Source organism: Trichosurus vulpecula, chromosome 8 (genome assembly GCF_011100635.1).
Source record: "Trichosurus vulpecula isolate mTriVul1 chromosome 8, mTriVul1.pri, whole genome shotgun sequence".
NCBI lineage: Eukaryota > Metazoa > Chordata > Mammalia > Diprotodontia > Phalangeridae > Trichosurus > Trichosurus vulpecula.
In genome coordinates this window covers 156,877,867-157,166,224 of record NC_050580.1, presented here as the reverse complement: position 1 = coordinate 157,166,224, position 288,358 = coordinate 156,877,867, and the positions used below count along the sequence as shown (strand labels likewise).

Sequence of the window (288,358 nt, the reverse complement as noted above, 5' to 3'; positions counted from 1 at the left end):
CCTCCTTATCTTCTCTCCTTACCCTCCTATTCCTTATTCTACCCACTCCTTGAAGACACCCTCCTTTAACCTTTCCCCCAACCCTTCTAAATCTTAATCTGTATACCCTTCTAAAACTCTCTCCCCTGCCCACCATCCTCTTAATTCTTTTATACCCTTTTAGATGTATATGTTGTTCCCTCTTTTACCCAGATCAATGAGAGTCCAGCACTACCAGCCCTCCACTTCTACTTGCTTCCTCTGTATCAGTTCTACCTTTTGTATATCATTTGTATGAGATTATTGCTCCTTTTACCTTTTCCTACCCAGTTTTGTTTCTTACAATCACCCTATCATACTCAGCCCAGCCCCAACCTTTCTTTCAAACTTCCCAAGTAATGATGACAGTCTCGAGAATAATGTAATGTCTTGATATCTTAACATAATACTTTCACATAGAAGAACTAAACAGTTTGACCTTAATGAGTCCCTTATAACTGGTCTTTAATGTTTTCCTTATGTTTCTTCTTGATCTTATATATCATATTTTCCATTGAGTTCTTATCTTTTTGTCAAAAATGCCTGAAAGTCTTTCAGTTTGTTATATGTCCATTTTTTTCATTCAAGATTATACTCAACATTGCTGGGCAAGTTATTTCTGGTTGCAACCCCAGCTCTTTTGCAATTTGAAATATAATGTTCTAAGATGTACGGTCTTTTAGTGTAAAGGATGCTAAGTCTTATGAAATCCTGATGGTGGCTTTGCATTATTTAATTTTTTTCTTGTTGCTTGTAATATTTTCTCCTTAATTTGGAAGCTTTGAAATTTGATTATGATATTCCTGCAAGTTTTCCTCCTGGTATCCCTTTCAGTGGTGATGGTGGATTTTTTTTTTCTATTTCTATTTACCTTCTTTGTAATTTTTTTAATTTTAAACTTAAATACAAAACTAGAAAAAAAAAAGAAACAAACTTAAATACTAAAACTAAAATAATACAAAATAAGAAAAGAAAAAGAAAAGCATTACCATATGCACAGCAGAACATGAGAGAGGATTCAAACTATACAACAACAAATTACCATTTCAAGAAAGCCTATATGATAAATACTACATGTTGTGTTGAAAGCTGCGCATCTTTGTTTCCTTGTAAGTTTTCTTTTGTTCTCTTCTGTGCGCTTTTTTGCTTTATTCTTTCCCCCCTCTCTTCTTCCCCTCCCCAGAAGGCTACAGTTAAGTGTGAATTCATATATATGTATATATATGCATACATATACATATACATACATATACATGTATATGTGCATATATACATATGTGTATATATACACACATATGTACAGCACATATACATATATACATACACATAGACATACATACACATATAGACAGGTACACACAAAGATATACATACATATACCCGTACATACATACACTTACCTACACATACATATACGTAGATATCTATAATCATACTCATATATAGACATATATGTTCATATGTATCTATGCAAGACCATACGATATTATTTGTCCTCTGTTTCTCTGAGGGTGGATAACCTCTTCCTTCATAAGTTCAAGTCTTTCCATATTTTTCCAAGTCCGCCAACTCTTCATTTCCTGCACCACAGCACTATTCCAACTTTATACTGTCTAGCTGTTTTAAATAGTCCAAAACAATGTTGACGAATGTGGCTGACACACAGTGTACTTTACCTTCTTGTTCTAGAACTTCAGAGCAATTTTCTTTAACAATTTCTTGTAATATTGTATCAAGATTCTTTTTTTATTGTATAAATGCCTAAATTAACTACAAAGGACCTATGAATGAAGAAGCTACCTGCATCCAGAGAAAGATCTGAAAAACAGAAGTATGTAGAGAATGATTTTACATATATACATATCTGTATCTAACAGTAGTCATCTCTGGGGGGAGGGGAGAGAAAAAAGGGGGAAATAAAGTTACATGATAACTTTAATATAAATTTAAGAGGAATAACAAGTTGTACATAATAGATTTGCAGTTTCGTGTGCAATCATCTCTTTTCTATTCTGCTATGTTATGGAAATGCTTATTTTATTTCTTAACTTCAGAATAAAATAAATTTAAAAAAAAAAGGAAGACTTATCTTCCTGACTCTGGGCCCAGCACTCTATCCACTGTGTCTATTGCACTGGTATTATAGCCATCTTTTGCTTCCCTGCTCCAGTTTTTAGGTTAAACCACTTGAAAAACTTTGTCTTCCTTTTGGGTAATACCATCTTTCATGTTGGTAGCATGTTGTTACTAGGTCATTCTTTAATCTGTTCTGCCAAACTTCACTATTTTATGATGAGTTTCTCTCCTTTGTATCTCCTGGGGCATTCTCCAGGTAGGCCCCTTAGCCACATGACTGTGGGCAAGGAAGACGAACACTCTAATCATGCACCAGAAAATTCTTCCTGAGTTTCAAAGGAAGCATTTAGGTCATAATTTGATAATGGGTAGTTGCAAAGAGGGTAGGTCCAGAGATGCAATGTCCAAGCATGCCGGAAATAATAAATATCACCACGTGTGAATGACATAGAGCACATTCCAAGAGTGGCTTGGTCAGCTTGACTTCTCAGAGAATGAATGACTCCCAGTGGGTGTGCTGTTGACTTGTAATTAGTAAAGATGATTTGTTTTTATAAATGGCAACATAACCATAGCCTCTCTTCTTAACACCTGGTGACCTAAATTTTCAGATGAAGATGACTAAGGCCTGCTATGATGCGGAAGGTACTTTCTAGTATAAAGGGTGCTAAACTGAGATTAAGGAGATCAGGGTTCTAGTACTGACTCCACTAATATTTGAAAATGTAACTGTGGGCACATCACTTGGACTCTTTGGTCCTTAAATCCCTTATTTGAAAAATGAAGAGGATCGGATCACATGATATCGAGATGACAGAATCGATTAAGATGTTGGACCTGGATTCAGAAAGATCTGAGTGCTACTTTCATCCTTATTAGCTGTGTGACTCTGGGCAAGGGACCTACACTCGCTGGGGCTCTTTTTCCTCATCTTTAAAATGAGGAGGTTGGACTCAATGACCTCTCTGGCCCCTTTTACCCCTAAATCTATGATTCTATGATTTCTAAAATCTCCTCTAGATCTGGAAGCAGAATGATAATATGGGAAAGAAATGTCTTTCTCCTTTAACTCTATACTTTGTATAAATTCCATTATCCCACTGAGTTCTGGCCTGTGTTTATTCCTCCCTTACATTTTTCTTTCCTTTTTTTTTTTACTTGCCCTTCAGACATCTTTCCATCATGTAAAAAGAATGTCTGACTAACCACAAGGCAGAGGTGAAGAATCTGCTTCAGACTTCATGTTCACAAAGATCCAGCAGGCAGAGAACTGTAGTTAGAATTCTGAGGCTCAAAGATATTCCATTCTGTCCCTGGAGACTTTCAACCATTAAGTCTGACATTTTTGTTCACTGTGGGCCTAACCAGATGCTAGTAGACAATTTGGAAGGTTTCCCTGGGATCACCTGTAACTGGTGGTTATACCTTTGCCATCCCTCTGCCACCCTAATTTGATTAGGTGATTGGTCCCTGAAAATGGGTAGGTGGGTTTAGCCACTAAGTTTAAGGTAAGATTCTGAGATGATCCTGACACTTTCTTTTTCATTTTTTAATATTCATTCATTCATTTATCTATTTACTTATTCCCCTCTCTCTCTCTCTCTCTCTCTCTCTCTCTCTCTCTCTCTCTCTCTCTCAGTTTATTTTGTTATTTTCAACATTTAACCCTAATGCTGATTATAGGATCTTCTAGGAATTTATCATAACCTATTTAACAATACAATTTATTTTCCCAGTTAGTATATTTTGGGTTTGTGGGAATATTCTTCTGCCCCTGAGAATTTCAAAAGAAGAAATGCAAACTATCAACAGTTCTATTAACCAATGCCCCAATCATTAACAATAAGTGAAATGCAAATGAAAATAACCCTATGGTTTTGCCTGATATTCAGCAAAGTGTCAGAGATGACAAGTTAGTCATTATTGGAAAGACTGCAGAGTGATAGGCACACTAATACCCTGTTGGTGAAGTTACAAATTGGCTTCACTCTTCTGGAAAACAATTTGAAATTGTACAAAAAAAATTATTAAATTGTTTATCTCCTTTGATCCAGAGATCCCACAATCAGAAGGTCAAAGATAGAAAGGGCCCACATGGATGAATGTTCTATATGTACAAATGCCCCAAGGAATATGCCACCTTTTTCTGTTTTCAGACACAGGGGTCTGACTGGCAAAGTGCTAAAATTAATGAGCCCATTGCTTCTTTAGGCCTGCAATCACTGAAGGCAGCAAAAAAACCAGCAGCAACAACAAACCAAAAAAAAAACCCAAACCAAAACAATCATTCCTCTTTCAGCAGCAATGAACTCAAAACAAAATCAAACAAACAAGCAAACAAAAGTGCAAGAGAGAAGCAGTGTGCTACAGTGGATAGAGAAACAGTCACAAAGTCAGGAAAAGCTGGATTCAGGTCCTGCCTGTCCCAGACACTGACTGGGCAAGTCACTCAACCTCTCAATGCCCTTATAGGCACTCAACCTCTCAGTGTCCTTATAGGCACTTAACCTCTCTAAGACTGAAGCAGCAGAGCAGCTGCCAGTCTGCCCTGATAGAAGGAGTTCCGTACTCTAAGGAAAACAGGTTTGGATCCAAAACAAAACAAACCACAAAGCACACCCTTCATGACTCCTGGCCAATGCATTCAATTGTAATGATCTCTTTCCTAAGGTGAAATATGTGTTCGGGCTTAGGTCTCCATGGCAGAGAGTGAAGAAGAGAGATGAGCAACTGAATTGTGAGCTTGGCTCCGGTTACCTAATACCTAATTTGTCTGTCAACAATGAGGCAAGGAATTAATCAATCCAGTTTTTTGAACACTGAGACTTTGAGTTCAACTCTATGCTAGGCATGGTGTGGGAAACAAGAAAATGAGACAATGTGATCCCTGCCCTCAGGTATTTCCAGTCTAGTTGGCAAGGAGGGTAAAATGCATGAAAGAGATGATAGTTAAAAATATATGTTACTTGCTGGAAAAACCGGGAGGAGGAGGTTGGGAGAGGGTGGGGGAGGGGGAGGGAGGGATAGGGATAGGGAAAGGGAGAGAGAGGGGGGGAGTGGGTGGGGGGGGGGGGGGGAGAGAGAGATGAATGAGCATTTATTAAGGGATTACTAAAACAATCCCTGCACCAAGGAGAGATAAAGGAAGGCTTCGTGGAGATGCCCGCACACAAGTTGGACTGGGAAGGTTAGGAAGACTTTGTATAGAATTTGTATAGGTGAGGAAGCATTATAGTCAGAGGTAAAGAATATGAGACACAGAGGTAAGAATGTCTTGGGGACAATGAAGAGCTGGGCCTGACAGGAGCAGAGAAAATGTACTTATGGGGAGCAGTAGGAAATAAACTTGTCTAGGCTGGGGGCAGGATGGAGATTTCTGAACCAAATAAGTTAACCTCTAAAGTAATTCTATACAGGAAAGATAGAGGCCAAATGTTTTATTTTCTAGTGGCTTCAGTTCTCCTTCTGCACCTATGAGACAGGCAGAAACATGTTTGCATAAGCAGTGGGGAACTTTCCCTTGCTGGAGTTAACCTGGGGTCCACAGACCCCAAAGGGATATGTGGATAGATTTCAGAGAGTCCATGAACTTAAGGGAAAAAAATTACATCTTTATATTCACTAACCTCTAACTGAAATTTAGCATTTCTTTCAGTTATTTAAAAATCATTATTCTGAGAAGGAGCCCACACGCTTTCACCAGGGGTGAGGAGCCTGCGGCCTCGAGGCTGCAGGTTCCCCACCCCTGCTGCTTCACCACTACTGGCAAAGGGTTAAGAATCCCAGTCTTAAAAACAATGGAGCTCTTCTAGTTGGGAGGGAGAAACAGTGGCTTAGATCCTTTTGTATGCTTGCCTGATAGCCTTGCCTTCTGGGGATGGGCCAGTCATCCCATTCTGCTATTTCATTATGGGGAGGAGGTTAAATTATCTAGGGAAAATAGTTGAGAACAGCCTGACTCCTGGAAGCATCTGAGATATGTCTGCCTTATCTCTAAAACAGGGAACTTTGTGTGGTGACTTCAATTAGAGGTGAGCACAGGAGTCTGACAGAGCGCACCTGTGCAGTCCACAACTTTGCTAGGTCCTTTTCCTACCTGTCTCTTCTTGCTGCTTGGTTGGGCACCAATTCTAGGAAATTAAAGAACACACATGATTATTCCTCTGGTCCCTTTGAGCACAACTAAATTAGCACCCACCAGCAGAGTTGTCTGGAGATGAAATTAGCCCCTGACATCACAACCCAGGTTTAGGTTGTTCTGACTTTCAGAACTTTGTCCATCTCAGTTTCTAATCCTTCTATCTAATCCAGTTTCTTGTGCCCTTCCTGCCATCTGCATTCTAATTTGAGTGACAGGACAAACTGAAAGTCCTTCCGCCTGACCCACATGGGCCAGGGGGCAGGAGAAACATGTCAGTTGCACTTTTAGTCAGCAGTCAGCATCAGAGCTGATCCAAGGGGGTGGCAGGACATGAGAGCCCTGGGCAACTCATACTGTGCAGGCTGCCCTTCCACCCTCACTGTAACATTTTTCTGGGGATGAAATCGGGTTAAAATGAGCAGCTAGAGTAGAAAAAAGAAGGGGGAAGAGAGAAGGGAAAAAAAAGTATGACAAAGCTTGGGGCCTGGGAAAAGAAACAGAGAGAGCAAAGCCCAGAACTTTGAATTGATGACAATGGGGGATTTCTGGATCGTTTGGTGGGGCTCTGAGCCTCAGGTTTGAGCAATAGCTGGCAGACCCATCTTTACCTGGTGCCCTCATCAGGATGGGGTATTGTTGGTCCCAGTACCATCATCAGCATCATCAAAAAGGAAGCAGAAATGGCCCTATTTACTTACACCAAAATGATAGAATCTGGCCTGATTTCAATGCATACCACAATGGCATGGATCCCATTACCATAGTAGCAATTTCCATCTTTGGCATTTAACCTTTTTAAGCACTAAGTTGTCTTGAAAAAAAAAGTGAGCTACTAACTGGGTAACACTTTTCCCCTTTATTTTTTTTTCTATATTTCTGCTGCATGGTTGACTTTAATATCTGGACATTATTTTATTTTTAATCTTATATAGTTATCACAGATAAGATGATAATGCATGTAAAGTGCTTTATAAGGGCAGCTAGGTGGCAGAGTGGATAGAGTGGTAGGCCTGAAGTCAGGAATTCATCTTGATGAATTCAAATCTAGCCTCAGACACTTACAAGCTGTGTGACCCTGAGCAAGTCACCTAACCCTGTTTGCCTCAGTCTCCTTATCTGTAAAATGAGCTGAAGAAGGAAATGGCAAACCACTCCAGTATCTTTGCCAAGAAAACCCCAAATAGGGTCATAAAGGTTTGGGAATGACTGAAAGGAATGAACAACAAAGTGCTTTATAAAAGCAAGCTTTATAAAAGTTAAGGAGCTTTGTAAATACGTATTATTGTTGTTATTGTATTCCTGTCCTATGAAGGAGGATTTTTGCATCTGGGTAATTGGCTTGCATTTCAAGACTTAAGTAACATCTTATCATCAATATTGAGGCAAATTAGGTATCCTTTACTCTCTCAGTTTATCTAGTTGCCAAATAAATGATCAATATATTGTCTCACCATTAAGATAGTATATAATCCTCTTAAGAAACATTGTATAGAATCATAGATTCTTAGGTCTAGAAAGGATTTTAGAGATCATCTGGTCCATTTTCATATCGATGAGTCTTCTGGCCCACAGTGAATTCCCTAGACTATAATTAGATTATTCTTCCTGAACTGGGCCTCTGAGATAACTGTGCTTTTGAATGTAAAGTCCAGGTGCCCCTTTAAAAAAAAAAATCTTATCTGTTGAAACCTTGAAAGATATCTGGGGGAGTCTGGGGCTAGATTTCTTTTTTAAGGACCATGCCTAAAACCCCAATCACTCTGGCTCTCATTGATTGGCCAATAGTAGGCCCCTGGCCAAGCCTCATTTGGTCTTCCTCTGACCCTGATTGGCTCAGAATGAATGTAAATAGCAATTGTTTCTGTTTTGGCCAGAAATTCTGAGGATCTTTCCCTCCCAGACTGACTTTTTTTTTAGCTAGGTAAAAGAGACCATTCCCTGCCTCATTTCTTATCTAGCCTTTATCACTGAATGGGTGTCGCCTCAGACAAATTGAGACCTGTTAAAGACTTCAGTTTAAAAAGGCCAAGGTCTCCTGATGCATCCAGGGCCATCTCCAGTCATCCTGATCTATATCTGGCCGATGGACCCAGATGGCTCCCAGAGAAGAAAGTGAGGCTGATGACTTTACACAGCCCTGCCTCACTTAAATCCAATTCATTTGCATATCATGGAATCACCTCCCTGTACCCCTCTTTGAGAACAAAGGACAAACAACAACAATACCTATTACTCAAGACACAACTCAAATTCCATCTCTTCCATGGAATCTTTCCTCATTACTCAAACTCACATCTGTTGGATTTATAGAACACCTTCTTGACTGTACCAACCACTTGGTAATTAATCATGTTTTCTTTTTGTCACTTCTTATGTTGTTGCTTTATACTACTATTTGGTTCTTCATGTGTGTTTGTCATATCGCCCCAGCTAAAGTCTAAGGTCCTTAGGGCTCAGATAATATTCAGTACTTCACTATATTATCCGCAGCGTCTAGGTATCCTTCAATAAATCAATATTATTGGGTACTTATCAGGTAGAAGGTGATGTACTGGGTGTCAGTGGGAGATGAACAGTACAAGCAAACTTCAAGGAGCTTAGCTGAAGAGACATCTCAAACCCATGAAAAATTTAATAATAATAATAGTGATACAAATAATGTATACAAACTCCAAAGGTGAATGGTAGAAAAGATGTCATAGAAAGGTTGGAGTGATCACCGTGGACTGGAATGCTACCCCAGCAGAGCCCGGAAGGATAGGCTTTTACAACTTCTTCTATCCCCAGGACCAAATGGGTGCTCAAAAAAATAGGTGCTGATTGAATTACTAAATTGTATAAAACCCCAGAATTTGTAGTCACTTGCCTTCAGAGAGGCAGAAAGTTAATCCCCATATCTTTGTAAAGTGGAGTTTGGTTTGAAATACTTACATAATGCTTTGATGAATGAAAGGAAGGAGGAGGGGAGCTTTTATCTAACTTCCTTCCAGGAAGGTCTGAAATCACCTCATTACTTTTTTATCAAACTTATGTACAAAGACTCTGCTTAAGAATAAACTATATTCCCTTGCCTTATTTCTCAGACTGAAATTATTTATTGACTTTTCTCTTTCCTTCCTTCCTCTGTGAGCTTGCCCTAATGAGAAAGAAATCAGAAGGAGCTCCTGGACGATGGCCAACATGTGAAGGAGGCTATTGTTCTGTTGGCACTGAGTATGCCTAAACCCTCCTTAGAGATAAACTATCATTATGACAAAAGCCAAACCATCACACAGTGGAATGCTGGATCCCAAGACTGATGAGAAGCCATGAATTTGGGAAGCTCCTCCCTGTTGCCATTAGCTCATAATCATAACAAAGAACTATAAACCAGTTAAGATAGCATCAGAGATTTGGAACTGGAAAAGATCTTTGAGCCTAGTTTATCTGCCTCATTTTACAGTTGAGGAAACTGAGACCTAGAGTGGTTAAATGACTTTTCCATGGTCAAACAGGTAGCAAATGGCAAAACCAGGATTTGAACTCTAGTCTTCCGACTCCAGCAGTGTATAGAGTGCCAGGCTTGGAGTTAGGGAGACTCGTCTTCCTGAGTTCAAATCTGGTTTCAGATACTTACTAGCTGTGTGACCCTGGGTGAGTCATTCAACTCAGTTTGCCTCAATTTCCCCATCTGTAAAATGGATGAAGGAAATAGCAAATAACTCCAGTATCTTTGCCAAGAAAATCCCAGATGGGGTCACGAACAGTCAGATACACCTGAAAAGACTGAACAACAACCTTGTCTCTCCAAACAAAGCACTACTTCTATTACATCATGCTGCTTTTCAATTCTACTAAGGTGGCTAATGATATTAACTGCGCATTTGGATAAGGTAGGTATCCTGGAACCTAAATAGTTGAAGGCATTGGAAATGTAGAGATTGTTTTTGCCTGAGCAGCCTCTATTAGGTTCAGTGTTTTGAGACTGAAGGGTTTAAAGTCTCTCTATCCTTCAGATTTTCTTCTTGGAACATGCTCTATATCCTTCACTCCCTACCTCCCCACCCACCCAAATACTCTTTCTCTGTTTCCCCTAATGAGCATATTCTCTTAGAGGTTTCATTCACAACTGTGGTATGAATGAGTGTATAACAGCTAAAATTATTGCCCATCTCGAGATTTCTGTCTTCAGAGAGACCAAAGCCTTAACTTAAAAGGATGAAGTTCTAAAAATGGAATTCTAGGCCCCAGCCTAGATGTGGAACATCTAGGCCTTCTGGGCTCTCTGAAATCACACCTCATAAACCACTGTCTATTCTAGGTAATGCAGTACAGCAGAAAAAGCTCTGGGTGGGGAATCAGGGGACCAGGGTTCTATCAAGAGCTCTACCACTTTTGTGACCTTTTATGTGTTATCATCCCTCATTAGAATGTAAGTTCCTCGAGGGTAATAACTCTCTTTTCTGTTGTATTTGTATTCCCATCACTTGGTACAGTGCCAGACACATATAGTAAGTGCTTTCTCCTGACTGACCTTAGGCTGGCTGTTTCCCACCTGGTGCAATCCAATAAATACTTATTAAGCACCTGTAATCTCTTTGGGCCTCAGTTTCCTTATGCATAAAATCAGAAGATTGGATTATGGTACATTATAGCTTGAGCTTTTCATGAATTTATGATATTTTCACAGGATTATTAGAATTTTCTACTGGTGCTACTACATATATTCAAAATCCACATTTCAACTAAACCCTTTAAACCTGCATAAGGATGGCCAAACATTAAAGTAGTTAAGTGGTTTCCCCATATAAAACAGGTAGCAAATAGCAAAGCCAGGATTTGATCCCAGGTCTTCTGGCTCTAAATGCAGCACTTTTCCCCCATTATATCATACTCAAACTCAAATTGTTGAGAAGCAATTACTTTCTTTCACGTCTGAAATAGGAAAGGGTAAGAAGAAATGGAATGTAAATTAGATCCAGAGCCAGGGATACTGTTCTGGCCAACTGCTTCCTTTTTTTCTCTCTACTAACTTAGATTCAGGGGCAGCTAGGTGGCACAGTGAATAGATCACTGACCCTAGAGTCAGGAGGACCTGAGTTCAAATTCGGCTTCAGACATTTGACGCACTTACTAGCTGTGTGACCTTGGGCAAGTCACTTAACCCCACTTGTCCTGACTTCCCCCCTCCAAAAAACAAAAATAAAATCCTTGATCTACTAACTTAGATTCTGCCCGAGTAGCTCCTCTTATATCTGGATATGTCCAGGCCTTTAGAGTAATGGAGATAGTCTCAGAATAATGACAATATTACAAATGAAGCATGGATTGTACTTTCCTAGAAAACTGATTATTCTACCACCAGGGAATCAAGCACTGATATAGCACACAAAGAGCTGGGGAATGAAACCGTGGGCACATCACACTCAACAAGCAAGTATTATGTGCCTACAATGTGCAAGGCACTGTGCTTGACCTTGGGGATACAGAGACAAAAAAAAAATGAAACCTTCAAGGGAGTTTGCATTCTGTTGGAAGAAAACAACATGTAGATTAAACGAAAAGTAATTTTGGTGGGGAAAATACTAACAACTGGAGGGATTGGGAAAGGATGTGGCACTTGCACTGAGTCTTGAAAAGAGTTAGGAATAACAAGAGGCAGCTGTGAGAAGAGAGAGCATTTCAGGGATGGGGGACACAGCTTGAGCAAAGGCGCAGAGGTGGCGATGGAATGCAGGCATAGTGAAAAGTGAGAAAGCTAAGTGTGATTGAAATGGGAAGGGAGAAATAAGAAATCAATCTGAGAACATAGGCTTGAATGTGAAGGACTTTAAATGACAAACACAGGAGTTGTTTTTGGTTTTGTTTTATCTTAGAGGCACTAGGGAGCCACTGAAGACACCTCCTAAGCAGGTGAGTGACAGTAATCTGAGCTTTAGGAATCCCTGCAACTGTATGGAATATGGATTAGAAAGGGAGAGACTGGATGTAGAGAGAACAATTAGGAGGCATGAGGTGATGATAGCCTGAACAAAGGTGGTAGCTATGTGAATGCAGAGAAGGGGGATAAATTCAAGAGACTTCTGTGAAAATATGAATAATGGTTCTAATCATCACTTACTGAAACCTTTAGGCTGCCTTAGTATGATGTGATTAATCAATCCATGGTCCAACTGGTTTGACTTCACAACCGTTAATGACAGTGCTGTCTTTTGAAAAGAAAATGATTCAGTCATTGAAATGGCCACGATTTCAATGGAGTCAAGTGTCCTTCAGTTTGACCATTAGAGATTTCCTTCATTTATTCAATCTTCATCTCCACCCCTCAAAGAGAAAAAGCGGTGTTTCAAAGATTAAACTTTTTATGACTAGACTGTTGTCCTATATAAAAAGCTGAAATATAACTGTGGGCTAAGAGACTTTATGAATTGACAAATCAATCAACAAATACTTATTGAGTGCCCACTATGTGCTAGTCATTGGGCTAGGTACTGATCATATAAGTACAAAGAATTAAAATAATCCTTCCTTGCAAGAAACTTACATTCAAATGTGGGCCTGGGGGGTGGGGAACAACCAGGAGAAAGAGAGAGAGAGAAAGAGAGAGAGAAAGAGAGAGAGAGAGAGAGAGTGAGAGAGTGAGAGAGAGAGAGAGAGAGAGAGAGAGAAATATGCAGCATATTATATAAACTGAATAAATACAAATACATACAAAATTGTTAAGTACAAGATAGTCTGGGAGGGAGAGCACTAGGACCTATGGGACAGGGAAAGGCCTCAGGGAGAAGATATTGCTTGAACTCTATTTCAAAGGAAGAGAGGGACTCTATGAAGTAGAAGTAAGGAGGGAATGTCACCCTCTGGTTGTGTGTGTGTGTGTGCGCGCCCACTCACCTGCTCAACTGCACTAGTGATGCACAGAAGCTTTGACTTTCTCCATTTTTGATCTGGGAGGATCCAGCCCCCCCTTTATGCAGCCTGGTAGTCCCTTCCTCCTGAGGAGTCACCATAACGTACCATATTTAATGTAGACACCCAATTAGCTTTAGCCTTATCACAGCTCAGAACTCCAGAGTTCAAGGGATCCCCCAGCCTCAACCTCCCCAGTAGCAGGGATTACAGGAGTATACCATGTATTCAGAATGATTTAAGGCGTGCTTAAAAGGTCTCACGTCCTAAAGTTATCACTACTCCTGACCCCAAATCTGGCCTGTCTGGTCTATCTCAATTTTAGTAATGCCTAATATTCCACCATCATAGATCCACTTTTTTCTTTTAAAAACATGTGTTATCTTTTACATGGTTTTTATCGATATCATTATTTTTATATAGCATATTAATTTCTAAATATAGCCCTTCTCCTCTCCTACCCAATAATTGTAACCCAATCTTGTAACAAAGATTTCAAAAGAAAGGATAACTACATTTTCAACTACTGTTTGCAAGAGCCCCCTAAAATGATACAAATACCCCTGGAAAGGATGATACTTTAAATCAGTTAGAGATAGACAAACTTAGCAGAGATGCACTGACAGCCATTTCAGAGCAATGAGGAATGGTCATGGATGAGGTTTATGGGATAGAAGGGGGAAAAGGGAAAGTGGAAGCCCTGAATGGCAGGTTCTAATACTTCAGAAAAAATATGAAAAAAAATCATAAAAGCTTATGCTAGAGAAAATGGCTTCATTTTTTAAAATGTAAAGACAGGAACTAAAACGCTGCCTTTTTCCTTTTGTGGAGAAATTTGAATGTGTCAAAGAAATATGAAAGTCAGGAATTAAAAACCAGAGCAGCTGGTTTTTACTTAACCTGAACAAACTGTACTGTTTTCTCTTCAGTGAGTGGCTTATACTCATGTTAGCATACATTCTTAATGCAGAATTCAATCCAGCCCAACCTGAATTCAATTCATTTGATTCAACAAGTTTTCAGTGGGCAGTCACTATGTGCCCAGCCCTGTCTATATGCTGTGGGAAATATGAGAAGTATAAAGACATGAGTCCTGTCCTTCAACAAGGTTTGCATTATACACTAATTATGGAAAGCTACTGGGCACACAAAAATGCTGGAGTACAACTGTGCTCACTCCCTCTTCTAAAGAAAGTCGATAAACATTTACTAAACACCTAGTACATGCCAGGCACTATGCTCAATGTTAGGGATGCAAAGAAATGGAAAAACAGGTTTTGCCCTGAAGGATTTAAGCTCATGCTTTAATGGGAGAGACAACATGAAAACAAATAGAAACAAACAAACAAATATATATATATATATATATATATATATATATATATATATATATATATATATATATATATATATATATAAATAGATCAGAGATAAACAACAGAGGGAAGACAGGGGAACCAAGAAAAGCTTCTTGCATAACATAAGATTTTAGCTGGGTTGTCAAGGAGGCTAGGAAACTAAGACTGGGGGTGGGGGAGGTGGAAGGGAGGGAGGGGAGGGAGGAAGGGAGGGAGGAAGGGAGGGTGGGAGAGAGAGAGAGTGAGAGAGAGAGAGAGAGAGAGAGAGAGAGAGAGAGAGAGAGAGCAATCCAGGCATAGGGGATAGCCAGTGAAAAGTCATGGAGTCAGTAGATGCCATGTTGTACTCAAGGACAAGCAGGGAAGCCAATGGGGTTGGACTGTAGAATGCGTGGAGGAAGTAAAGTATAAGAAGACTGGAAAAACAAAAAGAGATCAAATTGTGAAGGGCTTTAAAAGTCAAAAAGAGGATTTTTATATTTGATCCTGAAGGTAATAAGGAGTTTATTGAGTGGGGGAAGGGAATGACATGGTCAGACCTGCTCTTTAGGAAAATCACTTCAGCAGCTATGAAGGATAGACTGGAGTGAGGAGAGTTAAGACAGGAAGACCAATCTGAAAGCTATTACAATAGTCTAGTTGAGGGATGATGAGGTGCTGAATTGGTGATGGCAGTATCAAAGCAGAGAAGGAAACTTAGAAGAGAGATATTGTAAGGAACTCCTAGTTCCCTTCCAGTTCTGATCTGTGATCCTATCTATGACCCAATTAATAAAATTCTGCCAACTATCTATGTATGCTATGCAAGGGCCAGTCTAAGTACAGAAAGGCAGGGGGCAGCTAGGCAGTGGATAGAGCACCAGCCCTGGAGTCAGGAGGACTTGAGTTCAAATCCAACCTCAGACACTTGTCACTTACTAGCTGTGTGACCCTGGGCAAGTTACTTAGCCCCTACTGCTTTGCAAAAGAAAAAAAAAAAGAAAAAAGAAGTACAGAAGGGCTAATCATCAGTAGATTGGCCTGCAGGTGATTGGCCAGGGAAAACAGAAAAAAATACAAAATGAGTCTCAGTCCAGGATAACTCTTCTCTACATTCGTGGTAGTAGAATGAGTGAAAAGGGGGAAAGTTCTCAGGTTTGTTTGTTTTTGTTCAGAGTTAACTAACACCTTGTCCAAGTATTCTGGTAGTTATAGTTGTGGAAACTGAACATCTTTATCCTTTCTTTGGTATAGCTGCTTGACATTAGGAAGACTCATCTTCATGAGTCTAAATCCAGCTTCAGACACAAGTTGTGTGACCCTGGACAAGTCACTGTTTGCCTCAGTTTCTTCATCTGTAAAATGAATTGGAGAAGGAAATAACAAACCACTCCAGTATCTTTGCCAAGAAAACCCCAAATGGAGTCACTAAGAATTGGACGTGACTGAAATGACTGAACAACAAAAAAATCCTTTCTTTGGATTTGGTGCTGATTTTTTTTAATGTACAGAAGATAATAGGAGAAAGAAGGTCAGAAAGAATCACAGACAAGCAGGACAGTTTAAAAAGTTATGTTGAATTTATCATATTCTTTAAAAGACAAGCAAACTGTTCATAAAGAAAATCGCAGCTTCAAATGAGTGTAATCTTTTCCCATTCTATTATACATTCAGAAGTGTTCATTTTAGTTAGTATTGTTAATATCACCAGCATCATCATCACCTGGTGCTAGTTTTGACTTTTGCCCTAACTTGCCTATGATCTGGCTGCACAGATATAGTTGATGCTAGAATGACTCCCAAGTTGGTAACAAGTCATTTCCTATTTTTAAGTATTAGCAATTTTCATATTTTGTGGTTGTTTTTAGAATCTTCCAAATTGAAGAAAATATGCAAGATATACATATATATATATATATATATATATATACACATACACACACACACACACACACACACACACACACACACACATATATATATATATATATACATATGTAAAACTTCTGGACAATCTTCAATAAAAATAGAGATTCCATTTAAAACAACTACAGATGTATAAAACACTTGGGAGTCTACGAAGATACAACCAATTTAGATTTAGATTTTTGTCTATACAAATAAAATTACAAAAATCCTTTGACTGACTCAATTTCTTAATCTCAGTTTATATTTTTTTTCTTTGCTTTTCTTTTTTGTTCCTACCTCCACACTGAATTCACCAATAATATCAATTAGGCTTCATTATTGGCAACAGTGGCACTACCACATTTGGACTCTAATCCCTCAGTACTCAATATCCTTTCTATATGGAAGAAAGTGAAAAGTCAATTTGGTCTGGGAAATAGTGTCAAACTCTTCAGAGGATTTATCCACTTATTCATCCTCTGCAGCATATATTGTAACATTCACTGCAATTTTATCTTCATGATAAACTGTTTACTTAATATACCCATTATGAGCCTCCTAAATATGAGGCTAATTGACTAAAAGCCCCATAAAATAATGTCTCTTATTGCCCTCAGGTGCAAAATGAAATCAACTCCATCAACTAATTTATGTGTCTTTGATGAGAATGGGTGAGCAATTCTTTCAGGTAATACACATATAATATTTTGATATGAAACACACATGTATGTATATATACGCAAAGCATATATAATATGTATAGATATAGACATAGATCTCCAGCCATTCTTTCCTATGTTATAATGTTGCTACTGCCTGCTTGACATTTTTCAACCAGATGTGCTAGCACCTCAAATTCAACATGTCCAAAACAGAATTCCTCATCTTAGTTCCCTTAGCCATTCCAGTCTCCAAATTTCCCTATTTCTACTGAGGGTACCATAATCCTTCCAGTCACCCTGGTTCATAGCCTGAGTTATTTTTGGCTCTTCTCACTTATCACCCATATTTAATTAGTTGTGAAGACTTGTCAGTTCTACCTTCCTTCTCCAATCTGTCCTCCACACAGGTGTGGTGATAATCTCCCAAGATGCAGGTCTGACCAGGGGTATTGTGAGACTCCAATAAGATAACAGATGTAAAGCACTTTGCAAACCTTAAGTTCTGTATGAATGTCAGTTAAAACCCCTAGTTTAGACAGTCCTTAAGCCAGATGTCCCTATAATCCAATCTCTAAAGAATAAACCAAGCAGGAAATGAACTTCCAAGGGATAAAAACCCAGAACCAGATAGATTTAAAAGTGAATTCTATCAAACATTTAAAGAAAAATTAATTTCATTATTACATACACTTTGTAAAAATAGAAAGGAAAGTATACTGTCAAATTCCTCCTGTGATACAAATATGGTCTTGAAAAATAAACCCAAGAGAGACAAAAAATAAAAATAAAACCACAGACCAAATCCCTAATAATTATCTATGCAAGATTGTTAAATAAAACATTAGCAAAGAGGCTAGCATTATATATGTTAAAAAGTATAAATTATAACTAGATTGATTTTATGCCATGAATGAAGGATAGGTTCCATATTAGGAAACCAATAAGTATAATTTATTAGCATATTAATAACAATAACAACCAAAATCTCATTATTATATCAGTCAATACCAAAAAAGCTTTTGACAAAGTACAACACCCATTTCTAAAAAAAAAAAAAAAAACCACAACACTAAAAGCATTGCATTAAATGGACCTTTCCTTAATATGATAAGTATCTATTTTAAGCCAAAAGGCCTTTCCAATAAGATCAGGGATAAAACAACGTTGCCCATTATTACCACTATTATTTGACATAGTACTAAAAATTCTAGCTATAGTAATAAGACAAAAAAATTTACAAGAATAAACATGGGCAAAGAAGACACAAAATTCTTGCTTTTGCTGATGATATAATACTGTACATAACCTAGAAAGTTAGCTAAAATTAGTTGAAAGAATTAATAACTTCTACAAAATAGTAGGTTAGGGCTAATAGGACAGAAAAGGTAAATGACAAAAGTTGGAAGAGATGGGAGAAAAATGAAACATTAATGTACTGTTGGTGGAGTTGTGAACTGATTCAACCATTCTGTAGAGCAATTTGGAACTATGCCCAAAGGGCTATAAAACCATGCACATACTCTTCGATGTAGCAATACCACTACTAGGTCTCTATCCTAGTATCCCAAAAGAGATAAAAAACAAAAAGGAAAAGGACCTATATATACAAAATATTTATAGCAGCTCTTTTCTGGGGCAGAGTTGGAAATTGAGGGGATGCCCATCTATTGGGGAATGGCTGGATAAGTTGTGATATGTGATTATGATGGAATACTATTGTACTATAAGAAATGATGAACAGGATGCTCTCAGAAAAACCTGGAAAGACTTGCATGGGCTGATGCAAAGTGAAATGTACTGTGTACAAAGTAACAGCAATATTGTGAGATGATCAACTGTGAGTGACTTAGCTATTCTCAGCAATACAATGATTCAAGACAACTCTGAAGGACTTATGAGAAAGAACTGATGGTGTCTGAATACAGATTGAAGTATATTTTTTTAAATTTATTTTTCTTGAAGTTTTTTTGTCTATATTTTCTTTCACAACAGAACTAATATGGATATGTTTTGCATAAGTACACATGTATAACCTATATTGAATTGCTTGCCTTCTCAATGGGCAGGGGTGGGAGTTGAGGGAGGAAGAAAGAGAATTTAGAACTCAAAGTTTTAAAAATGAATGTTAAAAATTGTTTTACATTTAACTGAGGAAAAATAAAATAAAATACTAATAAAATAGTAGGATATAGGATAAACCTGCACAAGTCTTTAGCCTTTCTATATATTACCTACAAAACCTGGCAGGAAGAGATAGAAAGAGAAATTCCAGTCAAAATAACTACAATCTGTATAAAATATTTAGGATCCATTTACCAAAGTACATATAAGGAATTATATGAAAACAATCAAAAAACACTCCAAACAGAAACAGACCTAAATAAATGGAGAAATATAAATTGTTCATGATTGGGCATAATAAAAATGACAATATTACTGAAGTTAATTTACTTATTCAATGCCATATTACTTAATCTGCCAAAGGATTTCTTTTTTTTAACCTTTTTTTTTGCAGGGGGGAAAGCAGGGCAATTGGGGTTAAGTGACTTGCCCAGGGTCACACAGCCAGTGTGTCAAGTGTCTGAGGCTGGATTTGAACTCAGGTCTTCCTGACTCCAGGGCCGGTACTCTACTCACTGTGCCACCTAGCTGCCCCTTACCAAAGGATTTCTTTATAGGAACAGAACAAATAATAACAAATTCATCTGGAAGGACAAAAGGTCAGGAAATTCAAGGGAGATACTTTAAAAGAATGGAAATGAGGGAGACCTAGCAATACTAGGTTTAATTTAAGTTGATCAATGAAATAAATTTAGTATACACAACATACAAATCACATTGTTTCAAATACAATGAAATCCAGTACTGATTACATACTTAGGATATGGTGTAAAATCCCATGCTTAATATTAGTCATCTCCTCAACTAGATTATTTAATTCCCTCCCCTCCTTGTTGTTGTTGTTCAGTCATGTCTGACTCTTTGTGACCCCATTTGGGGTTTTCTTGGCAAAGATGCTGGAGTGGTTTGCCATTTCCTTCCCTGGCTCGTTTCACAGATGAGGAAACTGAGGCAAATGGAATTAAGTGACTTTCACAGGGTCACAACACTAGCAAGTATCTGAGGCCAGATTTGAACTCATGAAGAGGAGTCTTCCTGACTCCAGGTCTGGCACTCTATCCACTGTGCCACCTACCTGCCCTTTCCTGCCCCTAGGCAACCTTCTATTTTTATAGCATAATGTAAAATTCCTAAGGAACTTTATATCATAAGTATAATATATGATATACATATATAATATATCTATATCACATGCATCATAAATATATAATTATGTCATAATATAATTATAGTATAAATGTATAATATTAGTAGCTTATGTTATAGAATAATAAGGTAGTATACATCATCGCATAATGTAAAATTCTTGAAGAAAAATCTCAGCTTTTGTCTTTGTTCCCATAGAACCTACCTCTTTGACTTGGGCACATGTTAAGCACTTTTGTATGTTAATACTTTTGTATGTTAATTTCCTCTGTCAAGGCAGATTGAAGCAAACTGCCTAAACTTGATATCTTAGAGGGTTGCTTAAGGCTCAGAGAGGTTAACTAACTTTCTCAAACTTACACAATCCTTAGATGTTAGAAGATGGATCAGAACCCAGGTTTTCCTGATTCTAAGCTCGATTCTAAGCATCGATTTATCCACTACCCCATGCTGCCTTTCACTTATTAGGTACTTTATGCATGTTTGTTGAAATGAATGAAATAAAATCTTTCAATAACCCCCACAGCAAGTAGCACTCAGTAGAAAGCACTCAATAAGTGTTTGTTGATTAGTGGCTTAATTAGTTGCTATGTCTAAGAGGAAGTCTTCTGTATAGTCTATACTATGTGGGAAACTGGCTTATCACCTTAATTATGGGATGTCTACAGTGAAGGGGAAAAAAAGCAAGAAGCTATTCAGGGATAGGTAGGTTCATTGTAAGGCTCCTTCAAAGTCTAGGGCTTACTCTGTATTATTGAAGTCCTTTTTAGAGTTAAAAATATAAATGGACTGTTACTGGGAGGATTCTGTATATCATTGTTAAAATATTGGTTCAGAATTTAAATCTTGCTATAGCTATCACAGGTAAAGTTTATCGCTGTTGTCATACTTATCTAACCATTCTGAGTAAGCATTAACTTCACTTCTATACTTCATTCTCAGGACATAGTATGGCTGAACCCTTCCTTCAGAGCCAATCTTCTTCATGATGCTTCATTTCCGCCTTTATTCACAGTATGTCAAGTGTCAAAGATTGTAGCAAACTCCCAGGAATCACCTGAGGCACCTCGCTTAGCAGAGGTGTTTGTTCCCTTGATCATAATTATTTATACAATCCATTTAAGCTTCTTGCTGCATTCTTCACGGATTTTGATTAAACAATTTGTAGAACAAAAGTTGAAATGTCATAGCCCTATCTTACAGCAGTTAAGCCTCTTACCACCGATGTTACTACTGAACACTTCCTTGAAGTAAGAAAGTTAAATGGTGGAAAGGAGGGCTGGTTAAAAAAAAAAAAAAAGGTCCCAATAAATAGATCACTTTTAGTTTTGGAGCAGTGTAGTAACAATCAAAATGGCTATTCAAAGGCTTCATTATGAACAAACTCACCTCCCTTTCCCACCTATGTTATATTTATTCTGTACTCCTGAGAAAAGTATTTTCTCCCACCCCTCATTAGATTGTAAACTTCTCAAGGGCTGGGACTCTCTTTTGCCTTTCTTCATAATCTCAGTGCTTAGCACAGTACCTGACACATAGTAGATGCTTGATAATGTTTATTGACTGACTGACAACCCCAAAGTTACTAAACCATGAATACCTTTGACTTAACAATACTATTACCAAGAAGTCAAAAAAAAAAAAAGAGGAAAATCATCCCATGTATACAAAAGTAATCATAGCATCTTTTTTTTGTAGTGCCAAAAAACCCAGAGAAATGGGAAAATGGCTGAAAAAAATTAAAGTATATGATTATAATTGAATGCTGTTTGTTTTTCAGCCTTCCTTTTTGAAGAGGACCATGACATCATGTGGTGATATCTTGACTTGTGAATGAATTGGTTTTAAGGGGGACAGAGTTGCACAAAGTTGTTAGACTCACTCTCTCTTCCAGAGTCATTGAAGTCCAGTGGCAAGACAAAAGTCAAGACAACCAGGATGCAGTGGATGACCTTGGTGTCTTCAATGTCTGAGCAAGCTCTAAGTGCTCTACGATGCCTCCTTCAGTTAGCTTCATGGCCAATGGGATGAATTGTTCTCATCTGCCCACTCCACCAGGGGAAGTCTTCACATGCTTGGGGTGAACATCCCCTAACTCATGGATTGGCTTGAAGCCTGTAGGTTAGCCTGGTTTAACTCATCTGCCAAGAAAGTTTTATCAGGGTGTGGCCACTGAGCATGCTATAGCTTCTTGGAGCCACAAATGAGAGTTAGATGGAGGTGGACACTAAAGATGGATGAACAGCCCTGAAAAGACTCAAACCCTCACACCAGAGGTGCTAATCCTCCCTGAACATCCCATAGACCTCTTATAGTATTTTTTCTTTAAATTAATTTATTTAATTTTAATTTTCACTTCCATAAGCTTTTGAGTTTTAAATTTTCTCTGCCTTCCTTCCCTTTCCCCTCCCCAAGATGGCATGCAATCTGATAAAGGCTCTACAAATATATTCCTATTAAACATATTTTCATATTAGTCATGTTGTAAAGAAGAATTATAATGAATAGGAGAAACCACGAGAAAGAAAAGACAAAACAAAACAAAAAGAGAGAGCAAATAGTATGCTTCGATCTGCATTCAGACTCCATACTTCTTTCTCTGGATGTAGATAGCATTTTCCATCATGAGTCTTTTGGAGTTGTCATAGATCCTTGCAAATCTATCAAAGGTACAATGTGGCTATTACTGTGTATAGTGTTCTCTTGTTTCTGCTCATTTCACTCAGCATCAGTTCATATAAGTCTTTCCAGATTTTTCTGAAGTCCACCTGCTCATCATTTCTTACAGCACAATAGTATTCTATTATATTCATATACCACAACTTGTTCACCCATTCCCCAATTGATTGGCATCCCCTAAATTTATAATTCTTGGCCACCACAAAAAGATCTGCTATAAATATTTTTGTACATGTAGGTCCTTTTCCTATTTGTATAAACTCTTTGGGATGTAGCCCTAGAACTGGTATTGATAGATCAAAGGGTATGCACATTTTTATAGCCCTGTGGGCATAGTTCCGAATTGCTCTCCAGAATGGTTGGGTCAGTTCACAACTCTACCAACAATGCATTAGTGTTCCAATTTTCCCACATCTCCAGAATTTATAATTTTCCTGTTTTGTCATGTTAGCCAATCTGATGGGTGTGATGTAGTACCTCACAGTTGTTTTGATTTGCATTTCTCTAATCAATAGAGATTTAGAGCATTTTTCATATAATTATAGAAAGCTTTAATTTCTTCCTCTGAAAACTACCTGTTCATATCCTTTGACCATTTATCAATTTGGGAATTGACTTGTATTCTTACAAATTTGACTCAGTTCTTTACATATTTTAGAAATGAGGCCTTTATCAGGGACACTGGTTGTAAAAACTCTTATAGTATTTTAACTGAATACTATTATGCTGTAAGAAATTATAAATAAGATAGTTTTAGAAGGAAAGACTTGTATGATGCAGAGTGAAATGAGTAGAACCAGGAGTACAATTTATACAGTTTGTTCTGCTATGACCTGATGTACTTGTTCCCCAAAAGCACTGAGTTACACAAAATCATTCAATTGAAAACCATGGGCCTTATGGGGAAATGGGGTACAATGCTCAAAATATCTTCGGTGACACATAAAAAGATAGATGCCTAATAAAAAATGCTAGCACAGTAGTATACGTGTTAAATGGTTAATAAATATTGTAATAAATAGTGGCTGCTTCTACAATCTCAGGCTGTCTGAAACCACAGGTTTCTCTTTCCACCCCTGGAAAACAGAGAGAAGTTTCCTAGTTCCCACATATCTACTCCAGCAAAAACTTGAAGTTGAGTTATTTAAACATGTGGTTTCTTGGGTAGTTTGTATTTTTGTAATTTTGACTCTCTTTCATTTAAGTTGTCAGGGTTTTTGCATATAATTGGGCAAACATTTCTAATAATTTCCTTTATTCTTAATTTGTTGTTATTTCTCCTTTTTTCCATTTTTTGATATTGGCAATTTGGTTTTCCTCTATATTTTTCCTAATCTGACTAGCTATGGGTTTATCTATTTCACTGGTTTTTTTTTTTTCTTCAATCAGCTAATAGACTTACTTACTGATTCGCTGTGCCTTTTTTCTTCCAATTTTGTCAATCTCTGTCTTTCAGAATTTCTGTTTTGGTGTTTGGCTTTTTAAAAATATGTTGGTTTTCTACTTTTCTTTTTAGTTGCATGCCTAATTCATCAATCTACTCTTTCTCTCTTTTGTCAATGAAAATGTTTAGAGATTCAAATTTTCCTCTAAGGATGAGGATTTTACTTTAGAGCAGAGGGTTCTTAACTTTTAAATATTTTGGACTCCTTTGGCAGTTTGTGAAATAAATTTACGTACCTCTTTTCAGAATATGTTTTTAAGAACATAAGATAAAATACGAACAACAGTAAAGGAAATCAGTTATATTGAAATACGGTTATCAAAATATTAACAAAGCAAGTTCGCAGACCTCAGGTTAAGAACCTCTTATTTAGAGAAAAGTGGATGTCACTGGAATTTCTTGAAGGGATAACATGGCAATATATGTCTTTTAGGAAGCTGATTTGCTCAACTGTGTGGAAGATGGACTGGAGAGGAGAGAAAATGAAGTTAGAGAAAACATTTAGGAGACTATTGCAGTCTCCCAGGGCATGTCAGGTGAGAGAAGATTTGAACTGGGGTGGTGATTAAGTGAGTGGATAAAAAGGGGAAGATTGCAGGGCTGTTGCAGAGGTAGAAAAATCAAGACTTGGCAAATGATTAGATATAGGGACTAAGGAAGAGTCAACAGTAAAGAATGTCTTGAAAGATGCTTATTTATTATTTTACTGGCTAGTTACCTTTAATTTCCCCATCCTCCCCCTGCCCCCCAAAAAAGAGTTAAGGATGATGATTTGTTGGTTGCCAACCTGGCTGACTTGAAGGACGGTAGTGCCTTCAACAGGAATAGGGAAGTTAGGAAAACAGATAGATTTTAGGAAAAGATAAATAATTCTATTTGGGACATATTGCATTTGTCATATTTGAGAGTCATCAGTAGTTTCTTACCTCTGCTATATTTCGATGGCTACTGCCCATTCCCACAAGCAGTACATCAAAGTGAGACAGGGGTGGAGTAAGCACACACAATGATGATTAAAAAAAGGGAAAAAAACACCAGAAGGAAGATTGATTCATAATCATTTCACCAATACTCCCGATACCATACCTCCTAATTTCCTTGTATGTCTCAACTGCAACTCCCAGTTTCCCATTCCGACTTCATCCCTTAGACTTTTCTTATCAAACTCATATTCCTCACTTTTGCTTAGATCCGAATTTGAAGATATGAATTTCTCCCCAGATGCAGGATTTTGTCCCCCTCACACCTGTTGATTGTCTCAATTTCCCAGTACATCAAGGGCCAGTGCAGGGAATCTGACAATTTGTCTCTTATGTCCGCAGCTAGGAAATCTTGTCCTCAATGTGGTATGATGCATGCAGGTATATTGTCTTTGCACCTCTCGGTGTCCTCCCTCGCAAATGCAGTCAGCCTTAAATGTAGGCAGAATGTATGTAATATGTTTTGCAGAAGGGCACTAACAAAGCCCTCCTCCTAAAATATTCTCTTCACAAATATCTGCAATGCTATCATTAATTAGTAACTTATTTGGATTAAGCGTTGCATTCAATTCAACACCTACTTATTAAACAGCTACTATATATAAGGCACTGGAAATGCAAAAACAAGAATGAACTTTCCCTGTTCTCAGATATTCTCTTGGGAGAATATAGCATGTATACTAATAAATAAATTCAAGAAAATTTCAAGGAGATCACACTAACTGGAGAGAAAGGGGAGAATCATGAAAGGTCTTGTGTAGGAAGTGGCATCTGAGTTGTGCTTTGAAGGAGCCTCCTAAGAGATGGAAGTAAGGAGACTGCTTTCTAGCCTTGGAAGACCTGAGCACAGATATGGAGTAAGGTGATGGAATATTGTGTACAATGAACAGTTTAATTGGAAAAAAGAGAACATAAAGGGAAGTAATAGGATAAAAGACTAGAAAAATATTTTTGGAAGTTTTAGGAATTATGCTAAAGATTTTGCTTTTTATCCTAAAGACGAGTGGGAGCCACTGAAGATTTTGAATAAAGAGGAGTGGCAGGGTAAAATCTGTGATAGGGCAATATCAATTTCACAGCCATGAGGGGAAGGATTAGAGAAGGGAGAGAATAGAAGGAGGGAGACCAATTCAATTCCCTTGAGGAAGGGTATACATTAAGTCACTACCTTTGTCATTCACACTATTATTTTTCTCCCTGGTGGGAGGTCCTGGGTTGGATAAAAGAAAGAGGATGCTGAAAAAGGGAGAAAGAGGGAGAGAGAGGGGTACAGTGGAAAGAACGTTGGATTTGGGGTCAGAAGACCTGACTTTGATTATAAACTTTGCCATTCATTGCCTGAGTGACACGGACAAGGTATTTAACCTTTCTAGGACTCAGTTTCCTCAGCTGTCAAATAAGGAGATTGGATTAGATAGCCTCTGAAATCCCTTCTAGCTCAAAAATCTGTGATTCAGTAAAGGAGTTGGACTAGACAAATACTGAGGTTCCTTCCAACTCCAAATCGTATATTTTTTTGGTTAAGAAAAGGGAGGTATGGGCCTGAGTGCTAGCACAGAGCAGTGGCTATTCAGGTGGGCAAATATGACTTGGGTGTCAAGTCCCAGAGATGAATCCTGATGGATTCCACTTGAACCTAGAGGAAAATAACCAGATAAAGGTCATGTTGAAGATCAGTGCTGGTGTTTCTTTCATATGGCTGAAAATGGCACATAGAGCATCACGAGTGGGAGTGTTTGGAAGCAAAGGCCAGATAAAGTTTGCAGGAGTGGAACAATAGTGTAATCTTTGAGGTTTGGGACACCTAGGTTCTGCTTTGTGCCTTCCTTATGTGCGTGTATACCTGGCCACCTACACTCTCAAACAGATGACTAAGGAGACATCATGGAATAAGGGAAAGAGGGTTGTCTTTGAAGTCAGAAGTTCTGGGTTTGAATCCTGCCTCTGGTATTTACTACTTGTGACTTTGAGAAAATCACTTAATCTTTCTAGGCCTCTTTTTCCATATTTGTAAGATAAGAGGCTTGGACTAGATGGCCTCTAAAACCCCTCCCAGCTCTAAATTTATGATTTATGACCCCCACCATCCTATGGGGGAGGTGAGTACTAGTTTCCAAGATATCTCTGTGGTTCCTTGGTCAGGGGATTGTTCTGTTCCAGTGTTTGGAACGTGATGCATATCAGAGAAGGGGATTGAGAGAGGATGAACTCTGTCACAGAGTCAGCCTACGATTGGTGTCTCAAATTCCACCACCCCAAACTCATTCCCTTGGCAGTGCTGCAGACTACAGGATGTAACACTGAAGCCAAACAAAATCTTAATTTTGTTGCCAATTCTGCTCACACAAAATAAAATACCTTTCCTGCTTCATTTGCCTTAAAGATGTCAGATATCATTAGACGGGAGGGGACGTTATCAGACTGAAGAGAAACCTGGTAGAAACACCCTGCTCTTTATGGAGCAATTCACTGAAATAGACAAGGTACGGATATTTAATTTCTTTGGAAACAGGATTTCCTCTGATTCGGTTTTCTTGTGTTGTTTTATTTTCACTGCTTAAAACTGCTCCATGCTGTCCCAGTTTGGGCTTGTTTTTCAAGGGATTTCTCTGGTATTTCGATTTTGGTCAGGAGTTGGCCAGGTTTCTGTTTAAAGTTCCCAGAATCAGCAGGAAGAATTCAAGAGATAGCTTGATTCCTGCCAACTCTTGGGAAGTTGACACCCAAAATATCTTTGTAAGGGACAAAACTGGCAGCAATCCTGGCTCTGGAACCCTGCTAATAAACTGATTTCACCCCCAGGCTCTAATTTGTACTGCCCTGACACGAATCAGACACAACCTGAAAATATATATGGATGAAAGTTGACATAACAGTCAGCCATTAATTTTTTTCCCCAATGAACATTTATTTTCTTTCCTTCCTTTCTCCTCCTTCTATCGATTAAAACATACCCACACACCACCACCACCACCAACAACAACAAAACTCAACAACCTTGTAACAAATATTCATAGTCAAGAAATGCAAAACATATTCCCACACTGACCATGTCCAAAAAAAACGCATCTCAGTCTGCATCTTTAGTCCAGTACTTCTCTATCGGGAAATGGGCAACATTCTTCATCATCAGTCCTCTGGAATCATGGATAGCCATTGCATTGATCAGAGTACTTAAGTTTTTCCAAGTTGTTTTTCTTCACAACTCAACTATGACATTTTAAATGTACTACATTATGTGAATAATTCCATTATTAGACTCCAACACTGGAAGTTCAATGTATTTTTTGCCTGAGGTGGTGCTGGGATGAATCTTAGGGCATTGTTTTGAAACAGAAAACTTTAGGCACTTACCTTTAATGAATCAACCTAAATACTTAGCCCTTACTCTGCAAAAGGCACTGTGCCAAGCACCTAGGAGGATTCAAAGTAGTTTAACACACAGTTTTTGTTCTTGATGGACCACCCACACACTGTGGCCACTGCCTGGAGTAGTAGTTAGATTTACAGAGATTGCATGCATGCGGTTTGGCTGGGGAGTGACTGGGGACTCAGGGACACAAGCTTAACGAGGCAGGTAGCAGGAATGACTCAGGAGGCAGGACTCTAGATCAAAGCAACCATTTTCCTTGTAGACAGGAAGCAAGAGATCTTGTTCATAACTTCATTCTGAACTATGTTTTTCTTTGGCTAGGCACAGATCAAGTATATCTACCTTTCTAAGATGATATTTTGATTGTGGAAAATGTGAAGACATTTTAGGCCTCCTTCCATGAAATCCTTCCATGAGCTATAGAAACATAATGCATAAGGAGCATTGTTGTGACCTTATTTATTCTCCTTCTAAGAGCTCTGAAGTAATTCTTAATTGGCTATGCCTTGCTATATCCCTGAGGTTATCTGTAATTAGGGTTAGAACTACTTGCCTTCTAATTTAATGATATCTCAGTCCTCTAGTATCATAGTTTTCAGGATTATTTGCATATGTTTTACAAAAACCCTCCTGTAAGGCCTTATCGTTGGGTGGTTTCCAAAGCTATGCCTGTAGAGCACAAACTTTGGAAGGTCTAATCATGTGGAAAGTATGGACTGGGCAATGAACTGTATGCCTATTGTCCAAACACTGATCTCACTAAGTTCAGAGATGAAACTTGACCAGAGAATGTTGATTTCCTTCCTTCCTTTATTCCTTCTTTCCTCCTTCCCTCCTTCCTTCTTTCTTTCTTTTCCTCCCTCCCTTCCTTCCTTCATTCCTTCCTTCTTTCCTTCCTTCCATAGACACTCGTTAAACTGTGATGACATGGGAGAAGATTCTGGGAAGATGGTGGAGTAGGTCAGAAAATTCCAAGCACTCAAGATTTTCCCCCACAAAAGAGATAAAATAGCGCCTCAAGGCAAACACAGAGTGGAAAAAATAAATAAGAGTAGGGGCAGAACAGTGGTCCTCCTGGACAGTGAGAGAAAATCTGAAAAAAAAAATCCCAGGAGGAGATTTGGCCCCAGCCACAGGAACTTTTACACCTGGGACAGTGAGGGGAACTGGGCATCTGAGCTGGGGAAGATTGAAGGAACTTCTGCTGATAAGGAGTGCCAGACCCAGCTGTGCTGCAGAAACCTTCAGAGATGAGAAGGAACCAGCACACATCCAGTGAATGCAGAAGCACTGGGGCAGGGATGCCACTGGCTGTGGGTACTTAGAGGAGTTTGGAGCTCTTAATGTCAGTTCCAGGCCAGAGGGGAGAACTGAAGGAGGATCTGAGGCCAGAGGCACTATCCCCCATACACCAGGACTAGAAGTGATTACAAAAACTAAACTACTACCAAAAAAAATTTCCAGGCAAAGGAGAAAGAATCCAACCATAGATAGTTACTATGGGAATAGAGAAGACCAGGGTTCATCTTCAGAGGAGGATACTGAAGCAAAAAAACCCTCTTTTATCTCAAAGAATAACGTCACATGATTGCCTGCCCAAAAAGAATTCATAGAAGAACTTAAGAAAAAATTTTAAAAATTAAATGAGAGAGATTGAGGAAAAAATACAAAAAAAAATAAGGACAATCCAAGAAAAAAATTATGAAAAGAAAGTCAACCAATTAGAAAAGGAGACCCAGAATCTTAAGGAAGAAAATGTCTCCTTGAAAATCAGAATTGGGCAAGGGGAAGGCAGAGATCAAGAAATAATAAAACAAAATATAAAAATGAAAAAAAAATAGAAAAGAATGTGAAACATCTCATAAAAAAAAACAACTGATCTAGAGAACAGATCAAGAAGAGAAAGCAAGAATAATTGGACTACCTGAAAGCTATGATCAAAAAAAGAATCTTGATACAATAATACAAGAAATAATTAAAGAAAATTGTCCTGAAACATTAGAACAAAAGGGGAAAGTAGAAATTGGAAAAATCCACTAATCACCACCTGAAAGAGATCCTACGAGGAAATCCCAGATGAATATTATAGTCAAATTCCAAGGATAAAATATTATGAGCAACAAGGAAAAAAATTAAATATGGCAGTGCCACAATTAGAATCACACAAGACCTAGCAGTGGCAACACTAAAAGATCACAGATCTTGGAACACTATATGTAGAAGAGCAAAAGAACAGGGCTTCCAGCCAAAAATATCATACCCAGCAAAGTTAAGCATAATCCTCAATTTAAAAAATGGATATTTAATGAATTGTCTGACTTTTAGGACTTTGTTAAAAAAAATCTGAACTTAGAAGATTTGACATACAAGAGCCAAGAGAAATATAAAGTACATACCAAAGACTAATTACAAGGGACTCAATAAGGACAGACTGTTAATCATTTATGTGTGTTAAATGTAAAACATCTGAGATTGTTGTTAGTAATTGGGTAGTTCATAGGAAAGATTGGGGTAGACCTGAATATGATAAGACTTTAAAAAGTAAAACTGTTCAGGAACAGATAAAAAGAGTAATTATCTTATACAAATGAGGTACAAGAGGAAGAACTGATATAGAGGAAATAGATGGGGGAAGAGGGCTGGTAGTTCTGGAAACCTACTTTCATTGGGAATGGGATCAAGAGGGAACAATACATATACATCTAGAAGAGTATAAAAGTCTTCTAAATTTGGAAAGAAATAAAATGCTAAGGGGATAGGGAGGGGGGAAAGGGTAAGGGAGGGATCTTTAGAGGGGAGGGTGAGGGAATAGGTGAAAGAGGGGTATAGAGGGGCCTTTAGATTAATGGGAATGGGAAGTTAAGGGAGAGATCCTAGGTGAGGGGGAAGTAGGTTAAGTAATAGAAGGGCAAGGTGGCAGGAAGAAGTAAAATGGAGGAGTCAGCAGGGATAGGAAATAAGTGAAACACACAAACATAAAAACAGAGATCAGGAATAGAATCTCTTAGGGAAAGTATATGTTAATATATGTATGTCTGTGTATATGTATGTATGTGTATATATGTATATGCATGTGTATATATCTATATATAAATATATCCATGCCAAATTGTAGCATTCTGGGGAGAGGTGGGGGTGTGTGTGTGAATAAAGTAAAAAGTGCACAGCAGAGAACAAAAGAAAACTTAAAAGGAAGCAAAGAAAAGATGGACAACTCTCAATATAATGCATAATATTTATTATATAGACTTTCTTGAAATGGAAATTTATTGCTATGTATTTTGAATCCTCTCACATTTTGATATTTTTTTTCTTTTCTTATTTTGTTAGGTTTGAATATTTAAGTTTATAATTTTTTTTTCCTTTTCTTATTATGTATTTAAGTTTTAGTATTTAAGTTTAAAAAAAAAAGTGTGGTTACATGGAGAGGTTTTGGTCTGCATTTGTAGAAAACAGGATTAACCAGAAAGAAATTACAGATCCTTGAAGTATTTCCTGTGTTTAGCCTCACTTCTCTCTGGATTTGACTGACAGGATGCTGTTCACCAGATTCCTTCTAATTCACGCTGCTTACTACTTTATTTACTAATGCTGAGAAACACACCTAACACAGTCTTAGGATTTCATTCCTTGACGCTAAGCTAATTCATAGGCTATTCCATGGCTAGGTTCAAAGGAACAACCTTTAATTGTTGTTTTGCATCTGAGGATAGTTTTGAAGTTTATGAGGAAATAATGTCTCCACCTCTCATCTGGAAAGGATAGATTTTAAATGAATGTTGTTTGAAGTCTTGTATGTAATCATATGTATAAAAACTTGTTGATAATTAACTTTACAGATTTTGCTTGTGGTGACAAGAATTCTTAAAACAGCAGTGGGAACATAGCAATATTGAGCTGGTTACTTTTTTTTTTCTACAGAAAACCCAGTAATCCTGTAAGATTAGTATTAAATAAATGTATTCATGAAGAATGCAGAGAATGGTTGAATAATCCTTTAAATATGACATACAAGTGTGCCAGCTTCTTCAGGCATTTAAAAGCTTCTTTGAAAGTAGCTCTGATGGTTCTCTACAATATAGGATAACAATCTACAGAACTGTCATCCTAAATAGGCATCTTAATTCTGTTTTTGTTCCTCTCTTAAATGTGTTCTCTAGCAATTAGCCACAAGATTGTATTGTTAATATCACTGATAACTTCATCATGGGTGTGACTATTTTGCAGGAAGTCATATGCAAGGAACATTCTCCAATAAATAGTTCTTTTCCAGGAAATCAAAGTTAGAACATTTTTTTTGGACCAAATTTAACAAAAAAAAAATAAAATCTGACACTTATTTTATTGTTCCCTGTGAATAGTTTGCTTTTAATAGTGTTTTATACTTCTACTTCAATTTAAGTAAATCTTTCATAGGAAAATCAGAATTTATATACCAGATAAATGAGATGGTCAATGTTTGCTTTACAAAAGAATTCTTCACTCCACCAAGAATTGGCAATACAACCAACTCGCTTTGTACCTAAAGTATCATTTGATTTAATTTAGTCTCTAGGAAACTATAAGGAATACCAGGATTACTGACGTACTGCTCCTATCCTATGTCATAACCAAATTATTTCTATTCTAATTTAATGATTGAAATCTAAGTGACTTTAAGCATGAAAGGTAGGATGGTGGACTGGAAAGCATGTTGGATGCGGAGTCTAGAATCTAGTTTGTAGTCCTCACTCTCCCACTTTCTTCCTCAGTGACTTTGGATCAGGGACTTAATCTCTGTGGGCCTCAGGTTTCTCATGTGGAAAATGTTGTGGGACTAGATGGTCTCTGAAGTCTCTTCCGTCTCTAAATCTATCATTCTATGATTCTATATTGCCAAATATACACAACATACCTCAAGTTAATTTCCAATTATAAGACAGAAAATATTTCTTCTGTGTTTTTCAGAGGCAGTTTAATAGACAGAGAGCCTGCCCATGTAGGCCTCTGAATCAGGAAATATTAGGTTTAAATCTTCAAGGCCTTCTGTCTGACACAGGCTAGGTGTGCATCACTAGGCAAATCACTTAATCTCTCAGTTTTGGGCAATTCTATAAAATTATGTGTGGCATAAGATAAGTTGCTGGTAGAGAGAATTTCCTTACTGGGAGTTCCCTACACCGATGAAATCATAGGTCTTCTGTCCTTAGCCTTTTTACTTCTTCCTTATACTCTTCTTCTTTGATTATCATGCAGTGGAGATGGCTGTTAAATTTCCATCTCCTTTCACCCAAGCTCCAGTCCCATATTTCCAATGCATTCTAGATCTAAGTGTCTTGAAACATCTGAAAACCCTTTCCTCTCTCTCAGTTCTCAAGTTTAATCAGTTGTCAAGTCTCGTCAATTTTACCTTACAAAAAACCAAACAAACAATAAAACCAATTTTACCTTACAATATCTGTGACATCTGTCTCTTCTTCTTCACTTATATTGCCAATATTCTCATTCGGGTCTTCATTAGCTCTCAGCAGGATTGCTGCCAAAGCCACCTAACTTGATCTCCATGTTCCTATATTTTCTTTCCAACCTATCTTTCACCCTACTGTCAAATAGTTTTTCTAATGTACAAATCTTACCAATTATTTCTCTACTCCAAAGCTGTCAGTGATACTCCACTGCTTACCAGATAAAATATGAACTCTTTAAGCCTGCCATTCTAGGATCTCCACAATCTGGTTCCAGACTCTAAGCTCACTGTGTTTTCTTCTTCATCTACTACATGTTATTACCAAACTACAGCTGTTCTCCTGTCTCCATGCCCTTGAGTGCACCATCTCTATAAGTGGAATGGACTCCCTGGTGTCTAATGGCCCGTGTTGAAACTTTTCCCTTTCTTCAAAGTCCAGCTCTTTCAGGAGATCTGATTTCCCCAGCTATGTATTCTCTTCTTCCTCAAATTTCCCATGCCTCTCTGACCTCACTTATGTATACATAATATTTTAACTTGGACTATTGTTATTTGTACACTTGTCTTGTCCCCTTTGTTATGCCCTTTGAGCTCAGGAACTGTCTTACGTCATCCTTGGATGTCCAGAACTTAACACGGTGCTCATAAACAGTAAGTGCTTAAGATCTGTTTGCTGAATTAAACCGAATTGAGCGGCAGGCACTCAAGAAATGTGAATTAACTTTTTAACAAAAACCCTTTACTTGACAACATCTAGACTAAAAAATAAGACACTTCCATATTCAATTTCAGGGCCCAAGTTTTGCTTTGGGGAACGCTTCAGGTATTTACATTCTTTGTCTATATCTTGAGAAAAAAGTCAAGATAAAAAGACTCTAAAGGTCCTGTAACAGTAAGGTCGAAGTCAAACAGCTACTCCTCCATGAAAGAGACCTGTGGAATTTATGTAGGCACCAGGCTAAGTAGCCCTTTTTAAAGGAGGCAATTAAGATTTCCAGCCTTTGAACTATGTGCATTCAGTGACATTTATCACCATATAGTTTAGTCATAAAAGATAAGTCAAAACGTTTCTGGTGATTGTAGAAATAGTCATGTATCTAAAGCTTAGTAACAAAGGTTACTTTTCACAAACAAAAACAAGGGACCTACTCTTGGCTTTCTGCCTAAACTCAAAGGAGGAATACTGATATGTGTGTGCGTAGACCAGGGGTGGGGAACCTGCACATTTAGATTCAAGCAATGGGCCGCACTTGAAGACCACGTGTGGCCTTGAGGCTGCAGGTTCCCCACCCCCGGTCTAGACTGTTACTAGCCTTAAGCTAATCAACTCATTTAATTGAGTCAGTGAAATCGATTTAGATCTTACTTCAGTCCTTTCCCCCATCCCTAACCCCACTATACACACCACAAACAATCCTTTCGGTTTTATAAAGCTAATGGCAAACTTGGGGCATCATTAGTGACTGATGCTTTAAATATTAACATCAATGGAAAAAACAGGTTAGAACCCTCAAGGGATTTGCAGACAAATAGATAACTGCTATTTCATAGTTGTCAAATAATCCTCAAGGTAGAAGAATCTGCTAATTACTATAAATATCATAAAGTAAAGAAAAGTACTTCTTTAAGGGGGGAATTATCACCCATCCAACACGATTTTTTGTTTCATTTTTACAAAACAAACAAAACCAAACTTGTCTGGTTATGTAAATGAAGAGATGGTCAATAGAAAGATCTTTAGTTTTCCAACATGGAGTCATTTCATAATAATATAGAATCATAGAATGTCAAGGACAGAAAGGACCCCAGAGATCATTTGGTCTAACCCCCTCATTTTGCCAAATCGATTCAATTCAATTCGATTCAACAAATAATTCAAAAACTCCTACTATAAATAAGTCATTGAATACCAAGACAAAATTGAAATAAACCCTTCAATCCAGAAGCTAGTCAATTGGGGGTAGTGGTGGTGGTGAGAGGTATAATAATATAAACAAGAAAGTAAAAACTAAGGGATTTCAAGGAAAGAACTAGGGACTTAGAGAGCTCAGGAAAGGCTGCATGTGGAAGGGGCGGCATCTGAACTGCACTTTGAAGAGAGAAGTGTGAACTAGACGTGGAGGACCATTTGTGCAAAGACATGGTGGTGGGAGATGGAATTTTACCTATTCAGGAACAGTTATTCAGCCAGTTAAATTTTTTTTTTTTAAATCTAACACATGCACGAAACCCCAAACACCAGAACACAAAAGAGGATTGTATATGAAACCATGAATCTCCATTTCAGGCTGCTCGTTTTTGTTTTTTTTTAAAGAAGCACTAATAAACCTTACCCATTACTTTCAAAACCATCCTGCTTCTCTGTGATTTCTTCTGAATTTCCTTTTGTTCTCTTCTATATATTTAAACTAAATGTTTAAATGGCCCCTTTTTTATACCATTATGGCTAATCCTGCCCCCACCCTTACCCCCACTACCATTCCCAGTTAAAAACTAGGAGGAAGAAAGTAAAACCCTCCCAGCAAATAAGTATAGTCACACGCAAGATGAATCCACACAGAGGTCATATCCAAAAATGTATGTTTCTTTCTATACCTTAAGTGTCTTGATCTGTCTGCCAGGAGTGTGTGTCACATTTCATCACAGGTCTCCTGGTGATATGGTTGCTCATTGCATAGATCACAGTTCTTGACCCTTTCAGAGTTCTTTACACTGCTGTTATCTTTGTATAAATTGTTCTGCTTCTTCTATTCACTTCACTCTGTACCAGTGAAGAGGGCTACTACCCAATATTCTCTAAAACTCTGTCTTGTATTATTTCTTGTGGAGCGGTAATATTCCATTACATTCATATGCCACAATTTGTTTAGTTTTTCCTCGATTGATGGGCAACCTTCTCAGATTCCTCCTCTCTCCCCCGCTCCCATCCTCCTCCTTCTCCTTCTTTTCCTTTCCTTTCCTTTCCTTCCTTTCCTTTCCTTTCCTTTCCTTTCCTTTCCTTTCCTTTCCTTTCCTTTCCTTTCCTTTCCTTTCCTTTCCTTTCCTTTCCTTTCCTTTCCTTTCCTTTCCTTTCCTTTCCTTTCCTTTCCTTTCCTTTCCTTTCCTTTCCTTTCCTTTCCTTTCCTTTCCTTTCCTTTCCTTTCCTTCCCTTCCCTTCCCTTCCCTTCCCTTCCCTTCCCTTCCCTTCCCTTCCCTTCCCTTCCCTTCCCTTCCCTTCCCTTCCCTTCCCTTCCCTTCCCTTCCTTTCCTTTCCTGCCCTTTCCTGCCCTTTCCTGCCCTTTCCTGCCCTGCCTTGCCCTTCCTTTCCCTTCTTTCCCTTCCTTTCAAGGTTCCGAAGAGACACATAGCTCTTTCTCCTCTATTAGAACGTTAGCATTGCCATATAATACAGCTCTTTCCAATTGCTCAAATATAATAACTTTTCTACATTTCTCTTGATTCTTGTGTTTGCATTTCAAAGTTCCTACACAATTCTGAACTTTTCATGTGAGATGCTTGAAAGTCATCTATCCCCCAAAAGATCCGTTTTTCCCTTATACTCAACTTTGTGCAGTTAAGCTATCTTGGTCATCAGCCTATATCTTTTGCCTTTTGGAATATTGTATACCAAGATCTTCTTTCATTTATAGTAGAAGTTTCTAGGTCTTATGGAATCCTGACTGTGGCTCCTAGGGACCTGAACTCTTATCTGGATCTTGCAGTAGTTTTCTTTGACATGGGAGCTCACAATTTTAGTTATGACATTCCTGAGAATTTTCCTTTTTGGCTTCCTTTCATGAAATGATTGGTCGATCTTTCTACCCCCTCCCCCCACCCTTTGCTTTGCCCTTTGGTTATAATAGATCTGAGCAGTTTTCATTTATTCTTTCTTGAAATAAGGTATCAGAAGCATTTAAAAATAATGGTTTTTTAAAAAAAATAAATAAAAATAAAAATAATGGTTTTTGGGAACTCAAATGATTCTCAAATTTTCTCTCCTTAACCTATTTCTGAGGTCATTTGTTCAAAGTCACATAGGGGTTAGCGGTGGACTTTCTTGATTTCTTGCCTGGTACTTTCTCTGATGTACTAAACACATGCCTATGGTACTCTACAGAAAGAAGGAGGAAGAGGAGGATGACTTCATGGAGTAAGTGCTAGATTTGGAGTCAGAAGGCCAGAGTTCAAATCCCAGTTCGTCTCTTTATTGCCATTGTGATCCTGGGCAGACCACTTAACCTCTCTGGGCCTCAATTTCCTTATTGGTCAAAGGAGGGTACTTGATCTCTAAATTTCCTTTCAGCCTATGCCTATGAGTCTATGATAGCCTAAATAGGAAGACTGGGAAAGGTTTCATGGAAAAGATGGTACTGAACCTAGATCTTGAAAAAAATGAAGATGGTTTGAAAGTCAAAGCAAGCCTGGAGACAGAAAGAATTTATTTCTAAAAATATATATATTAGCCAACCTGTTTCAGTCTTGCATTTGACAATAGGGGAGGGTGTGAGTATTACCTCTAGTCTCTCCTACTTGGGGTTAAAGTTTCAGTCCTGGGTAGGGTGCTCATCCAGATGAACCTTTGTTGCATAAGTAGCTTTGGCCAGCTAACTGCATTGGCATCTACTTTGCGAGGGAGTGGTTGATTGCTCCTGTCACTCGTGTATAATGGGGCGCTACTGCTGGCTCACTTAATTGGACTATTAAGAGTAGGTGGGAATGCCAGACTCCTATAATCACTTCTGTTCAGTTCACTTCCATTGACAGGAGAGGGGAAAAGACTCTGGAATGGGAATCTATGATTTAACTTGAAGTTCTTCCACTCTTGAAGGCAATCATTTTACTCATGCAATTTTATATTTACACATATCTTTGTTTATCTCTTTCATGCTCATCATTATCATAAATTTTAGACATGGAAAGTCCTCTTAAAGGCCAGTTAGTCCAAACACCTGATTTATGGATGAGGAAATAAGGTACAAAGATGGGAAATGGTTTGTCCAAGTGGTTTTTCTTTGTAGGGCATGAGTGAAGGCACAGACAAGAGTAAGATAGTGTGTGGGAAGAACAGAAAGTAGCAGAATCAGGATTGGAACCTAGACCCAGTGATCTTTCTATTATTCCTAATTGTCTTTTATGGAGTTTGTTGTTCCTGGTCAGTTGTTTTTCAGTCATGTCCAACTCTTTGTGGCCCCATTTGGGGTTTTCTTGGCAGAGATACTGGAGTGCTTTGCCATTTCCTTCTCCAGCTCATTTTACAGATGAGGAAACTGAGGCAAACAAGGTTAAGTGAGTTGCCCAGGGTCACACAGCTAGTAAGTGTCTAAGGTTGGATTTGAACTCAGGAAGATGAGTCTTTCTGACTCCAGGCCTGGCGATCTATATACTGTGCCATCTAGCTGCCCATGGAGTTTCTACTGTGTTCATGTCACTCTATTAAGATCTAATTAAATTGACTTTATGGAGAGATAATTTATTAAGTGCTCACTATGTGCCAGACACCATACTAAGGACTGGAGATATAATACAAGCAAGCAAGATAGTCCCTGCCCTCAAGGAACTTACATTCTAATAGGTGAAGACAACAGTACTAATAGTGATAGCTAATAATTATATAGTGCTTCCTATGTGCCAGGCACTGTGCTAAGTCTTTTACAGTTATCATCTCATTTCATCCTCACATCAACCCTGGGAGGTAAAATCCCCATTTTATAGATGAGAAACCCAAAGCAAACAGAGATTAAGTGACTTACCCAAGGTCATACAGCTAGTGTCTGTGGGTTAGATTTGAACTCAGGTCTTTATGATTCCAGGCCCAACTCTCTAATCACTACACCATCTAGCTGTCTCTATTATTTATATATATATATGTATATATATATATATATATATATATATACATATATATATGTATATATGTATATAAAAGCATCTAGGAAGGATCTGGTGCTCATGCTGTGGCATGCTACCTAGCAGACTGGAAAGTGGGGGGAGGTCTGGGCCCTGGAATAAAGGTAAAATTCACCCCCTCCAGAGTCAAAGGACTACATGCATATTATTTAAATAAATCTCAAAATATCTAGCCTTCTTTGCAGTCCAACTTAATTTTCCACTCTTCTCAACATAGACCCTTTAATCTCATTAAACAGGCCGTTTTCTGTCCCCTCCACTCACTACTCTTACTCTTTCTCGTCTCTGAGCCTTTGCTCATGCCCTGCAAAGAATTTCCTTCCTCCTCACTTCACTTGACCAAATTCTACCTATTCTTTACAATCTACCTCAAGCCCCATCTCCTCTGTGAAGCCCTACCTGACTTATTCTATCCACCCCAATTTTTTTCTTATCTAAACAATTATATCTGTGATAAGGACCATATAGTATGTTACTATGTTGGTCTCTAATTGTTTCATGCATGTTAGAGTTGTTTCCTGTTAATCTTTTCAAGGGAAGGTACTATGTCTTATATTTCCCATGTGGTGCTTAGCCCTTTGCTGGTACTCAATAAATATTGGTTAATGATAGGTTCAAAGACAGAATCAGAATGTGCCTTGTTGTTCAGTCATTCAGTCGTGTTTGACTCTTTATGACCCCCTATAGGGTTTTCTTAGTAAAGATTGTAGAGTGGTTTGTCATTTCCTTCTCCAGTGGATTAGGCAAATGGAAGTGAAGTGACTTGTCCAGGATCACATAGCTATTAAGTGTCAGAGCTGATTTGAACTCAAGTCTTCCTGACTCCAGGCCCATTGCTCTAGAAACTCCATAATTGTAGGTTCATAAAATTATAGATTGAGAGCTGAAAGGAACCTTAGAAGACATCTAGTCATCTAGTCCAATTCTCTTATTTTGAAGATGAGGAAAAGAGATTAAGTAACTTGCTCAAAGTCAATATAGATAGTAACCCATCAAGCTGAGATTTGAAGCCAGGGCCTCTGACTCAGATCCTCACCCTGCTTCTAAGGTTTCCTTCAAAAGATTTGTGATTTCATTAGTGTAGAGAGGCAGCACGGAATAGTTGGAAACATAGCTGGCTGAAGAGTTCATAACTCCCAACATCATGCAAAGTCTGAATCTGGCCTTTGATACATACTATCTGTGTAACTGTGGGCAAAGCATTTAATCTCTTCAGTGACCCAGGAAGCTCTCCAAAATAATAAACTGCTAAGCGAGTGTAGCTCTGCCTTCACAGATGGAATTTCCTCACTGGAAGTCCCTTCTAACAATGAAATCACAGATCTGATCCTGCTTCCCCTTTTGCTAAGACAAATAACAACCCTTCACTAATATAGATCACAGCCCTCTAAATCCCAGCGGACAGTCTTCATGAGTTTCTGTGTCGAAAATAAACAAATAAATAAATAATCATTCCTGGTGGCCAACCTTCAAGTGAAGGGCCATTCAGAATTTAAGTAGTCTGGTCCTAGGCTTGACAGTCTGTGGCCACATACATACTTGGAAACTTTCACCTAGATTTTGTAGTTTTGTAGCTTCTGAAAACCTAGGGCTATCTATTATTGGAATAGAGTTTTAGTGGAGTTTAGTGGAGTGTTATAAAACTGAAAATAAAGGAAATGGAAGAAAGGAACAGGAAGAGAAGAGGAAACTCTTTCTTCTCTGAGGAAAGGGAGCAGGGAAGTCCCGGGAAATGTTTAACAATCAGCTCTGAAAAAAATGCAGCAGGATAAATTTTTTTTTTTTTTTTTTGCTTTTTGGTAGGGCAATTGGGGTTAAGTGACTTGCCCAAGGTCACACAGCTGGTATATGTGTCAAGTGTCTGAGGCTGGATTTGAACTCAGGTCCTCCTGACTCCAGGGCCAGTTCTCTACTCACTGCGCCACCTAGCTTCCCCCAGGATAAATTTTTAAGCTTAATCAGTAGGATTAACATTTTCTCCATTACTTTTTAAAGTATAGACAATAAGCAAAACAAATCAAGCCCTGATTTGGAACATCTGCCATTTCCCAAGGTATAAAATGTCCTCTTTGAAAATTTAACTATCATTGGTTCTCAACAGCAAAAGCTGACCCCAGCAAATCACTGAAAAAAAGAAGTATGACAAGAAAATGGACTTCTGAACAAGGTGGTAAAATGGATTTTTAAGAACAATCATAAAAGGGCTTATTAAATCTCTTGGATTCCCTCAAGGAAAAGATGATGCAAATAGTTGTGATAATAGTAAAAATAGCTTAAGGGCTAGTAATGATAGCAACTGAAAACATCTTCACTCAGGGGCTTCAAAACCAGTATAAAAACATATCATTGTTTATTTAAGCTAGTGTTATTTACTTAGCTGCTCTCAAGCAAGGATAAGCAGACACTGGCTATTGAGTGTCTCGTCTGGGAAATCCATAAATGCTCCTGGACATAGACTTCATGGGGATTTTCTGCATTTGTCTCACAAAAATAACTTGCCTAACATTTCTGGAGACTGATACAAGCTCTACTTGCAACTCTATCTGGTTCCTTGGCTTTATCAAGTTTAACAGCAAAAACGAAGAAACTAGCCCTCGAGTCCATAATAACTCTTGCAGTTCCAAGGACACAAGAAAGTGCAACTTAAAGCAGAGTTAAAAACAGAATTGCTAATTACATCCAAGAGAGAGTGCTACTATGAGCCAATCAGGGTGAGCTTATTTGGAGCCTGAAACATTGTGCTGTCCCTGAGACAACTGGGTTGAACTAGAGGAACAGAAAGACTGCTCCAATAACACCAAAGTGCCATATTTGGTGGGCAAAAGGGAGTTATTGGAGATTTTTGAGCAAGAAAATGACATGATCCTTGTACTACTTTAGGAAAATTAAGCTGGCAATAGTTGACGGGTTAGATTAGAAGGTTGAGCCATTTAGAAGTCTTTTAATAGTCCAAGAGTAGTAACCTGAATTAGGGGGAGGCAAGTTAGACAGTCATGGCGGTGGGAGGTGGGTGGGAAGACCCCACCCCCCACTATTCTCACAATTTTGTTTTCCCTGGACACTAACACACACAAAGAGAAATAGCAGGACACAATAATAACAAAATAGAAAAATGTATTCACTCATTCATTCAATATATATTTGTTGAGTGCATACTAAGTACCTATTCATGTACGAGGTACATACATAGGGAATAGGACAAAGCACATGATATACAACCCTTGGCCTCAAAGAGTTTACGATTAAGTAGGGAAGATGATATGTACACAAATAACTATACAGTACAGATCTGATACACATATATGCCATAAAAATAGTACAGTGGAATTCAGAAGAGCAGGAGATCATTTCAGGCTGGGTGATCAGAGAAAGCTTTATGAAAACAGGTGATATTTGAGGAGGTCTTTGAAAGATGGGTAGGATCTCAATAGGTGAAGATTGGCAGGGACAGAGATAGGCATTCCAGGAGGAGAGAACAGCATGAGAAAAGGCCTGGAGGCAGAAGAGTATGTGGTGCGTTTGGGGAATGTTGAGACCAGTTTAGCTGACACTGTGGGGTTCAAATAGGAGAATAGGCAGCAAAAAGGCTGGAAAGATGAACTGAGACCCAGTTATGGGGACTTTAACCCCAGGCTAAAAAGCCATTGGAGATTTTTGAGCAAGGGAATGATGTGATCCTTGTATTACTTTAGGAAAATTAAACTGTGGACAGTGGGCAGTTTAGATTAGGTGAGCCACTCTTGATAGGGAAAACCGTTTAGGAATTTATTTCAACAGTCCAAGTATAATAACCTAAATTAAGGAGGTGGTAAATGGCATGGGAAAGGAAGTGACTAATGCAAGAGAGACCAATTCAATTAAATTCAATCCAACAAGCATTTATTAAGCATCTATTATGTGCTAAGCACTATACTAGGCACTGGGGATACATAGACTTAAATAAACAGCTTCTGACTCCAAGGAATAACTCTCCTTCCCACCTACCCCCCATCATGACCATTGAAGAGAAAAGGGACTGTTTTTAAGCTTTCCTGGCCAGGACAGCCAGGAAGAATGTCATCACCAGAGTGATCTATCCCGTTTTGTTCCCCCTTTCTTGGGTTGTTTACAGAATTTGAATGAGTTGAAAGCCAATAACCCGATTATTTCTGATGCCATGGAGGACCACCAAGCCTTATCATCTGACTTGCCTCTATACATTGCTGTCCCCCAGAGCTGTCTTGTTAACCATTTTAATAACCTAAGCACCTCTGAGCCTCGCCATCGGTCCTTAGCTCTTTTATTTGTTGGCTCTTCTCATTAGAGCGTGAGCTCCTTGAGAGCAAGGACTTGACTGGTTTTTTCTATTTGTATCTCAGCTCTTAGCAGTGGTGCTTGGCACAAAGTACATGCCTTTTTATTCATGCATGTATTTGATTTCTTTTTGAGCCATACTATTTGTTTTCGCATGGTATGAATCAGAGCCTTTGGTTGGACTACCCTGCGTATTGCAGGGACCCATTGGAAGAATTTTTACCCAGAATAGTTTCACTTTTTACCTGCCAGTCAACTTGTAGTCCTTCCCCTTAATGCAAAAGGAAACACAAAGTAGGAAAATCAGCCTAGCGTAGTGGAGAGAGCTGGCTTCTACCTCGGGAGTTAGTAAGACCTCTGAGATATCGTGCAAATATTATTTGTGTGAACCTTCCTAGGTAATTTAACCTCTGTGTCCTAGGCAATTCTCTAAGTGTCTCCAAAGTAGACACTATAAGTTGCAGGATGGGTGAGCCACATTGATAAGGGCAGTTTCCTCACTGAGAGTTCCCTATACCAATGAAGAAATCAGACATGGACAGCCTCATTTCCTCCTCTTTCCACCCCATTCAACAAATTCCCTAATTCCAGGCTTTCTAATCCAATTGTTAGTAGTTGGTGGCTTTGGGTGTGTGTGTGTGTGTGTGTGTGTGTGTGTGTGTGTGCGTAAGAGCAGACATTACAGTCAGTTTTGCTGTAATGCTTGTTTTGAAATCACGAATTTGTTTCAACTCTATTGCTATATTAGGCAACAATTTGAGATAACACTAATTTCAAAAATTTTATATTTGTTTAATACATTATTTCATCCTCAAGGGAGAACATAGAAAACTACCCTACCTGACAGTAAGTCACAAGCTATAACCCTTCTGATGTCCACTTCCACAAGTTAACTTGAGGTCTTTTATTGTATATCTTCTGGTATAGTAGGAGCTGTAGGCAGAGGACAACTAATCCTTACTCATACATTCCCCTGTGGCAGCAGCTGCTGGTCCCTGTGCCTGGGAGTTGTGGCCTACTGAGGCCATCCTCTTGCCTGTAACCATGTGCTTTACCAGCCTGGACTCATGGGAACAAGATGCAGGCCAAACAGCAGCCTAAGACCAGGAGGCTGACACCATTTGTTGTAGAATTCATGTATTTCTTAACCATTTAACATGTAAAACCATGCTACTGTTTTAATTACATTACTATTTTTTTATGTCACTGACAAAGTTTTTGAGTGTTTTGCCTCTAACTCCATTTCTCCTCTCCCCTTCCTTTTTTAAACTTCCCAATAAGTTTTATCCCACAAGGTTTTTATTACTTGATTTTTCATAGCTTAATGATTTTTAGTAACTCATTTTCATATTATAGGAGAACTGATTGAAATACTCATCACCTTCCTCTTCCCTCAGAGCCATCAAGTGCTAACAAGTGGATTAAGAAGACTGCAATGAGTTACTCTAAGAGATGAGGCAAGGAAAGAGAGCATTCCAGGCATAGGGAGATAGCAGTAGGAGAGACATTGGGATGTAATGGAGCAAATACACGCTTTTGATTGGAAAGTAGAAAGTGTAAGAGCAAGGAATGAGAAATAAGTCTGGAAAGGAGATGAACAAAGAATTAAGAAAACTGGATATTTGATTGGATACAAGGTTTGAAAGAGACAAGTAACCAAAGGCAACTCATTTGACAAAATGTTGAGCCCTGAAACATTAAATAGGATCAATGAAGAGAAAATCCAGCATCTTCTCTAAACAACTGGGAAAACTTTAGTTTTCTGGTTCAATGTTGTTTTGTTAATGCAGTTTAATAGGTTGTTTCTTCACTGACATTTGCCCAAAAAACTTTTGAAGACTTTCTTATAGCATAAAAAAAAGTTGGGTAGCTCTAAGCTGTTTCTAAAGAAAGCAACTGACCTTTCATATAAAAAGGGGCTTTTGTATGTTAGAAACATGGATTGTTTCTATTTGGAAATGGGTGCATGGCTGAATAAATATCTTACTGGGATGAACTACTTTATGTAGATATCCCATTTATAGCAAAATATTGGGCATGATTCAGCTGCCTGTTAAGTTTATTTCTCCTTAAATAACTGAAAAAAAAATAGCAATATATTGTCCTTGAAATACAAGATGGCAAACATTTAACAAGGGTTCTACTTACATTTGTTAAACTCCTTTCTCCATCTCACTGAAGACTTTTAGCTCAAATAATTTATATAAGACAAAAAGCAATTCTCGAAGAAAATAGGGACCGTTTGGGGCTTACTGACAAGCTGTATTTCTTCTTCTTTTTTAGGGGCCGGATTTCCACCTCTTTCCTGGGTTGAAAATGGAATAGCCACTCATGGCCTGATTCCATTGCTGATGTGCATAGGAAACTTTGGCCTGCTCTGTTCTTGGCACAGGCTGGTTTGCCCCTCTTTAGGTAGTCTGTTGACTCATTCCTCTTAGGGGTTCACCATATTGGTGCTTTAGTGCAGACATAGAATTAGCTTTTAGTCATTCTGCAGCTCAGAACTCCAGAGTTCAAAGGGTCAACTAGCCCTAGCCTTCCTAGTAGTATGGATTACAGGAGTGGTCCATTATCCTTGGCTTTCCTTTTTGAAAACAAAATTGTTATACTGGACTTTTTGGAAAATTAGTAAGCTGGATTTAAAAAAAAATTATTTTATACTGGCTAGAGTTTAGACCATTTTTATATTGCTGCCATCAACCATCATTTTCCCCTTGTCTCCTGTTCCCTCTTTCCTTGGAAAAAAAAAAGGGAAATATTTGACCAACTTTCTTTTTGGTTAGAAAGAGAAAAAGGGTTCCAGCCCTGTTTTTCCAAGGATATAAAGTCCAGGCGTAAACTGCTATAAAATTTGGAGTCAAATTCTACACCAGGCGGCTGGAAAGCAGGAACTAGCGTGAACTCCCTGCCAAGTCCCTCCAAAAACCTATAAAAAATGGCTCTGAACCAATTCTAGAACTGCAGAACACACAAAACAGCAGAGGGAAGCAGGGCTCCAGCCCAGGACAGCCTGGATGGTCTCTGGGTGAGGTCTATCCCACATGGAGCCGGGAGCTGGGAGCTGGGAGCAGAGCAGAGCCCAGCTTGAGCGGCTTGGACCAACCAGACCAGGAGCCAGGCGGAGCATGCCCTAGTGCCCTGAATCAGTGAGCTGTGGCAATTACCAGACTTCTCAACCCACAAACACCAAAGACAGCAGAGAAGGTTAGTGGGAAAAGCTGCGGGAGTGGAAGGAGTTTGAGGTTCAGCCACCACCCCCGGGGCAGCGGAGGTGGGGCAGCTACAGCTGCTGTTGCTTCCGGCCCCAGGCCCATCTGGTGGGAGGAATTAAGTAGATCAGAGCAGGAGTGCACAGCCTGCTGAAGATCTAAGCCCAGTCCGGGTTGGGGGTTCTTGGGGAAGGAGGAGTGCTGGTGAGGCAGAGCTGGTGCATCCCCCCCAAACGTGGAACATAGAACTCGTTAGTCTACAAGCAGTCATACCCCACTGAAAAACTCAAGGGTCAAGTTAGTTGGTTGGGAATATGGCCAGGCAGCGAAAACACACCCAGATTCAGTCTCAGACTTTGGATTCTTTCTTTGGCGACAAAGAAGACCAAAACATACAGCCTAAAGAAGTCAACAAAGTGCAAGAGCCTACACCAAAAGCCTCCAAGAAAAACATGAACTGGTCCCAGGCCATGGAAGAGCTCAAAAAGGATTTGGAAAAGCAAGTTAGAGAAGTAGAGGAAAAATTGGAAAGAGAAATGAGAAGGATGCGAGAAAACCATGAAAAACAAGTCAATGACTTGCTAAAGGAGACCCAAAAAAATACTGAAAAATACACTGAAGAAAACAACACCTTAAAAAACAGACTAACTCAAATGGCAAAAGAGCTCCAAAAAGCCAATGAGGAGAAGAATGCCTTGAAAGGCAGAATTAGCCAAATGGAAAAGGAGGTCCAACGGACCACTGAAGAAAATACTACCTTACAAATTAGATTAGAGCAAGTGGAAGCTAGTGACTTGATGAGAAATCAAGATATTATAAAACAGAACCAAAGGAATGAAAAAATGGAAGACAATATGAAATATCTCATTGGAAAAACCACTGACCTAGAAAATAGATCTAGGAGAGATAATTTAAAAGTTATTGGACTACCTGAAAGCCATGATCAAAAAAAAGAGCCTAGATATCATCCTTCAAGAAATTATCAAGGAGAACTGCCCTGATATTCTAGAGCCACAGGGCAAAATAGAAATTGAAAGAATCCACCGATCACCTCCTCAAATAGATCCCAAAAAGAAATCTCCTAGGAATATTGTTGCCAAATTCCAGAGCTCCCAGATCAAGGAGAAAATATTGCAAGCAGCCAGAAAGAAACAATTTGAGTATTGTGGAAACATAATCAGAATAATCCAAGATCTGGCAGCTTCCACATTAAGAGATCGAAGGGCTTGGAATATGATATTCCAGAGGTCAAAGGAGCTAGGATTAAAACCTAGAATCACCTACCCACCAAAACTGAGTATCATGCTCCAAGGCAAAATATGGGCTTTCAATAAAATAGAAGACTTTCAAACTTTCTCAGTGAAAAGACCAGAGCTGAATAGAAAATTTGACTTTCAAACACAAGAATCAAGAGAAGCATGAAAAGGTAAACAAGAAAGAGAAATCATAAGGGACTTACTAAAGTTGAACTGTTTTGTTTACATTCCTACATAGAAAGATGATGTGTATGATTCATGAGACCTCAATATCATAGTAGCTGAAAGGAATATGCATATGTATATACATATACATATATATATGTTTATGTATATATATATACATAAGTGAATGTGCATGTATGTATGTATATATATGTGTGTGTGAATGTGTGTGTGTATATATATATATATATATATATATATATATGTAGAGAGAGAGAGAGAGAGTGGACACAGGGTGAGTTGAAGATGAAGGGAAGATATCTAAAAGAAATAAAATCAAATTAAGGGATGAGAGAGGAACATATTGAGAGAGGGAGATAGGGAGAGATAGAATGGGGTGGATTATCTCCCATAAAGGTGGCAAGAGGAAGCAGTTCTGTGGGAGGAGGGGAGAGGGCAGGTGAGGGGGGAATGAATGAATCTTGCTCTCATCAAATTTGGCCTGAGGAGGGAATACCATACATACTCAATTGGGTATCTTACCCCACAGGAAGGAAGAGGGAAGAAGATAAAAAAAAGGGGGGGATGATGGAGGGGAGGGCAGATGGGGGTGGAGGTAATTAAAAACAAACCCTTTGGAAAGGGGACAGGGTCAAGGGAGAAAATTCAATAAAGGGGGATGGGTTGGGAAGGAGTAAAATATAGTTAGTCTTTCACAACATGAGTATTGTGGAAGGGTTATACATAATGATACACATGTGGCCTATGTTGAATTGCTTGACTTCTTAGGGAGGGTGGGTGGGAAGGGAAGAGGGGAGAGAATTTGGAACTCAAAGTTTTAAAAAAAGATGTTCAAAAACAAAACAAAAAAGTTTTTGCATGCAACTAGAAAATAAGATACACAGGCAATGGGGCGTAGAAATTTATCTTGCCCTACAAGAAAGGAAGGGAAAAGGGGATGGGAGGGGAGAGGGGTGACAGAAGGGAAGGCTGAATGGGGAACAGGGCGACCAGAATATATGTCATCTTGGAGTGCGGGGGAGGGTAGAAATGGGGAGAAAATTTGTAATTCAAACTCTGGTGAAAATCAATGCTGAAAAGTAAATATGTTAAATAAATAAATGTAAAAATAAAAAAATAATAAAGGAAAAAAAAAACAAATTCTACACCAGACTGAAAAGATCAGTCTTAGCCACCAAAATGTCTGCTGGCAAAAGGTAGAGAGAATTGAAGCCATCCATTATCCAGGAGCTTCCTAGCTCAGAGTTTGATATATCTCCTGGAGGAGAGGCAATGAATGGGGAGTATGAAAGCAGGGCAGTCAGGAAAGACAAAAAGAATTGCCTTGGGGAATAGAGGGTCCAGCTGATATTAGAGAACACTTATTTACAGTGTACAATTGGTGGGCACTCTTATGAAGCTTTCAGCTGCACACAAGTAGAAGTAAAGTGGACAGCTGGAGTAACCCTGGGCTGGGTTTCAGGGAAGTCTGGGGAGCTGTAAGACAAAAAGGCAATAGTTTGATTCTAGAGTAAAGGGTAGTGTAGAGCTGAACCGGTGAGGGAGGCAGGCTGCTGTAGTGGAATGAATGGTGGAATTAGAGTCCGAAGATATGGGTTCAACTCTTGAGGGACAATTACTAGCTAGTGAGCTTGATTGTCACTTTCCTCAGCTGTTCTTGCAGCTGGGATGCTGTGTTAGATAACTGTCAAATGTATGATCCTATGAATTATATGGATAACTGCCTCAAACCTTCAGTTTAGTAGAGTTAAATTTGTTTAATCTGTGTTTGGTATAAGTTTGCATGTGTGTGACCTCCCCTAACTGTGCATTTCATACTTGATTCATAAATATTTTTTCTCAAAGCCTATTTTATTCTTCAACCTATCAGCAATATTTGTCCCTTTCTACACCGCTCTACGTAGTTCGACTTCCCTACCCGCCTCCCCACCTCTCCATTTCTTTGCAACTGGTTCCATTTCTAGTCTCTAGGTTACTTGTCAATATTTAATATTTGCACGATTGTAGATATTATGCAGTAAAGCATGGAGGGGATGAATGGACAATGAAATAAGAAACCTGTGGAAGAAAAGTCTTGTGGGTGTCTTAAGATTTAAGGTTACTTCTTCACTGACTGTCTTCTATTTTTATCTGTCAAAAAACCTTTAATAAGTCTGAAAAAATTCCACCTTCTACAGGAAGCCTTTCCTAACCGCGTTTAATTCTAGTGCTTTCCCTCTTTTAATTACTATTTATCCTATATATAGCTTGCTTTGCACACGTTTTGCACGTTGCCTCCCCCGTTAGATTATAAGCTCCTCGGAGGCAGAGACTGTCTTTTGCCTCTTTTTTGTATCCCCAGAACTTCGCGCAGCGCGTGGCGCATAGTAGGCTCTTAATAAGTGGTTACTGAATTGAACTGAACCTAACCCAGCTTTATAAGGAAGAGCTCACGTGGGTGGTCATAGCCCCAGTAGGAAGCCTCGAGTGGCCAGAGGATTGGGGAATCTGGCCTAGCCCGGAGGCCTCGCTCTTGGGGTCCCAACGCCACCTCCAAGGCACTCACTTCTCATCCCTCCAACCTCTTTCCTGGAAATCTCGGCAGGTTAGTAACTCAACAAACTTTTTTCGGGAAAGAAGGGGATGGGGGCGGAGAAGAAATTTAAAGGGGAAGTCCCACCCCTTTCATGAATCCCTATTGGTCCAGGCCGGGTCCCCTCCCTCTTCAGGAACGCGGCAGGATTGGCTGGGAGGTGGGGCGGGAGGCCCCGAGGCGGGTCCCCCCGGTGGGGTCCTCCCCGCCCGCCCCTCCCCCTCCCCAGGTGGCAGGTGGGGCGGGGAAGGAGCGTCTCGCGCGCCCTGCAGCCCGGGAGCCTCTGCGTCCTCGCGCCAGCCGCGGCCGAGCGCCGGGGACCATGAAGAGCCTCAAGTCTCGCCTGAAGAGGCAGGAGGGGCCCGCCCCGGCCCCTGCCAGCGGGGCAGCCTGCCCGGTAAGTGCCGCCCGCGTCCCGGCCTCGGGGTCCCCCGCTTTCCCCCTGCTCTCCCTTCCCTCCCACCCGCCGGGGCCAGTCTGCCTCTGAATCCTCCGATCCCCCCTTCCCCAAACCCCTCCGGCCGCCCCCAGCCTCCTTCGGGGACCCTCCAGGAGCGAGAGTCCGTCCCCCGGGACTGACTGGGCGAAAGCCCGGAGCCAGACTGGGCGAGCGAGACTCCGACCCTGGGGCACTGACGGGACGAGCGAGACCCTGGCCCCGGGGGACGGACAAGACGAAGGCCCGGGGCCAGACGGGGTGAGCGAGACTTTTGGGAGAGATGTCGCTCTCGGGCTAGGCGAGGAAGGGCCGCCCACCCCCGGCCCTCGCCCGGCTCCCACTTTTATTGAAGCTGCTCGAGGGTCTGGGACCGGTGCAGAGAGGAGGGGGCAGCCGGGCCTGGGGGCACGACGTTGCGCTCATTCCGCGGGAGACTCGCAAAGTCGGAGTTTGGTTTTCTAGCCAGTGGCGTGCGGAGGATGGAAACGGAAGCTGGAATGGTGTTGGGAGGTTTGGGGAGAAACCGTGGGCTTATGCAGACTCCTAGAAAGTTTATGCGATGGTGAAATCCGAGGTGCTTCACTGTAGTGTGTAGACAGTGCATAGCTCTAACGTAGAGGCTCAAAGGGAACTGCTGGGTATCTTTGGGGAACTTCCTGCGAGTTGATGACTTTGACAATTTGAGGTAATGGAAATGTGATCTAAACCCCAGGATGCAAAAAAGAAAAAAAAAGAAAAAGGTCTTGGTCAACCAGAAACCTGTAGAAGATATAATCTCTAAAATAGTCTCATTTATTATTTTCCTAGAATGCTCAAAACAGGATCTTCCTCATCATCTTGAAAAATCAGTCACCTCCCAAGACTTCTAGGAATTATTCAAGTTACTATGTAATTCTTCACATGGTGCATAGAGTGCTGGACTTGAAGTTAGGAACATCTGGCCTCAAAATCCTGCCTTAGATACTTACTGACCCACTTAGTTTCATCTTCTGTAAAATGAGGGTAAGCGTAGCACCCGATTTTCGGATTGTGGAAAAGACCAAATGAGAAATTTTATGTAAAAATGATTTATAAACCTTAAAGCACTATTTCCTCTTCTTTTTATATTTCTATCTGGCTTAATAAAATTTCTCTAGGATTAGCTTATAAATGAAAATAAGTTGTGTAAGGACCAGGGTCTGTACCCCAGATTTGTAAAAAGATATGCTGATTATGAATAGTATGAACATTTGGGGAGGAGTGCCCCTTATGGCCTTGTTCTTAAGAACTGGGAAAATGTTACTAGTATCAGAGAAAGTCACAATGTTACTCTTCTATAAACATCTTACTTCACTGGATTCTAGGTTACTTAGACCAGAGACAGTTCATCACAAGAAGTTTACACACCATGATAAAACACTGCATAACTTCATACTAATTCCTCCAAAAGCCCACAAGATGTTTGGGATGTCAAAAAATTATCAGTGTGCAGTTTTGCATTTTACAAACTTGCAAGCTCAGGGACAACTTTCTGAACTTTTAAACCTTCCAACTTATTGTACTTTTAAATCTCTCAAAATGAAGGAATTCAAAAAAAATTATGAACTTGACAAATCAGCTAATCAGTTAATAAGCATTTTTAGTTAAGCACCTGCACCAGACACTATACTAAAGAAAGAGGATACAAAGACAAAAGAAAAGTCCCTACTCTCAAGGAACTTACTTTAAAATTAAAAAAAAAAAAGTTCTGCATTTAACAAGCATTTCAAAGTGTGTAGGTAGATTGCTTTTTGAAGGGCTTTTTAATGGAGCTACTTATGATTGCTCCTTATGTAACTGTAAATTCCTTTGAAAAATGAAATTATTTAAAACTTAATGTTTAGCACGAATAAAACTAATTAGACTGACTTAATAATTTATTTTTATATTGATTCTTGTGCATAAAATATAACCAATCACTCCTTCTAAGGGGTCAACATAATTCATTGCCATTTGTCATTCACATTCTTATGTGGTCATAGTTAATGTATACCCCTTTTGGTTTTGGTTTTTCTTTGTATTATTTCATATATATCTTTCCAGATTTCTTTGTTTTCCTCATATTTGAACATAATTATATTACATTGTAATGTAATCCCATTACATTAATATGCCAAAATTTATTTGACCATTCTTTTATTGCTGGACATTTAGGTATCTTCAGATTTTTAAAATTACATGTAATGCTTTTAAGAAAATCTTTGAACAGACAGATTTATTTATTGCAAGGTGCTTTGCAAATCTTAAAACACTATATTAATGCTAGCCATTTCTCTCACAGGACATATTCTCAACAAAGGAGCTATTGGTTCAAAGGGTGTGCTTATTTTTGTAGCTTTTATTATCTACTGCTAAATTGTCCCCAAAAAGATTCTACTGGTTTGCAATTCTACCAGTAGGGTTTTTCCACAACAATAGGATACTGAATTTTGTTGCTTTTAATGATTTTTGATAGTTTGCAGGGTGTGAGGCACCAGTATTTTTAAGTGATTTCCTGTTTTCTTTATGTGTTCATCTCTTCTTTGATCATTGATCCATTATGGAAGTTGCATTTTTGAATTATTACTAGCTCCTTGGATAGTTTAGGTGTCACTTTTTTCTGTCATATTTGTGGTAAATATTTTTCTAATCTTATTTTTCTTTAAGTCCTATTTTTAACATACAGTCATAACATTAACATACATTTATGTTGTCCCTAGTATTTCCTTGTATTTGTTAAAAAAGAAAAGGTCTTCAACAACGAGCATTTATTAAGTGCTTAATACTGTGCTAAAGCACTAGGGATACTAATACAAGCAGAAAGAAAGACAGTCCCTGCCCTAAAGAGGTTACATTCCTATGGGTGTGGGTGGGTGGAACAACACATTAAAAGGAAGTTGAAAAGGTAGAGGAAGGAGGATGTTGTAGAGGGTGTCTGGAGAGTCATGAATGGAGCTTGGAGAGCAATGAAGATATGGCTGGCTTGGGCATTTTTCCTTGAAATTTGGGTTTTGGGAGGACTCAGCCAGTCAGAAGAAGGGGCTGTGGGCCTGGAGAGTAGTTCTGGTATGAGAGATCTGGGGGTAGAGTGAACTTGCAGGTTGAGGAGGCTCCTTTGGCATGGTGGGGCAAGTCCAGAGAGTTAGGAGTAGAGCTTGGAAAGGAATGAAGGATTAAAGAATTGTCTTCCATAATTGAGATATACATTCTTTTATATTTATTCCATCTGTCTTACAGTTATTTGTAAGTTGTTCTGTCATCAATTTGGAATTCAAAGAGGATATTAGGTACCGTCAATCAATTAAATAGTAAACATTTATTAAATTCCTGCTTTGTGACAGGTACTGTCCTAGGTTCTAGGAATAAAAGGACAAAAATGAGACAAGCCCTTCAGTCTTATATTCTATGAGGGGAGACAACATATACATATGTTAGTGTGTGTTTAAACACACATTTTTATTGTTCAGCCTTTTTCAGTTATGTCCAAATTTTTGTGATCCCGTTTGGGGTTTTCTTGGCAAAGATACTGAAGTGGTTTGTTATTTCCTTCCCCAGCTCATTTTATAGATGAGGAAACTGAGGCAAATAGGGTTAAGTGACTTGCCCAGGGTCACACAACTAATAAATGTCTGAGGCCTGATTTGCACTTATGAAGAAGAGTCTTCCTGACTTCAGGCCTGGCACTCTATCCATTGTGCCAGCTAGCTGCATATTTATTTAATATATATTTTTACATACACAGTAAATAATATAATTTTTAGGTACAAGGCACTAGTAGCTTGGAGGAATTGGGAAAAGCATCATGAAGATATATGAGCTGAGTGAAACTGGAGGTTCTTAGATTTGTTTAAATATTTCCCATCAAGCTGTAAAATTCTTCATGATAAAGTATTTCAAGCTTAGCTCAGTTTTGGAAAGCTTATCATCAGATGGGCTGCAAGCAGATGAATATTTTGACCATAGCATCTCTTGAAAAGTTGTTGAGAGGTTGTGATCTATGTTTGTGTGGAAAATCTGATACCACCAAAATCTCAGATTATTAAAGGTTTGAATTAGATATAGCAGTAATCCAGCCTCTTGCTTTATGTGGTCTTGCTTCAGGTATTTCCTTTTCCTTTCTTTCTGAAAGCCAATATTGCATAGCTAAGTAAATGATATGTTAAATTGTACCCCAGTTTCTTTTGGAGGTCAAACACTGTGCTTCATGAACCAGTTATTAATGTATCATGCAAAATCTTGCTAATGTTTTGGTGCCCTGAAAAATTGCCAGGATGTGGCATTCTTAGTTACCTAGGGGAAAAATAGTTTTAGCATTTAGTGGAGATTTAAATCATTTAGAACGCAAGGCAATATGTATGATAGATATGTCTATTATGTGTATATGTAACACACACACATAGACACACCCAAACACAAATATTTTGTTTTGTTTAAGTTTTGAAAAGTGGATTGTGTGCCTTCTACAGAGAGGTAATTTGTATACACTTGAAAAGTTGATTCTGTAATAACTATGACTTTTATGTAATGTCTTAAATAATTTAAGCCACAAATTGTTATGGTTAGTTTCAACTTTTGAAATTTAGTGAAGTACTTTTTACTTGCATTAATTAAAAGATGTAAACTTTAAATCAAAACTGCATGTTAAAGCTTTAGTCTGCAATATTTCCCTAGGATCCTCTTTTCATTGTAGATCCTGTGTTCCTTAACAAAAGTACAAAGAGTAGGAGCTCTCTTTTTTTATTCTCAGAACTTTAACTGCTGCATTGCTATGGACCAGCATGTTTTGAATTAGAGTATTTTACTGTGAATTTCTTTGGCAGTTGTGTTCTGAAGGTGAAACTAAGTAATGAGCACAGATCTCAGTTACTTCTTTTAATAGGAGTGGAATAATTGAGGTTTGTATATCTTCAATATCATATATTGGAAAGACTATTTAAAAAATTTTTTTTTAAATTCAGAATTTTGTGTTTTAGGTGTTCTTCAGTGTTTGCCCCTCTGATTAAGAAAGAAACTATAGACAAACTTTGTGGTGTTTAAAAGTTACAGTATTTGAACTCACAAAGATTGCCTGTGAAGTTTGAGTTGAACAGTTTTCTTCAATTTGTTTATTGATTCCTGTCAAAGATTTAGTCTAAAGTTAATGAAGGGAGAATAGCTTCTATAGGAGGCAAAGTTTTCTTCTTGATTGGCTGGCAAGGTTTTTTGTGATTTAAGTTGCCAGCATGATTGTATTTTATTCATTTTTATTGACTCAGTTTATAATTTTGTCAGGTTATGTCTAAAATATAGAGGCAATCCGCCTGAGCAGATAGAAGAGGCAGGAAGATTTACATTCAAGACTCATCCTTAATATAGCCTTAACAAAAGAACTTCTCTGTGCCCCAGCAACTGTCTATAAGTTACTGAACAAGCATATATTAAGTGACTTCTTTGTGCCATACACTGTACTAGGTGCAAGAGAGACAAAAAAAAAAAGTGAGGCAGTTTCTTTAAGCCCTGTAAAGCTTAAAGAGCTTTCTTTCAACTGCAGGAATACAGCTTATTCCTAGATAAATAAAGGCTAAAGGCAGAATATATATAAAATAAATAGTAAAACGTTATTGGGAAGGACTCTAGTACCTAGGGGAAACAGGAAAGGCCTCTTAAAGGAGGTTGCATTTGAATTGAGTCTTGAAGGGAACTGGGGGAATATGGAAAAATGAGGAAGAGAAACTCAGGTTTCAGAACAGTTGGAAGGAGTTTTCCTCACCAGGAGTGAAGTTCTTTAAGTGAATGCTGTCATAAGTCTGGACCCCTTGTCCTTTTCCCTACCAATTCTAATATTGGGTTTCTGGTGGGGCAGGGAGTTAGGCTCAAGTAATATTACTTAAGCACCATAACCTTTGGGCTTTGCATCTGTTTCATATATCCTTTATGTAAACTTTTACTGCTTTGCTGTGGGTTATGCAAGATGTAAACCTTTGAATTTCACAGCACTGAGATCAGTAATCTTTATTGTTATATTTTGCAACTACCATCTGTATTAACTTGGCCTGGGTGAAAGGTTAAATTGACTTTTGTAGTATGTGAATCTGTATATAAAATGAAAAGCAAAGCAGGAACATGCTCTCTACTTATAATGCACAATTAGATAACACATTTGGGGATCATAAAGCATTTACAGCTCTTTTATATGGGTTATGAATAGTTTTCATACCATTTTCAGGCTTAAGTATAGGGACATAGTGACATTGAGACTGAATTGGTTTAAATAGGTAAGGCAGGTTGATTATCCCATTCTGGGAATAGACCTGACCCCTCCCTCCCTTCCTGAATATTTTAAAATTTGAATAATCTTAGTTTCAATTGGCATAAACTCAAATGATGCAGAGTTGAGGAATAGAAATGTGGTTATATTAGTCAAGCAAGCATCATGGTGAAGAATGGATTAGGTTTTGTTATTATTTTATAGATTCATGGATCTTAAATGAAAAAATAACTGACCATTCCCTTTCCTTTAGGCAGGTACATATCAAAAGACATTTTCTTCTAAAAGAAGAGAGAGAAAACCTTTTTTGGTTACTTATTCCTGATGGTCAAAAAGTTACTCCTTAGGTCCATGAGAATGGATTTGTCCTGAGTGAAAGATGGATGACATTTTAATAATAAATAAATCACATTCTAGTGTTGTAGTATAATTAAATTTAAACAGCAGACTAATTGGAAGTAGTTTGATAAGTAGTAAATGTGTCGTTAGTATTCAGTACTGGGAAAAATATGAATCACTAGAAAAGATTTTGTTAAATTTGACTCAAAGAACTATTGAGTTACTCTGTGTGTGTGTGTGTGTGTGTGTGTGTTTTAATGAGTAAATGCCAGCCACATGAAGCTATAGTAGCATTTTAAATCCTCAAGTACCATATTTTTTTTTTTTTTGATGTGGAAAGAGAATAGGCAGAAGGAAAAAAAAAAGATGGCAATGGCTGAGCCAATATCTGTATGTTTTAATTAGAAATTTTTAATTATAAATTTAGATTTTCTGTTCAGTCCTTATATTAGTTTGTTGTGTCTTCTGTGAATCATCCAAGGAAGATGGCATTGGTTTGATGTGAGAGGAACTTGGTAGATGATATGATTAAAAAAAAGTAAGAAAATTCTTTAAAAAACTATTTTCTTTTCTCCAATAACCTCTAAAGACAAATTTTAACCTTCATTTAAAAAAATGTGAATTTCAATTTTTTGCTTTCTCTTACCTCCTTCCCTGAGGTGGTAAGCAATTTGATATAGGTTATATCTGTGCAATCATGTAAGACCTATTTCCATATTTAGTCATGTTGTGAAAGAACAAACAGACCAAAAGAAAAAAATATGAAAAAATAAAGTGAAAATAGTATGCTTTGATCTGCATTCAGAGTCCGTCTATTCTTTCTCTGGAGGTGGAGAGCGTTTTTTTTTTATCGTGAGTCTTTTGGAATTGGCTTAGGTCACCGTATTGCTGAAAATAGCTAAGTCATTCATAATCGATCATCCCACAAGTTTGCAGTTCTGTTGTGCCATGTTCTGGTTCTTCTCACTTCAGTTTGCCCCAGTTCATATAAGTCTTAATAGGTTTTTCTGAAAGCATCCTTCTTTTCGTTTCTTATAGCACAAATAGTATTTGATTACATTCATTTACAACAGCTTGTTCAGCCATTCCCCAGTTGATGGGCATCCTCTCCATTTCCTGTTCTTTGCCACCACAAAAAGCTGCTATAAATATTTTTGTGTATGTGGGTCCTTTTCCCTTTTTTATGATCTCTTTGGGATACAGACCTACTTGATTGCTGGATCAAAGTATGCATAGTTTGATTGCCCTTTGGACATAATTTCAAATTGGTCTCCAGAATGGTTGGACCAGCTCACAGCTCCACCAATAACACATCAGTGTCTCAATTTTCCCATACTCTCTCCAACGTTTATCATTTCCCTTTTCTGTCATATGACCAATTTGATAGGTGTGAGGTGGTACTTTGGAATTGCTTTAATTTGCATTTCTCTAATCAATAGTGATTTAGAGCATTTTTTCATATGACTGTAGATAGCTTTCATTTCTTTACCTGAAAACCGCCTGTGCATATCCTTTCATCATTTATCAATTGGTGAATGACTTATGTTATAAATTTGACTCAGTTCTCTCTATATTTGAGAAATGAGACCTTTGTCAGAGACACTGGCTATAAAATTGTTTCCCAGCTTTCTGCTTTCCTTCTAATCTTGGTTGCATTGGTTTTGTTTGCGCAAAAGCTTTCTAATTTTATATAATCAAAATTATCCATTTTATATTTCACAGTGTTCTTTATCTCTTGTTTGAGCATAAATTCTTCCCTCCTCCATAGATCTGACAGGTAAATTATTACATACTTTCCTAATTTGATTATAGTATCACACTTTATGTCTAAATCGTGTACCCATTTTGACCTCATCTTGGTATACGGTGTAAGATGTTGGTCTATACCTAGTTTCTGCCATACGGTTTTCCAGTTTTCCTGGCAGTTTTTGTTAAATATGAGTTTTTGTCCCAGAAGCTGGGGTCTTTGGGTTTATCAGGCAGTACTAGATTACTATGTTCCTTTATTACTGTATCTTGTGTACTAAATCTGTTCTACTGACCTACCACTCTATTTCTTAGTCAGTACCAGGAATTTTTGATGATTACTGCTTTGTAACAAAATTTGAGATCTGATAGGGCTAGTTCACCTTCCTTCACATCTTTTTTTCATTAATTCCCTTAATATTCTTGATTTTTTTTGTCCTTCCATATGAAATTTTGTTATTTTTTCTGGCTCTATAAAATATTTTTTGGTAGTTTGATTGGCATGGCATTCAATAAGTAAATCAATTTAGGTAGAACTGTCATTTTTATTATGTTGGCTTGGCCTATACATGAGCAATTCATATTTTTCTAGTTGTTTAGATCTGACTTTATTTGTGTGAAAAATATTTTGTAATTGTATTACTATTATTCTTGGGTTTGTTTTGGCAGATAGACTCCAAAGTATTTACAGCTATTTTAAATGGAATTTCTCTTTCTCTCTTGCTGCTGGAATTTGTTGGATATACATAGAAATACTGATGATTTATGTGGGTTTATTTTATATCTTGCGACTGTGCTAAAGTTGTTAATTATTTCAAGTAGTTTTTTAGTTGATTCTCCAGGATTCTCTAAGCATCCTATCTCTAACCATCCTATCATCTGCAAAGTGACAGCTTTATTCCTCATTGCCTACCCTTTCAATTTCTTTTTCTCATCTTGCTATAGCTAATATTTGTAGTACAGTATTGAATAGTAGTGATGATAATGGGCATCCTCGCTTCACCATTGATCTTTTTTGGGCAGGCTTCTAGCTTATCCCCATTACAGATAATGCTTACTGATGGTTTTAGATGGAAACTTTCCTTTTAAGGAAAGGTCCCTTTATCCTATGCTTTCTAGTGTTTTTAACAGGAATGGGTGCTATATTTTGTCAAAAGCTTTTTCTGCATCTATTGATAGTCACATGATTTCTCAGTATTGTTATTGATATGGTTATTGATATATCAGTTATGTTGATAGTTTCCTAATATTGAAACAGCCCTGCCTTCCTGGGATAAATTTATCTTGATCATAGTGTATTATCCTGGTGATAAATTGCTGTCATCTTCTTGCTAGTATTTTATTTAATTTTTTTTGCATCAGTATTCATTAGGAAATTGGTTTGTAGTTTTCTCTCTTTGTTTGCATTCTTCCTGGTTTAGTATCAGCACCATATTTGTGTCATAAAAGAAATTTAGTAGCACCCCTTCACCTATTTTTCCAAACAGTTTATATAGTATTGGAATTAATTGTTCTTTAAATGTTTGATAGATTCACTTGTGAATCCATCTGGTCCTGGAGATTTTTTCTTAGGGAGTTCATTGATGGCTTGTTCAATTTTTTTTTCTAAGATGGGGTTATTTAAGCATTCTGTTTTCTGTTAATCTGGGCAATTTATATTGTTGTAAATATTCATCCATTTCAATTAGATTGTCAAATTTATTGGCATATAATTGGGCAAAATAGTTCCAAATAATTGCTTTAATTTCCTCTTCATTGGTGATGAATTATCTCTTTTCATTTTTGATACTGGTAATTTGGTTTCCCTCTTTTTTAAAAATCATATTAACCAATGGTTTATCTATATTACTGTTTTTTTGTTTGGTTTTTTTTTTTTGGAAGGGGGAAGGCAAAGCAATAGGTGTTAAGTGACTTGCCCAAGGTCACACAGCTAGTACAGGTCAAGTGTCTGAGGAAGGATTTGAACTCAGGTCCTCCTGCTTCTAGGGCCCATGCATATAGAGATTCACTGTGCCACCTAGCTGCCCCTCCCCCCTTTCAAATAAAACTGGCTTCTACTGTTATTTATTAATTCAGTAGCTTTCTTCCAATTTTGTTAATCTCACCTTTGGTTTTCAAGATTTCCAATTTGGTGTTCTATTGAGCTTTTTAAAATTTGTTCTTTTTCTAGGGTTTTTTTTTTTTAGTTGCATGCCCAATTCATTGATCTGTTCTTTTTCTGTTTTATTGATGTAAGTAAGAGTTTAGAGATATAAAGTTTCCCCTAAGTACTGCTTTGGCTGCATCCCATAAATTTTGATATGTTGTCTCACTGTTATCATTCTTTTTAATGCACTTATTGATTGTTTCTTCGATTTGTTCTTTGATCCACTCATTCTTTAAGATTAGATTATTTAATTTCTAATTAATTTTTAATCTATCTTTCCACTGCTGTGTATTGAATGTAATTTTTATTGCATTTAGTATTTCTGCCTTTCTACATTTGTCAGGTTTTTATGCCCTAATACATGGTCATTTTTTTGTGTAGGTGCCATGTACCCCTGAGAGAAAAAAGTATATTATTTTCTGTCTCCATTCAATTTTCTCCAGAGGTCTGTCATATCTAGCTTTTCTAAAATCCTGTTCAAATGCTTCTTGTTTATTTTGTGGTTAGATTTATCTAGTTCTGAGAGGGAAAGTTGAGGTCCCCCATTAGTATAGTTTTATTGTCTATTTCTGTAACTAACTTAATTTCTCCTTTTTAGTTTGGATGCTATACTACTTGGTGCATATATGTCTAGTATTGATATTACTTCAGTGTCTATGGCATCTTTTAGCAAGATGTGGTTTCCTTTCTTTTTTTTTTTAATTAGATTTTTCTTTTTTCTTCGTCTGAGATGATTGCTACCTCTGCTTTTTTAGCTTCAGCTGATGCATAACATATTCTGCTCTAGCCCCTTACCTTTACTCTGTGTTTGTCTCTTTACTTCGAGTATGTTTCTTGCAAACAACATAATTTAGTATTCTGGTTTTTAATCCACTTTGCTGTTTGCTTCCTTTTTCTGGGTGAGTTCATCCCATTTACATTCACAGTTATGATTATTGTAAATTTCCCTCTATTCTATTTTTCCTCCTGTTTATTCTTTTTTTCTTTCCTTTTATCCTTTCCCTCCTCACCAGTATTTTGCTTCTGACCCCTGCCTTCCCCACTCTGCCCTCCCTTTTATCAGTCCTCCCTCTTAACCTCTTCCCTTCCCATTTCCCTACAGGGTAAGATAAATTTCTATCCCTAACTGACTGTGTGTGTTATTCAATGAGAGTAATGTTCAAGCCATGCCCACTGCCCTGCCTCCCATCTTCCTTTCCATTGTAATAGTTCTTTTGTACCTCTTCATGTGAGATAATTTACCCCACTCTACCTTTCCCTTCCTTCTGGTCCCAGTATAATACTCTTTCTTACCCCTTAATTTTTTTCTTTTTGGATGTCATCCCGTCAAAGTCACTTTATACCCATACCCTCTGTCTAACTGCTTTAATAGTGATACAGTTCTTAAGAGTTACAAGAATCTTCTTCCCATGTAGGGATGCAAACACTTTAACCTTATTGAATCTCTTATGTTTTCTCTTTCCTTTTTATGCTTCTCTTGAGTCTTGTATTTGAAGATCAAATTTTTTGTTCAGCTCTGGTCTTTTCATCAAGAAAGATTGGAAGTCCTTTATTTCATTGAATGACCTTTTTTTTTTTTCTTCTTGAAGGATTATGCTCAGTTTTGCTGGGTAGGTGATTCTTGGTTGCAATCCTAGCTCCTTTCCCTTCTAGAATATTGTATTCTATGCCCTCTGATCCTTTAATGTAGAAGCTGCTAAATCTTATGTAATACTAATTGTGGCTCTATCATATTTGAATTCTTTCTTGCTTGTTGCAGTATTTTCTCCTTGGCCTGGGAATTCTGGAATTTGGTTATAATGTTACTGGGAGTTTTCATTTTGGGATCTCTTTCAGGAGGTGATTAGTGGATTCTTCTAATTTCTATTTTATCCTGTGTTTCTAGGGTGTCAGGGCCATTTTCTTAGATAATTTCTTTAAGTATGATGTCCAGGCCCTTTTTTTGATCATGACTTTCAGGGAGTCTAATAATTCTTAAATTATCTTGCTTTGATCTATTTTCCCTGTCAGTTGTTTTTCCAATGAGATATTTTACATTTTTTCCTATATTTTCATTCTTTTGATTTTGTTTCATTGTTGATGTCTCATGGGGTCATTAGCTTCCAGTTGTTCAGTTTTAATTTCTAAGTTATTTTCTCCAGTCAGCTTTTTTACCTCATTTTCCATTTGGCTAATTCTACTGTTTAACGAGTTGTTTTCTTCAGTAAATTTTTGTATATCTTTTCCCTTTTTTGGTGCTTCTTTATCAAACTGTTGACTCTTTTTTCATGATTTGCTTGAATCATTCTCATTTCTTTTCCCAATTTTTCTTCTATCTTTATTGTTTGATTTTTAAAGTCCTTTTTGAGCTCTTCTAGAACTTCTTTTTGGGCCTGAGACCAATTCTCATTTTTCTTTGAGGCTTTGAATGTAGGCATTTTAACATTGTTGTGGTCTTCTGAGTTTGTATTTTGATCTTCCTTGTCACTATGATAAACTTTATAAATTTTATGGTCAGGTTCTTTTTTATTTTTTTCTATTTTTTCTAGCCTGTTTGATTACTTTTAAAGTTGAGCTGTGCTTCTGGGGTGGAAGGAGTTAAGCTCTTGTGCCTAGCTTCTAGCTGGTGTTGCACAGGTGCTGCAGGGGTCTAGTCACTCTCCTGTTGCTGTGCTAGGTGCTGGCTATGGGGAGGCCTGACTGCTCACCTTGTTCTGTGCTGGGGCCCACAGGGAGCCAGGGCTGGTGCTGTGTCAGTGCCCACTGGACGCCTGGCCATTCACGTAGTGTTGCGGGCTGCTTGTATGATGCTATGCTAAGGCCCAGAGTAGGGGGAAGCCTGGTGCTGCTAGGGGGGCCAACAGGGTAGGGGGGGGGTGTCCTTTCTCCTGCTGCTGCACTAGGGCTGCAGGGTCTTGTTCACCAACTTTTTTCTGGGGCTTTGAGTCTCCCATTGGCTTTCTGAGACAGAGCTTGCTGCTGGCTTGCCAGGACACTGCCTGTCCTGAACTGCACTCCCCTCTCCCCTCCCTTTTTTTAACCTCAGTGAGAGAGACCTTTCCTGCTGACCTTTCAAGTTGTCTTAGGCTGGAAAACTGTTTCACTCTTTTTGTTGGCTTTTGCCTTTCCTGAATTCATTTTGAGGTACTATTTTATAGTTGTTGTAGGTGAATTTGGGAGAGTTCAGGTGATTTCCTTCCTACTCTACCATCATGTCTCCTGGAAGTTCACAAATTTCTTTGGTAAAGATTTAGATGTGGTACAAAGAATGAAATTAATGTGTTATTTATGTGTATCGCTACCTTTTTCTATGTATTCAGTGTTTGATTAGTTTTATTTTCACTAAGAAGTTATTACACAAAAGCTGTATGTGAAATTGAATATCCTAAAATTCATCTGTAACAGATAAGTTGTCATTTTCTTGTTTGTCTTACCCAGCATGTTTCTGGAGGACTGATTTCATTGATGTAGAGAGTTCTTTCCTATGGAAACTTCTCTACGCACATTGGGATTTCCACTGTGATTTGTAGTTTTAGAGAATTACCCATTGAAAGGTTAAGTGACTTGCCCATGTTCACATAGAATAGGTGGATGAGAACAATTTATTTCAATGGCCGTAGAAATGGCTAAAGCAGGTACTGTGGAGAGCTTAGAGCTTGGTTAGGCATTGAAGATGCCAAAGTCATCCACTGCATCCTAGGACACTGCCAGTGTTGACTTTTGTTCTACCACCGGGCTTTAATGACTCTGGAAGAGAGAGTGAGGCTGAGAATCTGCCTCACTTAAATCCAGTTCACACATAGGTCAAGATACCACCGATGATGTCACTGGTCCTCTTTGGAGGAAAAAAAGAATGAACATTACCAACAATATATCAGAAGCAGATCTTCCTGACTCCCTCTATCCCTACAAAGACTCGCTGCTCTCTTACTCAGATATACACCTCAGATGGACTACAAGTTCCATATCAAGTGTGTCAATGGCAGTCAAAAAAGCTACCTTAGCTCTTAGGCTACCTAAAAGGTTTAGTTTCTGTGAAAAGGGAGCTGTCAATTTTGTCATATTTTGCCTTGGTCGGACCATATCTAGAATATTGTATTCATTTCTGGACAACACATTTTAGAGAAAACATTGGTAAGCTGAAGAATGTCCAATGGAAGACAACAGGATGGTGAAAGGCCTGTAATCCATGCCATGTAAAGATCATTTAAAGAAACTGGAGATATTTAGCTTGGAAAATAATAAAAGGCCTGCATGGGGAAATAATAGCTGCCTTCTGTAGCGCCGGTGCAATATTCACAGTGCCTATGATGACTATGAGTATGCCAGCATAGTTCTGAATCGCAAAATATAACTGACTCTCTATATGGGAGACAGAACCAAAACATTTATTCAAACACCAGAAAGTCAAATCCATCATAGCAACAAGAAAATCTATACACATTAACAATGCAGGGGGCACTGCCATCCACAAGCCTTCTCTCTATTAGGGCCTTCCAACAACAAGGGCAAAATCACTCCCTCTCTCACTCAGGCTTGTTTCCATGCCTGCTCTCTCTTTCCCTCCACAAACTCATGTGACTCAGACAGGTAACATGGGCCTATCAATGGATGGGAAGATCTTCAAGTTGTATTAACAATACACCTTCATATGCTGAAAGGTTGGCCTTTGAAACTAGGATTCTGTTGTATTTAGCCCCAGAGGGCAGAACTAGGAGCACTGGGTAGAATCTGCAAAGATACTAATTTACTCCTCATGTCTGTAAAAACTTCTAGTAGGGGAGTGGGCTGCCTTAAGAGGAAGGGCTCCCTCCTCACTGGAAATGTTCTAGCAGAGGCTGAATGACTACTTTTTAGGCGTATTGTAGTGGGGATGCCTTTTAAGGGTATGGTTTGGTCTAGATCGAAGGTGTCACATATAACACCTGTATGAAACCTAACCAGATTGAAATGTAATTGAGAAATATTTTAAAAAATTAAAAATACAATAAGACAGATAATATTAATATACCATCTTCTAAGTCAGTATGTGACTGTAGGGATCTTTATGTATGCTTTGGTGGCCCTACTTCTATTTGTTCGATACCACTGGTCTAGATGGCCACTGAGATCCCTTCTAACTCTAGAATTTATTGATTCTGTGATTTCACTGATGTAGGTTTCTTTCCAATCAACCAAGCATTGAAGTGTAAGTAATATTACAATATATATCAGATTTTATTCTAAAAGTTGTGGATACAAAGAAAAAGCAAAAACAGCCCCTGTCATAAAGTGCTTACATTCTAATGGGGGAGACAACATGTACATAAATAAATATATACTAGATACATACAGAGTAGATAGAAGGTAGTATCAAACTGGAAGGAATTAGTAAGTGGGAGGGACAGTAGAGGCCTCTGGCAGAAGGTGACAAGTGAGCTGAGTCTTGAAGGAAGCCAAAAATCCAGAGAGACAGAAGTAAAGATGGAGAACATTCTAGACATGCAAGGAAGCCTTTATATAAGCCATTATGTCTAGAATGTATGGTAGGATTAGGCCGGATTGTGAAGAGTTTTAGGTGCCAGAGGACTTTATATTTGATCCTGGAGGTAATAGGAAGTCACTGGATTTTATTAAATAAGGTTATGACCCTACTCCTATAGAAAACTTGTGCTTTAGGAAAATCACTTTGGCACCTGTGTGGTGGGTGGGTTGGAGTGGGGAGCGACTGGAGGGTGGGAGATGAATTAGAAGTCTGTTGTAATCATCCAAAAAAGAGGGGATAAGAGCCTATTCTAAGGTGGTGGTTATGTGAATGGAGAGACAGGAGTGTCTTTGAGATGTTGTGGGGAAAGAAGCAACAAGAATTGGCAGTTGATTGAATGTGTGGAGTGGGTGTGAATGAGGAGTTGAGGATGACACCGAGATTACAGACTTGGTGGCTGGGAAGATAGTGATACTCTTGAAAGTAACGTGGAATTTTGGAAGAGGGTTGGGTTTTAGGAGAAAAATAACAAGTTCTCTTTTGAATGTGTTGACTTTTATAAATGCCTCTGGGACATCCCCTTGAAAATGTCCAATAGGTAGCTGGTAATGCAGGGCTAGAACTTATAAGAAGGAGATTGGGGTGGGGAGGTGATCTATAAATCCCCACAGATTGCTAATGCCATACTACACCTGATCAAAACACCAAATTGAAGAGTAAAGAGACGAGTGGAAGGTCAGAACTGTGGGGATATGTATGAATGAAGAGCCAGCAAAGGATATTCAGAAGTGGTTAGAGAGACAGGTGGAGAACCAAGGGAGAACAATATCATGAAAACCTAGAGTAGAGAGAGTGGTCAGCAGTGTCAGATGTTACAGATAGGTCAAGAAGGATGAGGATTGAGGAGAGGCCATTAGATGTGGCAAATAACCGGGGCTTTGGAAAGGGCAGTTTCAGTTTAGTGATGAGATTACAAACCAGATTGCTTAGTTGAAAATCAGTTTGCAGATGAGTGATTGCAACCCATTCATAACTTTGCATCTTTTTCAACTCTTGTCCATTTCCATTTCTTCCCGTAAGTTTTCTATGTGGTACTCACTGAGTGTAATGGGATTTTGTTTTCACTTTCTCGTGACATCTTGAGGATACCACTGTAGCATGTGGACTTTAAGCATTTATTCTTTGCTCTTGTCATATAACCATCCTATCTTTTGTGATTATACATTTATTTCTTGTCATGCTTTTATAACACTTTTCCTTTGTAATTCCGCATTTGTGATGTATCACATCTGCTTACCCTACTAGGTGTTTCTTTATTGCTTTTTTGGGTGATTTTAAATTTCATTTTTGGGAAGATTTTAGTGGTTCATGACTTGAAGCCATATACCATCACCAAAAAGATATTGGTATGAAAAAGATAAACTTTTCGTTTCAGAGAAAAGCTTGAGGTCATTAAAATTTTTGGTAGTTTTCTGTAGGCATTCCAGCCTGCTTTCTTCCTGTTGGATGCTGGGTCCAACTCACTCTTTACTAATGGGGGTTATAAGCTCATTTGACTGTATTTATTCATAGAGATCTCTGTTGAAATAACTGGAAATAGACCATCTCTTTTTTACTTTGTTCATTATGTTGTTTCATTTAAAGCAAACTGTATACATGCAAAATATTTGTCCTTGTGTTATTTTGGGACCAAAATATACAGGAAAAAGTGTAGTTCAATAATTAGTTAATACGTGTCCTCTATAGTGCTTGTGAATTTTCTTTCCAGTCTTGTTTAACTTTTCTCATTATACCTTCTGCTGCTTCTGGCTGCTTTACCACTGTGCTCAAAGCTGCCATCTTTCCTGACTCTATGGTTCTCAAAAATAATTATTCTCTGCTTACTAGGCAAAAGCATATTTCTATACTCCTCCCCTTTTAACATAAAAGTGTGACTGTTATGCAAGTAAACACCAAGTACAATATGCAAATAATGGTGTACAGTTACAGGCCACATCCCAGTTCCCATCTGTACAGACCCTTTTGGTCTTTCCTCCTCAGTGCCTGCAAGCTTCTCACTGGCTCCCCATCCTCAGCTATTCTGGAATAATGGTCTACTCCATTTTCTTCTTGGATTTCTCAGTCATGACCCAGTCTGGTATTCTTCTTCAGTTTGTGTTTGAGTAATTCTGGGAGAGATCTGGGCTGTACTGCTTTCTTCTATTCCATTATCTTTGCTGGTTGAGTAAACAGGGACCATTTCACCAAAGTTGTTCCAGTGAACAGATAATACATGTTTCCTTCCTCAAAGTAGAAAGGTAGATGAGTATTAGGACTTAATATTGTATTCTTTGTCAGATACAGACTCTGTATCAGATGTTTTGCTTAACTTTTTATCTTTTGGAGTGGGTTGAAAATGACCATGATATAAAGACAGAAGGCACTAATAAAATACGTGTGTGTGTGTGTGTGTGTGTGTGTGCACATTTTAAATTAAGGTTGGTATTCTAAGGAATGAATAATTTTAAAGAGTTGCTCCTATGTTTATGTCTCTGAGACCAGTTGTACTATTTATTAGGGAGGCAAATTTAACCTTGTTGTAAAAAGTTATTTTTTAAGCTATCCTTCATTCTCTGGACTTTGTCATCATAAATGTAATAAAGTATTATTAGAAGGGAAACACACACTTGGGGGGAAAATCTCAGCAGTAAGTATCTTCAGTTTAAGGTTTTACTTCCAAGATATTTAAGGAACCAATTCAAATTTATAAGACCCAAAGCCATTTCCCAATTGGTAAATGGTCATTACAACCTGTTTCTAAAACAAGTCCAGGCTATCAATAATTTTATGAAAATTGCTCCAAATCACTACTAATTAGATAAATTCAAATTAAAGTAACCTCTCACCTATTAAACTGGCAAAGATGACAAAAGAGAAAAACGACCCCTATTGGAGAGACTGAAGGAAAACAGGCACATAGTAGTTCGCTTTTGGTGGAGATGTAAATTATTGGTCCAGCCATTCTCGAAGGAAATTTGGAAGTATGTCCAAAGTTAACGAACTATTCATATCCTTTGACCCAGATAAACCACTGTTGGGCCTATGCCCCAAAGAAATTAAAGCAGTTGAAGAGATCTATATGTACAAAAATATTTATAACAGTTCTTTTAATGGTAGCCCCAAACTGAAAACTAAAGTGGTTTCCTCATATCAAGGAATGGCTGAACATATTGTGCAATAGGAGTGTAATTGATGATGAAATGGACTTTTATGAACTGTTTCAGAGAGAAGTGAGCAGAACTAGAACAGTTTATACAGTGATCACATTATAGAGAAAAACAACTTGGAAGCACTTGAGAATTCTGATCAATACAATAAAAAAACACAAGTCCAAAAGAATGAAGAAGAAGCATTCTGCTTACCTTCTGATAGAGAGATGATGAATTTAAAATTCAGAAAATGATTTTTTCAGACATGGCTGCTGTGGCAAATTGTTTTGCAAGACTGTGGGGATGTATATTTAGGGTTTTTTTTTTAAAAAGTTGCTTAGTGGGAGAGAAGAGGATGGATTGTGGAAAGGACAGATTAATTTTAAAATGCTTAAAATAAAAATAAGCATAGCTATTAAAATATAAACACTTAAAGGACAGAATTTGAATCTTATTTAGTTCGTCAAATTTTTTTGGGAAATATACTATGTACAGAGTAATGTGAGTATATTTAAAGTTGTTTAAGGTAGTCTCTGCCCTGAAGGAGCTTAAAGTCTGCTATGGGAATGGAAGAGGATAATAATACAAGTACTTAGATAACTATAATTCAGGGTAGAATATAAGTGTCATAAGATAGGGTTGTTTTTTTTTTTTTGGTCTTTCACAGGTGAAACAACTTTTAGGACAGCAGCATGGTTTAGTGGAAAGAGCATAGTACTTGGAGCCAGGAAATCTTGGTGTTAATCCTAGCTCTCCCATTCAGGATTGTAACTAGCAATTCCAGTTCCTGATGCAAGCAGCACAAAAGGGTCCCTCAAATCCACTTTTCAATTAAAATTCAGTTACGAGCATAGGGAGAGACATTGGACCTTGGGACACAAGGCCCCATGGGAGAAGAGACCCAGGGACATAAATCTTCTTAGGGATGATATAATTGTTTCCATGGGTGGAGATTCTGGGACACCTGAGGCTGCTGATGGAGAGGCTGCCTTGGAGTGGAGCAAGGCTGGAGGGCAGCTGCACTAGGGTGATTTCCCCCAGTCTCCTTGGTGATGACTAGCTTCTTTTTTTAATTGTTTAGTACTGCTAACTAGTTGCTAAGGTCAGTCGTTTCTGTCTGCTAAAGGTCTATGCAACAAGGTCTGTCAGCATATTGGGTACTTGGTGGGAAAATTAAAAAGTTATTATCATCAGTGTTACTGCTCTGCTGCCACTCACTAGTTGCTTGATCTTGGGCAAGGCATTTACACTATTGGCCGCAGCTTTATCATCTGTGATTAACCAGGGATAATATACTTGTGCTATCTACGTTGATTAGAGGGTTGAGAAGAAAGTACTTTGTTAAGGCTAAAATATGCTGTATAAATGCAAGCTGCTATTATTATTAAAATGTCATAAGTATGGATGAGGAAATCAAGAAAGCCTTCAAGAAAAATATGGCATTAGACTTTGGAGGATGGTTAGGACCTTGTGATTATATAAAAACATAAATTATAAAAAAATGTAGTTTATGAATATATTGGCAGCAAACATGATTTTTCATAACTTACAATGAATTTAATAACTTAGGGCAAGTGGAAAAGAATTTTGAACTTAGAGTCAGAAAAGCTGGGCTCAAGATAGTGCTCCACCTTTTAGTGCTAGTGTGAACTTAGCACAGTGCCTGGCACATAGTAAGTGCTTAATTCAAGCTAATTGATTGACCTTGGGCAAGTCACATAATATCTCTGGCCTCAGTGTCCTCATCTGTGAAATGAAAGACTTGGCCTAATTAACTCTGATGTTTCTAAAAGCTCTAAATCTATGAAACAAATAAGCAAACAAAATAAAGGATCTCATTATCATAAGTAAACTCTTAGAAATAAAATTAATGGACAACCAAAAAGCAAAAGTATTTTGTTCTCTGTTTCCTTCTAGGTCTGTATGAATTTATACTGCCTCTGCTACTTTCTTTTCCCTCCCTTCCTTTCCTTCCTTCCCTCCTTCCCCCCTTCCCCCTCTCCCTCCCTCATTCCCTTTACTCCTTCCCTTTTTTCCCTTTCCTCCCATGATAGCAATGACACTGGTCTCCATGATTCAGGGAATGCTGCCTTGAAACTTGGTTCATATATCTTGATGAACATTTATAATATAAAAATAGACTCTCTTTTCACTCCTATGATCATCAACAGGGATGTTTTGTGAGAGTACATTTGCTTGGGGGTAATCAGTCTCAAAGTTAAGGATGCATTCCCAAAGAGCTTAGATTTTATAGATGGGGCTGGCAGCCTTTTATACAGGGTGGAAAGGTGTTGTAGGAAGCTTGCTTACGGATCACAGGGAATGAACATATACTTCCAAATGGGGAGGAGATAATGCCAACAAATGGCTTATGTAATACTTAAAATTACCCTATTTGCCATAGACTACAGGCTTGGCTTATTGAAGTGGTATTTGGGATTTATCTCTTGCTATTATTCCTTCTTCCTGTGAAGCAAAATAGTAGCTACATATGAACTTAAAAGTCTGAATTGAAGTAATCAAATTCTAATTCTCTTTAGGTAGTTTCTTCACATCAAACAACAATTGTGAAGAAATAAAATGTCCTATTAACCCTGGTCAAATGTTACATTAATTTTGATGTAACAGGATTTAAAAAAACTTGTGGGTTTTGTTGCTTTTTGTCATGTTGTCTTTGTGTAGTCAAATAAAATGAAGGATCCGAAAAACATTTTGGGGGCATATGATACAGTAAGGTTGAGAAATGTTTACCTTGTATAGAAATAGCTTTTATTTTACAACTACTTGTGCAAAGACTTAATCTTTTTGGTGTATTATTGTGGAAAAGCCCAACGTATAAAATTTCAGATTACTAGACAGCTCAGTTTGAGGGTGATTTTTTTTTTCTCTACAAAATAATTCACTAAAGATTTCCTTTAAAGTCCTGGTTCTACCAGTGTAGTTATAGTTTACAAGCATTTGTAAATGTCATTGCTTTACAAAGTTAATTTTAAATACTTTTCTAAGAAAAGCTTATCTCTAACATATATGGTGAAAAGTTTTATAAACCTGAGACTATAAGAGAGCAGGTTAAAAATTGCTCTTTTCTTTTTAATAAGAGTACTTCTATTCTCTTTGTAGAACTTCCTGTGAATTTTGATGTAAACATTTATGTATTAATGTTATTTGCTATTACTAGTCACAAAACCAACTTGGACTTTTATTTTTCATTTTCTATAACATATTATTATATGGAATGATTAAGTTTTGAGGTAGTAGAGAATCCTTTAGTTTAAGTGGTTGTAAATTTTAGACACTCCGAGGGAATTTAATTACACCTGTGTCAGTAAGACTCTACTTGTTAAACTATATAACAACAATTAAGAACTTTAGTCATAATGATGTTCTACAAGATCCTCTTTTTTAATGAGCATTGTACAACTCCCAGCAACATTCTTTATGTGTTTAATAAGTGTTCATGATAATGATGAAATTTGTACTTCTTTGTACTGTGAAATTTCCCTTCCCAATTCCTGAAGATGAAATTGGGTAGAATAGTATTTCTCGGTTACCACCAGAGGGAGGTAGAAAGATTGATATTATATATGTCTTTCCTCCTTATCTCATGTTTGACTGTTATTGTTTCAGTAATTTTCTCGTGTTGGATTTCCAAGTGTTATGTAACATTTTTGTTTATTCATATTAAGAACTATCATTTATATCCTAAATGCCATGGCTTTATGTGGAAGCTGTATTCTAAAGTGGTTAGTCATGTGCTGATAGTTTAGGCTTAAGTTTTCTGTCTAGAACATACAGACTCGTTTTTCTTAATACAGTCTATTAAACCAGATGTGGTGTTTTAGTAGACTGAATGCTTTCTTTAGAATTGCTGAGCTTTTAGAAAAGTGTATTCCTTTTCTGATTTTTGCCATCAAATTTGAATTAGGCATTTCTGTTCTCTTTCTAAAATGATAACATCAATGTAAGACAACTACAATGCAAGAAAAAATTTTCTTCATTATTTCAAACTTGAATGGTAAATCAAGTCTGCATTATGCTGCTGGTTGAATACGGAATTAGCTTTTGAAAAGTCATCTTTTTAATTGAACTAGAGAGTGCTTCCTCCCCCTCCCCCAATCTTTTAGTCCCCCCTTCCATCCCCCCCACCCCTTAGAACTCTGGTAATTGGCAAAAAAGGGTCACTTACTTTGAAATGTAGGATCTGAGAAAATGCACAATTCTATAACTTAATTTTGATTTGTACTATGAAAATGTAAAGAAATTATACTTTCAGAATCAAACTTTACTTTTTTGGGGTTTTGAATTTCTATTAAATCATTCCAACCTTCAAAAAAGTCAGCCATTTTGTTGGGAGCAGGGCAGAGGGAGAAGGAAAAAACATAAGCTAGTTTTATGGGGTAAAACAGCCAGTGAATCAGAGCAATTGCCCTGGGCCTGATACTTTGGAGAGGGGGTTGGTGGGGGGAGTGGGGGTAGTGGAAATTTGTTGTTGGTAAGGTTAATGTTTTCAAGGTAAGGTAGGTAGGTAACTCAGGGTAGGATAGGTAAGTGACTTAGAATAGTCAGTGGGGGAGAAAAAGGGATTTAACTTTTTACGAAGTATTTTGAACTTAACAGATACCAAATAACAAATTTTCCACATAGAAGAACAAAATAAGAGGATTGTTCATGAACCTGAGTATCTGTCATGCAGCTTGCTTTTCTTTTTTAAGTATATAATAAATCCAATTTATAACTTTAAAGACTGTCCTTGTCTGTGATTCCTTCTAGCCTTTTTCCTGTTCTCTTAAATATATTCTCTTAAATATGTTCTCTTCTCCCTTCTGATACTGCTACCACTCTAATCATCATTTAACTCCTGTAATAGCTTTCTGGTTAGTCTTCCTGCCGTAAATCATTCCCTACTCCAGTCTGTCCTCAAAGTGATTTTCTTAAATTCTGGTCTGACCAGGTTATCTCCCTTCCCCTGTTCAATAAACCGACTATCGCCTCCAGGATCAAATATAAAATAATATGTTTGGTCCTTGCTCCTTTAATGTCCTTCATAATCTGGTTTCTTCCCCCCCCCCCCTCCAGTTTTCAGTTTTTTTGTTTTGCATTTTGGCCTCCTGCCCTCTACCTTGTAATATCAGTGTAGCAGGATTTAGGGATGACACTCAGTCATGGAATATTGGGCAGTCTGTGATACATGCCCTACTCATACTACTTATCACATTGTTGTTGTTGACAATCAAAGACACAAATAATTATTGCAATATCTGAAGAAAAATTTACAACCAGAGTTACTTCTATACCCCTCAAAAGCGGAAAACATGGAATAAAATACTCAAACACTTTCATTGACTTTTCATGTTTAGATACACAGTTTTCTCAGGATGGTAATTCAAATCTCAGGAATTCTCCCTTTTTTTTGAATTCTGTCATTTTTATTTAATATTTTGGTTTTCAACACTGATTTCCACAAGATTTTGAGTTACAAATTTTGTCCCCATTTCTACCCTCCCCCCATTCCAAGGTGGCATATATTCTGATTGCCTGGTTTCCCAGTCAGCCCTCCCTTCTGTCATCCCACTCCCCCTCCATCCCCTTTTGCCTTATTTCTTGTAGGGCAAGATAGATTTCTATGCCCCATTCCCTATATATCTTGTTTCCCAGGTGGATGCAAAAACAACTTTTTTTTTTTGAGTATCTGCTTTTAAAACTTTGAGTTCCAAATTCTCTCCCCTCTTCCCTTCCCACCCACCCTCCCTAGGAAGGCAAGCGATTCAACATAGGTCACACATGTAAAATTATGTAAAACACTTCCACAATACTCATGTATTTCCTTCCATCCTATCCTGTCTCCTTTTATTCAATTTTCTCCCTTGACCCTGTCCCTTTTCAAAAGTGTTTGCTTTTGTTTACCTCCTCCTCCATCTGCCCTCCCTTCTATCATCCCCCCTTTTTTATCCCCTTCCCCTTACTTTGCTGTGGAGTCAGATACCCAATTGAGTGTGTATGTTATTCCCTCCTCAAGTCAAATCTAATGAGAGCAAGATTCACTCATTCCCTTTCACCTGCCCCCTCTTCCAACAGAACTGCTTTTTCTTGCCACTTTTATGTGAGATAATTTACCCCATTCTATCTCTCCCTTTCTCCCTCTCTCAACGTATTCCTCTCTCACCTCTTAATTTGATTTGATTTGATTTTTTTAGATATCCTCCCTTCATATTCAGCTCACCCTGTGCCCTCTGTCTATATATTTGTATATTCTCTTCAATTACCCTAATACTGAGAAAGGTCTCATGAATTACACACATCATCTTTCCATGTAGGAATGTAAACAAAACAGTTCAACTTTAGTAAGTTCCTTATTAATTCTCTTTCTTGTTTACCTTTTCATGCTTCTCTTGATTCTTGTATTTGAAAGTCAGATTTTCTATTCAGCTCTGGTCTTTTCATTGAGTAAACTTGAAAGTCCTCTATTTTATTGAAAGCCCATATTTTGCCTTGGAGCATGATACTCAGTTTTGCTGGGTAGGTGATTCTTGGTTTTAATTTTAGCTCTTTTGACCTCTGGAATATCATATTCTAAGCCCTTTGATCCCTTAATGTAGAAGCTGCTAGATCTTGTGTTATCCTGATTGTGTTTCCACAATATTCAAATTGTTTTTTTCTGGCTGCTTGCAGTATTTTCTCCTTGACCTGGAAACTCTGGAATTTGGCAACAATATTCCTAGGAGTTTTCTTTTTAGGATCTTTTCCAAGAGGCGATCGGTAGATTCTTTCAACTTCTATTTTACTCTCTGGTTCTAGAATATCATGGCAGTTTTCCTTGATAATTTCTTGAAAAATGATGTCTAGGCTCTTTTTTTGATCATGGCTTTCAGGTAGTCCAATAATTTTTAAATTACCTCTCCTCAATATATTCTCCAGGTCAGTGGTTTTTCCAGTGAGATATTTCACATTGTCTTCCATTTTTTCATTCTTTTGGTTCTGTTTTATAATATCTCGATTTCTCATAAAGTCACTAGCTTCCACTTGCTCCAGTCTAATTTTTAAGGTAGTATTTTCTTCAGTGGTCTTCTGAACCTCCCTTTTCATTTAGCTAATTCTGCTTTTCAAGGAATTCTTCTCCTCGTTGGGTTTTTAGAACTCTTTTGCTATTTGGATTAGTCTATTCTTTAAAGTGTTATTTTCTTCAGTATTTTTTTGGGTCTCCTTTAGCAAGTCATTGACTTGTTTTTCATGGTTTTCTCGCATTACTCTCATTTCTCATCCCAATTTTTCCTCTACTTCTCTAACTTGCTTTTTCAAATCCTTTTTGAGCTCTTCCATGGCCTGAGAACAATTCATATTTTTCTTGGAGGCTTTTGATGTAGGCTGTTTGATTTTGTTGACTTCCTCTGGCTGTATGTTTTGCTCTTCTTTGTCACTAAAAAAGGAATCTAGAGTTTGAGTCTGAGTTCATTTTCTCTGCCTGTTCGTGTTCCCAGCCAACTATTTGACCCTTGAGCTTTTTGTCAGGGTATGACTTCTTGTAGAGTATAGAGTAGTTTTTCCCAAGCTTTAGGGTCCAAGCACTGCTGTTTTCAGAGCTACTTCTACTCCACTGTCACCGCAAGTTCTGTCACAGCAACACTCTTCCTCCTCCAAGAACAGCCATCCAGAACTGCAATCCACATCCAAGCAGGACACAGCAAGAGAACTCAAAGCGTTCCTTGCACTCCCACTCTGATCTGCTGCTTGATTCCTCCCACTGTGTGAGCCAGGGACTTGGGAAGCAGCTGATGCTGGAGGTCTGGAAGCAGCCTCAGGAGCTTACTGCTGTTGCCACCGCCACTGCTGTACCACTTCTGCCACCCCCAGGGATGGGGCCGGACCGCTCTAATCTTGATACTGCAGTTTCCCATTAACCTGCACTTTAGCGTTTGTGGGTTGAGAAGTCTGGTAACTGCCACAGCTCAATGATTCATGGCCCTAAGTCCTGTTGCGGCTCGCTGACTCCAGGTCTGGTCTGTCCTGGCGCGGCCCATGCTGCGCTACGTTCTGCTCCCAGCACTGCCTTCCCAGCAATCGTCCAGGCTCTCCTGGGCTGGAGACCTGTTTCCCCCTGCTATTTCATGAGTTCCACAGCTCTAGAATTTGTTCAGAGCCATTTTTTTACAGGGATTTTGGGGAGAGCTTAAGCAAGTTCCTGCTTTCCAGCCACCATCTTGGCTGTGCCCACCATGAATTCTCTTTATAATGGCTCTTCACAAAATGAAAATTAAGTGTAGATCTTTCAAAATGTCTTTTAAGAAATTCTCCTTGACAGTTAAGTCAGTCTCTTAGTCAGGAAGTTCTATTAGTCCTCTCTCTCTGTGTTTCACTAACTTCTCTTACCACCATAATTAACTCACTCCATGTACCAGTTAATTTCTCTTCCACATGATTCCACATAATTCCTTTTAAAGATACAGTAATAGAATCTATGGGAGGGGCTATTGAAGCTGGTTTAGAATAGTAATAATATTGGGAAAGACCAGATTGAATTAGTGAAAAATCTGAATCGTTGAATTTTTGTAGGTTGTTTTTAAAAAAAAATCATTCGTTGAATTACTATGTGCATCTGAAAGTAAATTGCTGCCAAAATAAGTCCTCTTAGATAATGAGAAGTTAAACATTCATTGTTTTGAGCATTTGTTAAATACCTGCTATTTTCCAGGCACCTTACTAGGTTCTAGAGATACAAAGATATAGACGAAACATTCTCACTCCTTAAGGAGTATACATTCTATTGGAAATAACATATACACACGTAAGTAAACTTAAAATACTTCCTTTTGTAAAGGGGATTTATTCTGTGAAGTTTGGATTCAGTCAACAGGCTGCACTTGAGGTCCTAGAGGGCCACATGAGGCCTTTAGGCCGCAGGTTCTCCACCCCCTAGTCCTTCAGGCTTGCAACCTGAATATCATTTAGACTCTTCACTCTCTCTCTCACCCCACCATACCCAATCTGTTGCCAAGGCTTGTCCATTTTACCTTACATCTCTTAGAGGTGTCCCCTTCTCAGCTCTGACACTGCCACCACTCTAGTGTAGTCTCGCGTCGCTACATGCCTGGGCTATTGCAATCATGTCCACTATTAAGAGAAACTGTGTTATTACAAAAGGAAAGTGACAAATATTTGTCAATTCTGCAATCAAGCCAAAGCTAGCCTGCTTGCTGTTCCTCACACACTACTTTCTATCTCCTGTTTTTATGCCTTTACACGAGGGTCTTCCTGTCTCAGGTCTCTCCCACTCCAGTCCATCCTCCATTAAGCCACTAAAGTGATTTTTCCTAAAGTGCAGGTTCCAATATCACTCCCTCCTTGGTAAACTCCATTGGCTTCCTATTACCTCCAGGATCAAGTACAAAATGTTCTGTTTGGCATTCAAAAGCCTTTCACTTTTGTAGTTTTCTTACATGATACTCCACAACATGTACCGTTCAATCCAATTATAATGATCTCCCCTCCTGTTCCATGAACAAGATACTGCATCTCTCGGGTTGGGGTATTTCCTCTGGCCTGCATGCCTGTAATACTCTTTCTCTCCTCCTTTCTGTCTACTTATCTCCCTTATTTCCTTTAAATCCCAACTAAAATCCCATCTTTTACTTTCCCAACCCCTCTTAATTCTAATGTCTCTCCTCTGCTAATTATTTCTTAACATAAATCTTGCACAGAGGAGTCCAACAACATGTTAGGTAGGGCCTTCCTCTAAGTCTCTCAATTTTATGGATAGCAATATGGAATTTCAGTTGTCCATATATTAATCAAACAATCAATAAATATTTATTAAGTGCCTACTATATGCCAAGCACCTTCCTAAGTGCTGGAGATACAAAAATAAGCAAAAGACAGTTCTTACCCTCAAGGCGCTTAAAATTTAATGGGAGAGAAAACATGCAAACAAAAAGATACAAAGCAAGCTATATAGAGTATAAATAATAATTCTTGTTCTCTAGATTCAAAACCTTGAGTTGTTTTGAATCCTGTTCTTTCATATCCCATGTTCAAGTCTAACTGATTTATTTTAGAATCCTCTATTCTTTTATAAATTTCATAGCTCAGTAGTCTATGATCACATTATCTAATATATAGATAATTTCAACGGTTTCGTAGTTAGCCTCTCTGCCACTTGTTTTTAACTAATATAGCTAGAATAACTTTTTTTTTTTTGGCATAACCAAATGACAATCTGGAAGTGAATACAATCTTGGTTACCCATTTTTCTCCTGAAAGGAAGAGTTCCTTTCCTCATTGTTCCTCTGAGGCCAATATTGATCATTAAAACTACTCTGCATTCTTTGTCATTTATATTATTATGGTCATTGTATAGTCTATTCTGCTGGTTTTGCTTCATTCTGCATCAGTTCATATAAATCTTCCTGTGCTTCTCTGAATTTCTCAAATCTGTCATTTCTTAAGTCATAGTAATATTCCATGATACTCATATACCTAAATTTGTTAATGTGTTTAGTCATTTCCCAAATTATGGATACCTATTTTGTTTCCATCTTTTTTTTTTTTTTTTGCTACTATTGGGAGTGCTTCTATGAATATTCTTATACCATCTTGAACTCAATATACTGAAAACCGAATTCATTATTCCCCTCTTCCCCAAACCCTCCCCTCTTCTTAATCTCCCTCTTAATATTGAATGTACCCTTATACTCCCAGTCCCTCAGGATTTCAACCTAGGTATCATCCTCAACTCCTCACTCTCTCACCTCCCATATCCAATCTGTTACCAGGTCCCATTGATTTTACCTTCTTGACATCTATTGCATATACCCCCTTCTCTCCTCTGATATTGCCACATCTTTGCCCAAATCTTCATCAATTTATGCCTGGACTATTTTTTTTTGCAAGGGGGAAGGCAGGGCAATTGGGGTTAAGTGACTTGCCCAAGGTCACACAGCTAGTAAATGTGTCAAGATTTGAACTCAGGTCTTCCTGACTCCAGGGCCAGTGCTCTACTCACTGTGCCACCTAGCTGACCCTAGACTATTGTAATAATAGACCACAAGTCATTTTCTTGCCACAAGTCATTTCCCATTCAAGTCCGTCCTCCACTCTGGTGTAAGAGTGTCTTCTGAAAGCACAGATCCGAGCCTGTCCCTTTCCCCCCACCCCCATCAATAAACTCCATTGACTCTCTTTCACTTCTAGACTCAAATATATAATCTCTTGGTGTTCAAAGTCTTTCATAACCTGGTCCTTCCCTCCCCACCCCCTGCCTCCATTTGTATCTCCAGCTCTTAGCAAAGTGTTCAATACCAGTGGACATTTAACAAATATTTATTGATTGACTGACTGATGTCTATGTAAAGCTTTTCTCCTTTTGACTTCTTTGAAGGGTGAAAGGTGGTATATACCCAGTAGGATAAAAACTTGTGAACAGTTGAGTGGCTTTTGTCTCTCCTTGAACTGTTCCAATGGCTGTATTATCTTTCATATCCTTTCTGATTGTTTTCCAACACAATATATTAATTTCTGTTCTGAATCTCTCTGCCTATTGAAATTCTATTCATCTTTCAAAGCCTGGTCCAAATGCTGTTATGTCCTTCCTAACCGTGCCTTCTCTGATTTTTCCTTATCACCTCCCTCATTTGGCACATATTCTGTGATAGGTTTTTTTTTTTTATTTTGTCAGATTTCCTCTTCCTAGGAAGATCCTTTCCTTAAAGGACTTAATGTTTTACTTGAATCTCAGCTTCCAGCATAGTGCCTTATAGACTGAGTGGATACTGAAGAAATATTTGATGAATTGAATTATATTCCACTGAGAGGAGTCTAGTAGATGTCTTTTTGAAAACATGTTAATTCCCCCTTCTGTCCTCTTGTGCTTATTACCACTTCCCCTTAAAAATGACCTCTCCATCTCTCTGCCAGTCCATAACCATCATTTCCTTTGAGGGCTGTTTCAAAATTTATCTTTTTTCCAAGAAGTCTTCTCTAATTGTCTCCATCCCATTCCAAGTAGTCCTTTATTTCCTATTCTTTTACTATGTTATTTTACACTCTTTCACTCTATGCCATTTTATAAGTGCAGCTGTATATCCTAGCTAGGCTGTAAGCTTCCCAAAGTCTGAGAGTGTATCTTTTACTTGCTCTCGTTCCTGCCCACATATCCTGTGTCTAAAAAGTGTTCCTCACACAGTTGGCCCATAGTATTTAGGGTATAAAGACCACTGGATATCGCAGTGAGTACTAGCTACTAAAAGGATATGTTGGGACCATACTGTTGATGTGTGGTTTTGAATGGGTGAGAGTTGGGTAAGGGATTGATAGCAAAGAGAATCAAAGCCATTGCCGTGGAAGAGTGGAAGCGTGGAAGCAGTCTGAGTTTGGAGTCAGAATACCTGGGCATAAATCATAGTTCTGCCTCTTAATAAATGCTAGCATTTATACATTGCTTTAAGGTTTGCAAAACACCTTATAGATATCTCATTTTATCTTCACCACCACCTTGAGATGCCATTATTATTCCCATCATATAGATTGGGAAACTAAAACAAAGTTTAAATGACTCGTTTGAGGTCACACAGCTATTAAGTGTTCAGCTCAGATTTGAGCTTAGGTCATCCTTACTCCAAGTCCAGCTGATCTGTCTACTTACTCCCTGTGTGACCTTGGGCAAGTCACCTTACCTCCCTGAACCTCAGTCACCTCATTTAGATGAGGGGGGTTACCTAGATGGATTAATGAATGAATAAAAATAGCATTTTTAAGCACTTATACTGGGGTTACAAATAAGTAATAAGCAAGGTAGTCTCTGCCAACTAGGCACTTAGATTCAAAGAGGAGAAGACAACATCAATACTGGAGTAAGTAAGAATTGGGAAGGGAGTCAGGGGAAGTTGTGGTTGGCTTGGGCCTGATTAAAGTAGGTCTAAGCTGACCGGTCATAGCTAAGGAGCAAAGAGGTGGAAGACCGAGTCCTGGTGGGAGGCAACAAAAGATGAGGCTTGAAGAGGGGCCACCGTGGCTTGTAGGTACCCTCTAAGGTCACTTTCAGCTCCTAATGGATACTATTATATGTAATTAATCTACAAAATAATTTTTATATAATCCTTTTTTATTGTAAAATGCTTTACAAATATCTAATTTTACCCTGGGATGTTGTTGCTATTTTTGTCACCATTTTACAGAGGAGATAGGGAATTGAGTCAGACAGAGGTTAAGTGATTTCCTCAGGATTACACAGTTAAAAAAGTGTCTGAGGCTGGAATTGGACTCAGGTCTTTCTGATTCCAGATCCAAGGTTCTATTTACTGTGCCACTAGTTGGTAGTGTGTAGGATAGAGGAGAGATTAAATTACTGGTGGATTAAACAAAGTGTTGGATTTAGAGTTAGACTCTAACTCAAATACCAGATCTATTTCTTACCTATCTCTGTGACCTTCAGCAAGACTTTTATCTTCTCTAGGTCTCAGTTTCCTCATCTGTAAAATTGGACCAAATGACATTCTAACTGTAAATATATAATTCTAAGACCAGGTAATAACCCACTCAAGGGATAATGAGAGCGTGAAGTAGGGTGGTAGCAGTACCAATTGAGATGAAAATATGTAACCAGAAAAAGGAGAGAATATGGCAGCTGTCTCAAGGTTTTTAAAGAGCTTTTTTTGTAGGAGAAGGATTAGATTGATTTTGCTTGGCCGCAGAAGATAGAACTAGGAGCAGTGGTAGCAAGTTATGAAGAGGCATACTTAGGTTTTCTGTAAGAAATGCATTCCTAACGATTAGAGTGATCCAAAAGTAGAATGGGCTGTCTGGGAAAATAGTGGTTTCTTTTTCACTGGAGGTCTTCAAGCAAGGGCTGGATGATCATTTGTTGTAGAGAGTTTTCTCTTTCAGAAATCCTTCCAGTCCTTTCATTTCTGAAATTCTGTGAGAGTGATGGGGAAGATGAGAGAAACTGCATATGTCAGAGGTAGGTTGGAGAGAATTTGGTAATTGAATGTTGGATGGATTCAAAAATGACTTGATGGTTTATAGCATGAGGGATGGATGGTGCTATAATAACCTAAAAGGGAAGTCAGAGGGGAGAGGAGCTGGATCATAGGTAAGATTGTAGGGTTTACAAGCAGAATTTGATTTTTTTATGTATTGAATTTGAAGCATTGGCTGGGCATCTAATTAGAGATATTCAGTAGTTAGTAAAGCTGCATTGGAGATAAATATTTGGCAGGCATCCACGTAGAGGTGTTAAAAGCCATGAGAACAGATGAGGTTGCCAAAGAAGAGAATATATAGAAAGAAGACCCACTACTGACTCCTGGAAAATTTAGTACATAGGTTCCCAAAGTGGATGGTACTGCCCTCTGGGAGCACTGGAACAATGTAGGGGGAAGATGGGTGGTAGGAGTTTGAAATGATGCAAATTTTAAAAAGAAAACATTAAAGAGTTAAAGAAAATAAATTTCGGGGGGTGGTGCTGAGTAATTTTTTTGAAAAGTGGGTGGTAGGCCAAATAAATTTGGAACCTCTGAGTGGTTAGAAAGATGAGCCAGCAATGAATTAGTCAGTTAGGAGACCGTTTACAAGAGTACAGTGTTATAGTAGTGGAGGAATGATCAATAGTGGTAAATATTGTAGAGGTAAAGGAAAGTCAGAACTGAGAAAAGACAACTGAAGCAAGTCCTTTAACCTTATTGGGCCTCAGTTTCCTCATTTACAAAATGTAGGGTTGGACTAGATGTTCTTTGAGGTATAAATTCTATAATACTATAATTTGTTGACTAGGAACTTATTAGAGGACTTTCAGAGAGAATGGTATCTTTTTAAAATTTTTTTTTCATATTTTTATTTAATATTTTTAGTTTTCAACATTGATTTCCACAAGATTTTGAATTACAGAATTTCTCCCCATTTCTACCCTCTCCCCCCACTCCAAAATGGCATATGTTCTGATTGCCCTGCTCTCCAGTCTGCCCTCTCTTCTCTCACCCCACTCTCCCCCCACCATCCCCTTTCGCCTTACTTTCTTGTAGGGCAAGATAGATTTCTATACCCCATTGTCTGTATATCTTATTTCCCAGTTGCATGTAAAAACAACTTTGAGTTCCAAATTCTCTCCCTTCTTCCCTCCCCACCCACCCTCCTTGAGAAGGCAAGCAATTCAACATAGGCCACACATGTATCATTATGCAAAACACTCCCATAATAGTCATGTTGTGAAAGACTAACTCTATTTCCCTCCATCCTATCCTGTCCCACTTTGACCTCTGACCCTGTCCCTTTTCAAAAGTGTTTGCTTTTGACTACCTCCTTCTCCCATCTGCCCTCCCTTCTATCATCCCTTCTTTCTTATTCCCTTCCCCCTATTTTCCTTTAGGGTAAGATACCCATTTGAGTGTGTATGTTATTCCCTCCTTAAGTCAAATCTGATGAGAGCAAGATTCACTCATTCCCTTTCACCTGCCCCTCTTCCCTTCCAATAGAACTGCTTTTTCTTGCCACTTTTATGTGAGATAATTTACTCCATTCTATCTCTCCCTCTCTCAATATATTCCTCTCTCATCTCTTAGTTTAATTTAATTTTATTTTTTTTAGATATCATCCCTTCATATTCAACTCACCCTGTGCCCTCTGTCTATATATTTGTATATTACCTTCAACTACCCTAATAATGAGAAAGGTCTCATGAATTACAAATATCTTTCAATGTGGGAATGTAAACAAAACAGTTCAACTTTAGTAAGTGCCTTATGATTTCTCTTTCCTGTTTACCTTTCCATGCTTCTCTTGATTCTTGTATTTGAAAGTCAAATTTTCTATTCAGCTCTGGTCTTTTCATTGAGTAAACTTGAAAGTCCTCTATTTTATTGAAAGCCCATATTTTGCCTTGGCGTATTATACTCAGTTTTGCTGGGTAGGTGATTCTTGGTTTTAATTTTAGCTCTTTTGACCTCTGGAATATCATATTCCAAGCCCTTCAATCCCTTAATGTAGAAGCTGCTAGATCTTGTGTTATCCTGATTGTGTTTCCACAATACTCAAATTGTTTCTGGCTGCTTGTAATATTTCTTCCTTGACCTGGGAACTCTGGAATTTGGCAACAATATTCCTAGGAATTTTCTTTTTAGGATCTTTTCCAAGAGGTGATCAGTGGATTCTTTCAACTTCTATTTTACCCTCTGGTTCTAGAATATCAGGGCAGTTTTGCTTGATAATTTCTTCAAAGATGGTGTCTAGACTCTTTTTTGATCATGGCTTTCAGGTAGTCTAATAATTTTTAAATTATCTCTCCTGGATCTATTCTCCAGGTCATTGGTTTTTCCAATGAGATGTTTTGCATTGTCTTCCATTTTTTCATTCTTTTGGTTCTGTTTTATAATATCTTGATTTCTCATAAAATCACTAGCTTCCACTTGCTCCAATCTAATTTTTAAGGTGGTATTTTCTTCAGTGGTCTTTTGGACCTCCCTTTGCATTTGGCTAATTCTGCCTTTCAAGGCACCATTCTCCTCATTGGCTTTTTGGAGCTCTTTTATCATTTCGGTTAGTCTATTTTTTTAAATTAGATTTTTATTTTTAGTTTACAGCACTTAGTTTTACATGTTCTTGAGTTTCAAATTTTCTTCCCTTCCCTCCCCTCCCCCCAAGACAGCATACAGGCTGATATAAATTCTACAAAAACCTTCGCATTAAACTTATTTACACAATAGTCAAGTTGCAAAGATTTATGACCAGTGGAGTGAATCATGAGAGAGAAGAAACAAAACCCCCAAAAAAGAGGAAAAAAAAAGGAGAGAGCATATAGTTTGCCTGAATCTGCATTCAGATTCCACAGTTCTTTCTCTGGATGTAGCTAGCTTTTTCCATCATGAGTCTTTTGGAGCTGTCTTTGAGCCTTGAATTGCTGAGGAAAGCCAAGTCTATCAAAGTTAGTCATCACAGAATCAATATGTCTGTGGTTGTGTATAATGTTCTCCTGGTTCTGCTCCTCTTACTCAGCATCAGATCATATAGGTCTTTCCAGGTTATTATGAAGTCCTTATCTTCCCCATTTCTTATAGCACAATGGTATTCCATTACATTTATATACCACAACTTGTTCAGCCATTCCCCAATTGATGGGCATCCCCTTGATTTCCAATTCTTTGCCATCACAAAAAGAGGTGCTATAAATATTTTTGTACATACAGGTCGCTTTCCCACTTGTGTGATCTCTTTGGGGTATAGCCCTAGGAGTGGAATTGCTGGGTCAAAGGATATGCACATTTTTATAGCCCTTTGGGCATAGTTCCAAATTTTTCTCCAAAATGGCTGGATCTGTTCACAACTCCACCAGTAATGTATTCATGTTCCAATTTTCCCACATCATCTCCAGCATTTATCATTTTCCTGTTTTGTCATGTTAGGCAATCTGACAGGAGATATGTGGTACGTAAGAGTTGTTTTGATTTGCATTTCTCTAATCAATAATGATTTAGAGCATTTTTTCATATGCCTATAGATATCTTTGATTTCTTCCTCTGAAAACTGCCTGTTCATATCCTTTGACCATTTCTCAATTGGGGAATGGCCTGTATTCCTATAAATTTGGCTCAGTTCCCTGTATATTTTAGATATGAGGCCTTTATCAGAGACATTGGTTGTAAAGATTTTCTCCCAATTTTCTGCTTCCCTCCTAATCTTTGTTGCATTATCTTTGTTTATACAAAAACTTTTCAGTTTAGCATAATCAAAATTATCCGTTTTGCCTTTTATAATGCTCTCTATCTCTTGTTGGGTCATAAATTCTTCCCTTTCCCATAAATCTTCCAGGTAGACTTTTCCTTACTCTCCCAAATTGCTTATAGTATCAGCCTGTATTCCTAAATCATATACCCATTTTGACTTCATTTTGGTGTATGGTGTAAGATACGGATGTAGGCCCAATTTCTGCCATACTGTTTCCCAATTTTCCCAGCAGTTTATGAAATAAAGAATTCTTAACCCAGAAGCTGAATTCTTTGGGTTTACAACTCTGTAGAAGTAAGCTATATACAGGATAATTAAGGAATAATCAACAGAGGGAAGGCACTAGAATGAAGAGGGATTGGATAAGGCTTCCTGTAGAAGATGCAATTTTAGCTGAGGCTTGAAGGAAGCCAGGAGTCAGAGATGAGGAGGGAGAACATTCCAGGCATGGGGTTTGATCAGAGAAGGGCTTTTGAACACCAAACAGGATTTTGTGTTTGGTCTTGGAGGTAATAGAGAGCTACTGGAGTTTATTGAGGGTGTGTGTGTGTGTGATTTATGTGTTTTATGAGAATCACTTTGGTGGCTGAATACAGGGATGGTCTAGAATGGGGAGTGACTTGCAACAAGCTCTTGCAGTAACCCAGGCATGAAGTAATGAGGGCCTGGTCCAGGGTGGTGGCACTATCAGAGGAGAGAATGGGACATATCTGAGAGATGTTGACTTGATGATTGATGTCCTTCATTTCTGTAACAGCAGAGAGTTGCAGTCTAGGGGTGGGGAATTAATTATTCTGCACCTGAGAGTAAAAAAGATTGAGCACAACAATAAAATGGATTCACTTATGAATGAATAAAAATTAAAGAACAGCATTGAAGACCTAGCTGGACATAGAATGGGTTTGTAGTGGAACCGGGTATATTCTTGGAAGATGGGTAGGTAGAGTAGATAATGGGATTTAACTTGGGTTGGATCAGCAAAGAAGTGCCAGGCCAGTTGAAATCCTCATTGTCTATAGGATAAAATATGAATTTCTTAGCCTGGCATTTTAGGCTCTCTACAATCTAGCTTCCTACCGGTTGGGACCAAAAGTTGTAACCCTTCTTTGCTCTTTACTTTTGAATTTGAAGCAGTTTTTGCTGAAAACTACAGGAATTGGTTACATGGTAATTGTGAAGGGGGATTTTTTTTTTAAGCCGTTAAAACTGTTAGTTCTAAAAGGCTTGTGCCTTATAGTGGAAAGATAACTGACTGGAGTCAGAGGATATGGATAAGTCACATAATATTTTTCCCATCTATAGCCAGATTGGACTACAGCTCTTCTTAAAACTTGACACTCCTATACCCTGTCTCCTGTATTAACAGAAACCTTTTCATCTCAGAATCTTAGAACCCTTGAATCCTTGTCTTTATTTAAGGTTCAAGTCAGGTACTACCACCCCCTGATCCCTAGGATGCCTTCTCTCTCACCTCACTTTTCTGCCTACCATACTTCTGTATGTGTCGAATCCCTTCAAATAGAACATATGTGAATTTTGTGTTTGTATTCCCATTGTCTAGCTCAGTGCTATGCAGAGTAAGCACTTAGTAAACATGTAATGTTTTGAATCATTAGTGCTAAATGTGGAGTAGTAATTACTGAACACCAGAAGCTTGAATAATAACTGTAAAGCAAGATTAAAGAAAAAAAAAGCCATTAACTATTTTTTTTAATCCTAAAAATCAGGGTGGTACAGTGGAAAGATGACTAACTTTGGAGCTAAAGAATCTGGACAAGTCATTTATCTTTCTTGTACCTCAGCCTTGTCATTCATAAAATGAGGCAGGGGACTAGATGGCCTTTGAGGTTCCTTCCAACTCTTATGATCCTATATTGTTAGTCATGTTCTTTCTTGTTACTAATTTTATCAATTCTTGCATTATGCTGGTAGATTTCTGTTTTCTAGGTAAAGGTGGAATGTTTACTTTTTGCAATTCAGAAATCCTTTTGCTATGTATTTTAGCTTACAGTGGATTCCATATTGTAATATCATACTGGAGAAGGCATTGCAGTATTAAGTGTTAATACATAAGGCTATAAAGTTATTCTGTATTATGGAATATATATTAAGCTATGAGAGGAAGGAAATTGTATTTTAAATAACTGGAGGAAACAAGTTTTTGTGAGTATGTGCTTTGTCTACTAAGAGAAAAGAAACAATCAAAGTTTTATTTATGGCAAAGAATGCCCATTTTTCAACATGTTGTGGAAAATTGTATATTTTTGATAACATACGACATGTACTTTTCTATTTCTTGGTTTTTGGCCAAAAACCAGTTAATTGGAATTTTCAGGTTTTTTTACCTGTTATTGCCTGTGGGGTTCCTCTATTGAATATTCTTGAAAGTTTTACTTTTTTATATTTTTAGCAAAGTTTTATTAGCTGACTTGTTTCTATTCCTTTTAAAATCTAAATTTTCTATGTCCTCCAATGCACAGTTTTTGCATATAGTAGGTTTAATTTTCACTGAATTGAGCTATAAAAGTTAGGAATTGTAACAGCAAGCACCCTGGCATACCCAGGATGGCCTGCTAGCACAGGTTCTTAAGGAAAGACAACCTTTTAAAGGGATCAGCAATCTTACTTTAATTACGTTCTTTAGTTCAGGGGAAAGGTAAGTACCCTGAACATGGAGAAAATACAAGCTGAGAAAGTAGTATAAAGATCAACAGACAGGGCTCCGTCTGAACAAAGAATACAATCACCTACATATCAGATCAGGGTAGCACACATATATCTGAGTAGTCAGGGGGCTCTTAACAAAATGGCTACTCAGAATCCCATCCAGGGAGTCTAAAGGTCCTTCTCATAAGCAAGCCCTCAAAGCAAAATACCAACTTCAGACTATACATACACTTCTCAGAGCCAGAAAGCATCCCAATCCTCGAGACTCAGTGCCTAATTACCAAAAGGTGTGAAAGCCTTCCTGCAAGCAAGCTTCCCCTTTAAGCAAGTTCCTCCCCCAGTGGGCTCTTTGTGACTCAGGATATATCACAGCTGTGATTGAGCACATGTGGTCATGTAGGCCTATTAATGGACAGGGAAGCCTTTTCTATTCCATTAACATTACAGGAATACATCTGGAAGCCTGATTTAGTGAAAATTTCTTCACTTATTTCTTAATTTTAGCCCAATTCCCCATCAGAGTCCATCTTGTTTTCTCTACTACATTGCTCATTACAACATCCCTACCCTCTTATTTATTTTTAATCTTTTTCTACTGGTTGCTTCCCTACAGCCTATAAACGTACTCATGCCTCCTCTATCCTCAATAAACCCTCGTTTGAGCTGTCCATTCCCACTGTCATCCCATATCTCTTCTCATTTTTGAGAGTGGCCAAACTCACTCAGAAGGCTGTCTATAATTGTATCTCCACTTCCTTCCCACTAATTCCCTTTTTAAACTTTCTACAACCTGACTTCCGACTTCATCATTTGACAGAATTTCTTTGACATTACCAGTGATCTCTTGTTTGCTACATCGGATGGGCTTTTTCAAATCCTAATCCTTTTTGACCTTTCTTCAGCCCGTGACCCTCTCTTCTTGATACCCTCTTCTTTTTAGGTTTCCATGACATGTTCTCTTCCTACCTGTGACTGATCGTTCCTTCTTGTCTTCCTTTGCTAGATCTTCATCCTGTTTATAACCACTAAAGATAGGTATTCCCTGAGCTCTGCTGTGGGCCTTCCTTCTTCTCTTTTCCCTCTATATTCTTACTTGGTGATCTGATCAGCTTCCATGGTTTAAATTATCATCTCTATATTGATAATTAACCTTTCTTCTATCTTCTAGATTTGTATACCCAACTGCCTATTACAAGGGGCAAGAGAATAAGCATTTATTAAGTACTTACTATGTACCAGACACTGCTAAGTGCTTTACAAATATTATCGCATTTGACCCTCACAACAACCTTTAGTTATTCTGATAAACCAATACTTGGCGGAAAAATACATTTTGTGATATGATTGAGGTAGTTAATGTGAAGAGAACCATAGGGTGGTCTTTTTATCTTTTCTAAGTCTATTTCAGAATACACTAAAACTGAGTGGATTGTCACACAGGAAAAATTCATTATTTTCTGAGTCCTCTTAGTTCCCAGTTTTTATATTTTATTTATAGATTTCTTTTAGGTGTTTTAATGAGTTCCTGAAAAAGTGAGACTCATAAACTTGAGATCCTTTTGTTTTTGAAATTCTCTCATAGGAAAAGATAGTAATCAGTATTGACTATGCTACTATCATGGTTTCTTTTTTTTAATCTAGAAGTGTCCAAAGCCTGGCTAATAAGATATCTTAAGTATTTCCTTCTTACAGCTTGGTACAGTGGAGAGAATACTGGATTTGCTGCCAAAGGACCTTGGTTAAAATGCCAGTCCTGCCACTTTCTACCTTTGTGACCTTGAGTAACAGTCATTTAACTTGTATGTGTGTGTGGGGAGGGTGGAGGGATAGAGCTCAGTTTCCTCATCTGTCAAATGAGGAGATTGGACTTAAATGGCAATTAAGGACCCTTATAGCTCTAAATCTATTATTTTGCTGTTGAATTAAGTCCATTGATGCAATGCTATACCGACCACCTATATACATACGACAAATAAGACTTGATTTACAGAGAAAAAGCACTAGAATTAAGAAGGGTTGGGTAAAGGCTTCCTATAGAAGGTAGAATTTTAGTTGGGGCTTTAGTTGGAACTTGAAAGAAGCCAGTGAAACTCAGAGGTGAAGGAAAAGCATTCTAGACATGTAGGAGAGCCAGAGAAAATGCCCAGAGAGCCACGAGATGAATCAGTAGACAGATCCTTCCCTTCAGAAATAGCCTTCTCAAATCCTCTGTTCTGATATTTTCTTAAAGCACAGAACTGACTTATGTCATACCCCCTATTCAATAAACTCCAAAGGCTCCTACCACTTCTAAGATCAAGTACAAAATCCTTTATTTGTTCAAAGCCATTTATAACCTAGCTAACCCCAATACCTTTCTAGTCTTTATACCTTCCACAGCAACCCCCATACGCATGCTCCTTGATCCAGTAACACTGGCCTCCTTGTTTTCCATGAATACTATTTCATAAATATGGCAGGAAGCAAAAAACCAAATAAATGCATCTATAACAACAAATCATTTAACTAAACTTAATCTGACAGCTGTAGTAAGAAGCTATTATCATTACAAGATATCTTGAATCACTTGTTGCATAAATAACACATTTAGTAGTTACTTTAAAATGGCATAGGATTCTAAAGCAAGCCAGAAGTCTTTAAGTATTAACTTGATTTACTCAACAGTATTCTTAATACAAACAAATTTCTAAATTCACTCCCTGGGTTTCTCTGAAATGGAGGCATTCATCCAGTTTTTGCCTAAAACTGCTGCAAGCTAAAGCTTCTAAATTAATTTACCAAATATATTTAAGTTGTCTCTTTGGAGAATAAAGCAGCCAGCACTGCTAACACATAGCAGCTGTTCTGCTAAGTGCTGTAAAAAACTAAGATACTTAAATTCAAAGACCATAAGAGGAACCACTCCAATTTCAAGTCCTGATATTATATCTTCTATTAAAATATTTTTTTTTGAGAAACTGTATCTCTGATTTTGTGGAAACTTCCAATGCCAATGTAAATCACCAGTGCTGATCCACAATCATTCTATAATTTAGAGAGTAAATTGGGGGCACTGAAAGGATAATTAAATTGTTCAAACTATGTTTCCAGGGTAGGACTTCAACCTAGGTGTTTTTGTGGCTTTCTAACCATTAGGCCATATTGCCTCTTACGAAAGGCCTGTAACTCTAAAATTCATGCCTCTTTGAACAATAATGCTATAAGAGCAAGTTCTTTGAAAGTTATGTTAATAGACCTCATTTCTCTTGACTTCTAAAACATTTGACACTGTTGACCACTCTTTCTTTTTTGGCTACTATCTCCTCCTTGAGTTTTTCTGACTTACCTTACCTACTTATCTTAGAAACTGATCACTCCCCAGTCTTCTTTGTTGGATCATCATCATCCATGTCCTGCCCTCTTACTTTGGGGAAATTCCAAGGTTCTGTCCTGTGCTCCTCTTTCTATACTATCTCACTTTGTGAACTCATTAGCCACTTAGTAGCTCTATACAGCTACCATCTTTCTGAAAATAGACTTAAAGATATGTAGATATACATACATACATATACATATTATGCATATACATATATGTATATATATTTTTTCATTCATTCATTCAGCCCCACTCTCTTTCTTGACCTCCATGTCACCAACTACCTATAGGATATTTTAAATAGAATGTCCCCTTGACATCTCAAACTGTCCAAAAATAAACTCATTAACTCTTCTCCAAGGGTTACCTAGCCTCAGCACCACCATCTTTCCAGTCACCCAGGTTCACAAAGTCCATTTCATCCTGAGTTCTTTATGTTTCCCTCAGCCCACATGTACAATTAGTTGCCAAGTCTTATAAGTTCTTCTTCCACCGTATCTGTCAGGTACATCTCTCTTTTCCATTCGTACAGCTACTACTCTAGTTTGGGCTCTCATGATCTGGGCTGTAGCAGTATCCTTCTAATGTGTTTCCCTACATCTAGCCTGGTTATATGGAGTGAGTTAGAGTATGGAGTCCAGAAATACATCAAGGTTGTGAGCCTAGGTGACTGGGAAGATTGTGAATGAGGGATGATTTGAGGGGAAAGATGATGGTTTTTGTTTTGGACATGTTGAGTTTCTGATGCCTATGTTCAAGAGGCCTTTGGAGATTTATTACTATACCTCAGAAAAGATTTGGACTAGATCTGTTATTCTGGGAATCATCTGAATAGAGATAATACTTAAGCCCATTGAAACTGATGAGGTCATCAACTGAGATGGTATTCTAAGAGAAAAGAGAAGAGGGACTAGGACGGAGGCTTACCTTGGAACTTCCACAGTTAGTAGACAAGAGATGAAGAACCAGCAAAGGAGACTGAGAAGGAGAAGTCAGATGTATTGGATTAGTGTCAGGAGTCACTGTCATGAAAAATTCTAGAGGAGAGTATTCAGAGGGAGAAGGTTATTGACGATGTCAGGTGCTACACATGGGCCAAGGATGATCAAGAAGAACAGGAAAAGGCTGTTTGATTTAGCATTTAAGAGATCACTGGTAACTTTGGAGAGAACAATGCCAGTTAAATGATGAGTTTAGAGACTTGATTGAAAAGGGTTAAGAAGAGGAAAGGAAGAAGAGACACTGATTGTAGACTGCTTTCTCAAGTTTAGTCACAAAGGAGGAATGGAGATATTAGATGCAAGGATGGTCAAATTAAGTGAAGGTTTGTAAAGGGCGATGTGGACATGTTTGTAGGCAATAGGGAAGGAGTCAGTAGATAGGGAGAGAATGAAGATAAAATAGGGATAATAGTGGGGCAATTTACTTGAGAAGTTGGGGAGGTGAGGTGATGGGATTCTAGGGCACATGCAAAGGGATTTGTCTTGGCAAGGAGAAGGGCTACCTCTTTAACTGAAACTAGCTTAAATCAGGAGGTAGTAGAGGCATATCTTAGTGATGTGAGTTAAGGAGGAGGGAAGAAGGAGCTCTTAGTGAAAGATCTCAGTTTTTTCGTTAAAGTATAAAGAAGGACCCTGGGCTGAGAGGATAGGGGATGATATTCCAAGGGAAATTTAAGGATAGAGGTGAAAGTTTGGAACAGCTGCTTTGGAGAGTGAAATAGTGAATCAGTTAGGGAGGAGTAGACTGTTTACTTTGTTGGCAGTGAGAGCCCAATCGGTATGGTTTTGTGATTTCCTCTAGCTCTGTTTAGTACGATATAAATAGCAGTGATTGAGGAAGATTTAGAGATTGGGAACCTGCTCAATCCCCAGTATGCCTACAGCCTTTACATTTCAGTGCTCACTTAGGAACCATCTTTGACTAGAACCAGAAAACCCCCTACCTCTTCTTTTCTGCCATTTGCTATTTAGCATTTTCCTTTCCTCCTCTTTCACTCAGGTTCAATTGATTTAACTGCAATATTTTGCTTCTGGTGTTTTATAGATTTTTTTTATAGACTGTTCTAGGAAACTTATTCTCATTTATAACAGTGGTTCAGTAGGAAAATTTGTTACATTCCAAACACTTGATTTAAATATTTTGAAAACTGGCTAGAGAATTGTGAATTTGTCTGTAGTGATAACTCCGAGAAAGGAGGTTCGAGTTCACATAGAGGAATAGGTTCCTCCCAACTCCTGCTATATACAACTTGATTAATTCCTGCTTACCTTTTTAAAAAAATGACTCACCCCAGTCATCCAGCAAGCTTTCTTTATTAAGTGCATCTAAGGTTATTACAATAGTTTCACACTTTTTCGTACTGTTATTTTATCCCTAGTGACATTACATTACATTGTTGCTAAAGATATATTGCAATAGAATTATTTAAATTCTTCCATGTAAACGTGGTTTTATACCATTATCATTCTTTCATGTAATTATTAATGGTTTCCATGATTTATGTTTTGGCTTGTTGGTTATTTAGGATTTTATTCTTTACCTCTGTGCCTTTTGTTTTTGTGCCCCTTGAACTGAGTACTATTTTTACTGTAGTATGGGTTTGTAAAGGATGTGTTTTCTATATACGCCTTTTTACATTTATTTGCAATATCTTTCTGCTTTTTAATATATGGTCAGTTTTTGTAAAAGTTCCAAATGGTGCTAAGCATGTGTATTTTTTAAGTGGTCCCATGATGCCATAAGTCTTTTGCTCTAATTTCTTCAGCAGTTTTTTTTCATGTTTATATTTTTTCTTTTGTTGATCTCTTATATTTGTGCAACTATAAGAACATTAAATCTATTATTATATTGCTGTTTATGTTAATTTGCTTGAAAAATTTAGGTGCTATGTAATTTAGGGCAAATAAATTTAATATTGATAATTGTTGCCTGTGGTTCTTTTCAGAATAACGTAATTTTTTCTTTTTATTTCTAAGATTGTGAATTTTGATTTCTTTTTGTCTGATAGGATTGCAACTCCTGCTTCTTTGGATTCACCCTATACATAGGTAAAAAAAATTTTCCCCAACCTCTCATCTTTATTTTTTAATTTTTAGATGTTTCTCATGAATAACAGATTTTTTTTTTAAAAAAATCTGGTCTGTCACTCCGATCCTATTGGACCATTTACTACATTACTTTAAAGTCTTGAGTTAGGTTTATATTTTCCTCCATTTGTATCTCTAGTATTGTTTTTTTCCATCTGTATTAAGATTTTTTTCCCATCTTTTAAATCAATACTTCCTCCCTATGATTAGTTTTGTTTAATCTACTTTAAAGCAACTCCATTTCCCATGCTTTCTTCTCTGCATTCTCAATCCCCTCACTCCCATCTACCAATCTTTTTCTTAGTTTTGTGGTTTTACTTAACTTACAGATTTTTTTTTCTTCTTTTTAGTTTATGTATTTCCTCCCCTCTCTCTTCCCCTTTCCCACACTATTAAGTAGTTAATTCAAGGTAGCTCCCCTCGTCTTCCTTCCAACTTCTTTTGTTTGATAGTTGCTTTCTTTTTCTGCACCTTTTTCTTTTGTTTTCTTTTCCTACATTTTAATTTAAAGTTTTGAGTTCCAAATCCCTCCTTTCCTCTCTCCCTTACCCCCTTTCTGAGATGGTAAGCAATCGGATATAGGTTATACATTTGCAATTATGTAAAACATTTCCATGTTAGTCATTTTACACAAGAATACTTGAATAAAAGAAAAGAAAGTGAAATATAGCTTGCTTCACTCTGAATTCAGTCAATATCAGTTCTTTCTCTGGAGGTAGATCATAGGCTTCATCATTAGTCCCTTGGGATTTTCTTGTCATTGAACAATATTGTTGTTACTTTGTACAGTGTTCTCCTGGTTCTGTTCACTTCACTATACATCAGTTCATGTAACTTTCCAGGTTTTTCCGAAATCATCCTGCTCATCATTTCTTATAGCACAATACTATTCCATTCCATTACAATCATATACCACAGCTTGTTTAGCCATTCCTCAATTGATGGGCATACCTTTGATTTCTGATTCTTAGCCATCACAAAAAGAGCTGCTATAAATATTTTTGTACATATAGGTCCTTTTCCCTCTTTTTGGATGTCTTTGGGATGTAGACCTAGCAGTGGTATTGCTGGATTTAAGGGTATACAATTTTACAGTTCTTTGGGCATGATTCCAAATTACTCTCCAGAATGGTTGGATCAGTTCATAACTCCACCAACAGCACATTACCATCCCAGTTTTCCCACATCCCCTCCAAAAAACATTTTCCTTTTTTGTCATATTAGCTGGGTAGGTGTGAGGTGGTATCTCAGAGTTTTTTCATTTGCACTTCTTTAATCAATAGTGATTTAGAGCAGTTTTTTTTTCACATGCCTATAAATAGCTTTAATTTCATCTGAAAACTGCCTGTTCATTTATCAATTTGGGAATGACTTGTGTTTTTATAAATTTGACTATATATTTTAGAAATGAGGCCTTTATCAGAGACCATGGTTGTAAAAATTTTTTCCCATCTTCCTGCTTCCCTTCTAATCTTGGTTGCATTGGCTTTGTTTGTGCAAAAACTTCTTAATTTTATATAATAAAAATTATCTATTTTACATTTTGTAATGCTCTCTTTTTTGAAACAAAAGGGTGTGAGATGTTGGTCTATACCTAGTTTCTGCCATACTGTTTTCCAGTTTTCCCAGAAGTTTTTGTCAAATAATAAAATTTTGTTCCAAAAGCTTGGATCCTTTAGGTTTATCATATACTTGCTTACTATGGTCGTTTATTACAATATAATTTCTACCTAATCTATTCCACTGATCTACCACTGTATTTCTTAGCCACTACCAGATTGTTTTGATAATTATTGCTTTATAATACAGTTTCATATCTGTTATGGCTAGACCACCTTCTTTTGCATTTTTTTCATTGATTCACTTGATATCCTTGGGCTTTTGTTCTTCTAGATGAATTTTGCTATTTTTTTTCTAGCTCTATAAAATAATTTTTTGATAGTTTGATTAGTATGGCACTGAATAAAGAGATTAATTTAGGTAGATCTGTCATTTTTATTATGTTGGCTCAGAATACCCGTGAGCAGTTTATATTTTTCCAATTGTTTAAATCTGACTTTGTTTGTGTGAAAAGCATTTTATAGTTTTGTTCATATAGTTCCTGGGTTTGTCTTACCAGGTAGAGTCCCAAGTATTTTATATCATCTACAGTTATTTTAAATGGAATTTCTCTTTCTACATCTTGCTGCTGGACTTTGTTGGTAATATATAAAAAGGCTGATGATTTATGTGAGTTAATTGTACCCTGTGGCTTTGCTAAAGTTTTTAATAATTTCAAGTAGTTTTTCTCTGCACCTTTTTTTAAGCATTTCTTTACTTTGTTCTCTTCACCAGTTCTTTCTGTCTATTCTAAGTTTGTATTCTTTGATTCATGTTCTATATACATATTTATAATTTATTTAGCCCTTTTGTTATTCCTCATGGTATTGAAGCTTCTAAAGGACCAAGTTTGAGTTCCTCTTCTAACCAGTTTCTATGCTATTGTCTTGTAGATCTTGCCCCTTCATTCTTTTTGTCTATTGTGCCTCACTCTTAGACGTATCAATTCATGGGGGGAAGATAATGAGGATAGAAGCATTGCTCCTCTGTAGAAATTTCCCTGAGTCCCAAATTGTTTGATCTAATTCTACCCTCAAATCTACCCATGTGAAACTCTTCTCTGGATGCTGGTTGCTAGTTATTTCCAGTAGGTCAGATTTCCCTTCTCTTAAGACAAGATATGTCATCACTTTCTCAGAAGTTCTTCAGGAAACAACTCCCTCCCAGTTAGACAAATTGTAAGGTCCCCTCTTTCCATTATGTAACATCTCTCCTTCTCTGGGAGGGCACTCTCTCCTATCTCTGGTGAATTGAGTTCTTGCCCTTTCTTTGTTCCTATTTCAGTTACTCCCTCCTTTCCATCTCATCTTGTAGATCATCTTCTTTGTTTTTTTAAACATGGATTTGATTAGAGTACATCACATATTCCCTTCTATCCTCCACCTCTCATCTTCCTGTTTATCTGTCATTCTCTTCTGCAATTCAGACCCACAAAATACATTGATTCAAATATGGGGGAGAGTTGTCACCCCAGGTAGATGAGAAGTTGTGGTACACTCTCTCTTTCCCCACTCTATCCCCACTCCTCATGAATCTGGGAAGAGTTATGTCTTTGTCTTGTTATAAGATGATGGGGGAAGGGCATCAGTAGAATGGGGTCCCAGAGCACAAGCTAGTGCCTCAGTTTGTGTTGCCTTGTAGAGTGTGGAGGCTAGTGGCTCTCTCTGCTCTTAAATCATAAGGCTGTTTTTACCTTATTGTGTCTTTTTCCTTTATAATCTTGTGGAAACAGCTATAATTGTTCTACCTCTGGTGCATAGTTCCTTTCTTTTTGGATTTTTCTTTTTAGTGTTAATGCAGAAGCTGGAGAAAATATCTAGTCCTCCATCTTATTGATCTTGTGACCAGACCTTTATTAATGGTTTTCCAAATAGATTATAAACTCTTTGAGAGTGAAATACTTTTCATCATAGAAGAAAGAATACTGACCTAAATAACTAATTACTTGACAATAGACAACCATATCATTCTGCTCCTAAATCTTGATAGAAAATTTTGCTCTGCTCTCTCAATTTATTTCTTAATTCCTCAGAGGTACTTGCCTGCTCCCCTTTCTTGTTCAATTTAACTGCTCTCTGTTTTGGCTCCAGTATTTCCTAATCTGTTTACATCCAACCTGGAGAAATCTCTTCTGGAGGATGAATTCTCCAGATATCCTGATCAGACAGGGTGATGGCAAATGCTACTTTCTCTTCTTCTCTCTCTGTCACAGAAGGCTATAGATGGCACAGAGAGATTTGTTTTCAGACCTTTGTAGTACTACTACTACAGCCAGATATCCATAGAATGTTAGAAATGGCTTCATATACAAAACAAAGAAAACATTCCCTTAGAGTGCCTTTGTATATATAGATCCTTTTATGGCTTTTAGTTGTTGTTTCATAGACCTAGAGGTTGCCTTCTTTGCTTCATGCTAACTCCTATTTCTAGAAGAGCTTGTCTGTGCTTTGTGGACTAAAGAAAAAGATACCTTAAGCTCTCCCAGACTGAAGAACAATCAGATACTCCTGAGTGAAATAGTGTCATCTTTTAGTTCTGTCAAATCCAATTCTTTTTGCTTTCTCTCATGGGTTTATAACCATCCTTTAAAAGTAATACTTTGTGTATCCCGGTCTTTTCAGACTGGATACATAGCCTTGCTTACCCCTTAAAGAATGAATGGTAGGAAGTTTTTAATACAACTTCTAATTGACATTATATATTACTGTAGCATAATGATTATTTGCCTCTTCCTATAGACATTTATCATTCTGGGATGGAAACTTTGAATGGAACTTTAGCTTTTTGAGACTATATAAATCACTATAATATTATTGTGGAAATGGTGAGTGTGGAAAAAACATTTTTAAAAACAAGATCAACCTTTTAAAAAGCCTACTATTATACAGTGCTTTATAAGATAAGAACTAGACTAAAGGTGTTCAGATCAGATTATATGCTAGACCCAAGTTTAGAGTCAGGATTTAGAGAGATAGAGTCAATGAGGTGTAGACAGCATTTTAAAAAACCTACTCTCTTACTAAACAAGTCTACTCAGTATGAAAATACAGGTAAGGCTCCCTAGATTATACCCATGGGGATACACTCAGGCCACAACCAATAATCCCATGAGAATAAAAAGTCTACCTGGTCTGAAGAATTATACCCATCTTTGTGACAGTGGTCAAGGTTCTTCATGGTCAGGTTCTTCATGACTGAATAGCAGTAGGCTTATTAGTCAGTCCATTAGGACCCAAAGTTTGATTACAACAAATAGTGCCTCATTTAGTGTTACCAATATATTCAGTTTTGGTGGGAGTATAGGGATCTTTTATGTTTCCTAAAATATTTTATTTATAATCTTGTTTGTATGTATGATGTTTAATGAATTCTTGGTGTTCATTTAGCTTATTTCTATTTTCTCAACTGAAGAGAAGACATCGACTTTCCACAGATGAACTACTGAGAGGTTATGATAATCAGCTAAGGCAAGAAAAGTGGAGCTTGAGTACTAAGTTAAATTTAAATTGCTTGAAAGAGTACCCTATTTGTTTAAAATTGTTAATCATGATGTGGTCTATTTAATGTTTTGACAGTACTTCTGGCTCTTCTCATTTAACATGTTGGGAGACAGACTGGCAGCAGTAGTAAGCTGAAACCTGGTTGTATACAGAATGAGATTCATACTTGGAAGGGAGAAAAATTGGAAGTGCAAGCATGTGTTTTTTCTAAATTAAAGTCTGACACATTTTGGTTAAAATAGAACTTCATGCTGTGTTTGTAGGTCTCTGTAAATTTAAAGACGTGATCATCATACTGGAACTCATTCTTAACATCATTCTGTGGAATAGCTGAGTTCATTGGTATCTTTTGTTTTTATATCACCTTCATTTCAATGAAGTAAATAAATAATAAAATAATTTCAAAGAAGAAAGTTAAAAAAAAAGAAAAAAAAAGACAGTTTAGTCACTGCTACATTATCACCTCCATGTCACAGATTTGTTTTTTCTACTTCTTTGTGGTACTATTACTATATCTTACTTCACTTTCCTTCATTAGAATATAGGTTCCTTGAAGGCAGGGATTTAATATTTCTACCATATGCCAGTGCCTGGCACATAGTAAGCTAAACATTTAACAAATGCTTGTTTATTTGACTTGACTTTGCATCAGTTATAAGTCTGCCTATGCATCTCTGTATTCTTCATATTTGTTGTTTTTTACAGTTCAGTAATACAGTACAAATAATACAATAATACATTTATGTGCCATGATTTGTATAGCTATATGTCTCCCAGTTTATGGCCATCTATTGTTCCAATTCTTTGCTGCTACAAAAAGTGCACCAATAAATATTTTGTTGTGTTTGTTACCTTTCTGTCTTTGGCTTCCTTAAGACATTTGCCTGTCAGAGAGATCTGAGTTAAAGGGTATGGCCCTTGTAGTCACTTTGTTAGCACAATTCCAAAGTGCTTTCCAGAAAGGTTGGACCAGTTCAGGTTTACCAAAAGTGTATTCCTGTATCTGTCCTTCCAGAGTCCTTCCACCTAACTATTCCCATATTTTGTCTTCATGATGAGTTTTTGGGTATGGGATGAAACCTTAAGGTTGTTTTAATTTACATTTCTCTTACTATTTGGAACTGGTTTTTCTCTGGTTTAGAGTTTGCATTTCTTCTTTTGAGAACTGTTCAATCATCCAGTATTTATTACTTGTTGATTGAGAACTCTTTTGTTTACATCCATTAACTGCTTATTGGGGAATGACTCTCACTGTATTTGTTAGTTGCCTATGTGTGTATGTATGTGTGCGTATGTATGTATGTATATATAATGAAACACATACACATAAGCTATACATGTTGAGTTTATATAAGATATTATATATAACATAGGATTACATATATAACACTTTGTTCAGTTGTTTTCAGTCACGTCCACCTCCTCATGACCCCATTTGGGACATTTTTGGTAAAGATACTACAATGGTTTGCCATTTTCTTCTCTAACATTTCACGGATGAGAAAACTGAGACAAACAGGGTTAAGTGTCTTGCACAACTGTGTGAAGCCAGATTTAAACTCAGGAAGATAAGTCTTCCTGATTTCAGGTTTGGCACTCTATCCACTGTTCCATCTTTATGCCCCACATATATAAGATATATTGTGTTTATGTAAGATATCTTGGATAGCAGATCCTTGTCAGATAAATGATAGAAAAATTCCCCTGCCCAATTAAAACCTTCCCCTATCCTAGTGGTATCGAATTGTATTCATGAAAAAGTTTTTCAACTTTGAAAGTTTTCTATTTTATGTTGTGATCATCTTTACCCCTCATTTGGTTAAAATTTCTTTTAATAGTTGATCAGGTGCTCTTGAAATTTTTTTATGGTGTACCTTTTAATATTCAGGTTATATATACATTTTAAGCTGATTATGGTATATGATGTAATCTAAGAATTCTTTTTCTTTTTTTTTTTAAATAATACTGACATCTAAAAGACAAGTGTAACACTCAGGCTGCCAGTTAGGGTGCTTTGACATGTTCCTCAGTAGCAAATTTTTGCATATGCTTGACTTATTTGCTCCCAGTAGGATCTAAAATGTGTTACTCAGAGGAAAAAAATGCACATGTATATCTGTATATAAATATATACACATGTGTATATATTTAGCCATTTCTTTCTAGCACTCAGCTGTCAAGTACTATAGAATCCAAAATAGAATTGTACCATTGTGAGACTGACAACATTCTGTTAACAGGGTAATTCAGATCTAGCCATTGCTGCCTGGTCATTCCAGTGTCTTTGTTGCTGACTGAAAGCAGCTGGACGCTGTGTTTGTTGTGTGTAGGATTTTCCACCAAGTTCCTTCCTGAAAGGGATTGCTTGAAAGGCAGCAAATAGAGAATAAGAGGAGGAGTTAAGGTACCTGCCTTAGGCCTGTTCTTAATCAAGTGTAGGGTGAGGGGAGAGAGATTTTTCAAGCGTTATGAAGTCAGAGGAAGATCCTGAGGACGAAGAAAATATCGTTAGGGATCCAAGCTAAACATATAATGCAGCAAGATGAGTGTTGGACGGGAAACATTATAAACAAAGATCCCAAGCTTTTGGTTAGAAGTTTTGGCCGAGTATTTGTTTTGTGTGAATGGCTGAGGTTTGTAACTTAATGCCTCGTACATAGTTTGCTGCTGGCAACAAGGAGTTCCAAGTCTTCTTTATGATGAGCTGTTGGTTTTTCTGTTCTGCTAAAAACAGAGTAGGTATCCCTGTGATTTAGCATAACAAAAGCTTCTTGGTAAGATTTTTCCTGTCTGTTTTATTTAATACTACATTATGAATGCTTGTTAGCTTGTTTTATTGTTTTCAATCTGATTTAGCAGATAGTAACCCTACTAACAAAAGTTTTTGTGTTTGTGTATGTACTGGAGACTTAATACAGTAAACACTTGCCTAAAAAGAATTGTTTTGTAATCACTACCAATAATTCACATTTTGCTTAGTTGATTAGTAGAAATCAGTATAGTGATCCTAGTACCAAATTCAATTGTAAACGGAGACTGCTACATTTTGATTTAGGAAAAAAAATTCTGATTAACCTGCTTAATAATTTTGAAACCCCTACTTCCTACCCAGAGAGTTTTATTATAAAGTTGATGCTTATTAATTTTAATTTGTTAAGCTAGTTGTTCTTATTTAAAGCAGATTTTTTTTGGTAGTGACAAAATAGTACTTACTCTTTTTTGAGGGCATTTAGGTTACTATGAAAGACAGGGAGTTGACTTCAACCTACTCCTTGCCCTTCTTTGGGGCTTATTTTTGGAGAAATAAGACATAGTAAACAAAGTATGTGAAGATAGGTCAGCTAAGAAATATTGTTTGGATTCATGAGCTGAGACTAGAAGCCTTTTTATTATGTGTAAATATGCATTATTAAGGCATTTATGGTTATTGGATTTGATTTGTATCTTTAAAGAACCTAACAACTTTACTATATTGGAACGGTTCTTAATCAAGTTTAAAGATGAGGAAGAAAGAGCTAGATGAATTAGAGAAACAACGCTGTATTTAGTGTTTTAGTTTACACTTTTTAAAATTTAGAAGTCTGATTTGACCAGCATGTCTGGAATAGTTCTATCTCCTGGTAGTTTCTGTTTGATGGGAAAAGTTCAAAGTTTTAGCTTAAGAATAATTATCTTAAAGTTCTTCTCCAACCACAAGTAATATTGTCACTATATAATGAAAGTTAGTATGAGGCTCAAGCCTTTAGTGGAATTCTCCATGAATAACAAAATTTTCCCTTTGTTCTCCTTTTGAAATTAATATGCTTAAGTGGTCTTCTTTTGATTTTTTTTTTTAGTATGTAGATATGATGGTTTGACATTTGTGTCAACTTAATGCATAAAGAAAAATGAAATAAAATGGCTTGAATAACTGTGCTGTGAGCACTATTAATTTACCTTGATTTTTATCATAAGAAAAATGCCATCTTGAAATGTGCACAGCTGCCTGTTGCAAATATTCCCAAATTATGTAACAAACAAAAGAAATTGAAAACTTTAATGTGTTACTGAATCTTATTGCATTTGACCCAGATCTTCTAGGTTTTATGGTTTCTCTTAAACTTTAATATCTCTAAGCTGTTTTCCTTGAGAAGATGTGTAGATATTTACAAATGTGTTAAGTGCTATTCTCTTACGTTACTGGCAAAGAATATGTAAAAAAATGTTATCCCCTCACAGATTAAAGACTTTAGTAGAGTATCATTTGTATCATTTGTGTAAGAGGAATAAGCTTTTGTTATTTGTAATCCCAGTGAAATTTTCAACATAGTGATAGCATAGAAATGTTCATACAATAACATATAGAAAGTGGTGCATATTTGATACACTTGGGAAATTTAACTCAGTATATTGTACCAGCATACATTATCTGACATAATCATTTGGTTCCACAAGATCATGACTTTATGCAAAATAACAATATGTGAAGAGAGCTGAGTAGATAGAGCTGGTGGGAATTAGGGGAGGTGAACATCATGGAGAATTATAAATATTATATTATATAAATATTATAATCTCATTTGATAATTAGAACCTTATGAGGTAGGTACCACAGGCAAAAATATACTTATTTTACAAAGGAATTAAGGTGTGACTTTAGAGAGATTAAGTGATTTTCACATGGTCACACAGCAAATGTCAGAGGTAGAATCAAACCCAGATCTCTCCTGATTCCCAGCCTTGGATTTACACTTAACAATGTTAATGCAAAATGAGTCTTAGTTCAGGGGTATATCTATACTACTGTCTCTCTTTCCTTTTGTCCTGTGAAAATTTTCTCATTACTAATGTGCCATATACTAATTTTTATTTTTCCTTTTTGTAGCAAGCAACAGATTGGAACAAATATGATGAGCGACTAATGAAAGCAGCTGAAAGGGGAGATGTAGAAAAAGTGTCCTCTATCCTTGCTAAAAAGGGAATCAATCCTGGTAAACTAGATGTGGAAGGCAGATCTGCGTAAGTATCTAATGATCCAAATGTATTTTAGGTGGATTTGGATTATTTTTTAAGTAAGCAAAATTAATAAGTAAGTTGCATTTATTAACTTTGTGTCTTGGTTAATATTTTAATAAAACTTTCTGCTCTTTTATATACTCTTCAAAAATATGTTTGGCTGTTTTAGTTTGTTTTGCTCTAAATGTGTAATTTCATCAGTTTGGGGAACTCCTTGCTTGGAAACTACTTAAACTGATGCAGATCAACAACGGATCCGTAATTTAGTCTTAGATAGCTGACTGGGAGGTTAAGGACTTGTCCATGATCATAGAGGTAGTATATTTGAGGTGCAGTATTTGAAACTAGGTCTTCCTAACTCCTAGGCCTGCCATATTTAACATAATATAACATAACATAACATAACATATGTCTCGTTTGACTAATGGATCTTTTCAAAATGAAAGTACCATCTAGGTATACAACAATACTTAGGGTTCTGGACTAGATTAAGTCCAAACCTCTCTTCCAGAGTCATAATTAGGAATTTTTGTATCTGGTATAAGAGGTAGAAAAGACGTCATAATGGATTGGGGAGTAGGGAAAGAGAAAAGAAAACATAAGATATCTGAGGTCTGGAGTATGTCCCCTTTTACCCCTCCCTACCCATCTGCAGACCATTTAGTAACTTCCTATTTTTACTAAGTATTCTTGCTAACTGGATGCAAAGAGCCTGCATTGTGGTAGTGCAGCAGTGTCAAATTCAGTTAAAAAGAGATTCCTGCTGGCTACATTTTGAATTAGAAAACCACAAATTAACACTATGTTGTATTATATTTTTTCATTTTATTAAACATTTCCCAATTTAATTTTAATCTGGTTCCTGCCCTGGGCATAGAGAGTTTTGCAGGCTGTGTGCAGCCAACAGACTGAGTTTGGTACCTCTGATGTAGTGGATAGAGGGCTAGCTAGCCTTAGAGTCAGGAAGATTTGACTTCACATCCCACCTTTGACCCTGTAACCCTGTCAGGTCAGTGCCCCACAGACCTTTCTATGTTTGGAAGTGGCAGAATAGTTGGTGATCTGCACTGGTAAAGGAGGTTCTCATCAATAGTTCTCTGGCCCCTGGAAAGGGATGGCAATCATCTACTCTACCCTGAGCTCAGGCTTACAGGCAGTCACAGGGGAATGTCATGGCAATGGTGGTTCCAACTCAAATGAAGGTTGACTGAGTAGTCTTACTCCCTCTATGTGTGCTACAAGGGCAGAGGAGGGTAGGAATTGGCGGAAAGAGGAGTGGGATGTCATCGGACCTTCTCTGTCATATATACGTACATACCTATGCCCATAAGTATTCCCAGATACCCTCAAAAGGTGGGTGAGTGACTGCAGATCCTTCAATATTAGTAAGATGCTTTGTTACCCACTGCCTCATGGTGGTTAGCTATGGGATACCTCAAGTCTTCTAGTCCTAGTCTCCCATCCATTTCAGGGGTAATCCCTAGCTAGGGTAATTCGGGCAGGATAACTCTTAAATCCTGTACTTGGTATTGTCAGAACCCCAAGGTTTCCCACCCCCTGCCATGTCCAGTTATCTAATATGACACCAGCATGCTGGTTTAGAAATTTGGGGACTGTCTACCTTTCCCATTCTTTAGCCACCCTTCTGCCCCCTGCCTTATCTTGTTTCAGAGATATCCAAAATATTGGGAAGAGGAAATACCTACCTACAACTTCTCAAGACCCAGGTGAAGGGTGTTGGCAGCCTCCAGATTGCTGCAAAGTTATCCGATGGGTGGCACCTTTGTTTGCTAGGGAATATTGTTGCAGGATATAGAAAAGTAGTTTGTGCTGTTACCTTTCCTTGCACCGCTTTCCTGGAGTGGTCCTGTAAGTTATACCTACTTGAGTTTGGGAGGGTTAGCTTTTGGTAGGAACCCATCAAATTCAGCACACTATAAATTTGTTAGCAAAGCCCTACCCTGCATTATTCCAGCGATGCCTGCACTCCAGTTTCCTCCTCTGACTGGTGAGTTCTTTCTTGGAACCTCCATTTAAGGAAAAATCCACGTCAGTCATGCTCACTCCTAATATTGCTTGCATATAGATCTCACCTTCCTCTCCTGCTCCCATTTTCAACACCATTTTATATACTGTAGTGCACCCCTATCCTCCCCATTAGAATACAAAGGCAAACACTTTCACTTTGCTTGTATTTGTATTCCCAGAGTTTAGCATGTGCCTGGCAAGCAATTTATTTTTTGTTTAGTTGTTTCAGTCATGTCTGACTCTTCTTGACCCTATTTTGGGTTTTCTTGGCAAACATACTGGAATGGTTTGCCGTTTCCTTCTTCAGTTTATTTTATAGATGAGGAAACTGAGGCAAATAGGTTTAAGTGACTTGCTCACACAGCTAGTAAGTGTCTGAGGCCAGATTTGAACTCAGGAATGTATGTCTTGACTCCAAGTATGGCTCTCTATCCACTGTGCCACCTACCTGCACCTGGCAAGAAGTAAGTTTAAGAAATGCTTCCTCTAATGTAATCTGCCCAGTTATGGCTCTGCCCTCCCTTTACCCAACCAATATTTTTTATTCTCATTGAGTATATTAAAATAAACCTTAAGGGCAGCCCTAAAGATGGGAAGAATTTATGAAAAACTTGCTGAGTGTTTGGAGAAGGGACTAGCAGTCCAATTGCTTAGTGTTCATGATGGTGAAGATAGTTTATGGGCTAAAAATAAGTACATGAGCCTCAGGCCTTTTTCCTTCACTACTTTCCCCTTTAGCCATTGTTTTTCTGAACTGCAGTTTGGTGTGGGGTTTGGAAGCAGCCAGCTACCTGAGTGCTATCTCCACTCTCCCCATCCGTAGCCCTGGATACCACTTCTTGTGTTGCTTCTTCTTGCTTGTATGACTTATTGCTTGTAAGCAACAAAGTCATTTTAACATTATTGGACCTAACTTTTCTTAGTTGCAAAATGAAGAAATTAAATGTTCTCTAAATACATTTTAAGCTCAAAATCCTATTAATCTCTCTTTGTACTAATGCAGACATTGTTTGGGAATCTTTCCCAGCCTTCCAACTCAAATGTCCAAGATGAGGCAAAGGTTAGATTTTAATTTTCCCCAAATCTTTCCATGATTTACCCTTATTTAATTTTCCCAAGGATCTAAAATTATAAAGCAAATAATAAATATAAAGTAAATGATAGAAAGTGAACTCTTTAAATGTTATTGATGTATGTAAAACTCCATTAGAATATAAACTTCTGAATAATATTGATAGTGTTGTGTGTTCTTATAGAGTATCTAATTCATTTCAGGGGCTCAGATGTTTAAAGATTGTATCAGGATTGTGACTCACACCTTAGGAACCACTGCTTTAGCATGATCACATTAATATCCAAAAGCCCATTTCCTTTTGTGATGAGGAAACTGAGACCCAGAGAAGTTAAATGACTTGACTGGGTCATAGCTATTTGGGAGCAGCACCTAGATCCCAGTTATCTTTTTTTAAAACTATTTTTATTTTATTTTAAAAATGTATATTTTGTTTTTTTCCAATTACATGTAAAAACTATTTAATATTCTTTTTTAAAAGTTTTGAGTTCTGAGTTCTTTCCCTCCTTTCCTCCTTCTCTGTGTGCTCTGCTCCTTCAGAAGGCAAGCAATTTGATATATACTATACATGTGCCGTCATGCAAAATATATTTCCATATTAGCCATGTTGTGAAAGAAAACACAGACCAGAAATACAAAAACAAAAACGCAACAACAACAAAGAAACAAGAAAAAGAAAGTATGCTTAAATCAGCATTCAGATTCCATCTGTTCTTTCTTTGGATGTGGATAGCATTTTTATCATAAGTTCTTTGGAATTGTCTTGGATCATTGTATAGCTGAGAATAGCCAAGTTATTCACAGTTGATCATCATACAGTATTGCTGTTGTTGTGTATAATGTTTCCTGGTTCTACTCAGTTCACTTTGCATCAGTTCATGTAAGTCTTTCCAGGTTTTTCTGAAACCTTTCTGCTTGTTATTTCTTTTAGTACAACAATATTCCATCACAATCATATACTGCAGCTTACCCAGCCATTCCCCCAATTGATGGGCATCTCTTCAATTTGCAATTCTTTGCCACCATAAAAAAAAGCAGCTATAAATATCTTTTGTACATATAGACACTTTTCTTTTTTTAAAAATTTTTTTGTGGATCTCTTTGGGATACAGACCTAGTAGTGTGATTGCTGGGTCAAAGTGATTCCCCTCCCCCCCAAAAAAAGAGGAGGGGGGGAAGGATCTATGTGTATAAAAATATTTATATCAGCTCTTTCTGTGGCGTATACCCTTTGATCCAACAATATTACTACTAGGTCTGTATTCCAAAGAGATGAAATAAACATGATGGTGGTAAAAATAGGTAGAAGAAATGTAAAGATTTAGAGAATTAGGATTTGGAATAATGAAAGGACTGGGGTAAAAAAAGAAACAGCAATTAGAAAAGAGTAGGATTAGTCCCACAGGAGAAATAGTAATTTTTTAAATGAGTCCTTCACAGAACTAGTATCTAGGAATTTGACCATGTAGAAAAAACAGAAAATCCTTACCACAAAATGGCTTTTATTCTTATTTCTAAGCAATTTTTAATAATATGCTAATTTATTTTTAAAAAAGAAAAAACTTCACTCCTGAATTTCATTATTTTTTTCAGGTCATCAGAAGACAAAGCTTTAAGAGAATAAATGACTTGAAGCCAGACCTCTAAAGAAGGAGCTTTCAAAAGGACTTCTTAGTATTTTAAGACCTTAAGTTTTATTTTCAACTATAGGTCCCATGCTATAATTTTCAGTATCCATTTAATTTAGGATACTCCAATAAGCATTTACTAAAGGACTGATATGTTCCAATTATTATGTGAGGTACTGGGAATACAAGGACAAAAAAATGAAAGGAAGTAGTCCCTTCCTAAAGGAACTTAAAAGTTTCTACTGGTAGAGAGGGTGCTGACATAATATAGTCAAAGCTATGTAAATACAAAATATATATGCAAGTAAATACAAATTCATTTTAAAGAGGGAAGGGAAATACAATGTAAAATAACAACATACTTTAAGAAGGTATTTTAGACAGGATATATTTTTCTTCATAGTGCTCAAATATAACCATTTCAATACAGGTTGCATATTTTTCTTTACACTTTTAGGAATGATGGTTTCACTTCCCTGTTAAACTGTGGTTCAAACCAGTATGCTAGGGGAACATTAGTTAGGTAATTCTATAATGATAATGTCATCAATTTTAAGTCTTTTTCTTCTTTGTAGTTTTCCTGAGTTTCAAGCCATAGAACAATAGGACTCAGGAAGGGAAACATTGACATAATCTAATTATTGTTAGTGGTTTCCACATGTTGTTTGTTTTTTCTTCCGGAACTCAAGTAGGAAGAGTTTGAAAGGTAGTTGTATTTGGGGTTAGAGGTGCAGTGAAACTTGTGTTTCCTAAATTTTGTGTGTTTGTGTGTGGGGGGGGCGGTGTATGAAAGAATGGTGTTTAGAGTGGTATAATTCACCTTAAAAAAGTTTTATCCATTGTCCTGTTCGGTTTTGAAACTAAAGTTCATTAGTTTTACAGTTATTGTGTTGAACTGTGAACTTTAGCTTGGAAAAAAATGGTAGTTGTTGGAAATAAATTAGAAGTGAGAGAGGTTGTCTTTTGTGGAACTCATCAGTAAGCTTTTGGCATTTAGAAGTGCATAGATAAGAATTCCCTTTCTTTACCCTTTACCCACATGCACATATACTTTTCTTTAATGAAAACATCATGTAGTTGGGTCATTTATTAGACACACTAAGATATACTTATTGTCTTAGCTAAAATTATAGGAACAGAATTTTGTTTTGAACTGTCTTATTTTGAGTAACCATTCTATCTTAGTGTGTATCCAGGTAACTTAGGTTGAAAATAAAAAAAAATCAAGCTATTAATAAGGAAGAATTTTAATTTAAAAAATTAGTCATGATCCCTAGTACTCTTGTGTCTTGCTTTAAAATAAGAAGAAACGTATGAAAATCTGAATTTATAAAACAGGTATAGGAAGTTGTGTAATATTTTTTTTTTTGCATTACAAAAAGAGTTTTTACAACAGAATTCATGGCAGATGTTCCTCATGGCAGCTCGCTAATGCATTTAAGTGGTTTAGGAACATCTAGTTTTCAGGAAATTATCTACTGCTCAAAATATACCTGTGTATCAAATATATTATTGTGGCATTGTTTAAAAATGGAGAGGAGATTTTTCAGATTTTGTGGACTAAGCTATAAGAATCTGCCTTTGTGATTTCTGAAAACAGTTAAAATGTATCTTAACATTTTACTAAATTAGGGTGTCAGAGAACTTGATTTGACCAGATTTACACAGGAAATTAAATTGGATTACTCTGAGGAAAATGTACATTTTTGAACTCAAAATTTACTTCTTTGTTTTGGAAACACTATACCTTTTTTCATAAAAATATTTTGTTTTCTTTCTTTAAAAATTCACATTGAACAGTTGGTAGCATTGCTTAGGTCAGCTGGTGTCCCATGAGACATCTGAAATTAAACAAATTGTTTAATAGATTGCCATGTCTGTTTGATATACTCTTTAGGTATAAACTACCTGTTCACCTCCTTCTTTCCCTAGAAAATTTTCTGAATTGTAGCCATCAAATTCTATATCAATTTGGCTTCAGAGGAGGATGTTCAAGGAGTATCAGTTCCTATTGGCCTGAAAAATTTAGTATAGTAGTAGTAAAGACAGTTTAATGTGGTGGATACATGAATCAAAGATTTATTAAATTCCTACTGTGTGCAACACATTGTGCTAGGAACTGTGGGTGCAAAGATAAAAAGAAATAAACTTTGATCTCAACGAATTTAACATTCTTTTTTGGAATCACGTATATATGGACAAATGTGAAATTTATAAAAAGTAATTTTGGGTGTAGAATAGGGACGAGTAGCACAAATACAGGAAGGAATCAGAGAAGGCCTTTGTAGATGGCTCTTGAGGTGAGCCTTGAATAGAGCTGGAGATTTTACTAGGAAGGTAATGAGGAGGGCCTGCATTCTGTGCAGGATGGACAGCCTTTGTAAAGGTACATCTTGTACTGGGGAGGACAATTAGCCCAATTTGACTAGAACTTAGACTGTGTAGAGTCTTTCTATGAAGCATAGTAATGGATATTAAGTCTTGAAAGATAGGTTTAAACCAGATTGTGAAGGCCTTTAAATTCCAAAAAAGAGCTTGCATTTAGTCCTAGGGCAAAAGATTAAAGTAATAAGAGCTATTCATAGCCATATGGTAGCTTTTTGGTTGTGGCTGCAGAGGATACTGAGAAGGAAAAGGAAGCAGTGGAATGGATTTACTATCTATGAAACATATAGAATGCCTTTTCACAGAAAGATGGAATTTTAAAGCTAAAAGAAACCTTAGAAATAATTTAGTATAGCATTTCTCATTTTATTGTTAAGGAAGTTGAGTCCTGGAGATGTGACTTGCCCAAAGTTACACAGTTTATATTTGTCTTGAACCCAGAGTAAAACTTAAATGTCCTGAGAGTCTATTGTTCTTTATTGTTTAAAAAGTTTTTTGATGCCTTTTGTTATTTAATATTCTGTTCATTTCCTGATACTCTGCCTCTCCCTTGAAACAAAGAAAAAGTTAAGCAAGACCTATTGACAGCCCTGTCTAGCAACATATACAACATTCTTCATATATAGTCCTTTATTTCTACCCAGAGGAAAGAAATGCTTCATTACCTGTGGTCACCTGTGACCAAGACTGGGTCATTGTAATTAATCTGAGTTCAGCTGTCTTTTAGTGTTGATTTTGTTTATAACATCATAGTCATTTTGTGTATTGTTCCCCTGGTTCTCTACATGAGCTCAAGAAAAATGTTCCATTGAATTTCTGATATTCATCATTTCTAATGACAATAAAATGTTGCATTACATTCACACAGCACAATCTATTCCCCAAACAATAGACTCCCACTTTGTTTCCAATTTTTTGCTGTCTAGTTTCTTTACTAGACAGATGGACTGAGAGGAAATAATGGGAAAAAAGTGGAAAGAAGGGAGCCTAGCAGTACCAGATCTCAAGCTAAATTACAAAGCAGTAATTCTAAAAACAGTTTGGTACAGGTTAACAAATAGACATAGATCAGCACAACAGATTAGGGATATGGTGTAACAGAAGGAACAAGCCTAGTAGTAGTCTAGAAAGACCCAAGGTACCGGTATAAGGATTCAGTTTGACAAAAAAAAAAATCTGGGAAAACTGGACAGCAGTATGGAAGAAATTAGATGTGTACCAGCATATCATACTTTATACCAAGATAAGTTCCACATGAATCTGTGACCTAGTCATAAAAGGTCACATCATAAAGAAATTAAAGAAATGTGGGAAAAAAATTACCCATTACATCTCTGGATAGAAGAAAATTTCATTACCAAACAAGGGATATAGAGAGGGTCATAGAAGATAAATTTTGATTACATGAAGGATAATTTTTATTATATGAAACTAAAAAGGTTTTGCACAAATAAATACAAAAAAGCTAAGATCAAAATCTGTCTTAGGTACTGTTCTAAAGCCAGCACCCTCTTACTTAAGATTTAGTGTTGAGATGAAATGAGGCACAAGTCACTGAACATTTAACAAAGGAGAAGGTTTACTTTGCTCTAAAATAGCAAGAATATATAAAAAGGATGCAGTGACACTTAGCTTCTCAGGCGTGGTGGTTCTTCACCCCCACTGCCCACTCACCCATTCTCCATCTGGAAATTGCCTGGTCAGTAAGTCATCAGGCCATAGAAACTGGTGTGGTCTCAGGCGCCACCAAGTGTGAGACATCTTGGCTACCAACACTTGGGACTTCTTATGCTTCCAGAAGAGGAAGCTACATCAGGGAGGCTGGGCCAATGAGGTTGCATGGGAAGGAGAAAGCTGTGTCAGAGAAATCAGGGGAGCTGCATCAGGAAAATATTGGTCCTATCACAAAAGGAAAATAGTTAACTGGGAAAAGAGTCTTTGCAGTAAATCTTATTAAGAAAGTCTCATTTCCGAGATTAAATATGTAAGGAACTGATTCAGATTTATAAGAACAAGAGCCATTTCCCTATTCATAAATAGTCTAAGGACTGAATAGGCAAGTGTTCATGGAAGAAACCCAGGCTATCTATAGCCATATTAAAAAAAATGCTCCAAATTACTGATAGAAAAGAAAGACAAATTAAAGTAATTCCAAAATTCTACCTTACACCCATCAGCTTGGCAAAGATGACCAAAAAAAGGGAAAATGACAGTTGTTGGAGGGTCTATGGGAAAACAGGCACGTTGATGCACTGTTGGTGGACATGTGAGTAAGTCTAGCCATTCTGGAAAGTAATAATGGAATATTGTACAAAATGCTGCTAGGCCTATGCCCAAAGGTGTTCAAAGAGAAAGAAAAGATCCTATATGTTCAAAAACATTTTAGCATTTCTTTTTGTGTTGGTAAGAAACTGGAAATTAATGGGGTGCCCATCAATTGGGGAAAGACTAACACAATGAGGTATGTTTGTCACGAATGAAATGAAATAAAACAAAAAGCTAAACTGAGGCATGCTTCTCCAAGCAAGATAAAATTTTATTATCAGGGCCAGTAACCTGAGAATAAGATGGGTCAATCTCTGCCTAAGTTTCTAGCCAAAGATCTTGAGCAAAAAGACAGCCCCCCTTTTATAAGTTTTGGGGAACATAGAACAAAGTGTAGGGTAGGTGACATCATAAGGTTGCGGGAAAACATGGTTGGTTACATAGATGAGGCATAGGAAACAATATGATTGGTCGGAAGTTGGGAATAGAAGCTAGCAACAACCCCCCTTCTTCCCTCCTGTGACTAAGAGTCTACCTGCAGGATTAGTGGCCCAGACTTCTTTGTGCAGCAAACCAGACATTCTTGAGTTTTGTCTTGGTGATGTAAAAAACATTAGGCCTAGCTCCCTTATGGCAAGTGGAATCCCCCAAGATTAGCAGAATTCCCTGAGGCAAGAATAGAACAGTGATTGGCAAGAAATGGATTTCTGAACTTAACCCATTACAGGTGTGCTGAATTCTGAACTAAGTTTAGAGGGGGAGAATCGTGACTTAGACACTTATAGGACACCATCAATTAATTATAAATAGGATCAATAAAACAATGATATAGGATTAGTTTTAATCTTTTCCATATTTGAATAAATTTATATATATATTTGTAATAATGTGGAATGTTGTTGTGATGTCAGAAATGAATACAATTTCAAAGAGACAAGAGCTTTGTATGAGCTGATAAAGCGTGAAATGAGCAGGACTAGAAAAAGTTTACACTATAACCTTAATAGCATAAAAATGAACAATTGTGAGGACATATAAACTAGTGAAGAATTTATACAGTAACAACACCACAAACAACTTAAAAAGCTATGAAAACTCTTAGCAACACAGTGATAGTCCATGATTCCAAAGGACTGATGATGATGCGTACTATCCATCTTGTGACAGAAAGGTGTTGGGATTCAGGATGTAGAACAAGGATTTTTTTTTTAAACTAGTCCACCGAATGAGTTTGTTTTCCTTGAACATGTCTGCTTGTTACAAGGAATTTGTTTCTTCTTTGCCTTTCCAAATTGGGTGGGTATTGGAAGGGAGAGAAAATTTAAAAAAAACAACACAATTTAATTTAAAAAAACAAGTTGAATATCTTTAAAAGGAAATAAACATTTTCTTTTTTAAAAAAAATGGAAAAAAGAGACCCATTCATAAATCAGGATGGGATGTCTGCAGGATCACTAACTTCAGGATTTCTTGGAAGTTTCTTGGAATTTTCATATGAATTCATGACTCCCAGCATATATATAATTTCTCCCTCCCCTCCTCTACCTCCCTTAGGGACTCTACTTGGGAACAGCAGCAACAGCACCACCATCTCTGTCTCTAGTTATCTTAGTTATATAATAATTGCTGTAGCAGATAGAACTCTAGACTTGAAGTAAGGAAGATCTAAGTTCAAATCTTGTCTCAGATTATTCCTGTTTGAAGAACTAGAGACAGGTCCTATAAACTTCCCCATTTTAAAGGGAATATTAGAATTCTTCATTTTTGCCTTGATATTTTACAAGTCACATAATCTCATCCTCAGGTTCCTCATCTGTAAAATGCTAATGTACAAAGCACTTTGCAAATCATAAAGCCCTATATGAATGTTTCTTCTCTTCCTCCTCCTTTTCTTTTTCCTTTTACTCCTTCCCCTCCACTCCTCCCCCTTTCTCTCCATCTCTTTTTCCTCTTCCTTTCTTACTCCTCCTAATTCCTCTCTTTTTCTTTCTTCTGACACATACTAATGAAGTGATCCTGGATAAGCTACTTTACTTCTCTGTATTCTAGGCAACTTTCTAAGACTATAAGCTACAGAGAAGGTCCCTATCTGTATTGGTAGATGATTTTCTTATCTGGGAGTTTCCTTTACAAATGAAATCACAAGTACAAGGAATCACTTGGTCTTGCCCCAAGAGTTTCTGAGCTTATGGCAAAGCTATCAAGCTATTTCCCATGTCTTCTCTCCTTCCTTCCCGTCCTGGGTATTTAATTCCCGCCACGTATACCAAGCCATTTAGGATCATAGGATTTAGAGTTTGAAGAATATCTAATTCTAGTCTCTCAATTTATAGATGGAGGAAATTGAAGCCCATGAAAATAATGTGACTTGTTTAAGGGTAATAGGTGGAAAGTAGCAAGACTGGAAATTGAACCCAAGTTCTCTCAAATAAATCCGGATATCTTTCTATTATAACATGCTTCCTCAAAAAATTTTAAAAAATATTTATAGTCTCAGGTCTCTTTTTTTCCCTCTTCCCTCTCCCCTACAGAAAGAATCCACATGCACCTGATATCGGCTGTGTTGATACACTTTGTACTTGCAAGGCTGCATACAGTATTTGCCAGCTTTGTGCTTGAGTTAGGTATTTAAAAGTCAAAGTACTTCAACTAATAAAGAGGACTGAAACCTGGGGATAGATTCTTTTTGTTTTTTTCTGAATTTCACAGCATTTGCTTAAAATTTTATTTCATTTAAAATTTCATTTTTAAGGAGCTTTTCAACTTAATCAAAAATGAGCAAGTCTAATATAGACTTTATAGTAAGGAACTTTATAGTACTATCTTTGCTCTAAAATATGATATAGTGAAATATTCAATGTATTTTTGTTTTTATTTGGCGTTTCATGTGTAATATTGTAATTTTTTTGGTTTAGATTCCATGTTGTTGCATCGAAGGGAAATTTGGAGTGTTTGAATGCCATTCTTGTACATGGAGTTGACATTATTGCCAGCGATTCTGCAGGTATTAAGTTTTCTTTAAAACTTATTTGTAGAACAACGAATATTTGTAAGGCACTAATTGTCTCATTCAGGCTTTGTAAATGAGGGATAGCTTTCTAGCTTTAAGTAACTGGAAAGATATTGTAAATACAGATGCACAAATCAGTATTTATATCATATTTAGAAATGGAAAGGCAGATAGTAGTAAAATGGGTCAGATAGCCTCTAGAACAGGTGTTCTTAATCTGGGATCCATAAACTTGTTATAAATATATTTTCATAACTATGTCAACATAATTGATTTCCTTTGAAATCCTATGTATTTTATTCATTTAAAAATATTTTGAGAACAGTTCATAAACTTAATCAGACTGTCAGAAGGGTCCGTGATACCAAAAAAGGTTAAGAACCCCTATTCTAGAAAAGTTAGATAAATTTACTTGAAGGAAGCTTGATATAATATCGATTTTTAAAATTTTTGTTCCCACCATTTCCCTTTCCTCAGAAACCTTCAAGGCACACTTTTATTCTCCAGACAAAAATAAGGCAATTTATCTACCTTGGCTATGTTTTCTTTTATCACTTTTACTGTCTTCACGTATCATCTTACTTTTTGTGCCCATTTTTTTTTCTCCTAGGATAAGCTAAGCTTCCTCCCTTACCTACTTAAAGATTGATCAAAGTACTTCTTTCTTTTTTTAAAATTTTTTTAATTTAATTTATTTAATATATTTAGTTTTCAGCATTGATTTTCACAAGAGTTTGAGCTACAAATTTTCTCCCCATTTCTACCCTCCCCCCTACTACAAGATGGCATATATTCTGGTTGCCCTGTTCCCCAGTCAGCCCTCCCTTCTGTCACCCCACTCCCCTCCCATCCCCTTTTCCCTTCCTTTCTTGTAGGGCAAGATAAATTTCCACGCCCCATTGCCTGTGTATCTTATTTCCTAGTTGCATGCAAAAACTTTTTTTTTGGTTTTTGAACATCTGTTTTTAAAACTTTGAGTTCCAAATTCTCTCCCCTCTTCGCTTCCCACCCACCCTCCCTAAGAAGTCAGGCAATTCAACATAGGCCACATGTGTATCATTATGTATAACCCTTCCACAATACTCACATTGTGAAAGACTCACTATATTTTGCTCCTTCCTAACCTATCCCCATTTATTGAATTTTCTCCCTTGACCCTGTCCCTTTTCAAAAGTGTTTGTTTTTGATTACCTCCTCCCCCATCTGCCGTCCCTTCTATTATCCCCCCTTTTTTATCTTCTTCCTCCTTCTTTCCTGTGGGTGTGTATGGTATTCCCTCTTCAGGTCAAATCCAATGAGAGCAAGTACTTCTTTCTTTTAACACTTTTTCCTTACTATAGTCTACATATATCATATGGTATACTATCATGTTGGCCCAAATATAATTCATACTCCTGAAATTATATTTAAGAGAAATACTTATATACCTCAAAATAATCACTATTATAGATTGTCTTTAAGTGTTACACAAACGATTTGTGGCAGAACCATCACCTGCTTTTGAACTGTTAAAAAAAAATTAGTGCCTTCCATATAACAGGGCCCTTCTAGACATTGAGTACAATACAATTATGAATAAGATATACCCTGACCTCAAGGAGCTTACTATGAATTAGTAAGAAAAGTGCACAATTTACTTTGATGAGACAGTGTGATAGAGTTTATAAGAAAGATCATATATCTGGTTGGGGGAATCAGTAATGCTTCATGAAGAAGTTGCATTTGAAGGATGGGCAAAATGTTTAGGCAATGATGGAGTATGGACAGAAGAAGTGATTTTGGCAGAAGTAATAACATCTTTTTCAATATTCTAAGATTACGTTTCAGCTTTGTGATAAATTTAACAATTTTTTTAAAGCATATATATTATGCAAGGTACGTTGCTAGGTTCTGGGTATGCAAAAGTGAAAAAAAATCTGCCATTCATGCTCTCAAGGAGCAGATAGTCTACAGAGGCATACAAAATGTTCCAAAGTAATTATCAGGCATAGCAAAGTGTGATGAGGGCAGTGTGAGATTGAGACTGTGCCCTAGGAAGATTTGAAGAAGAAGAAAAGAGGGAGATGAAGATCAAGAAAGGTTTCATGGGGCAGATGGCACCTGAGCTGAACTTTGAAAGAAGAAAAGAATTCTGAAAGATGAAAAGGAAGAGGGTATATCCCAGAAATGGGAGACAGTCAACAAGCATTTATTAAGTGCTTACTGGAATGCCAGGCACTGTGCTAAGAGCTGAGGTTACAAAGAAAGGCAAAAACTGGAGCTCAGAATCTGACTGGAGAGACAACACACAAACAACTATTTACAAATAAGATAACATTGAAGGTAATCTCAGAGGGAAGGCACTTGCATTAAGGGGAACCAGGAAAGCTTTCTTACAGAAGATGAGATTTTATCTAAGATTTAAAAGAAGATAGTGAATCTAAGAGGCAGAGACAAGAAGGGAGAGCATTCCATGCATGGGGGACTGCCAGTGAAGACACACAGACATGTGGGAGATGAATTATTATGTGTGAGGAATAGCAGAGGAGGCCAGTGTTGCTGAATCATGATTATGTGGAACAGAATAAAATATGTGAAGATTGGAAAGAAGGGGTCAGGTCATGAAAGGCTTTAGAAGATTTAAGTTTCATCTTGGAGGTAATAGGAAGCCCCTTGAATTCATTGAGTGCTGTGTGTGTATCACATGGTCAGATCTGTACTTTAAGATCATTTTGATAGAAAAATCGAGGATGGACTGGAATAGAGGGAGACTTGAGGCAGAGGGACCTAATGGAAGGAGGCTCTGCACCGGGATGAAATACATAGGAACAGTGGCAGAATGAGTGAAGGAAAAGGTTAGTATTCTGATTTGGCTGGAATGTAAGAATGCATCAAAGAGTAACATGAAGTAAAACTGGTAGATGAAAGCTAGATTTGGGGGGCTAAAGTTTATGTTTTATTTTAAAGACATTAGGGAACCAGGAAAGTTTTTGATCTGAGAACCCTGAACATATCTGTGCCTTACTGAACAAGATTATTTTGGCAGCTATGTGAAGGATGTATTATAAAGGCGAGTCCTCATACTTTGATCACACTCTTGCCCCCGAGATCCCTATAATCACACAGTTTTGCATGAATTATATAAGAGAAGATCCCCATTAGTTGGAAACACTCCTTCATATGGGAGTTTAATGGGAATTAATCAGAGGATGTTGCTGCTTTGACTGCTGTCAAACCTTTTTCCACTGCCCACTTTCCATACCACTTTATCCAGGATATTTGGTAACTTTTTACTAAGGGGGGGAAAAAACCCCACCAGATACTTAGATAGCCAACATGTGGATATCTGTCCACATGTCTTGATCCACATGTGTGATCTTGTTTCATTGTATTTTCTTTGGTTGTATTCTACTTTTAGTTCCTTAAGAAAATCTTATTGGGTCATCCATTTCTAGTGACCAAACTTATAAAAAATTTATAGTTTCCTGCCTATGTGTGTATTGATTCAAATGTATTATGTATTAATTAGACTTTTACTCATAGGGAGAAATGCCCTTCACCTTGCTGCGAAATATGGACATGCTTTGTGCTTACAAAAACTTTTACAGGTAATAAAAATTACACTAATTTTAAAAAATTCTTTTAATTATATACTAAGGATTATTTTAATGTGTTCTTCAAACTTTGGGTTAAAGAAAAGTGCTTAATTTATTCAGTCTTGTTTACACAATTTTTTAAAAATGGAGTAATGTTAAAGAAAACTATGGGCGAAATGAATTGTATAGCTTAAGAGTATTAAAAATAAACTACGAAGATGGCCTTCCTGTTTACATTAGCTGAGATTAAAAACTTTTGGCATTTTGGTTTATATGTTTATGACTTGAATTAAATTAAGATAATACAACATATAGTACAACTTTGTTTTCCTTCCATTTAAAAGATTTTTTTATACATTATTGGCTTAAGTCTGTCAACCAACAAGTATTGTTTATAGAGCCTTGCAACAGCCAGTGAAAAATTGCTATTCAACTGATTATTTAATGTCAAAGAGTAATTTTGTCATGGTGGTGGTGGTGGTTTTATTTATGAATTTGAGATTCTTTGAATTAAATATTCTAAGGGTTGGACAAATAGACATTTCTATAAGCTTTTGTTTTTTAAAACCAATAAGTTATTACATTAATAATAGTTGAGATTATTTTTCTGGTCCTTGAAGTTTTAAGCACAGTTTGTCTTCTGATCTTCTGATCATTTACTTTGTATAATTTGTTAGGGCATTCTTCTATGTCAGACTAGATAATGAAACAGAAAAATGTAAATAGATTTACTTTTATTGAACATTGACTAAAGCTAAATAATTTAAGGTCTAATTTTTAATATAGAATCCTAGTAAATAATTTGTTTATTAATTTATTAATAGTATAACTGCCCCACTGAACATGCAGACTTGCAAGGTAGGACTGCACTTCATGATGCAGGTGAGTGAAAATTTCACTAGTGGTAAGAGATTCTTTTTTAATGTTTCTTTTAAAATTTTAGAAAACTTTTAGTTTTTTTAAAAAGCTATTTAACTTTTATTATTCATATCCGACAGATTGTGTTCTTTTAGAATATTGACCAGTTTCTCCTTTGGTTTTTAAAAAATGTATTTTCATTTTTTAAAAAACTAGCTAAACAATGTTATGAGTGAATCCTCTATCATTGAATTATTTTCTTGTTTTTATTATTCTGCACTAATAATATTACAACAGTTATGATTAGTACTTGTGTGACTGAGTTATCTCTTTGAAGGTCCTCTCTAAATAACAAAAAAGGAAGGATGAAAGTAGGACTGAAATACAAGAGATTAGCTTAAACACACACACACACACACACACACACACACACACACACACACTCATAGAGCCACAGAATTTTAGAGCAAGAAGGAACTTTAGAAAACATGCCCATTCCTTCATTTTGTAGGGGAGTAAGTGAGCTCTAGAAGGTAATTTCCTCAGGTTCATAGAGATTATAATGGCAAAGATAGAACTCCAGTCTCTGTGTCTTTGCCTCTTTCCACTGTACTATAGTAGTTTGCTATTACTTTATTCAGCAAATTCTTAAATTGTTTTCCTTTTTATAGTTTGATTTAATAGAAGGACACAGTTATTATCAATGTGAGAAATAATATAATAGAACTAAGAAATTAACTTTCAGCATAAAAATAATCTGGTTTTTATTGTTACTTTTAAAAGATTATATATTTCAGATTTTTATTGTATTTTTTAAATTTAATATATTTAGTTTTCAGCATTGATTTTCACAAGAGTTTGAATTAGAAATTTTCTCCCCATTTCTACCCTCCCCCCTACTCCAAGATGGCATATATTCTGGTTGCCCTGTTCCCCAGTCAGCCCTCCCTTCTGTCACCCCACTCCCCTCCCATCCCCTTTTCCCTTCCTTTCTTTGAGGGCAAGATAAATTTCCACGCCCCATTGCCTGTGTATCTTATTTCCTAGTTGCATGCAAAAACTTTTTTTTTTGTTTGTGAACATCTGTTTTTAAAACTTTGAGTTCCAGATTCTCTCCCCTCTTCCCTTCCTTCCCACCCACCCTCCCTAAGAAGTCAAGCAATTCAACATAGGCCACATGCATATCATTATGTATAACCCTTCCACAATACTCACATTGTGAAAGACTCACTATATTTTGCTCCTTCCTAACCTATCCCCATTTATTGAATTTTCTCCCTTGACCCTGTGCCCTTTCGAAAGTGTTTGTTTTTGATTACCTCCATCCCCATCTTCCCTCTCTTCTATCGTCCCCCCTTTTTTATCTTCTTCCTCCTTTTTTCCTGTGGGGTAAGATACCCAATTGAGTATGTATGGTATATTCCCTCCTCAGGTCAAATCTGATGAGAGCAAGATTCACTCATTCCCCCTCACCTGCCTTCTCTTCTCTTCCTACAGAACTGCTTTTGCTTGCCACTTTTATGTGAGATAATTTACCCCATTCTATCTCTCCCTATCTCCCTCTCTCAATATATTCATCTCTCATCCCTTAATTTGATTTTACTTCTTTTAGATATCTTCCCTTCATCTTCAACTCACCCTGTGCCCTCTCTCTCTCTCTCTCTCTCTTTCTCTCTCTCTATTTTTTTTCCTTTATTTATTTTTAGTTTACCACACACGGTTCTACATAGTTTTGAGTTCCAGTTTTTCTCCCTTCCCTCCCCCCTCCCTCCCCAAGACGGCATGAAGTCTCATATAACTGTTATGTATAACTTCGCATTTAATTAATTTATGCTCTAGTCAAGTCGTGGAGAAGAATTTTGACCAATGGAATGAATCATGAGAAAGAAGAAACAGAACCAAAAACAAAACAAAACAAAAAAAAAAAACCCAAAACCAAAAACAAAAGAGAAGCAGAAAAGGCGAGCATGTAGTGTGCCTCAGTCTGTATTCAAACTTCGCAGTTCTTTCTCTGAATGAAGATAGCATTCTCCATCGTGAGTCCCCTGGAGTTGTCCTTGCCCCTTTAGGTTGCTGAGAGAAGCGCAGTATGTCAGGGTTGGTCCTCACGGAATCCACATATCTGTGGCTGTGCACAACGTTCTCCTGGCTCTGCTCCGCTCACTCAGCATTATGTCGTGTAGGTTTTTCCAGGTTGTTATGAAGTCTGCATCATCCCCATTTCTTATGGCACAATAGTATTCCATCACCTTCATATACCACAGCTTGTTCAGCCATTCCCCAATTGATGGGCATCCCTTTGCTTTCCAATTCTTGGCTACCACAAAGAGAGCTGCTATAAATATTCTTGTACATATGAGTCCTTTTCCCGCTTGCGTGATTTCTTTGGGATACAACCCTAGAAGTGGTATTACTGGGTCAAAGGGTATGAACATTTCTATAGCCCTTTGGGCATAGTTCCACACCGCCCTCCAAAATGGCTGGATCAGCTCGCAACTCCACCAGCAATGCAACAATGTTCCAATTTCCCCACATCCTTTCCAGCATTTATCATTCTCCTGATTTGTTATTTTAGCCAATCTGACAGGAGAGATGTGGTATCTAAGAGTTGTTTTGATTTGCATTTCTCTAATCAGCAGCGATCCAGAGCATTTTTCCATATGCCTGTAGATAGCTTTAATTTCTTCCTCTGAAAACTGCCTGTTTATATCCTTTGACCATTTCTCAATTGGGGAATGGCTTGTATTCCTATATATTTGGCTTAGCTCCCTGTATATTTTAGAAATGAGGCCTTTATCAGAGATACTAGTTGCAAAGATTTTCTCCCAATTTTCTGCTTCCCTCCTAATTCTTGTTGCATTGGCTTTTTTTGTACAAAAACATTTCAATTTGACATAATCAAAATTATCCATTTTGCATTTTGTAATGCTCTCTATCTCTTGTTGGGTCATGAATTCTTTACTTTTCCACAAATCTGATAAGTAAACTATTCCTTGCTTTCCCAAATTACTTAGAGTATCAACTTTTACTCCTAAATCATGAACCCATTTTGACTTTATTTTGGTATATGGTGTAAGATATTGGTCTATGCCCAGTTTTTGCCCTACCATTTTCCAATTTTCCCAACAGTTTTTGTGAAATAGTGAATTATTAGCCCAGAAACTGGCTTCTTTGGGTTTATCAAAGAGTAGATTGCTAAACTTGTTGATTTCACCTACTTGTGTACCTATCCTATTCCACTGATCCACACCCCTGTTTCTTAACCAGTACCAGGCAGTTTTGATGACTGCTGCTGTGTAGTCTCTCTCTCTATTTATATATACACTTACATATATACATACATACACACTCATATATACATATATATACATAAACATATATATATATATATAATATATATGCATATTTCCTTCAGCTACCCTAATACTTAGGTCTCATGAATCATACACATCATCTTTCCATGTAGGATTGTAAACAAAACAGTTCAACTTTAGTAAGTCCCTTGCAATTTCTTTTTCTTGTTCTTTTTCTTGATTACCTTTTCATGCTTCTCTTGATTCTTGTGTTTGAAAGTCAAATTTTCTATTCAGCTCTGGTCTTTTCACTGAGAAAGCTTGAAAGTCCTCTATTTTATTGAAAGTCCATATTTTGCCTTGGAGCATGATACTCAGTTTTGTTTGGTAGGTGATTCTTGGTTTTAGTCCTAGCTCCATTGACCTCTGGAATATCGTATTCCAAGTCCTTCGATCTCTTAATGTAGAAGCTGCTAGATATTGGGTTATTCTGATTGTGTTTCCACAATACTCAAATTGTTTATTTCTGGCTGCTTGCAGTATTTTCCCCTTGACCTGGGAGCTCTGGAATTTGGCGACAATATTCCTTGGAGATTTCTTTTTGGGATCTATTTGAGGAGGCGATCGGTGGATTCTTTCAATTTCTATTTTTCCCTGTGGCTCCAGAATATCAGGGCAGTTCTCCTTGATAATTTCTTGAAAGATGATATCTAGGCTCTTTTTTTAATCATGGCTTTCAGGTAGTCCAATAATTTTTAAATTATCTCTCCTGGATCTGTTTTCCAGGTCAGTGGTTTTTTCCAATGAGATATTTCACATTGTCTTCCATTTTTTCATTCCTTTGGTTCTGTTTTATAATATCTTGATTTCTCATCAAGTCACTAGCTTCCACTTGCTCCAGTCTAATATTTAAGGTAGTATTTTTTTCAGTGGTCTTTTGGACCTCCTTTTCCATTTGGCTAATTCTGCCTTTCAAGGCATTCTTCTCTTCATTGGTTTTTTGGAGCTCTTTTGCCATTTGAGTTAGTCTATTTTTTAAGGTGTTGTTTTCTTCAGTATATTTTTTAGTATTTATTTGGGTCTCCTTTAGCAAGTCATTGATTTGTTTTTAATGGTTTTCTCGCATCATTCTCATTTCTCATCCCAGTTTTTCCTCTACTTCTCTAACTTGCTTTTCCAAATCTTTTTTGAGCTCTTCAATGGCCTGAGACCAGTTCATGTTTTTCTTGGAGGCTTTTGTTGTAGGCTCTTTGACTTTGTTGACTTCTTCTGGCTGTATGTTTTGGTCTTCTTTGTCACCAAAGAAAGAATCCAAAGTCTGAGACTGAATCTGGGTGTGTTTTTGCTGCCTGGCCATATTCCCAGCCAACTAACTTGACCCCTGCGTTTTTCAGTGGGGTATGACTGCTTGTAGAGTTAAGAGAACTATGTTCCAAGCTTGGGGGGATGTGCCAGCTCTGCCACACCAGCACTGCTCCTTCCCCAAGAACCCCCAACCCGGACTGGGCTTAGATCTTTAGCAGGCTGTGCACTCCTGCTCTGATCCGCCACTTAATTCCTCCCTCCAGGTGGTCCTGGGGCCGGAAGCAACTGCAGCTGTAGTTCTGTAGCTGCCCCACCTCCGCTGCCCCCGGGGTGGTGGCTGAACCTTGAACTCCTTTTTTCACTCTGTCCCCAGCAGCTTTTCCCACTAACCTTCTCTGTTGTCTTTGGTGTTTGTAGGTTGAGAAGTCTGGTAACTGCTGCAGCTTACAGATTCAGGGTGCTAGGGCATGCTCCACTCGGCTCCTGGTCTGGTTGGTCCCCACCCCTCACGCTGGGCTCTGCTCTGCTCCTAGCTCCGTGCGGGATGGACCTCACCCAGAGACCATCCAGGCTGTCCTGGGCTGAAGCCCTGCTTCCCTCTGCTATTTTGTGGGTTCTGCAGTTCTAGAATTGGCTCAGAGCCATTTTTTATAGATTTTTGGAGGGACTCGGCGGGGAGCTCACACTAGTCCCTGCTTTCCAGCCGCCATCTTGGCTCTGCCCCTATATTTTAGTTTCTTAAAAATTTTTCTCCTTATTTTTCATTCTTTTAAGATATAGTAAGTTTCTGAAACTTTGTGACATATTGAAAGCATAAAACTGATAAAACTAAATATTACCAGTGTACCTAGTAGATAATTATATCTTTGGATCGCATTTCACTTGTTTAATGTCATAGTTTAATGTCAAATGACATTTTAATCTTATATGTTAAACATTATATTTTACATTTTAAAATGTATAATGAAAACAGAATGATGGTTTTATAGTTAAGAATTTTATGAATTAAGGTTTTGTTTGCAATAAATATTTTGAGTGAAATGTTTTGCCTTGATCAAAAGACATTCAGAAATGAAAGTATGACAGAATTTCACAGTATGAACACTGCTGAGCCAATACTCTTTTCATCTTGATACCTCAGAGAATTAACAAATGCAGTTTTTTCACAAGATTATAAATTTCTCTGATTCATGAATATATTATTTTTCTTCTATTTTAGATGTGAAAATTAGCTTGTTTGTTTTTTAAAAAGTTCTTAGTAAAGAGTAGATTATCTCACCCTAAGGAAATTTTCTTGCATTAGAGAAAAGTAATTTCTTTAGTCAAAGTGAATTAATACAATATTTTAAAAATGATCCAGCCAGACAATTCTTAAAATACAAATGTGATGGTCTGTGTTATTGAGACCAATGTATTGGAGGCTGTGAAGCTTTTTAAAAGGTAGAAACAGTTCATGCATTACGTTGATAGGAGAACTTTAAATGCCTCATCACATCAGCATGTTTTCTTTCTTATGTGCAGCTATGGCAGATTGTACTTCTAGCATACAACTACTTTGTGACCATGGAGCCTCAGTAAATGCCAAAGATGCGGTAAGTTAACTTATATTCATTCCACAATTTGACTAATGTAGGTGATACCACTTTTCTCTATTTCCCTCTTGATTATATTGTGAGCTACTTGAGGAAAGGGATTATTTTTGGCCTTGAGTATATCCCCAGCACCTAGCATAGTGACTAGTCCATGGTAGGTGCTTAATAAATGCTTGTTGACTTTTCAGTTTGTCTTCTTATTACTGTTTAGGATGGGCGGACACCACTGATACTGGCCACTCAGATGTGTAGACCAGCAATATGCCAACTTCTCATTGATAGAGGTGCAGATGTTAATGCCAGAGACAAACAAAACAGGTAATGTTAAGTCAGTAATTAAATGGCTAATTCTTTTGAATTTAGTTTCATATTTATGTGGGCCTGCAAACTGGAAATTGCCTGCCTCATTTTATGCAATAGATGTGTACTCATGAAAAATTTTATATAAATTGAATTAAAGCAAGAGTTAACTATATTAAGGACTGACTGTTATGGTGGATCTTTTGCAAAACAAATAGCAATTAATGAAATTTATTCACACCTTTTTTTTGGGGGGGGGGGTAAATATATTTTCATGGCAGATTCATCCTCAACTGGGGCCACCTTAATCAACAATTTAAAATTATGAAAATTAAATCCTTTTAAACACAATTTCATTAAAAAATAGCAAGCTAGGTGTAAGATGCATAAGGTAAACCAGAGACTTATTCAATAGCCACGTGAAAGCTACTCAAAACTAACATTCAATAAATTGAACTGTTAGTTTACTTAAGATACCTGAAAAAAATAACATTTTAGTTGTGTTGGTTGAATTTATAATTTGACTTTCTGATATCTGATGTAATTTTCTGACTTGTAAAATAGTGGAATTTAAATATGTGAATTAATTAAAATGAAAAGGAACTCTGTTTCAATTATATCAGTTGTTTAAATTTCTTCAATGAGATAAAGGAGGGAAAGGAAAGAGGAGAAAGAAATGATGATTTTTGTGATATCTCAGTTAATCAGACCTACAGAAACAAACCTGTATTGTTGTTTTTTAAACAAAACCAACTACCATCAAAACAGTACCCAAATTTCCTAATTTATTTGAAATAATGTTGGTGTGTATTAAATGGAGCCGGTAAGACCTACCTAAATTAAAATCCCACCTTTGACACTTAGTGGCTGTATGACTAGCCAAGTCATTTAACCATTGTATTATTCCTCAGGCAACTCTTTAGGATTTATCTAATGAATTGTAGGGCAATTGCAGTCCATAGTTTTCTTGAATTTTATCAAATGTTTCCTTACAATGATTCATTATTGTGGTTGTGTTTTTTTCTAGGACTGCACTTATGTTAGGTTGTGAGTATGGTTGTAAGGATGCTGTGGAAGTTTTAATTAAAAATGGTGCAGATGTCAGCTTGTTGGATGCCCTTGGACATGATAGTTCTTACTATGCAAGAATTGGTGATAATCTGGACATTCTAACCTTAATGAAGACTGCAGTTGAAAATTCAAACAAAGGTACCCAGAAATTTCCTTAACTTTGAAAGAATAAATGAATGGATTGATGGATGAATGAATGAATAAAAAGCATTTATTAAATGTTTACCATGAGTCAAGCATTGTGCCAAATTCTGAGGATAGAAATGCAAAAACAAGATAGTGCCTGCTATAGGAGACTTCAGGAGGGTTGATTGACATGCCCTTTCCAGAATCAATAGTAGCATTCTCTCAGCATTGGTGTAGGGAGTGTTATGGTATGCATGCTGTAGCAGCTAGGTGGCAAGGAGATGTCCAGGGTGAATGATTCATTAGGGTACATTATCTTAATTTAGGCAAGCCCAGTTAAAATACGCAAAACAGCATGTATAGAAATTTTAGTATTTGAACTTTTGTGAGAACAGAAAACTTTCTTCACTGAAAAAAAATTTGTCTCAATAAATCTTTTAAATAACTATCTCCTTGTATATATTTTATGTAGATATATAAAGTATTTTTTGCTTAATTATTTTAGATACCTAGTTGTGCCATAGAGTCCTTCATTCTTGTTGCAACTCTATTCCATTGGGAAGTAATTTAGAAACCTGAAGAACAAGTATCAAGTGAAGTCGTGATACTACTATTCATAGGGAAATTGTTTTGTCCCGGTTAGGTTGTATGTTAAAAATTCTTGAACTTTTTCCTTTGAGTGAAATAAAATTCTAATGAGTAAAGTTGGTAAATCAGCTTAGATTAAAAAAATAATAGTAAAGATGAAGGAGGCAATGAATTATAGATAGGGAAAAGCAATATAGAGATATATGTTGGAGTCTCTCCTCTGCCACTATAACTATGTGACCCAGGTGAAGTCACTTTACCTTTTAGCCCTGATTTATAAGAGGAGACTGGACCAGATGCTTTCTAAGGTCCCTTCTAGATATAAAATTCTGTAATTCTATAAATAATGTATATCGAATGTAATATAATTATTGTTAGTTGTTTTCATCCCTCCCTTTTTTGCTTTTAGGGAGAGAACCTTCAAAGAAAGGACAATCTTTCCAGCAGGTAAGTCCTCATTCCAATATTTAATGAAGAGAAACTACGCATGGATTGCTAGATTGAAAAGACAAATGCTACCAAATTGACATAAATTGAATGTCTTAAAAAAATCTAAATAGGTTGTGGTTTTTGTAATGATTTTATGGAGAATTTTCAGGTTCAAGGCTTTTTTACTGGTAATTCCTGGCCAGGCACTAAGAGAGTCTTTAATCCAAATTTCTTTTTAGTATGCCATTTAGCTCATCTCTGAGCCTCAGTCTTTTCATTTCTAAAATGGAGATAAGTATATACTTACATGTTTGTGGATTCCCAATGTTATAGGAACTTAACCTATTATGTTAGTTGTATGTTAGTTTTTGATTGCTAACTTGCTGATAAAATTTAAAATATGCGAAAATTTCCTTAGTTTTAGATTGCTGACTTGTTGATGAAATTTAGAATCTGCAAAAATTTCTCTCCCGACACATTTATGAATCATGTTTTAGGTTACAATGGGTCATTTTGGGGATGAATTTTGCTGATGCCTTATCCCACCCATTTGATGTGAAGTCTTGCCATCCCAGTTTAAAAAGAAAAGATATGTGCTAGTTAAGAATGAAGGAAAGCTTACTAGTTTTGTTTCTACTGATCAACCAGAGAAATACTTTCTTTGTCATTCATTCAACAAGTATTTATTAGGTGCCTACAGGGTGCTAAGTGATAAGAATATAAAGAGAAAAGTCAGTATGGATTTGACTTGTTTTTTTGTATTATGATCCTCAAATGTCACTTGGCTTCATTTTGTGACAGCTAATAATTGGGATCAGAGTGTGTAGTTATACCTGAGCATATTCTTTTGATGATTTTTGACTTTGGAGTTATGTAATAATTTCTGTGAATACATTTGGTAAAATTATTCTATTGATTTGAATTTGATAGATTTAAGTAAGATACTGTGCTTTAAAATGGCTTTAATACTCAAATAATTTGGTATTTTAAGGCTTTCAAATAATAGGTTAGAATGATTTAAATGACAGATATTTGAAAGTGAATTCCATTTTCAGTGAGATGGCCTTTTTTGGTTTTATACAGATAGAAATACTGCCACCTTGTGTAATATAGAGCAAAGCTTAATCTAGATTATAAGGTGAAATATGCTAGGTTTAAAGTTTTCTTCAAAATAGGCTTTTTAAAAGGCATATTCATTCATAACTTTACCTGGTTACATTTTAATATAATAACATAGGTATCTTATGTTCCACTGAAGCGAAATCTGTTACATATGCAAGATGAAGCAAATATAAAATCATATCAGAGGGAGCAGAAAAATGTTCAGGTAATGCTCCAGGAAACGGGCACACTCAAAGAAATGGTATGTTCCTTTGAACAGTAAAATCAAAAGTATTTGGATAGGTTTGTTTCTGTTATTGTGGATTCTCTATTATTGCTTGATTCTCCTTGAAAAGAAAAATAAATTATCCTAACATTTCTTAGTTGAGACCATTTAGTTTACGTAGAATTTGGAAGTACAGTAAGTTTTTTACTGGGAGCTTTTTATAACAATGAAATAACAGATCCAGTCCAAAAATGTGCGCGCGCGAACACACACACACACACACACACGCACACGCGCGCACACACACACACACACACACACACACACACACACACACGGGATATCAGTTCTGATTGACACTTTTTCTATAATGTATAGTCTTTGAGAGTTGCCTGGGGCACAGAGAAGTTACATCATTTGCCCAGGGCCACATGTTGAGTTTGCGTCAAAGGCAAAACATAAACACAGGTCTTTACTTCAAGACATTAGCTAGAAAAAAAACCAACCCCAAAATAATAGTTATCTTCTTTCGTGGTTGAACTGGGTTTGTTTTGGTTTGCCTTGTTTAGACTTACTCAAAATGGTCATATCTTCTAGCTTCTGAGGGAAAAAAAGTAGTATTTATTAAAAAGTACTGTTGTTGGAGTAGAAACAGTGTGACTATATGGTTTATATGGTTGAAACACTGAAACTAGTGAAAAAATAATTTATATGTAAATACCAGCAACTGCTTTTATAACTGCTTTTATCTAATAAAAGAAGAGCACAACTTTATTTTGGTTTTCATATTCTTGTGCATTTTCTATCATGTATTGCCCTTGGGAAAAGAGGGTTATAGATGTTGTAATAAATATAATTTAATATAGTTCATTTGTTTTTACCAGATGACTTAAATGTTGATAAACAGTAGAACATCATTAAGGATGATCTCATTACAGATTTGGAGGCTTAAAACTAAAAACAGTTCTGACTCATTTGGTTAACAGACTCTTTTAACCTTGTTTTTGTCAGGAACACTGTATTTCATGTGCTGATTTTTAAATACTAGTATTGATTGTTCTTATTGTGTTACAACGGCAGCATGGAAGAGTGGGTAAAATGTTATCATTAGGATCAGAGAGACCTGGGCATTAAAATCTTGACTCTCACACTTGCTGTGTGACCACTGACGTGCCATTTAACTCATCCCTGAGCCACCTCAGTTTTCTCATTTCTAGAATGGGGATAAGAATCTCTTTAGGACCCACCTTACAAGGTTGTTGTGAAGTTCAAATGAGACAATGTAGAGGTTCCCAAACTTTCTCCGTTCATGGTGCCATTAGTGTGTGTCAGTATTTTTTTCATAGCACACTGAGTCTAAAAGAAATACCCCAGATTTCAATTTATTAAATAGTTACATCAAGACAACTGAATAAGTATGTCCTTACTACTTAATAACTCACTTTTAAAAATACATATGGAGTAAAAGGAAAAAGTAATATTTTTATTTCATTCTTAACCAGTTATTTACTAATGAGATGTGTGTACCTGTTAGGCACGGCACAACCTCTCAAACCTTAGAATCAGATTGGGCGCTGATAACCTCATTTCTTTTTTTTTTTAAATTGATTTTTGCATCATAATTGCTTTTTATCATAGGAACTACTGGAAATCCAATTTTGCAAAGATAATATGTTACAAATGAGAAAGTTAGAGAGGCAGTTGGCATAGTTGAAAAGTACAAGTGAACAAAAACGTATCTCAAATAGAACGTCATTGAAAGAAGAGATATATTCTGTTCTAATGATGAAAACAGTGAATCACTATGAAGGTAGTGGTTCACTGAAGGACCAACAGATGTTTATCGTTGTTTCTCGTGAAAATTTAAAATATCCCATTGTACCTTTGTGAATTTGCCAGTTTGAGAACTGCAGCTATAATGTGAAGATTTTTGTAAACTTTAAGCTCCTAGGTAAATGTTAGTTACTGTTATTACTTATGTTTATTTTTTTAAAAAATTAATTTTTTACTCTTGGTTGACATATCAATAGTTATTTTGTGTATGACTTAGGGCTGTCCAACCTTAGATTTTTATTGAAACAATAGACAGTATATTTTGATTTGCCATTTTAGTGAGAGCTCTGTGGTAGCTCGGCTTCATTTACTAAAGCATTTATGTAAATTTCTGTGCTTGTAGGTGGGCCGCATGCTGCCCATGGCTGCATTTTGGACAGCCCTAACTTAAGAGACTTAAGAGAAAATGGCATTTATGGTTCTATTAACAAGAAATTTTCTTTTTAAATTGCCTATTAAATTGCCATTATTTCTCATTATTTCTCAATGTGTTTTTAAGGATCTAGAGGCTGAAAATGAAGATTTGAAAGAAAAGTTGAGAAATATTCAACAAGAACAAAGAATATTAGTAGATAAAGTCAATGGATTGCAATTACAGCTAAATGAGGTATAGTCTTTTATAATACATGTTTACGTTTAAAAAAATGACTCCAAGTAATCTTCATCATTAAGGAATATTTCTGAAGCACCTACCACTTTGTGCAAGGCATTGTGCTAGCTTTATGGCCTCTCTGCCCTTATGGAGCTTATTGTTTAGTTGAGGAACCAAGAAGTATATGCAGAAAAATAAGTTATAGTATAAAGCAGCATATTCATTAAGTGCTATAGGATTTTAGACAAAGGAGAGCTTAACATAGACTGATATGGTTAGGAAAGATGAGTGAAATTTGTACAATAGCAGAGGTGGGAAGACAGTTTGATTGAATATGTCTAAATTGAGAATGGGAATCATAGATGATGCCAGGTTTTTTAACCTGGGTGACTGGAAGGTTTGTGAGGGTCTTGATAGTATGAAGAAAGTTTGGAAGAGGGGAGATGGGGCGGGGGGTGGTGGTGTTGATAATGAATTGTATTTTGGATATGTTGATTTTTAGATGCTTACCAGATATCTTGCTAGAAATGTCCACTATATAGTTAGTGAGGTTGGTCTGAAGCTCAGGAAAGAGGTTGGCCTTAAATATCTGTGAATTGTATGTTGGTGATAACTAACCATGGGAGCAGATAAGATCACCAAGTGGAGAGTATAGAAAGGGAAGAGAAGAAGGGCACAAGACAAAATTTTGGGGTACATTCAAGTTAGTGGGTGTGTTATAGATGATTACATCACCTAAAATACAGTCCATAGAGACCTGGTATCTTTGCAGTTTAATTTAGAAATTATGTAGAAATATATCAGTTAATATACAAACAATTTCTGTATACTTGGAGCTTTTTCTTTTACTTGTGAAAAGAAAACTTAAAAAATAAGTCTTAGCATTTTCATTTACAAAATAGAAACTGTGAATAAAATTGTTGGTGCTAAAACTAATCAGAGCCAGAATTAAAAACCCAAACCAGAAATTTAGAAACCAATGAAGGTTTATTGAGTTCACTTGCAAGGGAGCCCTCCTCACACGCGGTTGAAGGGACGATGCCCTGAAGACCAAAAGGACAAGACTTATATGGGTTTGATTTTAGGCAGGAGGTGATTTGGGTACAGTGTACCTCCAGATTGGAGAGGGCTTGTTACTGGGTAGGATGAGGGGATGTAGTATCACTTGATAGATTAGATAGGGTCTGTTGCAAGGGCTAGTAACAGGAAAGGTTCTTCTTCAGGTTAGTGATTTTAATGGATAAGGACTGTCCTTGTTTCGGTAGAAAGGGAGGTCAAAGACAGGGGCAGGGGCTGCAGTGAAAGTAGGGTCAGAGGCAAAATAGAAGAACTACAAATGAAATGGAGTTGCTTTAGTTTGCTTGGCTACCCAGAAAACAATGTCTATTAAAATGCTCACCAAGAGTTTTATTTTTATAGCTTGTGGTATTTAGGGATCTTGAATAATGATGAGACAAATACCGGAGTATTATTTGCATTTTTTGAATATGAAGGTATAGGTGAGGTATTTGAACTTCTACAGTATTTCGTAGTACGTATTTTTCATACCAACGATTCTGGGATACTTTGGTTCCAACAGAAATTAATTCGGAATCTATCATACAAATGTCTATTTCAATTTCAGTCATTACTAAATGTAATTATAAATATAGTTTCTAGGAAAATTTTTTTAAACTACTGAAATAAAAAGCCACTCTGCTGAATAAGAAATTTAAGAGTTAAATATACATATAAGATTATTAATATATTTGTTAATGCTAATATCTAACTGCATTGAAGAGCATTTTTCTTTAGTAATTGTGGAAAATAAAATAATTTTAAGGGAATTAATTACTAAGCATTAAGTAAGCATATAAACATTTTCAGATGTATTTTTGGCATAATGAGTATTTTGTTGCTAGTAGTTATAAACATATAGTATAATTATGAAGAAATAGACAACAAATAAATTTAATATTCAACCAAAAATTATTAGTATCCACTGAGTGTAATTCATTACATAGGTAAGGCAAACAAGGAGTATAAGGCATATTCCCTCCCTCTGAGGATCTAACAGTTTTACTAAGGACTTATTTATCATCTACTATGTTCAAAGTATAGTATAAAGGAGAATAAAACAAAATTCTGTACGTTTATAAAACTTGGCAAAAATAGTATTTCAGACCAGACAGTTACCAGAAGTATATGTTTTCAAAAACACACACTTCACTTGGCCTCTTCAGCATTTTCAGCTTTATGGGTCTTGTCAATTTTAACTGACAAAATGAAAAGCAGTCCCTGCCTTCAAGGAGCTTACAGTGACCTGGGCAGGCAGGATGTGTCCAAGCAGAAGAGAAGCAATCAAAGACTTGTTTTTAATAGGAATTAAGAGGAGGGAGAGACATTGTGAACCATCGTGTTAAGAGAAGGCTTTAAGGAAAGGAAAAGATGTGATTTGAACTAGACTTTGAATGATGGGTAGGATTTAAATAGGCCTAGAAAACATAGCAACATAGATTTTAGAGTTGGAAAAATCATAGAGGCTATCTGGTAGACTGGAGGAAATTAATGTGTGGAGAGAGTTGGAGGCTCCAGTGAACAGATGTTATGTTTAGAGTATTATGATTAGATGAGTGCTATTTGAATAGAGAGGGTTGGAGTAAAGAATGGAGGAGGCAGTTGTTAAGTGATAAAGTTAAAAAGTAGCTTGAGACTAAATTGTGGACAAAGTTGAGTGCCATGCTGAGAAATTTGAGCTGGGAGGTTTTTGAACTTGTTAAAAACAGCATATTAAGGAGATTAATTTAGGGGCAATGTGCCTGATGGGTTGGGGGAAAGAAATACTAGAGGCAAGATGGCTAACTAAATTGAGGGGGAGTAGGTAAGATGGTGTAGAAAAGGCAGGGACTCACCTGACCTCTCCCAAATTCCATTCTAAACAACTTTAAATAATACCTCAAAATTAATTCTGGAGTGACAGAACCTACAAAAGGGTAGCACACTCTTTGCAGTGTGCTACCTACTCAGAAGACTGATCTTTGTTTAAAAATAAATTTTAATTTAAAAATTTAGAACTTGAATGGACATGTGGTCCAGAGACCATATATGCCAACCCCTTATTTTATAGGTCAGGAAACTGAGGCCAGACAGCTCAAGTGCATCACCAAAAGTCATATAAGTAATAAGTGTGATACGGGCCTGAACAAAAGTGGCAGTAGAAATAGAAAAGAAGAATTGATTGGGAGAGATATGAAGGACTGATAACTTGATTATTGATTCTATATGCAAGAAGTAGAGGAGTCAAGAGATAACTGTGAAACTGAACTTGGGTGAAAGCAGGAGGGAGATAGAGATAGAGACTGGATTTGTAATTTCATTGACACAAGGAACTCTTCAGTGAGGAAATTCCCTTTACCAGTTTAGGTTAGCATCTTCTCCCCAACCTGGTCTTAAAGAATATAACCTAGAGCACTGAGGAGTTGTGACTTGCCCAATGTTACTCAGCCAGTAACTCAAACCCAGGACACCCTAGCTTTGAAGCTAGTCTTTTCTGTCTACTTTACCAACAAGATGACTATATGAAAATAACTCATAGGTCCATAGAGGGTCCCAGGTTTATTGCCATGAATATTTTTAGTACGTACTCATTCTTCGTATCCCTGTCATTGATGATAGTTTTCAAAAATTATGAAGTGATTTTTCTTTTCAGTGGATACAAAGCTAATCTATTTTTAAAACTTCCTATGGATATTGAAATTAATTTTCTTTTTTCAGGAAGTAATGGTTGCTGATGACCTTGAAAATGAGGTAGGAGAAAAGCTTTTCGGAGGAAAAGATGCTCGTGTAAAAATTCTACATAACACTAATATAGTGGGAAAAGAGCTAGATTATGAATCAAAAGACTTAGATTCTAGTCCTAATTATCAGAGTCAGTAAACATTTTTTGAGTGCCTACTATGTTTCAGGCTCTGTATTAAGTGCTGGGCATAGAAAGGAAAGTATAAGACTGTCCTTCTCCTCAAAGAGGAGGTGGTGGTGGTGGTGGTGGTGCTGGTGTGTGAGGCTTCCAGCTCTGGCATGACAAAGTCCTGCAGCCAGGATGTGAAATGATCTGAGGATGTATGTTTCACAGTTGATTTCATCCTGCAGATGGTGCGTTTCTAGAGATGATGAAGTCCAGCTAAGTAGCCAGAAGGTTTGGGTTTTTGGGTTTTTTTTTTTTTTTTGAGTTCTTCTACTTGTAAAGTTGAGAAAGAGAGACAGACAGAAGCAGAGAGACACACAGAGAGAGAACTAAGTACTTGCTATATACCAGGTATTATGTTAAAGTAGGAATACAAATATAAACAAAAATACATCCCTACTCTCAAGGTGCTTACATTCTAAGGGGAAAGACAACACATAAAGGGGATCTAGAAAGTAAGGGAAGGAAGGAAGGAAGGAAGGCAGTTGATATGGAGATAGAGAAGTCCAGAGAGTGGAGTGAAGTGAACATAGCTAGTGCCCCTTGTGAAATGGTAGCTCCTGCTTCAGAGTTGCCAATCAGGAGAACAGTATTGAGGGCATAGATTTCTCCTAGGTGGAAAGGTGGTTGTCAAGTAACAAGAGAAAAACTGGAGTATGAGTTGTCGGGTCTAGATAATTCATAATAGTCCCTTTTAATGCTAAAATTCTTTCATTTCTTTTTAATCTTTCAAAAAATGTGTTTTGCAATGCTAAAACATTGTGTTATCACAATATCATGAAATTTTCTATTATTTGAGGACTTTGGTAGGGTAGGAGATGGGGAGGCAGCATCAATCTGATCTGTGGTTTCATCAGTATAGGGACTTCCTGGTTTTTAGGTTTTGTTTTTTTTCTTTTCATTTCAGAAAGAAAAACTGAGGTCCCTTTTGACAGCCAAGGAAAAACAGCATGAAGAAAGCTTAAGGACTATTGAAGCTCTGAAAAATAGATTTAAATATTTTGAGGTAGCAATGTTGAATTATGGGTTCAATTTAACTTTAGGGGACAAGTCTAATCACATCTAAACTTTATCTTATTTTTAAAAACCTGTATGTTGTTTTTCTGCAGGTTAGCTATCTCTGTGTGTATGTTCACTAAAGATGACTTAGTCCTACAACAAAATTCTAAGGATTGTATGTTTTCATAGTTTATTGTTTCATTTGGAGCACCATGGTCAGACTTGACCTACCATTGAACTAGTCAGCTTTTTTCTATTCTATAACTACAGACCTGCTCCAAGTGGCTGTATTTCAGATAGACACCTGAGATACAGGAGAAAGTATGACTTAGGACATATCCATAACTGTTACTGGGAAAACACCTTCAAAAATCTTCATAAACCTAAGGGTTGGTGTCATATTTGAATACCAAGATAGTACGTACATCCCCACTTCTTTTGGCCTATTTTATGTTCATATACCTCTCAAACTTGCTGTGAGACTATAGTCATGTCACTTAATCATTCTTAGCCTCGGGAAGTATTTATATAGTGCCTACTGTGTGCCAAACACTGTGTTAAATGCTTTCCAAATATATCTCATTTGTTCCTCACAACAACCTTTGGAGGTAGGTACTATTACCTACGTTTTAGCAAGGTTTGAAACCTCCTAAGGTTTTAACTGTTTTAAAATTGTAATTATCCACTCTTTTGATATATATCCTGTTAACAGAAAATATTCTTCTAATAAACTTCAACAAATTAAATGAGAAACTTTTTTTCCCCTTTATAACCTATCATGATACAAAATTTATCTGGGGACCATGTGTCTAGAAGAATGGCCATTTTTTGATTGTCAGTCATGAACAGTTATAGCTGACATAATATCCAGTTTGCAAATATCTTTAATAAAGTGTTAATAAAAAACTATTTGCACTATCTCCAGTGCACTGATAATTTACCTTGAAAACTTGCTTTTTGAATTACTTTGAAGGCATAATGCAGTGCTTGTTTTGACTAGTGTTAAATTTTGTAAGTAAAAGTCCTTGCTTCTTGCTCATGCACATAATATAATGATAATTAGTTGCTAGAATTTAATAATAATTTAGTGATAGTATTGTTTATGATTTTCACACCAGAACATGGACTTGTAAATGTTACTAGTATGTGTTTTCACCCACAAAATATATATGTACATATATGCTATTTTTGTAGTAACATCTCAAGATATACATTATGTCTACGTATTTGCATCATGTGGGATCAAGAACAATTCAAATATATGGAAATTTAAAGTTTTTGGAATCTCCCTATGACCTCCTTTTAGTCCCAACCTGGCTTATGTATGAAAGCTCTCCTTATTGGCTCCACCCAAGACTCTGTCTTCATCCTGCCAGCTACCTTTGTCTAGCTTCAAAAGTATTTAAAATAGACTAGAAATCTTCACTGACAAGAGTTGGCTCTCTGAGATTCCATTACAGTATAATAAAACCATGATATAGTTGTATTGCCCTTGCCTCTAGTTAAATATATGATCTTGAACAAGTCCCTTAACCTTTCTGGGCTGCAGTTACTACATCTGTAAATAAGAGAATTGAATTAGAAAATCTCTTAAGTTCACTTTCCATCTTAAATTCATGTCATCTATATAATTCTGGATAGTGTTTCTTTGCAAAGTGAAGTGTGTTTTTGATTTTTCAACTTCCAGAAAGCTTAACATTTTTTACGTAGAGATAGTAGATTGTGTGAAGTCCTGGTAAAAGGACTACATCTTGCCAATGAGTAGGCTAATAGAAACTTTATTTTTTAAGAAACAAGACACAGACAGATGGAAGTTTCTTTACAGGGCTTAAAGGATTTTTATATACCCCCAGAACAATAGCTAGTTTCTATTAATAACAATAATAATGATCATAATAAATAGCATTTGTATAGCACCTGCCATGTGCTAGGCACAGTGCTAAGCACTTTACAAATGTTATCTCATAACAACTCTGGGAGGTAGGTGCTATTCTCATTCCCATTTTACAACTGAGGAAAACCAAGGAAGCCGAGGTTTAGTATCTTGCTCAGGGTCACATAGCTAGTAAGTACCTAAGGTTATGTTTGAATAATCAGTCTTCCTGACCCCAGGCTCGGCTGTTTTGTCTACTGTCTTGCACAGCAGCCCCAAAACCATTGGCCTTAGTCTTATAGGCAGGCTTCTCTGCATTTTAGCCTTGCTGTAAGAATTTTATCCTTGTCTAGTGACAAGAAAATGGATGGAAAAGGTTTTAAAATACTAGGCATTTGCCTTCTTGCTTTGGATGAAATGAAGGACATTGTGAATCACTTATGAATGAATCACTTATGTCATGAGAAGGTATAGGAAGTTATGTGGCCTTCCACCCTCCTATCTCCACGATGATAAAGCAAATAGCAAGTATTTTGAAAGGTTTTTTGATGTTATTTCCATTCTATTTCCCCTAAGCAAGGGAAGTATATGAGTTGTGCCCAGAAATACGCATTTCTCATAATATTGTCTGCTTTTATTAAAAAAGTGCAAATGATTAAATATATGTGATTTTAGTGAATTTTGAGCAAAATGCTTTACAGTGCAAAAAAGTGAAGTATATCAGATGGCTTAGTGTCATGGAAAGAGAGTTAAATTTGGTCTCAGGTGAGATGGGTTTTGAATCACCGTTCTGATACTTGCTTGCTTTGTGGCCAGGAGCAAGTTATTTAACCTTTTTGAGGCTCTAATTTCCCTGTCTATGAAGTAGACTGAAGGCACACTTTCACTACCAACTGTCCTAAGTTAAACACTGTGAACTCTAAAGATTAACATGAATATAAGCTATTATTTTTATTATTTTCTTGATACTGACATTAAGAAGGTTTTATAGTGGTTATTTAGATATCATACCAATGCAGAACTGAGTAAAATAAAGCAGTTTCTCATTTAAATTGTTATAATTTGTATTTCTCATTTCAGAGTGACTATGGGGGAGCCGGAAGTCACTTCAATAATCGTAAGTACCTAAATACAGGTTGTGTTTAATATTTAGACCATATTGAAAAGAATGGTTGTTTGGACTTGAGTCTTGATGGTGCTGCTAATTTTTTTTTTAATTTAAATTTATTTATTTAACATATTTGGTTTTCATCATTGATTTTCACAACAGTTTGAATTACAGATTTTCTCCCCATTTCTACCCTCCCCCCCACTCCAAGATGGCTTATATTCTGGTTGTCCTGTTCCCCAGTCAGCCCTCCCCTCTATCACCCCCTCCCCTCTCATCCCCTTTTCCCTTCCTTTCTTGTAGGGCAAGATAAATTTCTACACCCCATTGCCTGTGTATCTTATTTTTTTAGTTGCATGCAAAAACTTTTTTTTTTGAACATCTGATTTTAAAACTTTGAGTTCCAAATTCTGTCCCCTCTTCCCTTCCTACCCACCCTCCCTAAGAAGTCGAGCAATTCAACCTAGGCCACACATGTATCATTATGTATAACCCTTCCACAATACTCATGTTGTGAAAGGCTAACTACATTTTGCTCCTTTTCAACCCATCCCGCTTTATTGAATTTTCTCCCTTGACCCTGTCCCCTTTCCAAAGTGTTTGTTTTGATTACCTCCACCCCCATCTGCCCTCCCCTCCATCATCCCCCCCCCCTTTTATTTTTTTTTATCTTCCTCCCTCTTCTTTCCTGTGGGGTAAGATACCCAACTGAGTATGTATGGTATTCCCCCTCAGGCCCACTCTGATGAGGGCAACGTTCACTCATTCCCCCCTCACCTGCCCTCTCCCCTCCTCCCACAGAACTGCTTCCTCTTGCCACCTTTACGTGAGATAATCCACCCCATTCTATCTCTCCCTATCTCCCTCTCTCAGTATGTTGCTCTCTCATCCCTTAATTTCATTTTATTTCTTTTAGATATCTTCCCTTCATCTTCAACTCACCCTGTGTCTGCTCTCTCTCTTTTACATATATATATATATATATATACATATACATAAACAGACATATATATATACCCATACATATACATACATACATATACACATAGATATATACATACATACACATTCTCCTATATATACATAAACATATACACATACATATATATACATATACATATACATATATATATATATGCATATTCCCTTCAACTACCCTAATGCTGAGGTCTCATGAATCATACACATCATCTTTCCATGTAGGAATGTAAACAAAACAGTTCAACTTTAGTAGGTCCCTTGCAATTTCCGTTTCTTGATTACCTTTTCATGCTTCTCTTGATTCTTGTGTTTGAAAGTCAAATTTTCTATTCAGTTCTGGTCTTTTCACTGAGAAAGCTTGAAAATCCTCTATTTTATTGAAAATCCATATTTTGCCTTGGAACATGATACTCAGTTTTGCTGGATAGGTGATTCTAGGTTTTAATCCTAGCTCCGTTGACCTTCGGAATATCGCATTCCAAGCCCTTCGATCTCTTAATGTAGAAGCTGCCAGGTCTTGGGTTATTCTGATTGGGTTTCCACAATACTCAAATTGTTTCTTTCTGGCTGCTTGCAGTATTTTCTCCTTGATCTGGGAGCTCTGGAATTTGGCAACAATATTCCTAGGAGATTTCTTTTTGGGATCTATTTGAGGAGGCGATCGATGGATTCTTTCAATTTCTATTTTGCCCTGTGGCTCTAGAATATCAGGGCAGTTCTCCTTGATAATTTCTTGAAAGATGGTATCTAGGCTCTTTTTTTGATCATTGCTTTCAGGTAGTCCAATAATTTTTAAATTGTCTCTCCTGGATCTATTTTCCAAGTCAGTAGTTTTTCCAAGGAAATATTTCACATTGTCTTCCATTTTTTCATTCCTTTGGTTCTGTTCTATAATATCCTGATTTCTCATAAAGTCACTAGCTTCCACTTGCTCCAATCTAATTTTTAAAGTAGTATTTTCTTCAGTGGTCTTTTGGACCTCCTTTTCCATTTGGCTAATTCTGCCTTTCAAGGCATTCTTCTCCTCATTGGCTTTTTGGAGCTTTTTTGCCATTTGAGTTAGTCTGTTTTTTAAGGTGTTGTTTTCTTCAGTGTATTTTTCAGTATTTGTTTGGGTCTCCTTTAGCAAGTCATTGACTTGTTTTTCATGGTTTTCTCGCATACTTCTCATTTCTCATCCCAATTTTTCCTCTACTTCTCTAACTTGCTTTTCCAAATCCTTTTTGAGCTCTTCCATGGCCTGGGACCAGTTCATGTTTTTCTTGGAGGCTTTTGGTGTAGGCTCTTGCACTTTATTGACTTCTTTAGGCTGTATGTTTTGGTCTTCCTTGTCAGCAAAGAAAGAATGCAAAGTCTGAGACTGAATCTGGGTGCGTTTTCACTGCCTGGCCATATTCCCAACCAACTAACTTGACCCTTGAGTTTTTCAGTGGGGTATGACTGCTTGTAGACTAACGAGTTCTATGTTCCATGTTTGGGGGGGAGGTGCCAGCTCTGTCAGATCCGCACTGCTCCTTCCCCAAGAACCCCCAACCTGAACTGGGCTTAGATCTTCAGCAGGCTGTGCACCCCTGCTCTGATCCGCCACTTAATTCCTCCCACCAGGTGGGCCTGGAGCCAGCTGGAAGTAACAACAGCTGTAGCTGCCCCACCTCCGCTGCCCCCGGGGCTGGAAGCCGAACCTCGAACTCCTTCCACTCCCGCAGCTTTTCCCACTAACCATCTCCGCAGTCTTTGGTGTTTGTGGGTCGAGGGGTCTGGTAACTGCCGCAGCTCACTGAATCAGGGCGCTAGGGCCCCCTCCGCCCGGCTTCTGATCTGGATGGTCCACGCCGCTCAGGCTGGGCTCTGCTCCACTCCGTTCCCAGGTCCCAGCTCCCAGCTCCGTGTGGAATAGACCTCACCCAGAGACCATCCAGGCTGTCCTGGGCTGGAGCCCTGCTTCCCTCTGCTGTTCTGTGGGTTCTGCTGTTCTAGAATTGGTTCAGAGCCATTTTTTATAGGTTTTTGGAGGGACTCGGTAACAGAGCTCACTCTAGTCCCTGCTTACCAGCTGCCATCTTGGCTCCGCCCCCCCTAAATTTAATCTGGTTACTGATATATTGCACTTGTCTAAGACTAGATGGAAACAACCAGAGTTACATGTGTTACATACAGGTTTTTAACCTTACATTGTACATTTATGTAAAGTACCTTTTTATATAGTCAATGTCTGTGCTAACAGATTGACTTTGAATATCATGAAGTGAGACCTTTTTTGCTTTTTTTCTAATTGAAAGGAAGATACCCTCCTTCATATATATCGTTCATATATATTCATATATATTATAATAACTTATCACCACAGCACAAACTCTGACAGTTTCCGCCAAGCTGGAAAGGCTTTGAGTATTGTCTTGGTGATGAAATTGGGTTCTGAGGTCCTATTTGGAGAGACTCATCCCCAATTTAGCTATAGGTTAATTGAATATTTTGGCCACAGTAATCTTCAGAGTTAGTATACCCGTTTTTTGAAGAGGTTACGATCAATATTGATGGAGGGAATACCAATATTAGTGAAATTCTGAAATCTTAATATATAAAATAGTACATTTTATACCAAAAAATTAATGGAGAATTAACTATTTATAGTTAATTAGAGACACAAGTTATTAATATTCTGATCATACATGAGCTAGTGCCTAAGATGAATTTTCATTTTTTGTAGACATACTGTGTATTTTATGAATTACTACACATGTATTCAACTCTTATTGAGTGCAAAGTACTGTGCTAATTATTCAGAATACAAAAGAGAAAAATAATAGTCCAGTTCCTGCCTCTCAAGGAGTTTACATTCTAATAGAGGCACAAGAAATAATAAAGTTAAGGGCTCTGGACAAAGTTCTAGAAGTAATATTAAGAGGGAGGTAACTTAAAAAAAGATTATTTGTGTATACTTTTTACACAAAATGGAAATTAAGAAATTGTCAGTGTTTATATTGGAAAAATCTAAAATATTTATAATCAGTTTTTCGGTCATTTTGTTTTATGATTGTCAAACTATAATTTGAACATTTAAGAAAATGAACAAACATCTTTTGTTAACAAGTGAACAAACTATCTACTGTATATTTTGCTGGGGAATCAAGACATGCTTCATTTTAATAGAATAGCTGATATTTATAAAGCACCTAAAACTTTTCAGAATGTTTTCTCATGAGGGAACAAAGCACCTCCTCATCATTCCTCTAGACATCTAGGTTCATAATCTTGTTATTGTCATCTCCTCACTTATTCTCCCTCAACATATCAAATCAGCTGCTGAAACTTAACTATTTTTACCTCTATATATCATCTTTTACGTTGTCGGAAGCATTTTGTGCATTCACATAGCTAACACCACCTTCCATCTTAATTATTGCAATGGCTTCCAAATTAATCTCCCAGCTTCAAGTGTCTCTTCATTCCACTCCATCCTACATGTTGCTGCCAAGGTGAATTTCCTTAAGCACAGATCTAACCATGTCACTTCCCTACTCAGTAAGCTCCTTTGGCTCCCTGTTCCTTCTAGGATCAAATATAAATGCCTCTTTTTAGCTTTTAATACTGTTCACAGCCTGGAACCACCTTATCTTCTCAGCCTTATTGTACATTACTTCCTCTCTTGCACTCTACAATCCAGCCAAACTGCCCTTTTCTCTGTTTCTCACATGTGACTCTTTCCCATGTGTATACTTTTGCACGGGCCATTCCCCATGCCTGGGATGTGTTCACCTCTGACTCATAGGACTCCTCTCTTCCTTCAAGATGCAACTCAAGCATCATCTTCTACATGAAACTTTTTGTGGTTTCTTACCCATTTGCTGGTGCTCTGTCACCCAAACTACCATGCATTTAAATATTTTGTATTTATTCTCATGTTTTATTATGTCCTTGTGAGGGTGGGAATTGTTTCATTCTTTGTAATTGTATCCCCATTGCTTAGCATAGTGTCTGGTATTGGTAGGTGCTTAATAAATGCTTGTTGATTGATTAATTGAAGGGAGACAGTGTAGTATGGTGGAAAGAGGGTTAGGCTTGGAGTCATGAGGACCTGAGGTTGAATCCTGTCTCATATTTATTAGCTGTGGGACAATAGGCAAGTCATGTATCCCCATTTTACAGATGAGGAAACTTGAGTAATAACCTGACCCATAGGGCTGCTGTGAGGATTAAGAGACAATGAATGTAAAGTACTTGACAGATCTTAAAGCACTATACAAACGTCAGTTATTATTGTTACTCCTGTGAAATATGTTTTACAAATATGAAAACTGAGGCTCAGAAAGTTTAGGTGACCTATTTGAATAGGAACTAGAACTTAGAAGAGCTGGGCTTTAAAAGGAGAAAAGAAATTAATAGATGGAAAGTCTGTTCCAGGCATAAGGGACAACCTGTGAGATTCCCTAGAGGCAGAAGAATTCAGTGAGGTCACAGAATTCCAGAGTTAGAAGGGATTTCCCAGGCTGGCCCATGCCTGAAATAGAAAACTCTATGTGAAATACCGGACAAATCTCTGCCCTTTGTTTGAAGAAACAACAGCAATGAGAATGACAGTGATAGCCAACAGTTACAGGGCTTCAGGATTTACTAAGTGCTTTACATATGTTGTCTCCCGTGACTCACATAATAACCCTGGGATATAGGTACTACTTTTCAGATGAGGAAACCAAGGTATAGAAACCCACTTTTGGATAACTAATTATTAGGAAGTTATTTCTTAAATCAAACCTGAATTTGCCTTTTTTTTTTGTGGAGGAGGGGATAATTTCAACCCATTGCTATTAATTCTGCCTTTTGAGACCAAGTAGGAAACAGAGGTAGTCTAGTTATTCTGGGATATATGGTGCATGATGGGGAATAATGTGAAAATAAGGTTGGAAGGAAGATATTATGGAGAACATTAAATGCCTGACTAAAAAGAATGATATTGTTCAGTGCATCCTTCTAGGACTGACCAGGGTTTCATATCTTTGGTCCCATTTTCTTTCTTTCTTTGCTTTCTTCTCAACCCCTTCCCTCTCCCCTCCTGCCACCAAAACCACTGTCTATTGCTTCCCTAACCCTTCACTTCTCTCATTCTTTCCTGTACTTTTCATGACCTTATGTAAGTTTGAATTTTAAATATTACATAGTTTCACTATATCAATATACAATAATTTATTGTCATTTTCCAGTTGTTTGACACATAGTTTGTTTCCAATTTTTTATTATTACAAATAAAACAGATATGAATTTTTTTGCATGGATAAGGTAGGTTAGAGTCCTATCAATGGAGCCTACTGGATAAAAAGTATGATCAGTTTTGTGTTGTTACTACGTATTGACATTTTGCTCTCCAAAATGTTTTCGATTATTCTTTAGACTCACTAATAATGTATTAAAGTTCCTGTTTTGCCACAGCTCTGCTAATCTTACATTTTATCTGTTTAAAAATATTTTGTACGTTCCAGTGACATAAAGTGGATCTTAAGGTTGTCTTGATTTGCTTTTCTTCATTTATTAAGTATTTTGATTACTTTCTTTTGTACCATGGCATGGTAGCCAGAGTGATGGATTTGGAGTCAGGAAATCTGGATTCATATTCCAGCTGTGTTGTTTACTAGCTGTGTTACCTTGGTCAAGTGTCTCGAGTTGTTTCTTGTAAAATATGTAAAATGAGGGGTTTGGACTAGTCAGCCTCTAAGCTCTAAATCTCCAGTCCTCTTAACTTTTTATGTGGCTTTTAAACAGTTTGTTTTTTCTCCTTCATAAATGGCTTGGTTTTGTCCCTTGAACATTGATCCTTCAGGGAATGTGTATTTTGGTTTTAGAGACAGCATTTCCTTAAATATTGATTTTTAAAAATGCTTCCCAAATTTTGTTGCCAAGTTATTAACTACGTGTGTGTGTGTGTATATATGTGTAATATTTAAAATTGATGTACTCTTATTTTGCATAGTCTTCTAGCTAAATATACCTTTAATGTCTTTTAATCCTTCATGATTTCAATTCAACTTGGTTATGATTAGTTATACTTCCTCTTGTCATGATTTTTAATAGTAACTCATGTCTTTGTAGCACATTAAGGTTTACTAACACTGTCTTCCTCACAAGCAGCTTTGTGAAGTAGGCAGTGAAAGTATTATCACCCTCATTACACAGATGAAAAAACTTTTTGAATTAGAGGAGTAGCTGAAGCAACTTGCTCAGGGTTACATAACCAGTTAAATATGAGATAAGATCCAGTAGCATGTGTTAAGACAATCAACTTCACAAGTGCAGAGGATATAGGAGTACCTAGGTCTGAAAAAGATCTGGGATTTTTAATGAATCAGAAACTCAGTATTAGCCAAACTAGAGAGCTGATGGTCTCGCTGTTTTTTCCCCCTCATCAGAACACATTGTGAATATTGTATTCAGTCCTAGGAACACCACAGTTTAGAAATGACATTTATAAGCTGACATCACCTCCCAGGTTTGAAGAGGAGGGCAACCAGGATGGGAACAGGCCTGATCTTGCCATATATTAGTTGAAGGATGGTGGTGATGTTTAGCCTATTGAAGGAAAAACTTGAATCTAGAAGTTCAGGGTTGAAAGGAGGCCTTAGAGATCATATAATCCAAGTCTCTCGTTTTATACTTGAAGAAACAAGGATCAAAATGGTCAAATGACTTTCCCTACATGTAGTATAATAGAACTTAGATTTGAACCCAGGTTCTCAGGCTCAAAATCCAACAATTTTTCCTCTCTATCATGCTTTTAGAGGTCTTTAAGTATTGGAAGACTGTCGTATGGAAAAGGAATTGAACTTTTTTCTTTTCAGCCCCAAAAGTCAAAATGAGAAGCAGTTATAGAAAGACACATTTAGAATTGATCACAGGATAAGTTTCCTAACAAATAGAACATAAGCTTCTTGAAGGCAGGGACTATTTGGTTTTGTTTTTGTGTCACTAGTGTCTGCCACAATGTGGGTGCTTAACAACCTCTCACTGAATTGGGCTGAATGAAGTGGAATATACTGCCCTGGGAGATAGTGGGTTTCTCCTTACTGGATGTCTTCAAGAAAAGGCTGGATGATTTTTGTTGGCTAGAATATAGAGTAGATTCTTGGCATAGATATCTTCTATGTCCCTTTTCAATTCTGGGGTTCTTTTATTCTGTGATTTTAGTATTTACCTTTTAGAATTGATGCTATCTTATGTAAAAACTATTAGGATTAAGTGTATTTTTATATTTCTTTTCTTTTCTTTGTATGTAATAAGTTGAGATTATAGAACCAAGCTAACATTTAAAATTTCTTTTTGTGTGAAAATTTAGATTATAATTTCTTTTTTGTTGTTAATTAGGAAAAGAAGATATGCTTCATAAGCAGAATCAAATTTTTGTTACAGAACCACAGGTAATTATTTCTCTTGAACAAAAATAAAAAATCCACTCTTAAGTACTTATGCTTTTATACCATTTTTTTTTTTACATTTAACAGAATTTATGTATTTAGAAAATTACTTGTTGGAGAAACGAGTTCTAGTGCTTTGTAATAAGTCCATTGCTAAGGCTGATTTAAAAAGATTTAGCATTCTGGTGCCCTCTGAAGTAATTTTGGTGAGAGTAACTTAAGCAAGTGAATCAAGGTTCTTTTTGAAGAGGAGCTGAGACATGAATAATTTTTAAAAATCTTTTACTTTTAGAATTAGTTTACTTTGTGTTTGCATTTGAAAACAAGGGTATTCCAGGGACTTAGCTTCAATGAAAATTTGATTTAAAGTGAGAAAGCTATCTGGGTTTGTTTTGTTTTGTTTTTAGTATATGCCCTTCTCTTGTTTTTCTCCTACTTTCCCCCCATTTTGTTCTGGGAAAAGACCTTTCTTTGCCATTAACCTTGGGTAAGTCTTTTAATGTCTCTTGGCCTCAGTTTTTCTCATCCATAAAATAACCGTGTTGGACTACATAATCTATAGATTCCTTTGTGAAGTTTTATGAATTAATGAATGAATGAAGCATTTATTAAGTACTGGATACGTGTAAAGCTTTGTACCAAGTACTAGGGATATAAATAGAAAAGTAAGACAGCTCCTGTTCTCAGAGAGAACATTGTAATGAGTGAGACGACACATGGGGAAGCTATGTTCTAGGATTTTTAAAGGGAACGTAAAATGTCAACAAAACATTTAAGAATACTAGACATAAACTCTTGGTAATGAATACTGATAGTGTAGATGCTGTCAGTGAACTTGATAGTAACGTTAGCTACTGCTAAACTTCCACCAGGTCATCATAGCTTAAGATTTGCTTTATGAGCCCCCTTAGAGAAAATTACTGTTGCAAGCTAGCTTCTATGTTGTCGGCTTCCTTTCTCTCAATCTTTTTGAGGATAGCTGAAATTTAATTGATTAGCATTTATAATCATACTAAAAGGGCTTAAAATCATTTTCATGTTACTTATCAAATATTTATTGAGAGACTCTGTGGCACAGTGAACCTCTAGAGGGCTGGCCTTGGAGTCAAGAAGACCAAGTATTGAGTTCCTCCTCTGCCGTTTAACCTTGAAATGCATGAAGCGACTGAGTAAGACTAAGCTTTGGATGAGCTGCTGTTCTTCTGGGAAAAGAAGTTTTTGCTAAAAATCATAGACCTGTGACACCCCTTTTCCCTCCCAATTTTGTGCTTGCTATTGGCAGTGGGGGGAATAGAAAAAGGGGAGCTTGTTAAAATTGCACTCTGTCCTATTGCTGATATTTGTAAGATGTTATATAAAACTCTTAATGAAGTATAATTATAGCTTTTTTTATTCAACAGTTTTTTGTTATCTTGAACTTTATAAACACACCATACTTAAAACTTCGAATATTTCCATATACAAAGAAAAATAAAAAAGGGAAATTGCATATGATACTGTGAATCTTCACTTTCAAGCTTATTTTTAAAAGTATATAATAAATTCAGCACATTAGTTTAAAACTTTTTCAGCTTGTCTGTATCTCCCTCTGAATCTCCTTCTGTTCTCTTTTGCGTATTCTTTTAAATGCTTTATTGGAACTATCACCCTTCCAATTAAAATTAATAATAATACAACCCTCCTAACATATGATCCATCCATTTGTCATTTCTTATGGTACAACAATATTCCACTATTTGTCCAGCAATTCCACAATCGTTGGGCACCCCCTTAGTTTCCAGTTTTTTGCTAAAATAAAAAGTGCTGTTATTGACATTGATGTATATATATAGGTCCTTTCCCTTTTTCTTTTAACTCATTGTTGTACATGCACTAGTGGTATCATGGGTGTGAATCTATGATCCTATGCACAAGTTCTAGGAGACAAGACTGACCCAGGTCCAGACATAAACACAAATGAAAGTAAACTTTTAAAAATTATTTTTCATTATTTAATTTGATAAATGTCAATGAAAATGAGTCCATATATAAAGAATAGAAAAAGGATTATATGTGAAACCATAAGTTTAAATAGTTTATTTTTAAAAATATACATATATTAAATTTAACATGTTAGTTTCGAAGTCATCCCTATTCGTGTCTCCCTTTAAACTTCTTTCTCTTCTGTTCTGAGCATTTTTAAAAAATGCTCAATGACATTCTTTCCTTTTCTTTTTTAAGCAAAAAAGGAATCTACCCATTGACCACATGTCTCATTCGGCACTTTTAGTCTGTTAAAAGTTGTTTTTATTATAGCCTTCAAATAAATTATTTTCCTTGTATTGCTTATTTCACTATTAATTCACAGAGATCTCCTCAGGTTTCTTTGAATGTTTCTTTCATCTTATGGTGCTGTAATATTCCATTTCACGTTTATTCAGCCATTCTCTAGTTGATGGACACCTGTTAATTACAACCTTCTTTAGTGTTTCTATTTTCTTCCTTTTTAGTAGATTTAGGATTATAGACTTTTCTACTACAATCTGCCTACCTACCTTACTTTCTAAAATACTATAATTATTGTTATGCATAATTGGTATTTTTTTTAAATAAAATTGAGTTGAGGATGGATCCTGGTCACCTGTCCTATTAAAATTTGTGAGTTATTACATTATACTTGGAAATTTATTTATTTAATAAATATAGACCTTCTTTTTCACCCAAGGAATATTGATGGTTTTTGTCACTATCTTGAAGCACTCCAAACCTGATGTGTTTTAAAATGGGTAAAATGTGATACAAAAAATGAGTTGTGTATTCATATTATAGAACTGAATTGTGGCCAATGACTAGGAAGCAGAAGGGAAAAAAGACTATGTTGTGTACCTGTGAAGTATTAGACCATAGATTCTTAATTTGGAGTCTACAACTTTGTTTTAAAAATCTTTCGTCAACTATATTTCAATGTAATTGTTTTATTTTTAATCCTACATACTTTGTGCATTTAAAAACATTAAGAAGAGATCCTTGGACTTTACCAGACTGCCAAAGGGAGCCTACTACAGAAAAAAAGAAAAGTTAAGAATCCCTATATTAGAGTAATGAACAGAATTAGTTGTTACTACTTTGCTGTAGAATTTCTCTTAGGAGCAGCTAGCTAGAGCAGTGGCTTGAGTCAAGAAGATTCATCTCTGAATTAAAATCTGGCCTCAAACTAGCTGTGTGACCCTGAGCAAGTCACTTAACCCTGTTTGCCTCAGTTTTCTCATCTGTGAAATGAGCTGGAAAAGGAAATGGCAACTCAAGAAAACACCAAATGGAGTCACAAAAGAGTCAAAAATGACTGAAACAACTGTACAACAAAAATATTTATCTTGCCACCTCAGATAAATTTCACTGTATGACTAGTAACTGTTTGACTAAATAGTTCATGAACTTTTATAAACCCATCAAACAAATATATTAATACCTTTCTTTAGGCTTTATATAATCGATAGCCTTTTTCTCTTTTTTCCTTCTAGTATACATCTTCCGGTATTCCAGTGCCAGCCCACATACAAACAAGATCCATGCTAAGACCATTGGAACTATCCTTACCCAGTCAAACTGCCATTTCTGAAAATGAGATTTTAAAGAAAGAGTTAGATGCCATGAGAGCCTTTTGTGATTCAGCTAAACAAGATAAGATTAAGCTCCAAAATGAACTGGCCCATAAGGTGGCAGAATGCAAAGCTTTGGCATTAGAATGTGAAAGAGTCAAGGAGGATTCTGATGACCAGATAAAGCAGTTGGAGGATGCTTTAAAAGATGTGCAAAAGAGAATGTATGATTCAGAAGGTAAAGTAAAGCAAATGCAGACTCATTTTCTTGCTCTAAAGGAGCACTTGACGAATGAAGCAGCTTCAGGAAATAACAGATTAACAGAAGAACTAAGGGAGCAGTTGAAAGAAATGAAAGCAAAATATGAGGGAGCTTCTGCTGAAGTAGGAAGGCTAAAGAACCAAATCAAACAAAATGAAAAGTTAGTAGAGGAATTCAAAAGGGATGAAGGGAGACTAGTAGAAGAAAATAAGCGACTACAGAAAGAATTTAGCATGTCTGAAATAGAGCGAGAGAAGAAAGGAAGAAAAGCCTTGGAGATGGAAGGCCAACTAAAGGAGTTAGCAACAAAGTTGGCCCTCTCCATCCCTACAGAAAAATTTGAAAACATGAAGAGCTTACTATCAAATGAAGTGAATGAGAAAGCAAAAAAGTTTGTAGAGATGGAAAGGGAATATGAAAAATCACAGGCTGAACTTAGACAGTTAAAGAGAGAACTTGAGAACTATAAAGCTAAGCTTTCTCAACATGTTAGGCCAGAAGAACATGAACAACTTAAGGACAAATTTGAACAAAAGTCAGGTGAATTTGGAAAGAAGATCACTGAGTTAACTTTGAGGAATCAGACATTACAGAAAGAACTTGAGAAGGTTGGTTCAGATAATAAGCTACTAAACCAACAGTTGCAGAACTTAGAGACTGAGATGAAAACTCATTATATTCCTTTAAAATTGAATGAAGAAATGAAAAAATCACATGCTTTGACAGTTGATGATTTGAACAAAAAGCTAATGAATGTGACACAAAAGTATAAAGAAAGAGAAATGGAAACTGAGAAACTTACGGTGGAAAAAAACAATTTAAGTAAGAATGTCAGTCATCTTGAAGCTACATATATCCCTCTAGAAAACCATGAAAAAGAGATAATAGCTCTAAAATCAAGTATCACTGAACTCAAAAGAGAAGTTGAAGAGCTTAATAAAAAATGTGGTGATGGAAAAGAAAAGTTGCATGTAGTTACATCTGAGAATGCAAAATTGAAAAAGGCTATAAATGAACAGTATGTGCCTGTTACAACCCATGAAGAAATTAAAGCAGCGTTAAGTAGCACATTGGATAAAACTAACAGAGAATTGACAGATGTGAAAAGAAAACTTGAAGCTATAAAACAAGAATTTATACAAATAAAAGATGAGAATGGAGCATTAAAAAAAAAGTTAGAGGATTCTAAGAACCAAATGAAAGCTGAGTTTATCAGCATAAAAGAGCATGAAGATAAAATGAATGCTATTAACAAAAACCTAAAAGAAACACAAGAAAATAATGCTGAAGTGCTTGCTAAGTATAATAAGGGTCAAAAAGAGATTTCAGCATTGCTTGTTGAGATTGAAGCCCAGAAGAAGGAACTTGACACAATACAAGAATGCATTAAGCTAAAGTATGCACCAATTGTTAGTTTTGAAGAGCGAGAGAAAACCTTTAAAGCCACTGTGAAGGAACTCAAAGATCAATTGCTAGCACAGACACAAAGATGCAGTGTAGGGGAAGAGGAGGCTCGGAAATGTCAGCAGGAAAATGAAAAGTTAAAGAATGAAATTCTCATGATCCAGAAAGATTTGAAGAATAAGGATATTCTCATTGAGAATTCCCATGAATTGGAAAAAATATTAAACCAAAAAACAGAGGAGCTTAACCAACAGCTAAAAGATTTGTCTGAGAAGTACAGAGAGGTAAAAAGTGAGAAAGAGAAGCTTCTGGAAGAAAATACCAAACAGACCTCTGAGGTACTTGCAGTAAAAGCGATTTTGCAGAAACAGTATGTTCCCTTGGGTCAGGTTGAAGAGCTGAAAAACTCTCTTAATGGCACAATTGAGGCTCTGAAAGAAGAGCTCAAGGACAAGCAGAAGCACCATGAGGAAGCTCAGTGGGCAGTGACTGAATGGCAACAGATGTTAGAGAATCAGAAACACTCTTCTATGTCCCTGGTGGAACATGCTCAGATAAAGGAAGCCTTGGAGAAAGAAGTTGGGCATGTGAAAGCTAGATTGAGTGAAAAAGAAGAAGAAAGTCAAGCCAAGACAGAAAAGATCTCTAAACTCCAGGATGAGATTCAGAATTTGAAACAAGCATTTAAGAAATTAGAATCTAGAGAGGTTATTGATTTATCAGAATATAACACAATGAAGAATGCCTTAGAAGCACAAATTACTAATATGACAGAAAATATGACCACCTTGAATAAAAAGTATAAGGAAGTGTGTGAAGAGGCTGTGCGTGCCAAAAAGGCAGAACTGTCTGCAAAGGATGAAAAGGAATTGATACAGTTGAGGAGCTTAAGCATTGAACAAGAAATTAAGGACCAGAAAGAGAGATGTGACAAATCCTTAACAACAATTACTGATTTACAAAGAAGAATGCAAGAGTCTGCCAGGCAAATAGAAGCAAAAGACAACAAGGTAGGCAGTAAATCTGCATGATTATAAGTTGGAAGATAAGACCCAGTATTATGTCATGGTAATAAGTTCAGATTCATTATGGTTCCTCCTTGTACATAAAATGCTAATTGTCTACTGTTAAAAATGTTTTGGGCAGTTAAAAAAAGTGCACTAAGTATACTTTTTACAGCAATCAGGTACTAGGTTTGGTTTTGTAGAGGATGCAAAGCCGTATAAAAGGCTTTGTTTCAAGTTTTTACAGACTCACTTAGGAAATTTTACAGATAGATCTATACACACACACACACACACACACACACACACACACACACAAACTATACCTAAGAAGATACTATTTAAGTGCCAAATGAAAGACACAGTACTCTTATAGTTCAGAACAAGAGAAGGCTGTTATGGGCTGAGGTGACAGCTAGAATTAGCGCAGAATAATTGGGACTTTAAGATACTGACATCCAAGGGAATGTAGTTTCCCTGTCACCTCCCAACACCAGTTGCCCTAATAACCCATTCCCTTGTCCAGCACTGGCTGCCACACCCTGAGTCCTTTGGATGTTACATCTCCGCAGTGCATCGCCCCTTTCGTTAAGCAACGTATGTCTCACCTTCCCCTAGTCAGTAATCTTTTTTGCCTTACCTCTCACTGTGCCCTCAGAATCTGCTTCTGTTGTGGTAGAGTAAAAAGATCACAGGATTTAGAGTCAAAGCACCTGAGTTTGAATCCTGGCTCTGCCAGTTAACTACCTGTGTGACTCTGGGCCATCACTCTTTCTCATCTGTAAAATGAAGATGTTGAACTCAGTGACCTTCTAAGGTCCTTTCTAGTTAAAAGTCTATGATTTTCTAGATTCTCTTTATCTTAAATTCCTTACATTTACTGTTGTTCACTCAGACTTGATTTTCTCTTGAAGATACCAGAGTCAGTCAATAAACATAACACCTACCATGTACCATGAACTTTCTTAAGCACTGGGATACAAAGAAACGAACAGACAGTCCATGCCCTCAAGGAGCTCAGAATTTAATGGGAAAATACAGCATGTAAGAAGAAGCTGAAAAGGGGGATGGGAGAAGGTTACCCTGTGCAGGGGCATGATGGAAGTCCTGTAACCAGGGTAGGAAACGATCTGAGAAAGTGACAGTTTTAGAGTTGTGATGTCATCTTACAGAAATAAGAGTTTCTAAAGATCATGAACTCCAGGAAAGTAATTGAGTTGGGGAATGATGAGGTAAATTCCTGTGGTTCCCTCCTCAAACTGAGCATCTGGGAGAAGCTCTTCAAAGGCGTCTCCTCCCTCCTTTTCTCAAACCAAAGGGAGGGAGGGAGGGCTCCAGGTGCTGAGGAACTGTAAGTTTCAGAGTTGCTTTCATCTTACAGAATGATGAGCTTCTGGATACCATGAAGTCCAGGGAAGTAACTGGGTGGGAAAGGATAAGGTGAATTCTCTGGTTTCCCTCCTTAAATGGTGCAAGATGCCATATCTCTTGAGACTCTCTAATGTTGGCTGTTCCTTCACATCCTATGACATACAGAGCCAGGAGGAGGATCATAGATGTACAGTTGGAAGAGACCTCATAGATCATTAGATCTAGTCTCATTTTATAGATGAGGAAACAGAAGCTCAGAGAGGTTAAATGACTTGTCCATAGTCACACAGCCAGTAACTATCAAAGGTGGCATTTAAACCCAGTTCTTCCTGGCCTCAAGTATACCACTATCCATTGTGCCATGCTAGTCCTAAGGAATTGGTATATTCCTTGTTCTCTACTGCTACTTTCAGACCCTTCTGCCACCATTATTCTGCAATCACCTCCTTAAAAGTTTATTAAAGCCTGTCCAGATCCTTATTACTATTATCTGCAGACTTACACGTTTATCTCCATTCTCCCCAGTAGATAGTACTTGGAGGGGACAGTCTTATTCTCTATCTCAGTCCCTGCCCCTCTCAAATACCCTTATTTTCTGATTCCTCAATTGCTCTTCAGCTCCCATGATTTTTGACTCTAGTCTACCTCAAACACAAATAGAAGAGTGGTAGTCATACCTTTAACCCCTACCTCTACTCCTCACTCCCACCCTATCATATAAATGTGTTCCAAGTGCTAGAATTCCAAATTGTTCAGGGTGAAGTCTAAGGAAAGCATAGAGGTGTGAGATCAGTGATGTTTTCAAATGAGTATTTAGTTAATGAGTGGATAATAGAAACTCTTTTCTTCCTCTTAACTTTTTCTCTTAAGATAACAGAACTGCTTAATGATGTGGAACGACTAAAACAAGCCCTTAATGGCCTCTCACAACTTACCTACACAAGTGGGAATTCTGCAAAGAAAGAGAACCAACAGGTAGAAACGCTCCAGCACCAGGTGAAATCTCTGCAACAGCAGCTGGCTGTAAGTACCTAATAAAACATGAAATTTAGTCATGGTACATATTGATATATCTAGTCTTCAGGGTATTACAGCATATTCAGAAGTCTGAGGCCTTGTTCAGATACTGTAATTTAATATCTCTGGTGAAAATATTATTGAAGTTTAATTAGATTTCTTTAAAATATAGTCCCTTTTTAATGCATCTTAAAGTGAAGCGAACTCCTAGAATTATCTGCTCTGTATTAAGAAGATAGTTCCTATACCTTTATATACACCTGAAAATGGTGTATTTGCCCCACTATATTCACTGCACTATATTTGGTTCTATGGGGGACACAAAGAGTTATGCTACATAGTCCTCAGGTCATTTATAATCTAGATAGGGAGAACAAGACAAAATCCTATAGAAAATAAATAATTCCATGAGAAATATTGCATATCATTATATAACTAAAATAATAAATGCTCTGAGTTTTGAGGAAAGAGATGTTACTGTAGATTGGAAGAAAGCAGAACCAATAGAACAATATATATGATTACAATAATTCAAATGAAAGCCGCATTGGGTAGTTGAACTCACATTAATTGCAATGAATCATTTGGGAAGAATTGTACCATGCCTCTCCTTTTTATGGGAGACATGAGAGGTTATTAGTATAGCAAGGCAAACCAACAAACATTTATTAAGTACTTATGTTCCAGGAGCTGTGTTAACGGCTGGGGATACACACATAAGTAAAAAGACAATCCTTGCCCACAAGTAGCTTACTTTCTTACAGGGGGAGATAATATACAAAAAGAAGCTAAAATGTTGGGGGTGGGGAGGTAGGAAGGAAGGAATATATACTGAACATAGTATTGAAGTACAGAAAGAAGCATAGCCAGGTGGGAATCAGGGGCCCTTCCTGGCAAAGGCCCAGAGTACAGACCAGGAGAGCAATGACCACACCTTACCCCAGAACACATCACCTTGGAAGCACTGAAAACTTCCAACCTCCCAGAACTAGCTCTGAAAACAGCAGTGTGAAAAAGCTTGAAGCTTGAGACAGTGCCTCTCTGCCCCACATGCTAGGAGTAGAGCCCAACATTAACATAAAGTTCCAAATCAAGAAATAGAGTGGAAAAATGAGCAAGCAAACAAAAAAAGAACTTGACCTCAAAAGGCTACTGTAGTAACAGGGAAGATCAAAACACTAATTCACAAGAAGACAATGAAGTCAAAACAGCTGCAAGAGGAGCCTGAAAGAAAAAAGAAAAAAAATAGACACAATCCCAACAAGAATTCTTGGAAGAGCTTAAAAATTATTTTCAAAATCAGGAGTGGTAGAGGAAAAGTTAGGTAAAGAAATGAAAGCAAAAGAAGAAAATTATGAAAAGACAATTTACAGCTTTATGATAGAGGAACAAAAAATGCTGAAGAAAATAACACCTTAAAAAGCAGAATTGGTCCAATGGAAAGAGAGGGGGACAAAAATTCACTAATGAAAGTAATGCCTTTAGAAAAACCCAGAATTGATCAAATGGGTAAAAAAAGTGTTGTAAAACTTCACTGAAGAAAATAATTCCTTGAGAATTAGGATTGGGCAATTGGAAGCTAATGACTCCATGAGACATTAAGAAACAGTAAAACAAAGTCAAAAGAATGAAAAAAATAGAAGAAAAATTTAAATATCTCACTGGAAAAAGAAATAACCTGGAAAATAAATCAAGGAAAGATAATTTAAGACTTATTTGATTATCAGAAAGCCATGATCAAAGAAAGAGCCTGGATAACATATTTCAAGAAATTATCAAGGAAAACTGCCTTAGTATTGTAGAACCAGAGGGCAAAATAGACATTCAAAGAATACATTGATTACCACCTGAAAGATCCCCAAGTGAAAACTCCCAAGAATATCATAGCCAAATTCCAGAGCTCCCAAGTCAAGGAGAAAATACTTCAAGCAGCCACTTTTAAAGAAACCTTTCAAATATCATAGAGCTGCAGTGAGGATCACACAAGATTTAGCAGCCACCACAGTGAAGGAATGGAGGGTGTGGAATACACTATTTTGGAAGGCAGAAGAACTGGGATTGCAACCAAAAATAACCTACCCAGCAAAACTGAGTATGATCTTTCAAAGGAAAAAGTGGATATTTAATCAAATAGAGGATTTTTAAGTATTTCTGATGAAAAGACCAGAGCTGAAGAGAAAATTTGGCTTTCAAATACAAGACCTAAGGAAGAGAAATTATAAGGGACTCAGATATACCTTTTTATATGGGAAAATAATACATGTAGTATCTAAGAACTTTATTATTAGGGCAGTTAGAAGGGTTCTACATAGAAGATGTAGAAGTGAGTTGATTGTGGTGGGATAATGTAAAAAAAAATGGATAGGTGAGAAAAAGAGATCCTCTAGGAGAAGGGGAAGGGAGAGAAAGAATGAGAAAAATTATTTCACATAAAAGCAGCATGAAAGAAAGAGCTTTTACAGTGAAGGGGAAATAGTGGAGGTAAGGCAGGCAATACGTAAACTTCACTCACATCTAAATTGGTTCAGAGAAGAAAAACATAAATACTCAATTCATAATAGAAATCTATCTTACCCAAAGGAGAAGTAGCAAGGGAAGGAGATAAGGAAAAGTGGAGGTGGGGTTGGGGAGGAGGGGAATGATAAAAGGCAAGCCAGATAAAAGAAGACATTGGTCAGAAGGAAAAAAAGATTTTAGAGGACAGACAAGAACAGAAAAGGATAAATAGAAGTAAATAGGACAGAGGGAAGTGTACAGTTAGCAGTCATCTCTGTGGGTGTAAATAAGGGTTGGGAGCAGAATATATCATGCTTCACCTCAAGTTAAAAAGGCAGGTGTATCAATCACGATCTCAGAAAAAAAAAAGCAAAGATAAACCTAATTAAAAGGAATAAGCAAAGAAATTGTATCTTGCTTAAAAGAACCATAGTCAATAAAGTAATAGCAATACTAACTGGCCTATACATCAAATTCTTAAAGGAAAAGTTATAAATGAATTACAGGAGGAAATAGTAAAACGGTACTAGTGGAAGACCCCAATTTCTCTCTCTCAGAGCTAGATAAATCTAACCACAAAACAAGAAAGAAGTCAAGGAGATGAATAAAATCTTAGAAAAGTTAGATATGATAGACATCTAGAAAAAATTGAATGGGAATAAATACCTTTTTTCTCAGCTTTGCATGGCACCTTCACAAAAATTGACCGTGTATTAGGGCATAAAAACTTCACAACTAAATGCCGAAAAGCAGAAATATTAAATGCGCCCTTTTCATATCTAAATGCAGTCAAAATTATGTTCAATAAAGGGCCATAGAAGCATAGATTAAAGATTAATTGGAAACAAAATAATCCAGTCCTAAAAAATGAATGGTACAAAGAACAAATCACAGAAACAATCAATTTCATTAAAGAGAATGACAGTGTGGCAATATACCAAAATTTGTGTGATGCAGCCAGACCAGTACTTAGGAGAAACTTTATATTTCTAATTTAATTTAAATTTAATTTAATTTAAAATTAATTAAAAAAACAGATCAATGAATTGGGCAGGCAACTAAAAATATTAGAAGAACAAATTTAAAATCTTCAAATTAAACACCAAAATCAAATCCTGAAAATCAAAGAAAGATTAATACAATCTAAAGTAAAAAACCATTGAAAATAATGAAAATAAAACTAGGAGCCAGTTTTATTTTTAGAAAAACCCAATAAAACAGAAAACCATTAGTTAATTTGATTTTTTAAAAAAAGAAAACCAAATTATTAGTATCAAAAAAGTAAATACACCACCAATAAAGATAAAATTAAAGCAATTATTAGGAGTTATTTTGCTGAATAATATGCCTGTAAAACTGACAGTGTAAGTGAAATGGATTAATATTTAGAAAATATAAACTGCCCAGATTAACAGAAGAGGATATAGAATACTTATTTAATGCTATCTTAGAAAAAGAAATTAAACAAGTCATCAATGAACTCCCTAAGAAAAAATTCCCAGGACCCAATGGTTTTACAAATTAATTCTACCAAACCTTTATGGAACAATTAATCCCCATACTAAATAAAATATTAAAAAAAGGTGAAAGAATCCTATCAGATTCTTTTTATGCCACATATATGGTTTTGCCACCTAACCCATAGACAGCAAAAATAGAGAAAGAAAACTATAGACCAATTTCCTCAATGGATATTAATGCAAAATATTTTAATGAGATACTTGCAAGGAGATTATAACAATATCTTACAAAGATCACACACTGTGAACACATAGGAGATTTATACCAGGCTGGTTCGATATTAGGAAAACTGTCAACATAATTGACCATATCAGTAACAAAAGCAACAAAAATTATAAGATTATCTCAATTGATGCCGAAAGAGCCTTTGACAAAATATATGCATTGCTATTAAAAACGCTAAAAAGCAGAGGAATCAATGCATCCTTTCTTAAAATGGTATGTAGCATCCATCTAAAACCAAGAATAAGCATTATCTGTAATGGAAATAAACTTGAAGTCTTTCCAATAAGACCAAGAGTGTGAAGCAAAGAAGTCCATTATCACCACTGTCAGTCAATATTGTATTAAAAATACTTGTTGTTGTCCTTGTCCTTTGTTTGTGAAGAGGACCCTGGCATCAGGGAAATGATGACATGACTTGCAGTTGACTTTGATTTCAGTGAGGGAGGGCTAGCTATAGCAATAAGGCAAGAAAAAGAAATAGAAGGAATAAAAAACAGGGAAGTAGGAAAGTTATCATTTTTTGCAGATGATATGATGGTATATTTAGAGAACCTTAGAGCTTCAATTAAAAACTAATTGAAACAATTAACAGCTTTAGCAAAGTTGCAGGATATAAAATAAACCCACAAAAATCATCAGCATTTCTGTATGCTACCAACAAAACCCAACGGAAGAAGATAAGAGAAATTCCATTCAGAATAACTGCATACTTGGGAGTTTACCTGCCAAGACAAACCCAGAGATTATATGAACACAACCATAAAATATTTTTTACACAAATAAAAACAGATCTGAACAATTGGAAAAATATTAATTGTTCATGGGTAGGCTGAGCCAATATAAAAATTACAGTTCTGCCTAAGTTAATTTACTTAATCAGTGCCATACCAATCAAACTACCAAAAACTATTCAAAGGCTAAAAAAAAAATAATGACATAATTCATCGGGAAGAACAGAGTATCAAGGAGGGGGATCCATGAAAAAAAAAGTGAAATAAGGTGACTTAGCAGTATTAGATTTCCAACTATATTATAAAATGGTAATCATCAAAACATCTGGTACTGGCTAAGAAATAGAATGGCAGATCAATGGAATAGATTAGGTACATAATACACAGTAGTAAAGAATCATAATAATCTAGCATTTTATAAACCCAAAGATTCAAGCTTTTGTGGTAAAAACTCAACATTTGGCAAAAATTGCTGGGAAAACTGTGAAACATTTTGGCAGAAAGTAGGCATAGACCAACATCTCACACCACATACCAAGATAAGGTCAAAATGGATAAATGATACAAAGGGTGATATCACGAGTAAATTAGGGGAGCATAAAAAAATATACATGTCTAATCTATGGATGAGGGAAGAGCTTGTGACCAAATGAGATAGAGAGCATTACAGAATGCAAAATGGGTAATTTTAATTGCTTTAAATTAGAGGTTTTGTACAAACAAAACCAATGTAACCACTATTAGAAGGAAAGCAGGAAACTGGGGGAAATTTTACAGCAAGTTTCTCTGATAAAAGCCTCGTTTCTCAAATATATAAAGAACGTAGTTAAATGTATAAGAATATGTGTCATTTCCCAATTGATAAAATGGTCAAAGGATATGAACAGGCAGTTTTCAGAAGAAGAAATCAAAGCTATCTATATGAAAAAGTGCTCTAAATCACTGTTAATTAGAGGAATGCAAGTTAAAACAACTCTGAGATAACTACCTCACACCTATCAGATTAGCTAACATGACAGAAAAGGAAAATGACATGCTGGAGGGTATATGAAAGAATTGGAACACAAATGCACTCTGGCTAGGGTTGTGAATGGGTCTAACCATTTTGGAGAACAATTTGGAACCATACTTGAAGGGCTTATCCTAACAAGATCAAAGAACAGGAAAAAGGACTTTTATGTACAAAAATATGTAATCATCTCTTTTTGCTGTGGCAAAAAATTGGAAATCAAGGGGATACCTATAAATTGGGGAATGGTCAAACAAATTGTGGTATATGATTGTGATGGAATACTACTGTGCTATAATAAATGACCAGCAGGATGGTTTTAGACAAATCTGGGAAGACTTATGTGACCTCATACAAAATGAATTGAGCAGAATCAGGAGAACATTATACAAGTAATGACAACATTTTAAGGATGATCAACTGCGAAAGACTAGGCTACTCTGATCAAGAAAGTGTTCCAAAGCAATTCCAAAGGTGCCATGATGAAAAATGTTGTCTACCTCCAGAGAGAGAAGTGATGAGCTCTGAATGCAGATAGAAGCATACTTTTAAAAACTCTCCTAGTTTTTATTTGTGTTTTCTTTTGAAACATGGCTAATACAGAAATGTTTTGCATGACCTCATATATAAGTGATATCAAGTTATTCACCTTCTCAAGGAGAGGGGAAGGGTGGGAGAGAATTTGGAACTCAAAATTTTAAAAAAATGATTGTTAAATTTTTTGTACATGTAATTGGTATATATTTAATGAAGTAAAATAATTTTTTGAAAAATGCTTGCTAAATTGAATTAGAATATTTTAGCTGTGAGGTTATAAAGGCCAAGACTGAGTTGGTTACAATAGTAATGAAGCATAGTGTAGGGATTTGATATATGTAGATTTGTTGAATTGAATCAAATTCTTCCTTGGGCTGAGGACATTGTTTTAACTTACATAACTTTCACTGAATCTTAAATTCAAGCAAAATAATTCAAATTAAGGTAATCAAAGGAAAAGTGTATTAGAGAAGAAATTCTCTCTTTTTAAACTGCTTTTGATGTATATACTTAAAAATACAAATTCAGTTCTTTTACTCATTCTTTTTTTAGAAAAAGTAGTAGCATTATTGAAGTTATACTGGAATGATGTTATAAAATAATCCACTAATTGAGAGGGATGCCCATCAATTGGGGAAATGGGTGAACAAGTTGTGGTATATGAATGTAATGGAATACTGTTGTGCTATAAGAAATAATGAGCAGGCAGATTTCAGAAAAACCTAGAAAGACTTACATGAACTAGAAAGAACTTACATGAACATGCTGAGCAGAACCAGGAGAAGAATGTACACAGTAACAGCAACATTGTGCAATGATCAACTATGATTGATTTAGTTCTCCTCAGCAATACAGTGATCCAAGACAGTTCCAAAAGACTCATGATAGAAAAATGCTATCCACATCCAGAGAAAGAACTGATGGGGTCTGAATGCAGAAGGAAACATACTATTTTCACTTTCCCTATTTTTTATGGGTTTTTTTTCCTTTTGTTCTGTTTCTTTCACAACATGACTAATATGGAAATATGTTTTACATGATGGCTTTAACCCATGTCTTAGGGAGGGGTAGGGAGAAATTTTTGGAACTCAAAATTTTATAAAAAATGAATATTGAAAATTGTCTTTACATGTAATTGGAAAAAAATAAGATACCATTAAAAAAATAATCCACTATATTGGCAATTTTGCTCCCTGAGAAAAGCCTCATACAATGTAGCACAAAGTACTCTCAAATCAAAATTTAAAGACCAGTTTATTTGGAATTGGGGAGATGTGGGACACTGAAGGCCTTTTGAGGGAGAATGCTGCTTCAGAAGAGACTAAGAGAGATGTTGCTAACTCTCCAGTGTGGCCATGAGTGTGGAGTAGGGGGATGAGAGAGGTGAGCTGTACCATCTGGTAGTTTCGTGTTTTAACTGGAAGGAATACAAATGCTGTGAGCACTGCCTGCATGCAGGATATCCCAAAAGTTGTAATGTAGCTACCATTTTAACTACTTAATATTTAAAACTCCACTATGACTTTTGGGACACTTCATTTTGATGAACTGGGACAAAGTCCTGGTCATCCCACCCTTGTTAGAGCTCTGCCTACTATATAATTCTATATTAAGTGGGTCCAGGTTGGTTGATTACTATATATACTTGAGGACCTCATAGAGCCAAAGGGCAATATTAGAGTAAGGTTCCAGGGTCTGTTGGAAATTTGAATGAAATAAATTACTTTCTAGGCTTTTTCTCATTTCTTTTTATAGGATGCCGACAGACAGCACCAAGAAGTGATTGCAATATATCGGACGCACCTTCTTAGTGCTGCGCAGGTAAATAGCCCCTTCCTCCACCCCTTTTGTTAAACAAACTTATATAAAAGTAATTGATGTTTAGAGTAGCTGTACCCCATATGCTTATTTAAAAATAATTGTATTTCTTTTAGCCATGCTTGCGTATGTTCAGGAGGAAATTTTAAAAGCTATATGGCAACACAGCATATTAAATTTAGTGTTGTCTCCATCTGCTCATCGCTCAGTTTATAGACAGTTTGGCAACATACAGTGGTGACACACATTAATGGTGTTGCTATCTGGAGATAATGCATTGCCATCAACATATCTCCTTGTGCTGAAAAAACGGAGTCAAAAGACCTTAGTGTTTTTCTTGATAGTTCAGAAATGTTCTCTATATTTCAGCAAAGTGCTTTGATTATTTAAAAAATAGCATGTGCACAGAACTACGTTGGATTTTAAATAAGAGAATAATTTAACTTTGGAAAAATGTTTTCTTTAGTACTGAGCTCAGTGATGCTGATAGAGATAGAAGACTTCTCTATTTGTGTAAAATTAATATTTAAATGAGAAAATCATTGTCATAACATACTAAGAAAAATGGTTGTATGTGAATACAATATGTCATTCACTACAGAAACTCTTTATCCAATATAATACTTGATCTGCCAGATCCTCCACCTTTCCTCCCAGTAGTTTTTAAGGAAGGCTTCTTAAAAAGACAAAACTGTTACATGTTAGATGAAAAGAAATAGCAATTGTTTTCATAAATGGACAGTATCAGATCATGGAGATATGGATAGCAGAGGTGGAAGGAAACATTGGATGAAAAGTAATGATGGAAATAATAAAGAAAAGACACTAAGTGAGTAGTATAAATACGAATAAGCAGAGCAGATGATAAAGAGCCCTTAAAAACAAAGACCTTGAACTTGAAGAATAAATGTTATGGTAGATAGATACTCTTGGTAATACTGTTTTGAAATAATGAAAAGATGGCAGTTGAACACATTACAGTATTTGATACAGGAGTTTGATAGACAAGTGACCTAGGGTTTTGTAATGGGAATGTGAAAGAAGACATGTATTTTAGAAGGGAGAGTGAGTCCTTTGGGTTGGATATTGACTAGAGTAGACCTGATGGATATTCCAAACTGACAGTCCAGATTTCATGGTTATTTCTTTTGAAACTGCAATAATGAATAATTTAGATATTATATTTCTGTTTTTAACTTTTTTTTCTTCTGCTGACTACTAATGCAACACAAAACAAAAGCAATTGGCATCTGAAAAATCTTGCCTTCTGGCACATAAAGTTAACTAAGAAATTCAGTTTAGTCAACTATGGCTAATGTTTGAAATTTAAACATCCTGCTGTTACAGAAACAGATTTTGGAAGAGAAACCTTTTATATTAATAGGAAGTGTTGTACTGTAATCTATTTAAGTTTTAAAGCTGAAAACGGGATGAAGGCCATATTGGCTTTTTGCATTTAATCACACAACTCTTTTTAAATTTAAAATTTCTCTCTCTAATTTTTTTTTAATTTATAATTTCATGCTTCCCCTGACACCTTACATTGCTTACTAAAAAAGATAATAATAATTTCCTTTCTTTAGAGGTAGAAAAAAATCCAAAAGAATTCACATTCTGTATTGTTAATCTTGTGTTGTTGTGTTGGTATTGCTCCCCTGCTTCTAGTGATTAGTAATAGTACTTTACTGTTATTGCTATATTATTGAGAATATGGTCATACTAGAGCTGTACCTGTTTACTCCTCATACCAAGGGTTTGACTTTTGATGAAACACACAACGTATTTCACTCTTCTAAAACCCTTTTTAGTTTTAGCATTTTGTGGAAATGAAGACGATTTAAATTCTTTCTCCTCTACTTTGAAGGGTCACATGGATGAAGATGTTCAAGCTGCCTTACTCCAGATCATCCGCATGAGGCAGGGACTTGTTTGCTAGAGTACTTAGTCTTGATGTGGTGAACAACTGCTTTACCCGACTGGAGTTTGTGACCATGTTTGTATTAACCTCCAGGGCCTTCCTTCTCTTCTTTCTATGGATCTTACTGTGTTAGCATAACTAAAATCAAATGTACTTTTTTTTCTAGTAGGAAAAAATGAAATGAGAAAGGTGAATCTGTTGCTATTACAATATCATCAATTTATGTCATATTCCAAATGTATTTATTGTGTGTTTTGAGGAAATTTAGGATATTTAAAATAAAGTTCTTGCAAATCTTACAGTCAAAATGATGACACAGTTCATTGCTGCTACTGATGTCATAGTGACTACTTAAAAAAAAATCTTTGGTGCCCATTGTAAAAGATGAATTCAGTTACAAACAAGTCCATATAAAATGTTTCCTCGTGTGTGTATGTGGCTAAAGCAGGCTGTTTAAAGAGTTCTTTTAGAGGATTCAAGCTGGTAGCTACTTTTAAGTAAATCAAAACACCTCTGGTCTTTAGTAGAAGAGTGTCAAAAAAGATGTGATGTGGTGTCCAGAAATGTATTGTAACTTGGCTGGCCAAGTTGCATTTCTATTTAAGTAACTTAAATTTAAGTGCCTTTTCTTTTACTAGAGGTACAGATTTTCTCCTCATACACTAATAAATTTTATGCTTTTTTAACAGAGATATTTTTTCATTAATGCTTTGTAACTGATTATATTTAGATTAGGAATAGCTGGGATGGATTTTATCAGGAGTTTCTAAATGATCTATTAATTTCCAGTAGAGTATCTTAATTTTTACTTAAAATAGTGATTTTTCATGCTCTGGTGATTAAATAACTCTTTGATAAATTATATGGTAGATTGCTTAAAGTGTCAGATCTTTAGCAACAACTTTAAAACTTTGCCACTATAATAACTAAAATAGATATTAACTATTACTTGCAACTGTTTCGAGTTTATTTATAGGAAAGTTGCAACCAAAGGCAATTACATTTTGAGATCTACCTTTCTTGCAAATTGAGCATTGACTTATTAATTAAAACTTGCCTTTGTGATTTTAATTGAAAATACAGTTTTTAAAGGTGAAAATTGCAAGAATTCTCTATATCAAAAAATTTGATATGCTTATAGTAAAGTCTAGTGAAACTGACTATTTACTACATCTCACTATAAAAAGTTTAACTGTCTTAAGTTTATTATTTTATTAATATTGTTTACTATTCAAATTGGGGGGTGGGGTGGAAAAGTTCACTTTTTATACCAAACAAGGCCAAGAGAATAATCATTTCAGCCAAGTTTTCTCCCATTAAAGAGAATGTGACTTCCCCTGGAGGGTTAGTTCTTCCTGAGGCAGATTATGGGTCTAGCTGTCTGATGAAGCTCAGGACAAACTTCCATCAAAATAGAAACTGCTGTCTAGAGAAAACTGACCTTATTTGCTAAATGGAGAGCTACAGCAGTAATAGGAATTTCTAAACTGTATTTTTTAAAAATCATTAATGTAGAGTTTTAAATTTTGCATAAGGGATATTTAACTTTTATTAGCATGATTAAATGCTCTTCTATTCGAACATCGAAGTGGAATCTCTTAGAATACAAATTGTAAGGGTACACATATTAAATTTAAGTTTTAATTTGCCTTTTGTAATTTTGTTGAAAATCTTACTAGAGAAAAGTTGCTAAACTGAAACTGACATTTCAAAATTGTATTTTCTTAATTTTTGGGAAACTATGTACATTTTATTTCTCCTATATCCATCAATAAAATGCTGCTTTTGATGATTGTTGGCTTTAATGTCTTTGTAACAGATAGATTGATTAAAATAACTTCCTTGTAGCTCTTGGTGATTAGAGCAGAGTGAGAAACTACTTCAAGGTCTAGTTTTAGCCACTTAAAATGAAAACACATGTACCTCCTATACTTGGATCAGCTGTATTTTTTCCCTTGGTTTTTGATGTTTATGTTTAAGACTCCATTTATAAGATTGAAACATAAAACCCTTTTTTTTTTTTTGGTAAAATAAATTTATCACATGTAATGGGTGGTTTTGGTTTTTCCTCCCTTATGTTTTAGAGGGTGTGAGCATAGGGTTAAAAGTAAAATAAATCATTGACCAGGTTTTTGTGAGTGTTCTCTAAAAGCTGCAAAATTTCCTTAGTGTCTTTCTCTCTCTTGTCTTTCCCTTTTCCTACCTGATAGGAGAAAAAATTTGATTTTCTTTGTTACCAAGCTAGTGTTATAAAAAGAAGGGTTTGATACAATAAAGAGATCAGATACCTACATCAGAAAGTATATTAATTTCTAGTACTGTGCTGAATGTGTTAATTCTACCAGTGCTGTTCTAAATCTCACAATGAATTTGTTTTCATTTTAAGGGTGGAATTTTTAAAAAATTATTAAAATGGGCTGTTCTTACTGTATCCTGACAAAGTTTCACATTGTTTGAATTTTCCTGTTTCTTCCAAATGTATTTGTTTTGTCTTTGCTTTTAAAACCCTTTAATTCAAAAGGGTGAATGTTTTTTACTTAATACCAGCTGCTCCTTTATGAGGACTTAAAGACAGTCCTTACCCATAGCTATGTACCTATCAAACCATCAATATTCTTTGTTTTATTTGTTCTAATATAGAAAAAGGAAGAGTTTAAGACTTGGTTTCTCGGGTCTTGATGACTGGGTAATGCCATTGAATTAATTATTTTAAACTATCCCAGGGCCAGGGAAAAACTAATATTTCCTAATGCCTTAAAAGAAACACAACATAATATATTGTGAAAGCTTTTATCTGTTCCTTCTTCCCTCTCCCTCCTCCTCCCACCAAGTTCTATCTTATTAACTAGTAGTCATTCTAGAAAATTTAGATGAAAGCTACCATTTGCAGAGTTTAAAATCATTTGATATAAACTTGTGGTTGCATGTTTGCATGGATTCCCCCCACCCTCCCCGCCTTCCTCCCCACTGGAAGGGTATTAACTAGTTCACTCTCTGAGGCAGAGTCAGTGTCCTTTATTAATGACAGAAAAAGAGCAAAAGCTAGAATTGGATACAGGTGCTATTTACACTGAAGAATTTGTTCATTAGAAGCCACAAAATAGAAAAAAAAAATTGATATTTCAGTTTTCCTTTGATTCAGTGATGTATAGGAGTATCTAAACCAGCTTCATCAATTAAATGTTAACATGCTTCTTGTTGCATAGTGTCTGATTCTTTCTGTTTGGACTTTTAGCTCAAATCAAGAATGCAGAGTGGGAAAAAAAAAAGGACAAGCTTTTGTGGTGACACATCCCAACAAACCTTCCTTTGCAGGAGTAATGCATGTATTTAGCATAATTAGGTATGTGGCATCACCTATGTATTAAAGGGCATTTTCATTATTTATGCCTTCCTGAACAAACATCAGTGATGAATGAATTCAAACAAAAAGGGAAGGTCACAAAAATGTCATATAAATAAAATACAGTCCAGACTAGTGAGGGTTCTTTTCCTAGCTAGTGCTAAATATATATATTTTAAAATTTTTATTCTATTCAATGAAACAGTGGAAGAAACATCAATAAAAATAATGTTTTTTATAATTGATAGTTGGCATCAAATTGTTGTACTTAATGGACCCAACTTTTATTTTATTTTTAAGCTGGTTTGCAATTTTTTTTTTCAAAATAGCGGCCTTGGGAATATTGTAAATTCTGCAAAGAGTTTATAGAGGTTATTGCCTTCTTAATAATTTATAGCTCCTATTGCTCTGCCAAGTCAGAAAATTAACATTTAATAGAAAAAATTATATATCTATGATTCAGTCACAGCTATTAGATCAGATGGATTTTACATTAAGTGAAAAAGATGTTGAGCATTTAAGGGCCATTAAACTACAGGACTCTTTTATTGGATTCTAAAGCCTCCAAGCCAGGACCCTGCTGTGAAGAGTATTTATTTTTATATATACAGAACACATTAGATGATAGTGAAAGGGCACACATCTTAAAAGAAAATAGGGCATGAAAAAGTGTGATTTTCCACATTGTGAGCAACTGCCATACAAATTCAGTCTTGTTTCATAATAATTAGTTTTATGCATCATTAAGTAATAATTTTCTCATGGGCTGAAATAGTACAGTGGAGGCCACTTTAAAAGTGGTACCTGTAGGAAATCAAAGTAGCTTACTGCACTCTAATGTTGAAATTTCACTCCAGGAAACCGTCTTGCAATAGCTTTGGGGATGATCATCAGGGTCACTATACTATTGGAAAGCATTTAATTTTAAATAAATGTTTTCTGTCTTCCATGAAAAAGTAACCATTGCAAATCCAGTGAATCTTGTGGTATTGCTCCCTATGTTTTCCTACAATTTGCACATATAATTGAAGAATTAAATTTCCTATGTTGCTAATGTAGAAAATTTAAAATGTTCACTTTTCCAAAGTACATGGCAAAGAACCTCATTGCTATGAAATTAGCCCTGATGAACAGGCTAAGTGAATCTTTTACAAGATGCTTAACACTCTTGAAGCAGGAACATTCCACAGATAGAAGTCTGACCTGCAAATGTTGAGCTGGAACAGGGCGTTAGAGATTCTTTAGTCCAATTCTCTCATTTTACAGATTAGGGAGCAGGCCCAGAGAAATGAAGAGACTTGTCCAAGGTCACATTACTAGTTAGGGACAGACACAAAACAAGATTTCAGGTTTTTGACTGTTAATTCAGTAGTCTTTATTGCATTGTTCTACCTCTACCGAAGATGTTAACAAGTGCTTAATTCCTCTTGAGACTCTTGAACTGATGCCCACGTTAATATCTAGGAGGAATCTGAGAAGGCTCTCCAAAGTTGACTGGATGAAGAAAGTCTATAATTGTCATTTCCGTGTTTGCATTGTGCTTTATTTTCATTAATATTGAAGTGTGTCCAGTAATATATATATTTTTTTAAATTTCTCAATTTGAACTTTTTAAATATTTGCAACATATCCCTTACCCTCAGACTTCCAAAAAAAAAAAGAAGGGTGTTTAATGTAAGGGGTTATAAAAGCAGCATTGCTTTAACATAGTTGAATGTAGTTTGCAAAGATTTTTCCTTTTTACAAGTCAAATAACTAGATATTGTGACTTTATGTTCTTGGGATCCCTTGATTGTTGCTAACTCATGTGGCACCTTATGGTCTGCTTTAAAAATTCTTTGCGTGGTTTAAAAATGAAACTACTTCTTATTCAGACTTTTCCCGATGAAATGTATGGTAAGCCAAAATAAAAGTCCAACTGTTACCTTTTTATATTTCCCTCCACATTGCTGCCTCACAAACATTGTCACACTTCTTATGGGAGTTTGAGTACCTCATTTATGCACAATTAAAAATAACAGTCTTCTCAGTACAAGTGGTGGGAGAAATGGGGAATGTCCCACTGCTTCCAATTCAACTAGTAAGTATTAAAGCTGATTCATACTTCTCAAATGACTGTTGCTCTCATGAGCATAAGGATTTTTAAAAATGAATTGTTCTAGTTATTGGGTCTTAATCCCCAAGTAATTTTGTTCCCTTTAAAACCATCTTTATTTGATGCCAGTCATTCATATTGAAAAACATTCCCCAGTTACTAAGCACATCTTTGTGTGAAATAATGTAACCTTTGGTTACCTGAAACACTATTAAAATGGTCAATATACAACTTTATTATTTCAATTGTGTATGTGACCACTGTATTGCATCAGCATCTAAGGTAAAATAAGGGGGTTGGGCTAATTTGAAAGGGTTTTACTTTGACCTAATGATGCCAAACACGTTGATATAGTCACATGGCTTGCAAGCCTTGAAACTAATTCCTAACTTTTTTCTGTTTCTTCAGAACTTTTTGGTCAGTCTCTCTCTCTGTATTTTCTGTAAGAAAGAGATCATTCTACAAGGGAGAATAAAAAAAACTTTATTAAAATCTATTTTAAATCTTACAGAAGAGGGATAGGAACTAATCTTATGAGTTAGTTATGGGTCTTCAAGTGAACATCTAACTAAGGAGAAGAATTCTTATGAATTCCCTTTGTGCCCACCTCCCCAAAAATCCCCAAATCATGTCCAGCAGATGGGGGAATTTCCTCTTTATGAGCCCCATATGAAGTCTGCTGAGGTGATATTAACCTAGAGGTTGAGATGAATGGAAAGAAAGGAAATGAGTAGTTTTAACCCATTCTTCCCATACTTGACCCTGCTTCTAGGGGAACCAAAGGTAACACAAAGAGGAAGGTGGAAGAAGAAAAGAGGAATGTACCTCCAGTGTATTCACAGAGGGAAAGGAGTGTAAAATTGCCCAAAGAAGAACCAGATTGTTGTTTCCTTTGCTTGCACTTATTGCCTCCACTTCGGGATTCAAAGTACTTAGATCTCAACTAGACAATAATAAACCCAATTTCTCTTTTTCTAGGTTTGTCAGTTTATCTTCTAGAATTTTCACAGATGCCTCTGATTCCCTAGTAGAGATCCAAACACCCCCCAATCTCCTAAAGAGTAGTGCTCAAAAAGTTAATATCAAATCATTTGGAGTTCAGAATACATTTTTTTTCACAGAAATAAATTCACACGTGGTGGTTAGAGTTTCTTCCAGAAACACTAAACTCTGCTGGGGCCACACTGCTATGTGTACCACAAAGTGATATTACTGGCTTTTTTACTCCTTGGAAGAGATTCACCTTTAATGTAATGGTCTAGCCCATGAGTTTTATTAACCTGCCATCCAGTGGATAGATTTTAGGAGGTTTTTTTAAATAATTTTTGGTAACTATTTCAATATATTTGATTTCTTTTGTAACTCTATGTATTATATACGTTTAAAAACATTCTGAGAAGGGATCCATAGGTTTCATAAAAATGCCAAAGATTTTCATAACCCAAAAGGCCTAGCCTGTAACAAACACCAGCCCACAAGCGCTGACTCTCTGCTTTCATCTGGTGCTTCAGGCAGCCTTAGAGTTTGAGAAAAACTGCCACCTTTATTAGGACTGTTGGTAGCAGTCCCTGCCTTCCTGTCCCCACAGGTCAATTACTTTGCTTCTTTAATTGTGGTAGCACCACAATGAATTAATTAATTAAATTTCATTTCATTAGAGTCTAACTGATGATTACAATACTCTGTTGAAATCTGAGTTTTTGATTCCATCGCTCAGTGTATTGGTCATACAAGCATTGTATACCAATTCTGCTTTCATTCTAGTAATTAATAAAAATGTTGAAAAGAACAGTACTGAAGATGAAGCTCTGGAACATTTCACTTGAAACAACTTAACATCTATTCATTAATCGTACTACTTGGGTCTGCTCATTTAATCCATTCCAAAACATCCAAGAGAGAGACAGGATCCATTGGATGCTTTGGAACAGGTTTAATGACCTGACCCAAAGAGTCTCTCTTTTTCCCTCTCCTTCTCTCCTTTCCCTTTTCTGCTCACTCTCCCTTTTTCAATGCAAATCAAAACAGCTCTAAAGTTTCATTTCACACCTAGCAAATTGGCAAAGATGACAAGAAGTTGTTAGTCAATGTTAAGAGACTTGTAGTAATGAGTATGTGAAAGCATTGTGGAGCGATGAGTTTGAACTGTTCTGGAAAGCAATTGGGAATAATACAAAGAAAATTACTAAAATGTTTATGCCTTTGACCCAGAAATTTTGTTGCTAGATATATTCCCCAAAGAGCTCAGTAACAAAAAGGGATTTCCATATACACTCAAGTATTTATAGCAGCACTTTTTGTAGTAGCAGAAACCTAGCAACAAAATATCAAGTGGGAAATGGCTAAGCCAATGTGATACCTGAAAGTAATGCAATATTACTGTCCTGAAAGAAAAAAATGAATATGACAAATACAGAGAAGCATGAGAAAAGGTATACGCTGATGTAGTTAAGCAAGAACAAGGGAAAAATATAAAGAAAGATTATAGTAATATAAAGGATATTATAACAACAATAAACTAATTGAAACTGAATGCTATGAAATTATAATGCCCAAGTTTGATCCCAAAGAGATATGAGAAGGTTCTTCCCCCAACTTCTTGGGAGAGGTAGGGGAACATGGAGTATGGAACACTGCAAATGTCAGACTCTAAAGCATGTTGGTTAGTTTTGTTGAACTGTGTGACTTTTTTCTCCTTTTCATTGGGCAATATAAGTGTTATAAAGACAAAATATCAATAAAATATATTTTACAATAAATGGAAAAGTTCATTTTAAAAGGTGGCAGACTAAACTTCCCTCCCCCCCACCCTTTTTAACATGTAGATCCAGATAATGTTGTAGACATAGTGTTCCTAGATTTAAGCAAGGCATTTGACAAAGTTTCTCATGCTATCCTTGAGGACAAGATGGAAAGATGATTGCTAAATGATAGTATACTCAGGTTGAATATTTTGGAAGCTGATGGTAATTTAAAACAGAAGGTAGAAGACATAGTAAGGAAACTATTATTCCAATCTTGGTTCTGACCAACAAGGAGAAATTGGTTGGTGAAGTGGAAATAATGAAAACCTTATGTTTTTTCCCTCTTTGCCCATTGTACTAAGAATACCCTTTTACTTCATTCCTGCATCAAAAAAATCTGTTCTCTCGGTCCAAATTCTACCTTGATCCTCCAGCCAGAAATGATCTCCTCTTCCTTTGAACTCCTATAATACACATTGTCCATACACGTATTATACACTGCCTTGGAGTCATTATTTAGGCACCTGTTTGATCTTCACTAGTTCGTCATCTCCTGGAAAATAACTGAGTCTTGTACTCCTATGTATCATCCATAGTATACAGTAGGTGCTTGTTTTAAAATTAATATTGAATGATAAAAAGTGGTAGAAGGAAGAGGTGAATGAGTAAATGAATTGTGAGGTTTCCCTGTAAGCTTTCCTGGATTGTTTTCTTAATCCAATCTATTGGAAATGAGCTGATACCAAGAAGTGAATGAGGAAGCACCCAAGGTGTACTCACCTATATTTTACTTGTCATGTGTCAACTTTCTCTCCTGCTTTTGCTCCAAGACATGTTAGTGGGTTCTATGGGGGCAGCTTGTTTTGCCCAGCATTTTTCTGCTATGAAGGTCAGTGAGAAATATTAAAGTCCAAAAGGGGTAGTTGACAGTATAATTTTCCAGGTGGGATACTTGAAGATATATTTTGTTGGATGGCAAGGTGTAGGAAAAAAATAACTTTAAATACAAATGAAGGAATATGATTTAATGATTAGGTAGCAAACTGGAAAGGTAGTTAGAGGTCACTTTATCTCTCTGGGCCTCAGTTTCCTCATTGGTTAAAAAAATGAATGGCATGACTTGGTAAAGTCCCAGTTTTCACATTCTCAGATGATATTCCTGTCTTGTTTTCTATTTTACTAACTTTGAGCTAATCATGTGCCTGCCATTTTTACCAATTTATAAAACTGAGGATACATTACTAATATTGTGTGTATGAGGGGCGGGGTTATCCCCTCTGGTACATGATTAATGCCATGGAGGACACAGCTTCTTAGCAGAGAAGATATAGGTAATGTGAATGACCCTATCTGGTTGTTTCTAGGGCTATAGTAATATAATTAGGGAAGAATTGGAAATTACCTTAAGGTTCTAGACTCACTGAAAGTGCTGACATAGGTGAGAAATTCTTCCCCATGCCCAAAAAGAAGATATTAGACTGAGGAGAGAATGGATACCCAGCTATGAGATGAGCGGATAATGATGTTCCTAATTCTTAGTAGGACTTTTGCATGAACTCAGAAGCAGTGGGGTCTATAATACAAGGGACTGTCTTTGGAGTGGATTCAACTTAATACAAAGAGAACATGTGTCTCTTGAGCAGCAGGGAAACTGAAATATCCATCTCTACTTTGCAATATGGAAACAGCCTATAATAACAGAGAGGCTTCTCTTCTGGGGAAAAAAAGGCCTGTGGTGCTATGTCCTCTGAACCACAGATAACTGTAGGTAGAATGATGTGGAGGAGATCATGGACTGGCAGGGTCAAGCAACACCATCTTCTAAGAATTGTAAAGAGTATGAAGGGTGATGGTAGGGAGCAACAATTGATACCACCTGCTGAGGACTCTAGGGCATGACTAAGTGATTGAGATCTCCAGGAAGGGATGTCTTGAGAAATTTTGCCCATAGACAGGAGTCAACATTTTTCATGAGCCTTGATATGAATTATATTTGTGTCATTTCACATATAAATAACCTCTTCCTTTTTTCAGTTTTGTGAACTACTTGAAAGAGGGGTTGGTGGTAGTTCATTAGAAAATGTTATATTGTGAAGAATCCAGAATTTCTGGGTTAATAAAAGTGAGAGAGATGGAGCCATGATAGTAGAGTAGAGGGAGCATTACACCTAAACTCTTCCTATGTTCTCCTCCAAACAACTTCAAAATAACATGTCAAATTGAATTCTGGAGAGGCATAGCCAGAAAAAGGTTGAAGTGAGGCATTTTTTCCAACCCAAGACAACATAGGGGGCTAGAAAAATAGGTCTGTGATACTGGGGTGGAGGCTGGCCTAGAGCTCAGTGCTTGATGTTGCAAGGTAGTAGGGGCCCTTCTTGGGTAGGGACCAAAATGCAGATGAGGAGAGCAGTTGCCCTATCTCTCTCCAGATCACACTACTTTGGAAGGACCAGAAACTTACAGATCCCAATAGCTATGAAAACAGCAGGGTGAAAACCCTGAATTTTGGGATAGTGAATGACCCCCAATCCCCAGTGAGCAAAGCCCAACTCTAACAAAGTCCAAAGCCAAGAAATAGTGTAGAAAAATGAGCAAACAACAGAAAACACCTGACTACAAAAAGGAACTATGGTGACATAGCTTTGAGGGAAGCTCAAAACACAAACTCAGAAGACAATGATGTGAAAATATCTACAAGCAAAACTTCAAAGAAAAATGCAGATTGGACACAAGCCCAATAAGAATTCATAGAGGAATTAAAGAAAGAGCTAAAAAAAATTTTAAAATAAAATAAGAGTGGTGGAGGAAAAATTGGGAAAAGCAATGAGAGCAACACAAGAAAATCATAAAAAGAGAATTAACCACTTGGTAAAAGAGGCACAAGAATACTGAAGAAATTAAATTCCTAAAACCGGAATTAGTAAAATGGAAAAAAGGTACTTGCTGAAGAAAATTACTCCTTAGAAATTAGAATTGGTGAAGTGGAAGCTAATGATTCCATGAGACACCAATAAACAATAAAAACAAAGTCAAAAGACTGAAAAAATAGAAGAAAATAAGAAATATTTCATTGGCAAAACAACTGACCTGGAAAATAGATTGAGGAGAGAAAATATAAAAATTATGGGAGTACCTGAAAATCATGATTAAAAAAAGATCCTAGACATAATATTTTAAGAAATTACAAAGAAAACTTGCCCAGATATTTTAAAAGCAGAAGGCAAAATAGAAATGGAAAGAATCTACCAATCACCTCCTAAGATTACAAAATGAAAACTCTCAGAAATATTAAGCCAAATTCTAGAGTTACCGGGTTAAGGAGTAAATACTTCAAGCAGTCATACAGAAACCATTCAAATACCACAGAGCCACAGTCAGGATCACATAAGATTTAGCAGCTATCATGTTTAAAGAGAGGAAGATTTAGAACACAATATTCCAAAAGGTAAAGGAGATAGAATTACAACCAAGAATAACATACTTGGCAAAACTAAGTATAATTGTTCAGGGGGAAAATGGTCATTAAATGAAATAGAGAAATTTTAAGCATTCCTGATGAAAAGACCAGAACTGAATAGAAAATCTGACATTCAAACACAAGTCTCAAAAGAAGGATTAAAAAGGTAAACATGAAAGAAATCAATAGGGACTCAAAGTTACACTGTTTACATTCCTATATGAAAAGATAATCCTTATCATCAAGGCAAGTTAGAGGGAATCTACATAGACAGAAGGTATGGGTGTGAGTCTATTATGTTGGAAAGATCACCAAAAAAATAAAAAAAGAATGGTGAGGTAAGAAAGAGGGTTGCCTTGCAAGAAGGGGGAAGGAAGAAGTAGGGGAAAAATTATTTCACTTAAAAGAGGTGTGTGATAAAGGGTTTTTATAGTGGAAGGGAAAAAGGGGAGGAGTAATGGGCACTGCTTTGACCTCATTCATCTGAACTGGTTCAAAGAGGGAAGACTACACACACACACACACACACACACACACACACACACACACACACACTCAGTTGGATTTAGAAATCTATCTTGCCTGACAGCCAAGTAGGAGGGGAAAGGGCTAGGAGAAAGGAGGGGGGGATGATAAGAGGGTCAGAAACAAAACTGTGAATGAGAATGTGATGAATTCACCTATTAAATGGAAGCAGATAGCAAAATGGATTAGAAATCAGAATCCAACAATATATCATTTCCAAGAAATATTTAAAATAAAAAGATGCACAGAGTTGAAATAAGGGACTGGAACAGAACCTATTATGCTTCAGCTGAAGTAAAAAAGTAGGAATAGCAATCATGATCTCAGACAAAGCAAAAGCAAAAACACATCTAATTAAAAGAGATAATCACGGGAACTTTTGCTAAAATGTACCATAGACATGAAATAATATCAATATTAAAGATATATGCACCAATGGCAGAGCATCCAAATTCTTAAATTAAAAAATGAGTTATGAGAGGAAATAGAATGTAAAATTAGGGTAGTGGGGGGACCTCAATTTATACTTCTCAGAATTAGATAAAACTAACCATAAAATAAATAATAAAAAAGGTAAGGAGATGAACGGAATTTTAGAAAAATTAGATAGGATAGACCTCTAGAGAAAGTTAAATGGGAATAGAAAGAAGTATACCTACTTTTTCTCAGCTGTACATGGCACCTTCACAAAAATTAACCATGTATTAGGGCATAAAAGCTTCACAAACAAGTGTAGAAAAGCACAAATATTAAATGCACCTTTTCAGATCATAATATAACAAAAATTATGTTCAATAAAGGATCTTGAAAGCAGATATTAAAAATTAATTGACAATTAAATAATCTAACTTGGAACTGAGTACTATAAAACTGTACATACCTTTGGGCCCAGTAATACCACTAACTATGTCTGTATCTCAAAGAGATCAAAGAAAAGGGAAAAGAACCTATGTGTATGAAAATACGTGTAGCAGTTCTTTCTGTTGTAACAAAGAATTGCAAATTGAGGGGATGCCCATCAGCTGGAGAAGGCTGAACAAATCGTGGTTAATGATTGTGATGGAATGTTATTGTACTATAAGAAATGATGAGGGGATGGATTCAGAAAAATTTGGGAAGACTTGTATAAACTAATGGAAAATGAAGTGAGCAGAACCAGAAGAACATTGTATGCAGTAACAGAAATATTGTAACAATAATCAACTGTGAAAGACTTAGCTGCTCTGATTAATACAGTGATCCAAGACAACTCATGATGAAAAATGCTATCCACTTCTAGAACTCTGAATGTAGATTGAAGGATATTTTTTCAATTTCTTTACTTTTCTTGCTTTTTTTTTCAACATGGCTAATATGGAAATGTTTTACATGACTTCATATCTATAGTGAGTATCATATTTCTTGCCTTTTCAATAGGGCTAGACAATTTGAAATTAAAAATTAAAAAAAGAATGTTAAAAAAACCAGAATTTTCCCCAAACTAGCCTACATCTTTGGTGACATATGAAGGAGACTTTATAGTATAGTAGAGAGAACATTGCATTTGGAATCTGGGGATCTGAATTTGAATCTTGGTTCTGCCACTTATTAGTTGATTTATCTTGGACAAGACACTAAACTTATCTGAGCCTGTTTCCTTATCTATAAAATGAGTTGGTTGATCTAGATGGTATCTATGATCCCTTCAAGCTCTAAAGCTATGATCCAATGTTATAAGAATTACATTAGCAAAATGATAACTCGTTTCCAGGCTAACAGAAATATATGTATGTATTAAGCTAGTTGGTACTCCTTGGAAAATATTACCTATTTTGGGGGGGGGTGCATTATATATTCCACCTTCCCAATACTGGTCATTTAGGGTTAGCTCTTGGTTACATAAATTAACAAAGGGGAAGAAGCATAGATAAAGTAAAAGCAACCATAGGCTTACTTTGGGGTTCCCTATGGCCCCCACAGTCTCTGTCAATTAATAGGCACTTGTTAAATAGTTTCTTACTATGTGTTCAGCACTATACTAGGGAATACAAAGACTAAAAAAAAAACAACAAAAAACAATCCATGTTCTCAAGGACCTTATATTCTATGAAGGGGAAAATAATCACATAGCTGCAGACATAAAGAATAAATATAAAATAGCTACTAGGTAATTAAATAGAAGGTAGTTAGGTAGGGAGAGCACCAGCCATTGAAGGGATCAGAAAAAGCTACATATACAAGTTGGTATTTGAGGTGAATTTTGATGGAAGTGAAGAAGGAGGAGCACATTCTAAACACAGATGGGACTGCTATAGCAAAAGTTACAGAAATGGAGTGTGAAAAATAGAGAGAAGGATATTTTGGCTGGACAATGAAGTATGGGAAGGGAAATACTCTGAGGCTAGAAAGACTTAAGCCAGGTGATTGTATGAGGAGGGCAGAGTTTATAATCTCGAAGAGGATCATAAACATGTCTGAAAGGTTCGGAATCGCCGGATATAAGAAACTCTCAAAGTAGAAGGCAGAAGAATCAAAACATTTATTTAGGCTCCACAGTAACCAACCCATGAACCAGCAGCCCCATTTTGATATGTTGATCATAATCTTCCAGGCCCAATAAGTACGCCTTGCAAGAGTAACCAGGAGGCTACAGAGAAGCATGATTGCGTAAAGCAAAATCATGCTTCCCCCTCGATGGTAATAAGATTACCCACTGGCCTGAAGTCTTTGTTCAGCTTCCTCCCGTAGATCAGCTCTGCTACTGGCAGCTCCTGCCTCAGCTGTGTCTGTGGCTGAAACTGACGTAACTGTCGTAACTGCCTCTGTAACTGCCTCTGGCTCCAACTGTCGCTGTAACTGTCGCTGTAATGGCCTGAAGTCTTTGTTCAGCTTTCTCCCGTAGGTTAGCTCTGCTACTGGCAGCTCCTGCTTCAGCTGTGTCTGTCGCTGTGGCTGTAACTGACGTAACTGTCGTAACTGCCTCTGTAACTGTCGTTGTAACTGTCGCTGGCTCCAACCGGAAAAGGAAGAGAGAGCTCTTCAAGCTGTCCTCTCCCCTCTTATAGGGTTTTTGACATCATCAAGCTCCGCCCAAATGACCAGGGCCGATTGGTTCCTGAGTTGGCTCCTCCCCCTAGGGTAGACCAGGTTCTGGAGCTAACACCTCCCCTCAGCCAGCCCCATGACTCATCACACAGGAAGTTCTGGTCCTGCCCCGGAAGAGCAAGCCCCAGCGTCCAGGGAAGCTCAATGAGGTAAACTGAGTCATTCAAAGAAAACAAAGGCCATTCTGGCTACACTCCACCCCTTGTTATAGGATACATAATCTAATCAGCCATGTATCCTAGAACATACATTGTGATCCAATTACAAAGGAAACTAAAACATATCATTCATTATAAAGCAAAACATATCATTCAGTGACATTCCCAAACATTGGTTAACGATTCAAATGCGATCCACCCCTAGATCCCAGCAAAATAATCTCTTCAATCAATCATCCCCAAAATAATTATTAATAATTCAAATGTCCACCCCTAAATCCTTGTATCCATTACATAGGATCAATAATATCATAACAATAAAACAACACAGCAAGGATAACACAAAATAAGTAAACAGAACACTATCATCATTTCCACCCCCCTTGAACGATTGGGGCTCAAAATCTTGGGGTGAGGGGTGAAGGTCTCATTTTCCATAGCTTCTTCATGCTGAAATTGGATGTAGAGATGGCCCTGCCCCCAAAAAGTCCCATTCCAGAGGTCATTTCTTTAACGAGCTGGCAGGAATTCCAAGAATGCTACATGCTTAGGCAGTCACCGGAAAGTGCAGGGTGCTTAAGCCTGAAGGAAACAAAACTAGCAACAAGGTTAGCCAAAACAAAGGACAAAAAGAATAGACAAGTATGGACTATAATTCTTCAAATAAAATCATCTCAAGTTTGGTTGAGATTTCAGTTATGCAAAGATCCAACATCAGAGCCAAACTCAGGTGGGAAATGTTTCTTTTCAAAAGGAACATAATGAGGAAGCCAAGAGGATCCCACCCTAGATATAGACTAAGATTGTCCTCCCAGCCTTTCTCCAGATGTACAAGTTTTCATCCGTTAATCACACAAGGTCACCTTCAGTCTGAGTGGCTTGTAGGCTTGCAGGAGCAGTTCTTATTTCCCTATTTCTCGTGTTATCAAGTCCTCTATACATTCTGTATAATTCATTGGTTGGAATTCCATCTATCATTTCAAAACCTACTCCTGCTCTCAATAAAGCAGTAAACATTTCTTTCCTTGTTACTCTCCTTTGGCGCCAAGTTTGCTGGTTATTCACCCTTCTCTCTCGAGGAGATCTATCCCCTCCCCAGTCACCTAAGTCATGTAACTGTAAAATCTTATTTATCACTGTTGTAAGACGGCTCCCTACTTCTCCAAGTAATAAATTCAAAATTAGTTGTTTATAAGCAGGGGGAGCTGTCCTAATTATTAAATTCCTATGAGGCAGTTCCATTGAATCATTGTAATATTTGTCTGCAGTTCCTACCATAATGGCAGTCTTCATTACCTCCTCCTTTAGTCTCATGATACAATCTCTAAGTGAATACCAGGGTCTGTGCTCAGTGGGCCACATAGAATCAGTAGCATATCTCTTATTGCATCCCACAGCGGCTAATGCCAACAGAGTAGTCCTGCTATCACCATCTCCTTGCTGATGATGTTCCCTAAAAGCTTGTTGAACTAGAGGATCATGGCTGATACCTATGAATCTCATGCAGTCTGTCCCATCTACTGATATTCCACCGGCCCCTTGATCACTGAGTCTTACCATCCAAGATATCAATGGTTCTCCTATTCTTTGGCTGAATCTACTCAAAATATCTGTGACCTCTTGCGGTGAGAAATCTTCCTGAATTTCCCTTGTAACTGAATCTTCACCTCGGGTTTCTGTCTTCCTCCTTTGTATGGGTCGAGCCCTTGTCTGATCATTTAACCATCTCCTATTCTCTGTGTGAGGAACATCCTGAACCCCAGTAGTGTTTTGTGCCTCAGCCCCTAACATTGTCTCATTTTCTCCCCACTCACTTCCTCTGCCACCATGGCTAGGATGAAGCAGGCAATCAGGCTCTTTCTGGGCTGGGTTGAAATGCACTCTGGGCTTTTTTGGTCTCCTGTTGCTCTTAGCCACATTAATAGAAAAGTTCTCATTTGAGTCAGTTTGGTCTTCTGCTATCTGAGATTCCCCTTCTTCCTGTGGGGTAGGAGTGCCCCCATGTCTTTCACTTAATCTCAATCTTTCGTATACTAGCCGGTAGGCTGATAACACTATCCAGCTTTGCCTAGATAGTGATGCCCCTGACTGAATCCCAACTTCTCGTAAACACTTTTCCAAATCCCTAGGATCTCCTTTCCGTAGCCTTGGTTCCCAGTTTTCACAGGGTCCAGCTTTTTTAGCCAATTCTTTTGCTAGGGAGGAATAAAATGGATCCTCCCATCCTGGGATATTCATCTCTTCCTCTGAAATTGTTCTGCTTCTAAATAGAGATCTTATACCTAGCGATCCTGTTCGTGACGCCAAATGTATGAGGAGGGCAGAGTTTATAATCTCGAAGAGGATCATAAACATGTCTGAAAGGTTCGGAATCGCCGGATATAAGAAACTCTCAAAGTAGAAGGCAGAAGAATCAAAACATTTATTTAGGCTCCACAGTAACCAACCCATGAACCAGCAGCCCCATTTTGATATGTTGATCATAATCTTCCAGGCCCAATAAGTACGCCTTGCAAGAGTAACCAGGAGGCTACAGAGAAGCATGATTGCGTAAAGCAAAATCATGCTTCCCCCTCGATGGTAATAAGATTACCCACTGGCCTGAAGTCTTTGTTCAGCTTCCTCCCGTAGATCAGCTCTGCTACTGGCAGCTCCTGCCTCAGCTGTGTCTGTGGCTGAAACTGACGTAACTGTCGTAACTGCCTCTGTAACTGCCTCTGGCTCCAACTGTCGCTGTAACTGTCGCTGTAATGGCCTGAAGTCTTTGTTCAGCTTTCTCCCGTAGGTTAGCTCTGCTACTGGCAGCTCCTGCTTCAGCTGTGTCTGTCGCTGTGGCTGTAACTGACGTAACTGTCGTAACTGCCTCTGTAACTGTCGTTGTAACTGTCGCTGGCTCCAACCGGAAAAGGAAGAGAGAGCTCTTCAAGCTGTCCTCTCCCCTCTTATAGGGTTTTTGACATCATCAAGCTCCGCCCAAATGACCAGGGCCGATTGGTTCCTGAGTTGGCTCCTCCCCCTAGGGTAGACCAGGTTCTGGAGCTAACACCTCCCCTCAGCCAGCCCCATGACTCATCACACAGGAAGTTCTGGTCCTGCCCCGGAAGAGCAAGCCCCAGCGTCCAGGGAAGCTCAATGAGGTAAACTGAGTCATTCAAAGAAAACAAAGGCCATTCTGGCTACAGTGATGAAAGGATTTAAAAAAGCAGAAAGGAGAGATTATAATGCATCCAGGAGCCATGAGGGTTTATTGAATACGTGTGATGTGATCAGATGTGCTCTAAAGGAAGACCACAGCTCTGATGGGCTGACCACTTGCCAAAAAGACTATTTTATGAAGAACCCACACAAGACAAGCACTCACATGGTGGTCAGAAGAAGTGATAGAAGGACACTCTCAAGGTCTCTCTTAAGAACTTTGGATTTGATTGTGTGACATGAGAGATACTGGCACAGGACCACCTACCGTGGCATGCCCTCATCAGAAAAGGTGTGGTGCTCTATGAGCAAAGCAGAATTGAAGTAGCTCAAAAGAAATGAGAGATGCATAGATTCAGAGAATCCACCCCAAATGTTCACATGGACTATTTGTGCCCAACCTGTGGTAAGGCATTCCAAGCTCGTATTGGTCTGATCAGCCACAGTCAGACACACTGTAACTTGACTCTAGCATAGTGATGTCATTTTGGTGCTCTTCAAGGATGAAGGACAACAACCAACCAGCTTTGGCAGTTATGTAGAGATAGACTGGAGTGAAGGAAGAGCTGAAGCTGAACCACTGTAACAGTTCAGGTGATAATGGCCTGATCTAAGGTGGTATCTGTGAGAGCAGAGAAAATGGGTTACTTTAGAGATATGGAAATAAAAGTGACAAGATCTGGCAAATGATTGAACATGTGTAATTAGAGTGGGGAGTTGAGGATAACATCAAGATTAAAAGAAGCTTGAGAGTGGAAGAATGCTCAGAACTTGATAGAAATGGGGAAATTTGAAGTGGGGTAGATTCATAGGGAAACCTGAGTTGCATTTTGGACATGTTTGAGATGTCTATGGGTCATCCAGTTTCAAATGTTCAGTAAGCAGTTGGTGATGAAGGCCTGGAGCTCAGGAGAAATTGAGCCTGAATATATACATCTGTGAGTCATCTGTAGAGAAGATAGTTAAATCCATGGGATATGGATGAAATTACCAAGAGAGAAGAGGGCCCAGGACACAGCTTCAAAGTATATGCACAGTTGGGACTGTGATATGAATCATGAACCAACAAAGCAGACTGAGAATTGGTTAGGCAGGAAGGAGTAGAATCAGGAGGGAGTAGTGTCATGGAAAAAAAAAAGTAGAGAGGAAAATCTATCCAGGAGGAGAGGGTCAGATGCTGCAGAGAGGTAAAAAAAAAATGATGAAGACAGGAAAGAGCGCAGTCTGTTTCTTTTTCCCTCACTCTACCACCATCACTACAGAAGGGTATTATTTGCTCCTCTTTCATCACTCTATCATCATTACTGCAGAAGGCCATTAATTGACCAGGACTGAGGGCCATTTAAAATTTCTTTCTTTGTTTCATGGGTTGCAGCCGTCAATGAATTCATCATTTGTGGCTAGCCTAATGGTCATGAACTTTCCACTATTTAGCTGGGGAATACTGATACTCAACAGTGAAAATAGCAAAGTAGTATTGGGAGCAGACAGAAGAAATTGGGCTCTGTAAGTTCTTAGAGTAACTCAATAATGTCATGCATTAGTGGGTCTGCCCTGGTTCTGGATTTACTCAGCCTGTACGAGCTGGAGATGCAATATGACTTCCAGCCATGTTGAGGAATGGTGATGAAAAAACCTGGAGTCATGCCAGTGACGGGGAAGGCAGATGCAATAGTTCATAAATCATTTAAACTTAGCTTTGGAATGCTATTGTACTCATCTTCAAAGTCTCATTCTGAAGAAAATCAATAACAGTTCAAATTAATGCTTAAAGAACTTGGAAAGAAAGAATGTGTAAAGTCTCTTTAAGAACACAAGGGATATTTTTGGGGGGAGGGGCAGGAAGAAGGGAGATGTAATTTTGGAAATTGTAAAGCTTAGTTAATTAGTAATTGTTACTATTTTATGCAAAACACTTTAAAGAAAGGTAAGTGATTGATGGCATGGTTGTCAAGGGTCACTAAGGCAAACTTTAATCTTGATTGGATAATAAGAATCTCCCAGTACTGTTAGGTATATGGCAGCCCTATTTTTCGAGGGGCCAGTTTTAAACAAGAACATGTGGTAAAATGGGAAAGAAAGAGCCAAGGAACAGGAGGTAGGTATTTTGTTTTTCTGCCTACCAAAGGAAAACACCTGAGAGGAAGTTATGCTGTACATCTAATTAGCAAGTTAGGGAGGCAAAAGGGATGCCTCTGATAAGGACAATCAACCAGTTTAAAAGTCTGCCTGAGGGAGCTTTTCTGATGCTGAGCAAAATTAAGCCTGGGAAATATTGCCACCCAACTGAGCACAGTCTACAAATGCTTCTGAATCTAAAAACTCATTGTAATTTGCAGCAAGAGATTTGGTTGAGTAGTAATTGGTTGGTTGTTGTCCTCTGTTCTCAAAGACAACCAAAATGACATCACTATGTTAGAGTCAAGTTTCAATGTGTTTGACTGTGGCTGATCAGACAAATATGAGCTCAAAATGCCCTACCATAAGTAGGACACAAATACTCTATGTGAACATTTGGGATGATATTCTAAATTTGCTCATCCTGCATTTCCTTTGAGCTGTTTCAATTCTGCTTTGCTCATAGAGCACAGCACCTTCTCTGATGTGGCAACGCCATGCTGAATGGTCCCATGCTAGTGTCTCCCATGTCATACAATCAATTCCAAAGTTGGAAGGTGGTCATCTACCTGAGAGCCAGTGTGGCTTCCGAAAGGGCCGAAAAACAGTCGATATGGTGTTTGCTGCCCCACAATTCCAGGAGAAATGCCAGAAACAGAAGAGAGGTCTGTATACAGTGTTCGTAGATCTGACTAAGGCCTTTGATACTATTAGTCATGAGGGCTTATGGAAAATTATGTCAAAATTTGGTTGCCTGGGGAAGTTCATCAGCATTGTATGTCAATTTCATGATGGCATGCTTACCCAGGTTCTAGATAATGTTGTCTCACCTTCCCAGTCACCAGTGAAGCGAAACAAGGCTGGGTGCTTGCTCCCATGCTTTTTAGCATGATGCTTTCAGCCATGCTGTCAAATGCTTTCAATGAAGATGAACATGGCATTGAGGTCAGCTACTGAACTGATGGTAAATTCTTCAACTTGAAAAGTCTACAAGCCACGACCAAAGTGAAGGGAGTGTTAGTGCATGATTTTCTGTTTGCAGATGATTGTGCACTCAATGCAGCCTCTGAAGTTGAGATGCAGTAAAGTACATATCAATTCTCTGCTGCTTGTGAAACCATCAGTTACAGAAAATGGAGAAGTTTTGAATGCTTGATAGTGTACTTTCCAGGGTTGTACACATTGAAAATGAGGTTGACGCATGCATTGCCAAAACAGGCTCACTGTTTGGGAGTCTCCAAAAGAAAGTATGGGAGAAAAGAGGTATTAGATTGATTACCAAACTTAAGGTCTACAGAGCCGTTGTGCCGACCTCATTGTTGTATGCCTGTGAAACCTGGATAGTTTACCAGCATCATGCCAGGAAACTGAATTGCTTCCATTTGAATTGTCTTAGGAAGATTCTGAAGATCACCTGGCAGGATAAGGTAGCAAACACTGAGGTCTTGACTCGAACTAAACTTCCAAGCATTCAAACTCTGCTTCAGAGAGCACAACTCCAATGGAATGCAAAACATATGCTTGCCAAAAAGACTATTTCATGGACAACTCACATAGGGCAAGAATTCACATGATAGTCAGAAGAAGTGATTCAAGGACATTCTCAAGGTCTGTCTCAAGAACTTTGGAATTGGTTGTGTGAAATAAAAATGACAATTTTACCTAAATTAATTTATCTATTCAGTGCCATACCAATCAAACTACCAAAAAAATTATTTTACAGAGCTAGATAAAAAAATAACAAAATTCATCTGGAAGAACAAGAGATCCAGAATATCTAGGGAATTAACAAAAAGAGATGCTAGGGAAGGTGGCCTAGCCATACTAGATATTAAACTGTACTACAAAGCAGCAGCCATCAAAACTACCTGGTACTGGCTAAGAAACAGAGTGGTGGATCAGTGGAATAGGATAGGTACACAAGACGAAGTAGTCAATGACTATAGCAATCAACTCTTTGATAAACCCAAAGAATCCAGCTTCTGGGCTAGAATTCACTATTTCACAAAAACTCCTATGAAAATTGGAAAATGGTAGGGCAGAAACTGGGCACAGACCAATATCTTACACCATATACCAAAATAAAGTCAAAATGGGTTCATGATTTAGGAATAAAGGCCGATACTACAAGCAATTTGGGAGAGCAAGGAATAGTTTATCAGATTTATGGAAAAGAAAAGAATTCATGATGCAACAAGAGATAGAAAGCATTACAAAATGCAAAATAGATAGTTTTGATTATGTTACATTGAAATGTTTTTGTATAAACAAAGCCAATGCAACAAAGATTAGGAGGGAAGCAGAAAATTGGGAGAAAATCTTTACAACCAGTGTCTCTGATAAAGGTCTCATCTCTAAAATACACAGGGAACTGAGCCAAATTTATAGGAATACCAGTCATTCCCCAATTGATAAATGGTCAAAGGATATGAACAGGCAGTTTTCAGAGGAAGAAATTAAAGATATCTTTAGTCATATGAAAAAATGCTCAAAATCACTACTGATTAGAGAAATGCAAATCAAAACAACTCTTAGATACCACATCTCTCCTGTCAGATTGGCTAAAATGACAAGACAGGAAAATGATAAATGCTGGAGAGAATATGGGAAAATTGGAACATTGTTCCATTGCTGGTGGAGTTATGAACTGATTCAGCCATTCTGGAGAGCAATTTGGAACTATGCCCAAAGGGCTATAAAAATGTTCATACCCTTTGACCCAGCAATACCACTTCTAGGGTTGAATCCCAAAGAGATCACACAAGTGGGAAAAGGACCCATATGTACAAAAATATTTATAGCAGCTCTTTTTTAGTAGCAAAGAATTGGAAATCAAGGGAATGCCCATCAATTTGGGAATGGCTGAACAAGTTGTGGTATATGAAAGTAATGGAATACTACTGTGCTATAAGAAATGGGGATGATAAGACTTCATAATAACCTGGAAAAACCTACATCATATGATGCTGAGTGAGGGGAGCAGAACCAGGAGAACATTATACACAACTACAGATATACGGATTCTGTGATGACTAACCCTGATAGACTTCGCTCTTCTCAGCAATACAAGGTGCAAAGACAACTGCAAAGGACTCATGGTGGAGAGGGCTATCTACATCCAGAGAAAGAACTATGGAGTCTGAATGCAGATTGAGACACACTTTATGGTAGCCCTTTTTTTCCCCTTTTGTTTTTGTCTTTTTTTTTTGGTTTTGTTTCTCCTTTCTCATGATTCATTCCATTGGTCATAATTCTTCTCTACAACTTGACTATTGTGTAAAAAAGCTCAATGTGAAGTTATATGTAGAAGATATATCAGATTCCATGCCATGTTGGGGAGGGAGAGGGGGGAAGAGGCAGGGGGAAGAAAATCTGGAAGCCAAAATTATGTGGAACTGAGTGTTGTAAACTAAAAATGAAATATCTTAAATATAAAAAAAAATGGACAATGAAAAAAATAAAATTATGTGATTAACCAGAAAAAAAGAGGACTCTGGCAAGAATCTTGCCAGTAATGATTAAGAGAGAGACCCTTCTACCCATGATTGTCACAGGACAATCTATTTCATTTACTTTTATAGAGATAGACAATTGAGGCATCTTTGAACTCCTGGAGGATAACCTCCTCTTGCCATATGACCTGGAAAATTTCAGTCAGCTTTTGTGTGAGCAATGGACCCCCACCTTGTAAATCTCAGCTGGAATAGAATCAGCACCAGATGCTTTGCCACAGAAAAGGACCCTAATGGCATTCAAAACCTCTTCTTCAGTTGGAGCTTCTGCTAGGGAGGGATTGACTTCAACCTGAGGGAAATGGTCAATGGCCTCAGTGTTGATTGATGATGGTTTGTTGAGAATACCAAGGAAGTGTTCAGCCCATCTTTCTAGGATCATGTCCTTATCACTAACCAATGTGGTTCGATCAGCACTGAGTAGTTGAGATGCACCATAGATCTTTGGCCCATAAATAGCCTTCAGGGCATCATAAAAGTGCTTTGGATTATTGCTATCAGCATAAAACTGAATTTCATCTGCCTTCTTACTGAGCCAAGAATCCTGCATCTTTCTAAGCTTTGCTTGTACTTTACGTTTGATGGAATTAAATGCTACCTTCTTAGAAATAGATGAACTATCCTGCTGGTAAACCCTGTGGAGTTATCATTTTTCATTTAGCAGCTTCTGAATTTCCCCATCATTTTTGTCAAACCAGTCTTAGTGTTTTCGAGTGTTCTGACCCAGATGAGCAAATGCAGAGCTATATACCAAATCTTTGAAAGCTGTCCACTCCTTTTCTGCTCCACTGTTGCCAGCTGTGTGTTGGCTCAACTTTTCCTCTAAGTTAACAACTAACTTCTCACTTAGAGAAGAGCTCTAATTTTGTTGACATTAATTCTTCTGGTAGTCATTTTGCCTTGGGGGAGCCCTTTTTGTTGAATGTGAATATTTAGTTTGGAAAGGATAAATCTATGATCAGTCCAGCACTCTGCACCACACATTGCCTTCATCACTCTCTTCTCCTTACAATCACATAGTCTATTAAATGCCAATGTTTGCTGTGAGGGTGCATCCATGAAGTTTTATTGTGTTTAGGTAAACAGAGACAGTGTTGGTGATGAGAAGGTCATGAGATGCACAAGTCTTCAGTAGTAAGTGACCATTGCCATTGCTGTTTCCCAATCCATTCCTCTCTAGGACTCTGCCACATCTGGTAGTCTGAGCCTACTCTAGCATTAAAGTCACTCAGAATTATAAGCTTATACTCTTTTGGCACATTGATGATAAGGGTCTCCAGGTCTTCACAAAATTTTTCTTTGACCTCATCAGGGTTCATCATGGTGGGAACATAGGTACTGATGATGGCGGCCTGATGTTTTCCTGAAAGTGGCAATCACATTGTCATGAACCTATTGTTCACTCCTTTTGGCAGGCATACAAACTTGTTGACTAGATTAGTTCTGATTGCAAAACCTACTCCAGCTTCATGGTGCTCCCCTTCACTGGGACCAGAAAAATGTGTATCTAGTTCCAACTTTAGTAAGCTGGCCTTCATTTGCCAGTCTTGTTTCACTCAGGGCTGCTAGTTAGATGCAATGACTGCTGAGTTCTCTTGCAACAAGAGCTGTTCATCTTTCAGGTCTACTGGATTTTGTGTTGTCTATAAGTGTGCACACATGCCATGTGCCAATAGTGAGTGGAATCATTTTTGCAGATGTTTTTGTACATTTTTTTGTGTTTTAACCTAAGAGTGGGATTCCTCACTTGCCTCAGTAATCAGTCCAGGGATGGGCAAGCAGACAATTTTTAGGGCACCATTTCTAGCCCCTTCCTCACACCAGGAGGTGAGCAGTGCAATCTTTAAAAGGCTGCTCAGACACCCAGGGGGCTGCTGGTCCCACTGCTGCTTCCAATAAGAAATGACCCTATGCCCTGGGGTGCCTATAGGCAGGATTGTGACTACAGCTCCCAGGCTTCATCACTTGCCTGTCACCATGGGACTTTGAGATAGGTATAATGGTAAAATGGTATAAGTGATATCTTTTGATTCATTGGATTTAAGTGAGGTGGAGTTGCAGATAGGTATAATGGTAAAGTGGTGTAAGTGATATCTTTTGATTCATTGGATTTAAGTGAGGTGGAGTTGCACAAAGTTGTTGGCCTCACTCTCTCCTCCAGAGTCATCATAGTCCAGTGGCAGAACAGAATCAAGATGACTGGTGATGGCTCAAGATACAGTGGATGACCTTGGTGTCTTCCATGTCTAACCAAGCTCTGAGCACTCCACAGTGCTTGCTTCAGCTGCCTTCGTGGCTGTTGGAACAAATTGTTCTTCACATGCTGGGGTAGATGCCCCCCTAAGTCGCCAGTGGGTTTGAGACACCTTGGTTACCTTCAACCTAGTTTAGCCTGTCTGCTGAAATGATTTACTGTGGTGTGGCAACTGCACATGCTACAACTTCTTGGAGTCACAGGTGAGAGTTGGGTGGAACAGGTGGACACCAAAGGTGGAAAGCAGCCCTGGAAAGGGCTCAGAAGCCATCACACCAGAGGTACTAGTTGCAAGGCCAATCAGTAAGTGAAAGATCTTTCCTGCCCATTCAATAGACCTCAAGTGGAGCCAACAAAGGCAGGCCCACACTGTTATGGCAATCAGGGATTAAAGACCTTTTCCACTCACTCAATAGACCTCAGGTGGGGCCAATTAAAGGAAGCTTAATTAGAGGTTTGTTAGTAGGTAGGCTAATCTCTTTACTCAGTAGGCACTAAGTCTCAGGCCCACACCCTTTTGCCGATTGGTCATGAAACCCTTGGGCTCTAAAAAGAGTACACATGCCCAGAAGGTAGCCATTGAGAACTGAAAATTCAGAATTCAGAAGTCAGAGGAGAAGCCAGAATTGAGAATTCAGCCCAAGGAGAAGGAGTAAAAACTAAGCGGACAGAGCTGCAGAAGAGAGTGCTGAGTGGAGAGTGGAAACCAGGTAGCTTCAGAGACCAGAGCACTGAGGGGGGAAAGAACGCAGGCAAGCAGACAATGATTATTGACAGAAAGGCCCTAGCTGGGGGGAAGGTTACAGGATGACTTGGTTCCTTGCTATAATACTGTGTTATAATTTCCTTGTTGCTACATTGAGGTGGGCTTACTGGTTTTGGAATGTAATTACTGCTATATTGAATTGGAGTTATTGGTCTTGGGATTTGATTCTCTGGTGTCTAAATAAATATTATACTTCCTCTGCTTTCTACCTAGAGAGTTTTTCATACTTTGTGATTCCAAACCATATAGGCATATTCATGGTCATCCTCGAGGTCATGAATCTTGCCTTACCAGTCCTTCAGTCTACTAGTCCTCCCTGAACATACCCTATACCTCCCCAAAAATTGTTGAGGACCCTCCAAAGAGATTTTGTTTTGTGGTTTATATATATTAATATTTGCCATGTTAGAATTTAAAATATCTTAGTATTTTTATGAAAATATTTTTCACCTCTCAGAGCCCCTGAAAGGGACTCAGGGACTGCAGGGATCCCTAGTCTACACTTTGAGAACTGGCCATGTACAGGTATGGCTTTCACTAGATGGCCTGTCAAAACCCTTCTAATTCTGAAATTCTGTTGTTCTTCCATGACTAATTTGTATGGTTGTTGGCCAAAAATAGTTTGTGTATTATGCTGTCTTCAACCTTAGATATCATGCGACCACATGGCATGCAGATTACTTCAGACATGCAATAATTTTGAAATGTCTTCATTTGGGCACATCAAGGGCGTTCTGTTTCTGCTGATACTATATTTACTTGAAATGTCTGGCCTTGATCGTATAAAGCTAGATTGAACTGATTTCTCCACTTTTAGCTAGTTTTCTGTCAGTCAAGTGTGGATTTAATGTCATAAACATGTGCTTCATTGTTCTCTTTTGTTGTAGTGTTATACCAAGAGCAAGTGAGACATGCCACAGAGTATAAGTTTGGAGAATTTATTACCTGGCGACTATTCGGGGTTCCACCCAAATCAGAATGGCCCCAAGCTGGGGTGAAGAAATCGTATTTATACAGAAAAAACAGGGTGCAGTGGTTAATTATCTCTTGAAATTTACGGACCAGGTCATGAGGTGGTCCGGCGGTACAGTGACAGATCAAAGATTCAGACAGGTTATTGTTTGGTGGGATGATCTTATCTATTGACATTCCTTGGAGGAGTCACGGAGCCCCAGGGACATTTGCTAAATGCCAAAAGGTCTAAGTCCATTCTTTCTGGGGGTGTTGTCAGGGGCTGTGGGGCAGGGGTCTCCTTAGCAATAACTGATTTCTCCAGCACCACAGTATAATGTGGTTATAAAGAATGGATAGTATTCTGAGGAAACATGTAAAAGTCCTAAAGTCCTAAAGAGCATACTCTGATGACGATTAGAGATATGGTAAGGGGCTGTTGGTGTGGAAAAGTCAAGCATTTCAAGGATCATTAAGGCCACAAAGAAACAAGATCAGTTATACCAAAGCTAAAAGGAAATTATGGTCAAAAATGAAAAAAAAAACACCCAACCCAGCACCAAAAACTAACAAACTATTGCTTCAGAACAGTTTAATTAATCTTCAGAAAATAAACAGAGATTTTCAGATGGACCTGGCATCTAGAAGAGATGTTATTTATTTGTCTACAGTGAGGCATAGACAGAACATCAAGAACTAAACATTGCTAAGGAGACAAAAGTTGTCATGGGCAGTACAATAGGAAGACTGGAATACTGAATATAGGGAAAATGTAATTTTTACTGATGAAACTCACTTTTTTTTTCATTATGGCTATAGCAAAACACTTGTCAGAAGAAGTCCAGTTGAGTGTATAAGATCATCAGACTCTAAAAACAGCCATCTCCTGCCCCCCCCCATTTTTTTGTGCAAGTTAATTTTGGTTTTTTACTTCTAAGGGGCCTAGAATCTTATCTCCATCGAAGAATGATGAACTCTGATAAATATACTGATATACTAAGAAGCAGAATTGTTTTGGAATTACAGAAATTCCCAGATAGAAATGATGTAGTACAAAATGACCTTGTGACAGGCCACATTCCATTAAAGGTTAAGAAATTTATCTAAAAGATGGAGATAAACATGCTTCAATGACCTAGGTCCTCACTTGATTTAAACTCCATTAAAAATCTATATATATAATTAAAGTATAATCAAGGCTATATTTGGGGGACAAAGGAATATTTGTTGATGTGATTAAAATATTGTTTCATATGACATATCAAACACGTCAATCATATGAACCCAATCATAACAAAAGGAGGACATGTTGTATATTAAAGTGTTTAAAGATATAAAAAGTTGTAAGTTTTGTTTTATAAATCAATATATTTAATTATTATCTTTTCCACAGTTAATTCACATACCACTGTAGTATCTACATTGTATTAGAATTGTGCTCCTTCTGAAAATCTTTAGAAAGATCTTAAAAAGGTAATACACGGAGACAAAGGGCTCTAGGAGTCATCCGAGATTCCTCATTATCTCTCACCCCCTATACCTAAAGCCTGCCAGTTTCACTTTTGTGATATCTCTTGCATGTGCTCCCTTTTCTCCTCTGACACAGCCACCACTATAGTGCAGGCCATTATTATCCCATGTCTTGATCATTGCAGTAGCCTGTAGATGGACCTGCCTGCCTCAAGTCTTTCTGCACTCTGCCCATTCAAATCCATTCTCCAGCAACTAAAATGATTTTCCTGAAATCCAATTCTGGTCATGTTGCCCCCTACTCAACAAACTTGAGTGACTTCCTCTTGCCCATAGGAGCAAATACAACATGCTATTTGTCATTCAGATCACTTCTTAACCTAATCCTCTCCAACCTTCAAAGTCTTCTTACACCTTCCATCCCACCACATAATCTTCAATTCAGTGACACTGGCTTAGGTGTTCCACAAACAAGACAATCTATCTCTTGCTTGGCTCCAGTATTTGTAGGCAGGTGTCACCTATCCCGAAAATATGAGCTTAACCATACAGGACAAAACATGAATGTTCGATAATAGAGTTTGAACCATTTTTACAAAGAAAACTGGAACTGAAGAGATTATTTGCTTCTTAAACTCCTTAAACAATAGAACTTTTTATAAGTGAGGATTGAATAAATGCAGATGGTAACAGAAAAAGAATGACAACAGAAAAATCAGTAAAGGACTTTTTTCTAAATATACATAATGAGATGAGGCTGAAGGTAGAAATCTGATAGAGGTAACAGTAAAGTGGCCGACAGGAGGCATTATGGATTGAACCTGGTGACACCCTAACTACAGTGAACGCTTCTTTTGTGGGACTACATTACAACATGAGAGGATGCATGAAAGGGAAGAAGGGAAGCAAGGAGTAACTGAGGCACTGGGATGGAATCAAGGGCTAGCAATGAGAGGAAGGTGACTTTTGTGGTCTTGGACAGAGAAGAGCCCACAGGGGAGGAGGGGGGGGGATATTGAAAGGGGGAGAAAGGAAGAAGGCTTTACTTTGAAGGTGGGGGAGGGGATTCCACTGATGAATGTTCCTAGGGGTGAAGGGAGATGAGGATCTTATACTGGATGAGACCTGGAATGTTGGTGCCTGAAAAGTCTACTTGTTCTGGGAAAGGAATGGAATCAAAACCACTGGGAGTAACTGGAACCTGGAGGAATGGGGAAACACGGCAACAGGGAAGAGATTTCTATACAAATGCAATAGTTAGCAAGAAAGGGTATAGGTCAGTGGGGATTGGGGGAAAGGGCCTACAATGGGGCAATGTCCCATTTGACAACTGAAAGAATTGGCACTGTTTTGACAGAGGGGGCACAGTGGAAAGGTGCATAGTTGTGGCAATAGCCACCTAGAGGGCAGAACCTAAAATGGGCACCTTAAAAGTTTTTATTGTATAAAGAACACATGGAAAAGAAGGAGACAGAGATGAGTATAGTGGCCATGAATTAGAGAATGAAGATCTAAGATAAAGAGAAAGAGAAGATAGATAACGTAGAGAATAACAGAAACCCAAATGGGCACAAAAATGAAATTAAAAAACTAAAGAACGGGACTAGCTGAAGGGGAAGAGGGGAAGGAGGAATCTACTTGATTGAGAGGAAAAATATATAACCAGATAAAAGCAAGAGAAAGGAACAAGTAAACAAAACCTTCAAGGGAAAAGAGTAATAAACAATGAGAAGGTATGGGGTGGGAGGAGAAGGAGAATAGAGCTACCGGGAACAGGGCCACCCTAAATAGAAAGATTAAAGTAAGGTAAATAAAGGAACATAATACTATGTTTATAGTAGAAGAGGGAAAAATCACAACTTGAAAGAAAACAATTTTAGAGGCGGATGGAGGTAAATATAAACTTAACTTGTATAACTTTAAATGTGAATGGATTAAATAATCCAATTAAACAAAAAAGAGTGACAGACTGAATAACAAAATAAAACTCTACAATCTGTTGCTTACAAGAAACACATTTTAAAAACAAAGACGTACACAAAATAAAACTGAAGAACTGGGAAAAATATTTACTACGAATCAAGTTAATCCAAAAAGGCAGGAGTTGCCATCATGCCACTACACAAAGCAAAAGCAACTATTCAAAACAAATATTAAAGAGGCAATATATTATGCTGAAAGGAACCATAGATAACAAGTCAATATCAGTAATAAACTTATTCTTCAAATGCCTTATCATCCAAATTCATAAAGGAAACATCTAAGCTACAAGGAGACATGGAGAGTAACATAATAGGGACAGGAGACTTCCATATCTCTCTATCAGTTTTGGATAAATCTAACAGATAGAGAAACAAAAAGGAAAATATAGAACTGAACAAATTTCTGGAGAAATTAGAATAAAATAACTTATGACATCATTTAAATGGGACAACAAAGAATATACAAATATACATATTTCTCCTCACCTCATGAAACTTTTACAAAAATTGACCACATACTAGGGCATAGAGATATTGGGAGAGGAAAAAAGCAGAAATCATCACTATATCCTTTCAAGATAATCATACAATAAGAATAGAATCAGGGACCACGTATAAAAGATACAAACCCAAATGGGGACTTAACAATGAAATATTGAATAAAGAAGAACTCAAAGAACAAACCATAAAAACAATAACTATATAAAAGAAAATGATAACAATGAAACAACATACCAAAATTTCTGTAATGCAGCTAAAGCAGTCCTCAGGGGAAAATCATATCATCACAATCATACATTTAATAAAATTAATAACATAGAAAAAGAGAAGATTAATGAACTGAACATGCACTTTTTAAAAATTAGAAAATCAACAAATAAACAAACCCAAAATAAGCACAAAAGAGGAAATATTAAAATTAGAGGGGAAATAGATAAATTAGAAACAAAACCAGATAGAAGTGATAAATAAAACTAAAAGCCGGTCCTTTGAAAGGACTAATAAAATTGATAAAATTTTGGCTAATCTTATCAAAAAGAGAGCAAAAAAATCAAACTGATAAAATAGGTAACAATCACAGCAAAATCATAATAAAAAAGAAAAATCAGAAAATATTATGTACAGCTATATGCTAAAAACATCAAACACAAAAGAAATAGAATAACTTCAAAAATATAGAATACCCAAATGTATCAGTAAGGCAAGATTCATGACCTTGAGGATGACCATGAACATGCCTGTATAGTTTGGAATCTCAAAGTATGAAAAACTCTCTAGGTAGAAGGCAGAGGAAGTATAATATTTATTTAGGCATCAGAGTGTCTCATCTCAAGACCAATGACTCCAATTTGATATAGTAGTGATTATATTCCCAAACTTGTAAGCCTACATCAATGTAGCAACAAGGAAATTATAACAGTATTATAGCAAGGAACTAAGTCATCCAGTAACCGTCTTCCCAACCAGGGCCTTCCCATAAACAATCACTGATGGATCCTAACTATCTGCTTGCCTGCATTCTCTATGCCCCCGTCAGTTCTCTGGTCTCTGAAGCTCCCTGGTTTCCACTCTCCACTCAGCACTCTCCACTGCAGCTCTGTAGATTCTGAATTCTGGCTTCTCTTCTGACTTCTGAACTCTCCGTAGATTCTGTCCCCTTTCAGTTCTGGTTCTCTCACACTCTGGGCTCTCCTTATATACAGTCTTAGCTGAATCTGATTGACTAGGACTCAGGTCTCTGATTGGCTGATTCATGATTGACTAACACTCAGTGCACATACCATTGGCTCTGGTCTTAGCAACTCCCCTTAGGGCTGAGGGCTTCATGCCCAAATCAACTTAGTACCTGGTAAAGTAGAGGCTTTAGGCATACTTATAAACAAAGATATAATCAGGCTTTCCCACCTAGCCCCACCTGAGGCCTATCAAATAGGTGATGAAAATCTTTGATCACATTAATACTACACCAAATCATCAGAAGACAAGATAGAGATCTTAAGCAACCCAATCTCAGATAAGGAAATAGATTTAGCTGTCAAGGAAGAAAAAGAAAAAAAATCTCCTGGATCTGATGGATCCATGGGAGAATTCTATCAACATTTTAAGGCACAGTTAATGCTCATAATTCACAAATTATTCTCAAAAATTGAGAAAGAACACTACCAGAATCCTTTTAGGAGGCAAATATAGTCCTAATACCTAAACCAGGGAAAAGTTAAACATGGAAAAATCACTATAGTCCAACATCATCAATGAACATTGACTCAAAAATTTTAAACTAAACCTTATCAAACAAACTACAGTGATTTATCCATTCATTATGATCAAGTGGGATTTATACCAGTAATGCAAAATGGTTCCACATTAGGAAAACAATCAACATAATTGATCACAATTAAACCATACAAAACTACATAATCATCTAAATAGATTCAGAAAAGGGACTTTGACAAAGTACAACATTCATTTATTCTAAAAACTATTAGTATTTTTTTTGTTGTTTGGTTGTTTTCAGTTGTGTCCAACATTTTGTGATCCCTTTTGGGGTTTTCTTTTGCAAAGATACTGGAATGGTTTGCCATTTCAATCTCCATACAGGTCATTTTACAGATGAAGGAACTGAGTCTAAAAGGGTTAAGTGAATTGCCAAGGGTCACATAGCTAGTAAGTGTCTGAGTCCAGATTTGAACTCAGGTCATCCTGCTTCCAGGCCTAGCACTCTATCCACTGCACCACCTAGCTGACTGAGAGGGACATTTTAAAAAAAAATCATAAAAGCATCTATTTAATATCAAAAGCAAATATCATAGGCAATGCAGTACAACATAATCTTTCCCAATGAATATAGGAGGGAAGCAAGGATACTCACTTTCCCCACTATTATTTAATATATTTTTGGAAATGCTAGCAATAGTAATCAGTAAAAAGGAGCCAAAACTTTCCCTATTTACTAATATAATGGCTTACTTGGAAAACCCTAGGGAATCAGCAAACATACTTATTGAGACAATAGCTTCACCAAAGTTGCAGGATTCAAAATAAATCACAAAAAATTAACAGCATTTCTATGCAATAATAACAAAACACAAGAAACAATAACATGAAGGGAAATCTCATTCCAAATAATTCAAAATGCACAAAATACATGGGAATCTGCCTCCAAAAGCACATAAATGACCTCTACAGATTCAATTACAAAGAGTTCCTTAAAGAAATAAAAAACAACCTAAATAGCTAGAGGAATAGTTGGTGTCCACGGTTAGGCCGAGCCAATAGAATAAAAATGACAATGCTACCAGAATTAATTAAAATTACAAATAAAATTGCCAAGGGATACTTCAGAGAATTTGATAAAATTCATATGGAAAAAATAAAAGATCTAGAATATCAAGGGATAGGATGAAAAGAAGTAAAGATGAAGAGGGAATAGCTCTTCCAGACCTCAAACTATATCATAAAGCAGCAATCATCAAAACCATCTGGTATTGGTTAAAGAACAGAGATAGATCAATGGAACAGACTAAACAAGGGAGATTCAGAAATAAAAGAACTCAATAAACCACTGTTTGATAAAGAGGAAAACATAAGCTGCCAAGGCAAAAACTCACTTTTATAAAAACTACTGGAAAAAATGGAAATCAATCTGGTAGAAAATAGGCTTAGACCAACAAGTTTTACCACACTCCACAATACATTTTACATGGACATTTGTCCTTAATATTAAAGATCTTACTATTTAAAAAAAAATTAGAAAAGAAACAAATCATATACCTCTCACAGATAGGGGTAAGAGATGTCTTCTTAACTAAGGAAGAGAAAGAGACAATTACTAAACATAAAATTAATAATTTTGATTACTTGAAATTGAAACACTTCTGGGGGAGGAGCCAAGATGGTGGCTGGAAAGCAGGGACTTGCGTGAGCTCCCTACCAGGTCCCTCCAAAAACCTATAAAAATGGCTCTGAACAAATTTTAGAACTGCAGAACCCACAAAACAGCAGAGGGAGGCAGGGCTCCAGCCCAGGACAACCTGGATGGTTGCTGGGTGAGGTCTATCACGCACCGAGCTGGGAGCGGAGGGGAGCAGAGCTCAGTGTGGGCTGCGGCAACCAGACCAGGAGCTGGGCGGAACAAGCCCTAGCTCCCTCAATCAGTGAGCTGTGGCAGTTACCAGACTTCTCAACCCACAAACACCAAAGACAACAGAGAAGGTTAGTGGGAAAAGCTACAGGGACAGAGTGGAAGGAGTTCACAGTTCAGCCACTGCCCCAGGGGCAGTGGAGGTGGTGCAGCTACGGAACTACAGCTGCAGTTGCTTCTGGCCCCAGGCCCACCTGGTGGGAGGAATTAAGTGGTGGATCACAGCAGGAGTACAGAGCCTGCTTAAGATTTTCATCAGGTCCGGGTTAGCGGTTCTTGGGGAAGGAGGAGTGCTGGTGTGGCAGAGCTGGCTGTATAGAAATAGCTCTGGAAACAACAGCACATCCCCTCAAGCTTGGAACAAAGTACTCTCTACTCTTCAAGCAGTCATACCCTGCTGAAAAACTCAAGAGTCAATTAAGTTGGCTGGGAACATGGCCAGGCAGCAAAAACGCACCTAGATTCAGACTCAGACTTTGGAATCTTTCTTTAGTGACAAAGAAGACCAAAACATACAACCAGAAGAAGTCAACAAAGTCAAAGAGCCTACATCAAAAGCCTCCAAGAAAAACATGAACTGGTCTCAGGCCATGGAAGAGCTCAAAAAGGATTTGGAAAAGCAAGTTAGAGAAGTAGAGGAAAAATTGGGATGAGAAATGAGAATGATGCGAGAAAACCATGAAAAACAAGTCAATGACTTGCTAAAGGAAACCCAAAAAAATACTGAAAAAAATAATGAAGAAAACAACACCTTAAAAAATAGGCTAACTCAAATGGTAAAAGAGCTCCAAAAAGCCAATGAGGAGAAGAATGCCCCTAAAGGCAGAATTAGCCAAATGGAAAAGGAGGTCCAAAAGACCACTGAAGAAGATACTACCTTAAAAATTAGATTGGAGCAAGTGGAAGCTAGTGACTTTATGAGATATCAAGATATTATAAAACAGAACCAAAGGAATGAAAAAGTGGAAGACAATGTGAAATATCTCATTGGAAAAACCACTGACCTGGAAAATAGATCAAGGAGAGATAATTTAAAAATTATTGGACTACCTGAAAGCCATGATCAAAAAAAGAGGCTAGATATCATCTTTCAAGAAATTATCAAGGAGAACTGCCCTGATATTCTACAGCCACAGGGTAAAATAGAAATCTAAAGAATCCACAGATCGCCTCCTCAAATAGATCCCAAAAAGAAATCTCCTAGGAATATTGTCACCAAATTCCAGAGCTCCCAGACCAAGGAGAAAATACTACAAGCAGCCAGAAAGAAACAATTTGAGTAGCAGCTTCTACCTTAAGGGATCGAAGGGCTTGGAATACGATATTCCAGAGGTCAATGGAGCTAGGATTAAAACCAAGAATCACCTACCCAGCAAAGCTGAGTTTCATGCTCTAAGGCAAAATATGGATTTTCAACAAAATAGAGGACTTTCAAGCTTTCTCAGTGAAAAGACCAGAGCTAAACAGAAAATTTGACTTTCAAACACAAGAATCAAGAGAAGCATGAAAAGGTAAACAAGAAAGAGAAATAATAAGGGACTTACTAAAGGTGAACTGTTTTGTTTACATTCCTACATGGAAAGATGATGTGTATGATTCATGGGACTTCAGTATTAGGGTAGCTGAAGGGAATATGCATATATATACATATGTATATATGTGTGTGTATGTATATATATATATGTTTATGTATATACATGTATATGTGAGTGTGTATGTATGTATATATGTATTTGTATATATCTCTATATATATATATAGAGAGAGGGCACAGGGTGAGGTGAAGATGAAGGGAAGATATCTAAAAGAAATAAAATAAAATTAAGGGATGAGAGAGGAATATATTGAGAGAGGGAGAAAGGGAGAGATGGAATGGGTAAATTATCTTGCATAAAAGTGGCAAGAAAAAGCAGTTCTGTAGGAAGAGAAAAGAAGGTAGGTGAGGGGGGAATGAGTGAATCTTGCTCTCATCAGATCTGACCTAAGGAGGGAATACCATGCACACTCAATTGGGTATCTTACCCCACAGGAAAGAAGGTGGAAGAAGATAAAAAAGGGGGGATGATAGAAGGGAGGGCAGATGGGGGAGGAGGTAATCAAAAACAAACCCTTTCAAAAAGGGACAGGGTCAAAGGAGAAAATTCAATAAAGGGGGATAAGTTAGGAAGGAGCAATATGTAGTTAGTCTTTCACAACATGAGTATTGTGGAAGGGTTTTACATAATGATACGCATGTGGCCTATGCTGAATTGCTTGACTTCTTAGGGAGGGTGGGTGGGAAGGGAAGAGGGGAGAGAATTTGGAACTCAAAGTTTAAAAACAGATGTTCAAAAACAAACAAAAAAAAGTTTTTGCATGCAACTAGGAAATAAGATACACAGACAATGGGGTGTAGAAATTTATCTTGTCCTACAAGAAAGGAAGGGAAAAGGGGATTTGAGGGGAGTGGGGTGACAGAAGGGAGGACTGACTGGGGAACAGGGCAACCAGAATATATGCCATCTTGGAGTGGGTGGGAAGGTAGAAATGGGGTGAAAATTTGTAATTCAAACTCTTGTGAAAATAAATGCTGAAAACTAAATATATTAAATAAATTTAAAAAAAGAAATTGAAACACTTATGTACAGACAATATTAATTCATCTAGATAAGAAACGAAGTAGTAGAACAGGAAAAAAAATCTTTGTATCAGATTTTTCTGATAAGAGTTTGGTGTCCAAGATATAAATCTTACCTGTGTGTGTGTATGTGTATTTGTGTTTGTGTGTATGTGTGTGTGTGTGTGTGTGTGTGTGTGTGTGTGTGTGTGTTTGTAATAGCTATTCCCCAATGGAAAAATGGTCAAAGGATAAGAACAAACAATTCTCAAAAGAAGAACAGCAAAGCATTCACATCTACATATACACAAAAAAATCCAAATCGCTAAGAGAAATGTAAATCAAAACAAGCCAGAGGGCTCACCTTACACCCTACAAATTGGCAAAAATGACAAAAAATAGCAATAGTCAATGTTGGAGGGGTTGTGGGAAGATAAGCACTAGAACATTGTTGGTGGAGCTGTGAAGTGGTACAACCATTTTGGAAACAATGTGGGAACAAATTAGTGTACATGAACATAATGGAATACTAATGTGCTATAAGAAATGATCTGTGTGATAAATACAGAAAAGTATGGAAAGATCTATACGAATTGATTCAGAATGAAGTAAGCAGAACTAAAAAAATACACCATAATTACAGCAATATAAATGGAAAGAAAAACAACACAACAAAAAATCAAAAGTAAATGTAACAAAATCATAAAGACCAAGTGAAACTTGAATGAAGACATATGTAAACACACCCCCAAAACTATCCCTCCATTGAGGTGGGATGTCCACAGATGTTATACATTGCACATGTTTTCAGACTTTTTCAATGTATAGATAAGTTGTGCTGACTTTCTTTTTCCTCTCTAAAAAAGTACTATTTATCATATGGATGGCTCTCAGAGTGGGGAATGGAAGAGATATATGGGACACTATGGCCATATAAAAAATAAGTACTTATTTTTAAAAAAGATAAAATTAGAAGAGCAGGTGGTCCAGACCAGTACACAATGAGGAAATTTGTGCTGGAAGTGACACAATCTTGAAATCATCAAAGGATTATCTTACAAGATCTCTCATAGAAAGGATAAAAAAGTGTGGGAAAAATGAAAAAAAAAGAATGTTATTAATATCTCAAACAGGCAACTTATAGGAAATCAATAACTGTCAACTCGTTTTCTCATTTTATAAACTATTTATACAAATGAACTGCATATCTATTGAAGATATACTTGATGAAAATGAGAAGGGAATGGATAGACTTTCACAAATGACTATATATAGCAAACTACCTCTTTACAGTTACTCAATTGACTGAAAGGTGTTAAGTATATATGATCCTGCTGTTTGTTGTTTGCCTGTAAAAATACTTGATTTCGTAAAGCAAAATGCCACCTTAAAGGCTCTCCTTCAATGAGGTATCATCTATACATATTTCAAAATAAATGATTCCTGAAAAGATGTAATATGAGTTTTATTTTGTGATTCTTTGGTTAACCATCAAGCAAGTTGTTAAGGGAGCAATGCATATTCACCAGAGGTATTTGCCACTAACATGGAGAATATACAACATGGAATCCAATCATTGGAGGGTGGAGTGGAAGATCTCACCAAACTTCCATTTATGAAGGGTGCCCAGACCAGCCATATCTTCATTTCTTACCCAGTTGCATTCCTTAGGACTTCTCCATCATTCCCCTGTGCAGGGTATCTTCTTCCTCCTCCCTCACTGCTTTAATAGCTTCCTTTTATATATTGTCTTCTCCTATTAGATTGTAATCTCCTTAAAGTTAGGGATGCTTTCTTTTTTATATTTATATCCCTAGCACTTAGCACAGTGAGTGGCCCATGGTAAGTGCTTAATAAATGTTGATTCACTGACTGAAAAGGAATTTCTTATGGATGGTAAGATTTTCTACATTTGGGCTTGTAGGTAATACAGTTGTTGTTTGTTCTTCATTTTTGAAGGGGATCAATGATATCACAGGATGATGTCATGACTTGTGTATATATTGGATTTAAGTAAGGCAGAGTCGTGCAAAGTCATCAGCCTCACTCTCTTTTCCAGAGTCATCAAAGTCCAGTGCCAAGACAAAAGTCAAAATGACTGGCAATAGCCTGGGATGCAGTGGATGACCTTGACCTCTTTGATGTCTGACCAAGCTCTATGCACTCCACAATGCCTGCTTCAGCTGCCTTCATATATGTTGGAACAGATTGTTCTCATCCACCCGTTCTACTGTGGGAAGTCTTCACATAGGTGGGGTAAACAACCCCTTAATTCACCGTAAGGCTTGAGGCCCGTCACGTACCCTCAACCTGGTTTAGCACATCTGTTAATGCAGTTTACTGGAGTATGGCTACTGATCATGCTAAAGCTCCTTGCGAGCCATAGGTGAGAGTTGAATGTTAGATAGACACCAAAGGTGGCTGAGGAGCCCTGAAATGAGCTTGGTAGTATGACACAGAACACTTCAAACTCTGGAGCATTGCAGAGCCTCCTAAATTAGAACTAGTCACTCAACAGAGTTCAGTCCGGTAAACTAAGTGGATTGAGAACACCTATTGTCCAAACTTGCTCTACTGTTAGATGAACACCTCATAGAATTGGTTCATTAGGACACGTTTCTTGGAGAAGCTTTGCAGATAGACAATAATCTTGGAGCAGAACTGAGTAGTGAGATTGCAGGCTGGATTATCCTTAGGTAACCGTGTAGAACTTTTAATTACCACCAAGTTCCTTCCTAAAATAAAAAATTTATTAAAAAAATCAAGTTGCTGCATGACTACAAGTCTGGGAATACCATAGTCTCTGAAGGATAGTAGCTACAGCCACACCCAGGACAGTTAAGTAGTACATGGTAGGTATGAATAGGCTACTAGATATTAATGATTAAGAATTATTGAAGAGAAAAGTCATAAAGGCTATCATTGGAGATATGTTTCGTTGGAAAAGGAGAGACTTCAGACATGTAGTGAGAGAAAAGGATAACTGAAGAACAGTTGGAGTAGTCCATTGATATCTATAAAATAGAAAATGATCAGCGGGGAAGGGAACAGGCTCCTACTATGTCCTGGGCATATGGTAGTGCTTTACACTTCTTACACAGTTCTAAAGTACTTTACAGATAGTATCTCATTGGATCTTCACAAAAACCCCACGAGGTAGGTGCTATTATTTATATTTTATAGTTAAAGAAACTGAAACAAATAGAAGGTAGGTGACTTGCCCAGGCTCATATAGCTAGCAAGTATGTGAGATTAGATTTGAACTCAGGGCTTGCTGATTCTAAACCTAGCTATCTATCCTCTGAACCACCTAGTTCCCTACAATTGTTTTAAATACTCTGTGGGAGAATATGGATAGTATTAGCATAGAATGAGAAGAGGTGCATAAGTTGGATCTGCATCAATGGAGGGAATACCCAAATCAAGGAGATCACAGATCCATTGAAGATTTCACCTAGAAGAATTATTTTTAATTTTTAAAGAAACAATACATAGGCTAAGTTAAGTGTTTACTTTCATTTCCTAGTCATTCATGCAGAGGGGAAAACTTCCAAGGCTGTGTTATCCTAAACTAGCGCCAAATACCACCCAGGGTCAGCTACTGGGATTATAAGGCAGTACAAAGAAGAGACTAACCCACCTGGAGAGGGTATCCTTTGCAAATCCAAACCAATTAAAGCAGTGCAAATTCATTTTCTATCCAGCTACACTCCTTTGGTCTTCTTCATCATGTCCTAATGAAAGTAATTATTCTGCAAGATCACTTCAGCCTTGATACTCTCATCTCATCAGTATCCTCTGCTCCTGGAACCCCTCTGAACGGAGGGTGGAGCAGAGAGTTCGTCCCTCAAACTCCATTCCAGGAGGGCGCCCAGGCCAGCCATTTCTTCACTTCCCGCCTGGCTGCATCCTTTGGATGTCATCATGCCCTAAGCAGAGTACTTTCCCTTTCCCATTCCCCCTCTTTCAGTTTCCTTTTGTGTATTGTGTTCTTCCATTAGACTGTAAGCTTCTGGAAGGTGGGAACTGTCATTTTTGCATTTGTATCCCCATTGCTTAGCATTACTATGTTTAATAAATGTTTTTTGCCTGATTGACTTAGTCATCTACATTTCTTCCCCCAACCCTTTCCTACTTTTGAGAAAAAGATGTCTCAAGGAAATAATCTGCTCACAAATAATAGTGTTGAGTTCTCTCCAAGACGTACTATGCAGCCTTCATACTGGTACCACGCACGTGCTGTCTGAGAAGAGTAAGCTAGGGTTGATTACCTTGAGCGTGAACCTCATTGTAAATGTCAGAGTACCAATTCCTTGGATCTCTTTAGCAACCTCAGCAAGCATGGTTTCTAGGTGGTCAGGGGAGCACATAAAGTAAATTATGTACGAGTTAAAATGCCCATCTGTTCTTAAAATCACTAGACTTGAAAACAGAGATGGGGCAGGTATGTAGCAGAAAATACATCATTTCCATGTTACCTTCAGAAAATAATAGGGGTGACAGGATCAAAAAAGGAGTCAATCAATCAACTAACATTTGAAGAGCCAAGGGAAAAGTGGGCTCAAGCTTTGAGGACTTGAGCTCATATGTGGCAAAGACTCCCAGTTGTTGGAAGTCCTTTCTCCCCTTCTGGGACTCTGTAGATACTGATGGAAGAGTGTGTCACAGACTTCTTGGAGGATATTTTGTTTCCATGTTCTTAGGACACTACCTTAGCAAAGTAACTCTTTTTAAAAGCTAATTGAGTTTGGCTGATTAAATACCAAATGCTAATCAATGGGGTGTGATAGGACTCACTTTATTTCCTCCCACCCACAACATTGGGTTACTTTCCCTAAAAGAAGACGTAGCTACCCTCTGGAACCAGATTGGCCCTGGCTTCCCTGATACAGCTTCCTGGTCATCTAGGACATAAAAAGTCTCACTAAATTGTAGTTTGGATCTCTCAGACTTGGTGGCTTTTTTCCTTTCTTTCTGGTCCATTAAATCTTTTTATTTTATAATCAAAATAGTCAATATAAATTGAAAGATTCATTATTATTTCTTTGCTTTGAGGAAGAACACTCCTGAGCTCAGCACCGTACTCCTTACCAAAGGTGGAGAACAGATAGGTTGCTCAGCTTTTAAAAAGCATAATGACAAAGGACTAGGTGGAAGGCAGCCTCAGTGGCCAGAGCAACTTTTCCCAAACATATTATTTAAATTAAACACAAAACTTATGAATAGGAGTCTCTGAGCTAACCGTGACCCACATATGAAGGCTGGGTCCCCAGAGGGCAGCTAGTACATCTACAATGCTAGTCTACATAACCCTGAGGGGCTGGAAGTAGGTACCCTTCTAATTTTATATCTCATGAGCCCCCATCAGTCAACTGCCCTTGCCCCATCAGAGACAAAGATTTATTACTAGTGTTCTCCTAACTTGGATAAAATTTTGGGATGAAATTAGGTACTTGTAAGTCACCGAACATTTACAAAAGGAGGCTTACTTTACCCTAACATAGCATGTACATGCAACAACAAGACAGTAGAATGTAGGTTCTCTGAACACAACTTCTCTCATCTCCGTATACACAGCAGGAACAATAGTGGACCTACTGTGAACCAGGCATTCTGCTAAGTGTGTGACAAATATTATTTCACTTGATTCTCACAACAACTCTGAGAGGTAGAGGCTATTATTATCTCTATTTTATTTTTGAGGAAATTGAGGCAAATAAAGGTTAAGTGACTTGCCCAAGGTCACACAACTAGCAAGTGTCTGAGGCTAGATTTGAATTCAGGTCTTCCTAACTCTAGCCCCAGTACTCTATCCACTGTGCTGCCTCACTACCTCATGGAAGCTTGTTAGGTCAGTATGACTTGAGTAGTTCTAGGCACCCATTATGTAAATTAAACACAAAACTAGGAAGAGTAAGTCTGAGTAACCAGTTCAGCTGTTGCGTTCATTAGGCAAGGAGGAGTAGCATTTTGGCAAACAATTCACCTTGGGGTGGCACTAGAACGGAGAACAAAGGATTCAAACCAGGTAGCTTTTCTCTCTCTCTGGGGACTTCTACTTGGAGTCACCAGCTCCTCACCCCTCATTTCATTGCCCATTCCCAGGATGAAGACAATGCCTATTACCTCTCAAACCTCCCTCCATGTCCTTGGAGAGAAGTGACTCCCTGCCAAAGGAGCTAATCAGGCCTGACCTTCTGTAGACACATTCATTACCCTGCCTCCCTCCAGGCAGAATCCAAATGTATAATTTTCATTCTATGGATGCCAACTTAGAAAGCATCAATCATCATAACCTCATTATTCATCTGATTATTTTCATGCCAGATCAGTGGAGAATAAAAGCCATCAATAAATCATAATATTGTTACAGATTAATAACCTGGGCAGTGCTGTGGTATTGTTGATAGCTCTGTGCATGATGCCCAGAGCTGCCCACATATTGTACTCCTCTGGACTGGAAAATAGACAGAAGGTATGACTGGTTGGCATCATTGTTCTTACTTCAAGGGTGGATCTAATCACCACTATCTCTGTACATCTTTAAATGCATTTTTCTGAATCTCTGTGTTATAATTTGTGGGTACTATTAAGTGACTATCATTTCAGATGGTCAAAGTCACGTAGTGGTCTGAGGCATCCAGAAATGAGTTCTAGTACGGGTTCTAGCACCAACTGATTGTGTACCTTTGGTCACCAAAAATGCAGCTAGTCATTCTGGTATCTAAGGCAAGCAATGCAAAATGGACCTTAGGCAAATACCACAAAACATTGCACCAGAGCTATAGTTATGACTACTCAAGGGCAGGATGACCAGGGCTTGCTTTGACCTTGTGTGAAGGGATATGGTTGGAAGTCCAGGGGTGGGGAACCTGCAGCCTCAAGGCCACATGTGGCCCTGTAGGCCCTCAAGTGTGACGCTTTGACTGAATCCAAACTTCACAGAAGAAATCCTCTTAATAAAAGGATTTGTTCTGTAAAACTTGGACTCAGTCAAAAGGCCGCACCCAAAGACCTAGAAGGCCTCGAGGCCCCAGGTTACCCACCCCATTAGCTCTTCCATTCTTGCACCATATAGTCCTTCCTCAACCTCTGCTGACGTCAGTTAAATTGTGACACTAATACTTGGCTAATGTTTTCCACAGGCTGGTTGTAAAGATCAAATTAGATCCTAGATACGAAAGCAGTTTAGAAAGCGGAGAGCACTATAAAATTGAAGGGCTTATTACTAGATTATCCTCTTTCTCACCCTTGCTTTTCAGTGACAGCTCTGTAATAATGACTTTCTATGAGTTTGGGAATCTTAGACTTTCTTTTTTTCTCAGGAATAATAAAGTTAAATAAATTGGGCTGGCTTTGTTTTGTTGTTGAGTCGTTTCAGATGTGTCTGACTTTTTGTGACCTTATCCGGGGTTTTCTTGGCAAAGATACTGGAGTGGTTTGCCATTTCCTTCTCCAGCTCATTTTATAGATGAAAAACTGAGGCAAACAGGGCTCAGTTAAGGGTCATTAAGCCCAGGGTCACACAGCTAGCAAGTGTCTGAAGCTGAATTTCTTTTCTTTTTTTCTTTTTTTGGAGGGGGGAAGGCAGGGCAATTGGGGTTTAGTGATTTGCCCAAGGTCACACAGCTAGTGTGTTAAGTGTCTGAGGCTGGATTTGAACTCAGGTCCTCCTGACTCCAGGGCCAGTGCTCTACTCACTGCTCCACCTAGCTGCCCCTTGAGGCTGGATTTTTACTCATGAACATGAGTCTTCCTGATTCCAAGCCCAGTGCTCTGTCCATTGTGCCATCTAACTGCCCTGGCTTTGTTTGGGGATTGGAATCAGAGAAGGTTTAAAGCCTTAAGTCTTTTACTTTGTGATGTGTGTTCTCAGGATGCAAAAGCTATAGAACTGTTAGACTTGGAAGTGGTGGCTTGTCACCAAGTCTTGGTTATTGCACCATTGTTTCCTATGTCTATTAAAAGAAATTAATTGCTAGGTTACACTCAGGGGACAGGGCCTGACTTGTCTCTCCCTTATGCCATGCTATTCTTCTTGACATTCACTACTCTTTCTTTTTTTTTTTCTTTCATTCACTATTCTTTCAAGAAAACTTTTCAGGTTTTCAAAAAATATCAAGATATACTTATATTTATGAAAAATTCGTTGTCTAAAATCTAGCCTAACTGAAGAAACCAGATGTCATTCATGGCTGGAGTGAGTTTTCCCTTCATTTTTCTCTGTTCCATCCCAGTTTCACAGGTGGGTTGATCGAAGGAAAGCACACCTTTGTGTGCACACGTGCACACACACACACACACACACACACACACACACGCACACGCGCGCACACACACACACACACACACACACCCTAGCAAGCACCAGGAGGGACAGCCTTGATTTTCTGGCCTGGAAGGAGATAGAGATACACAAGTTCATTTCTCTGGAAATGAAAGCCAATACATACCAGAGGCAAAATTGTCCAGTGGATAAAATTTCATTCACATAGTACACACCTCACAGAATCTTAGACTTGGGAGGGGCTTCAGGGGTCATCTGGTCCAACCAATATTTGCATAAGAATTCCTCTTGAACATATTATAGAAGCAATCCCTTAGCCTTTGCTTTAAGATCTCTAATGGGCGGGGGGGGGGGGTGGAATTCATTCCCTCCCATGTCAGACTATTCCACTTTGGAATAGCTCTACTCTATAGAAAGTTTCCCTTTATATAACAGGGGTTTTAGAACATGTCCAGATCCTTTAAGATGGCAGCACGTGTGCGAGAGACCAGATTCTTGGAGAGGGCCTTCTACATTTACCTGCCTCATGGTTGGGGGCAACCTCTTTCCATTGGCTTCAGACCCAGAACCGCCCACGTCTTTAAAAGTACCAGATCGGGACAAATCTCTTTCTCTTTCCCCAGGAATGGAGAGCTCATTCACCCATAGTATGGGCATCATTTACTAAATTGGGTAGGGAGAAAAGCCTACATTCTCCTTACCCTTAGGCCCTTAGGGCCTTGTAATAAAAACAATTTGGCTAGTAGATGCTACTGGGGTGTAAGACCCCAAGCAACAAGAGTTACCAGCACAGGTTCTTTTGATCTGCTTTACTAAGGAAAGTAACTTTAAGGGTTTAGCAATCTCTCTTGAATCCAACATACAAATATCATTCACTTAGTTCAAGAGGAAAAGCCAGTAACCTGAACTTCACAGCAAATACAAACAAGTTACAAACATACATTATATACACAGAGCAAATACAAACCAACAACTGAGTTAGCAAAGCTGGGGGGCAGTTACAACAGCTTGCCCAGAGTCTCAACACTCCTTCCACAAGTGAGCCTCAGACAAAACATCTGGGTTTCCTCAAAGCTGGGGGACTCTTAACAACGGCTACCCAGAGTCTCCACACCAACACTCCTCCAGTGAGTGAGAGCCCCAGACAAAATGCTAACCTCTGAGTTTTTATACCTAGGAGCAGAGTCTGGAGACACTCCAACCCCCTGGGTACCAGAGAATACTGGGGGAGGTATGGAAACATAATGGACCTGATCTTCAGGTAGTATTATGCTTATATCATTTCTCAGTTCAACTCTTTGCAATTTCTACTGATTGTTCTTTGGGGACATATAGAAAATGTCCAATTCTTCTTCAGGAAAACCTTTCAGATGCTTAATCTGGATTATCATGTTACCTTTAAGTCTTCTCTTCCATAGGCTAACCATCATCATTTTTTTTAAGTGACCCTCATATGACTTGATCTGGAGGCCCTTCATCATCTCAGAGACCCTCCTTTGGAGAATGTCCTTGTTTTCTAATGTATTAATGACTTCACGTGTTGCATTTGCATTTTAAGTGCGATGTGTTGACAGGGCAATGTTGAACCTCTAAAAATGAATCTCCAAAGGTGGATTTTAATCCTGGGACAAAAGGAAATACTTTTCAGCCAGGGGACTTCATGGTGCCTCTTAAGTCATATCACATAGGTGATTGCTTATGTATAAGCTAACCCAGCCAAAATTAGACTATAAATCTTACTCTTTTTTAGGAGGAAGACATTCAGATAATTTTCAAAGAAAACCTGCTGTTTGGTGATAGAAACTGGAGACCTGTCTAATAGAGCCACAATTATGAATTCTGGCAGCTAGGGGAAAATTAATTTTTGGGGTGAGAATTTACAAATCAAGGATCAGCCATGCCCAAAGGGTGCTCAACTTTCTGCAGAGGGTACAAAATGAATCAAAAAAATATGCTACTTAACAGACATTGGAATTGGTGCTAATAAGGCTATATATAAAGCCTCAAGGTAATAGGAATGTGTGCCAACTTTTCAACCAAGCAAGCCACATACACTTATCTTAACTTGGATAGGCCATCCTCATCACCCTCCCTAACTTAATGAAATTTAGCTTAGGCATAAGATATGGGGAGCAGAGGGGAGAAACATGGTGGTGTCATGGGAGTCTTGGAGTCAGGTGAAGGAGTGGGCCTTGTACATAGTACAAGGATGGCAGAGACGCACCTCTACCCATACTGCTATGTACCTGGAGAGGAGGTCCTGTTGTACTTGAAACTCTGCAAGACCTTAGCATTGTCTGAGTAGCTCAACCAGCCCAGCAATCACATTTATGCCTCTGTGAAATGCACAGGTAAGCATGAGCCTCTGCATTCCTGAGTACAAACATAAGCCTCTTTCCCTTTCTCTTCCCCCAAAAGTTCTTAAGTAATTCATGTTAAAAAAACAACTCTGTATTCCCTTTCTGTGCTTGCTTAGGAAAAAATATCTCTGGACTTTTTCCACTGCAATATCATGTCACCCTGCAAAGAATGATTATTTTAGTATCTTTGTTTTCATCGGTAGAGCTTAAATTCCTGTGCTTTTACCTCTCCATAACAAAGGCAAGGACTGATTGTGAGCTTTATAGTTAAAGAAAGCGAGAGCATGGATAATTTGGCACTAGTGAGGTTCAAAGGGTGTTATTCACAAGCTGTTGAAAAGCAATTGAGGTAGCTAGTCTGTGAAGTGAGTGTTTTCAATAATAATAATAATGACAATAAACTTCTATATAATAGTTTGCAGGAATTTGTATGTATTTTCTATTTAGTTCCTTGAAACAACCCAGTGAAGTAAGAAACTATGTTCCTTTATTTTCTTGGCTAACACACACCATTCTTCATCTCAAAGTATGAAAACATCTCTTCAAAGAAATGTTCTGCTATACTGGATAAGACTCTGAACTATGCTTCAGGTACTTATTAGCTGTGTTACCCTGAATAAGTCACTTAACTTGTCTGGGGCTCAGCTTCTTCATTTGTAAAACCAAGGGCCTGGACTCTATTATCTCAAAAAACCTTTCCAGCTCTAAATCTGTGATTCTAGCAAACAAGATGGACCCAAGCATAAATGCAAATGAAAGTAAACTTTTCAGGAAATTTTATTTTCTGTTATTCTGAACTTGAAAAACACCTCCCAAAAACTGAACATTTCCATAAACAAAGAATAGAAAAGAGTAATTTATATGAAACTGGATTTGCATTCTGTATGGCTTGTTTTTTAAAAATATCTAAGAAATTCAACACGTTAGTTTTAAAGCAGTCTTTTTTGTCTATGCTTCTCTCAGAACCTCCTTCTGCTCTCTTCTGTGCATTAAAAAGATATTTCACTGATATTCCTTTCTTTTCTTCTTTTTTAAAATATCATTAATACTACCTTCCCTCTTTATAATATTTTTTTTAAATCACCTGTAACAAATTAGCATTGGTGAAACAAATCCACACATTGGCCGTGTCCCAAAATGTATATCTCATTCTGCACAGCTTGCTCATCATCTATCTGTCAGAAGATGGGCAATATACTTCATCACTGGTTCTTTGGAAACATGTTTGATCATTGCATTGATCACAAATCTCAAGTAGTTCAACATTTTTTTCCTAATATTATAATCATCGAACAAATAGTTTTCCTGCATCATTTCATAAAGGTCCATCCAGGTTTCCCTGAATCTTTTTTGAATCCCTTTGATCTTTTCTTCTATTGTAATAATATTTTTATTTATTTATTTATTTTAAATTTAATTTATTTAATATATCTAGTTTTCAGCATTGATTTTCGCAAGAGTTTGAATTACAAATTTTCTCCCCATTTCCACCTTCCCTCCCCACTCCAAGATGGCATATATTCTGGTTGCCCTGTTCCCCAGTCAGCCCTCCCTTCTGTCACCCCACTACCCTCCCATCCCCTTTTCCCTTCCTTTCTTGTAGGGCAAGATAAATTTCTACGCCCCATTGCCTGTGTATCTTATTTTCTAGTTGCAGGCAAAAACATTTTTTTTTTGTTTTTGAACATCTGTTTTTAAAACTTTGAGTTTCAAATTCTCTCCTCTCTTCCCTTCCCACCCACCCTCCCTAAGAAGTCAAGCAATTCAACATAGGCCACATGCATATCATTATGTATAACCCTTCCACAATACTCATGTTGTGAAAGACTCACTATATTTTGCTCCTTCCTAACCTATCCCCCTTTATCCAATTTTCTCCCTTGACCATGTCCCTTTTTGAAAGTGTTTGTTTTTGATTACCTCCTCCCCCATCTACCCTCCCTTCTATCATCCCCCTCCTTTTTTATCTTCTTCCTCCTTCTTTCCTGTGGGGTAAGATACCCAATTGAGTGTGTATGGTATTCCCTCCTCAGGTCAAATCTGATGAGAGCAAGATTCACTCATTCCCCCTCACCTGCCTTCTCTTCTCTTCCAACAGAACTGCTGTTTCTTGCCACTTTTATGTGAGATAATTTACCCCATTCTATCTCTCCCTTTCTCCGTCTCTCAATATATTCCTCTCTCATCCCTTAATTTGATTTTATTTCTTTTAAATATCATCCCTTCATCTTCAACTCACTCTGTGCCCTCTCTCTCTCTCTATATATATATATATATATATATACACATACATATATACATACATAAGCACACATATACATATATACATACACACACACACACATATGCATATTCCCTTCAGCTGCCCTAATACTGAGGTCTCATGGATCAAACACATCATCTTTCCATGTAGGAATCTAAACAAAACAGTTCAACTTTAGTAAGTCCCTTGCAATTTCTTTTTCTTGTTCTTTTTCTTGATTACCTTTTCATCCTTCTCTTGATTCTTATGTTTGAAAGTCAAATTTTCTATTCAGCTCTGGTCTTTTCACTGAGAAAGCTTGAAAGTCCTCTATTTTATTGAAAATCCATATTTTGCCTTGGAGCATTATACTCATTTTTGCTGGGTAGGTGATTCTTGGTTTTAATCCTAGCTCCAGTGACCTCTGGAATATCGTATTCCAAGCCCTTTGATCTCTTAATGTAGAAGCTGCTAGATCTTGGATTATTCTGATTGTGTTTCCACAATACTCAAATTGTTTTTTTTCTGGCTACTTGCAGTATTTTCTCCTTGATCTGGGAGCTCTGGAATTTGGCGACAATATTCCTAGGAGATTTCTTTTTGGGATCTATCTGAGGAGGTGATTGGTGGATTCTTTCAATTTCTGTTTTGCCCTGTGGCTCTAGAATATCAGGGCAGTTCTCCTTGATAATTTCTTGAAAGATGATATCTAGGCTCTTTTTTTGATCATGGCTTTCAGATGGTTCAATAGTTCTTAAATTATCTCTCCTGGATCTATTTTCCAGGTCAGTGGTTTTTCCAATGAGATATTTCACATTGTCTTCTACTTTTTCATTCCTTTGGTTCTGTTTTATAATATCTTGATTTCTCATCAAGTCACTAGCTTCCACTTGCTCCAATCTCATTTTTAAGGTAGTATTTTCTTCAGTGGTCTTTTGGACCTCCTTTTCCATTTGGCTAATTCTGCCTTTTAAGGCATTCTTCTCCTCATTGGCTTTTTGGAGCTCTTTTACAATTTGAGTTAGTCTATTTTTTAAGGTGTTGTTTTCTTCAGTATATTTTTCAGTATTATTTGGGTCTCCTTTAGCAAGTCATTGATTTGTTTTTAATGGTTTTCTCACATCCTTCTCATTTCTCATCCCAATTTTTCCTCTACCTCTCTAACTTGCTTTTCCAAATCCTTTTTGAGCTCTTCCATGGCCTGAGACTAGTTCATGTTTTTCTTGGAGGCTTTTGTTGTAGGCTCTTTGACTTTGTTGACTTCTTCTGGCTGTGTGTTTTGGTCTTCTTTGTCACCAAAGAAAGAATCCAAAGTCTGAGACTGAATATGGGTGCATTTTTGCTGCCTGGCCATGTTCCCAGCCAACTTACTTGACCCTTGAGTTTTTCAGCAGGGTATGACTGCTTGTAGAGTAAAGAGTACTATGTTCCAAGCTTGGGGGGATGTGCTGTTGATTTCAGAGCTATTACAGCCAATTCTGCCACACCAGCATTCCTCCTTCCGCAAGAACCCCCAACCCGGACTGGACTTACATCTTCAGCAGGCTCTGCACTCCTGCTCTGATCCACCACTTAATTCTTCCCACCAGGTGGGCCTGGGGCTGGAAGCAACTGCAGCTGTAGTTCTGTAGCTGCCCGACCTCTGCTGCCCCCAGGGCAGTGGCTGAATCTCGAACTCTATCCCCCTGTCCCCAGCAGCTTTTCCCACTAACCTTCTCTGTTGTCTTTGGTGTTTGTGGGTTGAGAAGTCTGGTAACTGCTGCAGCTCACTGATTCGGGGAACTAGGGCATGCTCCACCTGGCTCCTGGTCTGGTTGTTCCACGCCACCAATGCTGGGCTCTGCTCCACTCCGCTCCACTCCCAGCTCCATGTGCGAAAGACCTCACCCAGCAACCATCCAGGCTGTCCTGGGCTGGAGCCCTGCTTCCCTCTGCTATTTTGTGGGTTCTGCAGTCCTAGAATTGGTTCAGAGCAATTTTTTATAGGTTTTTGGAGGGACTTGACAGGGAGCTCACACTAGTCCCTGCTTTCCAGCTGCCATCTTGGCTCTGCCTCATCTATTGTAATAATATTGTATTGCATTCATACTCCTCTGTCCGTGCTTAGTCATCCTCTAATAGAAGATCACACCTTTAATTTCTGATTCTTTGCTACCACAAGAAATAATGCTATCAGTATTTTTATATATATGGTTCCTTTCCATTGTTCTTTTCTCTCTTTGTGGTAAATTCTGAGTAGGGATATCAGTCAAAGTTTATGCCCAAATTTTAATGATTTGGGGGATGTAGTTCCAAATTGCTTTTTAGAATAGATGGGCTACTTCACAACTCCACCAACACTGCAAAAGTATGTCTTTCCCTCTAGTGCTCTCCCCCCTTTCTCCCCAAAATTGTCATTTTCCTTTTTTTGGTCTTCTTTGCCAATATGATGGATATGAAGTAGGGCCTCAGAGTTGTTTTAATTTGCCTTTCTCTTTTTGTTAATTGTTGGGAACTTTTTTTCCATATACTTAATGATAATTTGGATTTCTTCCCTTGAAAACTGCCTATTTATATCAAATGGTCAGTATTTATCTATTATGGAATGCCTGTTGTTCTTATATCTTTGAATCAGTTTCTTATATATCTTGGATGTCAGATCTTTATCAGAGAAATTTGCTGCAAAGGCTTTTCCCCAGTTAACCATTTCCCTTCTAATTTTAACTGCATTGAATTTTTTGCATTAAAAAAAAAACTTTTGAATTTTATGGCCCAAATTTGTCTGCCTCATCTCTTATAATCCTTTCTATCTTTTACTTGGCCAAGAACTCTTCCTTTATCTATGGTTGGTTACTTTATGATGAGTCCTTTTATATTGAGGTCCCAAATCCATTTGGAGATGACTGTGGTATATAGTGTGAATGTTAGTCTCCTCTAAGCCATTTAATATCTGTCAGATTGCCTCCCAGTTTTCTTAGTAGTGTAAGAAATGGGGGGAGCAGATTTGTTTCCACAGAGTTATAAGTATCCCTCTCCCTCCCCCTTCCCCCATTGTGCTTTAGCACAGTGTAAGTGAGGTGACTGATATAGAACTAGTTCTAATCAGAGCTCTGATCTAGCAGAGACCAGGCCTCTGGTCTGGTGAAAGGCTAGAGACTTGTACACATGCTTAAATGAGCCATTTGAGGAGGGCATGACGTAGGCAGTCAGTTTTTTTGATATATTAGGGTAAGCTGAATTCCTACTATAAATGTTTTGAGACCTGATATGAGGCTGAGATAAGACATTTTAGTGTCTGCTCTGATGATAGACATGAAGCTAGGAGACAGTAGTACCATAACAAAAGTACTCCTCTGTGGAAGAAGATTTTAGCAAAATGAATCAATATTTGCAAAGATATAAAATATCCAGATTTACCAAACAAGAAGTCTAACAACCTAATCTCAGAGAAGAAATTGAATAGGCCATAAATGAATCCTGAAGGAAGAGAAAACCTCTTAAGACCAAGTGTATTTAGATGTTAAATATAGCAAACATTCAAAGAGCAATTAATTCAAATATTACATGAACTATTTTAAAAAACAGAAAAAGAATTAATGCTACCACATTCCTTCAATGATGAAAATAATGGTCTTGAAACCTAAACCAAGGAGTGATAAAACAGAGAAACTAGACCAATATACCTAATATGTAATAACCTGCAAAATGAAGGAAATATTTTTAAATATACTCCAGTTAAATATACTCCAGATATACTTTGATATGCTCTAGAGGTCCTTGAAGATCATATAATTCTGACCTTGAATGACCCAGGGGGTGATGAAACATGCCAGCATTCTGAATTCAGACAAGCCAGGGAAATGAAAGTTAGTAGCAGAAACCCAGGAAATAGAGATCAAGATCAAAAAGGGCCCTCCAAGACTATGCAAGAAGTGGAGCCTAGCCCCTGGCACAAAATGCAAAATCAGGAACTGAGGATGGAGATAGAAGTAAATATAAGAAGTCATCAACACTATCAAGAAATACTATCGGTGATAAGATTCTCAAGAGAGAAACTCAGAACAGAGCATCTGCTCAAGAAGTACAAGCAGAAAAAAACATGAGCTGGCTACAAGTGGCACCTTAAAGAAATGAAACAAGAGAATAAAACAATTGAAATTTCAAATGAAATAAGATATCTGGATAATATAACAGGAAAGAAGTAAATAGCTTCTACTAAAAGGTAGAAAACCATGCCCAAGCAACAGACTCCCTGAGAAGAATAGACCAAGGAGAGCTCAGTGAATCCATGAGACAATAAGAAACATTAAAACAAAATCAAAAGGAAAGATTGTAAAAAACAGAAAAATATATACTGATCTGGAAAACAAAAAAAGAACATGTAATTTTAGAATCATCATCAGACTCACTGAAAACTATGAACAAATCAGTGGCAACAGAAAATGTTATCAAAGAAAATGATAACAATGAAACAGCATGACAAAACATCTGAAATGAATTAAACATATTACTAAGGAGAAATTCTTAGTTCTAAACATTTTTGTTAACAAGATGGAAAAATCAGATCAATGAAATGGGCATGTGAAAAAAAAAATAACACCAAAATAGAAATTCTGAAAACGCTTAACAAAATTGAAAGCAAAAAAAGAGGTTGAATTAATAGTTAAAATTAGGCACTTGTTTTTTAAACACTAATGAAAAATAAACAATCAGCAAATTTTATTTTAAAAAGAGCAGAAAATCATATCAAGTCATTTTGCTAAAGTTTTATTCCATGGAGGAGTACCTTTGTTATGGTATTACTGTCTCCTAGCTTCACATCTATGATCAGAGCAGTCAGAACATTGACTGACGCTAGACTGTCTTATCTCAGCCTCATATCAGGTCTCAAAACATTTATAGCAGGAATTCAGCTCACCCCAATATATCAAATCAATTCAGTCACCTCCAATATATGTCCATTTGCCACATTTTGTGGATTATACCTCTATACCTCTCACATCTGTCCCCTTTGCCTCTCATTCCTCCTCCCTCACCTGATTACCTTGTATATATTCTGTATATAAGTATATGTATACATTTACTCTCCACTTATAGATAGACACTTTTGGGTAAGGGTTGTTCCATTGTTGCCTGGGGTATCATTAATGCCTGATACATAGAAGGCATTTAATAGATCGCTGTTGATTGATTTATAATCAGAAAAGGGGAATTTAAATTTTGATTCACTATCTAGCTTTGTGACATTGAAAAAGTTATTCATCTTTTTGGAGCCTCAGTTTTTTTTTGTTTGTTTCTAAATTGAAGGTGATAATACATCTACTGTATTCCTCATAGGGTTGTTGAGAATCAAGTGAGATAAAGCATGTAAATCCCTTTGTAAACCATGATATGCTATATAAACATCAGCAATTATTGTTATCAGTGTTATTATTGTGAAAGCTATTAGCAAAGAGCTAATCTTCCCCTACTTTTCTTTGTCTTCCCTTGTTAAAATTCTCTATGTTCTTGGGATGGCCTAAAGAAATCAGCAGAAAATAGATTCCTGTTTCACAAGATGATTATAAATATCGACTCATTCGATATTAGTTTCTTATGTACACTTTATTACTATCCCGGCTTCAAGTTAGAAATGTCACATCCTTATAGCCAATGGCTGCAGGCATTCATGGTGAAGGAGATTTGGCTGTCAGAGAACTCAATAATTGGTTTGAAGGGAGAATCTCCCAGTTGGTAGTGCTCCAGGAAGACTTGTGGTAGCCTTGAACCCTTAGAGATAGAGATGTGTGGCATTATAACCATGTGCCTTTCTAACCTTTCAGATATTCTAGAATTTATATTTATAAAGGCCTTCTGAATTGGTGATAGCTTCAAAAGCATTTCAAGATAGATGAATGTCTGAATATTCAAATAGACATTCACATTGAATGAGGAGAGAGTGAATGCTAATAGCATAGCAAATGATTGTCTGGTAGGAAATATTAGACATGTTATATGGTCTCTTTTTTTAATCTAACCCTCCCAAGTCCTGTTCCAATATATACATATTTGCCCCTCCATGTCTCTTCCTGGCCTCTTATGTTCTTATGGCCTCTCTCTCTCTCTCTCTCTCTCTCTCTCTCTCTCTCTCTCTCAGACTCTTATGCATAATCCCTATGTGCCTATTTTCTCTATAGAGAGTATAGGTGTGTTGGTGAATACGTTTCAGATTTATGTGGAAAATGTTCCATTTTAACTTTTCTTACTATATTTCTTCATTAAATAATCTTGCTTTGAATTAATTGGGTCTCACAGATGATTAGAGAAAAATCAAACACACCAGTGGGGTCCCTAATCTATGGTTGTGAGTGCATGAAAACCCACAAAACTTCTTAAATTTAATGGAGCTATTCTGGGACCTCCTCATGTTAATAGGGAGTTGGTGCCCTGAGTGCTACTGTTATGTCCTAGCATTTTTTTCTCCCTCAGGAGAGAATCTATTTCTGGGTTAAAGTCCTTCTTTATATTATAATAATCAGGTCTTGAGAAGTATATCTAGGATTTTAATGATCTTAGTAGGGAAGGTATACTCAGAAAATTTCAGGGTGGGGACCAAAAGAGAAAAAGAGTGTGGGGTTTTAGACTAACTAGGAAATGGTCTGCATTGTTTTTGTGAGTACCATATGTATATCAAACTTCTGAGAGCATCTGGGGAATTACCATAGTTGAGATAAATCAGAGATAGGGTAGTTCACAAGTGACCCATGACAGTTACAGATTTATCTATAGCCTGAGAGCCTTGATCATGGAAGAAGGTGTCTTTCAGCTTTAGGGGCATGGGTGAAGAGGTTGGGATGGGTCTAGGTAAACTAAGCAGAATTCCCAGTGTAGGAGAAAGAATGCTAGACTTGGAGCTATAACAGAACTTGGTTCAAATCCTTCTGATATCTACTAGCTATGTATTAGACATGTTATATGGTCTCTTTTTTTAATCGAACCCTCCCAAGCCCTGTTCCAATATATACATATTTGCCCCTCCATGTCTCTTCCTGGCTTCTTATGTTTCTCTCTCTCTCTCTTTCTCTCTCTCAGACTCTTATGCATAATCCCTATGGGCAAATCATTTTGCCTCAGTTTTTTATTTATAGAATGGAGAGAATAATATTTATGAGATCTTACATTCAAAGGTTAGTTGTGACACTCAAGTGAGATAATATATTTGGGTAAAGTGTTATATGCCAGCTATTGTTATTATAATTATTCCCAGTATTTTTGGTCATACTCTAGTTCTGTCACTGAATTCCCAGGCTTATGAAGCAGGAATGGAAGCCAGTTCTTCCCATCTATCTCTAAAACTACGACTTGTTTGTAGTTATGGTTTTTCGTATAAATAGTTGACTCATTACTCTTACAATGATGAGAATAATGAGATAGGTAATGAGAAACAATAACGAGATTGTTTACTCTAGGTCATAAATTCTTAACCTTTTTTTTGCATCATGGACTCATTTGTTTGTCTGATGAAGCCTAAAAAGCCCTTTCTGGAGTAATGATGTTTTTAAAAAATTCAAGATTGATATAAATGCTAAATTTAAGTTAGAGGTTAGTAAAAATAAAGATATTTTTATTCCTGGGGAATGGCTGAACAACTTGTGGTATATAGCATTGCAGTGGAATCTATAAGAAATGACAAAAAACTTGGAAAGACCTAAATGAACTGATGAAAAGTGAAATGAGCAGAACCAAGAGAACATTGTACACAGTAACAGCAATCTTGTCTGATGATCAACTATGAATGACTTAGCTATTCTTAGCAGTACATTGATCCAAAAGAATTTGGAAAGACATATGATAAACATGCTATCCACTTCCAGAGAAAGAAGTGATGGAGTTTGAATGCAGATTGAAGCACATTTATTTACTTTATTTTTCCTGGATTTTTTTTTGGGGGGGGGGGTCTGTTTTCTTGCACAACGTGACTAATATGGAAATATGTTTTTCAGGGCTGCACATGTATAACCTATATCAAGTTGTTTGACTTTTCAATGAGGGAGAAGGGAAGGAGAGAATTTGGAACTCAAAAATTTTAAAAATGAATGTTAAAAATTGTTTTTACAAGTAATTGGGGAAAAATAAAATATTAAGTAAGAAAAAATCATTTTTTTCCCATTTAAGTTCATAGACTCCCTGAAGTCTATCCACAGATTCATCAAGAACTCCCGCTCTAGGGATTAATATGTTTGAATTGCCTTGTGGTCCTGGCTTTTTTTCCCCTTGGCAAAAGACAGGATGCTATCTATCAGAACTCTAGAGAATGGTTCTGCTCACACATATTTGGCATCTTCTTCACTAAATTTCCTTTCTACAAATGGAAACACATCTATTTTCTACATAGCAATACTGGAACTCCTTTGACTCCCTTCTTGCTTAGGTTTTGCTTCTTGTTTCTAAAATCCTTTCCTAATCAGCTTTACTTTCTGCTGCTCTGATATTCCTCCCTATTCCTGCTGTTTTATTCATTTTTCCCCAAATACACACACATACATGTGTATGCATATATATGTGCATGTATATGTATATATACACACATGTATGCGTGTGTGTATTTGCAGTTCTGCCTCAACACCTTGCTGTTTTAGAATAGCTTTACTTCTCAATTCTGCCTATCCAAATCCTGACCATCCTTCAAGAGCTGGCTCAGGAACCACTCCTCCATGGACCTTGAGCATACCACCTTACAGTCATTTTTATAATAACTTTATCACACCCTCTCACCTCTATCCCCTCCCCTGAGCAATAACCTAGAGAGTAGGAGGTAGTAGTGGTTGATATATATTATGTTCCAAATTGTGGCAAAAGATAGAGGAAGCAGTGGTAGGGCCATGGGAACTGGAATCTAGCCATAACCACAGCCTCTGCTCAGCCTGATTCAATGAGGCATTAACAAATGGGGGGGGACAAAGAGGAGGAGAAAGAGAGAGATATGGAGAGAGGAAAGGAGGAGGAAAAGTAGAGAGAGAGGAGAGAGAGGAGAGGGGGGAGAGAGAGAAGAGAGCAGAAGAGAGAGAGAGAGAGAGAGAGAGAGAGAGAGAGAGAGAGAGAGAGAGGGAGAGAGAGTGAGAGAGAGGAAGAGAGGAAGAGAGTGAGAGAATATTCTGATATCCTACCATCTTCTCTGTCTCTTTTCAGAAAAGTAAACTGGTCCTTTCTCAGAGTGAATTTTGTCTTCTTCAGCTCTCAGCTAGAAGTGCTCTCAAATCCAAATTACAAGGGGGAAGCAGTTTGGCCCATTCCCCAGCTATCATTTTGTGGCTGGACAAAGGAACTCAGAGAATCAGGCACTCCAACAAAATATATGTTCTTCTGTGATGCTATAATCTGATTTAGAAAGTTAATAAATGGTAGATCTGTAGGCTGCCTTTATAAGCACCCCATCATCCATATACCTATCAATGACCAGGTTAAATTGTTCAAACAAGCTGAGGGTAAAGAGCCATTTGATCCAGCCATGCACCCATCTCCTCCCTCACCCCCTGATTGCCCCTTAGCTCTTTGGTTTGGCTATCTCACTCAGCCGCCTGCCACACTACCCTGCCAGCCAGCTGACTTGCCTGACTGTAACTAGTAGTGAGTGCACACAGCAATCTTGTGACTTCCCCACTGCTTAGTTTATCATACACGCTGTTCCACTCTGGCATTTTGCCACCGAGGATTTTGTTGTTGTTATCTTGAGGTCTTGATGTCTGCCATGAAACACTCACCATTGTAAATTACAGGATATTTGGTGTATAAGTGTTGTGCTTATGGACATGGCCCAACTCTCTCTCACCAACTTTTCCATGCCTTTGGAACCCCTCAATGACTGGAAACTGGTGATTCCACTATCTTCCCTCCTCTCCCCTCTGCAACACATACACATACTTCTGTCTCTGAAAGAAGAATTTGTTTCACCCTAGGAAAATTCATTTATAGAAAAATAAGTGAAAGGAATGGATGTTTAGGCCCACATGGTGCTCATTTTCTGGTTATTGCTTTAGCATGTCTTCATCTCCATCTGTTAAATTAGAGACTCTCCCTGCCAATATTACACCTGGTTTCAACTGGAAGGGAAAGGACTCTGGCCTTTCATCTTATGAGTTTTTTGTTATTATTGGACCCAAGATTTGGCCATGGATCAGACAGCAGGGATAGGGAGGTGGGAGTACCTGAAAACCATCAGTGTGGCTGGTGTGGAGAGGAAGTCCTCAGAGTATTTTGGAGTGATTGTGTTGAGTTTTTGTGTTGGTGAGGCCAAGAAACCATTTCTCACATGAAGGCAGATTGGATTTACATCAGCCAGGGCAGAAAGAATAAATTATCAGTGTTTTGAGGTTTAAGGTTTTCTTATTGACTCCAGATCAATGGAAAAAAAAGCCCATTGGAGCCCCCTCATAATTACTGGGTGGATGTGATTAAGCTTAAGTAAGAGATGTGAAAAGCTGTGAAATAGCAAAGGGGCTGTGCACATGAAGCCATATGCTGAATTTCCTGGGTAGAAAGATTGCTTTTTCAGTTGGTTATAGGGTGGCTGTTAATATTTCCTGGAAATCTGGCTTCTTTTCTTTTCTTTCCTTTTTCTTTCCTTTTAATATAGCTTTGAGAGAAACCAAATTATGCTTTAGCATGCCTAAGAGGATTTAGTCCATCATTTTTTTCAGCATCTTTATAGTGTGCATATCCAGTGAAAACCATTTCCCATAAAAAATGCCAGGGGAGGGCATTTCTACGGGATTTTAAGCTTATTTAAAATTAATTGCAGATTCATTTCGCTGCACATTCATCGAGGATTTTTTTTTATTATTAATATGAAGAAACAGTGAGGTCTTTGCCAAAAATTTGAAAGGGAAAAAAGTGACTGCTCATAAGAGTTTCCTAAATGAAGCAGACATCTGCCTAAGGTATGCATTCTTTTGGCTAACCAGGCTCGTGTATGTATTTGATTAAATGGAACCTACCACATTAATCGGGATTTGGAGTTTATTTTCATTATTCCAACTCCCTTAGCTATTTGTCCTACTTCAAACTTTCCTCTGATCTCCCCTACAGCAACTAAGTAAGGTACTAACTGTGACTATTTTGGTCGATTGATGAATGAGTCACAAATATATAGCATGTTGGCTCTAAGAAGTAACTTAGGGATCATGTGGTCAATGCCTCATTTTACAGTTGAGCAAACAGAGGCCTTGAGGCCCTGAGCAGTGAAGTAACTTGATCGGGTTCACTCAATGACTTAGTGGCAGATCTGGGATTAGAACCCAGGTCTCCTAATTCTGAATCCACTATTCTATGCCACCTTCTCTAAGATGGTAGAACGTAGGCAGTAAGTTGTAGGGGTGGGAGACCTTGGAGAACTAGATGCTTTTTGGGAAAGGAGATTGATTGGATATTGAGAGAGGTTGCTTTGAAGAATGATTTACTAACAGAACAAGTTGCTAAATTTCATTAGACGAGCAGAGAGGCTAGAGTGAGGCTGGTGGTTTGGTCAGCTATCATTTCTTCCTCCCCATGATGGAGCCATAGTTGACTTTCTTCAATGGCTTCCAGTTAGTGCTGCTCCCTTGCTTCCCTTTCATTGATTTTTTTTCCTAAGACTTTAAAACCATGACCTTTGGGACTCAAACTTGTCAAATCTGTGGGGAAATGCTTTCTTGGAATAAAAGGTACACATCTCACTCCATTCCGAAAGAAGCAAAAGAAAGAGGAGGCAAGGTGGCTGCCCTGTTATAAGCTTTTGGATTGCCAGGGGTGATCTGGCCCTTGTTCACAGTGAATGCTAAGTTAGAGAGTCAGGAAACACAATCAAGAAATGCTCTCAAGGCCACACATAACAGAGATGCAATAAATAAGGAAATGACATTTGAAAACCCTATAGGCTTTCAGCCCCTTCTTCCTAAATTGGACCCACTGATGTTGACTTATCTTTGTTGCCTGTCTTGGCTGCAATAAGTCACCATTTGCATTGGCCAAGCTGGAGACTCACCTTTTTTTTTCTCCTTCATCCTCCTTTCCTTTCTCTAAGGTAGCATTGTGGTTGGCCAGTGTGTTTCCAACTTCTCTTCTCAAGAAATGGAACTTATTGACTGAGTTATAGTACTGATTGGTAGGAGATGATTTCTGGGATCACTGGGGAGTTGGGCTTTGTTTTGCTGTTGAAGCAAATCTAGAGGTGTGTTTTTATCACATTTCTTGTAAATATTGGCAGACAAGTCATGGGAGGACATGGTGTTCTTGCTGACTTCACTAGAAATAAGAGAAGAGAGATATATGAAGGAGCTAGTGTAGAGATGGGTGTCTAAGTTATAACCAGTGAGGGGTTCTGAGATTTACAATTCAGAATCACAGTTACAAAATTCAAAAGTTGGAAGCAAATTCATCAGTACAACACATACCCAAAAGAAATCCCCACTACAACTTCCCTGATAAGTGATCATCCAGCTTCTGCTTAAATGCTTCCAAAGACAGGGAAACGCACCACTTCTTGAAGCAGCCCACAATGCTTTTGGACAGCTCTAAGTGTTATATAGCTTTTCCTAACATCAAGCTTAACTTTATCTCTTTGCAACTTCCATGCCCGACTCTTGGCTTGCCTTCTGCACAGACCACCAAGAGACTACCATTTCTGCCCTGGATGCTTTTCCTTCACCACCTTTTGTTAAAGTTCTTTCCTCCTTTTAAGATCTAGGTCATTTGTTACCTCCTTTAGGAAGCCACCTTCCCTTCCCTGTCCCAATAGCTGAACACAGCTAGCACAGCACCTTGTACATAGCATGAACTGAATCATTATTGGTTGAATTGAATTGAATGGCTTCCTCCCCAAATTTCCCATAGGGCTTTGCTAGGACCTTTCTTTTGTATTTACATAGGCTTTGCATAGCATTTAGGGTGAGAAAGGACCTCAGAAATCATCTAGTCCCACCCCTTTATTTTACAGGTAATAAAATTGTAACCTAGATTGGTAAAATGACTTTCCAAAGTCACAGAGCAGGCAATTACCAAAGGCAGCATTTATGATGTAGCAGAAAGAATGTTGGATTTCAGAGTAAAATGGCCTGGGTTTGAATCATTCCTTACTACCTTTGTGGCTTTGGACAACTCACTAACCTCTGTGGGTTTTCTCCTCTGTGATGATAACTGATAGCCATCTACTTCCTTATACTTTATTCCCTTCTGCGTACTTCGCAATCTAGTGACATTAATCTTGCTGTTCCTTGAACATGTTACTTCATCTTCCAAATCTGTGCCCTTGCATTGGTTGTCTCTCCTGCCTGCAATGCTCTGTCTCCTCACTACCACCTCTTATCTTCCTTCAAGAATCAGCTAAGATCCCACCTTCTGCAAGAGGCTTTCTGAGATAATCTCTCATTTTCCTTAATTTATCTTGTATGTACATAATCATTGCTTACATATTGTCTCCCTTTAGAATGGGAGCTCCTTGAGGATTCCAATAGAGTGTTTGCCTTTCTTTGTAACCCATGGGCTTTATATTATAAGCTCTTATAAATTCTTATTGTTAAAGGTCAAGAATTTCAAAGAAACAAAGAGGAAGAAATGTAAAGGAAGGATATTTAGCAGTATCAGACCTTAAACTATATTATAAGGTGAGAACATTGTTGAAGCATAAAATAGATAATTTTGGTTATTTTAGATTAAAATTTTCTTGTATAAATAAAACCAATGTATCCAAGAATAGAAGGACAGCAGAAAATTGGGAAAAAACTTTCATAGACAATCTCTCATATAGGATATAATTGTATCCAAATGCTGTAATATAAGAAACAAGCTGGCTGACTTAGAAAAACATAGAAAGAGTTGGACCTATGAAAGAAGATGCTCTCTATCTCTGGAGAAAGCAATGACATGTAGAAATATGCATAGTAAAGTCTTATACATGTATATGTGTGCATATGTATATATGTGTATGTTTATAGATATCTATGTATATGTATATATGTCCACATTGAATTGGAGCCTCCTCTAGGGTAGGGTGGGGGATGGGAGAAGGGAGGAAGAAAAAAATAAAGTAAAACATGCACAGAAGAGAACAAAAGAAAAAGTAGACGGAAGCAAATAAAAGCTGGGTAGCTTTGAAAACAACGTATAGTATTTATTACATAAGTTCTCTTGAAATGGAAATTTATTGTTTTGTATTGAATCTGCTCATGTTCTGCTATGTACATGGAAATTCTTTTTTCTTTTCTTGTTTTGTATTTAAGTTTAAAATGAACAAAAAATTTACACCAAAAAATATAAATTCTCCATCTTGTTGATGAGTAATATAACAACTAAAAATTAGCAAAGTGCTTTACATACATCATCTTTTGAGTTTCTCTACTCCCTTCTTTAATAAGGCACAAGGGAAGACTTTAACTCCCCTGGCTAGCTAATGGTGACTTTGAAAAGCATCCTGAAGAAATGAGATGTTGGATGGAAGCTATTCATGGTACATGTAGGGGAACATGGCACAACAAATCCTGGATGGGGTGGTAGTGGAGGAGAAAACCTACAGGATTAAGGACTTTGGGTAGGGATAGGGCAACAGGGTCATCCGTATCGGTTTTGGAATGACAAAGAATTGAGCTCAGATCCTGCCTCGGCCACTAGCTGTGTGACTTCAGTCAAGTCATTTTACTTCTCTCAGCCTCAGTTTCTCTATGTGTGCAATGGGAATAGTATTAGCACCTTCCTAAGGGGTTGTTTGATTGAGGACCAACTGAGTGCTTTGCCAACTTTAAAGCACTGTATAAATTATGTTTATTATTAAAAGATGTATTAAAGGGTGTGGAACTTTAGGAGCCTAGACCAGTAGGATTATGGGAGGATGCTCAGGGATTTAGGTGCCAAACACAGCCTTCCTTTGCTTCCAAGTTTTGCCCAGGGATGTCTACCTAGACTCTGCTTTCGCTGTTCAACAGGCATAGAGTTCCTCCTCCGCACTCCCACTCTGAACAGATGGAGAGGCACCAGGTGCAATCTTTCCCTCTAAGCAAAACTTGAAAGTACCTGCAGGTGGCACTGTGAACACAAGCATAGCTGAGCTGTGGCCAAAAGAGGAGGAGGAGGAGGTGGGGAGAGACTCTGAGAGTCAGAGTACTTGCTAAATCAGGCAAGTAACCTGCTTGCTAAAAGGAATCACATCAGGCAATAATTGGAAGAAAAAGAAAGTTGTAATGAAAGAGCTTCCAAACTTCAAAGGAAATTGGGAAAAAAAAAGAAAAAAATAAAAGTGGGAGGTGGGGAGAGGGAGGAGGAGCTTGTGTTTACTGCCTACCCAAGATGAAAACATTATGATTCAACAGTAAAAGCAGCTGAAATCAGAATCAGGCTTGTTAGGAATGCTGGCTCTCCAAAGACTCCTATGCGCCCTGTGTTGTCTCAGGTTTCAGAACAAAGCCAGCCTTGGCTCCCATTCCATCTGACTGGGGAGTGAAGACAGGCTTGGAGGATCCTGGCTTTTTTTATGGGGGGAGAAGGGAGGGAGGAGGGTGCTGGAGTTGGGTTTTTGTTTTTTGGCTTTTAGGTTATAGCTGTGGAGGCTTTCCAGGAGATGCCCGGGTGTCACTGGCAGGGCTGGGGTGGAGTGAGAGGCACAGGGAGGGAGGGAAAGTCAAATGATTTGTTTCACCTTCTATACTCTGATGTTTGGGTTCTCAAAGCTACGTATTTACTGTCTTCTGAAGACTCTTTAAGCTGGATTTCTGAATTTAGTAGCATTCAGGACATTTTCAGACTTCAATCTGCCTTAAACAACCAACATCAAACGTCTTAGATAGCAAAAATGAAACTTAGAAAAACATTTCTTGAATTTCTTAGAGGAATACATATATGTGTACATGAATATATAGTTAAGAATAGTGTTAGGTCTCACATCCATGAGATTGGATAATATGACAGAAAAAGGAAAATGATAAATATTGGAGGGGATAAAGGAAAACTGGGACACTGTACATTGTTGGTGGAGTTGTGAACTGATTCATGCATTCTAGAGAGCAATTTGGAACTATGCCCAAAGGGCTATAGTAATGTGCATACCCTTTGACCCAGCAATACCAGTGCTAGCTCTACATCCCAAAGAGACAAAAAAGAGAACCTATTTGTACAAAAATATTTATAGCAGCTCTTTTTGTAGTGGCAAAGAATTGGGAATTGAGAGGATGCCCATCAACTGAAGAATGGCTGAACAAGTTGTGGTATGTGATTGTGATGGAATACTATTGGGCTGTAAAAAATGACAAGCAGGATGATTTCAGAAAAAACCTGAAGAGACTTACATGAACTGATACAGAGTGAAATGAGCAGAACTAAGAGAACATTGTACACAGTAACAGCAATATTGTATGATGAACAACTGTGAATGACTTAGCTATTATCAGCAATACTATGATCCAAGACAATCCCTAAGGACTCATGATAGGAAAATCTATCCACCTCCAGAGAAAAAACTGATGACATCTGAATGCAGATAGAAGCATAGTATTTTTTTTCTTTTTTCCCTTCCTTCCTCCCTCCCTCCCTCTATTCCTTCCTCCCTCCCTTCCTTCCTTCCTTCCTTCCTCCCTCCCTTCCTCCCTTCCTTCCTTCCTCCCTCCCTCCCTCTATTCCTTCCTCCCTTCCTTCCTTCCTCCCTCCCTCTATTCCTTCCTCCCTTCCTTCCTTCCTCCCTCCCTCCCTCCCTCTATTCCTTCCTTCCTTCCTTCCTTCCTTCTTTGATTGCACATGTATAACTATATCAAATTGCTTACCATCTCAGGGAGGGGTGGGAGGGATAGAATTTGGAACTCAAAACAAAAAAATGAATGTTAAAAATTGTTCTTACATGTAATTGGGGAAAAATAAAATATTATTTTCAAAAAAGAGAGGAAACCAGAAAAAAAGAATACTGTTGGGAATTGGCTTAGGAGATTATTTATGTAGTCAGATATATTTGGGGTGATGTAAACAAATGCACAGATATAGTTCACTCAATTCTACCAAGGTAGGCAGAGAGGCTTGTGGATCAGATGACCATAATTTCACCCTATGCGCTCTAGTATTATGCTAACTAGTGACTTTTCAGAATTATAACCTTCTTATGCATTCTTACAATTATTTCCCACCAGGCACAAGGATTTATATTGCTGCTATTGGTAATTAAAGCTCTGGGTGGAAATACATACCCAAAGGAACTGGAATGATCTTAACACCCTGGACTCTGGGGACCTTGGTGGCAGCAGCAGGAAAGGGCAAAAGGAGAACAGGAAAGTGACCCTCCTGAGAAGCTTGTAGTCTGGATTATGGCCAAATCAAAGCCACCAAAAAGAAGGACTAGAACAGGACTCTTCTCTTCCCTCCATTAGGATCCCTATTATAAGAAAGGGTGAAAATAGAGGCCAAACCTTTCCTCACAAACCTGGAATCACTTTCCCCAGGGTCTCCCATTGCTGATTTCTGGTTAACTTGGGCCAGACTAGTTGGTTCTATGAGGTGAACGGTACCTGCTGCTTACATGTTTCTGATTCCTCAGGCAAGTGTAGTTGATGAATATGGGTGCTACAAGGTGATGCAGGAAATGGATAATTTGGGAATTTAATTTTAAAGAAGGTCTGGTATAGCAGAAGAATAGGGGTAAAAGGATAGGCAGAATACCTTAGAGGGAAGTACCTAAAATAGCTTATAAGGAAGTGTCCTATGGGTAATAAAAAAGTATTTTGATCACAACTTTCCCCACTAAATATAAAGATCTGAAATGACGAGTCCTTGTAACTGGGCCCTGTTTTCTGTTCTCTTCTGCTCTGGGATGTTTCTCTGTGGCCATGTAAAAAGCCAAACAGCTATAGAGCTTATTTTGTGTGTGTGTGTGTGTGAGACAGGTACCATATACACTGTTTTAAAAATAAAACTGTATGTTCAATTTTGTTCAATTGCACTTTAAAATAGTTGGTGTTGGGAGAAGCATTTGACCCCTTTAAGAAGCTGTTGGCAAAAAAATAGGTTAAAATGTTCACTGCTGAAAGTACAACAGTACCAGGATCTATTTAGGTGTTTGTATATACATACGTACATACATACACAAAAACCATATAAAATATTAAATCTTGTTTCAACTTGCTTATCACTTTATGTATTCTTCATGTTGTTTTTTTAAACAAGGACTGTTATTTTGTAGTAAAAGCCTAAGAGGGCATAATGGGTTAATTGGGGCGATGACCCATACCTAACTGTTTAGTTTATGCAGTCTAATGCAAAGGCTCACTATTTACCTCGTGCCAGCCACCTGAATTGCAATCCTAGTCCTTAGGAGCAAACTAACCAGCCTCCATGTCACTAGACTATTGCAAAACTAAATCTAAAGGTCCTCTGATTCCAGCTTTGCTGTTATTGGAGCAGCAGATCCTTAGAGGATCCTCTTCCACTTTATGTGGTAATAGTTTCTTTCGTCTACAGAATGATAACTACCCCCTACCTGAACCCTTTCCTCATAATGGGAAACAATTTCCATTTATTCAATTCCCTAGAATGGAAGGAGAAAAAGTCTCTTATGCAGGCTACCCCATCTCCCCTAGAAACATTGTCTTCCACCTGAGATGTTGGAAGGAACTGTTTTGTGGTCTCCAAAGGGATAGTGTTTATAGTTATAGCTTGATCTATAGCTCCTAGGGAACACGTTGGGCAAATGCCCTTGGGGCAACCCTAGGGAGTGATGAGAGTGAGTATAGGATTGGGTTGAATTTCTCCCATACCTGAATTATCTTTTTTTTTTTTTGAGAACCAGGTGCCATGTTGCTGATAGATACTGAGAATATACTTCCCTGTCCCCAACCTCGACAAAATTTTTGTCCTAGGTATTTCCCCGTTGCATCTCCCCATCCCCCATGGCTCCAATACTCTTATGCTGTTATGTCAGGAAGAAAGCAGTCTGATGAGTTCCTTCTAAGTTATTAGGGATGTCAAGTCCCCTATCCCATTCCTCAGGGGTGCTGTCAGTTTTCAAAAGGACATTAGAGAGGTCCGTGATTAATGCTAAAGAAATGAATGCTAATTGTGGAACTTCTTTATCAGTGGGAGGAGGACTTCAAAGGTGAGAGGAGGGATAAGGAAGAATTTTCTCAGTGCCCCTAAATCACATACTGGGTCTATTCCCTACTTGTTTTTTATGTAAGCACGGGTCTGTCCAGCTCTTAAATTTCTGGCTACAAAAATCTCTTAAAGGGTAATAACCTAACATAATGGTCCAGCACCTTCACTGATTCTCAGGCTCTGTCCTCGAAAGCACAGTCAGAACCTTCAGCCTCTGCTAAATCCATGGAAACCTGTAATTAAAAACACGACCCCCAAATAGCCCAGGCAATCAGATGAAGCTTCTCTCTTACTCCCCAAGGAGAAGATGGGGGTAGGGACTGGGGAAAGGGAGAAGTGGTGTAGGTCAGTGGTCATGTTATGAAGACATTTTCTAAATAATTTGGATTTTTCTGACCTCTACCCCCAATCTATTCTAAGTACATGTGTGGGGGAATCTATTTGCTAAATCAAATTCAGCCCAAGATTAGGGTTGGAATTCCATTCCCAAAGGGAGGCTTAAAGCTTTCTTTTACAGTTTCAGCTGTATATGATAACAACTAACTCAAGCATGACCAAGGCTGGAAGCAATTTCTCCCTCCTTCTCCCCAACTAATGGTCTTTACACCCATCAGCCATCCTTACTGTTTCACAGACTCCTTCTGTTAGAAGGGGTTACATTTACCACAGGTAATCTCAGGTTTTGTCTTTCACAGACTAGTCTAAGATTGGCCTGGGAACATCCCGTTTGTATTCCATAAAGAGTTAGGGGCCTTAAAAGGGCTGCCCCAGTGGAAAAAAAGAAAAGGAAGAATATTCCATGACATTCCCCCAGTTTGTAATGCCATTCTTCCTCTGGCTCCTGGCCATATCTTCAAGGCCAGCTAAAGTGTTAACTTCTTCCAAGAAACCTCCTGTACAACTCTAGCCCATGGCAATTCCTCCCTTCATTAATTCTTTTTGTATTTATTATTTATACCATAGATTTGCTGCTTATCATTTGCTGTTTTAGGTATTGTTCCATTTGTTCAAGATAATAGGAGTTAAAGTTGTATGGTAACTTAGAAGTTATAGAATCTTATCTACTTATTTCATTGTTGAGAAGGCTGTGACTAGCCTAAGATAATATTCCTAAGAGTAAGAGGCAGAATCAGGATTCAAACCCAGGGCCTTTCCTTTGAAATCTACACCTCTTTCCCTCATCCTGTGCCGGTCTTCCTAGCTAAATTATGAGTTTTTTGAAGGTCTTCCGCTGCCCAGCTTTCCCTGGGAAGCTCTCCTGTATCTACTGTATATACTCAGGGCATCTTTCAGTTGCATTCAGTTGTTTTCATAGTGCATTAGGTTAGTTATTCTTAAACTCTTTGGGACTGTAGGTAACTTTTGAGGAGGAGATTTTGTGGACCATTTACCTTAGTCATTCCAACTTTTCACTGCCCTTGAAATGCCAAGAAAGATATGACAGTATTTGTAATAGTAGACAGCTCCATGGTATCTCTAGTCCAATGCTACCTCTTATCTACATGGCTATTCTGGAAAATCTGTAGGTTTTTTTTGGTGCAAAACCTGGGAGCAGCCCCTAATTTGAACACTGGGTCTTTCACTCAAGGCTACTCTAAGTTAAGGGTACTCTCTGGGTTCTTATCCACTCAAAATCATAATTCACAAGCCTCTAGTGATGTGTTATATTTTTTTTACAAGAGGATGTACCTGTTTTATATTGAATGATAACAGCAATTAATGAAACAAAATAGTAAAAAAAATAAATCAGTAAAACAAGTTCCTCTTAACAATCCTATATAAACCCATACACTACAAATATAGACATCAGTGAAAAGTGTGGCTATATCTAACGAATATGTGTGGTGGGACACACACATCCAGGAAATATACAGGGATCAGGTTTCCTTGGAGGACTAAATATATGGCTAGGGCACACCAGTGGAGGGCCAGCCCACATCTCTGTTTGGCCTTATACCTTCTGCCGATGCTATCCCATCTAGCCCCAACCTTGTATTCTCAGGAAATATTCTAGAGGGTGACATGAGGTTCAGACCTATGGTGATACCAAAGCACTGGACCAGAAGGGGAGTGTGGCCAGGTCCTTGATTCATGGTAATAACAACACATTGGAAGGAGGAGAAGTAGGATACCACACCATTTAAAAACAAACAAAAATCAGAACCCTGGTTTGGGATGAGAACACCATGCGAGACACCATCACTTCCCTTAGTGACCCCCATGGCAGTGAGTACTCCCTCACTCTGCACTAACAGCTCTGGCTTGAGATCATCGTCCTATATTTTGTTCTTTGCTCCTGTCCTGCCCTTTGGATTTGTAATCCTAAATCACTTGATGGACTCGGCAACCGGTCTGGCCTCTGGTCTCCCCCCTTTAATTAAGTCTTGGGCAATAGCTTTCTTTTGCCTTCTATCCTGATGATTGCTCCTTAACACCCCTTTCCCTTCAATCCCCTCTTGACCTTCTACCTCTATCCAGGAGGCAAGGACTCAACAATCTGCTTTTTTAATTATTTCAGATGGGATCCAACTCACTTAACTCTTGTAATCTCTACTGCCATTAGTTTCCTCAGCCTTTCCTTTCTGGTCCCTAAACTCAACCCTTGTTATTCAGTCATTTTTTCAGTCTCTCAGACTCTTCATGACCCCATTTGTGGTTTTCTTGGCAAAAAATACAGGAATGGTTTGCCATTTTCTCCTCCAGCTCATTTTATAGATGAAGAAACTGAGGTAAACAGGATGAAGTGACTTGCCCAGGGTCACACAGCTACTACGTGTCTGAGGTCAGATTTGAACTAAGGTCTTCCTGACCCTAGGCCTCACTCCCTATCTACTGCACCACCTGGCTCAATGGTTAGTCTAGGACAAAGCTGTTCTCTTGTAGCCTCACATACTCCAACCTAGCCATGTTCCCTTATGTGATGAATAGTACCTCTTAAAAAAATTAAATCTTCCTTCCCCAGGTACTTTCATTATGCCTGGATTAATCCCCCCCAAGTGGTTGCTCTCCCATTTCAAGGTCGTTTTGTTTACAAAACAAAAATCTTCTTCCTTATGGACCCTATAACCTTCTGTCATCCTATTGCCTGATTTAATTCCTCTAAAAGCTCTATTTTTCTCTTGATCCTTATCACCAATCAGTTTTCATATTTGGGTTTCTTGCTGTAGCCTCTCTGTCAAAGAAGGATTTAACTTCAGTACAAATATTATTATTTAAATCCTATGTTTTATTTTATATTTACTTCTATCCCATCCAGATAAGGACATAGATTTAGTTTCATATATATTTTGATAAAGTCTCTCCTATAGTTTGTCCAGCGCTTAGCACAGTGCTTGGTCAAACACATGCTTGTTAACTTGCCTTATCTACCCTGGATAAACTGTCAACAGAGAAAAGAATAAAGTATTTTACCATACCCTAATTCCTAGAGTCTTCAGGATATTGGTTTAACATTTATTCTTTTTTAAAAAAAATTTTCATTTGCAACATTTAGTTCCACAAGCTTTTGAGTTTTAAATTTTCTCCCCCTCCCTCCACTCCCCAAGATGGCATGCAATCTGATATAGCTTCTACATATACATTCATATTAAACGTATTTTCACATTAGTCATTAACATTTATTGCTGTGCAAAGTTGGGGGTCCTCTCTAGGGACCTAGCAGGGAGATTCTTTTCAAGGAAAGCCAATAGCACATGGCAATGAGTAGCCTATATGAAGCTGCAACAGCTGGAAACTTGAGAGATTGATATATATCCTTCTTGTGCTGTCCCATGCTGACCACCAAATCGCAAATGACTAGGCCCCTCTGTGCTCCCTTTCCCCTCCTCCCCAATTCACAAACCCATGTTACCTCCTTAGGAATAAAAGTTCTGAACATTTGGTGTCCACACTTAAGGAAAGTGAAATGGTTTGGTTTAAATGTGAATATGTTTGGTTCACACTCCAAACACATCCATTTTGTGAGCATTCTTCTCATAACTTAGGGCCTTACCATTGGATGTGACTAAAATAGGTTTGATGGTTTAGAGGAAAATAAACTAAAGGAGAGTCCTCGGACTGGCTTTAGGAAAAAAGATTTTGAACCATCTCTCATATACTCCTTTGTCTTTCAAGTCATGGCACAGAGCTGGCCCCAGCTAGAGGCTGGGCTCTTTTTCTCAGGCTTGGTGGAGTGCCCCAGAGGTGGTCCCAACTCTCATGTGTCTTGCCTCTTCTTTCTTCCTGTTTTCTGTCCCAGTGGCACAGAGAGCTGTCATGGCCCCTATTACCGCCCCTGAAAAATTTCTGCCATTCTGGAGTTTGGTTCTCTGTGGCACACTGAGAAGAGGAAGGGGGGTTGTTGGTGGGACTGGACGTAGTGAAGAGCTCAGTTGCAAGGGAGGCGTCCTTCCCGGTTCCCTTAATTCTTCAGATCTCCTGCTTAGTTCTCTTGTGACCGCATGAACAGAATACTGCCCAGGGTCTATGGTGGCCTGAATACATTTCTGCCACGATTTGGAGTTTGGATCTATCTAGCATTTAGGGTGGGGAGTGTGGGGGTCAGGGAGGAGATTTGAGCTTTCTTGGTGGAGAGCTGGGTTCTTTTGCAAACCCATGGATCTGGTCAGCTGGTACAGCCTTGCTGCCCAGAGCATGCTGGGCCATGGGGGTGGGAATGTTGAGTGAGTGCTGCATTAGGAGCCAGGGAACATCAGCCTTTTCTGCTGTTAGTTCATTGAGTTTTTAACTTGTTTGCATTCTTGGTGTCCTCAAGATTGTGGAGACAGCTAAAATTGCATTATCTCTGGTGCATAATTCTTATTTTGGAGAGGTTTGAGAGGTCATGAGGACTGGAGAAAATGCCTAGTACTCTGGCTTTTGTTGGTCATGTGACCCAGGATTCTCTGCATTCTACCTTCTGCTTTGGGAAATAGGGGTGGTTCAGCCTACTAAGTACCAAAAGAAATCCCCCAGCTTCCCGGGCCTGGACTGCTTTTCTTTGGGTATGCATGAGGCTGTATCCTGAAGCCAATAATTTTTGCAGGGAGGAGGAGACCCCAGATTCTGCTGTTCCCCAAGCTCAGAATTTCTAATGTGCCCAAATGCCAAAGTTCTGCAGCAATCTGTATAAATTATTAAAGAGACATTCCAGGAAGAGCCTGCAGTGCAGCAGAGAAAGAGGTATGACCGCGGGCAGGGATGGGGTGGGGAGACATGTAGTCTGGTTAGCTGTAAGTGGAATAAGGCTTCCTCCATATTTGGATGGATTTGAGGCTAATCTGTGAAGGCCTAAACCTTGAAAAGGTGAGAAGGATCAGGAATCTTCTTGGGAATGTCCACCTTTCCTCTAAATTTCTTTTTTTTTTTTTTTTGAGTTTTATCACCATTGATTATCCAGGAGCCAAGGCATTCAGTGAGCTTAGTTATGCTTCAGTTTCTTATTTTTCTGCATAAGACAAACCATCATTATACCTTAGTTTTGTGGCCCAGGCCACATTCAGGAGAGCCACTGAGAAGTTCCTAATTGCCAAATATAGTGGCCTTGTCTAAATACTCGTCCTTCTGGCCTTTTTCTGTGGCACTTGTCTTTGTTGACTCCTCCCCGCCCCCAAGAAAAAATAAAACTGGGCCTCCCTATTGCAATCAGGCTGGAAGTACTGGGGCTACTCATGGGCTGGATCCTACCACAGATCATCATAGAAGCTTTGACCCAAGCTAGCCCATCCCACCCCTCCCTAGACATCCCAGTGGCCCCCAGTTCCCGAGGGTTTATCTTATTAATGCTGAACTTATATAAACACTTGATCAGCAAGCTTCCCCCCTTCCTTCTGCAGATCAGAATTTCTGAGCTCAAAAGATGTGCCAACTTCACTCCCCACCTTTTCTCAGTAGCTGGGATTGCAGTTGTGTGCCACCACACCCAGCCCCCTCTTTCAGAACAGTTTTCTCTCTTGGCCTCCAGGGCATAGCTCTTTGGGTTTTACCAATCTGTCCAACTTCTCACACTCATTTACTAGTTCTTGCTCCCATCTTTTCAAAGTTTGATTGTCCCTTAAGCTTCTTTTCTTGACTCTTTTCTCTTTATTCTTTCTTTTAGTTATTTTTTCTAGTTCAAAGTCTTCATTTATTGTGAAGTGGATGCCCATGGATGCCACCCAAATCTACACTGCCCCTTAACATTTATCAGATATAGGGCACACTCACAGTCAACCAAACTGCCTAGAGATGTGTCTATATTTCCTTGCAGGGTGTGAAATAACTTTCTCATTCATCTCCTTTTTCAGGACTACAGGGTTATAGTCATGTATTGTCCAATCATTAGAACTCTGCAACTCTGTCTTAAACATCTTCAAATTTTTCTTTGGCTATTGCCCCTCAAAAGACATCTCAATAGAAGGGCATACCTGCTTTCACAGTGATATAGTGCTTTGTGGGACTTAACTTCCCATGTCTGCTGTGTGCCTAAGACTGATGACACTGCACCGAATTCTGGCCAGGTTTAAAGCAAAACTGGGCAGGTAGTCATAATTCACATCATGACTACCCGGAGAGTAAGCTTTTCTCCCAATCATTCCTACCAAGAGTAAACATGATAAAAAGGGCATATGGTAATTATTATTCCAGCATCTAGTTCAGCATCCTGCACACTGGGAAATACTCTTAATCCCATTTCTGCTGTCACAAGATAGCATGAGCCCTCTATAACCAGTAGGCCACATGGCTACCCAAAGCAAATAGATGATAATGGAGATAGTCAAAGATAGGGAGAGAGTCTAACAAGGTGGGAATGGCTAGGCTGGGAACCCAGAGGACATGAGTGTGAAAATTTTAAAAACATATATTTGAGTTTGTCAATCATTAATCCTTGTGAAAGCTGCGGTTATTTTAAATCTGTTCTCCACTCCTATTCTGGGTGCTTCATTAAGACAGATGTGCAGGTAAACCTAAGTACTAAAAGATTAGGTTGTTGTTCAATTGTTTTCAGTAGTGTCTGACTCTTCATGACCCCATTTGGGGTTTTCTTGGCAAAGATACTGGAGTGTTTTTCTATTTCCTCCTCCAGTTCATTTTACAGATGCCTACAGAGGCAAACAGAGTTCAGTGACTTGCCCAGGATCACACTGCTAGTAAGTGTAGAAGGCCAGATTTGAACTCAGGAAGATGAGTCCTTTTTCTTCTTTTTTATTAATAAGTTAATTTATTTATTTTTAGTTTTCAACATTCACTTCCATAAGTTTTAAATTTTCTCACCCTCTCTCCCAAGAGATCATGTAATCCAATATAGGCTCTATACATAAGTTTCTATTGAACATATTTTCACATTAGTCATGTATGGAAGAATTAGGATGAATGGGAAAGAAAAGAGAGAAAAAGCATGAGAAAGAAAAACATAAAGCAAAAAAAAAAAAAAAGAAAATAGTCTGCTTCTATCTGCATCCAGACTCCATATTTCTTTTTCTGGTTGTGGATGGCATTTTCCATCTTGAATCTTTTGGAGTTGTTTTAGGTCCTTGCATTGCTGAGAAGAGCTAAGTGTATTGAAGTCAGTCATCGCACACTGTGGCTGTTACTGTGTACAATGTTGTCCTGGTTCTGCTCACTTCACTCTGCATCAGTTCATATAGGCCTTTCAAGGATTTTCTGAAGTCTGCCTATTCATCATTTCTTGTAGCACAATAGTATTCCATTACATTCATATACCAGAACTTGTTCAGCCATTCCCCAATTGATGGGCATCCCCTCAATTTCCAGTTTTTGGCCACCACAAAAAAAGCTGCTATAAATATTTTTGTACATGCGGGTCCTTTTCCCATTTTTATGATCTCTTTGGGATAGAGCCCCAGAAGTGGTATTGCTGGGTCAAAGGATATGCACAATTTTGTAGCCCTTTGGGCATAGTTCCAAATGGCTCAAGATGAGTCCTCTTGATTCCAAGCTCAATGCTCTATCCACTGTACCACATAACTGCCCTAGGTTATGTTAGCAGAGAACAAACTTGCACAGGTTTTACCAGTCTGGAGAAGATATAAATGAATGGATGGATGGATGAAAAAGATTTAAGTTCTTACTACACTACTGTGCTAAGAATACGTGATAAAAATACAAAATTTAAGTCAGTCTCTGCCCTCAAGGAGCTTACATTCTGTTAGCATATATAGTAGGCAGCCAGAGGTATTTTTATTTGCCCAGTTGCAAGCATGGTCAGTGGAACTGAATTAGGGGCGTAGATTGACATACCATTTCCAGAAGTAATGGCAGTGTTAATTTGCTTATAGCTACAGAACAAGAAAGGTGAAGAGGAAGAGTTAAGTGCAGGTGACAAGATGGCTGTGGAATGATGGATCTAAGACTCCATTTGCCCTTGTTGTCCTAGGATGAGCCTACTCAATTTGAAAGACTCACTCTCAGAAAGCTGATCACCAGAAAGCAAATTTATTTGGTCATAGAAACTCACAAAGATGATCTTCTTAGGTTCTGATCTTCATCAGTGGAGGGAATATCCACACAGCTGAAATAATGTATAAGGAGGGTTGATTTATTTGCTTAACCTCATCCCACTTTAAGTGATAAAATTCCCAATCAATAAATCTTTCTCCCAGACAAACTGTGAACAGTCTTTGAAAGTCATTTGTTAAGTGAAATATTACAAGGCAGGAATTCTGTTCCAATTGACTGAGGAATTTTGTCATATCCTCTGAATCCTGTATAAAAACATAGAATTAGCTGGAATTGGCAAGCAGGGGAGATCTTTCAAGCACACTCTTGAGGAGCAAAGATGGCAGAGAGAGGAGGAGTTCAAGAGGGTTATTGGCTCTAAGAGTTTCTCAGTTCAGAAGATCATGAGGGAAATCATGAGAAAAAGTTAACTCTTTCCTCAGCTTTTCAGCCTAGGCCCTGTTTATCCATAGCCACTGTAATTTAATCTGCTGTTTCATTACCCACATGTTTTCAGAATTTTGCCTCAACCACAAAGAGGCCAGAGGTGAACTATAGATAGATATAAATGTAAAGTTAGACAGAGGCCTCAACTTCTGCCTAAATGTTGAGAATTTTCCTAACTGGGAACTTGGCGTGATTGTTACTGAACTCATAACTTCTGTCTAAAATAAATTGTCTAAAGTTGAAGAGGAGGGAAATACATGCACCTCAGGGGCTGTTATATTGCCCCTAGGCTAAAAATGAGCTAATTATTGTGACAAGGTATTATAAGTAGATTGTTGAAGTATGGTAAATATGAGGCCTTAGAAAAACATATAAACAGGTGATTTGTTGCAGTATTGTGAACATGGATTTTATATCAACAAAATGCTCAAATGGATCTGTGATCTCACGAATGTGGATATTTCCAATATCAGGCAGATTGCAATCAATTCATGCTGTCTGTCCTGGCAAATTTTCGCCCACATTTTCCCAAGGGCATCAAGGGGGATTTAAGCCAACATTCCAGGACTCTTCTCAGTCTTTTGACATTGCAACAATCCCAATGGAGCACATGGGCTATCCATTGGCTATCTATTGCTCTTGCTACAGGAATGAAACATATTCTATTGAAGTCAGTTAGTAAGCCAAAAAGTAATAAAGTGCCTACTGGGTACCAGGTAGTGTACCAAGTCTGAGGAATTTGAAGAAAGGCAAAATCAAAAGTAACTAGGGAGTTCATTGGCTAGAGCCCTGGGCTGAGAGTCAGGAAGACCCTAGTTCTAATCCAGGCTTAATCACTTACTAGCTTTGTGATCATAGGCAAGTCTCTTAACCTCTATCTGCCTCATTTCTCATCTGTAAAATGGGGATAATAATAGGACCTGCCTCCCAGGGTTGCTGTGAATATAAAGTGGTAATTATTTGTAAAGTATTTTGCAACCTTAAAGATTTATATAAATGCTAGATATTATTATCATTGTTATTTTTATTTAAAACAGTCCCTGCCCTGGAAGAGCTTCCATTTGAATGAGGGAGACAACAGCCAGAGGCATACATGATATATAGAGAGTAGATGGAAGCTATTCCCTGCTTATACCCTCTGTACACTACTTCATTGCCCCCGGTGAAGTGATTCTCAAAACTTCACTTCTTCAGGGAATTTAGTTAGTGTTCCATGGCTTGTAGGCATTCAACATCACCAGGAGAATATTAGTTTTAAAAATGGGTCTTGGTTTCAGTTTGCATCTTAGGGTTATTAAAAAAAATTTCATAATTTCCCATATTCGATTGTCTCCCCTCTGTTTAATTCTGGGCCCTGCTCTTTGTCCATTTACAGTGTCTGTTGAAAGTATATGTAATAGACAGGTTCTGTATGTTGTCCATCCAACAGTTATCATAATCCAGACGATAGGCACTCATCCTATTGTCCCGCCCCACCCGCCCCTGTGTGGAGAGCTGGGTCAAACCCTTTTGAATGATTATGAATATGAATTAAGAGGCTCTGCAGTATTCCAGGGACTGATGCAGTCAGCACCATGTCATCCATTAGCAGGGGCATCTAGAGGACTTCCCTCCCTCCTGAGAATTCCTCTTCTTCCCCTTGGACTCTGACCTGGACTTCTTCCATGATAAGAGCAAACACTTTTGGTGACTGTTTTGTGCAGAGGGTCACTAAATGAGGTCATATCTTCTATAGTTCAGGGAATCTTGCATAATTTTAATGAAGTGTATGGGGGGTTCAAGGAGGACTAGCGCCTTTGGGGTGAGGGCTTGCCGAGCCCTTTTCATCTGCCTTTGGCATCCACCTTTCATCAAACTCTCATCCGTGGCTTCAGGAAACTGTAGCATGCTCAGTAGCCACACTCTCGATAAAACAGTTTTGGAGATGGGTTAAACTAGGTTGAGGGTAACTGACAGGCTTCAAACCCATCAGTGAGTTGGTGGGGAGGTGTCTACCCCAAGCACCTGAAGACTTCCTCTGGTAGAATGGGTGGATGAGAACAATTTCTTCTAACAGTTGTGAAGGTGGCTGAAGCAGGCACTGTGGAGCGCTTAGAGCTTGGTCAGACATCAAAGATGCCAAAGTCTTCTATTGTATCCCAGACCTTCACCAGTCACTGTGACTTTTGTCTTACTACTGGACTCCGATGACTCTGGAACAGAGAGTGAGGCTGATGACTTTGCAACTCTGCCTCACTTAAATCCAATTTACACACAAGTCAAGACATCACCATGACAGTCCCTGACCTCAAAGACCTTACAATCCAATGGGAGGAGACAACACACAAAAGAAAGCTGGATAGGGGTATCCCCTCCTCACTCCTATCTCAGAGGAAGAGATGGCCCTTCTCTTCACCAAGCCCAACCCTCCCTTCTATGTGTCCTCTTGATTCCATCCTTTCCTAACTTCTCCAGCAGATTGTCCCCTCGGTCATCTCTGTCATTGATCTCCCTATCTACTGGTTCCGTCCCTGCTGCCTATAAGCATGCCAAAGTTCCTTCCACCCTCACTTAGTCCTTTTGGGCCCACTCACTATCATTGTGTGTCTCTCCTACCTGTTCTAACTAAACTCCTTGAAAATCATTGCCTCCATTTCTTCTCCTCTCACTCCATTCTAAATGCTTTGCCATCTAGTTTCCAACCTCATCATTCCACTGAAGCTGCCCTTTCAAAATGATTAAGATCAAAGATATAAGATATAGATATAAGATCAAAATGATCTTATAATTGCCAAATTTAATAGCCTTTTCTCACTCCTGATCCACTTTAACTCTCTGCAGTGTTTGACACTGTTGATCATCTCTCTCTCTCTCTGGATAATCTCTCTTTAGGCTTGGTTTAAAAAATAATTAATTAAGTTTTAGTTTTTAACCTTCACTTCAATAAGATTTCGAGTTCTAAATTTTCTCCCCCTCTGTCCCTTCCCCCCTTCCCACGATGGGGTGCAATTTGATATTGATTCTACGTATACTTTCATATTAAGCTTATTTTCACATTAGTCATGTTGTAAAGAAGAATTGGGAAGAACATCTTCTTTAGGTTTTTTTTCCCTGGTTCTTCTTTGTGTTCGACTTCTTCTCAGTCTCCTTTGATAGATCTTTATCCATGTCATACCCACTAACTGTTGGCATCCCCCAAGGCTCTATCCTGGGCCCCCTTCTTTTTTTGCTGTATACACTCTCACTTGGGGATCACATCAGCTCCTTTGGGTTCAATTATCATCTCTATGGAGATGATTCACAGATGTAAACATCCAGACTAGTCTCTCTGCTAAGTTACAGCTACGTATCTTCAAATGCCTTATGAAGAAGTCATAATAAATGTCCCTCCCATAGGCATCTGAAGCTCAACATGTGCAAAACAGAACTCAACGTCTTTCTCCCAATCCACTTTCCCCTTCTGACCTTCACTATTACTGCTGGGCACTTCACTATTACAAGGGCACTGCTGTCCTCCCAGTTATTCAAGTATACAAACTTGCTGTTATTTTCAACTCTTCTCTCACACTCACTTCACAGATCCAATCTGTTGCCAAGTATTGTCATTTCTACCTACACAGGAGATCCATATGCCCCATTTTTGCTTCTTACCCAGCCTCTCCCCTGGCACTGGCCCTCATCACCTCATCCTGGAACTATTTTAATAGTCTTCTGGTTAGTCTCCCTGCTTCCAGTTTCTCCCCATTCCAATCCATCCTCTGCTCAGCTGCCAAGGGGATTTTTCTAAAGCATAAGTTAGATCATATGGCCTCCCACCAGCCCCTCCCCAGAAAACTCCAATGGCTCTTGTAACCCCCAGGATCAATATAAAGTCCTCTGTTTGGCATTTAAAGCTCTTTCTAGCCTTTTTATTCCTTATTCCCCTCCATGCACGCTAGGATCCAGCTACACTTGCCTTTTTGTGACTTCTGGAACACAACACTCCATATTGCTTCTCCCACTTCTGTGCTCTTGTCCCTGCTATCCCCGATGCCTGGAATGATCTGCCCTCTCACCCCTTCCTCTTGGTTTCTTTAGCTTCTTCCAAGACTTAAAGCCTACCTTCTACAAGAGGCCTTTCCTAGTCTCCCCAGATGCTAATTCTCCCCCTCCATTCGGATCATCTTCATCTGCCCTGTATATATTTTGCATGCACTTAATCATATACATGTCTCCCCAATTAAAATGTGAGCTTCTTCAGGGAAGGAACTATTTTTTCCCACTTTTCTCTGTACCCGTACTGCTTAGCAGAGTGCCTGGCCCATAGTAAAAGCTAAATGAATGCTTGTTGACTGATGGACTGACTGAACCAGAGTTCAGAAGTCCCACCGCTCTCTGCCTGTCTGCCCTCCTTCTTTGTAATGTTCTGTGTTTGACTTTGATGAAACAGATAACAGACTTTTCTAACCCTCCCAGGGAAGCTGTTGAAAAACAAAATGCTGTATGTTGTATGAGTGTGTCTCTAGTTTTGAAAGTTGGGAGGGGCAAGAGAAAGAAGTGGGAGGCACCACCCTTTGTGTCTGAGGGAAATGTTTTAACAAGACAGAGGGAGTCAATTCCTGCTAGTTACCAAACCCTGCTCCCCCCTCCCCCCATGCCATTTTCTTTTTGTGTTTCTGTTAATTGATTTAAAGTGACAATATTCCCAGATGAAGCTGTAAATTAGTTTCAAATGGGGGAGTCGGGCCACCCACTTCCATGGGATCATATTGCAGCAACAACATTAAAACTTGAACAAACCTCAACCCAAGGTGGGGGGTGGGATAGGACTCTTCAAAACCTCAAGTAAAAACACATTTTCAACTCCATACGCTCCAGCTCTAAAGAAAGTGGAAACAGATGGATGGTGGCTTTGATAACGAGAAAGGCAATCAACTTTAAATATATATATTAAAAAAACCCAAAAAAACAAAATACTACCAAAAAGGGATAGGTCTGTTTAGCAGTAAAACCCCAGATGTACAGCATTCCGTTTTAAAGACCACTGACATGTTAGAGGTTAATAGAGAGCATTCTAAGGGAAAATACTTTACATGTCTGTTGTTCTTTCTTAGAAGTCTCTCTTTTTCTTGCCCTAAAAGTGAAACTTTGAGATCTAGAACTGAAAAATTAGTAGTGTCTCTCTCACATCCCATATCCAATCAGTTGCTGAGTCCCGTCGATTTTTCCTTCATAACATCTCTTGTTTATTCCTTTCTCTTTCCTCTGTGACTGCCACCACTCTGGGGATCTCTTCATGCCTGGATTATTGCATCTTCCTGTGGGTACACCTCTCTACCTCAAGTATCTCCCCACTCTAGTCCATTCTCCACTAGGCTACCAAATTGATCTTTCTAAAGCACAAGTTGGAGGCAGCTAGGTGGTTCAGTGGATAGGGCTCAGGAAGACCTGACTTTAGATTCGGCCTCAGATGTTTACTAATCGTGTGACCCTGGGCAAGTCACTTCCTGTTTGCCTCAGTTTTCTCATCTGTAAAATGAGCTGGAGAAGGAAATGGCAAACTGCTCCAGTATCTTTGTCAAGAAAACTCCATGGATAGTATTGGTAGGCTATGGTCTATGGGGCCATGAAGAGTCAGAACAAGTGAACAGCAACAACAAGAACAGAGGTCTGACCATATTACTTTCCCTCTGTCCTGGTAATCTGATAAACTCCAGTGCTCTTTATTGCCTCCAGAATCCAACACGAAATCTTCTGTTTGGCTTTTAAAGCTCTTCAGAGCCTGGCACCTTCTTGTCTTTCCAGTCTTACCCCATACTCACCTCCCCTCTGGGATCTAGCGCCACTGGTCTCCTTACTCTTCTCCTCACCGTACACTCCATTGCCAGATCTTGGGCATTTTCTCTGACTGTCCACCATGCCTACAATGCTCTTCCTTCTCATCTCCACCTCCTGGCTTCCTTCAAGTCCCAGCTAAAGTTTCATCTTCTACAAGAAGCCTTTCCCAGTTCTGCTTAGTCTTGGTACTTTCCCTCTGAGGTTACTCCCAATTTATCCTGTATTTATGTTGTTTGTACATAGTTTGCATGTTGTCTCCCTCATTAGACTATGAGCTGCTTGAGAGCAGGGACCGACTCTCGCCTTTCTTTGTATCTCCAGCACTTAGCACAGTAATCGTCCTGATCTGTATCTTGTTACTGGATCCAGATGGTCCCAGAGTGAGGCTGGTGACTTTACACAGCCCTCCTTCTCTTAAATCCAACTTACGTGTCATGGTATCACCTCACTGATGTCATGGTCCTCTTTGAGAACGAAAGACAAACAAGAACAACTTAGCACAGTACTTGGTGCATGTTAGATACTTAATTTGTGCTTGTTGTCTTGGTTGGTTAGCTATGATCAGATTTTCAATATAGTTCATTGGGAGAGGATGAGGATACAACCTAATAAATCAGGAGCATTAGTGGATGCCTCCTGACCAATGAGTTATACTGGGTATGGACTTAGTGGAGAAGTAGCCCTGCTTGGTTTTTCTGCTTTAGCCTTGAAAACTGCTAAGGATTAGCTAGAAGAAAAACAAATAAACAAATGACAAAAAGAAAACACAAAACCTAAGTATAAAACCAAGTATAAACCTAAGTATAAAACCTAAATATAAAAACCTAAGTATAAAAAAAACAACAACAGAAAAAACCCAACAATAACAGCAACAGACTCTTAGCCAGTGTAGTACTTGGATTCCAATTCTGGTCCTAGACTCTTTATGCCTCAAATTCCTTATCTTTTTAGATAGAGGGATAGTAGCCACCCATATCCACTTCACAAGAGTTGCTACAAGGTTCTGATGAGACTATGTATGCAAAAGAGCTATGCAAAAATATACAAAGCTCTGCTAAAATGTAAGGTCACTTAATTATTATAATGAAATCTACCTCTCCCATGCTCCCTACAGAATTCTTTTGTAAATGGAGGAAGATGAATAAATTGCTTTTCTTTTATCCTCGAGATTGAAGCCATAAAGAAAGGAAAAATTAAAAGTAAATGGAATAGTGGCTCAGAATGAAGAATATTTGGTTGCTCCTAGTAGGTATATTTAGAAAATGAATATATTTGGTTTTGTCTCAAACCAGCTTCCCTTTCTCCTTCAGATTTTGGTTCATTTGGCAGTTCTACATATGTATGTATGCATACATGTGTGTACATATATATACAAGCATATATATTTATATAGACATACGTGTATGTATATAGGGTTCAGTGAAGGGTTTGGCAAAATTAGTGTAGTGTGTTCTTGTTTCTATTTCATGCTTTCATTTAGTTCAAGTCTCTGAAAGAGAAAGAGAATTGAAAGACAGAATGAAGCTAAGCTTGGACATCCCCAGTGCCAAGGTGGTCATTAGATTTCAGAGAAACGCATCAGAATCATCTTAGTGAACCTGTTGAAGAATCTCTCTTTCTCATGGGAATAGGTTTATTGGCAGCTTGGGTGGGTTTGGTTATTCATAATCCTCCAATCTGGCAGCTCAGACCCTCTTGGAAAGTTTTTTTTTTTAAAAAATTATTATTTTGTATTCCAGGAGCCTAGCTACATACATGGCCTTTGATGTTAGGAAGAAGAGGAATAGCTAAACCTCCAGCTTCTGTGTGGTTCTGAGTTTTAGAGTTCTTCCTAAATCAAATGAGTTCCCCAGATCCAATTCAGCTTTAATTTACTGACTTTTTCTTATACCGCTGTTAACTTGACAGTTTCCAATATTATTTCTGACAAGAGAGTTCTTTACTTTCTTGGTCAGTAGGGGTGGAAGTGAGACCAAGAATCAGCCTTGCTGTCAAGGAGGCTGATGGCCTTTAAATCCTTCCCTTTGAATCAGACTCTAATGGGCTTGTCTGGCACCTGTTCCAAGACTCCCCAGGAAGATGGCAGCTGGGAATGTGCCAGGGGTGACATCTTTCTGTGAGTGCAGCTGTGCAAAGAAGCAGCTGGCCCACCTTCACCCCGAGAGAAATTAGGCTAGGATAAGAGAAGTCAGGCATTGAGCAAGAAGGGATTTTATTAAATTTAGAAAATTGAACCCTTGGTGATAATACGTGCCCTACTGGATACTTATGATCAACTATTTACAATGCTGTTCTTCCCTTGATTTTAATAGCAATTAGATGTGCAGCTTTGGCTCAGCTTTGAAATTAAGCAGATATTGTTGGAAATTCTTTGCATTGCTGTGTCTTTCTTCCCCTGCTCACCACCCTATCATCTTAAGGAGATATCTCAAGTCACCTTTAGTTGTTGTTCACTTGTCTTTTTTTCAGTTGTGTCTCACTCTTCATGACCCCATTTGGGGTTTCCTTGGCAAAAAATACTAGAGAAGTTTGCCATTTCCTTCTCCAGCTCATTTGACAGATAAAGAAACTGAGGTAAACAAGGTGAAATGACTTGCCCAGGGTCACACATCTACTAAGTGTCTGAGGCCACATTTGAACTCAGGAAGATGAGTCTTCTTAACTCTAGTTGACATTCTATATTCACTGTGCCACCTATTTGCCTGTGTACAGAGCAGTTTATCTGACATCAGAGTAGATCAGGAAGCACCTGGTAGCACATTGGGTCATATGATCCTGGGCAATTCATTTGACCTCTTATTGCCTCAGTTTCTGTGGGGAGAATAATGGCACCTACCTCACAGGGTTGTTATGAATATCAAATAAGATAGTATTTGTAAAAGTGCTTATAGGACCTGATACATAGTGGGCACAGTATAAATGGGTATTCCTACCTCAGTAGGAGATATCTATGCTCTATAGCCTTGTGTTTGGGATTAGTATACTGTATGGGAAGAGACAATGGAGGTGGTTCCCGTTTCCCTCTCAGTTACTTCTGTGTCTTTGGGAATGCCTATCGGATGAAGAAAGGGCTTTGTGTGAGAATCATCAAAGATGGCTCTGGTCATGTACTCATTCCCTGTGTGCTCAGTTTTGTGCCAAGCACTGTCCAGGAGGTGCATAGGGAGAAGTACAAAGAAAAAGATACATCCTATAACCCTGATGGCTTTTCAGTCTAATCTATTTACAAATAATAATAGCTCACATTGATAAAGCATTCTCCTCACACTAGTCCTGTGAGGCAGAAAGTGAATATTATCATCCTCCCCATTTTAGGGGTGGGAAAGAGAAGAGCATGGTATAGTGGAGAGGGTGCTGGTTTGAGTTAAGAAGAACTCACTTCAAATCCTGCCTCTGACCCTTACTACCTATGTGACCATGAATAAGTCTCTACCTCTCTGAGCCTCAGGCAATTAGTTCTCTAAGATGTTAAGTTAAAAATGGGATGCTGTCTATGCCAGTGAAGGGAATTACTCACAGGTTCTTGATAATGACATGCAGATATGGAAAATGTGGTGGCTTCGAGGGAATAAAGTGATGGGCTCAGTCATGCAGTTAATAAGAAACTGAACCAACGCTCCAACCCTAGTCTTCTTACTTCAAGTCCACTGTTAGTCAGCTTGCATTTAAGTGCCTACTATGATCCAGGCACTGTGCCATGTAAGCATCTGACATACAAATAAAGGCAAAAAAGAGTTCTAGCTCTCAAGGAGCTCAAAGTCTATGCCTGCTGAAAAAGAACATAGTCAGGTGAAACAACTAGAGAACCAACCCCTGTCCAACAAAACAAAATAATAAATAAAAAACAAAACCCGGGAAACAAAAAACTCCAAAACAAAACACAAAACAAACCAACCCCACACAAAATGGTACAATTTAGACTTTAGAGCTTAGTATTAAGGGAATATAAAGTAAAGACATAGTGCAGAATGACCTTAGGCAGGAAATGAATATGAACTATCAATCGATAAATCTATCAACATTTATTAAGCACCTACTATGTGTCTATACCTACTAAGCATTATATTAAGCACTGGGGATACCAAAAAGACAAAACACAGTTCCTGTCCTCCAATTCACTCATTTCCCCTCACCTGCCCCCTCTTCCCTGCCAATGAACTGCTTTTTCTTGCCACTTTTATGTAATTTAATTTACCCCATTCTATCTCTCCCTTTCTCCCTCTCTCAATATATTCCTCTCTCATCCCTTAATTTGATTTTATTTTTTTAGATATCATCCCTTCATATTCAACTCACCCTGTACCCTCTGTCTATGTATATGTATATTTCCTTCAACTACCCTAGTACTGAGAAAATTCTCATGAATTACACACATCATCTTTCCATGTAGGAATGTAAACAAAACAGTTCAACTTTAATAAGTCCCTTATGATTTCTCTTTCTTGTTTACCTTTTCATGCTTCTCTTGATTCTTGTGCTTGAAAGTCAGATTTTCTATTCGTCTCTGGTCTTTTCACTGAGAGAGCTTGAAAGTCCTCTATTTTATTGAAAATCCATATTTTGCCTTGGAGCATTATACTCAGTTTTGCTGGGTAGGTGATTCTTGGTTTCAATCCCAACTCCTCTGACTTCCAGAATATCATATTCCAAGCCCTTTGATCCCTTAATCTAGAAGCTGCTAGATCTTGTATTATCCTGATTGTGTTTCCACAATACTCAAATTGTTTCTTTCTGGCTGCTTGCAGTATTTTCTCCTTGCCCTGAGAATTCTGGAATTTGGCAACAATATTCCTAGGAGTTTTCTTTTGGGGATCTTTTTCAAGAGGCAATCGGTGGATTCTTTCAATTTCTATTTTACCCTCTGGCTCAGAATGTCAGGGCAATTTTCCTTGATAATTTCTTGAAAGATGATGTCTAGGCTCTTTTTTCGATCATGGCTTTCAGGCAGTCCAACAATTTTAAATTTATCTCTCCTGGATCTATTTTCCAGGTCAGTGGTTTTTCCAAGGAGATATTTCATAATTGTCTTCCATTTTTTCATTATTTTGTTTCTGTTTTATAATTTCTTGATTTCTCATAAAGTCAATAGCTTCCACTTGCTCCAATCTAATTTTTAAGGTAGTATTTTCTTCAGTGGTCTTTTGGACCTCCTTTTCCATATGGCTAATTCTGCCTTTCAAGGCATTCTTCTCCTCATGGCCTTTTTGGAGCTCTTTTGCCATTTGAGTTAGTCTATTTTTTAAGGTGTTGTTTTCTTTGGTATTTTTGGGGGTCTCCTTTAGCAAGTCATTGACTTGTTTTTCCTGATTTTCTTGCATCACTCTCATTTCTCTTCCCAATTTTTCCTCTACTTCTCTTACTTGCTTTTCCAAATCCATTTTGAGCTCTTCCATGGCCTGAGACTAATTCCTATTTTTCTTGGAGGCTTTTGATGTAGGCTCTTTGACTTTGTTGACTTCTGGCTATGTGTTTTGGTCTTCTTTGTCACCAAAAAAGATTCTAAAGTCTGAGACTGAATCTGGATCTGTTTTCACTGCCTGTTCATGTTCCCAGCCAACTACTTGACCCTTGAGCTTTTTGTCATGGTAAGACTGCTTGTAGAGTAGAGAGTACTTTGTCCCAAGTTTTGCTGCTGTTTTCAGAGCTACTTCTACTCAGCAAGCTCTGCCACACCAGTGCTCCTTCTCCTCTAAGAACCACCAACCTGGACTGCCAACTCAGATCCAAGCAGGCTTTGTACTCCTGTTCAGATACACCGCTTAATTCCTCCCACCAGGTGGGCCTGGGGCCAGAAGCAACCGCAACTGTAGCTCTGGAAGCAGTCCCAGAGCTGCACCACTTCCATGCCCCTGGGGATGGGGCCGACCACATACTCATCTCACTCTGTTCAGCAGTTTTTCCTGCTAACCTTCTCTGTTGTCTTTGGCGTTTGTGGGTTGAGAAATCTGGTAACTGCTACAGCTCAGTCATTCAGGGCCCTATCACCTGTTCTGCCTGGCTCCTGGTCTGGTTGGTCCTGGCGTGGCCCAGGCTGTGCTGTGCTCCACTCTGCTCCCAGCTCCATGGAATAGACCCTTCCCCATGACCATTCAGGCTTTCCTGGGCTGGAGCCCTGCTTCCCTCTGTTATTTTGTGGGATCTGCAGTTCTAGGATTTGTTCAGAACCATTTTTTACAGGTGTTTGGAGGGACCTGAGGGAGAGCTTATGCAAGTCCTTGCTTTCCAGCTGCCATTTTCTACCTTATTTTTAAAATCAGTTTTATTGATGTGTCTTCATATCACCATAATTTTCCCCAATATCCCTTCTCTCACAGAGCCATCCTACACAATGAATAATATTTTAAAGGCAAAAAAGAGGAAAAAACTAGCCTATCTGATTAAATACATGGGAAAAAGTTGTAAAATATGTACAATGCACTGCACTTGTAGACTTTCCATCTCTGTGTAGGGGTTTGGTCAGAATGTCTTTTTATGTCTCTTTCAAGCAAAGCTTTTTTTTTTTTGGTAATTTTGTAATATTCTTTTTGATGGTTTTTTTTTTGCGATTGTTCTTTCCATGTACATTGTAGTTACATTGTAGTTTTCTTGGCTCTGCTTACTTCACTCTGTATCAGTTCATATAGATCTTTCCATGTTTCTCTGTGTTTATCAGACACATCATTTCTTGCAGCACAGTAATATTCCATGACATTTATGAACCACAATTTGCTTAGCCATCCCCCAAATTCATCTCCCTTTCACCAAACACTTATTGTCTACTATATGCTCAATTCTGGCCTGTGATTGAACACTTCCATTTGCAGGGAGCTTAGTACCTTACAGCTGGGGGTGGGAGAGGAAAGCTGGATAAATAAAGCCAGGCACCAACATTCCCAACTCCATATTTCTTGGTATAATGAAAATCCAGAAAGAACATACTCTTAATTTATCAGTCAGTTCCCTCTGAGCTTATACAGGGTGTCCAAAGTCTTGGTACAGTTAAAAGCTATTAAAGTTTGAATATTGTTATTAAATTTAATATTGTTATTAAAGTTTTAATAGCTTAAAACTATGCTATGACTTTTGGGTTACCCTGTATGTCCCCTCCCCCAGTGGTATATTACCAAAGCTTTGCTAACACCAGATAATAACACATTTCATTTTAGGACAGTTTTAATTGGTAACAAGTCCTTTACGTTGAGCTGAAATCAGCCTCCCTGTAACTTCCACCCACTGGTCCTATTTCCAACTTCTGTAGCTACACAGAATAAGTCTGATCTCTCATCCATATGACAAGCCTGTCCAGTATTCAAAGATAGCTATCATGTCTCAACTATTTTTTTTTGTTTTGTTTTTTTGGAGGCAATTGGGGTTAAGTGACTTGCCCAGGGTCACACAGCTAGTAAGTGTCTGATTTGGACTTAAGTCCTTCTGACTCCAGGGCCAGTGCTATATGCACTGCATCACCTAGCTGCCCCCTATTTTTTTAATTTGCTGAACTGAATCTTTTTTTATGAATGTAGCAAGGACTATGAATCTTCTTCATTTTGGGGATAGGCATTTGCATGCTTAGAACAGCCTTGCCTCCTTCCCCTTTTTGAATAGACGCCCCTGGATAATTTGCATAACCTGTGCCAGCTGACCTGGAAGAAGATGGGAAATGGGAAGGGAAGTGGGAAGTGAGTGCACAGAAGTGTCCCTTAGGAGCTCAAGACTCAATGAGAGGTAATGCCATGTGAAAGAAGAGTTATTGCAGATGTCTGGAGAGAGCATTGCCAAGCAATGTATCAAAGAGAAAAGTTATTGGAGGGGACCCCCAAAGTGGAGAACAACCCCCAAATTCTTCCCTTTTTCTAGCCTCATCCAGAATAGTACTCTAAGTCTTGAAAGCTATGCGGGCCTTTGGAAGAGAAGGTGTCCCACTGGGGCTGTCTTGATTATCTGTGGTCTAAGAATGATGTTTGCTGTCCTTCAATTTGTTAATAAAACTATTCTGTTTAGAGTCTTGTGGACTTGAGTGTTATTTTGAGGGGAGCTGGTGGCTACGCTTAAGGAACTGCCAGATAGGCACATTTCTAGATTACACCTAGATGGAGACAATGAGTCAGAGAAGTGAGAGGTCCTGAAGCACCATAGGCCTTCCATGTTAGGAGAAATGATTTTTCTTTGAAAGTATAGCCTTTTAAAATGAGCATTAGTAGTGTTGGAAAGCACAGGTGCCCACCTGAGCCTAGAGAGCATAGTATAATTGTGCATTGGGATGTTCCTCCTTATTCTTCATGCTGTGGACAAGCTAAAAAGTCCTTGTAAGCATCCTTAGGATGAAAATGAGTTTGAGCTGGAACAAAAGGTAAACTGTGGAGATAGGTCCATTGTTCTCCACTGCCTGGCTCCCATTCCCACCTTTATTATGCGTATTTATCAGCAAGAAGGACCCATTGCTTTGTTGTTGTTTTTGGCCAGCAAAAACCAGGATTGTCTTTGTACCATTTCTCCCCAGGAAAGAATTTGTATTACTAGCAGATTACATACTTTAAACATGAATATCTGTCATTGTACTTTATAAACAATACAAACTGACAAACAATAAATAACTATGTACTATAGTGTATATACAAATACTGTATTTCACTGCATAGTTGTTGTAACCTGTTGGTTTATTTTTTAGTCCAAAAGATTGGGCTTTCATCTTGTAGTCCTTGCATGGTATAATTCTGTTCATCTTAAAAGGTAAACAGAGAAGCAATGTACTCACCAGTGGCAAATGGATACCCATTTATCTCTTGCACACTACAAGCTGCCAGTCTAGAATTCTCAGCCTGCACGTTGTCAGTATTCAATTTTAACCTATATTCACATTTAACCTATATTCAAATTTAACCTATATTCCATGCATCCTAATCATGCATCAAAGACAGTTTAGTAAAAAATTATTTTTTTAAGTAATACTGGCACAATTTTTAAAAAATCTTCACATAATGATCATGCCCCCCCTTTTTTGCAAAAAATTTGGCATAAAATCTGTGACGATTATGCAGTGAAATACGGTACCTAATAAATGGCATTTACGATGGAACCACATAAGGCTAGAGTTAGTGCATGAATAAACATACTACATAGCATATAATCAATAGTGTAACTGATAAGTTATCTATTAAACTAAGAACACAAATCTCAGTGCAGTGCAAAACACATAGCATCTCCTAACAGATGTGTTCAGTAACATAGCAATAACTGTCCATAGAGAACCTGAACCATAACAACGGTATATGCATAGTCATTTGACATTGCTTAAGGGAATATACAGGAATGATACTCGACAGAGTAATAAAAGTATTATTGTACAGCAAATACATAAATCACATGCAATTCAAGTATAGGGCTTACCATTTATTCCTTTTAAGTTTCACCAGTTTGGGACCACCATTCTCTAGAGGCAGCTGAGTGGTACAGTGGATAGAACCTAGAGTCAAGAAGACCTGAGTTCAAATTCGGCCTCAGACACATCCTAACTATTTGACCCTGGACAAGTCACTTAACCACTGTTTGCCTCAGTTTCCTCAACTGTAAAAATGAGGATAATAGCATCTACCTCACAGAGTTGTGACCATCAAATGAGATAATATTTGTAGAGTGCTTAGCACAATGCTTAATGCACAGTAAGTAGAGGCTTGATAAATACTTGTTCCCTTCCCCCTCTCCTCTTCTGTCAGAATAATTTTGAATCTTTATTCCGGTTACCACTGGATTATCTATCTCCTTCAGCTTTGTGTCATCTGAAATGTTGACCAGGATAAGGCCAAGGGCAGAGCTCTGTGGCAAAGTACTATACCACTGTGACACCAATTTGTTAATCAACATACTTTGAACATGTTAATTTAGCCAAATTGTTATTTGGTGCCATTAGATTGTAAGCTCCTTGAAGTTAGGAACTTGTTTTTTTTAAGGGTCACACAGCTAGTAAGTGCGGGAGGCTGGATTTGAACTCAGGTCCTCCTGACTCCAGGGTTGGTTCTCTATCCACTGTGCCACTTAGCTGCCTCAGGGACTGTGTTTTGACTCTTTTTGTGTCTCCAGAGCTTACCACGGGGCCTGGTACATAATAGGCACCTAATAAACATCTGTTGATTGGTGTATTTAACTATATTATTATTATTATTATTAATATTATTATTAATCTGAAATCTCTTCATTCTATCAACAAGAACCTAATGGACATTTTGTTCATTGCTGAAATCCGGATCCAATAAGTATGACCTTCTTTTGATCAAGCATTCTAGAATGTCTGTCCAAAAAAAAAGATAGAAAAGAAAAGAGTTTAGTTTGCTGTGATTTGTTCTTACAGCCTTCGTTCATTTCTAGTGACTGTTGCTTCCTTTTCTTCGTGTTTGCACATTGTGTTTGATATTTGGTTCTAGAATTTTTCCAGGGATCAAACCAATTTCACCAATCTCTAGTTTCTGGAATTTGCTTTTCTTCTTTTTTTAAAGTTTAGACATTTGCCTATCTACATTCATTTGGCACCTCATTTGGCTTTTCAACATGACTCTGTGAGCAAAATAATAAGTTCCTTCCCTGGAATAGAATTTGTCCAGACTTGTAGACAGAGTTCATTTCAAGCAGTTATTTTACTCACTTATCTCCTTTTACTATCTCCTCACTCATCTCAGGTTTTAATTCTGTATTAATCATGTTTGTTTTACCTTTTTGCATTTGAAGATCTTTCTTTTGATAGAAAAGATGACAGCAAACAGTGGTTGAGTAATTCTGTTTTCTTTATCTCTATCATTTGCTAACAATATATTAACTTCCCCAAGCACTGGGGTGTTTTTTTCTTTTTTTGTGGTCCAAACAAAAAAAAATTTAACACCTGTGGCATCTTGCACAATTTTAAATTCATTTTCTGGGCTTCAGCCTTTTGACACTATTTTTAAAAATAATTTTATATTCTTTTATTTATGTCCTTATTAGTCCTTATTTATGAACACCTTCCATCTTTTATACAGGTCCTTTCAAAATCTGAGCTCATGTACTTTCTTTATATATTTCTGTTTTCCTTTTTCAAGATTATTTACAATTGGATCACCAGAATTCCATTTTTTGAAAGCTTTCCATCTCTCATAGTCTAGTTTCCTTGTTAGAGTTTCTGGCCATGATGTACTGCATCCATTCTTTTTGAACTTTCTCGAAAAATGATAATAAATAACTCGTATCTGTACTGTTCTTTCAAATCTTTTCAAAGTAATTTGAAATTTATTTTCAATGCTAGGCAATAATAGGATAAAGGTGAGGGCCAATTGGATCAATAAATCAACCATCCCCACACCATTTCATATAACTAAGAAGATACTCGACATCCTGATACCTTTCTCAGGTAAGAACACTTCTAAGGAAACAATTGATCATTCAATCAAAGACATTAAACGAGGTATGGGAAAGTATTTAATCAGTTTGGAGGGAGTGAAAGCCATTAGATGAAATGAAATGAAGCCAGCCAGAAAGTATACTGGGATTGATTGAAGAGCCTCCGCCATACCCTGTGGTCCTGTGATAAAATAGGGAGTTGGGCCTTTCTAGGGGTGGGCCAGACTGGTGTTGGAAGCAGTTCTAACCAAGCTGTGAGAGGTGGTCACTTGTGGGAGAGAGGAGAGAGCCTTTGTCCATTTCCTTCTCTCCTTGACCAGAAAATGACCTCATGAACTTCAAAAGTAACTTTGGACTTGCCTTGGATATCCTGACCGAGCCACTAGAACAGTATTGGCTGATGGCCATGTCTGAATTGGTAGACCCAGTTAAGAAGAGTATCTTCAAGACCCTATAAGACCCAGCAAAAACTCTAACATACTTGTGGGCGTTTTATGAGGGTGAGAAAAAGGCTTTTTAGCTACAAGGTGCTATAAAACACCTCTTTGTCACATGTACTCTCTAAGCTTAAGTTTACTTTCCCTTGGACTATGTATGAATTTGTGTGTATTCCTGTTTTGGGGAGGGTGCTTTGTACCAATTTTTCTTACAATATCACTTTAACTGATGAACTAGCTGTTATCTTTAACCAATACTCCCCACCCTACCCACCATTCTCTTCATAAACTGGTTCAAAAGCCTTTGTGGAAGGGGACTTGAGATACTGGTACTCTGTATTCATAAAAGTAGTTTATGATACATCTTGTAGGGAGATGAAGGGAAGCTTCATGTGTTATGCGAGATTGCAAATGCTTTTAAAAATGGGTGTCTGATACCTTTCCTGACGAAGTATCAGATGGCTACAGTTTAGTAGATAGTTCAAAGTCCTCTGAAATATGGAATTTCTAGGGTCTTTGTTTCGATAGATCTTAACATATTTTAAAAGTATTTATAACTTTAGTGTAGCATCTGTTTAATTCATTTTTTTAAAAAAATAAGTTCTGTTAAAATAATTTTCTTATAAAAAGGAAATATTTAGATATATCACTATTTCTAAAAAAGATAATTAAGTCTGGCTAGCCCATTGAAATCAACTGAAAATCAATGGAGAGCACATAAGTAGGGACTCACAAACTATAGTATTAGGGAAAAAAAAGCAAGCAGCCTCTCAGGGTGACTCCTAGATCCCTGAGGGAAGAAGTAGTAGCCACCCAGTGAGGATCTAACCTTCCAGTGCAAATAAGAGTTTAGAATAATGGCTTCTGGGTATATAGTAGACACACAATAAATATTTTTTGAACGAATAAATGATCCCTTTTGTTCATCATATGAAATCAAAGTCAAAATGAATTATCAGATCAAAATCAGGATGAAAATCAAAAACTGAATTTTGTCTCCATGGAGATCTTCCTGAGCATCCTGGGCCACAAAGATCTCTCTCTTGTCCTCATATCACATGTTGTTTCTTCACTCATTTGGTACCTAGTCTATTCTACCTTGTATTGTTATCTTTTTATATATCTGTTGTCTCTCCCCAACTAGATCATAAATTCCTTGAGAGTAGGAATTACATTTATAGCTTTTTGTATATTTGCATGGAATAAGGTCACATAATCATAGATAATAGAATCATAGTTCTAGATGCAATGCTCCTTAAATTGTGGGTCTCGACCACGTATAGGGTCATTAAAAATTTGGAAACAGTAAAAGGTTTCTAAACATGCAACAGCCAAAAATTAATTAAAAATCAAACTTGTAATGAATCTGAGGTGTTTCTGGCAGTGCTTGCCTGTGTTGCATTGTGCAACTTCACTGCAGTCTTGGTTCTGAACACAAAACATGCGCACTTTGCACTGTGCATGCCCTCAGGCCACGCTACTGAACCGGAAAGATTTGAGAGTGGAAAAGTTTAAGAAGCCCTGAAAATCTAGAGCTGGAATGAATGAGTTAAAAAGTACTTATTAAGAACTTTCTATGTGCCAACTACTACGCTAAATTCTGGGGATACAAATATAAAAGCAAGGTAGTCTCTAGGCTCAAGGAACTTATATTCTAATAGGAGGAGACAATCCATATAGAACCTTCTATTTGAAGTCTCTCAATACCTCTCCCCAACTGTTGGTGCATTCCTTTCCAAAACTAACTTGTATCCATTTTTTTTAACATTCTGAATATAGTTATGTGCACATGCTGTCACCCCCATTAGAATGTAAGCTCCTCGAGGGTAGGGACATTTCACTTCCCCCCCCCACCTTCATATCCTCTGGTTGATAGCAATGCCTATAAATTCTTAGAGCACTGCGACAGGGCAAATGGTAAGGCCTGCTGGTCTGCAGAGTATGAGGGCCATTAGAGATTTCAGAGGCCATTTCCTTTAGGAATCTCTATTCCAATCCCCTTATTTTACAAATGTGGAAACTGAGACCTGGGAAGGGCCTGGGCCCTCAGTTTCCCAAGTTTACATGTGAAGCAAGCACCAGAAGTAGAATTGACTCTCAATAAGTGTTTTTTGAGGATAATAATAGTGATTAGGGTCAATCTCCATTATAGAGATGAGAAAACTGAAATCTGTGTTTATCTCTTGCCTAAAGTCACAGATGTATTAGAAGAGTGGGAAAGTTATGATCCAAAACCAGGTTTCTAACTCCTAGCCTGCCACTCATACAATTTCCAACGTTTTTTGGTAGGTGGTGGGAAGCTGGACCTGTGATATCTTCATTGTGGACAGTCCTTGGTACAGAAGCTCAGAAGGGCAACTCATGTATAATTTATGGTGTTGGAGAGTTTCCTGGGGCATCAAGAGGCTGAATGATTTGATTAATGTGGCACACGCATTACGTACCAGAACAGATCCTGGACCCTGGTCTTCTGGACTTCAGGACCATCCCGCTAACCCCTTCGCCCCACTGCTCCTCACTTTGTCCTAGTACATAGGCTCTGAATAGCCCCTGTTCATTTAAAGTCCAGTTGCTCTCTTGACCACATTTGGGTTTCATTGGAATGCTCACACTCTGGGCTGTAAAATGGCCAGCTTCTTGGCATCAGTTCATTTTCCCCAAGATTTAGCCCTGAAGATTTATAGCCAGACTCGTAGTTCTTACTTGCAATCTCTCCACCTGTAAGTTATTCCACCTGTAATTAGATTTCTTGCTATTGTAGGAAGCCAGGCTGTGTAAATCCAAGGGAACATGGGATTGGATGATATAAGGGTCACCTGAGCCTCCACACTGCCTAAAAAGCATCTTCCAGGAAAATGATTTCTACGGGTACATAAGTTACTGTAGTCCCAGGACAGCTATAGCTTAGATTCTGACCATTCCCATAATATTGTGTTCAAGTGATGTAGTGTTCATGGCTCCCCCGATGTGCTCACTTTCCTCTTCCTGCTCTCTTGGACTGAAACTATTCTTACCATCACCTGCAGTTGTTGGATATAATAAAAAGAAAATGAAGGAGGGCAGAGGAAAAGGAGAGTGCTGCTTTCTTATCCTCTTTCCTTTTCCTCTTCTCTCCTTCCTCTTCTTCTCTCATCCCTGTCTCCTTTGCTGTAGCTCTCCTGTTTCCCTCTTCCTCTCCATCATCATTTCCATCTCCTTTTCCCTCTTCATCTTGCTCTTTTACCCTGCTTTCTAGGCCAGAAGATGTTATGGGCATTCTATTGCCATTGATTGTTTTGTGGTTTCTTTGATTTTTCTGATTGGGCGTGTAGTGTCCCTTCTGGGCTACCCCAACTTGCCCCCAAACCCTCACTCACTGTTGGAGTTCACTGAAAGGAATGACTATCCCTAGGTTCAAGGTATCCTTTGAGTATATATTCTTAAAAACTACTGGTGTGCTTCTATTTAATAGTCATCCACAGGACACAATTAGCACAAAGCAAGGACATTAACTGAGCTAATATCATAAAAAGCAATAGCTCCAATGATAATAAACAAACAAAACATTAACCTATAAACCTAGGGTATGCTCTTCCATAAATACCTACAATCAGGCATGAATATATAGACTACACTAAGAGAAAGGTACACACCTAGGGCACATATGTGGCCCAGGTAACTCACACTTCTGGCATTGCAGGGCCCCTTTTTACCTTTCTTACTGTCCTCATATTGTTCTTCGGGATGCAGCATTTTGTGCCTTTTCTGTCTGGGTCTGTTTCCCCTACTGGTTTTACTACTATTACTAGTGTAGTGCTAGGTGAGAATCTCTGCTGCAATGAACCATCACCAATGGGGGGGAGGGGAGAAGAGGAGAGAGAAATCAATTCCCACCCTCCCCTCTAGGTGAGGAACAATTCCCTCTCAAGGCAGGGTTTCTTGACTCAAACTCCCACTGCTCAGAGCTGTCTTCTCTTTTGATTGACTTCCTAGAGACAATGTCTTGCTTTTAAAAAAATATCACCAAGGTCGTGGTTGATCCTTTGTCCAGTCAATGGCTAAGTTGCCCTCATATTTCTTGACTCAAGAACTTCATACTTTGGAAGGGGATAACAAGGCGCAGACATATATTTGCAAATACTTTAAGACTTTAACACATTATTTTCTCTTCTTTCTGCCCCTTGCTTTCTGTAATTAGATGGGTTGATGGGAAATCAACTGATCTGGGGTGTCCTGATCAGTTCTATTCTAACCTTCCCCCTCAACCCCCCCAGTGCCTACTAGTTGTCCTCAAGCTTTTGGGAGTGATCAATCAACTTCTTTGGGGACAAAGGATCCTGTGGAACACTAACTCCTCAGTTTACTCTAATAAGTTACTGTCGAAGATCAAGCTTTCTGAAGGGGAATACAGAGTCCCATTGGAGGACTCTAGGAGAGGATATGAGAAGGAATATTGTGGAAAAAATGCTGGATTTGGAGCCAGAGGCTCTTGGTTCAGTTTTGGGCTCTGCTACTTACTATGTGTGACTTTGGGAAAATCATTTAACCTCTCTGGGACTCAGTTTCCTCATTTCTAAGTTGATAGTATTGGATTACTTCCTCTCCAACTCTTTTTGAAAGTTTTTTTGATGTCTTCGTAAAATTCCATAGTCATTTCCTGAGATATGAGATCTCACCATTGAACCTTTTTTGTAACAAAGAAAAACAGTTAGACAAAACTGACCAAGGGGAAGAGCACAGTATTTTGAAACAGAATAGCTTTCCCACTTACTACCTGTGTGGCCTTGATGAAGTCACTATACCCATCTTTGATCTTCAGTTTCCTTGTCTGTAAAATGAACTTTTTGGATTAGGCAGCCCCTGAGGTCTCCTCCAGCTATAACTCAATGGGCTTAAGTAAATGATTATTTAAAGTCAGAAAAAAATAGTCATAGATAGTCAGGTCATAGATTATATTATTTTTAAAAAGTCTTCTTAACCTATGCCCAAAGGGCTATAAAACTGTGTATACCCTTTGACCCAGTAATGCCATTACTAGATCTATATCCCAGAGAGATCAGAGAAAAAGGAAAAGGGCCTATATGTACAAAAATATTTATAGCAGCTCTTTTTTTGTGGTGGCAAAGAATTGGAAATCGAGGGAATGCCCATCAATTGGGGAGTGGCTTAACAGGTTGTGGCATATGACTGTGCTAGAAGAAATGATAAGCAGGACGCTCTCAGAAAAACCTGGAAAGGCTTACATGAACTGATGCAAAGTGAAGTGAGCAGAACCAGGAGAACATTGTTCACAGTAATAACAATATTGTACGATGATCAACTGTGAATGACTTAGCTATGTTGATCAATACCATGATCCAAGACAATTCCAAAGGACTGATGATGGGAAATATTATCTGCCTCTAGAGAAAGAACTGATGGAGTCTGAATGCAGATTGAAGCACACTTTTTAAACTTTATTTTCCTTGGGGTTATTTATTTTTTTGGTCTGTGTCTTCTTTTGTAACATGGCTAACATGGAAATGTGTTTCGAATGACTGCATGTGTATAATCTATACCAAATTGCTTGCCTTATCAAGGAGTGGGGAAGTAAGGAGGGAGGAAGAGAATTGAGAACTCAAGATTTAAAAAAAAACAAGTGTTAAAAGTTGTTTTTACATGTAATTGGAAACAATAAATAACTGTCAAAAAAGATAACTTATTAACATTTTTGTTTTATACACATGCACACACATATACACACATACATACAGACATAGACATACACATACATATATAATTTAATGTAAAACTCCTATAATCAAACCTTTCTTCATAACAGTGAAAAACAGTTAAGTAAGACTGACCAATGGAAAGAGCACTGAATTTAGAATTGGAAGATCTAGATTTGATTCCTGACTCCTACCTATGTGTCCATGGGGAAGTAACATTGCCTCTCTGGGCCTCAATTTCCTTATCTGTAAATGGAGGGGATTGAATCTGATGACTTCTTATCTCCCCCCACTTTTTAGCTCTAAATCTATGATTTCATGATCCTAAAGAAAGCATACACTCTTGACAGAATATACAATGTTCTGTGCCCATAGGCTACCCTCCCCCAATTCTATACTGTAAGGGGGAAAATGTGTTTTACCAGAGATATTATATAATATTTTAAGAAGCCAGTCTGTGGACCAAAGAGATCCCAATTTAATAACCACTACTCTAAATAACAAACTACTTTGAAAAAGAATGCAGGACTCACAAAGCACTGCATATTATATACTTAATTTACCTATATTTGCATGTGTATATGTATACATATTATATATATTTACCTACATTTGTATGTATATATGTGTATATATACATACATGTACATATGTTTTATCATGTGTATGTTCTTTCTGAAGAGAGGACTATCTGGAAGGCAGGCACTGGGTCTCTTCTTTACTTGGTTAAAGGTATAAGGCATCATTAACATGATGGGTGTTGAATTAATGATGTTTGCTAGTTCTCTGAATTGCCTCAGCATCATACATTGTCCCCACCTTTAGCAGCAGACATGTTCCTTTTCTCAGTTCAAACTATCTTTTGAGATTTATCACACATTACTCCTCTTCACATACTCTATGGATAGGGGAGGTGTATAGAGTGTGAATTTGGTGTGTGCGCCCACAGCTTATATATGACTATGTCTGTGCTTCAGCCAAACTGACCTTCTTGGTATTTCTCACACATAATCTTCCATCTTTCTCTGCTGTGTAAAAACACAGGCTGTCCCACATGTTAGTAACATACTCACTTCTCAATCCCATCCCTTAAAATTCCTAGCTACCTTCAAAGCTCAGCTCAAAGGCCCCATCCTATGTGAGACCTCTCTTCATTACACTCCCTGCCCCCATCTTCACATGCATCCCAGCCAAAATTAGCTGGTATTTTCTTTGTACATACTTTGTATATAATTCTACAGGTATGTGTTGTTTCTCCATATATAATACAAGCACCTTAAGAAAAGGGATTGGGGCAGTTAAGCGGTGTAGTGGCTAGAGCGCTGGACCTAGAGTCAGGAGGACCTGAGTTCAAATGTGGCCTCAGACACTTAATTAGTCGTGTGACCCTGGGAAAGTCATTTAACCCCAATTACCACCATAGTGCTAGCACAATGCCTGGAATATAGTTGGTGCTCAATAAATATTTTTTGATTGATTCATTGGTGGATTGATCAGGTCTGTTTGATCACTTGGTTAGTGCAATGAGTTCCTTTGGGGTTGATAGTACAGTGTTGGGATTGAGGCATATGTTGTTCAGCATCTGACAGCTATTGCTACTTGTCTGGAATGCTTTGGTAACTATATTGATCTTTCTACTTTCAGGGCATCTTCTTTTCTTGAGGGCTTAGCATGGTGATGATATTGGTTGTCTGTCTTTTGGGTACCAGAGGTTGTAGAAGTAATCTGAGCTCTCCTTCTACATTCCTGAAAAAGGCCATATTTTTGGCAAGTACCAAAGGAAGAAACTCAACCTTTCCTACATAAGATCAAAGGAGATCAAAAAAGAATATTTATAAAGCACTTGGCACAGTGCCTGGCACATAGTAGGCACTTAATAAAAACTTATTCTCTTTCACTCTCCTTATCCTCCCCTGAGGAAATAGGGTATATATTTTGTAAAAATTGTTTCCTCTATCTTCTTGCATCTGCTAGAGGATGCTCTATATTTCAGGGGATCTTAACTTGGGGTCAAAGAACTGGTGCAATGTGAAATATCTCATTGGAAAAACCACTGACCTGGAAAATAGATCCAGGAGAGATAATTAAAAAATTATTGGACTACCTGAAAGCCATGATCAAAAAAAGAGCCTAGATACCATCTTTCAAGAAATTATCAAGGAGAACTGCCCTGATATTCTAGAGCCACAGGGCAAAAGAGAAATTGAAAGAATCCATTGATCGCCTCCTCAAATAGATCCCAAAAAGAAATCTCCTAGGAATATTGTCGCCAAATTCCAGAGCTCCCAGATCAAGGAGAAAATACTGCAAGCAGCCAGAAAGAAACAATTTCAGTATTGTGGAAACCCAATCAGAATAACCCAAGATCTAGCAGCTTCTACATTAAGAGATCGAAGGGCTTGGAATGCAATATTCCGGAGGTCAATGGAGCTAGGATTAAAACCTAGAATCACCTACCCAGCAAAACTGAGTATCATGCTCCAAGGCAAAATATGGATTTTCAATAAAATAGAGGACTTTCAAACTTTCTCAGTAAAAAGACCAGAACTGAATAGAAAATTTGACTTTCAAACACAAGAATCAAGAGAAAAATGAAAAGGTAATCAAGAAACAGAAATTGCAAGGGCCTTACTAAAGTTGAACTGTTTTGTTTACATTCCTACATGGAAAGATGACATGTATGATTCATGAGACCTCAGTATTAGGGTACCTGAAGGGAATATGCATATATATATGTATGTATGTATATATCTATGTGTATATGTATGTATGTGTATGTATGTGTATACATATGTATATATGTATATATATATACATATATATATATATCTGTAAAAGAGAGAGAGCAGACACAGGGTGTTGAAGATGAAGGGAAGATATCTAAAAGAAATAAAATGAAATTAAGGGATGAGAGAGCAACATACTGAGAGAGGGAGATAGGGAGAGATAGAATGGGGTGGATTATCTCACATAAAGGTGGCAAGAGGAAGCAGTTCTGTGGGAGGAGGGGAGAGGGCAGGTGAGGGGGGAATGAGTGAACCTTGCTCTCATCAGATTTGGCCTAAGGAGGGAATACCATACATACCCAATGGGGAATCTTACCCCACAGGAAAAAAGAGGGAAGAAGATAAAAATAAATGGGGGGGATGAGAGAGGGGAGGGCTGATGGGGGTAGAGGTAGTCAAAAACAAACACTTTCGAAAGGGGACAGGGTCAAGGGAGAAAATTCAATAAAGGGTGATGGGTTGGGAAGGAGCAAAATATAGTTAGTCTTTCACAACATGAGTATTGTGGAAGGGTTATACATAATGATACACATGTGACCTATGTTGAATTGCTTGACTTCTTAGGGAGGGTGGGTGGGAAGGGAAGAGGGGAGAGAATTTGGAACTCAAAGTTTTAAAAACAGTGTTCAAAAACAAACAAAAACATTTTTGCATGCAACTATAAAATAAGATACACAGACAATGGGGTGTAGAAATTTATCTTGCCCTACAAGAAAGGAAGGGAAAAGGGGATGAGAGGGGAGGGAGGGTGATAGAGGGGAGGGCTGACTGGGGAACAGGGCAACCAGAATGTATGCCATCTTGGAGTGGGGGAGAGGGTAGAAATGGGGAGAAAATTTGTAATTCAAACTCTTGTGAAAATCAACGCTGAAAACTAAATATGTTAAATAAATAAATTTAAATTTAAAAAATGCATATTTTTATCACTGTATTTCAGCAATACCGCTTTTCTTTGAAATCCTATGTATTTGATTTTAAGCACTTTAAAAACACTCCTCTGTGAAAGGTTCTATAGTCTTCACCAAACTGCCATAGGGTTCCATAACTCACAAAAAAGATTAAGAACTGCTCTACTTGCTTAAATATCTATGCTAAATTGATGGTGACTTATCATTGTGCTGGGGAATTGAAGGGAGGCTGGATTAGTGGCTGGCAGCCTCTGATCTTGACCTGGCTGGCCTTGGAGATCAATAGACAGTCAATTGATTGGAGACCTCTGACCTGAAAATAGCAGTGGACTTAACCCAGGCAGTATCAGAAGTTTGACTTGGATGGGGGAAAGGAGGGGAGGAGTTTTTGTTGGGGAGCCACCATTTAATCCCAAGTCTCACCCTTCCTTTTGCTCTGAATTCCCTCAGCACTGCCATCCCCAGAAGGATCTTGCTTTTGCTCACATATTGCTTTAGAATCCTTCTCGTGTGATTTTGTGTACATTTTTCTCATAAGGCTGAGCTTATTAAAATTCACCCCAAAGGTTCATGATCAGTCTCCTAAACCAAGCTCTTTCTCTCTGTTTCATTCATTCAGAGTGACATCTGAATCATCCTCCTTAATCAAGCAGCTCTGTACCCGCTTTGAAGAAGAAAGGCTCAGGAGGCATTCGGGGCATCAAATGGCTCTTCCAAAGCAATGTTTCAGTGCCATAGTGAGCATGCATACAGAACAGGTGAGTGATGCTTTCCTTAAAGCCCTCTCAAGCAGTTATAAGTTAAAGAAGACAAAGAAAGCCTTTGGTCTGAGTGCTTCTGTAGTGCTCATCAGCCAGAAAATACTTAAAAGTCATTGCAGATATTCGAGCTATCTACGGTGACACTCTACTAGGTCTGTGCTAGAACCCTGGCTGACCCAGTGTTCTATGGATTCTTTTTCCTTTTCCCTCCTGGCCTGCCTGGGTGGGTAGGGACTGGGGAGGAGGGAACTGAAATCAGAATGTTTGTGGTTGGCATTCTGAAATCTTTCAACCTCCAGCAATGACCTGCCCCCCTTTACCCCCAACAAAAGACTTTGATCTAAAAAAAACACAGTGGAAGCAGTAGAGTCAGATTGTTGTCAGAAATTCAAGGATGCTTTTTAGAAAGAATGAGATAACTGGCTTGTGTGTTAGTGGAGAACAGAGACAATTCAAATTGATGAACCTTAGGGAAGGCAAAACACTCATTTTAGCCTGAATTTTAGCTTTCTCACTGGATCGGGAATTCTTAACCTGGGGTTTGTGAATGTTTAAAAATATTTTGATAAGTGTAATTCAATATAATTGGTTATCTTTGAATTTCTTTTGCAAGCCTGTGCATCTCGTAGTATGCATTAAAAATATTATTCTGAAAAAGGAGGGCCATGACACGGAAAAGGTTAAAAACTCATGCAAAACCCCAAACAAGTGGTGAAATGGGTGGATTTATTCATTTTTTCTCTTTTCCCTTCTCACTCTGGGTGGAGCAGTGGCATGGTCAGAAGGGAGAAGGGAAGGAGGTGGAGAAGGAAGGGACCTGGATGATCCACAAACTGGATAATTGGCTCTTAAATAATGGAGAGTCAGCTATGGTTCCCTGGGTGGTCATCTCTTTGCTCTTTTCTGGGACCATTATTTTCTGCTGAAACTATGACCCACAGGGACTAGCAGTTCATGGCACTTGGAGATGCAAAATGTGGGATGAATCAGAAAATGAGTAGTCAGCATCTCATGATAACTAGGCTACATTAGAAGTTCGTTGAGGGCTGGGACTTGCTTATTATCCATGGACAAAGCCAAAAGATATGTGGACAGTATGTCCAATGGGACTTTGGAAAACCAGTGACAAATCATTGTAATTTCCTCTCCATCCCCTAGTGGGGAAATCTATGGGCTCTGGGTAACCACCTCGGCTTGTGGTGATAATGCAGGAAATGGGATCTGAGGACTTGCCTCGCCCCACACAAAAATCCCTGCAATCTCTCTGAGGCCTTATAAAATTACATCCATTGACTTCAGCCACAGACATTAAAATCCCCCAATGTCGGGCACATATTCTTAGCAAAATGTTTGCATATGTGCTGGGGCTTGGATAGTTCTCTTCTCTGCTCAGTTTCCCCTGATACAGACTCTTTATTTTGGAGAAAGGGATCAACAGTCCCTTGCTTTGCAATCTTAAATGGTTCCCTGCAGCATACCAAAAAAAACCCCAAACTCTTTAGTCTAGCTTCTAAGACCCTTCCCAATCTGACTTTGACCTTCTTATTCAAGCTTGTGTCATGGTAGTATTCCTCATATACACCATATTGGGATACTTTGGCTATTGGGCTAGTTTCTTTAAGAAGCTGGAAGAATGTGACTTCTGCACTGATGCTCCTTCAAAAGGAGCCCATGAATTATTCTACCTTGTTGCAGGAAAACTTATCCCAGCAGTGACCATGGAGGATTTTACCCAGGCTACTTCCAGTTCTGGCTTTCCTTTTTTCCCTCGATGACTCCTTCATTATCTGTTACTATCTCAATGTGATTGACTTGGATATTCTTATGTCCTTTTGAGTTAATACTTCCATTTGCCCAGTTTTCTCCCTACACCCAGCACCAACTTCTTAGTAGTGACAACAGATGGCAAATTTGACTTCTTTGGAGTATCTGTGCCAACCTTAGGGGACCTACATCAATGGTGCAGTGCGTCCCACCCAACATGGGCTTGACTTCCTTCTGCAATCTTGGACATCATTTTCAGGGCATCAAAGCATCTATTTTCAAGGCAATTGACGGAAGGCAAGATACCAAAAGGGTGGGAGAAAAATGTCAGGCTATTATTCTCAAAAGATGACTGAGAGAATATCAATTACTGCCAGCCCATATGCCTACTTTGCCATCTATTTTAAATTTTAGGAGAATAATCTACATATGCATCAAGGGCATCATTGATGATAGCATTAAAATAAAATAGTCTGGCTTTTGCAAGTGATATTTCATGGTAGATTACTTTCTTACTATTGCACAGTTGACTGAAAGATGTAGTGAATTCACCCCCAGGTCATTCTCCCTTCTTTTCCAAGGACTTTGTTGTTATTGAGTTCCTTCAGGCCTGTCTGAGTCTTTGTGACCCCCTTTGGGATTTTCTTGGCAAAGATATTGGAGTGGTTTGCCATTTCCTTCTCTAGCTCACTTTACATATGAGGAAACTGAGGTAACAGGGTTAAATGATTTGCCTAAGGTCACACAGCTGCTAAGTGTCTGAGCTGAATTTGAACTCAGATATTGGAGTAGTTTACCATTTCCTTCTCCAGCTCATTGGGCAGATGAGAAAACTGAGGTAAACAAGGTTAAGTGACTTGTCCAGGGTCACACAGCTAGTCTGAGGCTGAATTTGAACTCAGGAAAATGAGTCTTCCTGATTCCAAGCCCAGTGTTCTATCCACTGTGCCACCTAGCTGCCCCTCCCAAGGAGTTTAGTATATGGCTGTATCTTCACCCTAACTGCTATCCTTGTACTAAGTGACTTCAACATGCATATTCTCTTAAACAAATTGGTTTTCCAAGACCTCAATCTCTTCAGGTCCAATGATCTATGGCTCCATTCCGTTGTAAACACCTTAGGATAGTCATACCCATAGTTTCACCATCACCCATAAGTATTCTAGTTCCATGGTCAAGAATTCTGAAATTCCTTTATCTGACCATCACCACTGATCATTGCCTATGCTTCTTCCATACTACACCAGTTCTTTGACCTCACTGGGACCTCCATTCCTCCCTGTCCCTCAGTTACCCCACCCAGTTCAGTGTTACAGTGTCTTCTGCTCTTGAATCCCTTGGCCTCTTGTCCTATCATTGCTCATGCCTTGCCAAACCACAAAAGTAGTTCCCTTTCTTAGAAATTATTTTTCATTTTTATTCTGAACTTAACAAATGGCAAGTAGAATGGGCATTTGCATGTTTATAGTAGAACAGGAAAAAAACAATTGCTAGCATTGATATAGCACTTTAATGTTTGCAAAGCACCTTGCAAATATCTTGTCATTTTATCCTCCCAACAACCCAGGGAGGTTGGTGCCATTCTTGTCCCCATTTTATGGTTGGGGAAAATGGAACACACAGAGGACAAGTGATTTGCTGAGGGGCATGAAGTTCTTAAGTGTCTGAGGCTGGAATGTAACTCAGGTCTTTTTTGAGTCTGGGCCTGGCACTCTATCCACTGAACCAGCTTCTAGATTTCAAAGCTGTCTTGCTTGTCCATGATTCTTTCTGGCCTTCTTCCTTTGGTTTTCTGCTTTAAAAAAAGTGACATCTCAATGGCCTTCCCTCCCCACCCCCAATCCTGTTCCTATATCTCTGTGCCTTCTGTCATTGAGGAAAAGGAAAAACAAAGACCTTATAACAAATATGTGGAGTAAAGCAAAACTCATTCCTACATTCATTCAGTCAATAAACATAGACACCTACTATGTGCCAGGCACTGTGCCAAGCACTAAAGATACAAAAAGAGGCAAAAGACAGTCCCTGTCCACAAGGAGCTTACAATCGATCATACATACACACATACATACATACATACATCATATATATATATATATATATATATATACATGTGTATGATATACACACACATAAAAAGCATAGTATATTCAGGATGCATAGGAAATAATTAACAGAGGAAAGGCACTGGAATTAAGAGGGGTTAAAGAAGGAGTACCAGATCATCTTACTTGTCTTCTGAGGAACCCATATGTGGGTGAAGAAGCAAAGGTTAGAACCAGACATGGAACAGCTGGTTGGTTTAAGGTTGGACAAAGCTGTATATTGTCACCTTATTTATTTAACTTATATGCAGAGCACATCATGTGAAATGCCAGGTTGGATAAATCAAAATCTGGAATTAAGATGAAATATCAACAATTTCAAATATGCAGATGATACCACTGTGATGGCAGAAAGTGAAGAGGAACTAAGAAGCCTCTTGATGAAGGTAGAAGAGGAGAGTATAAAAGCTGGCTAGAAGCTCAACATAAAAAACCAAAGCACCAAGATTTTGGCAGCTGGTCCCACCACTTTCTGGAAAAGAGAAGGAGAAGAAATGGAAGCAGTGTCAGATTTTATATTCTTGGGCTCAAAGACCCTTAAATATGGCAACTGTAGCCATGAAATTAAAATACATTTGCTCCTTGGAAGGAAAGCTATGGCAAATCTGGACAGCATACTAAAAAGCAGAGACATCAATCACCTTGCCGACAAAGATCTGTATAGTCAAAACTATGTCTTTTCTAATAGTAATGCATGGTTGTAAGAGCTGGATCATAAGGAAAGGTGAGTGCACAGAACTGACTCTTTCAAATTGTGCTGCTGGAGAAGACTTTTGAGAGTTTTTGGGGGGCAGCAAGGAGATCAAATCAATCAATACTTCAGGAAATTAATTCAGGCTATTTACTGGAAGGTCAAATACTGAAGTTGAAACTTAAATATTTTGGCCACAGAATGAGAAGATGGGACTCATTGGAAAAGATCCTGATTTGGGGAAAGCTTGAAGGCAAAAGGAGAAGGGGGTGTCAGAGGATGAGATGGATCGATAATGTCATGGAAGCAATGACATGAGCTTGGACAGACTTCAGGAGATGGTGGAGGATAGAAGGACCTGGCATGCTATGATCTGTGGGATCACAAAATGTCGAACATGACTCTAGAAAGTAGGATTCAGGTTGGGATGTAAAGGAAGGTCATTTGTTGTAGTGGAGGAGGGACAGTGTTCCAAGAATGGGTGACAGCCTGGGAAAATTCCCAGAGCTGAGAGATGGAATGACTTGCTCACGGAACAGCCAGGAGGCCACTGTCACTGGATCTAAGTTTACTTGTCAGGGAGTAAGGAAAGAGAAGAGGGGGCCAGGTTATGAAGAGCTTTTAATGTCAAAGTATTTTGCATTTGCTCCTGGAGATAATAGAAATCCACTGGAGTTTATTAAGTAGGGGGATGATATGATCAGACCGGTGTTTTAGGAAAATCACTTTAGTAGATGAGTGGAGAATGGTTTGGAGTGTGGAGAAATCTGAGGCAGGCAGACCCACCAGCAGGCTATTGACGTAAAATGATGAGGACCTGCACTAGACAAGTGATATTCTTCATATCTCAAAATGTATGTCTTGTTCTGCCCCTTGGGGCCATCACCTCTCTGTCAAGAGGTGGGTAGGTAGCATGATTTGTCATCAGTCCTCTGGAATCATGACTGGACATTGCATTGATCTGAGGTTGCTCATCTTTCAAAGGTATTTTTCTTTATTGTGTTGTTATTGTATAAATCATTCTTTTGGTTCTTCTCACTTCCCTCTATATCTGTTCACACAGGTCTTCTGAAGTTTTTCTGAAAGTATTCACTTCATCATTTCCCCAATAGTGGTTTTGTTCTTCCTACCACAAGGTCCCCTTGCCCCTTTGTTAGTGATCTAAGGCAAAGCTCTATTTGTCCCATGCTAAGTTATGATTCTGGCTCAGGACTTAACATTTGCTCAGTATAATGGGGGTGAATTTGGTATTGCTCTGGGGGTCTGAAGATGATTGGGGGAAAAGGGCCTCCAAATATGCAAAATAAGACATTTCCTCATTCAAAGAACTCAGATACTGGAGTAGGTCTTGGACTGGTGGGATGGTTGAGAATGTTGAGATAAAATACTTCCGGGGAGAAGAGGAAACATTTCAGTGGGCATCATGGGAAGGTATTAACGTCCTGTAGAATCATTAAGCTGTTGGACCTATAAGAGATTTTGGAAATTATCTAGTCCAACCCCTCATTTTACAAAGAAGAAAACTGAGGCCTGAAAGGGAAACAATTTCACCTTCCTGTCCCCAAAATGAGCTAGTTTAGTGCTGCTGAGGATGCTTAGAAGGAACAAGACATTATTAAATGCATGATTAAGGATAGTAAAGGAAGGGGCCATTCCCAAGATATAAAGGGAATTTTATATCTTCCCCAGCCCTTAGCACGATGCTTTGCATAATTAGGCATTTAATAAACATTTGTTAAGTTGAACTGAATGTGGCAAATAAAATAAAATGCAATAAGAATACATATAAACTGTTGCATTTGGATGGGAGTAGATTTGGACCTCTGATTTTATCAGTAAAGAGAACTTAGATTATTAACTCATTTATGATTATGAACTTAGAGAGCTCCCCAAGAACAATGAGAAATTGTCAGCCTGGACTTGAACCCAAGTCTTGAAAACTCTAAGGCTGGCCCCCTCTCTGCTATGCCACCTCATATATAATTAAGCAAGATGAACCAAACCACCTAACAATTCCATTTTATTTCTGGTTCTAGGAAACTGTTTCTGCCCACCTGTTTTTATTTTTCAGACTGTCTATTTCTTTCTCTCTGTACATGTCTGTCTCCGTCCATTTTTCTCTCTGTCTCTCGCTTTGTTAGTGCTGAGCCCTGCACCCTTTCCCCTCCCCATACCCCAATTGCTAAGGATTCATTTTGCATGTCTCTTGTATTTGTTGTCTATGGACACTCTATCTAAGTTCCTTGAGGTCTTATTTTTATCATGGGTACTGGCACACATAAAGTGCTTAAGAAAGGCTAATTGATTGATTGATTCATTGAGCATGGTGGCTCCCAAAGACACCAATCACTATAGTCCCATCACATCCAGGAAGCAATTTCTGGACCAATAGTTTTTCACCCCCATGCTATTCTCTTTAGTGGGTGTTTTCAAAGCCTTGGGAGACTGATAAATCGCTATGTGACCTGCTGAAAAGAAGTATTGGGGCTTCAGGGTCTATGCCACTATTCGCAGCTTCTCATTCTATCATCCCCTCTCCTGCCTCTCTGTTCAGAGCGATTCTCTGTCTTTGTGACTTACAAATTAGGATCTCTCTCCATCTGCGTGTTTCAGTGACAGCCATCAGATGGCTGGGCCTGGTTTTTATAGTAACTCATTAACCTCTTGCCGTCCTATAATTAAGAAAGCATTTAATTGCCTTTTCTCAAGCCATAATATGAGTGACTAAGACAGCTTGATTTTTTCATACGAGCAGATTTATATCTAGGGCTGGAGCCTGAACAACTCGGCGCGGTGCGAATCGGGATGAAGTAAATTTTCATTGCTGCTCAAGCTTGCTATTTGGGAGGAAGGATGGATGAATTGATGGATTGCAGGGAGCAGGGTAAAACATAGGACTGTGGACTATCCAGAACCTTAGAGATCACCTAGTCCAAGTCCCTCCTTTTACAAATGAAGGCTTGAGGTTCAGAATGGCTAAGGGACTTGCCTATGGTCATGCAACTAGTTATTAGTAGAGCTGGAAATAGAAGCCAGCTCCACTCACTCTGATTCTGGTTCCCTTTCCAACATAGCAAGCTGTTCCGCTAGCCTTATGAAGGGGACAGTTTCTAGCCCATGACACATGGTATTTCCTCTTTATCCCTAGAAATGCATGTATGTCTTAGCATGGAATAGAGGTGATCCTGGGCCCTAGAAGCCTATGCTGATGAATTTGCAAGATCTGGAATCCTACCCTTTAAATCTCAACTAAAATCTCACCTTTTTCAGGGAGACTTTTATAACCCTTTCAATTTTAGTGCATTCTCTATTGTTTCCTATTTATTCCGTACATAGCTTGTTTATGTGTATTTATTTACATGTTGCCTCCTCCATTAGATTGTGAGCTCTTTGAGGGCAGGAGCTTTCTTCTGCCTCTTTTATATCCCCGGGACTTAGCACAGTGCTCAGCACATAGTAGGCACTTAATTAATGTTTGTTGGTTGATTGATTGGAAGGCCACCCTTTGAGCTAGAAAGACTTTGAGTTTGGGCCAGGCGATGGAATGTATGTCTGTCATCCAAGGACTAGCTTAGCTAAGATCAGACAGGTTCACTACCAGGAGGTTAACCACAGGGTTATCGATTGTTTTTGCCTTGGTGATGCATGAGATGTCGCAGAACTGAAAATAGCCCTCAATCTCTAGCTGTCCCCTTTTTTCAAAATGGTGGCAAGGGGCATTGGGTGCTAAGAATCACACAGAGCAAAGAAGAATTTACTTGTGTATGAATATAAAATATGTTTGCTTATGAATGACTATATCTACCTTTATAGTCCTGAAAAACATTTTGCTAAATAATACTCAGGAACAGGTGTATTAGGTAAGGGAAGCATGAGATGGTAAATGATTTTTTTCAGATTATATAGTCAGATATTGACAAAACTGGGAGCAGGGCCTAGGCCTTTCTTGCTCTTAGATTATGTTGAAAAAATCAGGCAGTGCTGAACTGTTTGACTGGCATGCTCAGGTAAACCCTGCTACAGTTCTGATAGGTGTACTTTAATAGGCTAACTGTGACTCGTCCTTTGTGCCTATGCCTCAAAAGTGTTGAACAAGTCAGGAAGACCTGAGTTTAAAGCCTATCTTAGATCCTCATTTAGCTGTGTGACCCTAGGAAGATCACGTAACTTCTCTCACCTCCAGTTCATTCATCTGTAAAATGGGTGTAATAGAACCTACATCACATCTACATGTGGATCAAATATAATTGCATATTCAAAGTGCTATGTAAATGCTATTAGTATTATTATAATATTATTTCCCAACCCAAATGTGACTAAAGTCTGATAAAATATCTAA

The 288,358-nt window shown here is 37.8% G+C and overlaps 1 protein-coding gene across 7 annotated transcripts; it reads left to right on the top strand.

Annotated features, from left to right (window-relative positions):
• Window positions 1-51,854: 51,854 nt before the first annotated feature.
• On the top strand, window positions 51,855-174,339 carry UACA (uveal autoantigen with coiled-coil domains and ankyrin repeats). Of its 7 annotated transcripts, none has more exons than XM_036735018.1 (19): window positions 51,855-52,018; window positions 107,944-108,077; window positions 120,368-120,456; window positions 123,985-124,049; window positions 124,862-124,919; window positions 131,015-131,085; window positions 131,297-131,403; window positions 132,413-132,594; window positions 133,580-133,617; window positions 134,858-134,962; window positions 137,259-137,366; window positions 141,105-141,137; window positions 142,202-142,300; window positions 145,247-145,283; window positions 153,606-153,658; window positions 157,156-159,909; window positions 162,145-162,297; window positions 170,566-170,631; window positions 172,493-174,339. In XM_036735018.1, exons 1-19 carry the CDS (start codon window positions 51,944-51,946, stop codon window positions 172,562-172,564), a joined length of 4,299 nt encoding a protein of 1,432 aa, XP_036590913.1. In that variant the 5' UTR covers window positions 51,855-51,943; the 3' UTR covers window positions 172,565-174,339. The 7 variants fall into 7 exon arrangements, with proteins under 7 accessions (XP_036590913.1, XP_036590916.1, XP_036590915.1 ...); XM_036735021.1 differs by having other exon boundaries at window positions 51,870-52,018; window positions 134,858-134,926; XM_036735020.1 differs by having other exon boundaries at window positions 51,870-52,018; window positions 134,837-134,926.
• The last annotated feature ends 114,019 nt before the right edge of the window (window positions 174,340-288,358 follow it).

Bases quoted from the DNA above. Each gene is read 5' to 3' on its own strand.
- UACA (XM_036735018.1), top strand. From the start codon at position 51,944: ATGAAGAGCCTCAAGTCTCGCCTGAAGAGGCAGGAGGGGCCCGCCCCG. The intron at 120,457-123,984 runs GTATTAAGTTTT...TTTTACTCATAG, and splicing joins TATTGCCAGCGATTCTGCAG to GGAGAAATGCCCTTCACCTT. The intron at 132,595-133,579 runs GTACCCAGAAAT...TTTTGCTTTTAG, and splicing joins AGTTGAAAATTCAAACAAAG to GGAGAGAACCTTCAAAGAAA.